Below are 283,512 nucleotides of genomic sequence, written 5' to 3' on the forward strand. Positions count from 1 at the left end.
CACAAATGCACAGTTGTCAGGGTTGCACACACATGGCTAAACATCTGCAGAGAAAATGTGAGTAACAGGGCTGGGGAGGAAACCCAGCTGGCCGCACTGGGCCGGGGTGGCGGAGGTGGGAGAGTAGGGCCCCAGGGTGCCAACCCAAGCTCTCTCCTTGTCACCTCACCCACCATTCACCCATCATTCCCATATCCAGAACCCTCAGCCAGCCGTCGAGGATGATGGGTGAATGGCAGCTGAGGCAGGCAGGCTGAAGCTCATTGGCTAGGGACGGAGGTGAATGCTCCTATTTGCCCGTGTGCACACATTCACAACCATGCTGAGCTTTGCATGCAAGAAACACACTGTGGCCCACTCAGGAGCTCTTTCATTTTCTTCCCACTGCAGAGGTCTGAAGCTGGGATAGGGGTCTCTGGTCATTCAGGCCCTCCCCCAGCCTGGGACTGTGTGGTTCCTGGGAGCTCAAGGACCACCTGGGTGGGGGCAACCTGAGAAGAGACTGCCTCTTCTGCTCCATTGTGGGATAGGAGGGTTACCAGGGCCAAGTGCTGGTCTCATGGGGCTGGAATCGGGGAGAGGCTTTGTTCTGGAGCCCAGACTGCCTTTATGACACCAGGTAGTCCATGGTCCTGGATGCAGATGGCTTCAGGCATATTGCACACACCACATGCACATGTAGACACACATACGCACGTGAACATGCAGACACGGCTATCTTGTGTGAGCTCTGGGGATGGAAAAGGAGGCCTTTCTGTGGACAGAGGACAAGGGTGGCAGAGGAAGCCTCAGACCTCCTGGGAAGGCCCCACCCCACAGCCTGGCTCCTATCAGGCTACTTGGGCTCTGGCCTGGGGAAGGCCCTCAGCCAGCAGCAGGAACAGCTGGATCGGGTGTCTAGAGATGACCCTGGCTCCCTGCTCCTGGCTAGAAGCCCTTCCCCCAGAGCCCTGTCCTCCCCTCCTGCTCCTCTTCCTCTCCCTGCCTTGCTTTTGGAATTTCAGGCCACATCCTATTCCTCTTTCTTTTTCTTATCTTTTTTTGTAGAGATGGGTCTTGATATGTTGCCCCGACTGGCCTCCAACCCCTGGCCTCAAGGGATCCTCCTGCCTCTGTCTCCCAAAGTACTGGGATGACTCTCTCTGACTCTGCTTCCTTCTCTCTCTGTTAGTCCCAGTTTCTGTCTCTCTAATGGGTCATCCCAGGAGAGGGACAAGTCTCAGGCCTCAGGGCTTAGGCCCCCGGCCACTGGGCTGGGCCTTCCTCTTTCTGCTGTCTGTCCCCTGCCCTGCTTCCTTACTCTGGCCAGAGCCGACTTGCCCTTTGCACTGGAGCTTCGGTACCTCTGGCTGTGGGGGAACTGATGGCCTCACCTCCCCCACCCCCTGCAGCCCCTGCTCCTCCCCATAGGAGTCCAGGAGTCTGGCCAGAGAGTTGGGCCCTGGGGAGGCCACACAGCCAGGACGCTTGTCCTGGCCCCAGGCAGAACCCTTGCCCTGGCCACAGAGCCACACCAGCCAGGTCAACTCTGTCCTCTGAAATCCTTGGAGACTGGGGCAAGCCCCCTCCCCGGGACAGCTTCAGACTCCCACTCACCTCCAGGTTGGGAAAACTGACCCCCAACCCAGGGCAGGAGGCAGGGGGAGGGAGGATGTGGAAGCTAGCCAGCCATGTAGGGGGAAGGACGACCCTGCACCCTGTCATTTCCCTCACAGGGTGAGGCCCCAGGGAATAGCCTGCCCTGGCAGGGGAATGAGAAGCAGGGGCCGTTTCCCAGCTGTGGAGTGTGCTGGGTGGGAGCAGACACGGGCGTCTGTGGGGGTGGGGGAGCCCTCCCTGCCTAGGCAGTCAATTGTCTGGGGCTAACACTTCCCACATTCTTATTCTCTTTTCTTTTCTTTTTCCTTCCTTCCTTCCTTCCTTCTTTCTTTTTTTTTCTTTTCTTTCTTTCTTTCTTTTCTCCCTCCCTCCCTTCTTCCCTTTCCTCCCTCTCTTCCTCCTCCCTTCCTCCCTCCCTTCCTTCTTTTTTCTTTCCTTCTTCTTTTTTTTTTTTTTTTTTTTGACAGAGTCTCACTGTTGCTCACGCTGGAGTGCAATGGCATGATCTGGACTCACTGCAACCTCCACCCCCCGGGTTCAAGTGATTCTTCTGCCTCAGTCTCCCAAATAGCTGGGATTACAGGCGTGCGCTGCCACATCTGGCTAATTTTTTTATATTTTTAGTAGAGATGGGGGCTCTCCATGTTGGCCAGGCTGGTTTCGAACTCCTGACCTAGGTGATCCACCCGCCTTGGCCTCCCAAAGTGCTGGGACTACAGGTTTGAGGCACCGTGCCAGGCACTTCCCACGCTCTCACTGCATTCACCGCTGTCATCCAGGCCAGAGTCTGCCAGTGCCTGCCTCGAGGAAGCCCTCCACAAGAGGGAGGAGCCTGAAGGAGCCGGCCTTCTTCCCCACCATGCACCTGACGTGGGCTTGCCCTCACCGCACTGATTAGGCTGGAAGTCATGGGGACAGGGTCAGCCTTCCCACTTCTGGAAGACCCCACCTGTCACCCAGACTGCCTGAGGCTCAGGGCTGCGTTGGAAATGTGGCCTTTCCATCACAGAGTCTGGGGCAAGGCCTGATTTCTGATCACCCTGGGTTGCTGTTTGAGCAAGTCCCCTGGGAAGAATTCCTCAGGCCTCACTGAACCCAGTGCTGCTATTGCGACAGCAGACAACCTGGGGCGATGTCCCTGGGAGCTGGAGAATGGGCAGGAGGCTCCAGCATTGTCAGCTGCCTGGGTGTGCGGTTCTGTGTGGCTGTGTCTACCTGCTGCCTTCCTCTCTGGGTACCTCCAATGATAGCTGGGAGGGGCCACCTCTAAGGGTTGTGAGCACTTGAATGAGGCAATGTGGGCAAGTGCCTGGCCTGCTGCTTGGCGCACACTGAACCCTCAATCAATGTAGCTGTCAGCCCTGCTCAGGCCAGCAGGGTCGTGAGGACTGGAGGATCCAGGTCACCTCTGCAGACCCCAGCAAGGCCTGCTGCTGGCCAAGGGGAAGGCTGGGATTAAATCTTCACCTTCCTGGCCCCCAGAATCCAAAAGGCACAAATGTGCACTTGCATACATCACACATACACTCACACACACATATATACACACATATACACACACACATATATACACACATATACACACATACACATATACACACATACACCTACACACACCTACACACATACACAATACACACACATATACACACATACACACATACGCACATATACACACATACACAATACACACACATATACACACATACACAATACGCACACATATACACACATACACAATACACACATATACACATACACATACACAATACACAGATACACACACTACACACACATATACATGCACACATATACACATACACATACACACATACACAATACACACATATATACATACACATACACAATACACACAGAGACACACATACACGTACACACATACACATACACACATATACATATAACATACACACATATACACATAAACAATAAATACATACACACATACACATGCACACAGACATACATATACACATACACACACATACACAATACACACCTAGACACACAACACACACACACCTGGCTTAGCTCCCCAGGACCCAACCACCTGCTGGAAAACCAAGAGCTGCCTCTTCAAAAGGATGATTAAGAACCAGCCTTGACTACTCAAACTGAAACTCCAAACCCTTCTCTGGAGTACTCAGCTCCTCTGGAGCCTGTGGGCGAAAAGCTCTTACCATAGTGGAAAAAATATTCTGCCGAAACGGAAGTCTTCCTCAGTTTAGCTGAGTCATTTTCTTGTGGTTAAGGAAGTCCAGGTTATCTCTGGCCCTTCCCCTGCTGCCCATGGTCTAGCCAGCCTGGGGGACCCCAGTCCACCCTCCCGTCCTGGCAGGGGACATGCCCATCCCAGTGAACTACAGGACCCTTAATTGTAAGTCACCCCACTCACCCCAGGCTGCTTCCCACAGCTGTTTCCTGTGCTCAAGTGGGAATCCCGAGCCCTGAGAACCAGGATCCAGGGTCAGCCATCACCAGGTCACCAGGGCAACTCCTACAGCCCTGGGGTCTGCCTGTGTTTCCTGTTGGGGATGGTGGCACCTTGAGGATAGAGGCCTTGTGGATTGACACTGTACCCGTGTGTCCCCATCTCAGGCAGCTCTTAGCACGTGGCAGGTTTCAGGAGCCCAGTCTCCCAGCATACATGGCTCACAGACCCCCCCAAGGAGCAGATAGCTTGTGATGAGTTCCCAGTAGATGGGCAGTAGAGGGGGCGGGCGCCAGGTCCTGCTTAGCTCTTGGACCCAGTGGGGCTCATGGCAACCAGGGATGCAGCCTCAATTTCATTTTGTATCCCAGGAGCCTGAGCCTGCAGGCTAAGGCACCTGGCCCAGGTGTGGCGGAGTCCTGCCCAGTCCGGGCTTCGGCTGGATGGAGGCTGGTGCTGGAGGCAGCCTGCTCCCTGGGAGATCCTTTGGAAGCTGCCAGGGGCCATTGTGGGGGAAGATGGAGAGATGACAGGGTGGGCCACCTGAGTGGTGTGGGGAGAGCCTTGAAGATGCCACGTGGCAGCAGTTGCAGGTGGGGTGGGGAGGCCAGCTCTGTGGGTGCTGCATTCTCCCCGTGCAGCCACACCGTGTGCCAGGAATCAGAGACCCCCTGGGCTGTGCCTTCCACCCTTGCCCTCCTCCGGCTGAATCCTGGGCTACCAGAGAGGCAGCAGGAGACAGGGCAGGCCGCTTTTCTGAGCTCAGACTTCCGATCAGCTGACGGGGGTCACGTGCTGTCTGGGCTCGCCTGGGGCCTGAGAAATGGGGATGCGGGCCGCCCTGGCCAGGGCTGTTAGGGAAATTCAAGGAATGAAAGTCAGAGGGAGTCAGGAGGCCACGACTCAGGGTGTGCGCAGGGGCACTGAAAGCCCTGCCGGATGTGGGGGATAAAGGACCGCCACATGTCACTTGTGGGGTCTCAGGGTGGCCGGGGGGTGGGGTGGGGCTCAGGGCTGCTCTTAGCTGGGGAGGGCAGTGGCTAGCAAGGTCTGGGGCTGAGTGAATGAGGCCAGGCTACACGGCTGCCCTTGTCTCAGGGTTTGGAGAGCCAACAGCCGGACTTTACCTGCGTCCCTGGAAGCGAACTGGCGAGACTGACGGGCACTGGAGGGGCCCTCGTGGGACCTGGAACTCAAAGGATCGGGTTCCCTGAAGCCTGGACTTGCCTGCAGGACCTCTCTCAGTGGCCAGCAGGCACCGCCAGCTGGGTCCTGCGGGCTGCACTGCCCGTCGACTCCAGAGTCCTTCCACACCCACTTGGACTGGGTCCTCCCGGGGCTCTGGTAGCCAAGGTTTGGGAAATTAGGTGAGGGGGCCCTGGGACGAGGGTAAGGAAAGGAACAATCTATGTCCAAAAGTCATCTAGAAATTTTCAGCATTTCTTTTTTATTTTTCAAAACAAAAGCTCTACATGTTGGGGTGGGGGGTGGTGGTGGACCTAGCTTTGTGGGAAGTGAGTCAGACGGCCATAAAATGTGTTTTTCTGAGCCGAGGGGATTATTTTACATCTTGTGGCATGGAGCTGCCGGGAGGGAGCCCTCCTCCTGGTCCCTGGTGGGGCTGCTTGCTGCTGGGCCAGGCTGAGTCTCAGCACTGATCTCCTTTCTTGAGATGGGGGCTCCTGCCCGTCCAGGACACCTCCCCAGGCCTGCCCCTCTCTGACCTCACATCCCATTCTTTTAGGCAAGAGTGAGGCTGGGAAGGTCGTGGCCTCATGGTGGGGCCTAGTACTGGCTGTGCCATCTCAGTGAATCTGGGTAAAGTAGGCCTTGGGAACCCCCCAACCCCTCGTCTAATGGACAGGCTAATGGCAGGGGACCACCTACCTCCTAGAGCAGCCACTAGTATGAAAGGAAAGACTTGAGAACATGCCTGGCAGGCCGTCAGGGCTCGGCCAGTGAGTACCCTCCCACCTTCAAAGAGCATCCTTGAGTGCAGGAGAATAAATAAAGGGCAAGAGGGGCAACTGGGCTCTGTGGGGACCCTTCCCAAAGCCAAAGGTGCAGGAGTCATTCCCTAACCTCCACTGTCACCAGCATCCTTTCCACCACTGCCTCACCGTGGTCCCAGGGAGAGGACACTGCCTCCACCCCAGGGACTGGAGACCGCAGAGGGGCTAGGGTCAGGGACTCCAGATGCCCATTGGGACAGGACCTGGTGGCTTCAGGGGCCTCAGGGTACAGATCCCCCCACCCAAGGCAGGGACTGGGTGGGAGCCATAGGGAGAGCTCTGCCTGGAGCCTCTCGTGCCCTCTGCCTCTCTGAGGCTGCTGTCCATGGCCATATGTGTCCCCTGAAGCCCTGCCTCCCTGGGCTGGAGTCACAGGCCCCATCAATAGCTTGGGGTCCAAGGGCCCACACTGCCTGTGAAGAGAAACCCTTGGTAGCCTGAGGCCGGCAGAAATCGGGAAGAAATCTGGGGCCCAAACCACTTCCAGAAGCCCACTACCCTTCTCTTGAAGCAGCAGTAAAGAGATGTCCCTGAGTCCTCCCCACTCACCATGTCTCCACTTCTTCCTGGGACCACGGCCAGGCATAGTGGACACCCACTGTTTCACCTGTCTCAGCATCCATTTCTTTCCTTCCAGCCAACACATGGATTTTCCTCAGAGAACCTCCTTCCCTCATGCTCATTACATGCAGTGTGGCTGGGGCTGAGCCCCCAAACTGTGTGTGTGTGTGTGTGTGTGTGTGTGTGTGTGCGCGCGTTGGAGGTGTGGGATAAGGACCTGACTCAGGATTGACCAATCAGCGTCTTCCATGCTCCTGGATACAGTGGCTGGTTCAGTAATGAGCCCATGGTCCAACAGCATCAGTTCTGGGATTTTCCATGGAATTAATCAGACATGGAAGCTCTAAGGCTGGGCGCAGTGGCTCAAGCCTATAAACTCAGCACTTTGGGATGCCAAGTCAGACAGATCACTTAAGGACAAGAGTTCGAAACCAGCCTGGCCAACATGGCAAAACCCTATATTTACTACAAATACAAAAATTAGTCAGGCGTGGAAGCACATGCTTGTAATCCCAGCTACTCGGGAGGCTGAGGCATGAGAATAGCTTGAACCCAGGAGGTCAAGGTTGCAGTGAGCTGAGATTGCATTGCTGCACTCCAGCCCAGGTGACAGAGCTTTCTCTCAAAAGAAAGAAAGAAATGGGAGCTCTAGTCTAAGTTTCTGAGTGTCCGTTTGGAAGCTTTGAGTCACTGGGAATCCCCAACAGATGGCTGAAGCCAGTGCAAAGGATGGCAAAACCAGGATATGGAATGAGAGAGGACTCCAGATGACACAGTCTGGGCTCCTGGATCCAGCCATGCCCGAGGATGAATCCTGATTGTTTTCCTCATTGCACCTGGCGCTTTTCCTGAATCTCCATCCAGAGGCAGCACTTTAGGAGAGATGTGCCAGTGTCATGTGCCCTCCTCTGTTCAGGCTACTTGAGCTGGGATCCTGTGTGTATTTGTAAGCCATTTACCGAGAGCTAGAACCCGTGTGGAACAAGGGACTGGTCAGGACAGCCAGCACACCGCTGAGCTCACCAACCACAGGAGCTGGATATGTGGGTAAGAATGGGAGTCAGGAAGCTCCACACAAAGGCATCTCCTGGCGGTGAGTTTGGGAGAAGACTTCATGGGAAGTAGCTCATGATTTTCCAATTATTAAACCTAGAAAAAGAACCAGCAGAACGTTATCTTCACCTTCATATTTCTGTCTGTCCAATGGGCACCTTGACACGTCCAGGGCACCGAGTTGTGCAGAACTGGTTAATATTGTCAGACATCTGCTTTCCTAACACTGGAACATAAGCTCCCGATGGCAGAACTCCTGCAAAACGTGCCTCTGACACTGCTGTGTCTCCAGCTAAGGAGAGCTCTCGGTGCTCAGTGAATACTTGGTGAATGAGAAAAAGGGGTGATTCTCTCAAAACACTCAAATGTCTTCCCATTGCAGCTAAAACATAAAATCTAGACTTCTTGCTCTGCCCTGTAAACAGAGTGACTGTGTCACTTGTTGAACAAGCAGGGGCATTTTTTTTTTTTTGCAGGCCAAAGGGAATGCTACCAATCAGGCTGAAACAATGGGAGTAACCCGGCATTGTTCCAGGCAAAGTGGGTTGCATATCTTCCCCAGCTCCAAGACCCCCAAAATACTGATCCCTGTCCCAGTCTTCAGCCTCACTTTCTGCTCCTCCCTGTCATGGGTCACACTGACCCTTCATCAGAGCTTTGCACTGTCTGTTTCTCTATCTGGAGAAGTCCTTTGAGTGACTTGGTCTTTTCTGGCACCTCGGTTTCCACTGCACACCACCTTCTCAAAGAGTTCTTTTCTGACCACCCATCCTCACCCAGGAAGCCTCTACCAAGAGGCTGTGTTTCCTGTTCCTCATTGCACTGGGCTCTATGTAGGCAGGCAGGGAGTGAGCGCTAAATTTCAGGACACAGCTCCCAAGCCTCTGTCATCCTCTGAGTAGGTGCTTGCGTGCCCAGCACGTGTCTTCAAAGGGAAAGTGAAGTGAAGCCAGTATCAGTGCAGAAGTGGGGTGGGAGGGGTGGGAGGGAGGGAAATACAAGGAAAAGACAAGAAGGAACGAAGCCTGTGGCAGGGAAGCCAAGGAACAGCTCTATGCACAGCCTCAAAACCAGTGAGTTCACTCCAGAAATCACATGCACTTTGACCTCAATCACTGGGGTGCCTCTTATTTATTTATTTATTTATTTTATTGCACTCTTGTTGCCCAGGCTGGAGTGCAATGCCGCAATCTTGGCTCACTGAAACCTCCATCTCCTGAGTTCAAGCGATTCTCCTGCCTCAGCCTCCCAAGCAGCTGGGATTACAGGTGCCTGCCACCACACCTAATTTCTGTGTTTTCAGTAGAGACGGGGTTTCGCCATGTTGGTCAGGCTGGTCTCGAACTCCTGGCCTCAAGTGATCCACCCTCCTTGGCCTCCAAAACTGCCAGGATTACAGGGGTGAGCCTCCATACCTGGCCTGGGACACCTCTTTTAAGACCTGTTTGGAAACAGCATTTGAATGTAGTTTGCAAAGCCTCCCCTTTGCCCGCCCGACGGCTGGAATTTTTGTAGACATATGCAGGGATTGTGCAGCCAGAGAGGTCACCACATACGTTTCTCATTTTCCTGATTTTCTCTGTCCTTGCTGCTCTGTAACATTGTCCCAGCTGTGTTTGTCACTTTGCTCTGGCTCTCCATGAACACCTGTGGGCGTTTGTTTATAGAATGTAGACACCACCCCTTTGGCTGCCACGAGGGACTAGCACCCCTCCAAGATGCCCAGACAGATTTGCTTCTCTGCCTTCTTCCTTTTTTTTTTTTTTTTCAGACAGACAGGGTCTTGCTCTGTTGCCCAGGCTCACTGCAACCTCGGCCTCCTGAGCTCAAACAATCCTCCAACCTCAGCCTCCCAAGTAGCTGGGACTACAGGCATGTATTATCATGCCCAGCTAAGTTTTGTATTTTTAGTGGAGACAGGGTCTCACCATGTTGCCCATGTTGGTCCTGAGCTCCTGGCCTCAAGTCGTCCGCCCACCTCATCCTCCCAAAGTGCTGGGATTACAGGGGTGAGCCATGGCACCCGGCCTTCTCTGCTTTCTTTAAAGCTAAAGAACTGGAGTAGCAGGGATCACGCAGGGTCCTGGATGAAACCAAACTCACCCCTGATGATTCCGATAAAGGGATATTAACCAAGGGGCTAGTTTATGGAGGCGTGAGCAGGGATAAGGGAATGAGGATGGGATGCTGAGGCCACCAGAAGCTGGCCATGGCAGCTGTCATCACCACCTGCCAGGCTGAAGGGGCGAGGGGAGGAATCGGTGCTACTGGAGCCCTGTGGAGGGTGGAGAACAGGCCACCTGTCTTGGGGGTGCAGATGAGGCACAGACGTAGGAGAGAGCGAAGAAGACACCGCAGCCTCTCTCTCCTTCCTCTGTCTGATTTCCTGCTGGTGCCGCCCATTGGCCAAACCCAACAGGAAGCCAGACGGCATGGGAGGCCCTAAGTGTGGCCTGCACAGAGCAGACTCCAGGGCCCGGGGCAGGATGTAGAGGGGATGGGGACAGAGAAACAGCACAGGCGGGTAAGGCAACCAGGAAAAAGTCTATGCTCAGTCTTGGGGCAAATCCTGCTTTTCCGTGGTCCCATCCACCTCTAGCCACAGAGCTTTCTCACTGAGCTGACAGAGTTCCCTTTAGCAGCCACAACCCATGCTCCAAACACCAGCAGAGTGATTCTAATAAGCAAACCTGGCCAGGTGCAGTGGCTAAGGCCAGTCATCCCAGCACTGTGGGAGGCTGAGGTGAGTAGATCGTTTGAGCCCAGGAGTTTGAGACCAGCCTAGGAAGCATAGCAAGACTCCATCTCTACAAAAAATTTAAAAGTTGGCTGGGCATGGTGGCACATGCCTGTAGTCTCAGCTACTTGGGAGGCTGAGGCAAGAGGATTGCCTGGGCATGGAGGTCAAGGCTGCAGTGAGCTATGATCATGCCACTGAACTCCAGCCTGGGCAACAGAGTAAGACCCTGTCTCTAAAACAACAACATCAACAAGAAACAAAAAGCAGCCCTGTCCTCCATGTTCTCTCTATGGTTCCTGCTGCTCTTGGGATATTGGCTAGAGTCTGAAGCTCTGCACGTGACAGCCTGTGTAGTCTGACCCAGCTGACCCTCTGACCTCACCTCTCATCCTCCACCTCCCTCAACCCCCACTCCCTGTTCTGTGCAATGTGGCCACACCAGATATTTTTCAGGACCTAAGAATGTCATGCTCCTTCTCACTTCTGAGTTTTGTATATGCTGTTCCCTCTGCTTGGATTCTTTTGCTCCAACTCCCAACTGCTTATAAATCCCACTTCAGATCTTCAGATCTCAGCTTAAAAACACACACACACACACACACACACACACACACACACACACACGTAAGAGTGACTTCCCTGAGTCTACAAGGCAGGTGAGGACTCTGGGCAGACACTCTCACCACCCCTGAATTAACTTACTTCACAATATGTGTCACAACTGTAATTAGCTAATCAATTGTGTCACTCTCTGTTTACCGTCTGTCTCCCCAGAGACTAGGAGCTCTACAAGATCCCACTCTGTCTGTTTCACTGCTGTGCCCACAGCATAGTGCCTGGCATATAGGAGGTACTCCACCAACATTTGAAGAATGAATGAAAGGAGGGCTTCCAGTTTCCAGTACTGGCACACTATATATTTGGGCTTATCCTCTTGCTAAAAACAACAGCTGGATTAAAAAAAATTAAAATGTATTAAAAGGAAGGGAGGGAACCACCAGGCCAAAATTGAGGAGAAAAGGAATCCAGACAGGTGAGCAAGAGAAGAAGACACTTTTTCCTTGGGGCACATTCTGCTCCCCAAAAATGCAAATCTTGTTTTGATAGCCTCATGGAATGAAAGAGACAGAAATCAATCTTTGGGGCTCACAAAAGGTGGAGCATATAATAGGACACCCATCCCATGTTGATGCAGAACTTCAAAGGGCTACACCCTCAGGATAAAGGTGAACCAGAAATAAACTGCCTTCGCATAAACTTCCCGTCTAAGTACTCATCTCCTGGGTGGGCTAGGGACCACTAAACCTTAGTAGTTTATTAAGGTGGTCTGAGAATGTCAGTGTTCCTCAGAGTTTGGCAGAAGAAAATGAAAATTATCTCCAATGGAAGGTACCTTTGTCCTAAATCCTAAATGTTTCTTATAAAAACATTTATCAAAACAATGACTAGCACACAGTCAAAGATAATCAGACACACACACAAATAAGATACTGTGAGTAAAAACTGGAAGAATCAACAAACGGACTTCAAATTATTGACTATAAAGTAACTGTGCCTATGATGTTTAAAGAAATAAGACATACTTAAACGTAACTTCAGAAATGGGAATCTATAAAAAGTGAAATATTAGATCTGCAAATGAATCAAGTAGGATCTCTAGAAATGAAAACTACAATAACCAAGATTAAAAACTTTAATGGACAGGTTTCATAGATCAAACACAGCTGAGAAGAGAATTAGTAAACTAGAAGGATGTCAGAAGAAATTATCACAAATGTAGCACATAGAGACAAAAAGAAAACACAAAAGAGAAGATATGAGATAAAGAAGAAGGCCTAACATATTTCATATTGTCCCTTAAGGTGAGGAGAGAGGGAATGGAGTGAAGCCATTGTTTTAAGGATGCATATGGGTAGACATTTTCTAGAACTGATACATGACTGAGTGAGAAGAAGCACTGAGTCATTGGGCCTTGGTGACAATCAATCCATCTCCATGTTTCAGACAACCTAGAATTCAAAACATACTAATAGGAGATTCTGGACCTAGTCTACTCTTGGCCAAAGGCCACGGTGTTGTATAATACCAAGTGAAATACAGCAAAGAACACATGAAAACAAGATTAGGAGTGAGAAATCAACTCCTGCCTCTCTCCTGCCTCTGTGCTTCACCCCTGCCTTCTTAGGAACTATTTGGGCAGCTCTGAGATGACCACAGCTGCATCCTCCTGTCCCTTCTTCCCTCCCATGGGCCGTGCTGACCAGCACTAGGAGGTAGCAAGACAACATTCCACAGGCAACTGGGGGTCCAATGGCATGAGTGGGTGGGTGAGGAATGCCTCTCTCCCATCCTGATTCAGTGCTGATGCTGATATCTTCCTCCTAGACACTGTTCCCCTTCTGTCCCCTGACCTCTGCCTCCCCATTCTGTGACTGGGCCCTTAGGGGTATTTGGTGGAGACTCATTCACTAGCTGACTGATATGAATTGGTCCAAAGGAGCACCTATGCTCCCTTGCTTCCCAGTACACCAGCATCACCTAGGACCTGGCTGGCAAGGACCTAGGAGCTAGGCTCCAGGGGCAGGCAGGGCATTACCCAACCCTGGGTCCTGCCACCCTCTACCTCCCAGCCCTGTGCTTTCTTGGATGAGCGAGTGATCTGACTGGCAGGTGGGTAGCTTGTTTGTGACTCATGCTCCCCACCTTGGTGGCCAGATGGCCTGGTCCCTGGCCTCCTCACGGTGACTCGTCCTGGAATCAGGTTCTCGCTGTTGCTGTGTTCTGGAGGGACACCACTCATCATCTTGCCTCTGGGAATCTCGGCACGCCTCTCAGACATGCTCAAACAGAGAGGCTGCCAAACCTGTGCCATGTCACACAGCAGGTGTGTGTTGAGGCCAGGGCACACACACGGTCCCACGCCCCTAGTGGGCGGGAAGGCGGGCCCAGCCCTTGTGTAACCAGCATCAGGGCCTGGGTGCTGTGAGCGCTCCATGGTGGAGCTCAAGGAGGCCCTGGTCTCACCCTTGTCCTCAGGCATGTGCCAGATTTCCCCACCCCCAGCAGCAGCTCCCTCCAGGGCCCTGTGCCGGGCAGGACACCAGATCCAGGACGAAAGCAGAGAGGGGTAGCCAACTGGCAGTTGATCTCCCAGCCAATGATGAGCGAAGCCTGGGGTATCATCCGGTCCCCTAGATCTGGCTCTGCAATGTCTCGAACATGCCATTCTGATTTTGAAATTCTCAAAGATGTTCCAAACAGCATGCAGTTGATTTAATTTTTTAAATTGAAATTAAAGGAAATTGAGTTGAGGAATGTTGAATGGAGGCAGTGGCGGGAGATGTGATGGAATTGAGCCAATCATGAGAGCTTTGTGAAAACAGGAACACTTCACTTCCCTGTGTGGATCTGGGGGTATGGAGGGTTAGACTACCCCACTGGATGGGGAATCTAGAAGCCGAGGTGCCACTCCTGCCTATGTCCCAGCCCTGGTCTTATCACTGCTCCCAGTGAGAGGGATCCCTGAGGGGCTTAGGCTCTGTGGCGCTGGGCACCTGGCTGGGGCACCTCCCAGGATGCCCAGCTCCTGGGTGAGCAGCTGGGACCCTGAGGAGTCTGGTGCCTCCCAAGGAGGCAAAGGAACCCAGATTGGGCTCTGTCCCTCTAGCGTGGCTTGCACAACCCCCAGGCAGCACTGCCCCATGTAGTGACATCACTGCCTCACTCAAGATGCTCATCTCACCTCTGACACATTTCAGGCTTGGAGCCATCATCCCCACCTCCCCTCGGCTCAGGGGCCTGGCCTGTGACTCACACCTCCACCTCTCCCAGCCAAGATTGCTCCTTGAACAAAGGAGCCCAGGCCTTGGTGAACTTGGGAATTGCACATGGGGAGATTCTGAGCCCCCGGGTCCGACCCCTCCAGCCCTGCGTCTACCTTGAGCTTGCATGCAGGTGGCACGTGGCTGCACCCGCAATGACAGCCCCACCCAGCCCCTCTCCCCAGTTGCTCTGGTAGCCACCCACACCCCAGCCTCTCCTCTGTCCTTTCTGCTGCCCAGCACCGAGCCCAGCTGATCCGCAGGGTGAAGAAGCCGATAATTTAAGACCTCCCAGCCCCTCTTCATAATTGTGGCCCTCCTTTGGGTTAGCAAGTGGAATCCAGCTGCTTTCTGTGCTTGAACAGGGAGGTGGAGAGGCCCAAGAGCTGCCTGCCTTTCTTGCCCGAGGAGTTTGCACATTAACTTGAATTACCCTCGTGGTAGCATTCCTGGCAGGGCAGGGAAAAGCAGGGTCGGTTTCTAGAACCTTTTCCTGTTGGTGGCCCCAGCACTGGGGAAGCTTGGACAAGGCCTTCTCCTACCTGCCTTCGTGCCCCTCCTCAGGACACCCCAGGACCGCAGGAGCTTCCCTGGCTGTCGGAAGCCCTGCCTGGGCAGCTCTTCTGCAGGGCTCAAGCTGACCTCCTGGGCCCTAGCTGGGTTGGGCAAATGGAAATCAGCTGTGATACCAAGCGCTGAGATGACCTCATTGGGAAGTGAGGGGGCAAGGGAGCAGGATGTGTCCCCCACCCCTGACACATGCAGCCCATGTCTCCTGCTCCCTTCTTGCCAGCAATGGGAAGGCAGGACCCCCCAACGCCCCACTGCCCCTTTACTTGCTGAGGTCACAGTCTTCCAAACAGAAGTTAACTGGGAGGCCCATGTGGCGGAGGACTGTCTCAGGACCTGGGGAGGCCCCCACCCCAGTGAGAATGGTTGTTCTCTCTTGGACACTCCATGAGTCATCACCTGGGATTCTGCACTTGTATGAAGAATATTTAAAAATAAATTGTAGGCCAGGCACAGTGGCTCGCACCTATAATCCCAGCATGTTGGGAGGCCGAGGTGGGCAGATCACAGGTCAGGAGATCAAGACCATCCTGGCTAACATGGTGAAACCCCATCTCTACTACAAATACAAAAAATTAGCCAGGCGTGGTGGTGCACGCCTGTAGTCCCAGCTACTCGGGAAGGTGAGGCAGGGGAATTGCTTGAACCCAGGAGGCGAAGGTTGCAGTGAGCCGAGATCGGGCCACTGCCCTCTAGCCTGGGCAATAGAGCAAGATTCTGTCTCAAAAAAAAGAAAAATTTGTAGATGGGAGTCTGGCTATATTGCCCAGTCTGGTCTCAAACTCCTGGCTTCAAGCCATCCTCCCACTTTGGCCTCCCAGAGCACTGGGATTTAGGCATGAGCCACCATGCCAGGCCCATAAAGAGCAAGTGGGGCACCTGCACCTGCTCATCTGAGTGTCGGACAGGGTTTGACCACTGTGCTCAGCCTTCAGGGTCCCTGGCAAGGAGGCTCTACCCCCAGAATGAGCTCATTAAGTGCTTTTTAAGCAAATGAAAGGCATTCTTTGGTGGGGGAAATCTAAGCAACATTAAAATGACTTCAGTTCTTTGGTTATTTGGATACAAGCATTCTGCCCTAAATCCTTAAGAAGGCTGTTTCCTTCTACTGGTGTTTTTCAGGGACCAAGGTGTGCCCTAGCCTCCCACTGTGCCTTCTGCCCCAGCACGTGGGAATTGTTAGCTGGAGCCAAGTGTCTCACAAGCTTTCCCTGTTTACCTTTCACAACTCCATGACATGCTACTTGTTTTGCATATATTTTACATAAAAGGAAACTGAAGCGTGGGGAAATTGAGAGACTCAGTGCGGGCCACCCAGTCAGCAGGAGGCAAGGCCAGGATTCAGTCTGATGCCAGGGCGGCACAGCCCTCTTCCCATGGGCCATCCTCATCATGGGATGGGAGAAACTGGAAATGCCTCCTTGTCACCTGTGAACAAATTGCTTTGCTCCAGAAACCAGCTCAGCACACACCTCGAGTGTGCACCGTGTCAGGGCATTCGGGCCTCATTTACGTGTCCAGTATGAGACTGAAGGCCCACTGTGAGCCAGGGTTCTGTAGGCTTCAGCTCCATGCCTAGTGGTCCTGGCTCCAGGCAAGTAGCAATTGCGATGCCGAATGAGGCATATATTTCAGCATGACAGACCTCAGTGCCTTCAGATTGTTCTGGGATACGTCCTGTGGCCTCCTGGGCTAAGGCCAATTAAACGGCTGCCAGGTGGGGCTTATTCCCTATAAATCAGTGGGAATGTGGCCACATGAATTTTAAATATCAGATTAAAATCAAATTAGTGGGAAAATTTGGAACAAATTGCCTCAAGTAGAGTGAGTGAGTCTATTTTTAAAACCCTGCTGCACCAGGCAAAAGCGTGAAGCAAACACACATTTCCTAACAGCGAGCAGACACCGTGCTGGGAGTGCTCTGTCATGCTTAGTCACGGTAATTGCTCTAGCAAAACTCAGGAATCAAATAAAACGTGTTTGTAAATTGTAAATCGCTCCAGGAGGCTACTTCAGGCAGGTCCTAACCTGATACTGAAGGTCACGGCGGCTCTCTTTGGAGCAGACACCCAGCCCTGATGCCTGCCACCCCCCTTGACCCATCCCCAGCCCCTTTCTTTGAGCAGGGGGTTGAGCCGGCTGAGACCACTGCCCAACATGTGCACGGGAAAGGCCGCCATAAATCAGCCACATTTCTGCATCTGCATGCGGGAGGGCACCGCATCCTTGTGGGGTGCCAGGGAGGGCTCTCTGATGGGCTGGAGGGAGGTGAGGGGCTCCCCCAAGGCCTCCATGGCCAAGGTGGGGATGAGATGGCCATGGTGGCTCAGGGAAGAGAGGCTGCGTTTCTGGTGAAAGGTTGGGCTGCCATTTGGCTGAAGAAAAAGATCTTCAGATCCCAGAGGGCTTGGGGCGGGAGGTGAGGGCTCCCTCAGGTCCTGTCCCTGTCCCTGAGTGACATGCCCTGGCTCTAGGCCACCACATTTGGTCCCCAGCGTCCCCACCCTCAGGCTGTAGTCCCTCAATGACAACCTTGCCGGTCTAGTCCTAGAGTGGAGATAAGACAGAGACATGAAAGCTTGAAATAGCTTTTAAAGCAGAAATGCAGCCGATCTTGCTCCCCTGTGCTCACCTGTGGCTCAGGCAGCTTGGGGGCAGGTGGGACTGCTCCTTCCCTCCTCTGTCCCCTCTTCTGGAAATCTCATCTCCTCCCCAGTCTCCTGCAGAGCCTGACTGTCTCTCTAGAGCCCAGCCAGAACTCCGATTCTAGTGATAAACTAATCACATGAAGGCTCGGAAGATTATCGAGGACTGGATGGGTTACCTTTCTTGGGATTCTTGTATGTTAAAAGTAACTTCATGGGCTGGGTGCAGTGGCTCACACCTTGTAATCCCAGTGCTTTGGGAGGCTGAGGAGAGAGGATCACTTGAGCCCAGGAGTTCCAGACTAGCCTGGGCAACAAAGTGAAACCCCTTCTCTACAGAAATATTTGAAAATTAGCCTGGTGTAGTGGCGTGTACCTATGGTTCCAGCTACTCGACCTCCTTGAATCTAGTGGGTGGAGGTTGTACTCCAGCATGGGTGACAGAGAGAGACCCTGACTCAAACAAAACAGGCCAGGTGTGGTGGTGGTTCACGCCTGTAATCCCAACACTCTGGGAAGCCAAGGCAGGTGGATCACCTGAGGCTGAGGTCAGGAGTTCAAGACCAGCCTGGTCAATATGGTGAAACCTCATCTCTACTAAAAATACAACAGTAGCTGGGTATGGTGGCAGGTGCCTGTAATCACAGCTACTTGGAAGGCTGAGAGGAGAATCATTGAATCCGGGAGGGGGAGGTTGCAGGGAGCTGAGAATGGGAAACTCCATCTCAAAAACAAAAACAAAATCAAAAACAAAACAAACAAAAACAAGGCCAGGTGTGGTGGCTCATACCTGTAATCCCCAGCACATTAGGTAGCCGAGGCAGGCAATCACTTAAGGTCAAGAGTTCGAGACCTGCCTGGCCAATATGATGAAATCCTGTCTCTACTAGAAATACAATAAAAATTTATCCAGGCATGGTAGTGCATGCTTGTAATCCCAGCTACTTGGGAGGCTGAGGCAGGAGAATCACTTGAACCTGGGAGGCGGAGATTGCTGTGAACCGAGATCGCACTACTGCACTCCAGCCTGGGCAACAGAGTGAGACTCTGTCAAACAAAACAAAACAACAAGTAACTGTAGAAGCTACAACATTTAAGGCCACCATAGGGGATCCTTTTCTATTGTGCTCTTGTGTTGCCTCCCACCGTGGTGCAGCCTGTTTGGTGGACCTCGGGCCAACCCCATGGACCCTTGGATGGAAAGGAGAGGGTGAGGATGTCTTGTAGAGAGTTGGAGAGATTCTTGCATTCAAACACATATATTCAAGACCTGCATAGCCAGACACTGAACGTCTGCTGCAGCCAAGTTCAGCAGGAGGCCAAGACCGGCAGGAAAGACCCCAGGAGCATTCAGTTGATTTGGCTTTAGGAGTTAGTGTGACCTTGGGAAACAGAGTTTCCAGGGAGGACGAAGGTGGAGGATGACGTCAAGGAGTGAGGATGAGTGTCAGAAAATGGCGCTCTGGCTATGTGACAATCACAAAGCATGTTTCTTAAACAAGCTTGTTTCCACCCCACCTTGATGGCTGCAGGAGAACTATGTCTTTAAGTTGGGGGTGAGCCTGCAGACTAGTCTGAAGACCGGGCTGCTATAGAAGAGTCTCACTTCTCAGCTGTGCCTAGAAAAACCTTCTAATTAGTAGAGAATTCTTTGCCTATAGTCCTGGTCCAGCCTCTTCTAGGCCCCTCGAGGCAGCCGAACAGTGTGAACCCTGGTCCCTGCTGCCCAGAATCACCTGAGGTGAGGAGTTCGAGACCAGCCTGGTCAACATGGTGAAACCACATCTCTACTAAAAATACAAAAAGTAGCTGGGCATGGTGGTTTGTGCTGATCTCGAGAGCTCAGCTGGTCTTGCCCGAAGTATTTACCACTTTGCATTATAGTTTTTTCTTTTTGAGACAGGGTCTTGCTCCGTTGTCCAGGCTGGAGTGCAGTGGTAGGATCATAGCTCTCTACAGCCTCCAACTCCTGGGCTCGACCGATCCTCCCACCTCAGCCTCCTGAGTAGCTGGGACTACAAGCATGGGCCAGCACACCGGATAATTTAAAAAATTTTTGTTTGTAGACACAGGATCTCACTGAGTTGCCCAGAGTGGCCTTGAACTCCTGGGCTCAAGCAATTCTCTCACCTCAGTCTCTCAAAGTGCTGGAATTACAGGTCTGAGCCACTGCACCCAGCTTTTGCATTCTAAGGGGAGTTTCTAGGGTTCAGGCCCACTGGGGTTCCCCAACACTGTCTTCTGCCATTGTCAAGCACAGGCAGCAGATGTGGGGCACAGCAAATGAAAAGAAAGGGCGTCTATGCCAGCCATACACCCGGAGAGGCCGGTTCCTAGTGGGTAGGGCCAGAAGGCTAGAAAAATAATAAATAAAAACAAACCAAAGGGAAGCAAAGCTCTTGGGTGCCAGAACGGGGCTGGCCAGGCCTGCAGCTGTCTGAGTAATGGGTTCCACATTTGTCTGGCTCGGTCTGCATCCACCAGGATGCAGGGTGCACTGTGGGCTTTGCAAGAGCTAGAGGGGACAGCCCAGCTGCAGCTGGACCTAGCACACCCCTACAGCGGCCCCATCCCCAGCTGACCACAACAGGGCTGAGATGTTGCTGTGAGCTTCCACTCGGCACCCGAGCTTCCCTCCCCCTACAGCCCACCCCTGCCTGAGGCTCCTGGGTTTCCCCCTGGCCAACACAGATTGTTCGTGTTATTAATGCCGCTTTCCCAGAGATTCCATCTGGCTTTTTAATCGCTTTGGGATGGGGCTAGGATGCTTTGATAGTGAATCGGTATCTTTCCTGGGCCTTGGCTTACGTCAAACACTCCATCCGCAGAGAGGGGTGTGGTGCAGGGAAGAGGTGGGGTTGTCCAGAGAGAAGAGATCGCAAGAGTCTTTCACAGAATCAAGAAAGCACTATCAAAGGTGCTAGTGGGTCAGTTTTACCTAAAGAAAGGAAAAAGAGGCTGGGCGCGGTGGCTCACTCCTGTAATCCCAGCACTTTGGGAGGCTGAGGAGGAAGGATTGCTTGAGGCTGGGAGCTCTGAACCAGCCTGGGAAACACAGCGAGACCCCTGTCTCTAGAAAAAATAATTTATTTTTTTCAGATGGAGTCTTGCTCTTGTTGCCCAGGCTGGAGTGCAGTGGCGCGATCTTGGCTCACTTCAACCTCCGCCTCTTGGGTTCAAGCAATTCTCCTGCCTCAGTCTCCTGAGTAGCTGGGACTGCAGGTGCTCGCCACCATGCCCAGCTAATTTTTGTATTTTTAGTAGAGACAGAGTTTCACCATATTGGCCAGGCTGGTCTTGAACTCCTGACCTTGTGATACACTCACCTCGGCCTCCCAAAGTGCTGGGATTACAGCGTGAGCCACAGTGCCCAGACTACAAAAAAAAAAAAAAAAAAAAAAAAAAAATTAATCCCAGCAGCTACTCAGAAGGCTGAGGCAGGACTGTGTGAGTTCAGGAGTTTGAGGTTTTGAGGAGTGGTGATTGCACCACTGCACTTCATCTGGGGTGACAGGGTGAGACCCTGTCTCTAAAAAAAGGAAAGAACAGAAAAGCCTTCCCCTCCCCGCTAGCATAGGAAAGAAACAGCTGGAATATCAACACCGTGTAGGCAAGGACTTAGCCCCTGTGCCTAGAGAAGGACTGTGGGTACCCTGGAGCGGCCCCTTGGCTAAACAAAGTCGGGGGTTTCCGCTCTTCCTTGACCTTCCCCATGAGTGGCCCCCTCCCCTCCTGTGAGATCAGCAGCTCCTAGAGGAGGCCTGGCAGGATACTGCCTGGGAAGGAGCGGGTGGGAGAGCTGGGAGGGGCAGACATTCCTCACCAGGCCCAGTGGCTCATCACAGGTGTCAGGGCCAAACCCCACATTCACAGATTCCCAGGAGATCCAGGAGATAAGAGTAATATCCGTGACAGCACTAAACCATCAGGACGCATCTGGCGGCAGAGGAGATGCCTCCCTCCTTTCCACCCTTGCTTTTTCCTTGAAGGCGGGCTAACCCTGAACAGAGCTGGGACACAGGGCTCAGGAGTGGCCCAGCAAGGGGGAAAAGGTCCCCTGGTCAAGGGGAGATCAGAATAAAGGAGAAGCATCCAGGGCAGGGGCCGCCTGCCTCAGGCGTTTCAGCAAAGCTGCCGCCTCCAGAAAGGAGGATCCACCTTCCCGGTGTATCTTGTTCACACTCTGAGCTCCTCCTCGTTGTATGTGGCACCTCCTAAACCACAGCTTGGGGGCCTCAAGGCTGTGGGCTCCCCTAGCACCAGAGCAGAGTCTGTTTGTTCCCAGCCCAGTGCCCCATCTTTGACGCAGGCCCTGGCATACAGCAGGCATCTGATAAATACTTGCAGTGTGTTCAGTGCTGGGCTCCTGGAGTGGTTCTTCATGAAGGCTGCAGTCAGGAGGGGAACTGTGAGGAACCCTGCAGGAAGCGGTGGGTGGCCAGGGGCGACTCTGTTCCCGGGAGTCCCCCATAGCTGGGCACGGGGTGCATGCTGGGCAGGTTCACCCCACGCTGCCCAAAGGTCCTTCCTCCGCGCTACTTTGGCCTACCCTGGGGCCTCACCCTCCCCTTTCCTGGGGCTGGATGTGATTGGATCCGTTTTGTCCCTGGAACTCAGGATCAGGAGGAGGACTCAAGGTAGGAGGGATCGCTTCCAGGAGCTGGTGGCTTTGAAACAGGAAGCCCCTTGCAGGCTGGCATAGCAGAAAGGAGAGGAAGGAGTGAGGGCAGGAGGGTCACCCCTCCCCCACCCATCCTAGGACCCGTTCTGGGGGGAAACGGGGAAGCCAGGAATCAGCCCCCTCAAACAAGAAAAACTGGAATTAGCACTGAACTCAGAGAGGGTTTGCTGGGACTTAGCAAGCTGTGGCCTGCCCCAGGCCTCTGGGCACGCGGCAGGGCTCTGCCTCCTCTGTTCCCAGGGTGGTGGGGCAGGCACCGCCTCCTCACTGGGCTCGTGGCCTCTCCTCTGCCAAGGGCGGCAGTGGGTGAGGAGGCGGCCAGACACAGGACAGAGCAGGGGGCCGGAAGAGGTGCCAGCTAACCACGAAGGCAGGTAAAGCTAAGCTTCCAGAGTATATAAAAGGGACGTGTAACTTCTCGAAAATGCTCTAGCCTGCACTGGCACATACAGTAAGCCGCTTAGTGAACACTGTCTTGGTGCAGTTAAAAAAAAAGCGCAATTTATCTTTTACCCTCCGAGAGGGTAAAACCCAAAAAGCACCATCAACCTCCTGGGCTGCTTCCTCCCGGGCCTTGTTAGTTCAGAGATGAGGGCTGCCCTCCCTTGCTTGGCTGTCACTGCTGTTAAGTGGATGCCAGGGTGCCTGACCTTAGAGGGTGCTCGTCAGAGTTGGGGGCATGCCAGCACTCAGTCCCCTGATGGGTCAGGGATGAATGCAGTGGGCAGTGTGGATGCTGGGGCAGTTCCTGAGCAGCCAGTGTGTGGGGCAGGGCTGGATTGCTGTTGCTGGTCTGCCTCAGTCTCCTTTACTGTGAGGGCTGGGGCAGGGCAGGTGTGGAGGGCTGGATGGAAGGGTCTCTCTCTTCAAGCTGCCCTGGGGGCTTCACAGGGTAGGGTGTAGCCACATGGTCCAGGGAAAGAGGGGAGGGTTAGAGGGTCCTACCACTGGAATCCTCTTCCTGCTGGCCAAGGGTCCTGTTGGAAGCTGGAGCTGCAGTGGGTATGAGTGAGGCACTGGAGCCGAAGGTGATTTGGAAGGAAGTCTGGACAAAGGGTGCCTTGAGCCTGGGGCTGCTGAGCTCAGGCAGAGGACTTTCTCTTCTCCTCCCAGGGGCAGATGAGAGGCCTCGCCAAGACCTCAGCCCTGTAAACCCCACCATGGCCCCCTCCCATGACTCCAAGAGACTGCCTTCAGGCTCTGGGCATTCTCCATTTAGAGACTTGTACTCTGCTATTTATTTGTCTTGCCTGGGGAAGTAAGTCCCTCCCCACTTAGGGTAAAGAGGGGCTGGGGATGGATGGAGAGCTCATGAAAGTCAGGATGGCAGCCAGGGAAAATGCTGTATTATTTACAAATGTGACCTGGCCCACAGACAACCTTGGAAGCAGCTTCTTTCTGGTTTTAAAAAGACACCGACATTGACTTTGATATGTTTATATTATAGATATAATACATAAAACATCTAGGGTGAGACTCTATGTTCTCCGCAAAAGAAGAGAACAAAGCCGTCCTTCCCCGCTCCCAGCCTCAGTGATGTGTTGGCGGGAGGCCACCTCCCTTCTCCACTAGGAGCCAGGGCCTCTGGGGGACAAGCCTTGCGGGCAGCCCAGGCTGGAGGGGCCAGGGAAAAGCTGAGGGCAAAGGAGAACACCCCTCACCTCATTGGTCCCTCAGGAGCCAAAGTAATCCCAAAACTAAAAGGAAAGAGTCTCAGACCCTTCCCCCAGCTGCCGACGGAGAGTCTCATTTTGGCAAGTATCCGAGCAAAACCAAAACAAAACAAAAACCAAATAAAATGGTGGTTTAGCAGAGACGCGCACATTCACATTGCACAAGGCACTGCTGGGGCACAGAGGCCAGATACAAGTGTTGATATCGGCTGATAAAGCAAAATATTTGGAAAGCTTGTCATAACTCCGGTCCCTCTGGGATGGACTGATCGTGCTTTGTGTTCCTATGGCAATGCTGAAGGCATACAGTACAAACAAGGCTGAGGGTCCCAGTGGCCCTTCACCCCCTACAACCGTCTCACGCAGGGGCCAGATCTCTAGGTCCCCTCTCTCCCATCAGGGGTATACATCCTCAGAGCTGACCCACGATCTAGCTGTCTGGCCTGACTGGGGGTGGTGGCTCCCACTGGTCACCTGGTGACCCCCATATCTCAGTGAGTTCCGCCCCAGGGGGAAGCCCAGCCTGTGGCAGGCTGGGGTGGGGTGTGTGCGGAGGGATGGGAGAGGTGCGGAACAAGAGACCCTCCACCTTCATGTAGAATCAGCGGAACAACCTTAGGTTCAAAGCCCCAAGTCCCTATGTTTCCACCCCTCTATAAGAAAGGCGCCGAGGAGCGGCTGGGGCTGGCTGGCTTGTAGGGATCTCAGCTCCCTGAGCCCTCCTCCTCCCGCCACGGGCCGCTCCCTTCCTTCTCTCATAGGGGCCTGCTGTAGCCTTGGGAAGGAGGCAGGAAACCTCCAAATAAAATGACAAGGCACGATTTGCTCCCCCTACTCGGTAGGCATCGGAGCAGAGAGTTTACATTTCCAAGGCACAAGGTTATCCTTAATACTAGAGTACCGGGCTCCCAGCTCAGCCCCAAGAATTCTCTCCTCCTCGGAGGGAGAAGCCACCGCCTGGCCCCCTCATCTTAGACGCACCAAGTCCGGCGCAGAGGAAGGGAGGGGACACGCGGAGCAGGCCAGGCTTTCAGGCGGCACCGGAATCACCTAGTCCTGGCTCGCACGTCCCGAGCAAGCCTCGAGATCCGGCGACCCAAAACCACTCCCGGGGTCCCCGCCAGAGGCTGGCCCAGGGCGGTCCCGCAGCCGCGCGCCTCACGCGCAGTTGCCCATGGCCTTGACTAAGGAGCTCTCTGGCAGCTGGCGGAAGATGCCCCGCAGCGTGTCCAGTTCGCGGCTCAGCTGTTCCACCCGCTTGCGCAGGCGGTCATTGTCACTGGTCAGCTCCAGCACTTTCTGCTGCGTCTCCACGTTGCGCTGCTTGGCCTTGTCGCGGCTCTTGCGCACCGCGATGTTGTTGCGCTCGCGCCGCACACGGTACTCGTTGCTGTTCTTGTCCACCGACTTCTTCGCCTTGCCTGCGCCGCCGCCGCCACCCGCTCGGAGGTCGGCGTGCGCGGCGCCCAGCCCCTTAAGCGCGCCGCCTGGGCCCGGCAGGCCGGCGGCGCCGAGCGCTGGCGCGGGGTGCGGACTGGGCACAGGCGTGGGCGGCGGCGTGGGGTGACCGGGCTGCAGGTGCATGGTGGTCTGGCCGCAGTGCGCGATCTGGAACTGCAGGTGCGGGGCGGCCAGATGCGTGGGCGGCGGGTGCGGGTGCGGGTGCGAGGGCGGCGGCGGCGGCGGCGGCTGGTAGGGGAAGAGGCCGGCCAGCGCCAGCTGCTTGGCTTCGTCCTCCTCGCGGGGCTCCTGCTTGATCACAAGCGGCCGCAGCGCCGGCGCCCCGACGCGCTCGTACAGGGGCTCCAGCCGGCCGTCCAGGTAGCCGGCGGCCGCGCACCCGTAGCCGGGTGGGGGCCCATGCGCTCCACCGGGCATGACGGCGCCGCTGGCGCCCGCGGGCGCGCCGGGGTAGTCAAAATCGCCGCCGCCGCCGCCGCCCGCGGGGCCAGCGGCCGCCTTGGCCTTCTCCTGCTGCCGGCTGTGCTGGAACAGGTCGGCCAGGAACTCGTCGTTAAAGGCGGCCGGGTCGATGTAGGCGCTGATGTCGATGGACGTCTCGTGCTCGCAGATGCCGCCCAGCGGCTCCGGGGCGGCAGGTGGGGCGGGAGGTTGCGCGAGGCCAGCGCCCCGGGGAAAGCCGAAGGCGGCGCTGCTGGGCGCGTGCGAGGGGCTCTGCAGGTGGCTGCTCATCAGGGGCCGCGGCTCCACCTCGTAGAAGTCGGCCGACTCCATGGGGGAGCTAGAGTTCTCCGGGCATGGCGAGCCTCGGCGGCCTCCAGCCAGCGCGGGGCGCCGCCGCCGCCGTGCACCCGGAGCCCCTGCTCGCCCGCGCCCGCGCAGCTCCGGGTCGCGAATGGCCCAGCCCGCGCAGGCCCCGCTTTTATACCCTGCAGTCCGAGTCGCCCCCTAGAGTCCGAGGCGGCCTCTGTCCCCTGGCGGCGGCGGCGGCGGCGCGGGGTCCGCTGGGTCCTAGCGCGCAGACGGAGGGTGGGGGCGAACCAGCGGGGCCCAGCGCGGCGCACCACAGGCAGGCTGAGGCGCAACGCCCACCGCCTCCGGCTCACCCAGCCGGGCCGCGGCGCTCGCTCCAAGCTCCGCCCCGGGCCCGGCTGTCGCCTCCGCGCCCACGTGGTAGGTGGCTGGGGCCCCCTCCTCCGGCCTTCCCTAGGCGCTCATATCCAGCCGTGGCCGGGAGCCCTGGAGCATCCCGAGGTTGCACGGGGTAGGGGTGGAGCGGGGCGGAGGGCAAGTCTTGGTCTCGAGCTACTGTGGTGCGGACTCGCTTTCAAAGCTTGAACCAGGCCAGGCCTGTCTGGGACCCGTGTCCCTGGGAGGCTGCGGCGCTGAGCGACCGGGCCGGCGGGGGCCAGTGGGGGGTCGTTTGGGACGCGCGGAGAGGCCCGGAGCGCGGTGACTCTGCGTCTCCTAGCTCTGATCTGCAGGCGACCCCTGTGATTCCGCGCAGAGGCACCTCTCCGAGGACGCCGGGATCCCATGAGCGGGCGCCGCAGGGCGCTAGGACCCCGCGGGGAGCAGAGGCGGCCCGGGAGTCTGGAGGATCTGGCCGGTCGATCCGCCCCGGCTGGAAAACTTTCTTCGTAATTATTTCTCCAGCCCGGAGCGCTCGGCTGCCTAGGCGCGCGGGGCCGGCGCTACTACTCGGCTTGGTGTTGCTGATTTTTTTCTTGCCGGATGGGCGGGCTCCCGGGACAAGCTGAGCTGGACGCCGGGGCGAGCACGGGGAGGGGCGCACCGAGGGAGGAGACTAACTTAACTCCCGGCCGGGATCCCTCGAGACGGGGACCGTAGCCCGCGAGGCCCGAAGCCACGGCTTCCTCCCCCAACTCCCTGTTCAGGTGGACGCCTACGGCTGGAGCGAGGGTGTCCAGGTCGCCAGGTCCGAGCACCCACAGGGAGAACTCTGCCCTGTGGTTCGCTGGACGCTGGGGTCCCCGGGATCTTGGGTGCCGTGGCCGCCGGGCCCTGGAGCCCCTTAGGTGCGGCACGCTGACCCTCTCACCGCGGCGGGGGAAGGAGCTTGCTACAGAGACCCCCAGCCATGTGCGTCCCTCGCTTTCTTTACCGCAGCCGGGGATTGCGGACTGTCAGCTGTCAGTCCCCGTTGCGGACTGTCAGCTGTCAGTCCCCAAAGACCCCGTTGGGGCCCTCAAGTGTCTCCTGCCCCTGCCCGCGCCGCCCGTCGGGACTGGCGCTGAGGCCAGACGCCGCCTGGGTCCCGGCTAGAGGCTCGCTTGCCTTCAGGTGAGGGAAGACCCCTTCGCCGACTGTGGCCTTCTTAGGCCTGGCAAGGCGCCACTACCCGCCCAGGAGCCTCCGAGGGGGTGCAGTTAAAAACACTGCTGGAGAGGCTCCGAGCTTCCATAGCGATTGCAGTAAAGAAGCAGTTTCATCTGGGCAATGCACACTGTGCTTTAATCAAGTTCCTATTCAACATATTCCCAGTGATTAATAGCCCAACTGCTTCGTTTTCGGTCCAGAGCTCATAAACAAGATATTTTTAGCTTGACGCTTTTGGACGGGAGGGAGTAAAAACTAGATAAGTTAAATAAATAACCCGATCTGAGCCGAAGAGCTGCTTGCTGAGCCAAATACAGGACCGGTTCATACACCATCCACCTGTGGAGGGAGACCTGGACAAAATCAAAAAAACACCCAGAGCGACTTGCATTTTTTATTCTGCGGTGCTAAAACTAATGGCTTTTCCTAGGTAGTAACAAAGAATCTCCACTGTACATGCACGATTCCTGGCCCGTGCAGTGCAGGGAGGAAGGCCATGTCTGGCCTCTTTTGCACAGCTTGCTGTTGCCTGCCCAGAGATCAAGAACTCTGCCGCTTAGGGCCGGAAGAAACCTCAGTATGGGGATAAGATTGTCCAATAAGGGGCTGATGAATGTGTGGGGGTGAAAATGGCAAGCAGTGGGGCTCCCCCCCTGGGAGTCTCCAACCCCAAGGGCCCTAGGTCCTCCTACAATTGAACCAGAATTCACCCACCCCGGCCTGCCCTGTGCAGGGTGCTGAGAGCCCAGGGATGCGTGAGAAGGTGGTCCCTGCCTCTGGGAACTGGGACAGTGGGAGAGACTAATAAAGTGTCACACAGAGGCTGCTGGGAGGAAGGAGGACACAGAAGGAGTAGGGGATGAGACCTCATTCATTCATCAAATGCACAGGAGGCACGAATGGGAATAAAGGGTGGATGTGCTGTGATGAATAGATGCCCTGCCCTGAATAAGGTGGCGCTGTGGAGGAGGCAGAGATCAGATCTGTCTGGGGAGGTCCTGTGGATGGAATTGTGTCCCTGCCCCAAATTCCTATGTTGAAGCCCTAACCCCCAATGTGACTATTTGGAGATAGGCCTTTTAGGAAGTAAAGTGAGATGAAGTCATAAGGGTGGGTTCCTAATTCGATAGGATTGGTGGCCTTATCAGAAAAAGAATGTCACAGGAGCACACCGAGAGGAAGTGGCCGTCTGCAAGCTGGGAAGAGGCCCCTCACCAGAACCTGACAGGGCTGGCAGCCTGGCCTTGGGCGTCCAGCCTCCAGAACTGTGAGAAATCAGTGTTTATGGTAGGTCTATTATGGTAGCCTTCATGGACTGAACCATGGGGTGAAACAGGGCTTCATGCAGGAGCAGACCTTTGAGCTGGGCCTTGAAGGTTGAGCAGGAATTTGCTGGAAGGATAGGGGAGGAAGCCTCTTCTAGGAGGAGGGAATGGTAAGTGCAAAGGTGGAGAGCCTGTGAGTGCATGACGTGTTCTGGTAACAAAGGACGAGAGTGGGGGGAGGGAGGAAGGGGCCTAGATAAGGCTGGATCCTCAGACCCGGCTGGGCTGATGGCCAATGCTGCTGCAGGTGAAGAAGGAACCCTTATCTCCCAGGCTTTTGACCTCCAGTTTTTAGCAGGGGAGCTTCGTTGTCAGATTTGGGTTCTTGAGAGACTACTCCAGCCAAGACGGAGAATGGGTGTTGACCAGATGGGAAAGAATGGAGGCTTGAGGCCCCAGTCTGGAGTGGGCAGGGTAGATTTGAACAAGATGTCAGGACGTTGGGGCTGAATACCAGGCTTCTGGCTGGGATGACTACCCCCTGACATGTAATGCCCAGGAAATTGGGAGCCCCTCTCCAAGCCCCCAGGCGGCCATGGGGGACCCATTCCAGGATGCTTACCTGCCTGCTTTGTGGTTTAGGAGGGGAGGACCTTGGAGAAGTTGCTAAGATCCACCTACCTTGTTCTGGTTTTTCCTTGAAAGCCTAAGTGTATACCTTGAGATGAGGAGGAAATGGGTTTGAGGGCAAGTGGTAGGTCTCTGGCTAGGCCCGACTAGGTGCTGAGAGGACAGTGGGTGTCTGGGGTCCTGAGATAGAAGTGTCCTGCCCAAGCCCTGAAGCAGGAATTAGCTGGGGATTTGAGGTGAGACCCGGGGTCAATGGAGTCACTTTCCACAGGAGATGCCCAAGGGGTAAGAGAGGAGCAGGCTGATGCCTGGCAGTCTCATAGACAGTCGGCTGGTGGCAGAAGTGGGAACAAAGGAGAAATCACCTTTGATTGAGAGAAGTGGCTCTGTGGCTCGTGTGCAACTGAGACAAAGCCAGTCATAAGAGCAGCTTGTAAATTCTTCTGTGACCACCTTTAAAGTCCTTCTTCCTGAGGCTGTGGATGGGGGTATGCACAGGCCAGGTGGGGAGGAGGTGAGCATGATTCCCCAGGAAACAAGTCCTGAGTTTTGGGTGCTCCAGGATGAAGCCTGGTTCCTGAATCAATCGCAGCTCTAATTATTTTGAGAAGACAAACAGAGCCCTAGAAACGTTTTACTTTACTTTGATTCAACCTTCCTAAGGCAAGGACCATGAGGGAATTAGTACGTAAGTCTGGAAATCAATCAAATTCTGAAGAGCAAAAATGGAACTAACCCTTCTGAACTAGTTTTCTGACTTTATCTGAAGCTGAAGTGTGTGTGTAAGATTGGTCGCTCCAAACAGGACCAATTCAGATAAGATAAAAGTCCAGAACTATGATTTCAGACACAGCTGAGCTCTGGCTAGGGGCAGGGGTATCTAATATGGTCTGTCTGAGAGCGTTTCCATGTTTCAATATGATACCCTCAAAGGCCTTCCTCAAATTAGACAAACAAGACAAAATAAAAACACTAGTTACTGTTTATTACCAGTGAGTTTTATACGAATTCGTTTTAGGCTTTGGATCTTGACATGTAAAGCTATGAACTCAATGCACAATCAACCCAAACTCTAGTGTTCCCTTTTTCTTCTTCCTCTTTTTTTTTTTTTTTTTTGAGCCAGGGTCTCACTCTGTCACAGGCTAGAGGGCAGTGGTTCAATCTCAGCTCAATGTAACCTCTGCCTCCCAGGCTCAAGTGATCCTCCTACCTCAGCCTCCTGGGTAGCCCAGACTACGTACCACCATGCCTGGCTAATTTTTTGTATAGACGGGGTTTCACCATGCTGCTCAGGCTGACAAAGCCAATGAACTCTCCAGAACTCCTGACCTCAAGTGATCTTCCCACCCCGGCCTCCCAAAGTGCTAGAATTTACAGGCATGAGCCACTGTGCCCGGCCTAATGTTCTTCACCAACAGATGCCCCAGCTCCTGGAGAAGCCATTCTTATTATCTGCGAGATGACTCATCCTGTCTCCCCAGGAGGCTCAGTGGTGTTGGGGGCTGCTGGGGTGATTAGGGAGCTTCTCATCCCAAGGCCAGTTCCTGGCATACAGGAGACACTTATTTAGTAAAGAAGAGCTTGATGTGTTCTTCGCTGCCCTCCTTGTCTCTCCATAAGCACACTTTTGAGGTGCCAGTTTCCCCAAAACTTTGAAATATTAAGCAACTAGTTTCTTTCTTTCTTTTTTTTGAGATGGAGTCTTGCTCTGTCACCCAGGCTGGAGTACAGTGGTGCAATCTTGGATCACTGCAACCTCTGTCTCCCAGGTTCAAGCAATTCTCCAGCCTCAGCCTCTGGAGTAGCTGGGATTACAGGCGTGCACCACCATGCTCTGCTAATGTTTGTATTTTTAGTAGAGACAGGGTTTCACTATGTTGGCCAGGGTGGTCTCAAACTCCTGACCTCAGGTGATCTGCCCACCTCGGCCTCCCGAAGTGCTAGGATTACAGGTGGGAGACACCATGCCCAGACTAGGCAACTCATTTTAACACATAGTTATGGAATATTCTGGCAGTGTATTAGGCTGAGGTTCTCTATGTGTTTTGGGGAAAAGCACCTAGAAGTCATGGTACTCTCTGCAGAAAGTTCCAAGGCATAATGAATTCTGTCTTCATAAACTGGAGGCCATTTAACTGTTAGGAAGAATAACTATATTGTATGTATACCATATAAAATCACAACCATACGTACTCCAGTCTATAACAAGTACGTTCTGTCAAATTCACAAAAATCAGCTGTTTCCAGTTTTCTCTCTCTCTCTCTGAGATGGAGACTCCCTCTGTCACCCAGGCTGGAGTGCAGTGGCATGATCTCATCTCGCTACAACCTCTGCCTCCTGGATTCAAGCGATTCTTCTGCCTCAGCCTCCCAAACAGCTGAGATTACAGGTGCCCACCACCGTCCCCAGATAATTTTTGTATATTTAGTAGAGAGTAGAGATGAGGTTTCACCATGTTGGCAGGCTGGTCTCCAACTCCTGACCTCAGGTAATCCACCCGCCTCAGCTTCCCAAAGTGCTGGGATTACAGGCATGAGCCACCCCGCCTGGTCTCCAGTTTTCTCTTAATATTCATCTACTATACTATGTGTGATTTCTTTAGTCGTTGTTCGTGTTTGTGATGGGGTTAGGCTTTGTGTCCCCACCTAAAGGTCATCTTGAATTGTAATCCCTGTAATTCCCGTAATCTCCATGTGTCAAGGGAGAAACCAGGTGGAGGTAATTGAATCATGGGGCAGATTTCCCCCAGGTTGTTCTCATGATAGTGAGTTCTCATGAGATCTGATGGTTTTATAAGGAGCTCTTCCCCCTTCTCTTGGCACTTCTCCTTCCTGCTGCCTTGTGAAGAAGGTGCCTTGCTTCCCTTTCATCTTCTGTTATGATTGTAAGTTTCCTGAGGCCTCACCTGCCATGATGAACTGTGAATCAATTAAATCTCTTTTCTGTTTAAATTACCCAGTCTCAGGCAGTTCTTTATAGCAGTATGAGAAAGGACTAATACAGTTTGTTTATATATTTTTTGCTTCCCACTGCTAGTAGGTAAGCAGTAGCGGGTATCAAGCATTCTAGAAAAAGGAAATGGAGTCAAAATATAAAAATCAGGGCTAGGCACAGTGGTTCATGCCTGTAATCGCAGCACTTTGGGAGGTCAAAGTGGGAGAATGTCTGGAGGCCAGGAATCTGAGACCAGCCTGAGCAACATAGTGAGGCCCCACCTGTACATAAAATGAAAAAATTAGCCAGGTGTGGTGATGCAAGCCTGTAGTCCCAGCTACTCAGGAGGCTGAAACAGGAGAATTCTTTGAATCTAGGAGTTTGAGGCTGAGGTGAGCTATGATGGCACCACTATACTCCATCCTGGGTGATACAGCAAGATCCTGTCTCTAAAAAAAATAATAAAAAAAATTAAAAATTAGAAAATTCTATCTTTTAATTTGTTTAGCAAACTGGGAAGAGCCCTTTATTCTGTTTTGGTGGAAAACTTCTTTGGTAAGTGAGGGGTCCCCAAACTCTGCATCTTGCATTTGGGGAGCACTGCAGAAGGCAAGCATTGGATGTGGCAGGTTGCCCATGCTTCTGTGGGATCCGAGACAAGAGTACAAATGGCAGCCCCCATAGCATCTGTTTAAATATGAAAAGTTACCAATCAAACTGAAAAACTGTTAGAGAAAATATGTTCTACCTTCTTGCCTTAACACATACATCTTTATAATGTCCTAGAAGACCAGATAGAATCTGGTTTGGGAACATGGTGGTATGGGACAGCCAGCCACACCAATTCTCTTCCCATCCCATCCTTTGTTCCATTCCCCACCAGAAGGGTCCTGGGTCAGGGGTGTGGATTCCCTGCCCAGGGCGAGAATGCTGTCTGTGCCCCTGAAAAATGCCACACCCTCTTCCTTCCCACATCCTGGGGCTTGGGGGCCTGGCAAAGAGGCCCACGAAGGCCCAGGCAGCTGGCCCTGGGCTGCAAGGGCAGGAAACTCCTTGACCCATTGGGGAGGGGCAGCCAGAGGGGGAATGGCGGGTGCCCTCTCCTGTGAGCGTCCAACATGGGAGCCCTCCTGCCTGAGTCTAAGGGTGGGACTAGGCCAGCACACACAGGGCAAGCAGGAGAGCAGGGACCCTGCTGGTTCTGTCCTTGACTGGGGGCCCCTGGGTCTGCTTCTGTAGGAGAACACGACAGTTGGCAATAATCCCATGCCCATGTCCCCAGTTCTTCCCTTTTCTCCACCTCACTGTGTACATCCTGCTTCTTCCCTTCCCTCCACCTCATGATGCACAGCCTGCTTCCAGCTCTGGGGCTTTCTCACCTGGACCACTGCGCCAGCCTCTGGCCTCCCTGTGGCTTTCCCTGCCGCCATGCCCGCCCTCGCCCACTCTTTCCACAAAGTAGCCTGAGTTATCCCTTAGACATGCACTCAGCCTGTAATTCCAGTGTTTTTGGAGGCCGAGGCAGGAGGATCACTGGAGGCCACAAATTGGAGACCAGCCTGGGCAACATAGCAAGATCTCCATCTCTATAAAACAAATTTAAAAAAAACAAAACCAAAGGAAAACATGTACTCAGATCATGCCACTCACCGACCTAAACCCTCCTGTCAGCACCCATTGTGTGTGGGAGAAAACCCACGTGAATCCAGAGGGCCACAGATGCTGCCTAAATTGGCACTCATTTCTGCTCACACCCCATCCGCTCCTTGATTCTCTGAGCAGAGTGCCCCCCAGCCGCAAGGTGCTGTGCTTGGCACTTCTGGCTCCCTGGAGTGTTTTTCCCAGGTTCATACAACTTCCTTCCTGCCATTTGAGAAGAGGTTCTCAGGTGCCTCACGGGGACGTACTGCACACTCATCACCCCTCCCACATTGTTCCGTAGACCACTGTGTGTTTTATTTTCCTCATAGCACTCTCTAAAAATGGTATTTTATGTGTTCCTTATCAGCTTCCACTACTAGAGTGCCAGCTCCACAGACGCAGGGACCTTGTCCGTTCTGTTCTGCCCATTCCTAGAGCTAGGGCTGGCCTCGGCCTATGGGAGAGCCTCAAATATTTGTTGAATGCACACAGATGGATTTGACTGCAGAAAATGGCTACCCAGCCACCCTCCTGGAACTGGGTCTATTCCTAAGCCTAGAGTTGCTCAAGGGTGGCCCTGAGGATGCTGGAGAAGACCCGGATGACCCCTTGGGTCAGGGATCCCCACAGCTGACTCAATCCGGAGCCTCCTGAAGCTGATTCAGGGAAGGCTGCCAGGGCCTGGAGTGCCTGCTCAGTGCCTTTGGGCTAACTCCAAAGAGGGCCCCTGCCAGGCAGCTGTGGCCCCCATGGGCTTGGCTAAGAAGCACCTTTGTAGGGAAGTAAATAGGCTCTTTTTTTGGGGGGAGTTGCAACCCAGCCAGGACACAAGGCTTTGTGAATAGAGGTCACCTGAAGTGCCCCCTCCACTGTGGCTCCAGAGCTCCCCTGCCTGTAGGGCACTGCCAGGAGGGGTGCCCGGGGGAGCATGGACATGGCTGGGCATCAGACCCACATAGGGAATGGGCCTGCCTCCCAGCTGGCTCATGGGGGCACAGGGGCTGCTCTATCCTGCAGACTTGGCAGAGCCCACTGCTCCTTGGAGCCCATTCTTGCACGCCCATCATTCTGACTCAATTTCTTCTCTTTGCCGAATTCCAAGGATTTCTGCCTCAAGATGCATCTTTTAAAAAAATTTTAGCTTGGTGCCTTGGCTCACACCTATAATCTCAGCACTTTGGGAGGCCAATGCGAGAGGATCTCTTAAGGCCAGAGTTCAAGACTAGCCTGGGCAACGTTGTGAGACCTCATCTCCATGAAAAATTTTAAAAACTAACTGGGTAGGGCCAGGCGCGGTGGCTCATGCCTGTAATCCCAGCACTTTGGGAGGCTGAGGCAGACAGATCACCTGAGTTCAGGAGTTGGAGACCAGCCTGGCCAACATGGTGAAATCCTGTATCTACTAAAAATACAAAAATTAGCCAGGCGTGGTGGCACCTGACTGTAATCCCAGCTACTCAGGAGGCTGAGGCAGTAGAATCCCTTGAACCCAGGAAGCAGAGGTTGCAGCGAGCCAAGATTGTGCCACTGCACTCCAGCCTGGGTAACAGAGTAAGACTTGGTGTCTCAAAAAAACAAAACAAAACAAAAACAAAAACAAATTTAACCGGGCATGGATGTGGACACCTATAGTCCCAGCTACTCAGAAGGCTAAGATAGGAGGATCGTCTGAGCCAAGGAGGTCAAGGTTACAGTAAGCTATGATTGTGCCATTGCACTCTAACAGGTGACAGAGCAAGACCTCGTCTCTAAAATTAAAAAAAAAGTCATAATAAGGCAAGAAGCCAAATCTTTTGAATAATCAAAATAAGAGTGTCTAGGGCTGGCTGCATGAAGGCCCCAATTCTAGCCCCTTTTCCTTGTGACTCTGCTCAGCTGCCTCAAGTCTAAGCCCCTCGACACTGTGTAAAGTAGCCTCCAAGGGCAGACACTGAAGCTATGGGAGCAAAGAGTGGGCCACTTAGAACATTTCCAAAAGCTGCATCTGCTCTAGCACATTAGTTGGAACTCAATTTTTCCCAAAGGGAGCTGGTATCAGGTCCTGCTGTGGCCTGTGGAAATACACTATCAACTTACAGGTTAAGAAACCGAATTGCAGAGTGTAAATTAGTTCAACCACTGAGGAAAGTAACATGGCAATTCCTCAAAGAACTAAAAGCAGAAGTACCCCTTCAAACCAGCAATCCCATTGCTGGGTATATATACAGAGGAATATAGAGCATTCTATCATAAAGACACATGCATGTGAAAGTTCACCGCAGCACTATTCACAATACCAAAGACACTGAATCAATGTAAATGCCCATCAATGACAGACTGGATAAAGAAAATGTGGTATGTATATACCATGGAATATTATGCAGCCATGAAAAAGAATGAGATAGTGTCTTTTGCAGGGGCTATTATCTTTAGCAAACTAACATAGGGACAGAAAACCATGTTCTCACTTATAAATGGGAGATAAGTGATAAGAACTCATTAATACAAAGAAGGGACCACAGACACTGGGGTTTACTTGAAGGTGGAGGGTGGGAGGAGGGAGAGGAGCAGAAAAGATAAGTTTTGGCTGCCAGCCTTAATACCTGGGTGATGAAATACCTAACCCCTGTGACAGGAGTTTACCTATGTAACAAATCTTCACATGTACCCCCAAACTGAAAATAAAAGATAAAAAAAAAAAAGAAACCAAATTACCATTCATGACATCCAAGATAAACCCTTAACTGAAACAAAGCAAGTTGCACAACAGCTTGCAGCTTCCATTTTCTGAGAAAAAAACCTCTTTAAATATCCATTTGTGGGTGTGTAGAAAGAAGTCAGGAGGACTTCACATGGAACTGTTAATGGCGGCTCTCACTTTGTGAGAAGGGAGACAATTTGTACTTTTTAACTTACATACTTTTATATTTTGGACTTTTTAAAACAGATGAGTCTATCTTTATTAATTTTATAGTTTTTAAGTAACAAAAACATGTTGTCACTGTAAACTGTTTTAAGTCACCTTAATTTACTCTACAAGTTATATAATGCCATAGTGGATGGTATAGTTTTATAACAACTTCCAAATGCTTTTCAGTGACCATATTTTCTAAATAAAAATATCTGGAGATTGGTGTGGTGGCTCATGCTTATAATTTTGGCACTTTGGGAGGCTGAGGCAGGTGGATCACAGGGTTAGCAGTTCACCAAGATGGTGAAACCCCATCTCTACTAAAAATAAAAAAAGTAGCTGGGTGCGGTGACAGGTGCCTATAATCCCAGCTACTTGGGAGACTGAGGCAAGAGAATCACTTGAACCCGGGAGTCAGAAGTTGCAGTGAGCCGAGATTGTGCCACTGCACTGCAGCTTGGGTGACAGAGCAAGACTCCATCTCAAAAAAAAAAAAAGAGAGAGAGAGAGAACTTCTAAGAATCAATATAAAAAGAATTGCAATCCAAAAGAAAACTGGAGTATAGAGACAGTTTATTTTAAAAAGTAAATACAGGGGGTGTGGTGGCTCATGCCTGTAATCCCAGGACTTTGGGAAGCCAAGTTGGGAGGATAGCTTGAGGCTTGGAGTTCAAGACCAGCCTGGGCAACATAGTGAGATATTGTCTCTACTGAAAATAAAAGCTTAGCCAAGCGTGATGTTGCATGCCTGTAATCCCAGCTACTTGGGGGTTGAGGCAAGAAGATCCCTTGAACTCAGGAGTTCAAGGTTGCAGTGAGCTGATTGTGCCGCTGTATTCCAGCCTGGGTGACAAAGTGAGACTCTGTCTATTAAAAAGAGGGAAATGCAAATAGATTTTAAACATGCTTAAAAATGCTAATACTCTGAAAATGATACACGAATTTAAACTACACCATTGGACAGGTGAAGATGAAAATATTTAATATGCTGGACTGATCAATGAATAGGGCAAATAGGTAGGATTCTATATTGATACAACCTCTTGGGAGGATAATTTAGCAATACTTACCTAATTTTAAAATGTCATTTTTATTTCAACTTGCAATTCCACTTCCAGAAATTGAATCCCATAAACTCTTATGTATACGCAAAGGGGTACATGTTGGATATTAACTGGGCTACAAGGAATATTGACTGTAACTTTTTTTTTTTTTTGAGACAGAGTCTCCCTCTGTCACCCAGGCTGTAGTGCAACAGCGTGATCTTAGCTCACTGCAACCTCCACCTCCTGGGTTCAAGCAATTCTCCTGCCTCAGCCTCCTGAGTAGCTGGGATTATAGACACCCACCATTAAGCCCAGCTAACTTTTGTATTTTTAGTAGAGACAGGGTTTCACCATATTGGCCAGGCTAGTCTCAAACTCCTGACCTCAGATGATCCACCCACCTTGGCCTCCCAAAGTGCTGGGATTACAGAAGTGAGCCACCTCGCCTGGCCGACATTGTTTATAATTATAAAATAGAACGATGGTTAAATGAACATGGGACAGCTGGTTCATAATCTTCTTTGTCTGTCGAAAAGGAGGAGAAAAAGGCTGTATGAACACTTACAGAAAGATGGGTGTGGTGGTTCACGCCTAGCACTTTGGGAGGCCAAGAGAGATCACTTGAGCCGGGGAATTTGAGGCCAGTTTGAGCAACAGAGTGAGACCCCAACTGGACAAAAAATTAATAAAATATTTATAGCCAGGCATGGTGGCATGTGCCTGTAGTACCAGCTACTCAGAGCTGAAGTGGGAGGGTTGCTTGAGCCTGGGAAGTAGGGGCTACAGTAAGCTGTGATTGTACCACTGCACTCCAGACGTCTAGGTGAGAGTGAGATCGTGTCTCAAACCAACCAACGAACCTCTGGTATATTCATTGATCATTCATACATATTACATGAATACATACATATGCCTATGTAGACATGGAAATATGCTCTAAAAATGGATTGTTTAGCGATTTGTGAGTTTTCCCATATGAAGAACATACACAGTATATACACTAAGTCACAGGTTTTTTTTTTTTTTAGATGGAGTCTCTGTAACCCTGACTGGAGTGCAGTGCAGTAGTGTGATCTTGGCTCACTGCAATGTCCACCTCCTAGGTTCAAGTGATTCTCCTGACTCAGCCTCCTGAGTGGCTAGGATTACAGGCAAACACCACCACACCTGGTTAAATTTTGTATTTTTAGTAGAGACAGGGTTTTGCCATGTTGGCCAGACTGGTCTCAAACTCCTGACCTCAGGTGATCCACCTGCCTCAGCCCCCGCAAAATGCTAGGATTACAGGCGTGAGCCACTGCACCCGGCTAACAGTACCTTATTTTTATTGGTGGCCCTAAAAAACCCTATGCAGTACTCAGTTACAGGAAAGTTTTTCATACAACATGAGCCCATTTCTCTCAAATATAAAATGAAGTTTCCTGTTGTGTTGATTTAGCACTTCAGGGACTGTAGGTGTGGCAGGATTGTCCCATCCCACCTCTCTAATTACTCTCGTCTTTACCATTTTCAGTCAAAACTCCAAAGGTCACTTGGAAGGCATATAGCCTACAAAACTGTCCAGACACTCCCTTTTGGCCAAATAACACCCCCATAGCCCAGATTTCAGTGCAGAGCCCTGGGGACCAGGGGCGCGCTCTTTCCTTTTTTTTTTTTTTTTTTTTTTTTTTTTCCCCAATCCTCATCTGCTTAGCCAAAAGGGAAAGGCCACACTGAACAAACTGAGTTTCAACCAGCATATCTTTAGAACCCAATTTGTATTATAATTGATTTAGCTTACATTCCAAATGTACTCTTTTTCCCCCCTTAATCTTAGTCAAGGTGCAATAACAGTTAAATGAAAACCAGCATGAGTCATGCTCCTATAAAACTGTCTGCTCTCAGAGTTTAGTGTTTTTCTTGAACCCAGAAGTTTAAGGCTGCAGGGAGCTATGATTGTGCCACTGCACTCCAACATGGGCGACAGAGGGAGATGCTATCTCAAAAATAAAACAACAAAACAAAACAAACAAAAAACTCAAGAAAGTGAAACAACTAACACGATGGTGGAACATATGTGCAAATCATACAGCTGATAAGGGACTTGTATCTAGAATACATGAAGAACTCTTAAAACTCAAGAATAAAATTACCCCAGTTAAAATATGGACAAAAAAATTGAATAAAAATTTCTTCAAAGAAGCTCTACAACTGCCCAGTAAGCACATGAAAGGATGCTCAACATCATTATTCTTCAGGGAAATGCAAATAAAAACACAATGGGATACTCGCTTCACACCTGCTAGGAAGCCTCTAATAAAAAAGACAGCTAGTAAGTGTTGGCATGGGGAGACTGATACCCTCATACACTGCTGGTGGGGATGTAAAATGGTGCAGCCACTTTGGAAAGCACTCTGGCAGTTTCTCCAAGAAAGCTGCCATTTGACCCAGCAATTCCATGCCTACGTATATAGGCAAGAGAAATGAAAATCTGTTGTAATAGTCTGTTTTCACGCTGCTGATAAAGACATGCCCGAGACTGGGTAATTTATAAAGAAAAAAAGAGGTTTAATGGACTCACAGTTTCAGTTGGCTGGGGAGGCCTCACAATCATGGCAGAAGGCAAAAGGCATGTCTTACATGGTGGCAGGGAAGAGAGGGCTCATGCAGGGAAATTCTCCTTTATAAAACCATCAGATCTCATGAGACTTATTCGCTATCATAAGAACAGCATGGGAAAGACCCACCCCCATGATTCCATTATCTCCCAAGTCCCTCCCACAATACTCGGGAATTATTTGGGTGGAGACATAGCCGAACCATATAAGTCCACACAAAATCTCATACATGACTACTTATGGTAGTATTATGTATAACAGTCAAAAGGTGAAACCAACCTAAATGCTCACCCACTGCTGAAAGAATAAACAAAACGTGGTATATCCATATGATGGAATATTACTTGGCTGTGAAAAGGAATAACATGCTGATATGCAGTACCACATAGATGAATCTTTTTTTTTTTTTTGAGATGGAGTTTCGCTCTTATTACCCAGGCTGGAGTGCAGTGGTGTGATCTCGGCTCACTGCAACCTCCGCATCCTGGGTTCAAGCAATTCTCCTACCTCAGCCTCCTGAGTAGCTGGGACTACAGGCTGTGTCACCATGCCCAGCTAATTTTTGTATTTTTAGTAGAGATGGGGTTTCACCACGTTGACCAGGATGGTCTCGATCTCTTGACCTAGTGATCCACTCGCCTCAGCCTCCCAAAGTACTGGGATTATAGGTGTGAGCCACGACGCCTGGCCCGAATCTTGAACATATTATGCAAAGTGGCAGAAGAAAATTACAAAAGATGACACAGTTTATGAGTCCATTTATATTAAGTGTCCTGAACACACAAATCTGTGGAGACAGAAAGGAGATTAATGGCTGCCTAGGGTTGGGAGGAGGGGTTAATTGGGGATGTCGCACGATAGCTAAAGGGGACAGAGCTGGTTTTGAGAGTGAAGAAAATGTTCTAAAACTGATTGTGCTGATAGTTGTACAACTCTGTGAATAAAAAAAGTAGTCATTAAATTGTACACTTAAAACGGGTGAATTTTATGGTATGGGAATTATATCTTAGTAAGTAAGTTACCAGTAAAATTACAAAACAAGAAAACGCGTTTATTTTATTTTATTGAGAGACGGGCTTTGCCCTGTCACCCAGGCTGGAGTGCAATGGCACATTCGTAGTTCACTGCAGCCTCAAACTCCTGAGATGCCTCAGATCCCTCCTCAGCTCAAGCGAGCCTCCCACCTCAGCTTCCTGAGAATCTGGGACTACAGGTATACACCACCATGCCCAGCTATTAAAAAAAAATTTTTTTTATAGGTGGAATCTTGCTGTGTTGCTCACGCTGGTTTCAAACTCCTGTCCTTGAGCAATTCTTCTGCCTCAGTCTCCCAAAATGCTGAGATTACAGGTAGGAGCCACTCGGCCCAGCCCTTTTAATTTTTAAGTTATACAGATGATATATGTGTATTTTATCTTTAAGAAAATCAAAGTATAGTGAGGTGTAGAGGAAAACATTTTAAATTACCCTCTTATCCCAAATTTTGAATCCTACCACAGTCCTAAGAGGAAGCCACTGTTACCAGTTTGATGCAAAGATTTCTTCACATTTTTCTGTGATATATAAGGATGAACATACATAACAAGATGTAGACACATCATTTCGCTTTGTAACTTTAAAAATAAAAGGGTTGGTGAAGTATGTATTGCTCTGCTGCTTGCTTTTTCACTTAACATTGTGTTTTGGAGAGCTCTCTGTGTTATTACACAGAGATATTCCTTTGCTTTAAAAATACTGCATGATATAATATTATATTGTAAAGACGTGTGTAGGCTGAATACTTAAGGGTGTGGGCTTTAAAATTTAACAGAGGCCAGGAGCAGTGGCTCACGCCTGTAATCCCAGCATTTTGAGAGGCCGAGGTGGAAGGATTGCTTGGAGCCAGGAGTTGGAGACCAGAGTGGGCAACATAGTAAGACCCTGTCTCTAAAAACTTAGCTGGGTGTGGTGGCACACACCTGTGTTCCCAGCTGCTTGGGACATTGAGGTGGGAGGATTGCTTGAGCCTGAGAGTTCAAGACGGCAGTGAGCTATGATCGCACCACTGCTCTCCTGGCTAGGTGATACATCAAGACACTGTCTCTTTAAAAAAAAAAAAAAAAAAAAAAGGAAGGCCAGGAGCAGTGGCTGACGCCTGTAATCCCAAGACTTTGGGAGGCCGAGGCAGGTGGATCATGAGTTTAGAAGATCGAGACCATCCTGGCTAACACAGTGAAAACCCATGTCTACTAAAAATAAAAAAAATTAGCTGGGTGTGGTGGTGCATGTCTGTAGTCCCAGCTACTTGGGAGGCTGAAGCAGGAGAATTGTTTTAACCTGGGAGGCGGAGGTTGCAGTGAGCTGAGATCATGCCACTGCACTCCAGCCTGGTGACAGAGCAAGACTCTGTCTCAAAATAAAAAAAAAAAAAAAAAGAAAAGAAAAATAAAATTTAACAGATACACATTATTTTCCAGAAAGGCTTCACAGTTTTATACATTCACCAATAATGAATACATACATCTTTCAATAATATTTCATAATATCAAATAATGGATATTATAAGTATTTTTAAATTTTAGTTGTTTGATAGCTCATTGCTGCTTTAACTTCTATTTTCCTGATTACTTACAAGGTTAATGAACATGATATTCCCTAATGTTTCTACTCTGAATTATTTTTCTTAGGCTGTCTGGTTGATTTTTTACATCTTTTTATTTCAAGGACTTTATTTTTAGTTTGTCTTACCCATATCTCTTCTAAACAGCAAGTAGCTGATTTTCTTGATTGAAGTTCTTATAAATTTACCTGATCTGGGAGCTGAAAAAAAAGGAACTTGCAAAATTTAACAGCTTGTTAATGACAAATTAGGAGAGAGTGCAGAAGAGACAGAGAAAAAGGGGAGAAATAACAGTGACCATTATCAGAATTTAAAGTTCACTCAAAGCTTATGACTTCCCTAATACTCCTCTCAATATTTTGCCGGCCACCCCGAGTGAATCCCAACAACAAACCACTAAGATTGTTTTAAAGTTGTCTGTATGCCGTGTATCATCTTTGTTTAGTGTATTATCATGTGCTGTAGAATTAAAGTTTATGTATATAGTGTATTTTAAGTTTTTGTTTGTTTGTTTTGAGACAGAGTCTTGCTCTGTCACTCTGTTGCTCAGGCTGGAGTGTAGTGGCACAATCTCAGCTCACTGCAATCTGTGCTTTCTGGGCTCAAGCAATTATTGTGCCTTAGCCTCCTTGGTGAATAGCTGGGATTACAGGTGTGCACCACCATGCCTGGATAATTTTTTGTATTTTTAGTAGAGATGGGGTTTCACCATGGTGGCTAGGCTGCTCTCGACCTCCTGATCTCAAGTGATCTGTCCCCGCCTTGACCTCCCAAAATGCTGGAATTGCAGGCATGAGCCACTGTGCACAGTCCATTTTAAGTTTTACCAAAAATAATTCCATCTGGTCATTATGATGGTTTTAAAACATGTCCACAAATTCCTCGCCACTTTTCTCACTAAAGGTGGAGTCTAATTCCCCTGCCCTCAAATGTGAGCTGGCCTTAGTGATGTGCTTCTAACAAGCAGAATGTGGTTCTGGTGCTGTGCTCTGTTCCAGCTTCCATCTGGCTCTTTTCCTGTTGGAATCCATGTCCTTGGAACCTAGCCACCATGTGAGGAAGCCCAAGCCACGTGGAGAGGAAAGGAGGCTCCCAGCCAACAGCCAGGATCAATTGCCAGACATAGGAATGAACCAACCCTAGGATGACTGCAATTCCCAGCTTACAAGTCTTCCAACCAAGTGCCCAAACATCCTAAAGCAAAAACAGGCCATCTTCATTGTACCATTTGAATTCCCCATCCATAAAATCCACGAGCAAAATAGATGGTTGATGCCATTAAATTTTGGGGTAATTTATTATGCAGCCATAGTAACTACCATATTTATTGATAAAGAGTTAGCCAGGCATGGTAACTCACTTATAACCACAATGCTTTTGGAGGCTGAGGTGAGAGAATCACTTGAGGCCAAATAGGTAAGACCAGCCTGGGCAACACAGTGAGATCCTCATCTCTTAAAAAAAATAGCTGAGTGTGGCGGCACGTGCCCGTGGTCCCAGCCCAGGAGGTCAAGACTGAAGTGAGCTATGATTGCCACTGCACTCCAGCCTGGGCAACAGAGAGAGACTCTCTCTCTCTCTAAAAAAAGAGAGAGAGTTTTAGAGGTGTTTCTCAACACCTTCCAAAAAAGACAATGTTACCCAGAAATGTAACTATGTTTTTCTAGTAAGTCACTTCTTCACTGTCCTTAATGAGATATATTTGAAACTGTTTGTACCATCTTATTTTGTTTCTTATTTTTATTGCTATATAGAAGTATTTTTCTTTTGTTGTCTTTTTTCATTAAAAAAATATTTTCCTTTCCTTGATGAACAGGATTTTCTTTCTTCCATTCTTTTTCCCTCTGGGAATTAGGATATATAGAATTTATACATCTTTTTTTCTTCTAGGATTACAATCACTTTTTTTTTTTTTTTTTTTTTTTTGAGATGGAGTTTTGCTCTTGTTGTTCAGGCTGGAGTGCAATGGTGTGATCTCAGCTCACTGCAACCTCTGCCTCCCAGGTTCAAGCAATTCTCCTGCCTCAGCCTCCTGAGTAGCACAGGCATGCGCCACCACGCCTGGCTAATTTTTATATTTTTAGTAGAGATGAGGTTTCACCATGTTGGCCAGGCTGGTCTTAAACTCCTGATCTCAGGTGATCCGCCTGCCTCAGTCTCCCAAAGGGCTGGGATTACAGGTGTGAGCTACCACACCCGGCCTGCAGTCACATTTTTAGAACATATTTTTTCTACCAATATTTAGTGGTACCCAGTATCTTTCTTGCCCTGAACAAGCCAAAGAACTTAGTAGCCTCTCCTCCTTCTCTTCCCATCCATCTCTCATGTTACATCATCTGAACTTGAGTTTTGGACTACCTTTTTAAAAAAAGCCAGCAATTATTTATCTTTAATTAGAAGTTCATGTCCCCACCCTAGTTTTTTTTTTTTTGCTTGTCATTGTTTTTAATATCACCTATCTTTCTCATGGATTCATTTTCTGACTTGGAATTTGTCTTATAAGAAAAATTTCAGGGACTTCTTTAAGGGTCTTTAGATCACTAAAAATGTCTTTATTTTGTGCTTGCCATTTGCATGCTGGTTTGACTTGGTGTAGAGCTCTGGGTTAAAATATTGTATTTATTTATTTTGAGACAGAGTCATCTTTGTCACCGAGGCTGGAGTGCAGTGGTGCAATCTCGACTTACTGCAACCTCTGCCTCCCAGGTTCAAGAGATTCTAATGCCTCAGCCTCCTGAGTAGCTGGGATTACAGGTATCCACCACCACACCAGGCTAAATTTTGTATTTTTAGTAGATACGGGGTTTCACCATGTTGGCGAGTCTGGTCTCGAACTCCTGACCTCAAGTGATCCTCCCGCCTTAGTATCCCAAAGTGTTGGGATTACCGGCGTATGCCACCATGCCTGGCTTAAAAGTCGTATTTCTTTCAGAACTATCTTTTTGTTTTGTTTGAGATGGAGTTTTGTTCTTGTTGCCCAGGCTGGAATGCAATGGCGTGATCTTGGTTCACCACAACCTGTGCCTCCTGGGTTCAAGTGATTCTCCTGCCTCAGCCTTCAGAGTAGCTGGGATCACAGGCAGGCACCACCATGCCTGGCTAATTTTTGTACTTTTAGTAGAGACAGGGTTTTACCATGTTGGTCAGGCTGGTCTTGAACTCCCAACCTCACATCCGCCCAACTTGGCCTCCCAAAGTGCTGAGATTACAGGCGTGAGCCACTGCGTCCGGCCTTCTTTTATAACTATCTGTAGTGTGTTCCATCATCTCGTAGCACCCAGTGTTGTGAATGACAGACACGATGTTAATATGATTCTCATTCTTCTGTGCCTGATTTCCTGTCTCTGTTTGGCAAGATTTTCTTTTCTCTTTGCTATTCTGAAATTTCATGAGATGAACTTTATCTTCATTCTTCTCCCATCAGCAATCTTCACCCATCTTCTCTTTTGTTCCTTCTATTGTGACAAGGGAGGTGATGCTCCTTCTGCCCCTGGACAAGCCCTGTTGTCATGCTCTCGAAGAATTGTCTTCCACCTTCTCAGGGATACCACCCCACCTGCACTGAGTTACACTCTAGGGTCCCCCACTTAAGAAAACAAAATGCCTATCTCTGACTACACACCTTTCCACCTATCTATTTATTTTCTTTTTTGAGACAGAGTCTAGCTCTGTCTCCCAGTCTGGAATGCAGTGGTACAATCACAGCTCACTGCAGCCTCGACTTCCAGGGCTCAAGCTATCCTCTTACCTCAGCCTCCTTAGTAGCTGGGACCACAGGCATGCACCACTGCACCCAGCTAAATTTTTTTTATTATTTGTAAGACAGGGCCTCGCTATGTTGCTCAGACTGGCCTTGAACTCCTGGCCTCAAGCGATCTTCTTGTCTTGGTTTCCCAAAGTGCTGGGATTATAGGTGTGAGCCACTGAGCCTGGCCTTTACTTCTTGACTCTTCACTCACAACTCAACTTTCTGACAGTTGTCTCCAAACAATGTCTCTGCTTACTCACCTTTCATTAAGTTCCCAATGCAGTCTCATCTGCTCCCCACACTTTACTGCAGTTGCTGTTGGAAAGGCCCCTCCCCGTTCTTAGACCCAGCAGCAGCCTCTCCCATGGTCCTCGGTAGCGTGCCGCAGCCTCCCATTGGTGAAATGCTTCCTCTCTTGGCATCCACCCGATGCTTCCAGACTCCTGCATCAGCTCCTCCTCTCTCAGGGCCAGTCTCACTTATCTCCTCAGTCTGCACTTTTCCTCCGGAGACTCTAATCCTCTCCCCCAGCTTTAAATATAATCACTTTGCTGTTTAGTCCCAAATTCGTGTCTTCAGCCCAGAGGCCAAGTCTGAGCATGATCATCTCACATCCGATCTCTCCATCTGTCTATTTCACAGGTATCTCAGATTTAACAAGTCTAAGACGAGATCTTGTTTTCCCCTGAACCTACCTCCTGCCCCCAACCTGCCCCTTCTTTCCAGCTACTTAAGCCAGAATTTGAGAAGCCAGTTTCTACCTCTCCTTCTTTCTTATGTCTCCGTGCCTAATCTCTTATAACCTATTTACTCCTCTTTGGCTCAGTATCTCAATATACCTATCGACTTCTTCTTTTTTTTTTTTGAGATAGGATCTCATTCTGTCGCTCAGTCTCACTCTCACCCAGGCTGGAGTGCAGTGGCATGATCTAGGCTCACCACAACCTCCACCTCCTGGGTTCAAGTGATTCTCCTGCCTCAGCCTCCTGAGTAGCTGGGATTATAGGCATGCACCACCATGCCCAATTAATTTTTATATTTTTAGTAGAGATGGGGTTTCATCATATTGGTCAGGCTGGTCTTGAACTCCTGACCTTGTGATCCACCCACCTCCGCCTCCCAAAGTGCTGGGATTACAGGCATGAGCCACCACACCTGGCTACCTATCATCTTCTTATCTCCACTGCCAATACCCTAGTCCAAATCACTGCAGTCTCCCACCTGGACCATAATGATGTCCTCTTAACTGGGCTCCATGCCTGCCTTCCTGTTCCCTTCCAATACATTCTCCATCCAGAGGCACTGCTGCAAAAACAATCCAGTGCATAACTTCCCTTTGCACTTATACCTACCCTTAGCCCTACCAGGTCCAGCATGATCCAGCCCCTGCTTCTCTCTCTCCAGACATACCTGTGTTCTTCTCCAGCCCACTCAGCTTCACACCTTCATTCATGCAGGGACTTCGGTCTTTCAGTTCCAGCCTCCACATCAGCAAAGACTCTTTTTCCCATTTTGAAGAGAATCAACCAGTTGAAGAGCGGTTAGATGATAGAGCAAGTTGCCCACAGAGGCAGCAAATTGGACTCATTCTCCTTTCCAATGATGAAGAGTATTTATTTTTCTGACTCAGGATCAAAGGGGGCTGAGAAGCCCATGCTGGGAAAAGTACTTGAAATACATATGGCAGAGGAAGGGTTAATATCCTGCATCCACAGACAGCCTCAAATTGAGACGAAAAGCACAAAAAATTCAGTGGGAAAATGAGGAAGGAATTTAATAGATTTTTCAGAGGCAGAGAAATTTAAATAGCCAATAAATACGTGAAAAGATCAGTTTCACTAGTAATCAGGGAAATGCCAATTAAACAAACTGGAGCAGTTTTTTAAAGGAAAAGCTCATCAGATTGGCAAAAATTAAAGAGTGGCTGGCTGTTAAGAATACATGTGGGTAGAAACACAATTGCAGCAATGCTTTGGGGAAATAATTTGGCAATATCATTCAGATAAAAAGAAAATACATGTGGCTGGGCACAGTGGCTCACGCCTGTAATCTCACCACTTTAGGAGGCTGAGGCTGGTGGATTGCTTGAACCCAGGAGTTTGAGACCAGCCTGGGCAACATGGCAAAACCCTGTCTCTACAAAAAAGACAAAAAATTAGCCAGACATGGTGGCACAGGCCTGTAGTCCCAGCTACTCAGGAGTCTAAGGTGGGAGGACTGCTTGAGCATGGGAGGCTGAGGTTGCAGTGAGCCGAGATTGCGCCACTGCACTCCAGCCCAGGTGACAAAGACCCTGTCTCAAAAAAAAAAAAAGCTTCCTTTGACCCAGAAATGGCAACTCTTCACAATCTATCTTCTGAAATTATTTTATAAAATTACCAGCCTACAAGTATATTTATACCAAGACGGCATTTTAGCACTGTTTTCAACAGAAGAAGTCAGAAGGGAGGGCGGGAAAATATTCCACCGAGACAGAAAATTACTCATGATGTCATGTTAAGTAAGATAGGAAGAAGAAAATTCTATCGCTGTTACCCCAAATCTGTAAACATTGACTATGTGTATGGACGTAGGCTAGAGGGCACCATGTATCTACAGAAATATTGATTTAAACAGCTGATAGAACTGTGGGGGACTTTTGCCTTCAATTGTAATATTGTTTTGCCAATTGTGCAAATAATTGTTAAAATTTTATTTATTTATTTATTTTGAGATGGAGTCTTGCTCTGTCACCCAGGCTGAAGTACAGTGGTGCCATTTTGGCTCACTGCAACCTCCACCTCCTGGGTGCAACAGATTCTCTTGGCTCAGTCTCCCAAGTAGCTGGGTTTACAGGCATGTGCCACCACCCCTGACTAATTTTTGTATTTTTAGTAGAGATGGGATTTGGCCATGTTGGCCAGGCTGGTCTCGAACTCCTGACCTCAAGTGATCAGCCTGCCTCAGCCTCCCAAGGTGTGGTATTATAATATAGGTGTGTATTTTGTCTTTTTTTTTTTTTTTGAGATGGAGTCTTTCTGCACCCAGGCTGGAGTATGGTGCAATAGTGCAATCTTGGCTCACTGCAACCTCTGCCTCCCAGGTTCAAGCGATTCTCCTACCTCAGTCTCCTGAGTAGCTAGGACTATAGGCACACGCCACCACGCCCAGCTAATTTTTGTATTTTTAGTAGAGACGGGGTTTTACTATGTTGGCCAGGCTGGTCTCAAACTCCTGACCTCGTGATTTGACCGCCTTAGCCTCCCAAAGTGCTGTTTTATCTTTTTTGAGAGAGTTTAGTTTCTCCTCCAGCCTGGTGTACAGTGCAGCAATCATAGCTCACTGCAGCCCTAAACCCGTGGGCTCAAGTGATCCTCCTGCCTCAGCCTCCTGAGTAGCTGGGACCATAAGTGTGTGCCACCACGTCTGGCTTATTTATTTATTTACTTATTTATTATAGAGATGGGGAGTTTGCTATGTTGGCCAGGCTGGTCTTGAGCTCTTAGCCTCATGCCATCCTTCCTCCTAGGCATCTCAAAGATGCTGATATTACACAGTGAGCCACTGTGCCTGGTCTTGAATGACAAATTAAAAACAAAAACAAGAAACAAAGAAGCCGTAACTGAGCATTCTTCTGTTACTTGATGGATCTGTAGAAAGATGGAACTTTGCTTTCAATAAGACAAACTATTTTCATCAGAGAGATTTCCAAAAATAGCACTTCCTCACTTTCTGGCGAAACTATTCCTCATTTTGTATTATGCTAATATTTTTTGGTTTAATATTGAACTCAACTGCTGTTTCCAAGTCTTTGCAATATAGCTAGCATATATTCCCTACTGAAGCATCCTTTTCCTTAAAAAAAAAATTGCTTGGTTGGTTTTTCTCATTATATAATTGTAAACAGTGGACACAGATGACCCAAACTACCCCTTGGAGCTTTAGTCTTTCGTGATGGACCAATTCCTCCATTCTTTTAATAGCTTTGGTTCCTCTTTGCACGCTGCCAGCCAGAAAACTCTACATGCTTGTGGTAGAAAGCTGCCCTAGCTAAGCACAGTTTTCTGGGTGTGGCTCTACTGTACTTCCCTCATCTGGGCAGCCGTGTCTCTCTCTGGCCTTTTCGGGTTCTCTGGCACTAGTTGGTCTGTGGCCATCTCCTGTGGGGGCCTCTTCAGTGTCTCTTTGTGGCTGTGCTGCTACCAACTATGGCCACAGTCTCTGACACTCATACTCTCTGCCATTTGTAGATTCCACTAAACAGGTCTATAATTTCCCAATCACACATGAGCGTTAACACATCCAAGCTTACTTACTATGATGGCTATTATCATTTTAAAAAAGAGAATGGGCTGGGAGTGGTGGCTCACGCCTGTAATTCCAGCACTTTGGGAGACTGAGGTGGGCAGATCATGAGGTCAGGAGTTCAAGACCAGCTTGACCAACATGGTGAAACCCTGTATCTACTAAAAATACAAAAATTAGCTGGGTGTGGTGATATGCACCTGTAATGCCAGTTATTCAGGAGGCTGAGGCAGGAGAATAACTTGAACCCAGGAGGTGGAGGTTGCAGTGAGCCAAGATTGTGCCACTGCATTCCAGCCTGGGTGACAGAGCAAGACTCCATCTCAAAAAAAAAAAAAAAAAAAAAAGAGAGAGAGAGAGAATGACAAGTGTTGGTGAGGATGTAGAGAAATTAGAACATTCACATATTGCTGGTAGAAATGTCAAAAGGTGGCTGGGCACAGTGGCTCACACCTATAATCCCAGCACTTTGGGAGGCTGAGGCGGGTGGATCACCTGAGGTCAGGATTCCAAGACCAGCCTGCCAACTTGGGGAAACCCCCCTCTACTAAAAATACAAAAATTAGCCAGGTGTGGTGGTGCACGCCTGTAGTCCCAGGTACTCAGGCGACTGAGGCAGGAGAATCTCTTGAACCCAGGAGGCAGAGGTTACAGTGAGCTGAGATTGTGCCATTGCATTCTAGCCTGGGTGACGGAGTGAAACTCCATCTCAGAAAAAAAGGTGAAAAGTTGCAGTCACTGAAGAAAACAATATGGTGGTTTCTCCAGACATTAACAATAGAACTCCTATATGATCCAGCAATTTCACTTCTGAATACAGACCGGAAAGAATTGAAAGCAGGGTCTCAACAAGAGATTTTCACATCCATGTTCACAGCAGCATTATTCAATAGCCAGAAAGCAGAAGCACCCCAAGAGCCTATCAATGCATAAATGAATAAACAAAAGATGGTATGTCCATGCAATGGAGTATTATACAGCCTTAAAAAGGAAGGAAATTCTGGTACATGCTACAGTATGTATGAATGAACCTTGAGGATGTTATGCTAAATGAAATAAGCTGGTCGCAAATATCAAATCATGTATATTCTAGGCAAATGCTATATGAGGTACCTAGAGTAGCAAACTTACAGAAACAGAAAGCAAAATGGTGGTTGCCAGGCGCAGAGGGGAGTGGATTGTTTAGTGGGTACAGTTTCAGCTTTGCAAGATGAAAAGAGTTCTGGAGATTGGTTGTACAACAATATGAATGCATTTACTACAACTGAAACATATACTTAAGATTGGTTATGGTGGTGAATTTTATCTTATCATATTTTACCAGGATTTAATTCTTTTCTTAAATAAAAAAAAAAAAAGTCTTGAGATGGGATCCAAACCCATCATCTGATGGCAGTCCTAACTCTTTTTTTTTTTTTTTTTTGGAACAGAGTCTCTGTTGCCAGGCTGGAGTGCAGTGGCACGATCTCAGTTCACAGCAGCCTTTGCCTCCCAGGTTCAAGCAATTCTGCCTCAGCCTCCTGAGTAGCTGGAAATACCCCATCCATTTTGACCCCAATTCCAGTTTATGAAATTGGTAAATCCTCAGACTCTCTATGCAAGACACTTTCTTTTGGCAAGTCAAGTTCTATTTTCCTATTAACTTACTTACAATATTAGAGTTTTGTCATTTTCATTTTTGACTGTTCTTCAGTAAAGACTGGTCATGACTATGGGATTGTCTCATGAGTTAAGTGATGCTCTGTTAGAAGACTACTCCATGTGAGATCCTGTAACACTACCGCTTCAATAAAGCTGTTTTCTTTTACCTTTGGCTAGCCTTTGAATTCTTTCCTGGGCAAAGCAAAGAACCTCCTGGGCTACACCCTTATCTTGAGCTCACCTGCTCTGCATCAGTACTGGCATGAGAACAGACAAACTGACCAGTGGAAAAGCACATAGAATCCAAAAAACAGACACATACAGTCAACTGATTTATGACCACTGCAATGAGGAGAGAAAGAATGAGCTCTGCAGCCAGGCACAGTGGTATGCCCCTGGGATCCCAGCTACTCAGGAGGATGACACGGAAGGATCCCCTGAGCCCAGGAGTTTGACACCAGAGTGGGCAACTTAGTGAGACCCTGTCTCTAAAAAAAAAAAGAGACATTATCTTTGAGAAATGATGGAGATGATGGTGGATCAGACTGCCCTCTCCTATGCGGATGGGCCTCATCCAATCCACTGAAGGCCTGAAGAGAACAAAAGGCTGCATAAGAAAAAAAAGTTTTCTCTCTGTGTGATTGTCTCCAAACTGGGATATAGTCTTCTCCTGCATCCAGACTCGGCAACATAGTGAGACTGCCATCCCACATAAAATGATAGCAATAATATTTTGTTTAGAATTTTTACATCTATGTTCATGGGAGAGATGGGCTAATAATTTTCTTTCCTTACAATATCCTTCTTAGTTTGGGGATAAAGGTCATTCTGTCCTCATACAAGTTGGGAGGTATTCCTTCTTTTAACAGTCCCTGAAAAAGCAAATATTTATCCTCCTGGAATACTGGGTAGAATCCACCAGTGAAGCCACCTGGACTTGAGTTTTCTTTGTGGGAAGGTGTTAAATCAGGAATTAAATGTATTCAATAGATAAGAGATTATTTAGATTTTTTTACTTTTGGTAGGTTGTGCTTTTTTCTAAGTTTCATCTGAATTTTCAAATTCATTGGCATAGGAGCATCATTGTTGATCATATCCTCTTCTTACCTTTTTAATGTTTGTAAGATCTGTGGGCGTAACAAAGTACCACAGATTAGGTGGCTTAAGCAATACAAAGTTACTTCTTCATAGTCCTGGAGGCTGGAAGTCCATCAAGGTGTCATCAGGGTTGGTCTCTTCTGTCGCTCTCTCTCCTTGGCTTGAAGATGGCTGTCTTCTCGCAATGTCTTTACGGACTCTTCCCTCTGTGTGTGTCTGTGTCCTGATTTCTTCTTATGTGGACATCAGTCATATTGGATCAGGGTCCACCCTGATAAACTCATTTAATCTTTTTTTTTTTCTTTTTTTGAGATGGAGTCTTGCTCTTGTTGCCCAGGCTGGAGTGCAGTGGTGCGATCTGAGCTCACTACAAACTCCAGCTCCTGGGTTCAAGCGATTCTCCAGCCTCAGCCTCCTGAGTAGATGGGATTTTAGGTGCTCACCACCATGCCCAGCTAATTCTTGTATTTTTAGTAGAGACGGAGTTCCACCATATTGGCCAGGCTAGTCTCAAACTCCTGACCTCAGGTGATCCGCTCACCTTAGCCTCCCAAAGTGCTGGGATTACAGGCATGAGCCACAGTACCCAGTTAATCTTAATTATCTTTTTAAAGGCCCTATTTCCATATACAGTCACATTCTAAGGTAGTAGAGGTTAGGACTTCAGCATATGAATTTGGTGGGGGCTGCCATTCAACCCAAAACATTGGGTGTCTGATACGCTTTGAGTGTAAGTTGATAGAACCACTTTGGGAAATGGTTGGGCAACACGAAAGATGAAGAGATACACATCCTGTAACCCAGGGATTCCATTCCTAGGTGTATATGCAACACAAATGCACATGTGCACATCAGAACATGCAGGACAATATTCATGGAAGTGTTCATAATAGCCCCAAAAATGAGCTATCTTTTGCTACTCCCAACATAGGTGAATCTCATGAACATAAAGTGGAATGACAGGAGCCAGATATGAAAGAGGACCATCTGCACATTCCACGGAAATGCATTTATATCAAATTTTATATCAAACAGACAAAACTACCTTATAGTGTCTGAGGGGGAGGGAGGGTAGAGACTGGGATAAGAGTCACAAGGGGATTTCTTTTCCCTGATCTGGGTGCTAGCCTGGTGAAATTTCAGAGCTGTACACTTATTAGTTCATTGAAAGAAAGGTAAAGCAAGGCCGGGTGCAGTGGCTCATACCTATAATCCCAGTAGTTTGGGAGGCTGAGGCGGGAAGATTGCTTGATCCAGGAGTTTGAGATGAGTCTGGGAAATCCAGTGAGAACTCCATCTCTACAAAAAAATAAAAAATTAGCCAGGCATGGTGGTGCACAACTGTAGTCTCAGCTACTCAGGAGGCTGAGGCAAGAGGATCACTTGAGCCCAGGAGTTTGAGGCTACAGTGAGCTATGATTATACCCTGTACTCCAGCCTGGGCTATAGAGCAAAACCCTATCAAAAAAAAAAAGAAAGAAAGAAAGAAGAAAAAGATAGCACCTCAAACAAGCCTGATACTCATTTGTTACTTATTAAACAACGAACACTTTTATCAGTACAATGCAAATATCCCTCTTGTCAGGTCCTTGCCAGGCAGGTGGCAAAGAGGCCAAATCAGCGTGATTCTCTCCCTGCTGCTGACAGCATTTCTAATTCAACTCCTCATCAACAGTTCTGAAAATTTCCCCCAAGAGACTACATTTTTCATGGTCAGAGGAACATTAAATTGACTATTTTTAGAAAAAGGAGCTTTGATAAGAGACTACTTTTCATTATGAAATTGAGAAGAGAGAATTCAGGAGAGAAAACAACTTTGGTAAACAAGACAGAAATAGACCCAAGAAACGTACCCAGATGTGGTCTTGATCCCTTAGGAACCCAAAACTAATTTACACCACGGATTCTTCTTAAGGATGTGACTTCCTTATTCCCAACTGATCTTTTTTTCTTTTTCTTTCTTTCTTTTTTTCAGACAGAATCTTGCTCTGTCACCAGGCTGGAGTACAGTGGCACAATCTTGGCTCACTGCAACCTCCGCCTCCTGAGTTCAAGTGATTCTCCCGAGTAGCTAAAACTACAGGCGTGTGCCACCATGCCCGGCTAATTTTTGCATTTTTAGTAGAGACGGGGTTCACCATGTCTTCCAGGGTGGTCTCAATCTCTTGACCTTATGATCTGCCTGCCTCAGCCTCCCAAAGTGCCAGGATTACAGGTGTGAGCCACCACGCCCGATCCCCCAACTGATTTTTTAGGAGAATTTGGGCATGAGGTATCCCAGAGCTGGCTGAGTCCTCAGTTGCCATTCCCAAGTCCCTCCCTTCTGCTCTCCCTTCCCAGATACCATGGAAACCCATAATCAAAAGCAACGCCAACAACTCCTCTTCCTTCTCCCACGGGGCAGAGCTCAGCGCTCAGAGATGCAGCTTTGGCTGAAAAATGAAAAAAAGAAAAGAAATTGAGCTCACTGGAGATTCACCCTTGGAACTCTTAAGAAGATTTGTCATCTGTGTACCTCATGTGATTTCTCAGAGAATTTTATATCAAAAACAGTGTGTGTGTGTGTGTGTGTGTGTGTGTGTGTGTGTGTGTGTGTGTTTAAATGACAATCTTGGCTTAATGAATATACCAGTAATCGAAGGTGGGGATTTCCTCATATGCCAGTGCCTCTTTTTCCCTTCCCTCTAAGGAGAGCAAACTCTTGGCAGATCTCATGTGAGTTTTTAGAAATAAGTGTGGCTGTTACTAAATCCATGGACAGGAGAACACACTCTATTCTCAGGTGGATCCCACTGGCTCTTGTTTGCACATGTTTTGGATTGAGAGGCCCCTTTTAAAAGATAATTCACTAAGCATGTTGTTTCGGTGAGTTTTACTTAAATTTCAGTTACAATAAAATTCTCCCCACAGGAACACATCTCTTGTCAAGAGAAAGGAACTTAACGTTTTCCTTTGTAGGAGTCTACCTGCCTCAATGAGCACAAATCCTACATATACTCCTTGAAGAGAAGGTGGAGAGGAGGGGAAGAGACATTTCTCAAGGGAGTGACTGTGATTATATCTACAATAGCATGTAGTAGGAGAAAAAGGGAATTTGGCAGTTTTAAGAGTAATACATCTCTAGAAAGCCGTTCTAGATAGTCCAATCTCATGGCCCATTTTGGGGGCTTTGATCCTATTGGTGGGACTCTAAGTCTTTAGATCCTATTGATGAGACTCTTAAGTGTGGTTCCATATGGCCTTCTCTCTGTGGCCTCAGCCATGCTATTTAAAATGTACTTTATCCCACGCCTGTTCCTTGTCAGCCTCCTCCACTTTCCACCCCCACGGTACTTACCACCTTTAAACACAGCGTGCGCTGATAGTGGGAGTGTAAATTAGTCAGAAATAATGGAAAACAGCATGGAGGTTCCTCAACAAATTAAAAATAGCACTACCATATGATCCAGCAATCCCACCAGAGGGTACAGATCCAAAGGAAATGAAATCGGTATGTCAAAGAGATTTCTGCACTCCTATTTTATAACAGCATTATTCACAATAGCCAAGATATGGACTCAACCTAAGTGTCCATCATTGAAAAAATGGGCAGTATATATACACAGTAGAATACTATTCAGCCTTGAAAAAGAATGCAGTCAGGGCCGGGAGCAGTGGCTCATGCCTGTAATCCCAGCATTTTGGGAGGCCAAGGCAGGTGGATCACGAGGTTAAGTGATCGAGACCATCCTGGCCAACATGGTGAAGCCCCGTCTCTACTAAAAATACAAAAATTAGCCAGGCATGGTGGCATGTGCCTATAGTCCCAGCTACTCAGGAGGCTGAGGCAGGAGAATTGCCTCAGTCTGGGAAGCGGAGGTTGCGGTGAGCTGAGATCACACCAGGGCACTTCAGCCTGGGCAACAGAGGTAGACTGTGTCTCAAAACAAAGGTTGATCTCATAGAAGTAGAGAGTAGAATAGTGTAAGTGGTGGGGAGGGCAGGGAATGGGGGGATAGGAAGAGATTGATACAAAGTTACAATTAAATAGGAGAAATAAGTTCTCCTATCTATTGATGATCTATGCACAGCAGGGTGATTATGTTTGTTTAGCAATATTGTGTTTTTCAAAATAGCTAGAAAAGAGAATTTTGAATGCTCTCACCACAAAGAAATGATAAATGTATGAGGTGACAGATATGCCAAATATCCTAATTTGATTATTACTCAATACATACATGTACTGAAATATCACACTGTTTCTCATACACATGTGCAATTATTACATGTTAATTAACGCCAAAAATAATACAAATAAAACGGTGTTCAGTTTACCTCTGTTTTCTATTATTTGTGGTCTGTTTCCCCAGCTAGAATGGGACCCCAGGAAGGCAAGGAGCTTCCTCTCTTTTATCCCCTGGTGCATACTAAATGCTTAGGACTGTGCCTTGCATACAGTGAGCACTCAATAAATACTTGTTAGCAGTTTTAAAAGTCAGTACCTTAATTAACCAAGCACCAAGACTTTTAATCTTTTTGCCTCAAATCAAACTAAAAACCTTGATTAAAAGGTCTTACCCTGTCTCTACAAAATAAAAATGAGCTGGGCATGGTGGCACCTGCCTGTAGTACCAGCTACTCAGGAGGCTGACGTGGGAGGATCTTCTGAGTCCAGGGGAGCGATGATTGCATAACTGCCCTCCAGCAACCTGGGCAACACAGCAAGACCCTATCTCAGAGAAAAAAAAAGACTTTGCTGTTATCCAAAAGAATGAAACATTTTCCAGACAGAGGGTCAAGTTATGCTATCTTTTTCCATAATACTGTTTAAAACAAATTATTAAGAAATATCAATTTTATAATATGAAGGTATACAAATTCTGGACATTAAAAATTATATCTGCAAGACTTACATAGTCTATGATATAAAGCAAATTTGGGGTTAATCAGTTTCTCTAAAGAACTTAAAGACACATTTGTCTTTAATCATGGCATGAAGTGTCTGATTGAGGAAGATCATATGAAAAAGTCCACATCTGATTATAATTATTGAACTGTGTATTGAATGCTTGATATGTGCTGGCATTTTTGCCTACATTATCTCCAGTTTTGCCAACAACCCTTCAAGGTAAATATTACTGTCCATGGGTGAAAAAGTTGGGACCCAGAAAGGAGAAATAACCGGCCAAGGTCACATGGATCTCAGATGGGAACATGGGTTTGCTCTACTCCCGGGCTTCTCCCCAGACACTGCACTGGGTTTTCCAGAGCACAGAGCAATGCAATTTCACATGTGTCACTGGTTTTATATTCGCAGTCAACACACATGTTTTGAGTAATTGTTATGTTCCTGGCACTATGCAGGCTTTCTTGGAGATCGCTGTAGGAAACTTGACATCTCGCTGGGAGGTACTTGGGAACCCTGGGCACATTTTGGGATGTGACAGCTGAGTGAGGGCCACTGTAGATGCTTGGGGACTTGGGAACAGGGAGGGGTCCTCATGGGCTGGGCTCTTGAAGCCTAGTCATGGTGTCCTTTGGCCTTTCCAGTCAGGCAGGGGCCATTGGTTGGGTCTGGCTGCCCTGCAGTTGCATCCCCTGGTAGGGGCACCTCAGTCCTCAGGAGCAGTGACCTGTCCCCTACTGTGTGGTTTTGGCAGAGGTGTAACTTCAGATCGAGGTCCCACTGTCCCCTGCTGCCTCGCCCCTGGCCTCTGTGGAAGCTAAAGAGGCCAATCTTCCCTCTTTGGGATGCCAGGGGCTGGGGCCTGTGACCCACACTTGGCCAATTGCAGGTCCAGGCACTGCCTTTAAGTAGACTTTAAGACCTTGGATCTTAAAGATGGCAGAGCATCTGCACACAAGAATGGCAGGACATCCACAGATAGTGATGGCCATGGTGGGAAGAGGTCAAAATGGAAGATATATAGCTGCATCTCCAATGGGCTGTTCCTGAGATGACACGGCGACCAAGTTCTCTGAGAACTTGGTGGATCGTCTTCCAGCTCCCACCAGGTCTGTGAGCCCATGATATCTTCCCAATCAACCCATTTTGAATACAATTCTAAGTCTGTTGTCCAGCTTGTAGTGGAAAAATAAGCTTTTTCCTTTACCCTTTACTCTAAATTCAACATGGATGGATAAAGGTCATGAAAAAACATTCTGGGGACAACCACAGAATCAGAAGGTAAAATCAGCTTTTAAGGAATTTTTCTTTAGCTACTCTGATGCTTTCTCCACAGGCTGATGACGGCTGTCTGATTCTTACTTAACAAAGCTGGAAAATTTCGTCAGCCTGGCCAATAGAGTGAGACCTGTCTCTACAAAAAGAAAAATCAATACAACTTAAAAACTTAGTGAGGCATGAGGCAAGAGGATGGCTGAAACCCAGAAGTTCAAGGTTATAGTGAGCTATCACTGTGCCACTGCACTCCAGCCTGGGTAACAGAGCAAGACCCTGTCTCAAAAATAATGATTCTAATAAAATGGCTGGGAAGTTTCAGTGTTTTCTTCAACCTTCAGAAGCTAGAGAATCATACATCAGGACTCACCAGGACAAGAGGACTCACCAGGCCCATCAATTTGCCACGGAGAGTTCAGGCTATCCAGGTTAGGCTGGGTCTCTGGCTGAGGAGCATCAGGAGCTGGGCATCAAGGCCCTGGGCTTCCTGTTGGGTTTGCTCAGTGGATTGTTGCAGAAAGAGGCTTTCCTGTATTTTGGCCCAGAGCACACGATCTTACCTGCAAAACCGCAGCACTGTGCCTGGTGCTAAAACCACGAGAGAATCAAGCCTTGGATGACCCAGTTACTGGGCAATGCTGCCCAGCTCCAGGACTGCTTGTTGCTCCCACAGTATGATGTGTTAAATCGCTGACTGTATTTTCAGAGTCCATCCGCTGCCCTAAACTCTCTGCACCCACAGTTCCAATGGGGAGCAGTAACTTGAATTAATCAAAGCCAATTATTCCAGTTCTTCTTTTTCAGCTTGGATTCTTTCATTTCAAGTCGTCATGGGAAAATAAGTCTTAAGAAATCCCTTTATGCATGGAGAACTAGGGCAATTACTGACATTTTAAGAATTATTGTAACAATTTTAAAGTTTTTTGATTAAAGTTCTGAAGGACATAAGTAATCCTTTTTTTGTTTTTTGGAAGGGCTTCAATTATTTTCAAGGACAGACGTTGGGCACATCGGCTGTTCAAATCTAATTAATCATCTGGCTGTGCCCACAAGAGTCACACCTTCCAAACACTGAGGTTATAGCTAATCATCTGAAATTCTCCCACACTGGAATAACTGTACCCACCCTCTGGGGCCATGACAGATACATGTGCAGGGTGCATTATAGGAACTCAAGGCACACCTCTGCTGGGAAATCAAGCTTTGTTTGTTAGTGACTCAACAACTTAGTTGTGTATTAAATATTCAATATCTGATGCAAAGCATTTAAAATCCTGAGGTGGTACCTTGGAGCAAAGAACACACAGGCTGGGTTAGCCAATCCCATTACTATTTTTATACCATAAATTAGATTAGAAATCCTGAGCTGGGAAAAGCCAGGATGGAAAGATCCCAGGGAATGATATGGCTCCAAAAAATCAGTAGTGAGCAAACTCCTTGAGGCTAGAGGGGGGTCTGTTTCAGTTTATGATCAACAGGATACTGAAGGCAGGTAACCTTCGACCCCTGGAGAGACATACTCATGCCAACCGGAGTTCACTGGAGCTGATTTACTGCACTACGCTATGCACTAAAAATGAGCACATAGTTTGACTCAAACATGCATTTAAGTAAAAAAAAAAAAAAAATCTTTATTTATTTATTTTTTTAGTTTACCATGCACTGGTAAATTTTGAAAAAAGGATAAGAGCTGAGCAGGAGGATCACTTGAGGGTAGGAGTTTGAGACCAGCCTGGGCAACATAGCAAGACCCTGTTTTAAAAAAATTTAAAATAACTTAGTTGGACATAATGGTGCATGCTTGTAGTCCTAGCACTTTGGGAGGTTGAGGTGGGGTGATCCCTTGAGACTTGGAGTTCAAGACCAGCCTGGGCAACATAGTAAGATCCTGCGTCTACAAAAAAAAAAATTTTTTTTAAACTTAGCCAGACGTGGTGACATGCAGCTGTAGTCTCAGCTACTTGGGAGGCTAAGATGGGAGGATCACCTGAGCCCAGGAGTTTGAGGCTGCCGTGAGCCATGGTCATGGCACCGTACTCCAGTCTGGGAAACAGAGCAAGACCTAGACTCTAAATAAATACATAAAAAAAGGATAAGAGAAAAAATACTTGACCTTGAAACCCCTCTTAGAAAAGCTGCAGAGGTCACCTGTAGTAAAGCAAAGGAGAGAATGGAGCAGCCACACCTCCATCATTGCTGAAAGCCAAATTCTATTGATTCCAGAGGAGGGCATATTATGCCAGGTTTTTAAAGCTGCCATACGCCTTATCAGAGTCACAGTTGAGTAGTGGTATGCAAAGCTGCAGTACAAACACAAAAATAAGTGTTTGAGCAGGATACGGCGTGCCTGTGCATCTTTTCTTTGGCAGAGGAGTTTGGAATTCACGGCTCCAAGGAAACAGCTGTTTGTCAATCCAAACCTTGGATGCCGATACTGTTGGACAGTTCAGTGATGATGTTCCTCTGTGACTCAAGTGGTTTCTAAAAGGCAAGAAGCCATCCCTGTGAGGCATACGGTGATCGGCGCTGCATCTTCCTGCCCCATTTCCCACAGGGATCAATTGTAGTCAAGAGGATGTGTTTTTTTCAGAGGAGGACATGCTATGCGAGGGAAGAGAGGCATGAGCAGCTGAAGGAAGGAGAATGAACGGAAGAGCTGGACACAAGGCCAGGTTGTGGGGGAGGGGCTCATGCCTGTAATGCCAGCACTTTGGGAGGCCCATGGGGGCAGATCGCTTGAGCCCAGGAGCCGGGGCAACATAGCGAGACCCTGTCTTTACAAAAAAACCACAAAAATTAGCTGGGTGTGGTGGCGCACACCTGTAGTCACAGCTACTCAGGAGGTTGAGAGGTAAGAAGATCACTTGAGTCCAGGTTGTCAAGGCTGCAATAAGCTGAGATCACGCCATTGCATTCCAGCCTGAGCAACAAAGCAAGACCCTGACTCGGGGGGGAAAAAAAAAAGAAAGAAAGAAGAAAGCAAAAGCAAATGCCGGACAGAGCAGGCCAAAAGACTGAGTCCCACTTGATCATTGTTGATGACTCTAGGAAAAGTGGTATTTGGACCCGAATGTCTGAGAGCAAGTATAATACTGCCAACAGGACCTATGGCTTGGCTACAAATGGCTTTCTATCCCATACTGCATATGGTGAAAAAAGATAAGATTGGAACTTCGCCTCGAGAATTAAACAAGCATTACAAAAAGTCAGTTTTGTTTTATATTTCAGAAAACTAGGTTATAGCTGCAGTTATGCACGGTTCTTAAAATGAATGAAAAATGAGTCAAGTGTTGATGGAGGAGTTCTGATTAAGGCATGTGATGATATTCTATGGATTTCCCGTTGGACTGTCACAGTGTAATCACAAAGAGAGCCACTTTATTAATCTTCCCAAGAGCATCTGAATCCTTTGCTATCAAACTCATTCTCTTTCGTCAGTGTCCTGTATCCATCGATTTCTCTTCTACAGTTGTTAACCTGTCTGAATCTTGTCTCATTCACCTGTCAATGGCTTTGCTCCTGATACAAGCAATCAATATGGCTTTCACAGGCTGTGTGTATTCTGGCTTCTTTTGCAATTTCACTTATGGTAGACCTGTTGTTTTGTTCATCCTTCTTATTGCATTTTGGACAATGAAAGTCCTACTTTTTTTTGAACATATTACATTTTCTTTATTGCCTAAGGTAAAATTATTTTGTGTGTGACTGTTCTATTGATATTTGAAAAGAATGCATATTCTTTGACCTATACAGCATTGATATATTTTCTCTATTAAATCACAGTTTTATGTTGTTATTCAGATTTTCCTTGTCTTTTTAAAAAATAGACTCATAAAAATATAATCTATATACCATACAATTCACTGGTTTAAGGTATACAGTTCAATGTTTTTTTGTATATTCACAGGGTTATGTAGTAATCACTATATTCTAATTTAGCCTAACTTACCAAAATCTGTGCAGATTTATAATGACTTAGTTCCAGTGAAATATAGAATCCCAAATAACTCCATTATACCCCATTATGCTATTATTAGGGATTTATAGTATAATAGTATTACACTATAATACCAACAATTCTTTGGTATCATTAATGCATTATGTAGCTGCAAGTCTTTTAAAAGAACTGTGAGAAAAAAGGAGAAAAATATATTTATGTATTTTGGTATGGTGGCTCATGCCTGTAATCACAGCACTTAGGGAGGCCAAGGAGAGTGAATGGCTTGAGCCCAGGAGTTGGAAATCAGCCTGGACAATATAGCAAACCCTGTCTCTACAAAAAATACCAAAATTAGCCAGGTGTGGTAGCATACATGTCTGTTGTCCCAACTACTTGGGAGGCTGAGGTAGGAGGATCACTTGAGCCCAGGAGGTCAAAGCTGCACTGAGCTATGATCATACCACTGCACTCCAGTCTGGTGACAGAGTAAGATTCTGTCTCAAACAAACAAACAAACAAACAGTATATCTATAGAGTTTTTTATATTACCTTTTCATTTTTTTTTTTTTTGAGATAGAGTTTTGCTCTTGATGCCCAGGCTGGACTGCAGTGGCATGATCACACTCACTGCAACCTCTGCCTCCTGGATTCCAGCAATTCTCCTGCCTCAGCCTCCCAAGCGGCTGGGATTACAGGTACCCACAACCATTCCTGGCTAATTTTTGTATTTTTAGTAGAGACGGGGTTTCAACATGTTGGGCAGGCTGGTCCTGAATGCCTGACCTTGTGATCCACCCACTTTAGCCTCCCAAAGTGCTGGGATTACAGGTATGAGCCACTACACCCCACCATTACCTTTTAATTTGCTCATTCTCGTTGTCTTTATTACTATAGTTTGAGCTACCATCTTGTGTCCTTTCCTTTTCCCAATATAGCTTTGCTCCCACCTTCCATGTAGCATCAGTGTCAAGTATACTGTATGTCTGTAGATTATAGTCCCAACAACACAATTATCTACATTGCTCTATAAAATTACTTTATAAATCAGTTAAACAATAAAGGCGAAGAAGGCCAGATACGGTGCCGTAAGCCAGCAATCCCTGTACTTTTCGAGGTAAGGCAAGAGGATCACTTGAGGTCAAGAATTCAAGACCAGTCTAGGCAACATGGCAAGACCCCATTTCTTAAAAAAAAAATTAGCCAGGTGTGGTGGTGCACACCTATGGTCCGAGCTATTTGGAAGGCTGAGGTGGGAGGATTGCTTGAGCCCAGGAGGTTGAGGCTGCAGTGAGCCATGTTTGCACCACTGCACTTCAGCTTAGGTGACAGGGTTAGACCCTGTCTCAAAAAAAGAAAGAGAAGAAATATACAATTATATACTGTCTTTTGAAATTTCTAATTTCCTTTACCAATGTTCTCTGTGTGTGTTGTGTGTTTATGCTGTGTGTGCGCGCATGTTTTCTGAAGTCACTTGCTTTCTTCATGAACACTTCCTGTCAAGCAGGTGTACTATCAACAAATTCTCTCAGATTTTGTTTATCTTGGAAATCTTTATTTTGCCTTCATTCCCTAAAAGATAATTTTGCTGGATATAAGATTCTTGCTGGATAAAATTTTATTTTCAGCACTTTGTATCAACCCACTGTGTCTGACCTCCATTGTTTCTGATGAAAACACTGCTGTTAATCTTATTGGGGACTCTATATATGTGACACTTTGTTCTGTTGCTTCTAAGATTTTTCTTATTCTTTGGCTTGCAGCATCTTCACTCTATCTTGATGTGGATCTCTTTGTTTAGCATACTTGGAATTTGTTGAACTTCTTGGCTCTGTAGATTAATGTTTTTAATCAAATATGGGAAGTGTCAACCTTTGTTTCTTTGAGTACATTAATACTTCCATCTTTCCTCTTTACCTGCTAATTATTTTGTGTGTATTTTGGTGCATATAATGGCATCTCACATTTTCCTGAGACTCTAATAATTTTTCTTTCTCCTCTTCATTTTTTATCTCTGTACTTACGATTGGATAATCTATATTGATCGAACCTCAATTTCACTGATTTGCTCCTGCCAGCTCAAGCCTGCTGTTGAATCTCTCTAGTGAACTTTAAATTTTTTAAATTTTGCTTTTCAATTCTAGAATTTTTATGTGTTTCTGTTTAAATAATTTTATCTTTTTATTGATGTTCTGTTTGTTGATATATTGTTATTGCCCCTTCTTTTAATTCTTTAAGCATGGTTTCTTTTAGTTCTTTAAGGGTGTTTATAATAGCTGCTTTGAAGGTTTTTCTATTATTTCACCATCTGGGCTCTCTCAATTTCATGTATTTTTAAGTATTTTTCTCCCTGGCCTGTCAAAGAATGAGAGGTATATTAAGGTATCCCACTAAAAATGTGTTTTCTTTGAGTTTCTAACTCAAAGTAAAAATATTTTTCTTTGAGTTTCTAACTTTCACTTTATAAATGTTGTTGATGTTACTAGGCATATAGTTTTCTATTATGGTATTATTAAATACTGAGCAGGTATAAATTAATATTCATAAAATATGAGTTAAATATTAATGACCTAACCAATATCTGAGTTTATACCCATCACATTTGAGAACACATATTATCATTAATTTTTTCCCTTTTTATTTTGAAGAATGAATTTGGAAGATTTATACTACAGATGTCAAACCTTGTTATTATGTTACCGTAGCATATTGTTATGTTATCATAAAAGAGTGTGGTATTAGCACTAGTGTAGACAGACCATTGTAACACAACAAAGAGTCCACACATATATGGCCACTTAATTGATAATTAAGGAGACAAATGCAGAGCAGTAGACTTGATGAATAGAAGCTCACATATTAATAGTAATCCTGTACATCTTGTAGATGTTACAAATGTTTTCTCCCACTTGACAGCTTATTCTTTAACTCTTTAACTTAAATCTCTACTTTTTTTTTTTTTTTTTTAATAGCCGTAGAGCTCGATAAAAAAGAAAAAAAAACTCTCTTTGGTCACACAGAGTTTATTTATTTATTTATTTATTTTTTGAGACAGAGTTTTGCTCTTGTCACCCAGGCTGGAGTGCAATGGTATGATCACCACAACCTCCTCCTCCCGGGTTCAAGCAATTCTCCTGCCTTAGCCTCCTGAGTAGCTGGGATTACAGGTATGCGCCACCATGCCCAGCTAATTTTGTATTTTTAGTAGAGATGGGGTTTCTCCATGTTGGCCAGGCTGGTCTTGAACTCCCGACTCAGGTGATCTGCCCATCTCAGCCTCCCAAAGTGTTGGGATTACTTATTTATTTATTATTTTTTGAGACCAGGTCTCACTCTGTCACTCAGGCTGGAATGCATTGGTGTGATTACCGCTCACTGCAGCCTCGACCTCCCCAGGGTCAGGTGAGTCTCCTACCCCAGCCTCCCAAGTAGCTGGTACCACAGGTATATGCCACTATGTCTGGCTAATTTTTCTATTTTTTGTATAGACAGGATTTTACTATTTTGGCTAGGCTGGTCTTGAACTCCTGGGCTCAAGCAATCTGGCTGTCTTGGCCTCCCAAAGTGCTGGGGTTACAGGCTAGAGACACTGCGCTCAGCCTATTTTTTAATTTTAAGTGATCAAATGTGTTGATTTCTCTTTTTTGGATCCTAGATCTCATGAGATAATTACTAGAACTTTCTCTAACCCAAGTTTATAAAAATATTTCCCTCTAATGATATAAAAAGGGTTTTTAAAATGCTTAGCTATTAATTTTCATCTAGAATTTCTTTTTCATGTGCAGTGCATGGTAGGCGTCTAACAAACAGCAAATTGTCAGCTTATCATTTATTGACTAAGCCTTTCTTTCCCCAGTAACTAAAAGGGCCACATTTTTCATCCTGTATATTCCCATATGTAACTATCTGTGCTTTGGGTTGCCTGTTCTGTTTCACTGTCAACTCTTGGGCCAATATCACATTCTTTTAAAAATTATAACTTAGTAGTGTATTTAGAGTTCTGCTAGAACAGTTTCTCTTCATTTTTTGTTTCCCCTAGCCTACAGCAAATTGAGAGGGTACTCACTAAGGCCTTACAAGTCTAGCTGCACTGGCCTAGGCCAGGCAAAGCTCTTAGGTCAGATTCCAAGAAATATCTTTGAGGGTAGGGTTCCTAGAAACAACCACACAAATACACTGGACAGAATTCTTTCTTTTTTTTTTTTTTTTTTTTTTTCAGATGGAGTCTTGTTCTGTCACCCAGGCTACAGTGCAGTGGTGCGATCTCTGCTCACTGCAAACTCTGCCTCCCGGGTTCAAGTGATTCTCCTGCCTCAGTCTCCTGAGTAGCTGGGATTACAGATGCCTGTAATCCCATACCAGGCTAAATATTGTATTTTTAGTCGAGACAGCGTTTCACCATGTGGGCCAGGCTGGTCTCGAACTCCTGACCTCAAGTGATCTGCCTGTCTTGGCCTCCCAAAGTCCTGGGATTACAGGTATGAGCCACCATCGCTGGCCCAGGGTCAGTTCATTCTTTCTGCTATTCTTCTTACCTCTCATTTCACATGTAACTCCCTCTGTAAAACCCCATCTCTCCATTGCCTCCTCCAGGATGAACTTTCCTTCTATTTTACAGAGCAAAACCCATGATATGGAAACCCCTTAACTTTCTAGGGCAAACCTACAAACTTACACTTAAATCCATCTGTTTCTTTCCCTACTATTAAAATAAGAGTAGAGTCCTGCCCTCTCTTCCTCCTAAGCTAAAATAGCTCCATTGAGTGAGATCTGGTTTCCTTCCATACCCTTAGGAAACAGCTAGGCTCTTCTTCCCTGTCTGCGTTGAAACATGCCTATCTCGCCCACTCTAACACACACATGTTCACACACACATCTTTGGGCTCCAGATTCTCCTGCAGCCATCTTGCTATCTCCTCTTGTTCAAAGCTCTACTTCTAGAAAAAGTTGTCTAGCTCGTTGTTTCTTCTCTTATTCATTTCTCAGCATACTGCAAGGGCCGCCAGTCACTTCCTTACTGTTAAATCCTTGCTACTATTCTTGTCTCCAGTCTTGCTCTCCTCCAAACTGTTTGTCACCATAGAAGCCAGAATAATCCTTTTAAGATGCAAATTTGGATATATGATTCCCCTCCTTAAAAGCTTTCATATTATTACTGATCTCAAGATCCACACTCCCTGACAAGGCCTCCACCTCCAGTCTCCTCAATCTTATGAGCCCTTTCCAACCCTAAACCCTGATCACACCCAGCCATTCTCTGCCCCTGACTTCCTCACTATGCCTTCACCTGGTTTTTCATTCTGCATGTGTGCCTTGCTAGCTCCTACTCACCTTCAGTACTCCAGCAAGAAGACACGAGTGACCACCCTACTACTCCTTCCCCTACTCCAAGACTACAGAAAGCGCCCCACTTTGTATCTTCCCAGCACCCAGTACTTATTCCCACTACGTAGAACATTCCTTACACTCTACTTCTCTGTCTCTCCAACTAGATGGAAAACGCTTTGACAAATGGGATCATTTCTTAATTATCATTTAACGCCAACATTTAGCAAAGTGCCTCTCGCACAGAAGATGGACTGTGGATGTCAGAAATAAATAAATAGCTCCTCTATTAGCCACAGAGCTCAGCATCACCCGTGACCTTCTTTTTTGACTAAAGCTATTCATTCATTTTATTGTGGTAAAAACACATATCATAAAATGTACCATCTTAGCCATTTTTAAGTATACAGCTCAGTAGTGTTAAGTATATTTACAGTGTTGTGAAGCAGAACTCTGGAACCTTTTCATCTTGCAGAACTGAAACTCTGTACCCACCAAACGATTCCCCATTTCTCTCCTACTCCCAGACCCTGGTAACTACCATTCTACTGCCTCTGTCTATGAATCTGGCTGTGTTAATACCTCCTATACTGAAATCATTTGGTATTTGTCCTTTTATGCCTGGCTTATTTTACTCAAGGTTCATCCAGGTTGTGGCATGTGATGGGATTTCCTTCCTTTTTAAGGCTGCATAGTATTCCATTGCATGTATATATGTATATATATATATATATATACACCGTATTTTGTTTATCTGTTCACCTGTGAACATCCATGAACATAATATTTTCACCAGTCTGTGACTTTTTATGATAATTTTCTGTGGTATTTATAATTTTGTTTTTTTTGCAAGTTTCTGATTCCACAACATTTAAATATAGTATTACAAGGAATAGATGCAAATATATGCTTTCTATAAATACAAAGGGCTTTTTAAAATATAAGCTTTTGTTATTATCATAAAGTTGTTCATGCTTTTTGTAATAAAAGCTCTTTTTATTAAAATGTCTTATATTTTAACAAATATTTCACTGTACCAGTCCCTATTAAAAACAAAAAAATCCTATGTAAGATTTGGTATCAATTTAATTTGTATAGAAGAATGAATCTAACCAAATTGATCTGAGGAGCGATGTTTTTAACTTAAAACATTTAACCTAAAAACTTTTATGCTTTTAACTTAAAAACATAAAAAGTCTTACTTCAGAATTACTTCAGAGCTTGCAACTAGAAATATATGTATATTTAATTCAAAGCTAAGGGTATACCTCTTTCTGAAAGAAGGAACACAAGTAATTGATCTTGGTTTTGTTCAAGTAACAGACAGCCCAGAGAACATTTTTCATCCACACCTGAGGTCAGGTGGGGTGGATAGAGTTTTATGCACTAATGGTCAAATAAATTACAGTGTAATCCATCCAACAAGACATTTAGTCACAATTTCCTCAAGGGATAAAAAGACAAAAGGTGACCAAAAAAAAAATCCAGTAATAGACTCCGCCATAATCCTTTTACTTTAAGGCAATTACCCGCCTTAGGCAAATCTCTTCTTTAAACAATCACTTCATTTCTTCTTGTTGATTTTGAGGATTTGGTCACTGTTGTCTGGAGTTCTTCACTTGGACATTTAGATAGAAGCTCTCTTTCTGCTATTGTAAACAATAATATAATTTACTTCCTTGTATAAAGATACATGTACTATATCTTTATACGTGTATCTTTATACAAGGAAGTAAATTATATTCTAATAGTCTTCTCAGAATACATGACTGAGTTGAAATGGCGAGGTCAAAAGGTATGCACACTGAGGGTTTTTGTTACAAATCGTCAAGTGGCCTTACAGGAAGATTGTACCAAATTATTTTCCCATTGACTATATATGGAAATGCCGGCTTCCTTATCTTCTCCCTCACACCGTGTGTTAACACTCTTTTTGATGATTTATAATCAGATAGACAAAATATCCTATCTCAGTGATTTAATCTGCATTTGTGTGATGAGAACACATTTTTCCATTTCAGACCATTGGTATTGCTTTGTGAAATGTTTTGCTTGTGTCTTTTGCCCTTTTAAAAATTGTGCTCATCTTCTGATTACTGGTTTTAAGAGTTCCTTGTACAGTAAGGCTACTTACACTTTGGTATAGGTTGCAAATATTTCTGTTTCCCATTGGTGGCTAATTTTATTTATATTTCTCTACCCAGAAGATTTAAATACTTATGCAATCAACTCTATCGACTGTTTCATTTATCTTTTCTGACTCTGAAGTCAAGATTAAGTAACCTCCTGTGGCAGGTTCCTGTCCCATGGAGGAGCAGCTTGCTTGCTAATCTCTGTGAGAATCTTGGGGCAGGGGTTGGGTGCTAATTAGATAATTGTTTCACACTGTCTTGCCTGCCTTGGAAGACTTATCTCCTGTTCTCTGGCCGTGCTAACCAGTGCTATGTATAACCCTGGCTAGCATAGGGGGGTGAGGGAGGGGAATCTGTCTCTTGAGCACAAAGCTACTTCCACTCCCCACTCCCAGCAAAAGCTAATCTGACCATGGAACAATAATCAAAAGTAGGAAAATAACATTGGCCAGGTGCAGTGGCTCATACCTGTGACCCCAGCACTTTGGAAGGCTAAGACAGGAGGACTGTTTGAGGCTGGGAGTTTGAGACCAGCCTGGGCAACACAGCAAAACCCCATCTCTACAAACATTTTAAAAATCAGCCAGGTATGGTGGCATGTGCCTGTAGCCCCAGCTATTGGGGAGGTTAAGGTGGGAGGATCACTTGAGCCCAGGAGAGCCATGATTGTGCCACTGCACTCCAGCCTGGGCAACAGAGCAGGACGCTGGCTTAAACAAACAAATAAACAAACAACAACAACAAAAAACCCAAACCCACCAAAAAAAAAAGTCAAACGAAAAAATTAAGAAAAGTAACATTGACATACTATTATTAACAGACCAACAGACCCAATCTGATTTTCTCTAGTTTTCCCACTGATGTCCTTTCTTTCTGTTCCAGAATCCATTCTGGCAGCCTACGATGCACTGTGGTCACGTCCTCTTCATCTCCTTCACTATGGAGCAGTTTCTCAGGCTTTCTTCGATTTTCATGATGGGTATTTTTGAACAGTACTGGCAGTTATTTTATAGACTGCTCCTCAGCTCGAGTTTCTACAATATTTCCTCATGGTCAGATTGAGACTGTATTTTGGCAAGAATGCCACGTGAGTGAGACTGTGCACTTCTTGGTACATTGCAGCAGGGGGTCCATGATGTCTCTGTGATTTATTGCTGATGATGTGAACTGTGATGACTTGGTTAAGATGGTGTCTTCCGGTACACCACCACTCCCGGCTAATTTTTAAACATGTTTTGTAGAAACAAGGTCTTGCTATGTTGACCAGGCTGGTCTCAAACTCCTGACCTCAAGTGATCCTCTTTGCCTCGGTCTCCCACCAAAGTGCTGGGATTACAGATCACATCTGGCAACTCTCCCACTGTTTCTACCCAGTTCCCATACACATCTTGTAGGTAATCATCTCATTCGCTTCTGGCTTATTCTTCATATACTTCTTTTGCAGATATGGTCCCCTGCCCAATTTTGATGGCAATCAACAGGTACAGCAGCCAAGGCTTGAGAAGGACATGGGAATGAAGCATACAGACTTCTTAGAGATGAAGGTGTGAACTACTAGGTGAACTACTTAGACCAGGAGAAGTATGCTCGCCAAGGGTGAGGGAATATACAATGGGTAGTAGGGGAGACAGCTGATGGAAACCAGCTATAGCAGGGGCTGCCACTCATCCCGTCATCCCACTAGCTATCCTCTTGCAGATTTCTCCAGGAAAGGAGACCATCCAGAATCCCAGAGAAGCTGTTCACAGATGGCGTTAACTTACTATGAATAAGTAAGAAGTAGATCTGAGTGACGCAAGAGGTGGATTGTAGTGGATGTCATTGTGTGCCTCCCAGATCACACATTCAGGTTGGAGGGACCCACTTCCCCAGCTGTGTTTTCTAGAGTCTCATAGGTACATAGCATGGCAGTATGTATATACAAGAGAGCCTTGCCAGGCACAGTGGCTCACATCTGTAATCCCAGCACTTTGCAGGGCTTAGGTGGGAGGATCACTTGAGCCTAGGAATTCAGGACCAGCCTGGGCAACATAGTGAGACCCTGTCTTTACAAAACAATTTAAAAATGAGCCAGGCATGGTGGTCCACAACTGTAGTCCCAGCTACTAGGGAGACTGAAACAGAGGCTTTCTTAACTTGTAAGCCCAGGAGGTCAAGGCTGTAGTAGGCCATGACATGATGGTGTCACTGCACTCCAGCCTGAGTGACAGAGCAAGACCCTGTCTCTAAAGTGTGCATGCGTGCACACACACACTCCTCTCCGTAAGAACAAAGTACAAGCACAAGACAGGACTGAGACGGGAGTGTGGGGATTGGGAAGGATTTGGGTACATGGAATTGGGAAGAAATGGCCCACCAGATGGTACATCGGAATGAGGTAGGCTTTTCTTGGGTCATCCTCCACTTCCCTCTCCCTAGAAGGAATAATCTTCCTCCTTCCCTCTCCCACTTCCCTCTTCCCTAGACACACTCTGATCTCACAAGCTGTTCTGGTTGCTTCAACTTTGAGTTTCATCCATTGTCTAGCCAAGATTAAGTTGGAATGTTTTGAAAGGAAATTTGCTCTTTTGTCTCTCAAGTTGGCCCAGGGCTTCCCACCTATGGGTACGGTTGGATCTTTTCCACTGTAATAGAACAAATGCTCTGCTAAAAACTGTTTCTGAGCCTTTCTGAAGGTGCCTGGCTTTAGTGAGCTCCTGGGCACCTCCAGTAATATACCCAGGCCATTTATATCTACTGCCCCCAAAGTCTCCTGAGGGCCTCAGTGGAGCCTCCGCTTCAGCTCCTTCTTCACAAAGTTGATACCCATATGCCAAAGGCACTGACTCCTGATTTTTACAAGAATCACTTCTAGAGGAATCTGTCTTCACTCCAGTTCCCACTTGGCTGAAGGCACAGGGGACTGTTCAGAGGTGGGGGGAAAATCACTCTCTTTGTAAATACCGCAGAACAGCACTTGTCTCTCCCCAAATCCCAGTTTCTTCTGCACCCCAGTTTCCCCACAGAAACCTCTGCAAAGGGAAAAACAACAACCCCACCTTCCTCTTCCAGTCAAAACCCCAACATTTATGCAAATAAACTTGTGACTCTACCTGCCAAACACAAGTCAATACGAGTCCCAATTGAGGCTGATACAAGAACTGATTATTACCATGGGAATCTAAAAGAAAAATAAGATGCAAAAGAAAGGAACAGTGATGGTGGCCTAAGGGTGGACACAGATTCCTGACACTAAGCACAGGGATTCTAGGCCACGAGCCCACCTGGCCTGGCTGTGTCTCCTCAGCCCTGTCTCATATGTTGGGCCCCAGCTCCCCACAACACCCCCTCCCCAGCCCCAGCCCCTTGGCTTGGTCCCCACAGGACTCCCAGAATTTGGGACAGGCCTGGCTCAGAGCAGGAATTCAGTCAACATCTATTGACTGAGACAGAGGAAAGAAAATGGGAGAATAAGTGCTGGGGACAACCATGTCCCTTTGTCTGTGAAGCTTCTCATTTGCTTCTCAGCTTAGTCTTGCAGCTTCCAGGGGTTGACCTGGTGTCAGGACCTTCAGATGAGGATGGAGCTTCCCCAACTAGGACCAAAGATGGTGTCCTGGGCCTGAAAGTGCGCCCCTCCACCTCCCCTTCCTTCTTTCTATCCCTCTCTCCTCCTGCAGGAGCTCCTGTAGTTCTATTCTCCCTTTCTCCTCCATTTCTCTGCATGTTTTGGGTTTTATGGCAGAAGCACAGTCACTACTAGCGGATTGAAGGAGGGAGTGGGGCCTGAGGCTCTTCTGCTGCGTTCTTCTTTACCCATTTGGCTAAAATCTGGCCTTAATCTGGGTTGTTCTGTTTCAAAATGGTACTGTTTCAGGTTAATGTTAAGACTGCAATGCATCCCAAATACTTTAAGAAAATTTCTCAGAACTATTTTATTTTTAACTAATTATTATAAGAGACAGGGTCTCACTCTGTTGCCCAGGCTGGGGTGCAATGGAGCTATTGCAGCTCACTGCAGCCTCAACCTTCCAGGCCCAGACTGTCCTCCCACCTCAACCTTCTGAGTAGCTGGGACCACAGGCACATGCCACCAAAATTAGCTTGGCTAATTTTATTTTTATTAAGAGATGGGGCCTCACTATGTTGGCCAGGCTGGCTTCAAACTCTTGAGCTCAAGCAATCTTTCTGCCTCGGTCTCCCAAAGTGCTGGGATTACAGGCACTGTGCATGACTCAAACAACTTAAGATTTATATCGCACACCAGGGCCTGTTGGGGGATGGGGGGGCTAGGGTAAGGATAGTGGGGGTTGGGGACTAGGGGAAGGATAGCTTTAGGAGAAATGACTAATATAGATGATGGGGTGATGGATGCAACAAACCACCATGACACGTATATACATACATAACAAACCTGCATGTTCTGTACATGTACTCTAGAACTTAAAGTATAATAATAAAAAAGATTTATAAAGACTTGCAAAGGCAGTACAGAGATTTCCAAGTTTCCCCTAAGGTGTTATCATGCCTTACATTCATGTATTTGTTATAGTTAATGAAAATATATTGATACATTATCACTGACTAAAGTTTCATTAATAAACATTGCCCATAAATCACATCTGGATTTCCTTAGTTTCTAATATCCTTTTTCTGTTCCAGGATCCCATCTAGGATACCACCTCACATTTAGTCATCATATCTTCTTAGGATCCTCTAGACCAGGTGTCCCTAATCCCTCAGCCACAGACCGGTTAGGAACTAGGCTGCCCAGCAGGAGGTGAGTGGCGGGTGAGCAAACATTACTGCCTAAGCTCTGTCTCCTGTCTTAGCAGCAGTGGCATTAGACTGTCACAGGAGCACAAACCCTACTGTGAACTGTGCATGTGAGGGATCTAGGCTGCATGCTCCTTATCAGAATCTAATGCCTGATGATCTGAGGTAGGACCGTGGCATCCCGAAACGATCTCTTCTCTCCTGCTGCCCCCTATCCATGGAAAAATTGTCTTCCATGAAATTGGTCCCTGGTGCCAAAAATGTTGGGGACTGCTGCTCTAAACTGAGACACTTCAACTGACTTTCCTTGTTTTGATGACCTTGACAGTTTTGAGGAGTCTTAGGCACATATTTTATAAAATGCTGCTCTATTGGAATTCAGTTTTTCTTAGACTGGGGTTCTGAGTTCTCAGGTGGAAGACCAAAGGTAAAGGGCCATTTTCAACTTATCTTATCAAGGATACTTGCTGTCAACATGGTTTATGACTGCTGCTGTGGACTTCGATCACCTGCTAGTCTTTGTCAGGTTTCTCCACTGTAAAGTTACTCTTTCTTCTCCTCCATATTCTACTCTTCAAAAGGAAGTCACTATGTGCAGCCCACGGTTAAGAAGCAGAGTTAAGCTCTCCAGCCTGAGGGCAGACTGTCAATTATTTGATGTTCTTCGTGGGAGATTTGCCTCTTTTCTGCCATTTATCCATTTATTCCATCATTTATTAACATCTGTAGGGACTCATAAATATTCATCTCATACTTAGGGTTATATATAATTAAATACTACATTATTTGTTTTGCCACTCAAATATTTCCAGCTTTGGGCATCGGGGGCACTTTCATTTGGCTCCTGTGACCCTTTGATAGAGTGTTATGGATGGAATGTTTATGTCTCCCCAATTCATATGTCGAAGCCCTGACCCACATGTGACAGTATTTGGAGATGGGGTCTCCGGGAGGTAATTAGGGTTTGGAAGAGGTCATGGGGTGGGGCACTCAGGATGGGATTAGCACCCTTATATGAAGACATGCTGGAGAACTTGGTGTTTCCCCACACCGACTCCAAACAAGGTCACAATGGAGAGATCATGTGAGCGCATGGGGAGGCTGGAGCCGCATCCAAGCCAAGAGAAGGCTTCAGAGTGAAATTTACCTAGCCAGCACCTTGATCTTGGACTTTCTAGCCTCCAGAAAGAAACAAAGTTGTACTGTTTACACCCTCAAGTCTATGGTATTTTGCTATGGCAACCTCAGCTGACTGAGACACACGGCCTCAACTGTTTCACGTTCTGAGGACTTCCTTTCTGACACTGCAAGATGCTCCAGGCTCACCTTGTATATTTCCTGCCCCAGCCCTAGAATCAGCCACTTCTGTAAGAGGCCTGGCTCCTGTTATTGAAGAATTATATTGGAAACCAATAACTGGCTCCTAGGTAGCAACTCATTCTTGGACACACTAGAAAACACTTATTTTGTGCCTCCTATGTGCCAGGCAGTATGCTAGCTCCTTTTCATGTTGATTTACTTAATCCTCATAACAACTCTATGATATATTTACTGGCAATCCTCCCTAGATGAGGACTGGAGGTTTAGCTGGGTTAAATGCTAGCCAACAGCACTCTGTTCTGTCTCCAAAGCCCATCACACTGCCTTGATGAAGACTGGTGTCACATACCTCACAAACACCATTTTTTTTTTTTTTTTTTTTTTTTAGGCAAAGTCTCACTCTGTTGCCCAGGCTGGAATGTAATGGCACAATCTCGGCTCACTGCAATCTCTGCCTCCCAGGTTCAAGGGATTCTCCTGCCTCAGTCTCCCAAGTAGCTGGGATTACAGGTGTGTGCCACCATGCCCAGCCAATTTTGGTAATTTTAGTAGATGGAGTTTTGCCATGTTGCCCAGGCTGGTCTTCAACTCCTGGCCTCAAGTGATTCCAGATGGCATCATGTCTCTCCTTATGTGCAGAGATGACAAGGCACCTGTGTGTGCACAGATGCATGTGGCTCTCCTCATGTGTGCAGGTGATATGTACCTATTTTCATGTGCTCACATACCTTTGTGTGCAGAGATGACATGTACTTATCCTTAAGACAGATGACGTGTCTCAACTCATGGGATAATGCAATCTGACAAACTGAAAAGTGCTTTAGAATGGACATTTGCAGTACTTGCCAACTGCTGAAGCTTAGACTGTCAGGTTTTTCTCTATCATCCATAGGTCTCGCTTATGAGATGTGGGGATATCCTAAGACAACCACTTAGCATTCAAACAGTGTTTCATGCTTCCAGAGAGAAAACTGCAGGTCTACATTTTGCCCTCAAGCACAGGGATCATATCACACAAAAAAGAACAGATCAGTCGGCCAGAATGAGTAAGGCTTCCATCAGAGCGACCACAGTGTGATCTGCCACTTGAAATGCATATTGGGGGATTTGTCTGTCCAGCACTTCTTTTTCCTCTGAGATCGGCCTCTGCCAACCTCTCCAGAGCAGCCATCTTCATCCATCACCACCCACTCTTAACCCTTGATCATTTCCAGATGAGTACATGACCCAGCTGTGCCAATCCGAGAGTCCTCACCTAGGACTGCTGGAACAGGAACTTAAAAAGAGTGGGCTTTTCTTTAGGGACTGAAGCTATAAACACTGAGACTGTCCTTAGCCATGTGAAGGTTTATGTGCCAGCAGAAAGCATAATGAAATCAACAGGAACACACACACACACACACACACACACACACACACACACACAGACATCTGTTCTTGGTTCTGACATGACCTGGGTATTTTGTGGAGTGCCCTAACGTCTTTCACCAAGGCCTTGTTAGTGCTTCGGCCAGTCGGAGATTGTTTTCACTTACTTCCAACCAAAGAGCCTTAACCAATGCAGAATGAATGATAATCATATTATCACTCACATACTGCAAGACACATCAACTGAGACTCAAACCTCTGACGGACATTTTCCCAGCTTTCAAATGTTACAGATACAGTCCGGTTCTCCTATCAAAGGTGGTTAATTTGGTACATTGGTTTTTCAGAAACTTTCCAAATATATATTAACTTCTTTCAGTTTGCATAGTAAACTTTTATTGATCTGGCTTTCAAATTTAAAAATTTCAAATCACTAAGCTGTTTCTCCACTCTACTTTGTGGAAACAAATGAAATAAGATGTGATAACTAAGGAACTGCTCTAAAAAACACCTTCTAGGATACAACATAGGGTCAACATCAAGACCTTCAGTATCATGTGTGTTTAGTGCCTGAATCAGCAAAGCAGTATAAGCACAGCTTGGCCTCATTTTACAGTGCATTTCAGTCTACTATGATTCTGTGGATGCAATTTGTTTGTAATTCATGTATGAGCATCATGGTAATAACAGCTAATACTTTTTTTTGAGACAGAGTCTCACTTGGTTGTCCAGGCCAATCTAGGCTCACTGCAATCTCTGCCTCCTGGGCTCAAGCGATCCTCCTACCTAGATCTCCTGAGTAGCTGGGACCATAGGCACATGCCACCCATCATACCCAGTACTTTGGGAGGCTGAGGTCAGAAGATCATAAGCCCAGGAGTCCAAGACTGACTGGGGCAACATAGGGAGACCCCATCTCTACAAAAAATTAAAAAATAAGCCAGGTGTGGTGATGCATGTCTGTAGTCCTTACTACTCGGGAGGCTGAGGTGGGAGGAGTGCTTGAGCCTAGGAGTTCAAGGCTGCAGTGAGCTACGTCATGCCACTGCACTCCAGCTTCACCTTCCCAAAGTACTGGGATTACAGGAGTGAGCCACTCTACCTGGCCACGTAGTTAATACTTTTGAGGTCATACTATGTACCAAGCAGGTACTGTTTTAGGGGCCTAATACACTCATTCCTTTAATCCTCACAGCGACCCTGCTGTTGTCCCCATTTACAGATAACAGAGAGGTCAAGTAATTTGCCCAAGGCTGCACATCTAGTAAGTGGTGAAGCTGTGAACATTAGAATTCATCTCTTAGGTAACTAATGCAGTGAATCATAGTACCTGTCAGGGAACTAGAATATTCAATGAACAGGACATCCTACTTCCCAAGTCCTTTTGGAGGGGATTTTATCTTTTTATTTTTTATTTGTTTTAATTAAACAGAGATGGGGGGGGGGGCTCTCACTATGTTGTCAAGCTGGTCTTGAACTCCTGGTCTTAAGTGATCCTCTCACCTTGGCCTCCCAAAGTGCTACAGAGGCTACTCATTCTTTGGATTTGTAGAATATATATTGATTACCAGTGAGGCAGAGAGATATGCAGGAAATTTTTCTTTTACTGTGATGGCTTGGGTCCCTCTGTGGCTTGTAAAAAAGCTGCATAGCAGACCTCCGAGGCTTCACCAGGCCCTCATTTCCTTACGGTGAGAGCAAATCTTTCTGAAGCTTCCATCTCTTAGGGTAAAAATCTGAATGCTTCCCCTGGCTAGCTTGTTGGTCTCCACTTTACCTTCAGCCAGTTTAGCCTTAAATTTCTCCCATCACAGGACTCCAGACAAGAATTCCCTGTGACTGCTGTACCCACGTCCTCTGAGGTGCCTAGCCAAACCCCATTCATCTTTCAGGCCTCCCCAGACCCATCAGACCAGTTTGGCAGAGTGCCTTGCAAACCAGAGGATAACTGAATATACCTATATAAGTTTTTTTTTCTACACATTTTTTAAGTGATTAGGAAATATTCAGAGTAAAATTACGATTTTGTGAGCAATAAATCACAATCTATTTTAATAGTACTACAATCTTGCTCAAAGCAATTTCAGGCAAGGCTTGGCTGCTTACACCCATAATCCCAGCAATCTGGGAGGCAGAGATAGAAGGATCACTTGAGCCCAGGAGTTTGAGACCAGACTGGGCAATATGGTGAGCCCTCATCTCTACAAAACATTTTTAAAAAATTAGCTATGTGTGGTGATGCATGCCTGTAATCCCACCTACTTTGGAGGCTGAGGCAGGAGGATGGCTTGAGCCCAGGAGGTCAAGGCTGCAGTAAGCCATGATCAAGCGGTGATGGTGCCATTGTACTCCAGCTGGGGCAACATTGCAAGACCCTGTCTCAAAAAAAGAAACTTCATCTCGGAATACTGAGAGCCAGTGTGAAGAAACACACTTGTTTTGATGACACTGTTATTTTCCCAAGTGTGCATCTGTGAGCATTATTCACTTTTGATTTTGAAGGCAGGGTCTCATTCTGTGGCTCAGGTTGGAGTGCAGTGGCTCAATCTTAGCTCATTGCAACCTTCCATCTCGGTAGCTAGGACCACAGGTGTAGCGCCACTACACCTGGCTAATCTTTTGTATTCTGGGTAGAGATGGGGTTTTGCCATGTTGCCCAGGCTGGTCTATAACTCCTGACCTCGAATGATCCACCTGCCTCCGTCTTCCAAAGTGCTGGGATTACAGGCCTGAGCCATCTCACTCAGCCCATTGTTCACTTTTAACTGTGACCCCTTTTAAAATTTCTTGCTTTATCATCTTACCGATTCCTCGAAACAATCTTACGGGTCAAGCTGGTTCCATGGGCGCTGAAGCAACATTTCCTCTTTCAAAGACTCAATTTTTTGAACGATATGCACTGCTAAAGAGGAAGCAATCAAACCTACCAGGCGAGCTCTGCCCTCCGCCTAGCAAGCTGCTGCTTCCTGGTGTTAAAACGCTTTCAGGTTCTCCTAGTGAGTTCTAAGTCACACCGGATTGATGCTCGTTTTTGGAGATCACCTCGCACACATCCACCTGGAAGGCACCCAGAGGGGATTGATTTAGGAAATTCATTCATGTCACCCTAACAAGGAAGCACAGATGTAGCTTTCACGCATGTGGCATCAATGCTAATCCTATGTGCGAAACATTTGGCTTCATTCGATTTTTAAAAAATGAATAACAGAGATGGGGTCTCGCTATGTTGTCCAGGCTGGTATCCAACTCCTGGGCTCACGCCATCCTCCCGCCTCGGCCTCCACTCGTTTTTCCACGACAAAGCCCGCCCGCTTGCGGGGCGTTCCGTGCGGAGAAACTGTGAAGGACGTCGCGGGGGAGGGGGGGCGGACTCCCAAGGGACGCCGCAAAACCAAGTGACCCGTGTTCCCAAAAGCACCTCAGGAAATGCTTCCAAAGGCAGGGCTGGCCTCCACAGGGTGACGGCTCTTCAGCCTCCGACTCAAACCTGAGTCGTCCACACCACTGGGCCGCCCAGGCGAGCCGCCGAGACACGGCGGACGCCGCAACTAGCCTCCGCCTGCTCCCGCCACACCCGCCGAGCCAGCAGCGCCGAGCCCACGCCCCTGCCGCGTGCCCGCCTCCTGTAGCCATGCGGCTCGCGATTGGTCGAGAGCGCTGCCCGTCGCGAGAGAAGGCAGTGTCTCCCGCAGGCCGGCGCTCCCATTGGTCGGAACGGCGGCGGCGGCGCGCGCGGCCCCGGCGAGGCGGGGAAGCCGGTGGCCGCGGCTGCGGAACGGGCGGAGGCTACCGGTTTCGTAACCGTCGCTCGTCCTCGCTGACTTGCGGGCTGTGAGGCCTGGGTCGGCTCGGGCCGCGCCGCGCGGGGCCGCTCGGAGTGGAGGCCGCCTAGGGGGCGGGCGGGTTGGAGGCGCAGGTAAGGAGGTCGCGGCTGGCGCCCTGCGAGCGGGGAGGAGGAGGCCGCGGCGGCGCCTGCAGCTTGCCTGGGCGCAGGCCCGGCTCGGGGAAACCCAGCCCCGGCCGCAGACGGCCGACTGGCCCGGGAAGGCCCCGCGAGGCTGGAGGCGCGGGCGGCGACGCCGCTCGGCGTCTGATGCAACCTGCCGGCAACACCCGGCGGGGACGCTGAGCTCATTCCTGGCCCCGGCCCAGCGCCGTGGCGCCGCCCGCCGACCCCCGCGCTGCCTGGGGCGCCCCTCGCAGCGGGCCGGGAGCGCGCGGTCTGCCGGGGAGTGCCCCCTGCGGAGCCCGGCCCCCTCTCGGTGAGACGGGCGGTGTGACTGGCCAGGCTCGCATTGGCCCCCGGGGATGAAGGGTGTTCCCAGAATAGCTGAAGGTGGACCGAATCGGGTTTTAGAGTCCTGCTCCTCCGGAACGGCTCAGCCTGCGGTGATTGAAAATCTGTTGAGAAGTTCAAAGACTGATCAGTAAAATAGGGAAGGCAATTGGTTTTTGAATGCGTGAGTTTGCAGAGAGAATTATTTTGCTTCTTTCTGGAGCTGTTTGAATGTCCTGCACTTTACTGTTGAACGTAGTTTAGAAGAACACGCAACACCCACCGGTCGAATAGAAGGAAAGAAATGAAGCACTTCGCGGGCATGGAGGGAGCGAAGCAGGGCACACAGCCAGCAGAGGTGCCCAGATTCGGAGGATGGAAATGCTTGTGTGTGAGGGAGGAGAGTGTTTTCCAGGGCAGCGTGTGCTTTGCTGCTCTTCCGCAGGTTTACGTGTTTGGTTTTCCTCTTGTTTGAGGTTTATACTGTACTCTGGCATCCTGAAATGTGTAAGATTTAGAAAGGTCCCAGTGTTGGTGGGTGGCACCCGAATTGGTAATCGTGTCAAAATGGACTGCTTAGATGAATAGGTTGTCTCTTCAGGCCGACTTCTCCCCGAGAAATGTGACTCCCAGAGAAAATTTTAAAAGAAGATTAAGGGCTTAATTTACGAAGACATTCTACGTCTGGAAGCTCTTGATGTTTAAGATGTGGTCATCTATTAGCCCTTAGGTAGTATTTGGGATAAGCTGGTCATAAGGTTGATTCTGCTTCCGGAAAAAGTTGCCGTAAACAAGGCTAAATAATTATAGGGTACCAGGGAGCTGAAGCGTATTTCAGCTTCTTGATTCCTGCTTCTGGTGGGCACACTTGGCTGGTTTAGTTATTTTGAATACCTACTTTAAAAAAAAGTAGGTGGAAACAAAACTTCATTGAGAATGTCCTTTAAATTCTCAAGAGCACATTCTGTCTGTCCGCAAGGCTCTCTGATCTTGGAGTGATGGTTTCATCCCTGGGAAATTAAACACTACGTGTGGAGCCCTTGGTAAGGACAAATAGGACCTCATGGAACTGAATTTGGTCTTAGGGTCTAAGATTGCCTCACTTGGTCACAGTAAAGGTAAATAGAGGTAGTCACGATTGCAGGTGTATTGTGTGTTCTTGGGAGGGCTGGTTCTATGGGTTGTTATATGTACACTGGCCCCCTGCGTTTGTGGCTTTCTATCTCTATCAGTAAAAAAGTAAAAAAAAAATGAGCATGAGCTCCTAATGGATGTTTATTTACAGTCTGTTTGTTTTGTGTGTTGTAAATCACTTCAAAAGGATTGGGTTAGAAAGGCGATGTTGATATTCTTTCTCATGCCCCAGTGACCCGCTTCTGTACTCCCAGAAGGGGGATGTCCCCTTCCTCATGGGCTCTAAACTAGATGCTTGTGAATATCTGCAGGGAGACACACGATGCAGCTGGAGCTGACAGATCTAGAACAAATCTTCCCAGAAGCCCAAAGAAAAGAGAAAGCACAGACCTTTTAGGATATATATAGTGGTTTAGTACTATCAAGATGGAAGGTGAGGGAGGAGAGAGGGTTAGGACCTTGGATTTGATCCTGTAGACTGGAGCCAGGGATGAATTTTCAGCAGGAGAGTGATCGGTCAGGTTTGAGTGATTGCTCTGGAGACAGTGGTGGGAGGAAGCAGGCTAGACCAGAGACCAGTGTCCCTGAGAGATGACAGTGGCCTAAGGTGATTTCGATGGCATTGGGATGGAGAGGAAGGGGAGATGGGAAATTGGTTTTATTTTTTGTTTGTCTTAGGTAGAATTGTCAAATCCCAAAGACTGGACAGACTTAGGACCAGGAAGAAACATCTATGACTATTTTGAAATGCTGACCTTCATTGAGGGAAATTGAGTGAACAATTTATTTTGGTGGGAGGAATATTGGGTTCTAGGTATATGGAAAAAAGGGACAAAGGGGTTAGGAAAATTCTTAATAGGTTTCTTTTCCCAGGTGAAACTTGAGAAAAATTTAATTTTGTTTTACTCATTCTAGCATTCTGTGTTTTCAATGTGACTGACATGAATGAACATTACTTGAATTAAGTTTGAATTAAAACAAAGCCTGTTACCCAGTTAGTGAACCATTCTCAATGTTCATGGAGAATCAACAGCAGAAGCCCTCAGACTTCAGTGTCATCAAAGTTACTTGGAGGTCCCCTTATGAAAAGATGGCTCAGCCCTGTTCTTGGAATTCCTGATTCTAAGTGTTGTGCAGCCTGAGAAGTTGTATTTCTAAGGAGTTCTAGATCATGGCGATGCTGGTCAAGGGACCACACTTTGAGAACCACTGCTCTTCAGCTTTCCTGCTGTTTCCTACTTGAGTGATTCACATGGAAGGAAGCCAGGCACCACCCTGCTTCCTGTAGGCTGAACTTTGGAATTGCGTTTGTCCGCAGAGGAGCCCCACTTGGATTTAGGACTGACTATCCAGCTTTGAAATAAACATTTTTTGCTTGTTGTAGGTGTTCAGTAAATGTGTGTGGAAGGAACAAAAGCATAAATGAGAGCCCTCTTTTCAGTGTAAAACCACTGAGCTCTTTTATTCCCTTTTACTTGGTTATTTTTCTCTTCACTCTAACAGCTATTTATATGGTTAAAGAACTTTTTAAACAAAACATTCTTGGAGCCATTTTGATTATCTCCAAGTTTCTCTTTCTTACATTTTCACCAGTTTGTAGATTCCGTGAATACTCTTTTCAGGCCAGAGGGCTTACCTTCAAAACCTCGCCTACCACACATGTTCAGCCTAGTATCTTGAGCAAGATGAGTCAGAGAGAGGTAAAAGAGCCCTTCCCTGTTCCTGTATCTTGGGATGTGGAGACAGGCATGAACATCGACCCTGTAGTGAGTAAGAGCTGATAGTGACTAAAGGTCGTGGTGTGTTGTCTGTAAGAAAGTGTCTTACCATTCCACATCCCTCATTTGCATATGGGGAAGAGACGCCCACGGAAGAAAAGAGATTCACCCAAACTGAAGTAGGGGGAGCCACAGCCAAGACAAGAACTGGCCTGGCCACTGGTCTTTACCGCTTTGGATCATTGCTGTCTCTGAGCATGGCCACCTTGACTGTAGAGAGCTTTAAAGGCTAAAAATGCAATGGGTATATCAAAAATACTAAAAATTAGAGAGCTAAAGTGAACATGATCATGATTGTTAAGACAGTCTTAGGAGAGGTGTTACATTAAACAAGTTCTTAAAAATTGAGTAAAGCACTTCTGCTCACTCGACACCAAATAGATAAGCAATAATAATGTTAGGTGGCACTAAGGGTAGCTCAGATCAATACCAAACAGCCACTCTTCCACTGGAAGAAAAATTAGGCAACCAGATAACGATCAAGGGAAATCGTGAACTGTGCATTACTGTAGACTTGGAGTGGATAGCCCTCACGCTTTGGAGGGACGCTTTCCGTCTGGCCTTAGTACTGGAGTGAGAACAAATGACCTACTAGCTCAGAGCCAGCTGCGTGGCTTTGAAAACAGTTGAAAGTAGTGTCACATGGATTTTTTAAAGCAAAGTTTTTTTTTTAAGAGACCAATAAACAGGGTACAAAATTGCCTGGCTGAAGGTTTGGGTGTAGCAACTGGTGTTTGCTAACTGAGCTTTCCCTCATTGTGGGATCACTGCATAAATCTGACTCCAGATTTTTTCCACTGACGTAATTTTAGCAGTTTTGTGAAAAGAGAACAGGATAGTTTTATGTACCTAACAGTGCTTTCTAAATTTCTAAGAGTGCCATGACTTAGTTTGTCTTGAAGTGGTCTCATAATGATAGGATAGTCACCCCTTTACACTTCTTGGGGCAACTGTGGGGACTTGATTGGATTCAGAGTAGTCCACATGTGACTGGGTTTTCGAAACTGTGACTTTATTTCTGCAGGCAGCCACACAGGGATGCTTCAGAGCTGGTGCGCCGTCTGAGTTCACATGAGCTCATTCGGTAGCTCGAAGTGGCCACTGGCACCATTGCTGCTCAACCCCTTTGTCCAGCCTGGGCCCCATCAGGATGCATCATTAGGGCTTCTGTTTCTTTCCTTGTGGTTTCAGATTGAATGTATTTAGAAGTTTTATTAATTGTGTCAAGAAGGACACACACATATTTTTTTCAAGCCTGGTGGGATGGGGAACAAATTGAATCTCAGAGCTCCTAAATTCAAGAAACTAACTCAGTAAAATTTGTTAAAGTGTGGAATTACCATTTGAGGTCATTAAAAAATAAAGCAAAAAACTACCTCTTCAAAATCTCCCATAAAGAGAGCTCTGGGAGAGAACTTGAGTCCTCGATGACTCTTTCTCTGCGTATTAGAACATGGAACTCACAGAAGCAGTAGAATGATATTCCTCACGAACACTGGAGACAGGGGCACCACCCCAGCCTTCTGTTTTGACTTGAGCCAACAATGGAAACTTTCCCCCCTTTCATTGCAGGTGTCTTTCTACCACAGTCAGCTGCAGCCTCTCCCTGGCAGATTGTCAGTGCTGTTAGCTCACATGCGCTACCTAATTAGTGGCAGTCTTTTGTTTTCCTCCCATTTTTGGTAACAGTCACAGAGGGGCAGTGCCCTCAGGTATCCAGGTGCGCTGAGTTCGCCTGATGTTGCTTTTGTACTGACTTACCTTTCTAAGTGAAAGGATTTAGACTTCTGAAACACTGGAACAGTTGGCAGTTGCTGTAGACTTCTCAGCAGTATCAATTAATGTTGCCCTGATGTTAGGTACATACAAGTTTAATCTCATTTGATCCTGTCATTTCAAACATTTTAATGCAATTTATTTTTTAACTAGGTACATGTGAAGATTTTTTGGCAGCTTAGCCTGGAAACCATTGATCACCTTGCCCTCATTTCTGCCTGTTCTGTGTTGGCAAGGGAGAGTGGCCAAATGAGCAAGATATCGCAGCAAAACAGCACTCCAGGGGTGAACGGAATCAGTGTTATCCATACCCAGGCACATGCCAGCGGCTTACAGCAAGTCCCTCAGCTGGTGCCTGCTGGCCCTGGGGGAGGAGGCAAAGCTGTGGCTCCCAGCAAGCAGAGCAAAAAGAGCTCGCCCATGGATCGAAACAGTGACGAGTATCGGCAGCGCCGAGAGAGGAACAACATGGCTGTGAAAAAGAGCCGGTTGAAAAGCAAGCAGAAAGCACAAGACACACTGCAGAGAGTGAATCAGCTCAAAGAAGAGAATGAACGGTTGGAAGCAAAAATCAAATTGCTGACCAAGGAATTAAGTGTACTCAAAGATTTGTTTCTAGAGCACGCACACAACCTTGCAGACAACGTACAGTCCATTAGCACTGAAAATACCACAGCAGATGCCGACAGTTCAGGACAGTAGACTGCACTCTTTCCAGACTTCACAACTTGCGGCTTGAACGTTAAAGGTGTGACTGCCGACACCATTCATGTCAATGGCTGAAAGTTGTCCTTTTCCATTATTCAGAGACCCATTGGAGGCTGTTTTCTAGGATCAGCACTGAAGAGTTGATTAGCTAAAACTGGTAGCCTGTAATTTGAATATCTGGTTTTAAATGATAGAGATTTTTGTGGGGATCAGAATCCCCCAAATGTTAAGGTGTATGGTCAAAACAAAATATCCGGGATCCTGATGTTTTTAATAAATCCTGACGTCCCGAGAAATGCTTCTTTTTTAAGTTGACAAAAGAAATGGGAAGCTGGCAGACCATGCACAAGGTTCTTGGTTTTAATGAATAGGCTGAATTAGATTAAGAAAAGTTGAATGCCACCTCTGATAATCTATTTGTGATTTTCTTCTAAATTATGTATTATAAATTCCTAGAGCTATAGAAAGCAATGAGTGTGTAAGTTGGTGTGATTTTATGTATGGCATAAACTTCGTTTTAACATAATTAGTACTGTTTTTCCCCAAAAGTACAAGTTTTTGAATACTGTTGTTCAGTTAAGTAGAGAAACCTCATCACATCTTACAGGCAGTATGCAGCCAATTGACTTAAAAATACAAATAGCATTTAGGAAGCAAATAGATTAAACACAAAAATAAAACTAAAGCATAGGAATGACATTTTTGGGATACCTTTGGGCTTAGGTTGGCATATTTTATTCTATAAAACCAACTCAGTGGTATAGAGAAACTTGTGTACCAAAATTTTAGTTTCTGCAGATGCTAATTAAGTAAGTGTTTTTTTGGATACAATTTTTGACAGCCAAGTTAGTAAGCAGAATGTCTTAACAGTTTGATGACGCAGGCTGCTGGTTAGGGGTTGGAATATTAATTCAGAAGGTAGTTTCTCTTGTGTTCAAATTAGCTGCCAAGGGGCCATTATTTTTAAAGTCAAAAATGTCTTTTGATGGCTCATTCTGGTATTTGATCTTAACCAAGTGATTATTAGAGAAATGTATCAACTCCATGCCATCTTCCAAAATAATTGTCTAAGAAAACTTGAAAGTGTAAGGTTTTAACCTTTAATTTATTTCACTTAAATACATCTTTTGATACTGTTTTTGTGAGATTTCTTTTTCTGGTTAGTAGGCTTTCTGGACTTTGTACCACTGCTTCTGTTTATTCATTTATATGCTTTTGTGTCCCATAAATTATTTTAGAAAATGCTGACAAAACTCAGGATATTGACATTTTTGTTGAGACTAAAAAATGGCAGTCACTGAAGTAGGGACTCTCTAGAGTCTGGCTTATGTCGGTGTTGGTAGTTTAGATTGTCAACATTTTTTTTTCCTCTCTCTCTCTCTTTTTTCTTAGCACAGTTCTAGCTCAAATTTGTGTATTTTTTGTGTGTGTTCCTGGGCTGGAGATGAGAGACTGAGTCATATCTGATCTAAAAGTTTGTGTTACCAGGTATCTTATTTGAACATGGTCATTTTTGGCCATGTTGCTGTTTCATACCAGGACTAGGGATGATGTAACCAGAATGAAATTCAAGTTGCACCCTCGGGTTGGTGGAAGAGTGCTAATCGTGCCATTCTTCTGGGCAGGAGAAGACATCATGGGGCCCAGCGACTCAGCAAAGCCGTTCTTAGGGTCACAAGGCCCTTCTGAATGTAAGACAGGAGCCCAGGAGATGCTGTCCCAGGAGGGCCATTAACTCCCTATAGAGCCAGGAGACAGGATGGGGGCTTCTAGGGTCCAATACCAGATTACCTTGGAATATGGATCTACCCATGAAGGATGAGAGATATTTTGAATAACTAGCCAGGACACACCCACAGGATCCTATTGGATCCTTAGCAGCTGAGTGGTGTTACATAATTAACTTAATTGGAGATGCATTAGGTCACTTGAATCTATAAGCACCTATGGTAGATGCTATAGACATTTAAATCTCTTATTTACTAAAAAATATCTTTGGGAATTCAATGCCCTCATGGAATTTGTGGTTACCAGTTATATGAATTGACCTTGCCAGTTATGTGAATTGACTTAAGTATCTTGAAAAAGAAACTTTAGGGAAATCATTGGAGGTGTGTACTCAATATTTCAAATCAGACCACAAGATTGGAACTTTTGGAAAAATAATTCGAGCTTTCCTTTTACCCATGCATATCCAAAGTTTAGCACAAGCAAGCAATTCGGCAGAAAACAAAAATGTTAACCGTTGTGTTGTCTGTCTTTCTGAAGTGGTTGGAAATGAAAGCTTTTAATTTGATAGATTTATCAGTATAAAATTGGGGAAACCAAGTGTGGGGAATTAATCCGTTTAGAGCTTTGGGACTTGTAAGGTGACTTTTGTAACTTTCGTTCTGTGTGTGACCTGTGAACCATTAGGATGTGATCTGCCCTTGTGGGCAGGTCCACCATTTTAGGAGTTAGGCTTTAGTGTACATTTCTAGCGCATCTGAGTCTCCTGGGATGGGTGCTTTTTGGCTGGGTTTGGCTGCAGGTCTTGAGATCAGAGCAGCTCTTGTTGCTGCTGGCCCATGAAATCAGTTGTTGGGATGCCAGTGCAGATACTAAGTAGTAAGTTTTTAATCAAACATGACCAGGTCTGAAATGCAGGTCATGTGTGTGAAATTCTCAAATTTACATCAAAAGGAGAAGCATAGGCAATTTAACATTTGATATGAAAGGAGAGGAAATTGTAGTGGCTTTTCACATTTTCTAATTGCCATTAGAGGGCTTGAGACCTTTTACCCGAACAACCCATTTCGCGCTCAGTGCTTTTTGATGCCTTAGCAATAGGAGAATTGTTTTGTTTGACAAAAGCTGGGAAGGAAAAAGTCCATTTTGCAGCTGTTAGATCTGCCTCTCAGGAAAAAGTACTAACTTGTTCTTTTTGTTCCTGGCTTTCTTCAGTTTGTGAGATTTCTCTATTTTTTTAAATATAATTTTATTTCTTTCAACAAACAAAATAAAAAACAACTTTGGAACAATGACTCGTCTTTCACTGTGGCTTTCTTCGTATTAGATACTGAAAAGTGATTCAGATGTTGAACAGCTGGGATGCCCAGGCAGATGCCTTGCTGTCTTTCCTGTTCCCACACTGGACAGCCGGGGGTGGGGGTGGGGAAAGCAGGGAGAAGGCAGAGGTATTTGTGTCTGAGCCTAGATTTCCCAGTTGCCCATAGTGCATAGGAAAATAGTTTTCTCTGAAGATGGGATACATCTTTAGTTATGTTTTTAGTCACTTGGTCTAAATTAAAAATTATACCAGAATAGGGAAAGGAATCAGTGAAGAAATGAGTTCCCACTTAAATCACCCAGTGTTTTGGAGCATTGTTTCCATTTAGAGAGGGAAGAAATTCTTATGTTTTAAGGTAGAAAGTAAAAAATGTAAAGTAAGCCCTTTCCCCTATCTGGAGTTTTGTAGTACACGTAGACATCATCTTCATTTACGTTATACCATAGAGTGTCTGTAGAGATGAATTTGCTGATTTTATAAACGTTGTCAGTCCAGGGAGCTGATGTGCATTGAATAGTGAAAGGGAATGCCATTTAAACGGTTTTCTTCTGTGATCCCTCAATTATTTTCATGTCTTGGGAAATAAATTTCTGCTTGCTGCTGCTATCTTAGTGAAAAGTGGAGGTCAGGAATTATTTCTATGGGAAGTATGGCCCGTTTCATTTTTTAAAATTAGTTGTAATTTAGAATCCAATAATGTGTCTTGGGGAATTTTTTTTTTCTTGAGACAGAGTCTCACTCTGTCGCCAGGCTAGGAGTACAGTGGCGGGATCCTACCTTCTGGGTTCAAGCGATTTTCCTGCCTCAACTTCCTGAGTAGCCAGGACTATAGGTGTGCGCCACCACACCCAGCTAATTTTTTGTATTTTTAGTAGAGATGGGGTTTCACCATGTTGACCAGGATGGTCTCGATCTCTGACCTCATGATCCACCTGCTGTGGCCTCACAAAGTGCTGAGATTACAGGCATGAGCCACTGCACCCGGCCTGTCTTGGATGATTTTAGGGAGCGATGACATGTTTGTGAGGGGCCAGGTCTTTTTCTAATGAAAGCACTGTTAGACCTGCTCATCTACTGCCTGTGCCTAGCCAGAGAGTTCATATGCATTTTATATTCACTCAGAGAACAGCAGTGCCTACTGCAATATCCCACTCCTCACAGAGCTCTAGACCTGAAAGCTGTACAGAGGCATCTAGAGAAATGGGGGTTATAGAATTGGACTTGGAAAAGGAATAGAGTTGTCAATGAAACAGTCACTCATTAGACTTTTTGCAGCCCAAACACCACCTCCCATCCCTCCCTTTAAAGCAGCTGTTAGAACCAGATGTGCTTCTGCACTTTCACTTCCACCGTCCGAGTGTATCTCCTGTACCTGTCTGCTTCACCCACCCGACCCCCCATGCAGAGCCATCCTCTTGCCTGGACTTGGTGACTGGTTCCTTGTTGGTGATGAGGACTGGGTGATGGACTTGGTGATGGCTCCTGGATGGCATCATCACTGCCTGCTCTCCAGAACCATCTGTTGCTCCCCATTGCACCCGGGGTGAGACCTAGTCTCCTTGTGGTATGGCGTTTCCCCTCGTCAACTTAATTTCCCTCCATCCTCCTGTGTCACTTTGCTTCGGCTCTAGGGCTTTTCTGAGCTCTTTTCTGCCCTTTCTGGGACAGTTCCTTCGGTCTGGAGTGCAGCATCTTTTCTGGCTTTTCACTAATAAGCTGCTTCCTCTGTCTCGGCCCCCTGGCTTTCTACACAAAGCCTATCCTGTTGCTTGCTCCACGGCACTTTGCAGTGTTTGAGACAATATATTTGTTCATGTGGGTTTGAGGTGAAGGCTCTGGAAGAAGGGCTCATGTTTGTATCCTGCACTAGCAGAGAAAACGCTCAATTATTGAATGAATACCTAGACAGAGTTTCAGGAAGGGCTTTAGCACAGTTTCTGGAGGGGTCTCTAATGCATTCCTGAAGCTACATGAATTTCTGCAGGGGTTAGAAGAGACGGATACAAACACGGGGTAGAGGAGGTAGCAACTGCTGGCCCTCTAGACCTGTGCTTCCAAAGAATGAAACAGGTAGAGACTCACGCCTGTAATCCTAGCACTTTGGGAGGCCAAGGTAGGAGGATTGCTTGAGGCCGTGAGTTCAAGGCCAACTTGGCCAACATAGCAAGACCCTATATTTATTTAAAACGTATATTTTTAAAAGAACACCCTTTGACCTACTGGCTCAGGAAAAACACGTGACCTCTGTGTTTCTAGTGACCTTCTTGGATAGAGTGTTTAGATGGAAATAGATTTCTCCTTTTTCCTTTTTTGTCTACTTGATAATCAGAGATGTTTATGGAACGGGCAGCTTTGGTATGGAATGTCTGAAAGGAGAAAGGTGCATGATGCACTCAGCTGTGTTTCTCAGTTAACAGAACTCCACTGTCCATTTCGAGCTTCAACCTGACTGAGTGGTTTTATCCTGAAAATGGTGGGAATTAAAGTCCTGTTCACCAGACTGTGTCTGTCACGGGTGAGCAGGAGTGGAGGAGTGCTTGGTGTAACTTTCCTTACACTCAGAAGACAGTATTTTTTTTTTTTTAAGGGACAGGTTCTTGCACTGTTGCCTGGGCTGGAGTGCAGTGGTGGGATCATAGCTCACTGCAGCCTTGAATTAGGCTCAAGCCATTCTCCCACCTTAGCCTCCAGGGTAGGTGGGACCATAGGCACGTGCCACCATGCCCAGTTTTTTTTTTTTTTTTTTTACTTTTTGTAGAGATGGGGGGGTCTCACTATGATAGCCCAGGCTGGTCTTGGACTCCCAGTCTCAGATAATCCTTCGGCCTTGGCCTCCCAGAGTGCTGAGATTATAGGCATGAGCCACTGTGCCTGGCAAAAAGACACAATTACTACTGCTCAGTGTCACAAATGGTTAGCTTAGGGAATGTATTCGTACCAGCAGAAAACCTTCAAGAATGGATGTTATAAATCTAAGAGGCAGTTCAGATAAATGGTGATTTGGAACTGAGATTGGCTTTTATTTTGACGTGACCACTTTATAAGCACTTTTGTGATACTACCATGGGAGGAAATCAACTTGTACAACTCTTTGGTGACTTTTTTTTTTAAGGCAGTCTCACTGTTGCCCAGGCTGGAGTGCAGTGGTGCAATCTCAGCTTACCACAACCTCCGCCACCCAGATTCAAGAGATTCTCCTGCCTCAGCCTCCCAAGTAGCTGGGATTATAAGTGTATGCCACTACACCCAGCTAATTTTTGTATTTTTAGTGTAGACGGGGTTTTGTCATGTTGGCCAGGCAGGTCTCAAACTCCTGACCTCAAGTCATCAAATTGCTGAGATTACAGGCGTGAGCCACCATGCCCGGCCTTTGGTGACTTCTTAAAACGTCTCTCTTGAGCCACAGTTTTCTACCCCCTCATGGTTTCATCTGTGGTATCTTCCTCACTTGTCCTTCACCTTGGCGTGGGAACTCCTGGATGGAAGCTCTGTGAGGAAGCAAATCTGGAAGGGTATACAGAATTCTAGAAACTAGCTCCAGGGGTGGGCTGTTCTGTGGGACCCTGGGAGAACTGGACAAGCAGAGGCAAGGACGGATACTTCACCAGGCACTGCTGGGTGCCGGCTGGCTTCCTGCCTGGGGTTTGGTACACTTAGGGAGGACAGTCTCTGCAAATTCGTGGTGGCACTGCCTTTGTTGGGAGTGTCTCCGACAGAGGCTGGCTTTGCTAGTGTGTCCCACATGAAAAAGAAATCGAGGACAAGAGATCCCTGCAAGTCTCAGCTTTTAAATATCTGTACTTCAAGCTCTATATAATTCTACCACCTTCAGAAATCTTGTTTGGAGGTGGTAACCATATCAAAAAGGCTTGTTATCAGTCTGCTCTTCAACGTGCGCAAAGGCATGGCGCGGGGTGACTCGGCCAGTCTGACCTGAGTGCCTAGGATCTTCCTGCAGGATTGCTTGCCCCCACCTCAGACCTCGGGCTGTGCTGATACTGACAAGCTAAAGCTGCTTTGCCTGGGAGTACTTCTCACACTTGTCTGTCAGGAGCTTCTGGTGGGCGCCTGCGAAATACACAATTCTTAGGCCATTGCCCTAGAGATTCTGAGTCAGATGGTCTGAGGGGGTCCCAGGAATCTCTTATCAAGTGTCCCACTGGTTCTGATGCCTGTTAGGCTTGGGAAACCTTGCAGCAAATGACAGGGTGACACCAAAGCTCCAAGTCCCAGGGGCTCAAAACAGGCTCCTTGGGGAGGACTCTGCCCTTGTCCCACCAGGCCAGTCTGAGGCAGAAGCAGCAGTTAGGGCCTGCATCATCAGCACCATTTTCCTGGAACTGACTTTTCATACTGATACCAGGTGAGCTATCTTTTCAGGGTGCATGGGTCCCAAATGCTATCTGCAAAGGAATACAGGGGAAGCCGTGCACAAAGGATCATTTTAGGAAACCTTTTATTGCAAATGCCATTCTGCATATTGATTTTTGAGAGAAAGCATCAGAAATGCTCCTTTCCTGGGAAAATATAAATGACAGCAAGACACATTTTAGTTGCTACTAAAGAACAGTATTACTTTCAATAAATTTAAGTCACTCATTTAATAAGCAAGATATAAAACAGATTAAAGGTGTGAGCCTGCAAAAGGCATATTAAGAAAGTGTTTCCTTCCCAGGAAACAGCGCTGTTTGGTCTGATCAAATGCTAAAGCTGGGATCTGATTCTGGGCGCCGTCTCTTGCCGCTGGAGTGCTGACCAGCAGGCTGCCTGTCTCGAAGAGAGGTTGCAAGGCCAGGCGCCCAGGTGCCCTGGGATTTCTGGCTGGCTTTACTTGGGGCCAGAGAAGGACGTAAAGGCCTTGTCACAACCTGCCATGCACGCTTCAATCTCTTCCACAGTGCGGGGCACACAGGTCAGCAGCTCGATGCCACTGTCAGTCACCACAACGTCATCCTCGATGCGGACCTGGGTCAAGCCAAACGACATGTGTTATCACAAAGCAGCCTCATGTGCCAGGCTAGAGGGCCAGGCCTGCTCCAGGCCCACCCCACTGTGGGGAGGGAGCAGCTGACATTCCCTGGGAGAGATGTGTAGCCTCCCGGGCTCCATGAAGCCATCCTCTCACATCACCTGCTCACCCTGTCCCTGCCAGGTGGATGGGAGCGCCTGGAGCAGACAGGTTTTATAGGATCTCTGTTCCTACTGAGGGGTGAGGCTCCATCCTGTGACAGACCACACAAAGGGGCAGGCTGACCCACCTCAAGGGAGGACGTCACTAGGGTCCTTGCCTTGGGAGTAAGGAGTCTGCAGCTGCAGTGGGGGTGAGATGTTCCAGGAGCTAGAATGGGGCCCATGGGTACTCACCCCACCAAAGCCGCGGAAGCGCTGCAGGACCTCGCGGTTAAAGAAGCAGGCACGGGCCGGGTCTGCCAGGGCCTCGTCCAGGAGGTGGTCAATGAAGTAGATGCCCGGCTCCACAGTGAGCACCATGCTTGGCTGCAGGTGCCGTGTAGTGCGCAGGCTCCGCAGGCCGGGCTCGTCAATGCGCTCCACGCCCTGTGCAGAATGGAGATGAGGGGCCTGATGAGCAGCTCCAGGGCTCACCATGCCCTCATCAGGAGACAGATGGGCTTGTGAGGGCTGGCGCCAGTCACGTGGGCTCTCTGACCACTGGGGTCCACAGCCTAGACTGGCCCCTGCTGTGCTGGGTCATGGGCACCCTGAAAGACCATCCACCCTGCACATACCCCTGGATCTTCAGTGTCCTGGCCACGCTACCCTTGGGCTCGCTTAAGGAGCCCTGTGGCCGCCCACGTGCACACACCCGGGGCGAGCTGCCCAGACAGGACTGTGGGGCTGGCCGAGGGTTGGGCTGCCCTCAGCCAGGCCCTGCTCCTGGCCAGAGGAGTGGCAGATGCCAAACTGCTGAAGCCAAAAAAGCTCTTAAGGCAGCTCTGAAGCCCCTCAGGGCCACAGCTTTCCTTCCAGGCAGCCCAAGTGGGAACTGGCCCCAGGAGTAGTAGTCCTGGCTCCCCTAGGCCGAGACCCAGGTTTTCCATGTGACTGTCCAGGGAGAGGGACAGGTGCCGTCACCAGGGTGGGGCCCCCAGCCTTAGTGCACCAGTACACATGTGCTGTGTGTGTGTGGCTTGGGGGTGTGACTCCCAGAGGAGCACTCGGGGCCTTACAGCGGGGCCTTGGGATACAGCCCCCAGCCCTGGAGGACGCCTCATAGTGGCAGAACCACTGCCTTCAGGGGCCCCTCTCTGCACCCCACACTGCCTGGGTGCACACCCAGCCTGGCCTTGTCCACTCAGGTATAGCTGAGGAGCCTCAGCTTGGCTGAGGGCAGCGGGTGCTCGCCCCAGGTCCCCAGGGCACCATCCAGCCAGTGGCCAGGGCCTCTGAGCCAGTGGGCATGAGTACACTTTCTGGTCAGGGTCTGAGTCTGCCCTGCCCAGCCACACTCCCTCCCCGAGGAAGCCCAGCGGCTGGAGTGGGAGCTGTCATTTTTGACTGTTTGGGGGCCAAGAACATCAGACTCCAATTAGTGGTTCACGTAAGGTAACCAGCAACAGGCTGGCTTGGCCTCCATGCTGGGCACAGCCAGAGAGGCTGTGACTGATTCCCTGGGGCGGGGACAGCCATGCTGACCTGGAGAGAGCAGGCTGGGCGGGAGGCCATGAGGAGACACCACAGCCTGGCTGGTGTGGCCCCAGCCCCACAACACTTGCTTCTGGGCTGCTGATGGGCAGGTGAGGCCAGAGGGCAGGGATGCCCCATGGCCAGGGGACCGTCAAGTGACAGTCCCTGTGGGCAGGTGAGAGGTACAAGTGAGTTGGGCTGGGGCTTGTCTCCTGCCTCGAAGCTGCTGGGGGTCCTGGGGTCCCTGCTCCAGGACCTGCCCGTCCCTGTCATCCCTGGGCACCCACACTGCACCACCACCCATCTCTCCTTCATGCTGCTCCTGAAGTGACCATTCCTGTTTCCCCACCCCACAGTGGTCGAGGCCAGGGGCCCGGGGGAGGCAAGGGCCTGCCAAGGTCAAGTTCCTTCTTCCCAGTCACCCCTCCATTCCCATGGGCCCATGCTCGGCCACTCTGTGGTGCACGGTCGGGGGACACCCTAGAGAAATGAACTTTCCTCCCCTCTGAAATCTTGAGGTTCACCACTAAAGTTGGGGGTGGGGGATTAGAAGGGATCCCGGGGGGCACAGGGGCAAGACCTGCTTCAGCCCAGCCGTGCAGTTAACCCTTCAGGGTGTTGGCTCCAGGGGCCTGCCCAGGGACCCGCTGAGAACAGGGCACAGGCGTGGGTATAAGAGAAGGGGAAGGGCTGGGCTTCATGGAGCACAGAGCCAAGTGGGGAGGGCATGAGCCCCTGGGGCCCAGGAAGCGCAGCCTTCAGTGTGGGAGGTGCCCATGCCCGCCTCTGCCTGGGCACAGGGCTTGACGAGGCCTCAACTTTTACTGGGCCCCAAGCAGAGGAGCCCCAAATGTGTCTGCAGGCCTGAGGTAAAACAAATGACTTTTATAGGAAAAACCATATTTTTTCCACAATGTTTATCTGTCAGAAGAATAGACCCTGTGAGTACAAAGAGCTGCTTACTGGAAAAGATGAAAACAGTTTGCTGCCAACTTTTGCTGCTGGAAAAAAAAAGCTTTGGCGACTAATGAATAAGAACCTCAGCTAACAATGTCTGGAAGGCCCAGCTCTTGGCTCCCGCACACAATGGGATGAATAGACATTAGGAAATTAAAACTGATTTTGTTTCTCCAAATTTAACTGTTTACACTTGAGGAAAAAATAATTGAATAATAATGCTTAAGCAATTCCCCGCACCGCCCCCCCTCCCCAAAATTGTTCTTAGTGCTTTCAAAACACCCTGCAGCCAAGAGGCTGAGCCTGGTCTTGGCTAACTGGCTGGGGGGGCCCCAGGGCGTGCACAGATTGCACAATCAGCCCCCTGCATTGGGCAGACGGCCAGGGGCAGGGACCGGCCCCGCCTGCCCAGCCAAGAGGCCACAGCCACCTGCCGGGTAGGACCTCCCCAAGCCTCATGCACCCTCTGGGTGGTCCTCTGAGGGCTGATAGTCGGGGAGTCTTGTCTGGAGATGGCCCCCCAGCATCCCTTATCTGCCAAGGGTCCCCAGAGTGCCTGGGGATGAGGAGGCTATAGCATCACAGGTGTGCAGCCCAGGGGCCTGGGAGGCAGAGGGCACACCAGCAGCAGAGCAGGGCTGCTCTGGGCTTGTGAGGGGCCAGGACAAATCGCCATCGGGTGGGGCTTCACCTCCCAGCACCCCATGTCTAAATGAAGCCAGAGGCAGCAGGATGCAAGGGGTGCCATGCAGCTCCATCACAAAGACCTGTCCTCGGCACCACTGTCCTGTAGGGCCCCATGCACCGTATCCTGACTGTGTGCCACCCTTCTGGGCAGGCGACACCTGGGTCCAATGTGTAGACAGCAGCACCTCTGTGTTCAGGCCTGTGGAGCACTCACAGGTGCACCCTGCCTTGGCCAGGGCCCCCGATTCCTCCCCTCATGCCCTCCGTGTACCACAGGGAGCTCGGGGCCCATCTCTGCCATCCCACTACACCTCTGCTGCCTCCCAGAGCCCCACCCCACCCTGGGGACCAGGCTCGGCAGCAGCTGATGGGCAGGCCACTCTACCTGCCGTGTCCACACTGACCTCTGGGTAGCCTCCCACGTCGTGCACATCAATGCCCAGGAAGTGGCCGAGCCCATGAGGCATAAACACGGCCCCCAGGTGGGCCTGGACCATGGCGTCCACACTGCCGCTCAGGATGCCCATCTGGGTCAGCTCCTCCAGGTGGATGCGGTCAGCCAGGCGGTGCATGTCGGGCCACCAGACACCTGTGGGCCAGAGGGAGCTGCCGTGAGCCAGAGCCCAGCAGCTAACACCAGAGGGCGAGGGGCTGGGAGACCCAAAGCCCTCACACTGACTGTGGTGAGCGGGACTGAGGTGGGGGGGGGGGGGCACCACACTTCGGGCCCAGGGGGACAAGGCCTAGGGTGGACCCTCATGCTGGGCTTTTCCAGCCAAAGCCCTGGCCCTTGGGACCCTTCTTCTTCATTCTGCCCTTAGGGGCAGGTTCCTGTCATCTGCAGCCAGGGCCCAGACCAGGGGCCCAGTCTGTGCTTCTGGGCCCAGGAGGAGAAATGCACACATCTCCCCAGTAGCAGACACAGGGAGACTCTGTGGGCCCTGGGCCTGAAGTTCAGGCCCAAACCCTGGCTGACAGCTCTGGTGGGGTTTTGCTGCTGTGGGCATCAGGGAAGCCTGAGGTTGGGGGAGCGGGTCCCTGCACATGCCAGAATGGGGATGAGTCACCCCTGGAGCTGCTGCAGGGAGCAAGGGAACAAAGGTGTCTAGGGCAAAGGTACGGCTGGCGTGGCCCCACGAGCTGGCTGGCAGGGGTCCGGGCCCTGCCTGCCAACAACAGTGGCACCATCTCCAGGGGAGCCCAGATGTCCAAGCCCCGGCTATGAATTCAACTCAACCCTGCTGCATGTTTGTGGGGCAAAGGCCACCATGGAGAGGACTTCCTAAGCACAGGGCTTCCGGGGCCACACAGGCTCTGTGGCATGGCCCCTGGGAAGGAGGCCCTTGGAGAGCTCCTCGCCTAGAGCCTCAGCAGCCTGTGGGTGCGCCCATCCCACCCCCAGGCTCTGCAGAATCCCAGCATTAGCCTCACCAAGGCTCCCACTGTTGGACAGCCCGAACACCAGACGAGGACTTGAGGCTGGTGAGGCTTCCTGCCCTGGCCCCATGGGGGCTGGGTCTGGACAGGCCACATGTTGGCAGAGGCCAGGGCCCCAGGACACCCTGGCCAGGGACATGACAGGGGGCGCTTATCAGTGTGTAGTTTGCTGGCCGGAGAGGGCACTTGGCACTGTCCCTGTGGCACCTCCTGGTGAGGTCCAGCCCTACCAAGTGGAGAGACCTTGGCTTCCAAGGGCCTCCCGGCCAGGTCCTGCCTTGGCGCAGAGCCATAGCCTGCCCTGCATGGCCCTGTCACTGCCAATTGCTGCTGTGGGAGGAGCCCGGGAGACCCTGAGCTGGCAAGGGCTATGCTGTGAGATGCAGGGCAGATGATGGGCTCAGGGGGTGAACAGGGATGAGTCCACACTGGGACACAGGCTGTCACCCCTGACATGCACGGGGCACAAGTCCCTCATGCTGGGACCCCTTTAATGCCAGAGTTGGCCACCCCAGTGCTGGCGTCTCAGGTGGGCTGGAGACACATGGCTTTGGGCAGGCCATAGGGCGGTAGCCTGCCATTCACAGCACAGCACCCCAGCCATGGCTGTGGCCTCAGGGTGGCAGAGGTGGAGATGCCCAGACCTGTCCCCGCTCCCACGACACACACAGAGCAGGGATCCTCAGAGCCCAGCTTCCTGTCAGCCCAGCCTTCTGCCCCAGCCTCTGAGGGGCTGAGGTGGGGATGGTCATCCTAAGGTCTGGGATCTGGCATGGAGGAGAGCCCCAGGAGGCCTGAGGCAACTCTGGCTGCCACTGCTTTGTATCTGGGGCAGCCCTGGGTACACACACACCCCTGGCTGGCCTAGTCTGCATCCCTGGGGGCAGAACCTGGGTGGGGACTTTTCTGTGGGGCACAGCATTCTGGAAAGGGAGACCTGGGTAACTAGAGCTGCCTCCGTGAGCCTCAGATGCCTCCTGTCAAACAGCCACAGTGCAGGCCCTGGAGGGCTGCTCTCAGAGCCTCTGGTGTCCTCGGGGGCTGGGGACAGCACCGCGGACAGGGGCACCGGCCACCATTCCTCCACTGTGCATGACCAGCCGGCCCCAGTTCCACACTGGACGTTCACTTGCTCCTGGGGTGCGAGCCAAGCCTACCCAGTCTCTGCTGCTGCTCTTCTCTGAGGCCCCAGCCTGGACAATTGTGGCCCACTTCGCCCTCCCTCCCTCCCTCCCTTCCACTGCATCCTCCAGAGGCCAGGCCAGTCTTCTGTTCCAGAGGCACACAGGCCTTTCTACCTCAGGCCCTTTGCTTTGGCCTGTGATGCCGCATCCAAGGAGTCTCTAGGTAAAAGCTGTCCCTTCCTTAGCCGGGTGTGGTGGCGGGCACCTGTAGTCCCAGCTACTCAAGAGGCTGAGGCAGGAGAATCCCTTGAACCCAGGAGGTGGAGGTTGCAGTGAGCTGAGATTGCACCATTGCACTCCAGCCTGGGTGACAGAGTGAGACTGCATTTCAAAAAAAAAAAAAACCTGTGCCCTCTCGGGGGAGACCCTGCCTCGCTGTTCCAGGCTTGGTAATTTCTCCTCGTACCGTCCGGCCTGCAGCCCTCCCCTGGACAGATCTGCTTGCCTGCTTTTCATGTCTCACTCCAAGGGTAGGGGTTTCCTGAGTGCCCCTCAGGTCCCCCAACAGCCTGCAAAGCTGGCATGTGGGGCTGGGAGGCCTCCTGTGCATGACTCGTGCCCCAAGCCCAGCTCAACTGCTTCTTCTTCGACGGACCCTTCTCTGGTCACCAAAGGGGAGCCCCGGGAAGTGCAGCCGGCCTTCCAACCAGGCTGACTTCAACAGCTGGCTGCGCTCCACAGAGGGCGGGAATCAGGTATAAATCATGTTCTGCGGGGGCCCTTCCCGGGGGCAGGCCCGGCGTCGCCCGGACATGCCGGCCAGGGGTCCCCTTGGCGCCGCTGGTCTTCCTCGCCTGCCTACCCTTGGGGAAGGCCTTGCACACAGCTCTCTTGGCCGGGAGAGCGAGTTTCTGCCTGTGTGTGGTTAGGGTTGTGACAGTGATTCAACCTCCAGCAACTTGGCCCCAGTGTTGCGGTTACGACACCCATGGCCTGGGCGGGGGCCCCTGGAGTGTGTGAGGGTCACTGTCCTTGCACTAGGCTGGCGGGGTGGGCATCAACTTGAGGGCTCCCTTGCCTGCCTCAGCCCACTCTCAGGCCCCTCCCACCCTGGCAGCCTGGAGGCACCGTCAAGCTCTCTAGTCCAGGCTGGAAGGCACCCCGGCTATACCCGGATGCCACACTGGGAATCACACAAAAGCTGGGCACCAGCTGCCCTGCATGCCCCAACCCCCAGAAAGCACCAAACCTCATTCTGGCTTTCCTGTGGCACCCCTATGCCTGCCCCACCCCTCCTAGAGCCTGCCCAGCCCCTCCTCTGCTGCACACCCCTCGGATGCCATCTCTTTAGAAGGAATGGGGCAAACAGGGTCATTCCTGGCCCCGGACAAAGCCCAGGTTCTCAGCCTGGCTTGCTCTTCAGCCTCTCCCTCACTCACTCCTGGGTGGGGTGGCCAGACCAAGGCCATGGGTCCTAAGAGCTGGCTCTCCCCACCAGCTGTTTCCTTAGCTGGGGCCACCCCCTATGAGCCCCTTTTGCCAGATGAGCTCCCATTCTCCCTGTGGGCCTCTGTGTTGAGGCTCCTCCTCCAGGAAGCCCTCTCTGACTGCCCCTTCCTGTGCTTTCAGAGTTCACAGCACACATGGCACAGCTGGGTCTGGTTATGACCTCTTGGCTTTGCAAAGGTGATGCCCTTACCCTGCTCTGCGCCTGGCACGCAGCAGGTGCTCAGTAAATGCCTGGATTCAGGGGAGCCCTGGCCACCCTCATGGCTGTCTTGCAGCCGGTGCTGTGTCCCCGTCCCTGCCTCCTCTGTGTACTCAGACCCTAGAACAGGCAGGGTGGCCTCTAGGTTAGCGTCCTGTCATGCGCCTCATGAAACGGCTGGGATCCCAGCGCTCAGGCCCCAGGTGTGGCCAGAGTAGCCCCTGGGTGGTCTTCTGGGCCCACTTGGTCTCCTCAGGCAGCACTCGCTCCTGCTGGGCCTGGGGCCCCGGCCAACTCCTTAGAGCCTCAAAGCATCCATCACAGCCCCAAGGCCTCCTGCCTGGAGTGTGACAACCCCAGGGGGTTCCCGGGCCTGATCGAGCTATGAAGGCAGCATCCTCAGAGCCACTTCCAGACAAAGAGCGCACTTCATCTGCGGAACATGGCCCTCGGGGGATGGATGGGGAAGGAGCCAGGCCCTGGGTGTGTAGCACAGCGGGCTCAGGGGTAGGCCCTGAGGGCTCAGCTTGCACTCGGGCAGGGGGCTGTGTCGGCCCAGGCTGCTCCTCCAGTCTCCTCCCCTGCACCCCGGCAGAGCGCCCCGAGGAGGAAGAAGAGGCCAAGGAACTGGCTCACCGTTGCAGCCGGCAGGAGGGTGGACATGGGGCCCACACTGAGGGCAGCACTCCCCGTCCTGGTGCCTGTCGCAGAGAGCACCTGTGGCTGGGGTGGCATGTACCTGCCACACCTGTCTACCTGAGCCCTGCACTCCACTCCAGCTTGGAGGATGAGGCCTGACTGCAAGTCCAGCCATTCGGCCCCTCTCCCTGGAGCTGGCTGGGAGGGGAGCAAAGCCGGCAGAGGCGCCCCCTGACCACGGGGCTATGGGAGACAGTCCCTCTCCTGCCCATCTAGTCATCCTGCGGCTCAGTGCCATTCTCTCATCCCGTCAGGCCTGTTTTGGGAAGTGGGGGCACTTCCTGCCACTTCTTTCCCCTCCTCTGACCTCACATTGGCAGCACCCTCCACCCCTAACAAGTGGCCAGGACCCTGAGGGCAGGGACGAACCAGGAGTTGGGGATGGACACGGAAGAGCTCACGGAGCATGGACCACCCTTGCTGTTCCAGGCTGATAGAAGTTGGGCCACCAGTGACTCCCAGGTGAGCACAGGAAAGGGCAGAGGGAGGTGGGGAGGCTGGGGGGAGGGCACGTGGGCGAGGAGGAGAGGGAGCTGGGTAGGGGCTTGGAGGGGAGGCTGCAGGAAGCTAGGGGGCTTGCAGGCAGAGGGCCTAGGGCCCTCAGTCCTGGGGTCCTGTGGAGCTCCAAGGACTGTGTCCGCAGGACCAGGACAGCTGTGCTGCTTCTAGGAACAGCCTTCCTGCTGTGGCTGTGTCAATGCAGACCCTGGCTCACTGCTGTCCTGCTGGGCTCACCCACCTGTCCCAGCAGTGGCTTCCCCTACTCCACTCACCACGCACTCGGGGGTCTGCATGGGGTGGGCAGGAGCCACGCTGAGCTTGGATCCCACCCGGCCTCCAGTGCATGGCACTCACTGAGGTCCTGCAGCTGCCAGGCCTTCCCTGCCACCCGCCTGTGGGCTCCCGGCCGCCGTGAGGAATGCTCCCCCTCCAGCTCTAGGATCAGGGTCCAAGGCCTGCATTCCTCAACTCCCCGGGGTCCTGATGGTTCTTTCCTGCCTCTCCTTTGGGCATAGCTATGGGGTTTCCTGCTTTATTTACTCTCCCTGGAAGGTCACAGGATGCAGTCGGGCAGTCTCAGTGGGGTGTTTGTCTTGGCCCAGGAACTGAACCCACAAACTCAGGGCATTTCCGCTGGGACAGGGCAGGGGGCTGACCTGGCCACGGCCTCCTCAATGCTACGGGAGGCAACCCGCCCCATCTGGAGGGCAGCTCTGTGTCATGGGCCTTCACTGTGTGTGATCCAGATGGAGTCCACCTCTGTCCTTGGGGGACACATCAGTGCCACACAGCTCAGTGTGGGTGGTAGATGGTGGGGGGGCTTGCTGGGAGTCTGCCCCATCCCCTCACACAGGGATCCTCTAGACCCCACACTGGTCTGGGCAGTGAAGCCCAGGAGTGGGCGGGAGTGGGGCTGGGGGATGACCTAGCTCCCATAGCTGGGCTTGGCATGGTGACCCAGACACCCCTGCGAGGCCTGAGGCCTGTGCCTGCCCCTGCCCCAAGAGTAGGCATGAACCAGGTAACCCCACAGGACAGGAGACCCTTTCTCAGTGGCATGTGGGGCTTGGGGACTTGCTCACAGTCCTGGCCACTTTCTGGACAGAATTGGGGCTGCTGAGTGGGGCCACTGAACTGGCCAGGATGCCAGCTGTGGAGATGCCACCCAAGTCCTGCCCAGGCCGCAGCAAGCTTTCCTGCAGGTGAGGACAGCCAGGGCTGGGCCACCCCGGTCTCACCCAGGATGAGGGGTAAGACATTGGCTTTCCCATCAAACACCACCCCCAGGCCTTGGCCCCTCCTGCTTCCCATGGCCTGGTGCTGCCTCTGGCTCCCTGATGGGCCTGGCACTGCTCGCTGACCATGCTGAGCTCCCCAACCTGATGCTTGGGTGTAAAGGGTTGCTGGACGTGGGGTGGGCCCCTCACAGACCACAGAGCTCTGCTTCACTGCTGGGAGCCTCAGCTCCTTCCAGCCCAGGGCTTTGACTTCCTGGGCATCCGGATTTCACAACTGCCCATGGTGTCTGACGCTACTACTTGATGTGATGGTGACAGTCTGCAATGACACAGCCCACCTTGGCACAGCTGCAGAACAGCAGGCCAACCCTGCACGTGGAGGGTGTCCAAGAGACCCTGGCCCATCTGAGAGGTTGCGCCTGGCAGAGGGCCCTCCACGGAGAGGGCTGTCCTCGTTTCTGGGTAGAGGGACTGTGCTCACAGATACCAGGTGAATACACCGCAGGCCACGCTCACCTGCCAAACCCTCCTGCTGGATCTGAAACACAGATCATTCATTCGAGTGACTAGTGGTATTCCAAACTGAGCAAGAAATTATGATCCCTAGAGTGAAGGAAGGAGGAAGAGTGGTGCCCCTTGGGTGACTGCTTCATAGACACTGGAAGTGACAGCTAATAGGGGATGCTTCCCATAGTCAGAAAGACTAAGAAGGAACGCAGTGAACACTCTGCCCTGTCCCTTCCTGTACATCCTTTGTGGATTTCACAAGCATAAGGGAATTCACGCTTACTCCCTCTTCCTTTTATCCACAAGGGCCTGCTGGCCATACCCTCCTGCACTCTTGTGTCCTCACCCACTCATCTGCCTGGAGACACCTGTGTATTCATACTCAGGTGTGGCAGCTACTTTTTTCTTTTTTTGAGACTGGGTCTCACTCCATCACCCAGGCTGGGGTGCCTTGGTGCGATCTTGGCTCACTGCAACCTCCGCCCCTCAGGTTCAAGCAATTCTGAGTTCAAGCCTCCTGAGTAGCTGGGATTACATGTGTGCGCCACCATACCTAGCTAATTTTTGTAATTTCAGTAGAGACAAGGTCTGTCCATGTTGCCCAGGCCGGTCTTGAACTCCTGACCTCAAGTGATCTGCCCGCCTTAGTCTCCCAAAGTGCTGGGATTATAAACATGAGCCACAGTGCCCAGCCTGCTGCTTTTTAAGCAAAGCAATTCCACACAAAATGCTGTTTTCCTTGGCAGTCACTAAACCAGGTAAGTCCGATCAGCACTGTCACCCCATCAAGAGCTTATTGACTTTTGGATTTTCTGTCTTGTCTTCTTTTCCACCTCTGGAAGAGGTCCCCCTGCTTGCACTCATGCGTTTATCAAATTCTGTTCCTGTTGGATGCGTGAGGATATAGGGCTGGGGCCTGGCACTGCCCCCAGTGTCCCTCCTCGGCCTCTGGTGGGGGCTCTTGAGGCTGGACTGGGCACCCTCTAGAAAGGCCTGCCCACAGTCTGCCTCCTCTTAAAGCAACGGTAGCTGAGGGCCTCTCTGAAGCAGCACTTGGGCCGGCGATTCAGGCTGCAACTCATACCAGCAATGGGCAGTGGGGCCATGGGGACTAGTTAGTCGATTGTCGAGATACTGAGTTTTGAGGCCATGAGAGAACACATCCTGAAGGCTCCCGATCTTTCTTTCCTCTTTTTTTCCTGCATGCTGAGAGCACACTGGGCAGCTGCCAGCTCTCTGTGGGTCCTTAACAGAGGGCATTCCATGTCTAACCAGATGCCACAGTCCAGAGCTGGCTGAGCCCACCCTGGGGTAGACTCTGCTTTGGAAGAGCAGGGGTCTATCCCTGGCCTGTTTGGGACTTAAGTAAGGTACCCTGCCAGCAGGCGGCAGAGCTGGGGCTGGGCTCGGGGTGCTCACGGGTCTGGGGCCTGCATCCTGGACTCTGAAGTTTCGCTATACTGCATTGTCCCCTCTTCCCGTGGTCAGCCCACGTGGCTCCTAGAGGACACCTGAGCTCCCCTACACGGGTTGCCTTGGGCCTGCCTGTCTCTCTGGAGGTGTGTATAGCTCTGGGTGAGAGGCAGTGGGCTAGGGTGGGACTACGACCTGGGCTGGGCCAACATGAAGTGCTCTCTGACCTCGACCCAGATGGAGGGACTCCAGGCTGCAGGGGGTGGCTGGAGCCTGTGTGCTGAGGGCGGGCCCTGGCTGGGCAATCCAGCTGTGAGCGCAGGCCACTGTCCGGTGCTGCTGCGGCCCTGGCCCCAGCCCAGACCTGATTTTCCACCTCTGGGAGTTTGTGGTGGCAAGAAATGACCGAATTGGCCGGAGACTGTTCGCTGCTTACAACGAAAGATGCAGAGCCTGGGTGCCTTGGGGGCTGGCTGTGCCAGGGCCAGTGTGGGCAGGGAAAGCCCCTCTGCACTGCAGGCTGGAGCCTGGCAGCTGCCATAAAGACCCCAGTCAGGCTCGCGGGAGCCATGTGTCTGCAGAGTGCCAGGCCTGGGGGTTGGCCAGCACATGGTGACCCACAGGACCCTGCCCAGGCTCTGGGGAATCCAAAGACTGCAGCAGCGGGGCTGTGCTGAAGCCCTGGAAGGCCTGATGCAAGAACACGTCCAGACCACATGCCCCAGTCCTCTCCTCTAGGCAAAGGTGACAAACAGGGACCTCCCATCCCTGCTGGGAAACAGTTTCCATTATTGCAGGGCAGAGAGCTGGGGTACAACCCTTTGGGTGCTGGACTCCACCCTGCCAGGACTATGGAGGGCCCAGGGTCACCTGGAAGGAGCCTGGCTGAGCGAGGTGGGGAGAGTGGGAGGTGCCCGGGGGGACGCCTGAAAGCTGGCCTTGGCAGGATGCTAGCTCCCCTCCAGGGGACCTCCTCTGCCAGCCCCGCCAGACCTCAACAGCATGCGGTCAGAGGTCAAGGGGCACAAGCTGGGCCTGTGCAGGCTGCCCGGGATTGGGAAGGGTGGGGGCAGGACAGGTTGGCCTATGCTGGCTGCTGGGAGAGAGAAACACCAGGCCCACCTTGGCCTCAACATGACCATCATGGTGGTGACTGACCCCTGCAGGGCACTGCCACATAGTGGGCGGCCTTGCAGACGCTTTACATGGCTTAACTTAGTCTCTGTGAGCTGCTGTCTTCCCATTTACAGATTTGGAAACAGCCACCCAGAGGAGGGCTTTCTGTCTAAAGTCACAGAGTGCTAAGTGGGGCTTGGACCTGCTCTGACCCCATGCCAGCGTCCAGAGTGGGCCGAGCCTTCCCTGGAGTAGACACTACTTAAGGATATAAGGATAAGGGCAGGGGACAGGCTGGCGTGCTGGCCAGTGGAGACGAACGAGGAGGTGGAGGCCACCAGATTGGTGGGGGGCCCTTGGCCTGAGCCCCCAATTCCTGGTTCTGTCCCTGTGTGGTCTGCCTTGTTTCCTAGGAGTGACCCTGGAGGCCTGAAACCACCAGAATCTCAGGGATTAAGCATCTGGAGTGTGGACAGATTCAAGTCACAAAATGCAGGCCCACTTCCTGCAGGCACCTGGCACACGGCAGCCTCCCCCGCCCCCACCCCTCCACGTCAGGTACACCTTCCCCCACCACCCTGCTGCTCACCTGGCTTCATAGTGCCCATGATGGCACGGGAGCTCCGCAGCACCGCCTCATAGATGGCCTTCTGGTCTGCAGTGAACTTGCCGTTGGCGGGAAAGGAGCAGGTGATGTCAGATGCAAAGCAGTAATATTCACCGCCCATGTCGAACAGGCTGCGGGGAGAGAAGGGCAGGGCAGGTGGGTACTGGGCACCACTGCCCCTCTTACCCTTACAGGTCCCCACCTGCCCTGGACTCCAGGGAAGCCCAGGTCCTGGATGCAGCATAGGCTGCTCCCCTTCACAATGAGACTGCTGTGGAGAACTCCCGCCTGCTGTCTCCCATGGGTGTGTGGGCAGGAAGGAAACCCAAAGCCATCCTGGGAGACCTGTGTCCCTAGGAAAAAAGGAGCTCAGGGCTCAGGCCAGGCAGGGAAGGCTTAGGGGAGTGGCAGTCCTATGAAGGACCCCTACCCCTGAGGCCTGGCCTCCATGAGCTCAGCCATGGAGACTTGCCTGGCTAAGAAGAGGCAGAGATGCCCCAGGACCCCGCCCTCTGCCTGGCCTCCAGCCAGCACACAGCCCAACAGGCCCTCCAAGGTCTCCCTGCACCCAGCACAGAGCACAGGCTGAGGCTGTTCTTGTGGGAAGCAGAGGAGGAGGGGGCCAGGTGGCGGCTCCAAGTAGGATGCACAGCCTAGAACCCGGGGCCTGATTCACACCACCTGCTTCTCCCAGGACCCAGAGCGTCTGGGTGGAAACTCAGTGGGTGGCGAGGGCCTCTGGCTCTGCTGCAGCACTGGGGCCCCCTAGCTGGATGGATGTGCTTGCACTACCCCTCTACCCACAGGGGTGGGACGGAGAGATTCTGCCAGGGCCCACGGGGAAGGCAAGGAGGAAGTACCAGACGGCCTCACGTCCAGCAAGGCATTCCCAGGGCCTGCTGGCCACACGCCCCCGCAAGCCAGGTGGGCCCTCTCACCCTGTCCACCTGTACCCTGGTACCCTCCAGTGGCAGGCAAAGACCAGCAGGATGCAGGCAGGGGCAAGAAGAATGGGGCAGAGGTGCCAGCTGTCTAGGACAGAAGGGGCCTGGGGGCCAGCAGAGGCAGAATGGTGTGGGACAGACGACGTGGGACAGGAGGCATGGGACCAACGGCAACAGATGACGGAGGCCTGCTGAGGCAGGAGGAGGGTGGCTGAGGCTGCCCTCGAGATGCCCCGTGAGAGAAGCCCTTGGCACAGAAGGGCCAGAAGGAGTAGGCCTGTCTTTGCTGTGCAAAGGGCCTCAGGGCCCTCTTTAGGCAATGGCAGAGAAGCCGCCCCTGACTCATCCTGCAGTGAGGAAGGGACAGGATAAGGGAAGGGATGCTGGACCCAAACCTGGCTCCCAGGACTACCTGGAAGCAGCCCAGGTGGACAAGGCCAGGCCTGGCTGAGGGGCAGGGGGTACACGTGGTTCCCCTTCCATTGTGTCCCACCTCGGGAGGCTGCAGGCAGCAGACAGAGCGGAACCCTCGGGCCCACTCAGTCCCTTCACAAGTCATGGCCAAGTCATGATGCTGGTTCAGCCCCAGGACCGAAGCCCACCACATCTGCAGGGCCCAGAACCAGAGCCAGGAGGGGCTGAGGAGGTGCAGCTGCCCCTCTTTGGCTCCACCCTGGGCTTCCCATGGGGTCCATCTGCAGCCGCGCGAGTCCTGGCAAGTCTGAGGCCAGGGGCACAGCCGCGGCTTCCATCACGAGTGCCTCTCACCCAAATCCCAGCTCTCATGGTAAACACAGCCACTCCACAAACATTCCAGAAGCTGCCTGTGGGGGGGTCCTGTCCCATGGGAGGGAGCCGGGGGTGGAAGACCCTGGCCCCACGTGGAGCAAGGAAGAGGGCCACGTGGCCAGACAGGCAGCAGCAGCTGACCCACAGAGGCAGATTTCTAAAGGAAAAACTTGAATGCACAGCCAGGACGGTTTGCTGAAATCCAAAGTCCCCAGCCGGGCACTTTTTAATCTCCTATGTTTTCTGATTGCAAAACACCATCAGCAGTGTCAACAGGGCAGAAAGGTCCAGATAACACCTCAGGTGACTCTCTGGGTGGGGGATGAGCCCCACCTGCACGACAGGGAGCTTCAGGTTGGGTCAGAGTCACAGGATCTCTGGAGGCAGTGGGCTGCTTGGGCCAAAAGCTGCCTGGAAGTTTACTTCTGCTCAAGGCACAGGCTTCCCCACCACTGGCCTGGAGGGTGGGGCATGTCGGAGCCCTAAACTGAAGGGAAACTGAGGCTCAGAACACAGGTCCAGGAAAGCCCTGAGTCAGGAGGGTAAACCACTTGGAGCCTGGAGACGGGTTCTCCTGTCCTGGCTGCAGCGCTCAGCCTCCAGGGCTTCAGTCTTCCCATCTATAAAATGGGACCCTCCCACCACTGTAGCACTGTGTCCTCTTGGGGCCAGCAGTGGGGAGTGGAGCCGTATGGACCACAGCCTAGTTTTGCCTGGGGACAGCTAAGCGTTTTCATTTAGGTTCCCCAGAGTCGACCAAGGAAAATGGTTTGTGGTTTGTTGGTTTTAGAACATGCAAGAATGTCATGGGCAGAGAGGACAGGGCCATGGGGGACACGGATTCCTTAGGAGGCACCAAATCAGAAGATGACCTGCAGCAGCAACCAGGACAGAAAGCCTTTCAGACTGTGCTGATACAAAAGAAAAAGCAGAAACTGAACTATTGTCAAAAAACAAAAAAACAAAAACAGACAAATCAGGAAGCCCACAAGAATACCCCGAACGCTGGAATCATCTAGAGGCGTCAAAACAAGACTGTTCTCCAGTGCAGATCACACTCGGATCCAGTTCCCCAAACTCTCGTCAGCAAAGCAGAAAGAGCATGGGATAGTGGGTGCCTGGATACTGTTGGCCAGTCTGACTTTGTCTTCCAGCTTCTAGAAGACTCCAACTGCATTTCTTGTTTGAAAATCATCCGCTTTCTGGAGAGGGAAGTATACACCCAGCCAGCCAGCTCCATCCCGCCCAGCGAGGCCCAGGCACGGAGCTGAAGTCTATTTTTGTGCTCCTCTCAGTTCCCTATCTTTTTCTGCCTTAAAAAAAAACAATCCCCCTAGCGTTTCTACACACATAAGTTATTTAGATGCAAGCCTTTCTGGAATCCAGGGACGAAGGACATGGCTTTGATAAATCATCTCCCTCCCACTTCTCTGTGTCCACTTTATCCATCCTCTGAAAGCAAACCGACAATGGAGAATTTGGTCATACGTTGGCTCAATCGAGAATAGGAACACAGGATCCCTCCTTCCTGGCTGTCTGGGGACCCTACCATCTTTGGCCGAGTGAGTCTCTGATAATACAAGACATCTGGGAGATGGGACGCATCTCCAAGCAACGTGCTGGCATCTCACTCCCCACATGTGTTCTGAGGGCTCTGTTCTGGCCAGGAAGAGAGGTTCTGTCTTCCGCTGGCTCCTTCTGGGTAGTTTTGGGCCCGGGCTACCCGCCACCATTGGCCCACCCAGACCCTCCCTGGGCCCCACTGCAGGGACCGGCCAGCCCACAGGCAGAAGGCCTCCAAGATGGGACGGCCACTGTCAGAAGGCTTGGGAACAGTTTTTCGGGGGAAATGCTGCAATGTTTATATGAGAGCCACTTTGGACTTGGTTTGCAGTTCCATTTGAGTCCCCTGAGTCGTGGCGCTGCTCTTAGCTGTTCAATCCAGCATTTTATGTGTGCGGGAAATTCAGGCCCAAGAGAGTATTTCAGACTCCTATGTGCAGCCGCCCTGGTCGGTGTCCCAGGCCAGGCTGGGGGATTTCTGAGCAGCAGGAAGCCCTTGCTTCTCCTCAGTGTGAGACAGAAAGGAAGGCGTACGGGTCACTGTTCCCTTCGTCTGCTGCAGTGGGCAGCCCCTGCAGACACGGTGGCGAGCTGTGGTCTCCAGGGCGCATTGGGCCGCTGCCTGCTCCCAGCCAGGCCTTCTGTGGAGTGCCAAGCAAGCTTCAAGTGTGGCCAGCAGGGCAGAGGCCACCACTCAGAGTCTTTGAGGCTCCTCGTGCCATGGCCTGACCCACCAAGGGGACTTCTCTCAAGTGCCTTCTTGGGCATCTCTGCTCCCTTCCTGTGTGATGGCTGCTCCTCCAGGGCCTGGGCAGACAGGAAAGCTGCCCGTGCAACCAGCGCATGACCACAGCTTCTGGTCCCCAGAGCCAGCAACTCCTGATGCATGCAGTGGGTGACAGGAGCAGCTGCCTGCCGTGGGCCTGGAGTGGCACTGCCGCTTTTATATATGACATGGACAGCTAGGGCCCAGGGTCCCGGAAGAGCACACGGGGTGCCTCGCTAGGAGGCGGGTGAGACGCAAGGACAGCTGTCAGGAAAGCACAGTGGGGCGAGGCCTGGGCATCAGGGCAGTGGCCTTGGCAGGCGGGAGGGAGAGTCACACGCACAGCACATGTTGCATTTTGCTTTTTTTGGTGACCAGTGTCTCATGATGTCTGGGAGCACCCAGGCCGTCTGGACAAGTGCTGTGGGTCATGACATCAGCTGAGGCGGGTGCAGCCACGAAGCACAAACAAGAGACGAATGGAAAACGTGTGGGCAGGTGTCTGCTCATAACCAGGCCTGTCCACGTGTATAAGGATGGGTGAGAATGGACAGCACACTGCTAACTGGGGCGGGATGAGACGGCCATGGCCTGCAGGTCTGGGCAGCAAGTTGGCCAGGGCCTGGGCCCTCCTGAGGGTATTCTCTGACCCCAAGAGCATATCTTTAAGATGGCAGGGTGCTCAGGCCAGGGCTGGCTGGTGACAACAAGCCTCCTAGGGAGGAAACAGCAAGGTGGCAGGGGAGGGATGGGCTGGGCCGGGCAGCGAAGAGCAGGCCCAGGGGCGACACTCTACCCTGGAGCTCACCAAGGCTTTGGGCCCCAGGTGGAGCGGAGCGAGGGGGTCCCCAGGAGCTTGCCACCTGTGGGGGCTGCAGCGTGCTAGTGGCACACAGACTTACGCTGAGCAGACAGCAGGAGCGGGTACCCAGGCTGCAGGGCCCCCACGTGAGGCCACAGTGGCTGCTGAGGTCCTGGGTGAGCAAGGACCCCGTTGCCTGCAGGGGCGAGGGCTGTCATCTAGGCAGGAAAGTAGGGGAAGAGGGCCCTGGTGGCTGCTGAGTGTGGGGGCTGGGACAGGTCTTTCCACCTAGCCAGGCTGGCTGCCACCCCCCCACCCAGGAACACAGACCAGGCCCAGACCCACCGTCCTGAGACAACGCTGCCCTCTGCTGGCCAGTGCTGGAAGGACCAGCTCGAGGTCCACTAGCCACATACTGACTGGGGCAACCAAGGCCTGGGCATCCTGGGTGCTCTAGAAGCTCTTCAAGGGGCCACAGTAGGTTAAGGCCCCCACCCCCACCACCTGATCGGGAAGTGAGGGAGGCAGGAGGGGTGTCGCAGCTGCTTTCCCAACCAGAGCCCTTCGCCACTGCCCCACACGGTGAGCCTGCCTGGGGCCTGGGGCAGCCTCAGGCCTGGAGTGCTGCAAGGCGTGGGCCCTCTCTGGGCGCCCTGCTTCCCAGAATCATGGATCATGCACCCCCTGCCTTGGCTTCGAAGCTCGCCGGCCTACAGTGTCTCCACCCACCTGGGGGGCTCTGGTACCCACAGCCCAGGTTGGTTGTGGAAAGACAGAGCATCACACAGGGGCTCAGAAGATGACCAGGAGGAGCAGCGAGAGGAGTCCTGGTCACCTCTGTGCTCACACAAACCTGCTTGCGGCTGGAATGAGGGAAGGTGTCTTCTGGGGCCTCCCACTTAGGAAGGGCCTCCAGTGACCTCAGGCTCCTCGCTCTGTGTGAACATGTTGAAAGCTTTAATTAGCAAGTGTGCTTCACTTTTGTAACCCTGTTCTTGAAGATCTGCCCGAATGCTTTAAAAAGGAAAACAGTAAGTAGTAAATGGCCCCTCTAGTACAGGGATTTGGAGATGGGGTTCATGGTGAACCCCAGGTCATAGCGGGAAAGGGCTCTGAGAACAACAGCTAAATCCCCAGAGGCTTGGTGGCTACAGGCCCACAACAGGACCACATGGCTCTGAACCAGGCCGAGGGGGCGCAGCCACAACAAAGCCCGGTCCCTCACCACTGTGCGCATGCGAGGGGGTGGGGCGGGATCCTGCCCAGAGAGGCGGGAACGCGCCTGAGGGGTGGCTGGCTGGGTGTGAGGAACAGCCCTCAGGATGCCCGCCCGTCTCAGTCCTTGGCTGACAAGCCTGACCCTGAAGGAACCAGCGTGTCTGGTTCACAGCCCTTCTCTGGCCATGACTGTGGCCGACAGTGAACTCAGCCCAGCTCCAGGGAAGCTCCTGGAGGGGTAAGGATGAAGGACTGGGAGGGGGCCTGGCAGACTCCAAACCCCGCCTGGCACACACATCCTGATTTGGGGCTGAAGATACAGAACAGGACAACCACGGATGGGAGCTGTCTGAGAAACAGGCCTGGCCCGAGCTCTGCTGGTGGCTCTCACCTCCAGCCTGTGCTGCAGAAACAGCTGCTGGAAGTAGGCATCAGGGGCTGGTCTGCCCAGCTTGGTGAGCACACCAGGGCTGCCGCTGCCACTCTCCCCCGAGGAGTGCCCACGCTGTGCCAGGCCCATGCCCTGCGCTGTGCACAGGTGGCCACCGCAAGAGAGAGAGGGAGGCAAGGGCTAGCACTGTGCTCACTGCCATGCAGCGTGGCCTCGGTCAGCTCCATGTGTGTGGATCCATGTGTGTGCGTGTTCGTATCTGGGAGTGTTCATATCTGGGACTGTGGAGAGAGGGATGGAAAAGTCTGGCCTCTCTTAGGTATCCCCCACCCTTCTCCAGTACAGTTGTATAATCTGGCTGCCCTGGACCAGCTCTGATTCCCTGCAAAATCCTATTCATAGAAGCTAAAATATCTCTGGGGTGTCCTCACCCCGTCAAAGGACTGCACCCAGAGCACACCACTGCAGCAGGCGCACTGCTCTGGGAGGCTCTCGGCTTCAGGAGGAATTCTACGCTGGGCTCGTGTTTTGGTTTCATACCTTAGGATGAAGTATCGTGGCTTTTATGTTGGGATAACAGAGTGATTTATTATTTACCGAACACAGTAGGCGCTGAGCAGATCAATTTTAATGCAACAATGGATTATAAATGCCGCCAGCAATCTGGCAGTAGCAGTAATCAACAAAACATGTTGTTCTAAATGCTGCATAATAAATTGACTATAATAAACTCATAATTATTCTACTGGCTACATTTCAAAGTTAGCACTAGAAAAATCAAATCACCAATTTGGATTTGGCATTAACATCCTCGAATCACTCCTGCCTGTTCGGCTGCAGCCAGGAGACGCAGGTGCCATGTGCCGTCCCAGAGGGCCAAGGCCACAGCATCCGGCTGTGTGGCCTGATGTGCTCAGAACCCTGGCCTGTCAGAGGCCGGCCCAGGAGTAGAGCTGGGATTAGCCTCACGGGGTGAGGACACTCTCCCCTCTCTAGGGCAGATAAAGAGGGTCATGGAGGAGCAGCCACTTCCTCTGGGGTGTGCTAAGCCCACAGAGGAGAAAAGCTCATGGCCACGTGGCTGGCACAGGGCTCTCCAGCCACCCAGAGGTGCCCCCTGGACAGTGAGGACCCACTGGTGTGGCTGGGTCCCTGCCTGCATCTTGGGACTGGGTTCTCCTGTCCTCTAGGCCCAGCCAGAATGGGCCACAGGGTTAAACAGCTTTAGAAAAGGTTTCAGGGCTGGGCACCATGGCTCACATCTATAACCCCAGCGCTTTGGGAGGCTGAGGCAAGAGGATCACTTGAGCCCAGGAGTTCCAGGACCAGCCTGGAAAACATGGTGAGACCCTGTCTTTTTAATATGAAAAATGAAAAAATTAGCTGGGTGTGGTGGCTTGTACCTGTACTCTCAGCTACTTGGGAGGCTGAGGTGGGAGGATCACTTGAGCCCAGGAGTTTGAGGCTGTAGTGAGCTGTGATTGTACCACTGCACTCCAGCCTGAGAGGCAGAGCAAGACTTGTCTCTTAAAAAGAAAAGTTTCAGGAGGAGGCCAGGTGGTCTCTGGAGCCACTGGTGGGTCCACAGTGTGGGGGCTGGGCTGTCACCCTCTCCTGCTCTGGTCTCTGACTGAGCCAAGTCTGAGTTTGCCAATTCCCTCCCTACGTCCCTCTGCCTGGGGCAGTGGCCCAGCTGCTCTGCTCCGCACACCAGGGGCTGTGGGGAGGATCGAGAGTCCTCCAATGGGAGAAGAGCCTACCAGAGGGCGGAGGCTGCAGGGCCCTGCCCGCATCTCCTCATCAAGGCTTCTATGAAGAGCTGTGAGCACAGCAAATGGTGCTCAGGAAAGCCCTCCATGCGGCCATGGGTCAGCACCACTGACTTTTTGAACGCAGGGCTACATAGGCCAGGGGCTCCTGCAGAAGGATGGCAGCTTTCAGAGCATGGGAGGCTCCTGGGGTCTTACTGGCTCCAGATCAAGGGGCCTGCCCTCTTGGCACCAAGACATAAAGATGTGAGCGTGGTGCCCCCGAACGGAGAGGACAGCCGGGGCAGCGTCTGGAGAGAGTTCAGGCCCCTTCAGAGAGCCCACAATCTCATGGTCCACAGGAAACCACATCAGGGGTCCCTCTCCTGTGCCCTCTCTGTCAGTGCTCCCTGAGGGGTGCCTAGTGCATCCCAAGGGGGTACAGGCTTTTTGCTCTGGAGAAGGCACCACATAGGCTGATGGCCTTGGCAGAGAAGTCTGGGCCAAGAGGCCCGGGGAGTTGCTGTGGTCAGCCCTTGCAGGGCAGGGACCCCAAGGCTTCTGGTCCACCTTGAGGTTGAGTCCAACCTTGGCCGGGCTATTCACACACAGACCCAGGGCCACTGGCCCAACTTACCACATGTCCCCATTCTGGATCGTTCGGTCGTTGGGGGCCCCGGCGTGTCCGTAGTGTAGCACAGCTGAGTTCTCACCGCTGCAAAGAGCCAGGGGAGGGTAGTCAAAGCCCGTCCTTATGCAGCAGGCTCTGGGGGAGGGGGTGGATGGCTAATTCCATGCCCCATGGGCAGCACCATCCGCTGTCCAGCAGAGGCCCGGGCGTGGCTGGACCATGTCCACAGCCAGAAGTGAGGCCAGGAGACGTGGTGGCCCTGTCACCCTGCCGTCACATGGCTGGCGGCCAGCCTCTCAGTCTGTGGCAGGTCCTCCCAGCTGAAAATGTGGTGAGGTGGCTGCCCTCTGGGCTGGGGATGTGGGTGCCATGTGGAGCTCAGGTAAAGCTTAGCAATGGGCTGGGCACTGGGTTCACAACTGTCATCCCAGCACTTTGGGAGGCTGAGGCAGGCAGATGGCTTGAGCCCAGGAGTTCGAGAACAGCCTGGGCAATATGGCAAAACCCCACCTCTAAAGAAAATGTAAGAAAAAATTAGCCAGGTGTGGTGGCTCACAAATGCAATCCCAGCCACTCAGGAGGCTGAGCTATGAGGACCACCTGAGCCCCGGAGGTGGAGGCTGCAGTAAGCTATGATCGGGCCACTGCACTCCAGCCTGGGCAAGAGGGAGACCCCATCTTTACATTTTAAAAAAAGAGCAAAAAAGGGGAACAGCAGTTCCTAGGCCTGGAGAAGGGCCCTATGGAAGCCCTCCTTTCCTGGTTGCCAAGGGGAGAGGGCCTCCATGGGAAAGGCCCTGGCTGTCCTGGAGCTGTCCTGGTGTCCTGGCCAGGCTGGAGAGACAGGAAACCAGAGGCTCCTCAGCTCCTCGGCCCGAGAGGGCTTCCCTAATGAGTGATGCCTTTAAGCAAAAACAGACTTTTAAGTCTGTCCAAAGGGGAAAAAACCCACCTGGGTGTAATATTTATGGCCCTGCTCAGGAGTCTTGGGAATCATAAAAGTAGAAATAATGATTTTCTCTCTGTCCACCAGAGAAGAACGTTTCCAAGAACTAAGATGTTCACATGTATTATTCATGTGCCAGGGATGTGCACGTCGGCAGAGCTGCCCAGCTCCCTCCTGGCCAGGCAGGGGCCAGACCCGAGGGGCAGAGCCTGGACAGAGAGCAGGGAGATGGCTGGAAGAGCCCAGGAGATAAGGGGGCCATGCCCACAGCCAGGATGCATGTGGGGCAGACACATCTACATGGACACGCCCCAGACAGCATGGCAGTGATCCCGTATCACGGTCATTTCTACCACGTGTGCGCCTCCAAGCACAACCAGCATGTGTCGATGGTGCACACTCAACCACACACACCCACACAGAGCCCTGCCCCTTGCCACCATGTGCCATGCGCAGCCACACCCACACACAGCAGCACTGGTCCCCAGGCAGCCACACCCACACACGGACACACAGCCACCGTTTCCTGCACTGACACAGCCCCTTCCACACTCCACTCCTGCTGCACACAGACGCTGCCCAGACTGAGCTCACAGCCTGGTCCCCACATGCTGTGTGAGTGCCGGTGTGGAGGAGTGGCCTTCCTTTGCTTAGCTGCTATGCTGACCAGCTGCGGACCAGAAAGGGGACGCCAAGCAGCCCCTCCGCAGTAGGCTGGCCATTGCCAGGTCCTGCAGGCAGAGGTCACCTCAGCTCCCGGAGCCTTGGGAGGGAAGAGCGACTTCCATGGTTGGGCTGCTGGGTGCTGGTGTGAGTGTGTGAGTGAGCCAGTGTGGCTGAGCTGGGGGATATTGGGGTCCCCCACTCTCCAACTGCCCTACCTCCTCCCTCTGGTCACCCCCAGGGGAGCCAGGGTGCCCTGCTTACCTGCCACAGATGCAGGTGTAGGAGCTGTGGCGCATGCCGCCCCGGGAGTAGCAGTAGTGCTCGAAGAGGCTGCAGGAGGAGAGATGCGTCAGGGTGGGGCACTAGAGCGGGCACACCCCACTCCACGAGCCCATGAACCCCAAGGGAAGACCCTCAGCCCAGGTCTTCCCCTTCTGCGGCCCCAAGATGGTCCAAACTCCCAGTCTGTGAGGCTTACATCCTGGAGCCTGGGCTCAGTCTCAGGCTGCAGAATCACAGAGGCCAGTGTGGAGGGATGGGGAAGCCACATGCCAGAGGAGCTCGCCAGCCTCCACAGCCACGGTGAGTGGCTTCCCAGGCACATCAGGGCAGACAGGACTCCTGGAGCCCAGGCCCCAGGGAAGCCAGGCTGAGGCAGAGGCCACACATTTCTGTAGAGCTGGAGGAAGTGACTTCCTGTGACCCTGTGCCCAGTGGCCACCACCCACCCTCCCAAGAGGGGCTGGATGCACAACCTGTGCTCACCCAGAGAGAGGGCACACGAGCTGTGGGCAGAAGGGGTGAGGGGCAGGCCTCCTGCAGGTGTGGCACAGCAGGGTGGTCTCTAGGGATGTGGGTGAGGCAAGGCTTGGGGAACACATCCTGCTTCTCCCTCCTTGGAACAAGCAGCATGCCGGCTGGGCTCCCTCGACAAGCTCCCACTCTGAGTAGGTGGGGCCAGAGCCAAGTTTGGAGAGAAAGAGAAGCCCTGGCCCCAGGCCCAGCCCAGAGCCGGCAGCAGGGAGGCCTCCAGGACGGCAGATGGCAGCATAGTTGCTGCATGGACTTTGAGCTTCAAGGGACTGAGCCATTTTGCCCTGGTCTTCCTCAGGAAAACCCGGTGGTGAGGGGTGTGGTGGTGGGGAGCTGCCCTCACCCTCTCCTGAGGCCTAGGCAATAGCCTTCCTGCCAGACCCCAGCTGGCCCACCTGCTACAAGGTGAGGCAGGCCTGGGTGCCACCCCATCACCAGGGCAACTGTCGTGGCCGCCCAAGGGCACGCCACGCGGCAGTCCTGCCCTGCACGTTCCAGGCCCGCCTTCGAGAAAGTCTGTACGGGGAGTTTCATCTTCCAGGCACTGTAAACACAAATTATGTGTAATTGTCATAACTGGGTATTAAGCAGTTGTTACACAGGAATGGCTGCGCTAGATTCAACCAGCTCTCAGACTTGCCTTCCAAACCTCACAGGATAATTGGGTATCATCGAGTGAAATATTTCCTGAAAACAAAGGATTTCAGGCACTGCCAGGGAGGCAAAGAAGCCACACGCTCCCCTCCTCAGCCACCCCTGTATTCGTGGTGTGAGCCCTCAGGAGGTTGCTTCCACCTCGCTCCTGGGAGTCGCAACGCTGAGTTCAGCTACAGCCCAGGCATGTTCCCACCGAGGCAGGCAAGGCCAGTGCTCCATGCAGCAAGCCCTGTGCGCCAGGCCAGACACGTGGCCTCAGAAGCTGCTGCACACCTCCGTGGCGCCCTCCCAGACAGCCTGAGAAGAGGCCTGAGCCGTGCTATAGAGCAGGGGTCTCCCTTGGCTTTGGGAGATGTAGCCCTGCCCCGACAGAAGTGAACCTCAGGAGCCACATGGTCATTCTCGAGGTGATGGGGACAGTGGGCCTCTGTGGGACAAGTGACCTGCAGATAACCATGGACTGCACTGGGACTGGCCAGCTTCAGAAAAGACAGGCAGAGGGACAGAGATGCCATCCACATGCACAGAGGAACTCACATATTCTACGAGAAACGAGAGGCAGGCCAGGTGCAGTGGCTCACGCCTGTCATCCTAGCACTTTGGGAGGCCAAGGTTGGAGGACTGCTTGAGGTCGGGAGTTCAAGACCAGCTTGGGCAACACAGCGAGATCTCATCTCAACCAAAAAGAAAAAAGAAAAAAAATCAACCAATCAATACAAGATATAAAAATAAAAGTAAGAAAGGGGAGGCAGTGAGGAAACCTGGTTCTCTCGCCTGCAGCAAGCTTCCCCCTGCATAACCCACTCAGTGGAGACAACTTTCTTTGAATGCTTTCGCTTTTTAAGAAAAAAATAGTACTTTCAAGAAGGCACAGCTCACAGAAGCATCCAACTAAAGAAAGGCTGACCCAGTTTTCACCTGCAGAGGACAGTCTGACACAGGTCACCTTTGCTGGCCACGCTGACGACTCCACGCACTATTCCACAGGAAGGACTTACACCACGTGCTGGATATTCACCAGCCTTAAAGAGGCTGAAGTGCTTCACACTGGACTTCAGTTCTGAATTGTGCTTTAACAACTTGAGGACACCCTGGTGCTTTGGTGGCAATAACAGGTGGGCAAAGTAAGCCCATATTCTCTGCAGACGTTGGGCTTGGGGTGTGGACCCACAAGGGCAGCCAAGTTCTGGGCAGATGTGGCGGCACAGGGGCCTGTGGATACATGTGAGCCCAGTGCAGTTCGGATCCTCAAGGGGTTAGTATTGAGGGGTGGATGCTCCAAACTGGGGCCCATGCTTGACACGGAGGTGGCATGCGGCCCCCGAACAACTGGGCCAGAGCTCGGCGAGTGGCGCTGGGATGGCCAGGAGCAAGTATGGGCTATGAGGACAGGCTGCAGGTCAGCAGGGCTGGCCGATGTCCCATGGACGGTCGACACACCATGGCAGCAGCAGCGGGTCACCTCATCACAACTCCTCCAAGTGCGAGGCAGGAGGGGTCCAGCCAACTCACCCCTGGAGCAGGCTAGCAACTAACCCACCCAAAATAACACCTGGAACAGGCTGTCCATCAGAGGGCAGCAGACAGCAAAACAGGCAGGAGTGTCACCGCCCCCCAGCTGCCATCTCTGCCGGCTCCTTCCATAAATTTGTGACTCGGGCAGCGTGGGTCCAGCTGGGTCTAACAGCCCCTGCTCACCTGGAAGGCGATGGGGTGAAGTACAGCCCAGCCAGGGTCAAGTCCAGCGCCCAGTGCGCACCTCCTCCCCAGCAGCAGGGAGGGCTTCCTGATTGCCTGAGAGGGGGCCAGGATCTGCCTAAGTCCCAGACAACGACGTTGCAGCTGCTGTGTGGGCATCATTGTTTTTCCCTATGTGGCCATTCCTCTAACACCCTTGCCTATAAATTTCTCCCAAGCAAGCCTCGGGAGAAGAGGCTTGTCTCCGGGCACAAGTGAGAGCCTTTAAGCAACCTGGGGGAATTTGCATGTGTGGTGAATAACGAGGTGAATGGAGTCACTGCAGTGTCGAGGGGAGGGTGTTGGGGGGCAGGCACATCTGTTAGTGCCTGGAGATGAAAAATGGGGTAGGAGCAGAAAGTTCCCAGGCCCAGATCTGCAGGAATGGGGTCCCCAGGGACTGTGACACTGGGCCTCCTGCTGGGACCCACAAATCCAGCCCGTGGAGTGCTCCCCGGCACACGGCCCAGCTCCTGCCCTCAGAAGTTTATCACTGAACATGAAGACAAGCCACAGTCCCATAAAAATGTCGCAGCTGCCCAGACAACAGTGGAAAGGGCTGCCCTGGCTGCAAGCGTTGGCCAAGCTATGTGCCTCGAGCACAGGTGGGGTGGCGCAGCAGAGGTACGTGAGGCAGTGCAAGGGGTGGCCCTGGCCACATCATTCCCTTTCCCAGGCTGGGCCTCAATGTATCTCAGGTACTCACGAGGCAGAGAGGAGAGGCTGGGCCGGGAACAGAAGCTTAGGAGTGAAAATACGCAGGGCTGGTGGAGCCTGCTCAGCTGAGTGGAGGGCTTAGGAAAGCGGGTAGTCGGGAGATAGGGTGACAAACCTAGGGTGGGGAGAGTGTGTTTTGCATTCCTGGGGTCCCTGTTCTGGGCCCCACACACCCAGCCTTCTGGGACTCAACACCAACCTCAAGGGCAAACCTTGGCTCTGCCACCGGCCAGCTGAATGGCCTCTCCGTGCCTCAGTTTCCTCATCCATAAGATGGGGATGATAGTGGTGCCTCCCTTGCAGGGCTGCTATGTCAGTCAAATGATTTAACACACTTGGAATATACAGAACAGTGCTTGGCACCCACGGAGCTCTGTGTACAGGACTGTATACAGTGATCTAGCCACGCGGGCACTATTCAGAGGCTTGCAGGGAGCCTGGATAATGGGGATCCCTCCTTGGGCGGCAGGAGAGGAGGTTGTCAGACTTTGAGAAACAGCCTCTTGACTATTCCTTTAAAACCAAATAGAATCTGCAAAGGTCCTCGGCCTGGACACCCACTCCAGGACACCCACTCCCGCATCCTCCAGGCAGCCAAGCTCTCTAAGGAAGTCCTTCCTGGGCCCACTCACTCTTAACATCTCTGCAAAGTTCACGAGTAAAACCGCGGAGGTGTGTCCTCTGCACCAGCTCCTGGGACATGTGCGCACAGACAGGCTTCTGGCTGGACAGAGGGCGCCTGTCTCATCATCCCTTCACGGCTGCCCCTCACCCTCACAGAGCTGAGCTAGGGTTCCTGCCTTCCCAAGATGCACCCCAACTCGGGCCTTTAAGAGGGAGAGAACCACAGAGGGTGAGAAGTGCCTCATGATGTTTGGGGCCAAACAGCTGTGCTGTGTATAGTCATCTTAGCACCAAATTGCTTGTAATTCACATTTATTTTGAGAACTGCTGCGATATTTTCTTATTTTAAGTAATTGCCGGAATATTTTCTGGGTATACGTGACCATAATTGTGCAGTTAACACAATACACCAGTTACTAAAGGAAAATCCTTTTCAGAGTAAAGACCATGAAGTCCTGCAGGGGGCGCCCTGAGACACCTCTGGCTGAGCAGGAGGGTGTCTTACGGTTCTCCAACTGGGAGCAGCCACTATGGAGGACTCGGAGCCAAAACCAGATGTTTCTACCAGTGGAGCCCCGGCACAGCTCCTTTTGCAGGAAACCGAAAGCACGTTCTTCTTGAATTCCCAGGGAAGGAGGAGAGCTGCTACATGTTCTTCTTCTGGGGTGGCCAGTGGGTCATCAGAAGGCACAGGTGATGGTGCCCAAGCCCCACCCTTGGAATCGCCACGGGGGTGGTTCCAGCGACCTATCCAAGGCTTTGCCCCAAGTCCCAGGTGGGTCCCAGCTCCTTCAGCACTGTTCCCTGTGGGTCTTCTAAAGAGCAGGTACTGGGACTTGGCAGTGAACTGAGGGGCTGCCCTGTGCCTCCCCTTCCCCAGGGCCCTGTGGGGACAAATACAGAGAAAGCTAGGAATGAGCACCCGAGAGGCCCCGAGTGTCTGAAATGACCAAGAGGCATTCACATGATGTGTCGCCTAGAAGGAACAAATCTGAAACCTCGGGTTAAAGCCAGAAATGAATGATTAATAAAACTGGTGCTAGCGGAGAGCTGGTCTTCATGGTGTAGCCAGCGCCAACATGGCAGCATCAGACACAGGCTGTCTGCAGTAGATGCGGTGCTTGGCTTCAACAGCTTGCTCTGCTGCCTGGAGCTCCAGCGGAGCTCCTCACTCCCTCCTCCTGCCACCCCCATCCCAGTCCTGGTCTGCAGACAGAGACAGTTTTACCTGGGGCAACACCTTCCCACCAGGACTTCCTGAAGGCCAGCCAGCAGGGTCACAGGGTATATGGGGCCAGATGTCTTGGGCTTACATGGACCATCTCCATATGGCAAAGCAGATGAAGTCAGAATCCTGGGGCCCCACTGCCGCCCAGACCACTCTCCCTAACTACTCAGCTCCAGGGGGCCCCACAAAGCATTGCATTGCAGGGAGGGGTGGGCAGACTGAAGCAATCCAGGCCCTGATGCCCGCTCAGTCTGAGGCTTGGGGCAGGTTGCGTAGCTGCTTCATTCAGACAAACTGAACAGCCAACCACAGCATTTCGCATGGCAACCACCCTTTGAGGGCCGAGGGATTGTCCCACTGCACAGAGAAGGATGCTGCAGCTCAGAACAATGACGGGTTGAGCCTGAATTCGTGTTCGGGCTTGGAGTCCATGCAGGGTCTCCAACTGCAAAGCTTATGGTCTTGACCTGGATGCCTCTGAAGCCTCAGGTCTGTCAGCAGGTAGAGGGTGGAACAGCGCTGACCTTGGGGCTTGCTGTGAAGGCTGAAGAAGACACAGGGAAAAGCTTCAACTCTATAACCACTGGCAGTGGGTGATGCCATGGCTGATGACTTATGAGGCCCCTACCTCACACCCATGCATGGGGGTCTGAACTGAGCCGAAATGGGTCTGGCAAGGTTAAATGGTGAAGGAGCCCCGGGCCAGTTAGTAGATAGCAGGAGCTGGGGTCTGGGAGAGGCTCGGGATGCTGGGGCCCCACCCAGAAGGGGGGATCTGCCAATCACAGGCAAGGGCAGCGACCAAGCCGGCAGCGGTCACAGCGGGAGGAAGAGTGGCTACAGACAGGAGCAGCTTACCCTCTCTCGAGAGCTGCCTTATCAAGGCACGAGTTAATTAGCATTTTAATTGGATAATTGGGAATTCTAAATTACCTATCTTGTATTAAGCATAACTGAGGACATAACATGACATTCAATTAACAAATCTTCCCCTTTATTTTCAACGTGCTTGATTAGGTTGAGTTTCTGAGTTCCTCGGATCAGTTACGGGATAAAACATTCTATCTCCTTCTCAGTCCCCAAAGCCCAGGCTCATCAGACTGTAATATACTTGTGTTTTATATGTGTATGGAGAAGTCTTAGAAAGTCTCCTCACAAAGAAAAAAAGTCGCTGATCGTCCTATCGCCCAGAGGTCTTCTCTAGCCAGTATTTTGCTGAATATCCTTCCAGGCATTAAAAAAAAAAAAGTATAAACACAGATTTTAAAAATAATTTGCTATGGCCAGGCATGGTGGCTCACATCTGTAATCCCAGTGCTTTGGGAGGCGGAGGTGGGTGGATCACCTAAGGTCAGGAGTTCAAGATCAGCCTGGCCAACATGGTAAAACCCCATCTCGACTAAAAATACAAAAATTAGCCGGGCTTGGTGGCGGGTGCCTGTAATCCCAGCTACTTGGGAGGCTGAGACAGGAGACTTGTTTGAACCTGGGAGGCGGAAGTTATAGTGAGCCGAGATTGTGCTACTGCACTCCAGCCCGGGTACAAAGCCAGACTCCATCTCAAAACTAATAATAATTAGCTGTAATTTTTTTTAACTCACCTTTTTACAGAAGTAGGACATACATAGAGAAAAAAACCCAAAGCCTACAGACACAGCACCCTGCACACACCCTCCTGGTCAGTCTCTCTTCTCCAGGGGTAGCCTGACTCCTATCACCATAGGTTAGTTTGCCTATTTTTGAGCTGTATGTGAATGGAATCAAACAATATGCTCTCTTTTGTGTTGGCTGCTTCCGCTGCTCATGTTTGTGGACCGTCTAGGTGGGCAGCAGTCGCTGGTTGGTTCTCACTGCTGGGTGGTGTTCCACTGTGGGGGTGTTTTTCTATTCTTCCGTGTGTTTTTCTATTCTTCCGTGGGGGAGCACTCGGATTGTTTCCAGATTGTGGCTATTATGGGTAGCGCAGCCATGAGTGTTCCTGTGCAGTCTTTTGGGGCCCATGTATGCGTCTCTGGCTGAGCAAACAGCTAGGAGTAGAAATGCTGTGTCGCAGGATTTTTTGGGGGTTTGGCTTTAGTAGACAAAGCCCAACAGGTTTTCTGAGTAGTCGTATCCACGTGGTCACTGTCCTGAAACTTCCCCCACTTCATACTGTGAATGGGGCCCAAACCGAGCCGAAACAAGTCTGCCAGGACAAACAGCCTCGCCCAGTCCGGTGCAGGGGCTGAGCTGTCCCACGGAAGGTTCTTGTTGGAGCAAAGAACATTCTCCTCACCAACAGATACATGTCTGTACCTTTTATTTTTGTTTTTCAGTTTTATTTTTAGAGATAGGGTCTCACTCTGTTGCTTAGGCTGGAGTGCAGTGGTGCAATCATAGCTCACTGTAGGCTCCAAGTCCTGGGCTCAAGTGATTCTCCCTCTTCAGTCTCCTGAGTAGCTGGGACTACAGGCGTGCACCGCCATGCCCGGCTAATTTTTTTATATGTTTTGTGGAGATGGGGAGTCTCACTGTGTTGCCCAGGTTGGTCTGGAACTCCTGGGCTCAAGCGATCCTCTCACCTCAGCCTTCCAAAGCTCTGGGATTACAGGTATGAGCCACTATGCCTGGCCTATTTTTACTTTTAACATGGTCACTATGTCCAGAATCTGACCACTTCTCCCCACCACCACTCCTTCTCTGGTGCAGGCCATGGTCCTGTCTCCCCTGGGGGATGGCAACAGTGGCTGGGGATGGTGAATGGTGATGGTGGTCTGGCTGGCCCCACTGCTTCAGCCCTTGTTCCCTAGAGTGTGCTCCACAAAGGGATCCTTCCACAACTTAAGTAGAATCACAGGACTCCTCTGCTCACAGTAACCCTGGCTTCCTACAGGCAGCCCACCTCCGCCTTACTCCCCCGTCTCATCTTGGCTTCTTGGTTGAACTCCTCACTGCTCCTGGAACTGCCAGGCAAGTGCCCACCAGGTCACTGGATCAGCTTCTTTCCTCTGCCCGGAGTGTCCACCCCAGAAAGCCATAGCTTGCTCTCTCTCCCCTTTTAGGTGTCTCCTTCAATGCCTCTTTCACAGGGAGGCATCCTGGGTCCCTGGATAAAATGTAGCTCCTTCCCCTGTAAACCTCACTACCATCTGACATATTTATCTAGCTATCCCTATCTAGCATCAATCAATCAATCAATCATCTGTCTACATCTACCTACTTATCACCCATCTACCCATTCATCCATCTATCATCACTTTATATGTATCTATCTATCTACCTACCTACCTACCTATCATCTACCTACCTATAATCCATCTACACATCTATCCATTCATCCATCTGTCCATCACTCTATCATTCCATTCATCCATCCATCATCTATCATCACTCTATCATCTAATACCTACCTACCTGTATTATCCATCTACCCATCTATCCACCCATCTATCCATCCATCCTCTGTCTACTTACCTATCATCCACCTACCCATCCATCCATTACTCTATATCTATCTACCTATCTACCTACCTATAATTCGAACATCCATCCATCACTTTATCACCTACCTACCTACCTATCATTCATCTACCCATCCATCCATCACTCTTCCATCTACCTATCCATCCATCCCTCTATCAATCATCTATTTCTGTCAACTACCTACTTATCCATCCCTCCCTCCCTTCCTCTCTCTCTGTATCTGTCCATTCATCTGTCCTTATACATCAATCTATATCCACCCATCCCTCTATATCTATATCCATCCATCTATCCATCACTCTGTCAATCATCTATTTCTATATCTACCTATGTACTTTTAATCTATCCATCCATCATTCTGTCTTCCCATCCATCACTCTATCAATCATCTATTTCTATACCTACCTACCTATCATCTATCCATCCATCCATCATCCCATCCATTCATCCATCCATCATCTATCAAGGTGATGATCATCTGTTTCTGGATCTATCTACCTACTTATCATCTATTGATCTACTCATCCATCCATCCATCCACCCACCCACCCATCATCCATCCATCCACCCATCCACCCATCCATCCACCCATCCACCCACCCACCCATCCATCCATCCATCCACCCACCCACCCATCCATCCATCCATCCACCCACCCACCCACCCATCCATCCATCCATCCACCCATCCACCCATCCACCCACCCATTCACCCATCCATCCATCCACCCACCCACCCACCCACCCACCCACCCATCCATCCATCCATCCACCCACCCACCTATCCGTACATCTCTAGCATCTCATTAGGCTTGAGCTTTATCTTTTTGTTCCCTGTAATATCCCTCAGACCAGAATAGTGCTTACATCAGAAGGCGTCAGTATACCTCTGTTGAGTGAGTGAATAAGTAAATGGCTGTATGAGAGCACCACGGCCTCTAATTTACTTAACCAGCTTCCTGCTGTTAAAGATTGAGGCTTCTTCCACCTCTCTGTATGATGGCTGTGCATGATGCCTCTTCACTGCCTTTGGGCTAAATTCCTAGGAGGGAGATTATTGAGCATATGCACATTTTCAATTCTCGGGGCATGTTCTGCAAAAAGGAGCCCCGAACACTCATAAGGATTTTGGGGTCCTGAGCAGTACACTGCAGGGCCCGTCTGCCCACAGGACTGGGAATCTGGTGGGTAAAATGCAAAAGTATTTCACTGTTTTACTGATGAACTGGCAAATTTTAACCTGCTTGTATGTCTATTTACTCATATTTCTTCCTTTTTGAATGGCTTGTTCCTTTTTTAAAAAATGCGAATGTTCATCATTTTCTTATTGATCCTTAAGGGATTTATACAGGAAGAACACAGGCAGTGGATCTATCATTTATGTAACAAGTTTCCCCTTTGCTCCTTCATTTTCTTTATGGCATTTCTGGACAGATAATTTACATTTTTATTGGCTAGATCTGTTACTTTTTTTTTCTTTATGGTTTCTTCCTTTAAGAAGTCATTCCCTATCCCTATGATTATATAAAGTCTATCATCTTTTGTGGACCTTCTGTTTGCACGTTTACTTAATCAATCAACCTAGAATTTATTATGATGTAGGTCATCAGGCAGAACGCCACTTGATTATTTTCTTTGCTTTCACTAACTGTCCTTGTGCACTGGCTTGGAGCACTGTCTTGCTGAAAGAGAAACCCTTTACACAACAAGGGTGGCTGGGGGCTGCGCCTGTTACCTGTTCCTATGCCGGGACTTCCCACTGCTCTCACTGGGGTTTTCAGAGTGAGTCTCCCCAACTCACTGGAGCTGGCCCCACTGTGACCCCCTCCAGTACCTTCTCTGCTGATTCCCAGGAAGAAGAACAGGGCACCAGGGACAGGACTGGACCGGTGCCTGGGAGGGTGACAACACAGAACAAGAAGAAATTCAAAGCTCGTAGTGCCCGCCTCAAGCAGGAAATTCTAAATCTGTGACTCTAGACCCGTGTTTGGCACCTTGAACAAGCGAGGGAGCTCCAGCTTTGGAAGGCCTAAGAAGATCTGTGTAAACACAAGCACCATTGGCCCACTGTTCTCTGACTTATTCTGGGATCAACACCCACTCACATCTGACCCAATCTTACTAGTCCATGCTGACCACAGAGATAACACCTTTCTTGGCCCTAGAACAAAAACTCCCCCTTTAAAAAGGACCAGAAGGCCAGTGTGGTGGTTTATGCCCATGCATGTGGTGTACTAGGAGGATGAGCCCAGGAGGATAGCTGGAGCCCAGGAGTTTAAGTGCAGCCTGAACAATATAGTGAGACCCTGTATTAGTCCATTTTCAAGCTGCTGATAAAGACATACCCGAGACTGGGTACTTTATAAAGAAAAGGTTTAATGGACTCACAGTTCCATGTGGCTTGGGAGGCCTCACAATCATGGTAGAAGGCAAGAAGGAGCAAGTCACATCTTACATGGTGGCAGGGAAGAGAGAAAACGAGAACCAATGGAAGGGGTATCCCCTTATAAAACCATCAGATCTTATGAGACTTGTTCACTACCACAAGAACAGTGTAGGGGAAACAACCCTCATGACTCAATATCCACACAGTCAAATCCTATCAGAACTCAGCTCTTAAAAAAAAAAAAAAAAAAAAACAGGTTATACTCAGATACATCCAGAGAGACTCAAACCACTGTCAGAGGCTGGGTGCAGTGGCTCATGCCTATAATCCCAGTACTGTGGGAGGCTGAGGCAGGTAAATCACTTGAGGTCAAGAGTTCAAGACCAACTTGGCCAACATGGTAAAACCATGTCTCTATTCAAAATACAAAAATTAGCCAGATGTGATGGTGTGTGTCTGTAATCCCAGCTACCTGGGAGGCTGAGGCAGGAGAATTGCCTGAACCTAAGAGGCAGAGGCTGCAGTGAGCTGAGATCGCGCCACTCCACTCCACCTGGGCAACAGAGCTAGACTCAGTCTCAAAACAAACAAACAAACAAACAGGCTTGCCAGAGTGGCAGATGATCCTAGTTCTACACAACCCAGAGGCCACTGTCTCTCTAAGGCGTGCTGGTACCCTGCCTCCATCCTCCCCAGGAAGGTGCAGGTGAAGCAAGCCAGGTGCACAGGAAGCTTTCTGGAGGGACGACCAGGGCTGAGGGGAGGGAAGGGGTTGCCTTTGAGCTCATATTTCCCAAAGTATGACACGAGTCCACAGGATGACATTACGCGGTACCCGCTAAGCATATTTCCCTCATGCACTAGGCATTTATTTTAAAGCGTTAACTTCTCTTAATGGCAAATTAGATTGGGTTTCATTCATGACAAGGATAAAAAGCATCGTAAAACATATATTTAAAGGAAAAAAGTGAGTCAATTGAAAGAAAATGATTAAGCAGATAATAGGAGAGGTGGGACAAGAACTTGACCGAAACTGCCAGGGTGTCCTGCTGAATGACTGGCTCTGGGAGATCCCGCCTACGGCTTCTTTGAGGAAAAGCCTGGCTTTGAGTTCTTGGGTGAGCCCTTTGGTTAAGAAATTCCCTAAGTCCCCAGATGGCAGGTGGTGAAATGCAGCCTCAAGTTCCTGGGCTCAAGCAATCCTCCTGCCTCAGGGCAAGTGTGGTTGCGGACACCTGTAGTCCTAGCAAGCCTCCTGAGTAGCTGGGACTACAGGTGTCCACAACCACACCTGGCTAATTTATTTATTTTATTTTGTATCTGTAGAGATAGGGTCTTGTGATGTTGCCCAGGCTGCTCTTGAACTCCTGGCCTCAAGTGACCCTCCCACCTCGGCCTCCCAAAGTGTTGGGATTACAGGTGTGAGCCACCGCGCCCGGCTCAGGTTCAATATTTAAGGAGCATACTTTGGTGGAGGATCTTGGCTTTCATGCCACTGCACTCTAGCCTGGGCGACCGTGGCAGACACCCAGATCCCACCCTGTAGAGTCAGGACAGAATCCCCAAGTCACCCCTTCTAGAAAAAAGAAAAAAGTGCTTTGCTTTTGATTCCCTCTAGGGCATTTTTCTGTTTTGCCTTGAAAGAGTCCAGCACTACTTTATTTCGAAATGTCAAATTCCTTTTTCAGCCTTATAATCTGAAAATACTTCGCAAATGTGTCATTTCAGATCTAACTTTCTCTGGAAAGTGCTGTTTCCTAACAATGCCTTTCTAAGCACTGTCGCACCTGGGCCCAGCTCTGGGCGGCCCCTGCAACTCACTCGGTTCATCCTGAGGGTCTAGTATCCAGCTCCCGCCCTATCGTCCTCCACTGAGGGCCCTGGAGAGGAGAACAGAAGCAGTCCATCCATGTGGACAGACAACCAGTCTCGGTGCTGTGAGCACAGGACACTGGGTACGGGGACCTGGTCAGCCGGGAGGCAGCGCCAAGACAGTGGACAGTGCGCAGCAGGTGACTTCGGCTACAGCTAGGCTGGAGGGACCACAGAGGAGCTGGGTTACTGCAGCCCCAGATCCCCAGCACCTGCAGGAAGTGAGGACCACAGACGCCTGTGAAAGACGTCTCCTCTCTTAGAAGGTTCTTTCAAGCATCCAGGAACCACGAAGCCCAGGACGCAGCCAAACCTGCTGTGGAGGGAGCCCCAGACACCATCTGGCAGGGCCAGCCTGGGCGGGCCCTAGGTGGGCAGGGCCCCTCCGCCGTGTGTGGCTGTGTTTTATGGCAGCGAACCGGCTGCTAAGCGTGAACTGCGGACAACCCCTCTTCTAATGAGCCTTTCCAACCTCACTCACGACTCCAAACGTTATTTTAGTCACACTTGGCTGAAGGAACAACAGGACCGCTATTTATCACTTTGAAACTCTTTATCTACTTAAGATGATGAATAGGGGTGGCAGTCACGCTGCCGCTACAGAGATCGGCCCTGAGAAGAGGAGCGCCTTGGCCAGAGATGCGCTCCAAGCGTGGAGCCAGGGATGGGAAGGCTGTCGCGGCACAGGGCGTTTCTAGCACATTCTAGACCTGTGCCCCCTCAGGGACCTCTTGGTGCGATGCCACCATCCAGGTCCTCAGCACCCTCTCGTGCCACAGAGCACAGAGGTAGGAGGTGGGGGAAGTGGGTCTGCCCCAGGCGCCCCCCAATAGGTCCCCACCTGCAGCAGGATGTCCACTTTGGCAACACAGAGGATGGGAGGGGTGACTTAAGAACTAACTCACTTAGCCAGGCATGGTGGTCCATGCCTGTAATCCCAGCTACTCGGGAGGCTGAGGCAGGAGAACCACTTGAACCCAGAGGCGGAGGTTGCAGTGAGCTGAGATCTCGCCATTGCACTCAGGCCACAAGAGCGAAACTCCATCTCAAAAAAAAAAAAAAAAAAAGAACTAACTCACGCGTCCTAAACCTTTGCTGCTGACATCCCAGAGACACACGGCAGGTTCCAAAAACTGCTCCTCCAGCCAGAGGACGCCAGGAATAACTCCTGCAAATTTAATTTTTGGGTAGCTTAAACCTATTTATCAATAGCTAATTAATAAGGTCTAAGTCCTTGGATGACAGGATGATTAAACTGGTTTTCAAATAATCCATTTTTAATTAAAACGCTACCCTCTTCTGGCTTCTGGATATATTCAAAGGGAAGCCTTAACAGATGTCTTGTTTTTAAATATACATTATACAAAGCCAATAATTAGAAGAATTTGTGCTTTTAATTATATTTTAATTATTCTTTGCCTATCGATGCAAAGTTAAATATCCTTTTTTTATGGCACCAACACTACTCCCCAAAGCCAGTAGAGCGCTAGCAGGAATTCTGTGCGTGAGGCCCACTCCAGGAGATCCGTGCAGCAGTGACAGTGCCTGTAGACAACCCATACCACCATCCTGGCAGGCGTGGCAAAATCTGACCATGGCAAAGTGCTGTCTTGGGGCAGCACTCTCCTGGCCCCCACCTTGTAAGAGACACGCTCGAAGGCAGAAGTGGTCGTTATGTGATGAGGGTCTGGGCCCCTCTCCTGTATAGCGAGCCAGGAAGTTCCTTGACTTTACTCGCCAGCCTGTACACATGCTGAAGCATCTCACCGGCGCCACCCACTGAAATTTAGAAAATTCGTACAGTGCCGACAAGGGCTGGGAGGATGCAGAAGAGGGAGCCACGCCTGGGGACGCCAGGCTTCCCGGAGTGCTTTGCAGCCTCCCTGCAGGGAACCTGGGAATCACACACCTGTCCAGCATACCCCAAGCTCCCTCTTCCGGGGTCCACAACACCACCCATCCCAAGCCCACCCACTTCTAGCACCTTCCATGAGACACCTTCCTCAATGATGCTCGTCCACCTGCCAGCCTTTAACAGGTCCCTTCCTGGCCCACCTGCCCACCAGGAGGTCATGGCTAGGGGGGGTCTCAGTGAACTCCTGGCACCTGGTGCCCCTCCGGAGCTGGAAAGATGTCCATGCTTCACCTCCTGCTCTCTGCCAGTTACCACCAGAAACCACCCGCATGCCAGACTGACACCCGTCTCCAGTAATCTCCCTGGGTTCCCCCACGGGGCCTCTCCCTCCTCTTACCACCAAAAGCCCTCTGTAGGCACACTCTTACACTGTGGAGCTTTCGGCCTGGCACCTGCCCATTCCCTCCCAGTCTTGAGGGGCACTCCTAGAGGCAGGTCCACGTCACCCATACCCAAGGCTGGTCACAGTGATGAGCACACAGTAGGTCCTCAGTAGACATGTGAAGACAGGGTAATGAATGGCAGGAACAGCAGGACTGAACATGCCCAACAATCAAAAGAGAACATTCACACATCCATGCATACGTGCATATACTCACACACATGCAGGCAGCCTGAACCCCGTCTGTCCAGGAACAGGCCTGACTGAAGATCTAGCCCTGTGTCCACTCTGTTTCCTCTTTCTGGGTACGTAGCTTAGCCTCCCTGCAGCTACGTTGGGATCACAAGACTCTCACCCCAAGAAAAATACGAAGTGACAAGTGCTGCCTCCAGGCCATGGCTTTTAAGAGTGGGTGTGAATTCTCCATGTTCTCTCTCTTCCTTCTCAGAGGCAGCAGAGTTGGCAGTGGAAGCAGCCCTGTGTCCCTGCTGGAGGAGAGCCACTGGGCCAGCCACAGATGGCAGCATGAGCAAGAAATGAGCCTTCACTGTGCTAAGCCACTGAGATCTGGCTTTCTGTTGTTACTGCAGCAAAGGCTACCCTATACTGACTAATACACCCAGGAATTTAGAATATGGCAAATGTGGAATTTTACAATGAGGGGCAAGGACTTTATTCCAAAGCCAACAGGTCGCCTAGTCATTATGCAGGGGCAGAAAAGCCAGAATCCTTGTTTATATATTATTCTTAAAAGTAGTTTAGATCAAGTAATGTGTTAAATATAAAAAATGAACTGTGTGGATACATGGATATCTAGTAGACTATATATGGTGGTGTGTGAAATATTTCATAATTATGCAAAACCTTTTTTAAAAGAAAGTCATAAGACTATAAAAATAGAAAAATCATGCCGATAGCTGGATTATATATTGAGGCAGTAGAAAAAGCAACTTCGCAAACACATAAACTATACAGAAAAGGACCGACATGACAACTGATATTTATAATTTCTGTATATCCAATTGGGAAAAATACTTCCAACACACAGAACAATAATACAAAGAGCCCCATTACAAAGCAATAAGTCACCCGCAAATGTCCCCACTGCAACTGGGCAAAAGACTGACAAGCCATAAAGATAAATGCCAAAGAAATACCTATGAGAGAAATTTGGGCTCACCAGTAATCAAATAAGCAAAAAATAAAGATGGGGTGTTACTTTTCCCTTATCAGAATGATAAAAGTGAATAATAATAGAAATAACATAATTAACCTTGAGGCCCTGGTGGGCACACCAGCACTCATGATTTGGGAGGATGGGTGTCCTGCACCCTGACTGAGAAGATGTCTTCTGGAGAGAGGCCAACTGGCCTCTAAGACCCATCTGTCCACTGTGGCGTCTCTATAATGCAGAGAGGATGCTACACTCCTCCCCACCTCCCTCACGGGATTAAATGAGAACACCCCTGGGAAGCGCCTGGTATCTGCTCACCAGACACGAACCCAGCCCCAGCCATGAAGGGAGAACAACTTTTCTAGAAGGGACTGTGCTTTGGGCATCAACATTTTTCCAGCAATTCCATTTGCAAGAGGTGACCCCAAGGAGATGGTCAGTTCAACACCCCAGAGACAGCAAGGTAGGCCCGACGGTCGCGGTGTCTGTCACGCTGGGAACCACCTGGCTACTGGGCACAGTCTGGGTAAGTGGATTATGATGCAGCCCCAGTGTGTCCCAGTTCACTGCCAGGAAGAGACTTCCGCTGCATAAACTCTGCCCAGTGTGAGCCCAGATCAAAGCCCATCTGTCTGTGCCTCAGAGAGACTCGGACGCCTGTGTGCTAGAGCAGTAAGTTTTGTGCGCTTCTGCATCAGAGGGTTTTTTTTTTTTCCTATCTTGTTTATAATGTTCTGTACTGACTGGATTTCCTACTGGCATATGTGTCTTTTTATCAGAGTAAAGCTATTTTCATTTTGAAAATACTTTTGGGAAGAAATGAAAGCTACCTGTCAAAGACCTGCCCCCCTCGCCGCAGTCTCGCCCCACTGGCCCCACGGGGCTTCTTGTCCTGATGTGTTCTGCCCAGCAGACAGTGCACACTCCCCAAGCACAGCCGCTGTCCAGGATGACGTTGGGAAGCTGCCACCAGGGGTCGCAAGTGCACACCATCTGGCACCCACAGGGAGCGCCTTGAAAAACCTTCAGCCTGGCTGGAGAAATCAGTGTGTCTCTGTTTGTATGCCATTGTTGTGGACAAAGTGAAAAATAAGCAACCCAACCAGGTGCTGTGGCTGCACACTTTGGGAGGCTGAGGCAGGAGGATCACTTGAGCCCAAGAGGTCGAGGCAGTGAGCTATGATTGTACCACAGCACTCCAGCCTGGGCAATGGAGTAAGATCCTGTGAAGGAAGGCAGGAAGGAGGAAGGGAGAGAGGGAGGGATGGAAGGGAGGGCAATTCAAGCCCAATTCCTTTCTGACTATCAGGGAAGTCTACCATGGGTTGAGATCACCCAAAGTCTGAATGTCCAGGTTCCCCCTCTTCATCATCCCAAAACTTATTTGGGAAATTTCCCTAAGAGAAGGGGACAGAAAACAAAGCAGAGATTTCCCCTCCAAATTCTGTCCAAGACAAAGCATCTGAAATTCCGCTCTTGATGTTTCCTTCGTCATCTCCCGCTTTCTACCTCTGCTTTTTGCCACAAGGGGAAGATTCTTCCTGGGAAGGACATCCTCAAAGACTCTCCCCTCCTAATTAACACCCACCTAGTAGCATCTCGGCTTGAAGATGGTGGCAAACGCTAGCGGAGGATCACTCTTTTCCTGCTTCCTGGCCTCATCTTCAAAATGGGAAGATTAGGCAGGGCGCAGTGTCTCATGCCTGTAATCCCAAAACTTTGGGAGGACAAGGCGGGTGGATCACCTGAGATCAGGAGTTCAAGACCAGCCTGGCCAACATGGCGAAACCCCATCTCTACTAAAAATACACAAATTAGCCAGGTGTGGTGGCAAATGTCTGTAATCCCAGCTACTTGGGAGGCTGAGGTAGGAGAATTGCTTGAACCTGGGAGGCGGAGGCTGCAGTGAGCTGAGACGGCCACTGCCCTCTAGCCCCGGCAATAGAGCAAGACTCAGTCTTAAAAAAAAGGTGGGGGCGGGGGGAGATTAAACTCAGAGTGGCCATTACCAGTCTAAGAGTCAGAGGCTGAGGCTAAGAAGTCTTCCCAGGTAAGGGCCACTCTGGGAAGAAAGTACAGCCCCATCCCTTCCTCCACCCAGAGCTCCTGAGCTGCTCCACTGTGCCGGCAGGTTCAGAGCAAGCTCTGTGGACAAGGCTCTCTGGAATGCAGCCTGGAGAATCCAAGCTCCTAGAATGCCTGCTGACTCCTGCTTCAGGAGCCCACTTGGCCTTCTTTTCTGGAATCAGATTCTTTGGCAAAACCTCTGTCTTTTGCACGGGGAGCTAGAGAAGTCAGAGACTGGTTGGAAAACAACCTTGCTTGTCTCCTCTGGATAAACACTCCACACACGCTGCATGTCATCCTAGGGACCACCCACCCAAGCAAAAGGCGCCCACCCCACCCTGGAGGAACACCGACCGTTCAGGCTTCTGCTGCAGACAGGACAGAGCAGAGCCCACAGCTCTGAAGGGCCGATTGAAAAAGCAAATGTCCCTCTGGTGCTGTCTCTGAAAAAAACCCTGACAGCTCTCTCCCCCCCCAGGGGCAGGAGGAAGCCTCCCTGCCCGGGAGGACTGTGCTGTTCCTTGGAAACGAGCCTGCTGCTGCAAACAGATCCAGCAGGTGTGGGCAAATCACCTAGAATGCATAAAACATTACGTTCGCCAAATCCCCCTGGACAGAAATCTCAGATTCAGCAAACAGCTCAGATCTGAACGAATTTCCACTCACAGCTTAGAAATCCCCCAATTAAAAGCACAAGCGCATGGGAAAGGTGGAAGCTTGGGGCTTCCGGGCTCCAAGTACCCACAGCCTGGAGATGGTGGCAGTGACATGGTCCAGGTCACATGCACACGCCTTCCAGAGGCACCTCAGCCTCCTCCAGCTGTACCAGCCTGCGGGTGTGGCTGGCCTGCAGTGACAGGCTTCCTCACTGCCACACTGCCTGCAGCTGGGTCCCCTTGAGTGAAAACGCTTTAAGGGAATTGTTTTTGTCCCTCCAGTCCTGAACCAGCCAGGGGGTCCCCAGGGACCCAGGAGCTACACACCCATTTGCATGTTGTCCCTAATCAATTTCCACCCATGTCAATCAGGGCCTTACTGGTCTCGGCCACAGAACATGCCGGGTGATGCCTCAAAGCGCCAACCTCCTCAAAAACTTGACTACGGAAGAGGTTTCTTTATAAAATGTCTGATGGCTGGCTCTCCCCTCTTTTGGTGGGAGCAGCTGTTTTCTCCTTAAACTACAGAGCCAGAGCTCTCTTCTCCCTGCGCGCTCACTCCACAAACACACAGGGTACACTGAAGCCCTTGAGACACTCTTGGAATAATGATGCCCACTCTGTACCTCCAGGGGACTTCACTAATTTATAAGGCAATTTTAATAATAACCATATATTAATTTTACATCCCCTTTTTACCTATTTCAGTAGCTACTAACTGTTAGGAATTAGGTAATATATCACAATGGGCTCCTGGGGTCTTTTTATTAACTAATGCCCCATATTTAAAAACCTTCTTGTCAAATGAGAAACATTAAGAAGCGCTGTCCCTTTTATAATTGCTTCTAATAGACTCAATATTCAGGTCCTGGCCTGAACAGACAGCCCAGGCGATACTTCCCTAAATTGCATTTAACTTTTCATTTTCTTTCTGTCAATCGGCCAACAGAATAATTCTGCAGGTGTGCAAATGGTCATTTTACCATGTCGGCCTGTAGCTCTGGAGGTGTCTGCAAGTTAGGAGGACCACTCACTCGGGTCAAGAGACACACAGCCTCTCTGGCCGCAGGAGCAATACTTGGCCATTCTGGTGTGTGCACAAGCCTGTTTATCAAAATATATGCCCGTCTTTAACGTCCACACTGACGACATCTCACAAATGTGCCCCCTAAGTGAAGACCCAGGACATTTCTATTCTCCTAGCAGGCTCCCTCACTACCCCTTCCCCTCCCCTCTCCTCCTTGGTCACCAAAGTTTTGCTTGTTGGGAACTTTATGTCAATGGGACTGTAAATGTTTCTGAGCCTGGCTTCTTTCGCTGGATGTCACTTTCAGGGCCGTCTGTGTCCCCAACTGTGGCAACAACCTGCTCATTTTCACTGCCCAATTCAAGCTCAATTCATTTCAAGACTAACAGACCTGAGAATTTCTTTTTTTTTTTTTTTTTTTTTTTAGGGAGGGAAGGAGGAAGGGAGGAAGGCAGGAAGGGAGGGAAGGAGGAAGGGAGGGAGGAAGGAAGGAAGGAAGGGAGGAAGGGGGGAGGGAGGGAGGGAGAGAGGGAGGGAGGGAGGGAGGGAGGGAGGGAGGGAGGGAGGGAAGGGAGGGAGAGAGGGAAGGGAAGGAAGGAATTCAAGCAATGAGAGAGACATTGCCGACCTGGATCTAGAGGTTTACAAGTTGATTTCTTTTTTTGAGAGAAGGAAAGAAAAAAAAAATGAGTAAAGGAGAGAAAGAAAGAGGAAGAGAGAAAGGGAGGGTGAACGGAAATATTGCTTTATTCTGAAAAAAAATGGGCATTATTAAATTCATTAATACACTGACCAAGCACCTCGGCTTAGTCACTGGGATGCTCAGGTACGTCTGAGGTTGGGGGCGGCGCCCTCCAGGCTCTCAGCAGGTCCTCAGCCTTCCCAGGGCTGCAAACCCTGGGGAAAGGTGGGGGTGTGGGGCAGGCGCACTGGCCTCCAGGAAGCGCTGAGCAGGGAAGGGTACGGCCAGCTGCTGGAGGAGAGTACAGGTCTGAGGTTAGCTCGGCCCAGGGCTAAACAGAGACACCCACAGTTTACCTACCCACCCTATACAGGCTTGGCTTCTCCTCAGATCTAGACCCCTCCCCCACCTCATGTGTCTCTAGAGCACCTGGGGCAGGCAGAGGGGAACTATGGGGCACCAGGCATGGAATGCCTGGTTTTGTGTGGGCACTGCCAGCCATGTAACAGCGATGGTTCTAGCATCTCTGTTTTCTGCTTTTTTATGGCCCCTGGCAGATAAGAAACTTTGAAGCCCATCTCTTTGTGAACCTAGGCAGGAGGCATCGGGGCACCTCAGTAGGCCTGGGAGCCACCAGGCATTCCCCCACTGCACCGTCCCTGAGGGCAGGCAAGAACGGGGTTCCCCTAATGTCGGGCCTCCCCAAGGGATGACAGCGCATCTGGCCTCCTTTGGCCGAGGGGTGAACTTCACAGAAACGAGAGCTTATTGTGAATGAGGGAATGACAATAAAGTGCAACTCCATTCAGCCAGGGATGAAAGCTGCCACCCAGGGTGTCCAGAGCAGCTGGGAAAGGTCATGCCCCTGGGGTGGTCCCTGGGCCTTGGGAGCAGGGCCAGAGCCCAGCCAGGTGGAGCAGCAGAAGCCTGGCACATCACGGGTGAGGTCTGGCCCTCCTCGGTCCCTGACCCTCCCTGTTCTGGGAGTGAAGGCATAAGAGACAACTTGGGTGTTACAGACTGGGCGGGGGGAAGTACAGACCCTTGAGGGCAGCCTGGAGGGAAGGCAGCTGGGTAGACAGTAGCCTCCATGCCCAGGGACTCAGGAAAGATCAAAGTGTGCACTGGAATGCGATGCCGAAGGAAGATGGGATGGAGGAGGCGGCAGAGAACCTTGGGCGCCGGGGAGGCCAAGTGAGGCGGCCAAGGCAGCGGCTCCCTCATCCATCCAGCATCTCCAGACAGAGGAGAGCAAAGGCTTGGCCCCCTGCGGCTGCCGGAAAACCACCAGGCTGGAATCCTTTGTTTTCATTTCCAAACCCAAAGGCCCCTCAGCTAGGCCAGTGTCTGATCCCAACTCAAGGCCACAGGGAGCCTCAGCTGGGACACAACCCGGGGGCTTGGAAAATGGAGGCTCCAGAGCCAGTTTTAGCAGTTGATGAATAATAAATGTAATTAACATGATGGAAAACAGAAGCTGGAGGCCCAGCTGAGGCCCCGGGGAGTGACTCATCAGCTGCCTCCCTGTCACTTCCGGCTGCCCGGGCCCCTCTGCCGGGACAGGTGCCAGGAGGTGAGGTTCTCCCAGTCCAGAGTGAAGGACAACTGGACCAGATCCAGCTGGGGACAACGGCCCCTCCAGAAACAACCCCCGTCATTCGGTCCCAGTAGGGCCTGCCCTGGTACTGGGGTCCCTGGGCCCTGCAGCAGACCTCTCTGGCCTCAGTGCCAGGCCTGTCAAGTGAGAGTGGCAGCCACGCTTTGGCTGTTGTCATATGGGCACTGTGTGAGAATCTGCTATTGCTCGTATGGTCCTCAGTTCTCAATCATGACAGGATTGAGGGTCAGAACCTCCCAGGGCCACGGGCAGAGGCCCTGCAGCCCAACCCACTCTCTCACGGTGTCCCTGGCTTGGTCACTGGGATGCTTAGGTGAGTCTGAGGCCAGGGGGTGCCCTCCAGGATCTCAGCAGGTCCTCAGCCTTCCCAGGGCTGCAAACACCTCCCCAGGGGGGAGGTGGGGACGTGCGGGAGGCGCACTGGCCTCCAGGAAGCAGTGAGTGGAGAAGGGTGTGGCGGGCTGGTGAAGGAGAATATGGGTCTGAGTTTAAAGCGGCCCAGGGCTCCCTCTGACATCTCTGCACCCACCTTAGTTTCAGGGCACTGCTTTTGGCCTAGAGGAGCAGAGGAGAAAGAAGGAGAGGAGTGGGAGAAAGAGAGTGGGGAGGAGGGAGGAGGAAGGGAGAGAGAAAGGAGGTCAGAGGAAGAGGAGGAGGAAAAGGAGAAAGGAGAGGGGGAGGGAGAGGAGGAATGGGAAGAAAAGGAGGAGTGAGAAGAGAAAGAAGTGGGGGAGGAAGAGAAGGAATGAGGGTGCTCACTGGGCAGCCTTCCCAGCAGGCCCCAAGCCCTGCCTAGGAGGTAGGCAGCAGCCGTCCTCAGCATTTCCCGATGGCCCAGTACAAGGGTGCACCTGCCTCACCACGATGGACCCGGTCTGAGGGCTCCAGTCACACCTGGGCTGCAAGGCTGCACAGGCTATGAGCCAAGTGCCTGCCTGGCAGGCCCCACCTGAGACCCACTCTACTCTCCCTGCAGGGGCTGAGGGAGAAGATAGGTTAGGTACTGCCAGGAAGGTCCTCTCACCACAAATTCCATGTTTATGGGAAAAATCAATGTTATTACCTCCTCCATCTTCCCACCCTTGCTGCTGGTCTAAAGCAATAACCTCATGGGTGCTGCGCCAAGACTGAGCTCTTGGGGTCACTGGCCTGCCCATCCCTGCCTCCTGGGAGAGCCAGGAAGGGAATCAGTTGAGCGAGCCAGCATGCCCAGCTCTCCAGGTGTGTGAGAGGCTGCTGGGGCCGGTTCATCGGGTCTGAGCACCAGCCACGTGGTGCCATACTCACAGCACCAGCAAGGCAGGCCCCTAGTCCACAGGGGGCGGATGATCTTACTTAACTACGAGAGTGTTAAAGTCAAACAAGGCAGAAGCCACAAGGCTTGATGGAAGACTTCCTGGAGGAAGAGGAAAGAACAAGTGGAAAATCCAGAGAAGCTGGCACAGAAGGGGAGCAGCAACCAGGCAGAGCGGTAGTGCTCCAGGGGCCACGGAAGAATCAAAGCGAGTGGGGCTCTCTGAGAACACGGCTCAGGAACCTGAAGAAGAGACACGCTCCCCACAACCACTGGGCTCTAGCCCTCAGAAAGGCTGTGTTGCCTGGCCCTGCACACTACTCTGAATGTTAATGTCTCAAAACGGTCAACTTTCTCCTTTCAAGATTCTTTTAAATGATAGCTTGTCTAACTACCTCCATCAATTGGCTGGCAATTCCATGAACAAATGGTTCTCTGCTTGTCTCTGGGTTCAGCCACTTTTATTTGTCCCCAAGTATTTGGCAGGAGCCAGCTGCATCAATAAAGAAACATCAATTTTTAGCAGCCACATGAGATGCCGGGGTTCAGATGGATTTTGCGTCGGCAGGCAGGGTGCCTAGAGGAGCTGTTATTAACAACCAGGGGAGACACGGGGGCAGGCCCGGGAGACAGCGCTCCAGATTTAGACTGGATTAAGAAGATACTGTAGGCACCAGGCCTCGAAGCATCATAAATAATGTTAAAATTTTAGACTGTGGTTGAACTCTCTGCTGTCACAATCGTTTAGATCACGGTGCGTTTGATGTTTTATAGCAAGATGACAAACATCTTTCTCAACTGCTAAGTGCAGAGAGCCCATTGAAATAAATCCAACCCAACTGCCCACCACAGGTAAGTAGGTGGCGTCATCAGGAGGGGACCAGGGGAGCGGTGGTGTCAGAAACAACTCAGGCAGTGATTTCCGAAGGCGCGCCCCGACGATGCAGTGACAGCCATTTTTCTCAACCCTCGCCAGTTCCTGGCACGTAATCTCATTGTTGGAAGAGGCGGGGTCCAGACTCTGAGTAACACATGGAGTCTGACACCCCGGCTCTCCCCGCAACAACAACAAAGTCGCAGGAGAGCAAGAGAAAGGGACAGAAAAAACAATGCAGGAAGGACAGTGTGGTGAGATGTCTAACCACGAAGCAGGAGCCGGGCGCATGAGAGCAACAGGTCATTCTCCTGGCCCCCTGAAGTAGCCCTCCAATCACACCAGCTGGCCCCCTGCCCAGAAGCAGGCTGCAGGGATGTTCAGGAACCCAGTGGGGATCTCAGAGGGCAGACCCAGGGTTTCTAGCACGGACCCTCAGCTGGGCACAGAGTGAAGAAGAGCTGCCTGTTTGCTGGGCCCGGAATGACTTCCATCAGTTCTCTCAGGGCACACAACATACTGTACCTGCTCTACAGGGAAAACAATGCCCGTCTTACAGTCCTGCTCCGAAGGGGCCCCAGAGCCACACAGCTGCTGTCTCTCCCCTGAGCCAGGCCAGGGCGACTCTTGTGGCTGCCAGAAACTGGCAACTGCTGGACATCAAGAGAAGAGGCAGGTCCAAGGGTCTTTCTCCCCTGCCCTTGGCCCTATGAGGTTTGGCGCCCGGGCACTGTATGCCCCCAGCCTTGCCAATGGCAAGTGTTTCCACTGCCCAGGTGCCCAGATCCAGGACTGGAGTGGCTCTGAGGTGATGGGGGTGGGGTGTGCAGGGTTCTGCTAGAAGCCAACAGCCCAGCCCTGCCATGGGCAGCTGTCCTAGAGTAAAACATTCTCCCGGGGCTGGTTCTCCTCCTCGGAGCAGAAGTGTGACACCTCAGTACCAACCCATGGCAACCCTGGAACAGAGGAGTGCTTCCTCTCCATTCTTTTTGTGTGTGTGTGACAGAGTCTCACTCTGTCTCCCAGGCTGGAGTGCAGTGGCATCATCTCAGCTCACGACAATCTCCGCCTCCTGAGATCAAGCGATTCTCTTGCCTCAGCTTCCTGAGTAGCTGGGATTACAGGCGCGTGCCACCATGCCCAGCTAATTTTTGTATTTTTTAGTAGAGACGGGGTTTTGCCATGTTGGCCAGGCTGGTCTCAAACTTCTGAGCTCAAGTGATCCACCTGCCTCGGCCTCCCAAAGTGCTGGGACACAAGGGACAGGTGGAGTGCCTCCTAGCCAAACAGGGGCCTGTGATCAAGGATGGGCCGGCAGCACAGTCCTCCTTGCTGGCAGTACAGAAGTGGCTGCCCAAGGACAGGACACGGGGTTGAGGTTGGAGGGGCTGTTTGAGATGTCACAGCCTGTTCACCCCAGGGGCTTCCCCTGAGGAGGGAAAAGTGTGACATGGCCAGGGCTCCCAGAGCCTGGGCATATCTTACATGCATCACAGCCCAGAGGTGCCCCACCAGCACCTGAGTCCTGTGCTTCCTGGCCTCCTGCCTCCCTCTGGGTGGGCACCTGAGCCGAGGGCTCTTGGCTGTTGGTGGCCATGACTTCTGGCAGGACCCTGAGGAATGGCACCAGAGCCTGCAGATCCTCTCCCAGAGGGGACCAGACCTCAGGCACAGGCGGGTCTGCTTAAAGACTTCTTCCCTGTGCACACAGGCCTGGGAATGTGCAGGCTTAGGCCAAGGAGGGCTGGCCTCTGGTGTGGGCGGGCTGTAAGGCCCATCGAACCTCCCCAGCTGCTCTAGCAGAGCTGCCAGGCAATGCCTCTGGGGTCCAGGCCATTTGTTTTAGCTCCTCAGGGGCTCTCAGCAAGGGAGACAGCCCAGGTGGGAAGGACCTGGCTGAGGGATGACCACCACAGGGGGTTCCTCAAGTGTCTGTGGGTCACACATCCCAGCACTGTCCTAGAGAGGCTGTCCCCAGCTTGTGTAGGGCGGCTGGCACCTCCGACTGTCAGCCTGTCCTGTGATTAAATGAGATCACAACCTCCAGGGTGCTACCACGCTTGAGGCTGATAAATGCCTTTTATAAACTCCCTGGAGCAAAGGCCAAACTTTCCAAGGCAGGGTTCCAAAAAAGTTTCTCTTTTTTTTTTTTTTGTAGAGATGGGATCTTATTGTGTTACCCAGACTGGGCTTAAACTCCTGTCCTCAAGCAATCCCTCTCTGTTCTGGACGCCCAAAGTGCTAGGATTACAGGTGTGAGCCACTGTGCCTGTCATAGAGGTTCTTAAATGATTTGACACTGACTTTTCCTCAAGCGTCTCTAAGCCTTCTAATGGGACCTGCCGCAGGATGAGTGACCCTGGAAATAAACCTCTGAACCTCTCCCCTGATGCTCTTCTGTTCGCTCCTCTGCTGCCTCAACTTACCCACGCATAAGGGGTCTGGACTCTTCTCCTTGTCTTCCCCACCTCACTCAATAGCAGCTCCATCCTTCTGGTTGTCCAAATCCAGACCCCTGGAGCCATCCTGGACTCTTCCCACACCACCCAGCCCTGACGGGCCACTGGGTCCTGCTGACCTTGCCTTCGCAACCTACCCAGGGCCTGCCTGCTCCTTCCCCAACCACTCTGACCCCTGGGCTGCAGAAGCCTCCTCCTGGGCTTGCTGCTCCTGACCCGGCCCCTCCATCTCTGCTTTGGACAGCAGCCAAACGGCTAGACCATGGCCCTCTTCTGCGCAACCCTCGCCTCTCTGGCCTCACCTCCCACCTCCAGTCCTCTCCTCTGCCCCTCGGGTCTCCTGGCTGTTTCTGTTCTCTGCCACCCCAAAGCTCAGTCACCTACTACTTTGGGTCTCACTTGACTGTCAGCTCTGTGCAAGGCTTTTCACATCGTCCTACTCAACACTGCCAGTCACTCCCAGGACTCCCTCTGCTGTCATCCCCACTCTTCTTTTTCTACAGTGCTGGTCACTATTGAATGCACCATGTATCTGACTTCTTTACTTGGGTTGATTTCTGTTCTAGAGTTTTGTAGATGGGTTTCCTTCTGTTGTGCCCCCCCAGCTCCTAGAAGAGTGCCCGGCATCTGTCATTACTCAGCACATGCATGTAATCCAGTGAGGGGCACTAGCAGGCTGGAAATGAGGAACACTTGCCAGCCAGAGGCCAGGGCAGGTCCACGGGCAGCCTGCCTTCACAGGATGGGTGGTGCATAGTGGACGCTTGGCTGGGAGCAGGGAGAGGACTGGGAGATCCATGCTGTACTCCAGGCAAATCCTCTGAATGGTCAAATTGGAGTTATCTGAAATGGACAACGCTACATGTAATGTTTAGATGGTTTGGTCCCACCTACGACATCTGGAGATGATGCTGGTCACGCCTGGTCCTGAAGGGATGATGAGCCTGGTTTTGTTGTTTCCACCAAGCTCAGAGAGCTCAGCCCTGGCTCCAAGGTCTCCTGAGAACATGCCCTGGCATTTAACATCTTTCCGGTGAGGCTGGCCTGTGTCTGGCCCTGGGACCATGTGGGAATGGTTGCCACATGAACCTCATTGCAACACCAACACGTGTCCCTTATCGGCCAGCCCAGTAGTGCAGACCTGATACCCTGATAACCACTGGGCCATCGGGCTCACCAGGGCTGGTAACCACATCCCCAGGAAACGTGGCTGCCTGGAAGAGTGTACAGGGAGGCCGCCACCTTGCTCGGACCTGCACGTCTTTGCACCCAGCCAGGCTGAATCCTCTGAGTGCTGAGTGAGGAGCCCACCTGGTCCTCCTTCCCCACCACCAGTGGAGGAGGCATCCCTGTTCCTTTTCTTCATTCAGGAGCATTTACTAGCACCTGCTGTATACCTGGCTCTGCCACAGAGATTACTGTGCTGGGGCTGCAGTGATAGCCCCTGGCTTCCTAGCCGAGGCCAATCTTGACCCAGAGGTGGATGGGGGAGCTGAGCCCCTTCCCAGGCAGTCTCTTTCCACTTCAGCAGGCAGAAACTATTCCCTTAGGAGAGCTGGCCTGACTCTGGTAATATGTTATTTGTCATCATAATTCATAATGCAATAGGTATTTGTCCTTTTTATGGGTATTTTTAAACTTCTTGGCAAGACAACTGTGCCTTTCCAGTGCCCTGCACTGAGACAGTAACTACAAGGTCAGAAGATGCAGGTGCCCTTCCGTCAAGCAGAGGTCACCATGGAAAAGTGGAGTGCAGGCTCTGGGGCCAAAGACCAGGGTTCAAGGTCAGTTTCCCCCACTAGTTTGTGGTGTGATCTTGGACGGGTTATTCAGCCTCTTCGTTCCTCACCTATAAAAGGGGCTTATTATAATAAAGGTCCCTGGGCCAGGTGTGTGGCTCATGCCTGTAATCCCAGCACTTTGGGAAGCCCAGGTGGGTGGATCACCTGAGATCGAGAGCTCGAGGCCAGCCTGACCAACATGGTGAAACCCTGTCTCTACTAAAAACACGAAAAATTAGCTGGGTGTTGGGGGGTGGGGCACCTGTAATCCCAGCTACTTGGGAGGCTGAGACAGGAGAATTGCTTGAACACAGAAGGAGGTGGAGGTTGCAGTGAGCCAAGATTGCACCATTGCACTCCAGCCTGGGTGACAGAGTAAGACTCTGTTTTAAATAGATAGATAGATACACAGATAGATAAAATAATGGTCCCTGTACTCAGAGGGTTGCCCTGAGGATTAAATAGATCTTACCTGTCATTGAATTATAGACAAGCACAGGGCTGGCACATGGTCAGGCCTTGGGAAACGTCCACGAGGGCTGTCCACTGCCTCCCCCACAGAACTGTGCTCCATGGAGGCTGGGCCTTTCCTTCACCACTGTCTCCCCAGGGCCCAGAACAGCGTCTGGCATACAGTAGGTGCTTCATAAATGTTTGCTGACAAAACCAATTTCCTAACATTTTGATTACCCCCCAGAGAAACTCACAACCCACCTGCTGTCACTCTTCCCTGCTTTCTCCCCCATGTTCCTGGAAACTCATGGCCCCGTCTCTGTCGACTTGCCTGTTCTTGACACTCTGCACAAACAGAATCACACGGCATTTGGCTGCCTGACTTCTGACACTTCACGTCATGTTTTCAAGCTCTATGGATTCTGTCCTACGTACCTGTGCCTCATTTTACAAACCGCTGAATACTATTCCCTTGTGTGGCTGGGCCGCAGGCCACATTCTATTCATCCAGGTAGCAGGTGGTGGACATTTGACTTTTTTCCACTTTGGGGAGAATGTGATATTGTAATGTGCCTTTCTCGATACATGACTGAACAAATTAATTTTAAAAATTTAAATAGAAAACTGAAAATTATTACCGATTTAAATTTATTCATAAGATTATATGCTTATTTATGATTCTATTTCCTACATAATTGCTGTTTAGACGCATGAACATAATTACCATGTACACAATACCATTCGCCAAGATAAACTGCACACTTCTTTAAGGATTTAAATGTAAAAAGAAAACAATACAAAAACAAGTGAAAGATTGGAATTTTTTTGAAAACACAAATAAAGAAAGGCCTTTTAAACTCTAATTCCAAAAAAAAACCAAAAAGTTTGCTGAACAAATGAATGGGCTGAAAGAGGAGTGATCTGAGAGTCAGGCAGGGGCAGGGTGAAGGGGTGTGCGTAACGGGTGTACACATCACACACACATGTGCACAAGCACACACACACAGTGTGTCCTCAGGCAGGTAGGGTGAGAAGAGTATGTAATGGGTGTACATATCACATACATGCATGTGTACACACACACACACACAGTGTGTCCTCAGGTGGGTAGGGTGAGAAGAGTGTAATGGGTATACACATCACATGCACACACACAGACACACACAGACACACACACACACACACACACGCTGCATGTCCTCTGGCAGGCAGGGAGAGGGGAGCATGCAGTAACCGCACACACCACACACACACATGCGCACTCTCAAGGCTGGGACGTGGAACCCTAACAGGCTGGGACGGAAAGTGCAGCGCCAGCGCCCTGGGGATCATCTCTCCTCGTTCAAAATCACGGACTTCATAAGATGCACAGCCTGTGGACAGAGCCTCTGAGGTTTAAGCAGGAAACAGCGACTGTGAGACCGGGATGGAGAAGGGAGCAACTGACACAGTGCCGAGCTGTGTCCCAGTGAGGGGCCAGGCAGCAGACGCATGCCAGGTGGGACCTGACTCAGTGCAGATACTGGCTAAACAGCACTGGGTGCTGGAGACTCAGGGCCTCCCCCCTGCTGCCTTTCACCCTCTGCATCCAATCCATAGGTGAGTGCTCTCGGCTCCACCTCCAAACTCACCCTCCAGCCCCTTCCCTCCCACAGCCAAGCCCACCAGTTAATAAAAATATTTGAAATAGAAAACTGAAGTTTTTCTATTTAAAAACTTCATTTTTTTAACAGAAAAGGAGGACAGTGAAGAGGGCAGCCTCTTCACTGTCCTCCCTATGACCACCTCTCTCACCCCCCGAAGCTAAGCCCCAGCTGGGCCACGCACTCCCCAGCTCCCAGAAACCACTTGGTGTCTCATGGAGACCTGGCTGTGCGGCCCACTCCTCTCTTACCCTTCATGCCCCATCCACTAGGCCCTCTCTCCATATGGCAAATGCCAGGGATTCTCACCCTTCTCAGCCTCTGCTCAAGGGTCACCCCGTTTTCCTGGACAACATTTTATCATTGCCTGTAAATCCTCCCACTTGTCTATCTCCCACTCTGGGATATTGGCTGTGCATCCAGCCTGAGGCCAGCCCAGCCCTTCAGAAAGTTGGAGGTCACCACAGTGAAGTGCAGCGCAGGTTTGGGGGCCAACACCAAGGTTCAAATCCTGCCTCCCCGTCTAGCTCACAGTGTGATCCTGGATGGGTGGCTCAGCCTCCTCAATGGTTCCATACGCAGAAGGTTGCTTCAAGGATTAAAGGAATCTTGCCCCTCATTTAATCATACACATGCAGAGGGCCCAGACCAGAGGCTCAGGAAACGTCCAGTGGGCTGCGGCGCCTCCTGCTGACTCAGCGTGTATGAACCATCATGTGAGGAACCAGGCCTGGCTTCTCCAGAGACTAAACACACTGCTTCAATCAGCTCAATGGTGTCTCTCTCCCCAAATCCATACATCAAAGCCCCAATTTACAGCACTTCAGAATGTGACTGTTTGGAGACAGGGCTTCGGGGCTTTAAAGAGGTGAGGAGACTGAACGGAGGCCCTTAGGGCAGGCCGAACCCACGCTGACTGCTGCCCTTATTTGAGGATATCTGAGCACACGAGAGACCCCAGGGATGCGTGCGCACAGAGGAAAGGCAGTGTGAGGACAGGGTGAGAAGGCGGCAAGCCCAGGAGAGAGGGCTCAGAGATTATCAGCCTTGCCGATGCCTCAATCTCAGACTTCAGCCGCCACAAGGGTGAGACAGGCTGCTGCTTAGGCCAGCAGGGCTGTGGTCTTCTGTAGGGCAGCCCTAGCACACTCACACAGGCACCTTCAGGCCAAAGGGGTGGAAGAGAGGACCCCAGATCCATCAGGGAGTGTGCGAACCACGAGGCCCTGCACTGCCCATGACCTGAGCTCTGAACTCAAGTCCCACTAGGCTCAAAGCCAGGACCTCAGGGGACACCGGACAGGTGTGAGGAGTCCTTTACCCCAAGCCGGCTCTGGACACGGCCTGCTGCCCACCAGGAGGGGCCTGGATTATTCCCCGTGGCAGAAGAGAGAAGCCCATGAACTCCAGCCTGCCTGCCCCTGTCCCCACCCACCAAGGAAGGGCCGCCGGTCCAAACCACCCAGACCCTGTTCGGGATTCATTTCTTTCCCCTTCAAAGCATTATAGATTGATTGCCAAGTCTTGCTGTAAATCAAAAGACAGTCACTACTCATTACCTACTTAGAATTCCCCGAGTTCTTCCTGGGAAGCCATTTCTCATCTGTTTGATCTCAGGAGCCACCAGCACTGTCTCCAGGCACGCCACCCATCACAGCAGCCGCCAGACACTTTTTTCTTCCAGGCTCTTTCCTCACTACCTAGATGAATTTCCACCTTTCTCCAGCTTTAAGAAGAGCTGCCAAGATAAATGATTCAAAGACTCCAGCTCATGCTGAAAATATATGGACTGCATAAAGCCTATTCCGAACCAGCCAGTGCTAAGCCCCAGGCCCACCCAGGCATGCGGATACTCTCTGGAGTCTTTTCACACGTGGGATCATGACACTTGTCTAGCTTTGACCAGTGCCAGGTACCTGTGCCATCCCCAAGCCTCTGCAACCTCTCAGCACAGGGGGGGCGGGAGCCCCACGGGTACATGTGGCCTAGCAGGAGTGAGGGGAGGGGTCCCCTGTTTGTACCACGCATCCAGAAGGAACTTCCCTCCCCAGCCCTGAAGCTGGGACCCCTTTTGCAAAAGTGGCATGCTCTTAGCCACAGCTGCTCCCGCCCAGAGGGGAGGGCGCAGCGGGCATCAGGACCCGGCACCCAGAGTGGTGAGGCTTTTCTGCCACCTCTGCTGATAGGGTCCCAGGACCACGACTTTCTGATGTGCCTCCCACTGTCAAACCCATGCGCCTGTCTCCACAGCCATCAGCAGGCCCCACCAAGGGCATCTGGCCCCTGTTCTCTTGCTGGGATGGGCAGTAAGAAAGTAAACAGTACCAGCAAAGCCCAGCCAGGCACCTAACCAGCTACCCAGGCATTGGCTGTGCGGGAGAATAGACAGCCAGGGCCCTCCAGCAATGAGCTGCGGTTGCCCAGGCTGGAGAGGTAGCTACCGTGCACTTCAACCTAGCCGAGATGCCCAGGAGAGCCACGTGTACAGGCCACAGCACTGCATCTGAAGGCTGTGACATGGGAAGAGCTCCACCCCCGCGTGCAGATGTAGAGTTCAGCAATCACCATTAACCAACAAGGGGACCCCAAGTGCTGTCACAGGCGCTCCCACAAGGCTTGTGGCATACTCATGGAGGGTGGTCCCGGGAAACACTGCTGCACCAATGCAGGATGGCTGGGGGTGAGGAGGGACACAGATTCATGGACCCTGGGGCTCTGCCTTCACAAAACACGCTTTTCTCACAAGAGGGTGGAATTCACATGAAGGCAGCTGGCTGGGTCTGTGGGCAGCGGCGACAATGACCCCAGACGTACTTCCCTGTGTCCCTCTGCCAAGTTCTTGCAGGTGCAGGAGCCCAGGATGCATGACGGTGGCAACACTATCTGTGCAGGCGGGGCAGGAGCGCACCAGCCCAGGCCCAGCCTGAGGCCTGACACTGACATGGGATGGGGCCTGCACCCACCAGCAGCCTGGCTCCTGGGTATCCGGGCCCATTCAAACCCTGTAGCACAGCAGTGAGTGGAAATCCATAGCCAGTAGGAGCTTCGAGAGGACAGCGGCTGAGTGGGCGGGGCCAGGCCAGCTTCCCTCCTGCCCAGCCACCCCCAAGATACTTCCTCACCCTGGGCAGCTGAAAAACGAGGCAGCTGTGGCCAGGCCCACGGCTCGCCACTGGACAACTGCCAGAGAAAGCATGAAGACCCACGCTGCCCAGCCTCCATGCCACGGACAGAGGGTCCAAACCCTCAGCCTGAACCACACAGGCAGAGGATGGCCTGGCTTGGGAGGTTCCTCAGGATGCAAACTCAGCTTCACAACTCTGGGACATGAAGCCAGCTGTTGGAGTTTCTAACAGGGGTGGGGAGGAGCCCCCGCTTTTGTTTTATCAGAAATTACCTCCAGGCTTCAAGAGCAGACATGCCTGCCGGCAGGTAAGCCCTTCCTGAATGAAACTCTTCATGACATACACAGAATTCAGAGCTAGGAGGAAAAAAACTGGCCCAGAATAATTACTCCCGCAGGGAGCATCCTTCACACCAGCAGGTGATAGGGCTGGATGAGGATTTTCTAAAAACCTGCATCAAACCTCGCAGCATAATGACTACTGTCTGGCTGCTCTGGGAGCCAAACCTACATAAGTGCTCCTTCGGGGCCGCACCTCACCAGACGCACCCAGGACCTGGAGCCACGCCTTCTCATGCGCAGAACCAGACACAGCCTCCTCTGAGGTGGGCGTCTAGTCTGCCTGCCAGCTCCACGCCCTCCCATCTACCACAGCTCCTTCGGGCATGGAAGAACCGGAAAGGCTCCTGTGGAGTCAGGGACCAGCCCCAGAGGCCTGGAGGCACCCGAGGGAGTGAAGCTGGCCAGGTTGCACGCAAAACAGACAAACAAAAAAAGTCCTTTCCCCACAGCTCCCCTATTTTTCTTGAAATCTCTGACCCTTTCCATTATCTTTTTTCTTTTCTTTTGATAGAGATGCTGGTATGAGAAGCTGTTCTCATCTCTGAAAGAACTGACAGCATGAAGGCCATGAAAAAGTCGGCTTCAGTGCCCGGGGAGGTAACAGGGAGGGGTGGGGCCTGTGGCATGCACCCCAAATGAAGGCTACTTAGCAACCACCACGCTGCTGCTCTGTGGAAATTCTAGTCCATATTACCAGTTACTCTGATTTTGCAGGAAAAGGCAAAAAAAAAAAAAAAAACCTCCTGATTTTTCAAATTTGGTTTACTTAGATGAACCAAAACGAACTTTTAAAATACCCATTGCCCGAGCCAAACAGAAACTGCCCATGTACTGGACGTACCCAGAGGCCACCAGTATATCAACTCTGGCCTTTGTCTTGCTAGAAAATTCTTCCTGGGGAATGAGAGGCAGAAAACCAGGGTTTCCCCATACTCCCCAACCAAGACCCTGACGGGACAGAGGCCCCCCAGAGGCTGCAGTCCACTCTCACAGGGGCCTCAGGGGAAGGCAGGCAGCTAATGGGAGTGTGGCCAAAGCCAGCGCCAGGGAAGCAGCCCACCGTAGCAAAGATGCCTTCCACTTCCACCATGGCGACTCGGTACTGCCTGGACCAGCTGGTGCAACTTCACAGCCCCCTCCTCGGAGCTTCTGGAGTCGCTCTTCTCGCACAGTGAAGCTACGATCAACCTAAATGTTCCTCCCACTTACTTCTGGGCCTGTGCCATTGCAGCGGGGCCCTGCATGGTGGGGTCAATCAGACATCTTTTGGCCAGCTGTGCAGAAGGAGCCAGAGAGGTCTCTTGGGTGCAAAATGAGAGGAAACCTACAAGGAGCCACCAGCTCCTGTTTTCTCAGGATCTATGAGGACAGCTCACTGGAAGAGCCTGCACCAAACCGGGGAGGGACCAAGTCACAAAATGCACACATGGAAACAGCGGTAGAACAAGTGCGCGGAGTCACAGCAGGAGAATGGGAGGCGGGCCGAGATCACGCCACTGCACTCTCCAGTCTAGGCGACAAAGCTAGACTCTCTCAGAAAAAAAAAGAAAGAACAATAACAACAACAAGTAGAAGGTGGGGGGAAGGGAGGCTATAAAGTAAAACTGAGGCAGGAGGCAGAGCTTGACTCTGGAGGCAGGGCTCGGACACCAGACCAAATGAAGGAGCAGCTAAAACAGGTCCGGAGCGGAAGCACCTTTCCATAGGTAACGTTACCACTGGCAACGCCCGGGAGTTACCGCCCCTTTCCATAGCAATGACTCGATGAACCCAAAGTGACTGCCCCTTCCCTAGAAATGTCTGCATAAACTGCCCCTAACTCTGCGTGCAATTAAAAGTGGGCATAAATCTGGCTACAGAACTGCCCTGAGCTGCGCTCTCGGCACACTGCGGGTAGCCCCGCTCTGGAGGGGTAGTCACAAAGCTGTCCCACTGCCTGAACTCTAACACCGCCGCTTTAATAAAGCTGTCTCTTTCTACCCTTAAATTCCTTCCTGGGTGAAGCCAAGAACCCTCACGGGATAAGCGCCACTTTAGGGCCTGCCTGCCTTGCAACAAAACAATGCTAAGTTTCTAATTTTTTAAGTGAGGAATCAATATTGTCTAACTTTTTAACATAGGTATAAAACAGAAATAAAGGTGTTTTTCTCTTGATTTAAAGGTGATTCTACATTTAACATAGCATACATATAAAAGAGAACAAAGGAAATTTCACCAACCTTCCAAAGATAGAAAAAAATGTTTAAAGCCACAGGGGGAAAAAAAAAGCACAAAATAAGGCTGTAGAAAAGAGAACAGATGCTGATTACACTGTGAATTCAAACGGCTCTCCTAACACAGGGAAGGCTCTCTATTTGAACAATGAGTAAGCTGCACCTTATAAACAACCTATTTTAAAAAGTTAAAAATACAGGGATAAGCAAAGATATGCCAGAGAAATGTAACAAAAAGAAAACAACAGCAATACCAACATCAGATAAAGTCAGATTCAAGACATAAATAGGTTAAAAGGGGTTTCTTGAAAGCTGTACAAAGGCAAAATACATAATAAAGACATAACAATCATCCACCTTTATGCCTCAAACAATTTATCATCAAAATGAATAAAACAAAATATATTATGAATCACAAAGAATTACAAAGCCATCTCTCTAAATCTTAGAGCAAATACACAAAAATAGGGGAGGGGGCAGAGGAGTGGGATTGGATATGCATCTGATTCAGGGACACCAAAGTATGTATTCTAAAGATAGAAACTAAACACTTTCCAGTATTCCACAGAATACTGACCAAAATATTTTAAAATAGGCCACAAAGAAAAACTTCGAAATTAAAAACCAAAAATATTCATACCAGCTGCATTCTCTAATTCCAATGGTGACAGAACCAGTACCTAAAAACCGTACGGTCACCAAGAAAAATCCAAGCACATCTACCGAGAAATGAAAAGAAATACACTAGTTTAGTTCTTGGGGTCAAAAACAAATCACTCTAGACATGTCAGGATACAAAAATAAACTAGCCAAAATCCGTTTACTACCAAAGAGGAAAAAATAAAAAATAAACTAAGATTCAACTAAACAAGTTAAAAGATAGATGTGTCAAAACAAGGTTCAGGAAGAGAGGAGAAAGGAATTAATAATAAAACTGGAAATCAATGAGTTTGATCAACAGTAGAATTGAAAAATAAATTTAATAACCGATTTTATGAAAAGAGCAATAAAGAAGATAAAATTCTAGCAATTCTAATCCACAGAGAAAAAAACACAAGTTACATTAGGAATGAGAAAGAAAATATAGCTACAGATATAGAGGAGATATTTTAAAAACATAAGATTTTAAAAACATAAGAGAATAAATTAAATTGGTTGCTTGGTTCCAATTTAAAATCCTGGATGAAAACAAAGACTTTATAGGAAAACATACTGTGTTGACTCAAAGAGTGATGAATTCGGACTCAAACAATCCCATAAGAAAATCTGAAAAGTTAGCAAAGCAATGTTCCCCAGAGAAACAAGTGTCTGACGGAGTCAAAGGACAAGAAACCTTCAAGAAACAGCCAAGCCCGCTGCTTTCTAAGTAGTTCCAGAAATCAGAAAAATGTGTGGGGCTTCCCAAAACATGATCTCAAAAGCCCTGGTCTTAAAATATGGCTAAGAGAGTTAAAGGAAAAGGAAAAAAAATAAGAAAGAGCTTATAACTCAATTTCCTATTTTGAGCCTATATAAAATGCCAGTAAAAGAATAACAAAAAAGGCCAGGCATGGCAGCTCACACCTATAATCCCTGCACTTTTGGGAGGCCAAGGCAGGAGGATCGCTGGAGTCTGGGAGTTGGAGAGGCAATATAATGAGATCCGAAATCCACAGAAAAATAAAAAATTAGCCAGGCATGGCAGTGAGTGCTTCTAGTCCCAGCTACTCAGGAGGCTGAGGTAGGAGGATCACTTGAGACTGGGAGGTCAAGGCTGAAGTGAATTGTGATTGCACCACTGTCTTCCAGCCTGGGCAACAGAGCAAGACCCTATCTAAAAAAAAAAAAAAAAAAAGAATAACAACAAAACAGGCATCATAAGAATGCTTAGTGGATGTCCATCTGTTCAGTGTGCTGTGCATACAGGCATGCCTCTTCTTACCATGCCTTGCTTTGTTCTTTTTTTTCAGCAGCTGAAGATTTATGGGACCCTGCACTGAGCAAGTCTACTGGTACCATTTTTCCAACAGCATGTATTCGCTTTGTGTGCATCAGCATTTTTTTTTTTTAGCAATAAACTCTTTTTAAATTATGGCATGTACATTGATTTCTTGAGACATAATGTTATTGCACCCTTAAGAGACTACGGTATACTGCAAACATAACTTTTATATGCACTGGGAAACTCAACATTTCCAGTACTTGCTTTACTGCAACAGTCTGGACCCAAACCCACAATATCTTTGAGGAATATCTGTACATCCATTTGTCTGATCCTCCTAATCATCCTATGAAGTGCTATTAATTTTTTTCCAGATGAAGAAACTGAGGTAATGTTATCAATTTGCCCAAGCTAGTAAGCAGCAGAGCTGGGACCCAAACCAAGAATGCCAGTCTCTGGGGACCATGCTCCACAAACTCTACTATACTGCCTCCTATGTCAGCTTCTTTTCTTTTCCCTGAGACAGAGCTTCACTCTTGTTGCCCAGGCTGGAGTGCAATGATGCGATCTCAGCTCACTGCAACCTCCGCCTCCCAGGTTCAAGTGATTCTCCTGCCTCCCAAGTAGCTGGGATTACAGGCATGCACTACCATGCCTGGCTAGTTTTGTATTTTTAGTAGAGACGGGGTGTCTCCATGCTGGTCACGCTAGTCTCAAACTCCCGATCTCAGGTGATCCATCTGCTTCAGCCTCCCAAAGTGCTGGGATTCAGGGCATGAGCCACAGTGCCCAGCCTCCTATGTCAGCTTCTTAAAGTCCTGATGTACCACCATAAAGGAGGGTGTATGCTGGGATGCCTCACTGGCTCTGCACCAGGACGTCTGGTCATAAAATTCATCTAAGGTGCACCCAGCACCCAATCTTGGTTTCAAATACCATTCTCCAATAAAAGGAACCGGGCTCCTTGGTGAAATGGCTGATTCTGGGCTGCAGCAGGGAACAGACAAGATGAGCCCAGTGCAATTTGCAGTGCCAGAGAGTAGGGGAGTGCTCAAAAAGCAAAAGGACAGGGTGCATCAGAAAGACACAGGAGTCAAGTGAAGAGCCCTCGATGCCCAAAGCTGGAAGGACCTGAGCATCACGGAATACTGGATTATAATTTAAAGTATACAATAAATATCCATGGGTCTATACAAATATAAGTTTAAAATAAAGACACCAGGTGCAGTGGCTCACACCTGTAATCCCAGCACTTTGGGAGGCTGAGGCGGGAGGATCACCTGAGGTCAGGAGTTGGAGACCAGCCTGGCCAACATGGTGAAACCGTGTCTCTACTAAAAATACAAAAATTAGCTGGACATGGTGGTGGGCACCTGTAACCCCAGTTACTTGAGAGGCTGAGGCAGGAGAATCATTTGAGCCCAGGAGGCAGAGGTTGTAGTGAGCCGAGATGGTGCCACTGCAATCCAACCTGGGCAATGGAGCGAGATTGTCTCAAAAAAAAAAAAAAAAGACAATTTCAAGTTTTAACAAAAGGTTGAACAAATAAAAAAGGGAGAAGAGACAAATCTGTACAGATGGATCACAAATAGCATATTTATAACTTGCATGCCTTAAGTGTGGGTGGTACACAGTGACTGCTTTCCAAGAGTGCAGAAGAGCGGGTAGGAGAGTGACTTGACGGTGGAGAAACCTGACAGGCAGTACCTTGGCCAGGTCATCAAGGTCAACATCATCAGTGATAAGTCATGCTGATGTGATGGGATGACAATTGCACTTCTGCGCTCTCCCTCCTAGTAACCTATAACTCCTGTCTCACAGTGAGAAAAACTACAACTGAAAGGCATTCTTCAAAGTACCTAGCCATACTCCTTGAAATTGTCAAGGTCATCAAAACCAAGGCAATTCTGAGAAACTGTCACAGCCCAGAGGAACCTAAGGAGATGTGACAATGGAACGTGATGCGATTTCCCAGATGGATTCTGGAACAGGAGGAGGGCATTAGGTAAAAGCTCAGACCACAGAAATAAACCATGGACTTAATAATTATGTATCCATAGTGTACATCAGTGGCTAACGAATGGTCCAAAGTAATGTTAATAATTTTACTGATAAATAATAGGGAAACCTGGCCCAGGTGTGAGGACTCCCGCCTGTAATCCCAGCACTTTGGGAGGCCAAGGTGGGTGGATCATGAGGTCGAGGGATTGAAACCATCTGGGCCAACATGGTGAAACCTCGTCTCTACTAAAAATACAAAAATTAGCTAAGTATGGTACACATGCCTGAAATCCCAGCTACTCAGCAGGCTGAAGCAGGAGAATTGCTTGAACCCAGGAGGTAGAGGTTGCAGTGAGCTGACATTGCGCCACTGCACTCCAGCCTGGAGACAGAGGGAGAATTCGTCTCAAAATAATAATAATAATAAGGGAAATTGGTCCAGATACATGGAACTCTCTAATGTTTCTATAACCTTTCTGTGATCCGAAACTATTCTAAAATAAAGTTTATTGATTGCTTAAACACACACGTGCAAAAGGCCAAGGGAGATGCCAAAAACACAGCTGATAAAATTCAACATCCTTTCCTGATAAAATCTAGTAGGCCAGGAAGACAATGCTGCATCCTTAAACTTGTGATAAATGATATCTATCTGAAATCAATAGTCAGCATCAGGTTCTGGGGGATTTTTTTTTTCTTTTTTTTTAAGAGATGGAGTCTCACTCTGTTGCCCAGGTGGGAGTGCAGTGGTGTGATCATAGCTCACTGCTGCCTTGACTGCCTGGGCTCAATCGATCCTCCTGCCTCAGCCTTCCAAGCAGCTGGGATTACAGGGGTGCATCACCACGCCCGGCTAATTTAAACTTTTTTTTTCTTTTTTTAGAGACAGAGGTCTCCTATGTTGCCCAGGCTGGTCTTGAACTCCTGGCATCAAGCAATCCTCCTGCCTTGGCCTCCCAAAGTGCAGAGACTACAGGCATGAGCATGTAGTTACCATGGATGGTAATATCAGGTTTATGGTGAAGCATTAGAGGAAAATCCATAAAGGTGTCCACAGGCACCACTGTTCCTGATGATTCCTACTGTGATTATCCCCGAGCAATTCACCCAGCATTGAAAAGCTGGGTGAAAACCACTATTTCTGTTGGTTTTGCCCCAAATCTCTAATTAGTCCTTCATTGAGCAGGCTACATACCTGCAGAAAGCTCTTATCTCTGGTTCTCTGTCCAGCCTTCTGGTTGGACACCATGCTGGTTTTCTCCAAGTTCCCATTCCTTAGTTACTCTAAGAAGCAAAATGAGCCATCCCTGCCTTAAGCCACAGGGTCCCACAGCCTCTCACCCCCACACCGGACACCCCAGCTTCATTCTTGGATGCCTGGCTCTGCTGAATCTCAGGTGGACAGACTCTCTACACTCGCCTGCTCCCTGGATCCCTCCCTCATGTCAGGTGGTGTAGACAGAGCCTGCTGAATCTCAGGTGGACAGACTCTCTACACTCGCCTGCTCCCTGGCTCCCTCCCTCATGTCAGGTGGTATAGACAGAGCAGATGGCCAGGCACACAGGACGTGCCCTGCCAGCATCAGATAGCTCAGATAAGGTAGAACCGGCTCTGGGCTCAGGAATTCTCCACCCAAGACAGCCCTGGCTCTCCGGAAGGGCTCAGCTCAAATGCCCCGAGGCATGGCTGGCCAGGGTGCAGGACTCAGGGACTACCCTCCTAGGGTGTAGACATTCAGATGGGATTTCCTGGCTGCTCTCATGATAGGCTGGGGCCCATCTCCAACAGCCCAAGGCTAGCAGTAAACCCATTCCAAGCCACCTGAGGCAAAGAGAGTGTTTCTCCAGCCCAGAACTGGGTCTGAAGGGGCCCTCCTCTCTGAATGGGCTGTGCCAGTGCCCTCACCCGTCAACACAGCCACCAGGGAAAGGATGCGTCTGCTCGGTGGGTGCAGGGCCCTGCCCATGGACACACAGCAGCAGGTCCAGCAGGTCCCTGCCTGGACCCAGACTTGTTCCAAACAGCCCTCAAAGAAAACTGCAGCACTCTCTGTGGGGGTGGCCACATGGATGGCAACCTCATTAATGCCCACATTTGCCCAGGCTGAGAGCAGATTAGGTCAGACTGTACCTGGAATATGGAGACTGCATCTCCAGGACCTTCTGGAGGAAGACGGGGACCTCCTGGTGATATTCCTCTCCAATGAAACCTGGATCCTCTGCATGCCCCGTGAGGGGCCCCAACCCTGATCAGAGACACACAGGATGCCTCACCATCCGCCCAGAGTGCCCAGCAGCACAGCCCCATGTAGCCTCAGATGGGAGGAGGACCATATAGGCACAGGCATCCAAGAGACATTTCTTCAGGGGTCACTGTGCACAAGAGGGACTCAGATGAAAAGCAGAGGGTGCCAGGCTGGGCATATTATGCCTATAATCCCAGCACTGTGGGAGATCAAAGCAGGAGGAATGAATGAGCTCTGGAGTTCTAGATCAGCCTGGGCAACAAGGCAAAACTCCGTCTCTACAAAATAGCTGGGCATGGTAGTACGTACCTGTCATGCCAGCTATTTGGGGGGCTGAGGTGGTAACATCACTTGAGCCTGGGAGGCAGAGACTGCAGAGATTGCAGTGAGCAGAGATGGCCCCGGAGGGGTGGCCTGTTTTCGGGCCTGTGCCCTCTGCAGCTCTGAGCACCGTGGGCTGGCAGGGATGCCCACAGACTCTCCCACTTAAGTTTCTAGTATTAAAACAAGGGAAAAAAATCTGTCCTGTTTAACAAGAATGCAACAAGAGTTTTACAACCTGCTCCTAGGGTGGATTCACAGAGAGCTCCATCCCCACTCCAGCATGCTCGGCTTGGGTGGCTGTGTGTGGGGCAGGTATGTATATGGTATGTCTATGGGTATGGTACATACTGTGCATGCGATGCATGTGCTGGGTGGTGTGTGTATGGTGTGTAGTATAGGTGTGGATATGGTGGGTACGTGTTGTGTGTGATGTATGATGTGGTGTGTGTGTACAGCTGTGGTGCATGTGTGTGGTGTGTGTGTGTGTATGGCTGTGGTGGGTGTGTGGTGTATAGGTGTATGTGGCATGCGATGTGTGGGATGTGCGGTATGTGTGGTATGTATGGCATGTCATATGTATGTAGTGTGTGGTGTACGTGTGGTCTGTGTATGGTATATGCTGTGTGTGGAATGTGGAGGGGATGTGTGAAGATGTGTATGTGTGGTGTATATGGTGCATGGGTGTGTGTGTGGTGTGTGTAGTGTGGGATGTGTGTGGTGTGTCTGGTTCATATGGTGTGGGCAGTGTGTATGTGTGGGGTGTGTGTTGTATCTGTTGTGCTGTGTGTGGCATGTGTGGTGTGTATGTGGTGTGTATGGTGGGGTGTGTGTGGCATGTGTGTTGCATGTGGCATGTGTGGTATGTGCTATGCAGCATGTGTGTTGTGTGTGGTGTATGTAGTATGTGTAGTATGTGTGGGGGTGTGGTGTGAGGGATGTGTATGTAGCATGCGAGAGTGTGTGGCATATATGTGGTGTGTGTGGTGTGTATGGTGTGGTGTGTGTGATATGTGTGTGGTGTGGCTGGCGTGTATGAGGTGTGTGATGTGTGTGTGTTGGGGGCATGTGTGTGGCGTGCATGTGGTATATGTGGCATGTATGGGGTGTGTGTTGTGTGTGGTGTGGGGGATTTTTATGATATGTGTGTGGTGTATGTGGTGCGTACAAGATATGTGGTGTGGTGTGTGTGGTGTGTGGTGTGTCTAGTGTGTGTGTGTGCTGTGCATGTGGTGTGTGGTATGGGGGGCATGTGTGTGGTATATGTGGCATGTATAGGATGTGTGGTGTGGGTGTGTGATGTGTATGGTGTGGTGTGGGTATCATGTATGTGGTGTGTGGTGGGGGCATGTGTGTGGTGTATGTGACATGCATGGGATGTGTGGTGTGGGAGTGTGGTATGTATGGTGTGGTATGTGTGTTGTGTATGTGGCGTGTGTGTGGGGTGTGTGTGTGGTGTATGTGGCGTGTGTGTGGGGTGTGTGTGTGGTGTATGTGGCATTCACAGGATGTGTGGTGTGTGTTATGTGTGTGTTGTGTGTTATGCATGTGGTGTGTGGTGTGGGGGGCATGTGTGTGGTGTGTGTGGCATGTATAGGATGTGTGGTGTGGGTGTGTGGTATGTATGGTGTGGTATGTGTGTTGTGTATGTGGCGTGTGTGTGGGGTGTGTGTGTGGTGTATGTGGCATTCACAGGATGTGTGGTGTGTGTTATGTGTGTGTTGTGTGTTGTGCATGTGGTGTGTGGTGTGGGGGGCATGTGTGTGGTGTGTGTGGCATGTATAGGATGTGTGGTGTGGGTGTGTGGTGTGTATGGTGTGGTATGTGTTGTGTATGTGGCGTGTGTGTGGGGTGTGTGTGTGGTGTACGTGGCATTCACAGGATGTGTGGTGTGTATGTGTGTGGTGTGTATATATGTGGTATGTATGTGGTGTGTATGGTATGGCATGTGTGGCATGTATGTGGTATATGGTGTGTGCATGGCATCTGGGGCATGTTTATGGTGGGGGGAGACCCTCAGGCCGTGTCCCCTCTCCCCAGCCCACCTGCACTTGAGTGGCACTGGGCATACAGAATCACAACTCACCCATCTGGCTGAAGAGCAAGAAAAGCACCAAGACCTTGAACGAGAAGGAGCACAGCTGGGCAAGTCCTTCACCCACAAGGGACTGATGGGGACAGGAGGCTGCAATTAAGGACTGTTGCCTGTGGCAGGAGAGTCCAGAAAAGCCCGGGCCTGCAGAGGGTCTCCAGCGGGTCCCAGCTGAGGAGGGGACACTGCCACATGGTCCTGGTTACACCACACAGATCCTCTCCCTTTCCCATGATTCTCACAACCCCCGGGAAACGCAAGAGCCCCAAATGCCCCACTCACAGCTTGGAGAGAAAGAGCATAACTTCAATTAAGGCCCCAGGCTGTCAATCACATTGAGTTATTAATCTCCTTGTGGCAAATGTGAGCTGGGGCCCGCTTACATAACCAATGGAGCATGCTCTAAATTAGCGTTTGCAGGTAATGGATCCGGCTGCCAGCCCCACGCCAGCTGGCTACAAGCTGGTTACGCCACTAACATGAAATAATAGGAGGTGGAAAAATGGACGGCCTGATTGGGCAGGCTGCTAGCGCCCGATTTACCCAATGTGGACGACTTATTGGTTTAACACAATTTACTACACCTCAATTGTGGAAAATGATTTTCACTTCCTCTGAACCCTCGCTCCGAGGCGCCGCACAGGGGACAAGTCTTCATAAATGCCATCCGCTCACCTTTTTGTTTTTTAACATGCCCTCAAGATTTTATAACAAATCATAGATAATAAAACAAACAAACAAAAAGATGAGGCTTAGAACTGGGGCTCGGGGCCAGCATCTCGAGTCCTGGGCTGAGTAGTGTGTCCAGCTCGAGAAAATCAGCCCCACTCTTACCCCTAGTCCTGAACTGGGGAGCTCCCTGCCTTTCTGCCCCATGTCCCTGTGCAGGGCTGAGGTCTTAGGGACGCCCAACTTGTTCGCAGGGTGCTATCAACACATATAAAAGAGCAGCTGACTTCCTCGGAACCCAGTGAGTCAGCCATTGGCACAGCGGTAAATAGCCGCCCCTCAGCCTTCCCTGGCAGCAGTGGAGCCTGTGTTCAAAGGGCCACACCCCCAGGCAACCAAAAACACTGGGTTTAGAAGAGATTTTTGTTCCTCGACCAGTTAAGAATTCTCAAGTTCCCAGTGACGCAGAAGATGCCAGAAAAATAGCTTAAAACCTTTTCTTCTCTTTTCCATCCATCTACTGAACCCACCTACATGTTTCCCGACACCCACGGTAGGTCAGACATCATGCAGATAAATGAGACGTGGTCCCCAAGATGGCGCCTCCAGGCTCTCCAGGACAAGGACCACAACACTGTGTCACCGCGTGATCCTGCCCTGAAGAGGGAGCTCAAGGCGGAAGAAGTGTCAGCCCACCTCCCTGGCTGCAGATGGCCCCAGGGGCTTCAGCCTGGGCACCAGCAATTAGGGACACCCTCCTCAAATCTGGCCAGGGATACTCCATGATGTGACACTTTTCCCAGACACCCATGTTCCCACCACCTTCAGAGGGGGTGACCCTTCCCTCCCCACTCGGTTCCCTCAGTAACAGACTCCATCTCTCATTCTTGCTATCTCAGTCCCCATCCCCACCCCTGCTCTAAGCTCTCAGGAGCCCACAGATTGGATGGCTTCCCTGGCAGGCACTGTTTCCCCTGTATGTCCTGTGGTCAGCCTCAGGTGAGCGCACACGGCAGGTGCACAGCATGAGCACAGCGGGCACACACGCTGAACCAATGCCATCAGCACTCTGCGGGTGGCTGCTCCCAGCTGAGAGCTTCCTGGTGCACTCAACTGTGGCCTCTGGCTTCGAGCTCATCTCTCCATGAGCCACCCTTGTCCACACAGGAGGCAGCAGCAAGGCCAACCTGAGGTCTTGGGATGGGGGTGGAGAGAGGGTTGGGCAGTTTATAGATAGGTGAGATCTCCCCAGAGCTCGCCTTCACAACACCCTGCTTCCAACAGCAGCCAAGTGTACTGTGTAGACTCTGTGTGGATCCTGACCTGAACAAACCAATGCTAAAATGAGTTCAGGATCGATGTAGACTAGATATTCATGACATGACACTTCAATTGTGATAGTGGATGTGATATTGGCATGGTGGTTATGTAAAAGTGAAAAAAAGTTCTCATCAACTGAAATACCTACTGAAGGATTTACAAATACCATGACATGATGTCTAGGATTTGGCTTTAAAATGCTCTACAAACAAAACTAAACACAAAAATCTGATGGGGACTTTGAAGTTCATTATGCTTTTCTATTATTTTGAATATAGAAATTTCCTGTTAAAAAAAAAGAGACCTCCATTACCTGGAAGGCAGGAGGGCTAAGGAGCAGCGGGTATTCCAGGGCCCCCGGCCCCTGACCCAAAGCCCACGCAGCTTACGCAGCCCTGTCCCCAGGCTGGGCAGGGTCAGGCTCTGGGACACCATCAGGAGGAAGGCTCTGGGCCCCTCCTAGGAACCACCTGGACGTCAGGGCTCCACACGGGGCTCAGCTATTCCTGCCCCAATTTCTCAGTTATTTTTATTTGAAGCATCAGCTATGGGTCACTATGATTCAACTCAAGCCGGGGCGGGTTTCTGGGGCAGTACCAATCTGAGGGACCCATTGTCCAGCCCACCTTGCCAGGGGAGCCCCCCAGCACACTTCCCATCCCGGATCCTCGGAGGGTGCAGGGGTCCTGGGAATGCCGGGTCACAGATGCCGCACTGCAGCAGGAGACCGCGCAGAAGCCAGTGCTGGGATAGCTCTGCGAGCCCTTCCCAACCTCCCCAGCTGACAGAGCTGGGCTTTTGATGAATGTGTGTTATATGCCCCCTCCTAAGGTGCCAAGCATCCAGGCAAGGCCATTTCAACCTCCTCCTGGGTGGGGTAAGGAAACGAGCACACAGCTGACTGCTCAGAACTCCTTCCAGGGTGAGACTTTAGAAAGACACCCATCCCCCAAGCACAGCCACAGTGAACAGAAGTGTCCAAGCAGCCCACAGCGCACTCCACCCGACCTCAGCCCTGCACCCCACTGATGAAGCAGGGAGGTCAGGAGGGCTGGGAGGGTGATATGAAGCCAGCTCCCCCAGGGCCAGGGCCTTGCCAGAGAACAGGCCCTGCGGACATCTAGGAGGGGACTTGGGCTCTGCAAGGGGGGAAGGGACACCAGAAACCAACTTTCACAAGGACAGGCAGGAAAGGCAGGCCTGGGGTGGGGACAGGGGAATGGCAGCCTCTTCGGAGTCACCTCCCCAGAGCTTCCAGGTGGCACCAACACTGGTGGGAGGTCCCAGACTGGGGGCCTCCTGCCCCAGGGGACACAGATGGGAAGGGAGCCACTGAGCACTGAGCCAGTTTGGGTCTGACCCAAAGGTTTCCTCGTACCATGGATGGCAGCATGGGTTCTGGAGCGGGGCTAAGCTGACCAGGCCACACCTGCCACAGCTGGGCAGCCACAGGAAGCTCCCCACGTGGCACCAGCTCGCTGCAGGCCTAACAGGAGCAGAAGGCCGATGGAGCTCTCCAGAGCTCTTTACGGGCCGTTTAACCATCCCTCGACCCAGTCGCCGGAGCACAGCAGACATAATGGCAATGTTTACACATAAAAATGGCAAGCTGTTTTAATAGGCTTTCAGAGTCACAAGAGTGGCAATCTGGTAAAGTTTCCTGTAAATGGCAGAAGCAAAGTCCGAGAATAGAATGGTAGAGCACTAAACCACCCTGAAAAGTCACTGAATACCGTTACATCAAACACTGCCAAGAGCCAGGGAGGGGCCGCAGTCAGAAGAAAAATAATCCTTGCCCGTGATCCTGAAGCCCTGTTCGTAATCCCCACTCGAGGTGTGTGTGCCGCTGTGGCGTCTCATCTGTTACTCACTCAGGGAACATAAATTACTGGTTTTTACCTTTGAATCTTTGCCCGGAGAAACACGGTGGCTTACCTTTCCAACTCATATTCTTTCATTCCCACTTTTATAGCTTTCATTACCTGGAGGACAGATATTAAGCAAAGACATTTGTATCAAGCAGATCAGTAACACAGTGTGATAAATAACACACAGCACTCTTCAAAAGCACCTCTTCTTTAAAAAAAAGAAAAAAGGAATGATATGTGCACGCAGTGCTACAGTCATGTGACAAATTAGAACTTTGTAAAAGCTCCACAATCCACACGGTTTTATTTAAACTGCAATGAAGCACTTCCATTGGGAAGCCGATAAATGCCAAGGCTCGAGTTAGAGCTCAGAGGCCACCAGCAGCCCGAGGACAGTAAGGATTTAACCATGAGGCGCTTGGTGAATACTTAATGCTATGAAAGCGATGATGATCACTAAAAGGACTCCTTTGTTTAACTTTCATAAGACATGGAGAACATTAACTCGTACAAGAGAGTACGCTGCCCATCAATTACCCTTGTCTGTTTCCTAACACAAAACTGCAACGTTCCCGAGCAGATGCTGGGCCGTCCTCATCTTTCAAGACATGTGTTTCCTTATTTGGTCTCATTCCTCCAGTAAAGTGGGAAGGCTTGGAAGAAGTTTTCAGAAAATGGATGATGGTAATAAGTGTGCCCGAACCATAGCTAAGGACAAGAGATTCTTTAAAATGAGCCAAGAACTGCTGGGATATCAGGAAGGAACACCCTACCCTCCCAGAGTTGGGACTTTTTATTGAAGAATTTCCTGAAGATTAGTGTCCATGACAGCCATAATGGGCAGGTGCCCTAAGCTGAGGAACTGGGGCAGAGCCTCTCCTATCCCTGCCCTGTGTCCACCAGGGAACAAAAAAGAGAACCATCCCTGTGTAAAACTTCCTACCTCTTGTGTGGCCTTTGGGGATTAGAGCCCACCCAAAAACCCTTCATCCTCACTGGGTTCTCTCTCCCCACACAGCAACACCACGTTTCCCACTCAGCTGGAGCCGGTGCTTACCTCACAGTGGGCCTCACTGGAGATTTTATTGGTGTAGCGCAGAACCTCCAGCTCCATGTCTGTCTTAAACACTCGGCTTCAGAGACAGAAGAACAAAGCAGCAAGTCAGTGACTTTCAACTTTCAAGAGGCACTGGCTGGAGCCCTCCTGGGAGACCTCAGGGCCCGCCACACCCTGCACAGCCGGGAAGGGGTGCTGTGTGAGGCCTGCCGGCGACCACTCGGGGCCAGAGTGGGGCCACTAAGGCCCAGGAGTGACAAGATGCACAGAAGAGTCTAGAAGAAAACCTCTATTGGGGAGCAGAGCTGCTGCTCACTTGTCCTAACACCAGCCAGCAGGCAGGCTGTTTCCAGGGATAAGATCTGGAAGCTGCTGTGGGCGGGGAAGAAGCCTAATTGCTGCAGCCTGCCACAGGCTGCCCCCTCCAGCCTCAGTTTCCCCATGCACGGAAAGGGGATGAAATCTACATGGCAGGGCTGTTGGGCCATAATCCTAAGCCTGCCGCCTTCCGAGGCTCTACCCTGTTGGCTGAAGAGGCCTCGTTTCCTCCCCATCCCCACCCACCTGCCCACAGGTGGGAGACAGGGTCAGATGAGCGGACTGAAGCCATTCCAGCTCCGTGTGTGCAGGTACAAATGTGGGAACAGCTGGTCTGCAGACATAGGCAGGAGACAAGGAGCAGATGAGAAGGAGGCAGCCACAGATGAGAGAGTGGTGGTCTATGTGGGCAGGGGAGTCACAACCGGGGGACCCTGCTGTCCCTTCCCAGCTGGGCTGTACCTCCCGCAACTGGACTCCTGGGGCTCCCAGGTCCTCCCAACAAACTGGAGTTAATTTGCCCAAATGTGGTTAGGTTTCTGGTGGTCGCAATCATCTGCAAGTAAGACCCACAGAGAGGAGCCGAATAAGTATTCATTTTCTACCTCCACCCATTTAAAATAACCCTGGATCTGCAGGCACTGAAAGGGCAGCCATGCTCAGGCATTCAGAGTACGGGCCCAGGAGACAGGCTCTGGGCTCCAGTCCAGCTCCACCCCTTCTCAGTGGTGTGGCTGAGATCCCTATTCTGTGCCTCGATTTCCCCATCTGAAAAATGGAGATATGAACATTGTTTTCATTGTAGGTTTGCAGTGAGAATGGAGTTGGTATTTTTAAAGCACTAAGGACAGTGCTCAGCACACAGTAAGTGCTGGGTAAACTTGTTCCAGAAACCAAGTGAAATGAAAAGCCTGCAGACACCACCTCATCCACACCTCCCACCCCGAAGCCAGGCAGAGTGCTCTGATGCCCTTAGGTAGGACATCTTAATTCTCATCAAAACATTACCTCCCAGTATTCACGACAGGCCCACGAAGCTAAAGCAATCTCAGCAGACAATATAGCCTCTCTTCATTTTAAATTGCCATTTACTGGGGACCCACTCTATGCTAGGTCCTGTAAGTTGCAGTGGATGCTGGGTGCACTGCCCAACTCATCCCCTGGGGCCACATCCCTTGACTGATCTCCTTGATTCAATGGAGGGAACCAAGATTCAGCTCCCTTGCTTCAACTGGGGACATCTCTGAGAGCCACTCCAGTGCCAAAGGTCCGCATGGGATCAGCCAAGATGCCCTTGTGACAGTATCACAGCCCAAGCCTGCTCCCTCACTCTACCACAGGCGCTGATCCCAAGAGCACTCCTCAATAAGCTTCCTGCCTACTCAGCTAAGAGACTCAGCTTCTCACAGAACCAACCTGGAACAGGTACTACATTCCCATTTCACAGATGGTCACATAGCTGAAACAGTGTCAAAGCGCGCGTGACCCACTGTGTTACACTCACCCCCTTTTTGTTGCACTCCGTGCAAAAATAATAGAACTCCACAGCCAGACAAACTACTAATCGAGTACAGAAATAAACTAGTCCTTTTCAGACTTTGGAAAACTCAGAAACGGGGGAAGTACTTAAGGATGTACTCCAGCAGAGAGAGAAGGGTAGAAGGGTGGGGAGGGAGGGACAGGGAGAAAGCACAAGCCAATAAAGAGAAAGCGGTGATATAATGGGATATTTTTAAAAACTAGAGTCAATCCAAAAGTATAATCAGATGCTGGACAGCAAGCCTAGAAAGTAATCAGTAAAAATGAGAACTCGACGTATGCGGATGAGAAAAACATCCACAAAAAGAATGGCATGGATTCCTTTCTGCAGATAAAATCAACAGGAAGCTTAAAGCTCTTAGTGATATGGTGAAGAAGATATATGCTTCTTCTCTCGATAAGAAAAAAAGAAAGGCAAATTAAAACTCCAGGAAAAACAAAACAAATATACGTATTATGAAGGCTGCATTTATTAACACAGTACCAAAGTAACACCAGGCAGATTACTTTGCAGGTCAAGGGGGAAAATGTAACCCAGTGATCAGTCTTAGCATCATTGATTGTGGATGAGCTAAATATTTTTTTGTGTGTGTTTTTTTTTTTTTTTAGATGGAGTTTCACTCTTGTTACCCAGGCTGGAGTGCAATGGCGTGATCTCGGCTCACTGCAACCTCCGCCTCCTGGGTTCAAGCAATTCTCCTGCCTCAGCCTCCTGAGTAGCTGGGACTACAGGCGTGCACCACCATGCCCAGCTAATTTTTGTATTTTTAGTGGAGACGGGGTTTCACCTTGTTAACCAGGATGGTCTCGATCTCTTGACCTCGTGATCCACCCGCCTCGGCCTCCGAAAGTGCTGGGATTACAGGCTTGAGCCACCGCGCCTGGCCTTCCTGCAAATGCTTTAAACTTCCATGGCTTTAAATCTAACTTCCAGTTTGCAAGAAATATGGGGATAGAGGAACAAACTAACTGTGACCACAAGGGAACGACCATACAAATCCAGAATTGGGATGCTGTGGTACAGCCCAGGCTTTCAGTATCTGGGGGAAAACCATCATAATACCCAGGTAAGAGATGGGAACTATATTGGCTACATCTGGGATGTTTTAAGGAGAACTGGAGGAATTCTTGTTTATGTGAACTTTCTTTTTTTTTGAGGGGAGGAAGGGAGGAAGGCAAGAAGGGAGGGAAAGAGGAAGGGAGGGAGGAAGGAAGGGATGAAGGGAGGAAAGAAGGGAGGAAGGGGGAAGGGGAAAGGGAGGGAGGGAGGGAGGGAAGGGAAGGAAGGAAATCTAGCAATGAGAGACATTGCCGACCTGGATCTAGAGGTTTACAAGTTGATTTTTTTTTTTTTTTTTTTTTTGGAGATATGGAAAGAAAAAAAAATGAGTAAAGGAGAGGAAGAAAGAGGAAGAGAAAGAGGGAGGGTAAATGGAAATATTGCTTTATTCTGAAAAAAAATGGGTATTAATAATGGCCAATCAATGTTTCATTTAAACCTATGAGTAGGTGTGATGTGGTATTGACAAGAATGTATATTTTGTGTATTTGAGTGGAGAGCTCTATAAATATTTATTAAGTTTACTTGTTCTGGATCTGAGTTCGAGTCCTTGATATACTTATTAATTTTCTGTCTCATTGAATCTAAGTCTCTATGTATCTGGGTGTTAGGATCGTTAGCTCTTGTTGCATTGATCCTTTTACCACTATCTCTTTGTTGCTTTAAAATCTATTTTATCCGATATGAGAATTGCAACTCCTGCTTTTTATTTATTTATTTATTTATTTATTTTTGCTCTCCATTTGGTTGGTAAATCTTTCTCTATCCCTTTGTTTTGAGTCTTTGTGTTTCCTTGCATGTGAAACAGGTCTGGATGTAACATGCTGTTGGGTTTTGGCTGTGTCTTTTGATTGGGGGATTTAGTCGTTTTAAATTTAGGATTACTGCCATTTGATGTTAACTGGCTGTGTTGTCCATTCGTTGATGTAAATTCTTCTTTATGTTGGTGCTTTTACTTTTTGGTATATTTTTAGAAAGGCTGATACTGGTTGTTTCTTTCTGTATGTAATGCTTCTTTAAGAAGCTCTTGTAAAGCAGGCCTGGTGGTAATAAAATCTCTGAGTACTTGCTTGTTCATAAAAGATTTTATTTTTCCTTCAGTTGTGAAGCTTAGTTTGGCTGGATATGAAATTCTGGGCTGAAGGTTCTGTTCTTTGAGGATGTTGAATATTGGCCCCCACTCTCTTCTGGCTTGTAGTTCTGCTGAGAGATCTGCTGTAAGTCTGATTGGCTTGCCTTTGTGGGTAACCTGACCTTTCTCTCTGGCTGCCCTTAGTATTTTCTCCTTCATTTCAACCCTGGTGAATCTAACGATTATGTGCCTTGGGGTTGCTCTTCTTGAGGAATATCTTTGTGGTGTTCTCTGTATTACCTGGGGTTGAATATTGACCTGCTTTGCTATTTTAGGAAAATTTTCCTGAATTATATCCTGAAGGGTATTTTCCAGCTTGGATTCATTCTCTCCATCGCATTCAGGTACACCTATCGAACGTAAATTTGGTCTTTTCACATAGTCCCACATTTCTTGGAGACTTTGCTCATTTCTTTTTATCCTTTTTTCTCTAATCTTGTCTTCTTGTTTCATTTCGTTAAGTTGGACTTTGACCTCTGATATCCTTTCTTCTGCTTGAACAATTCGAGTGTTTAAACCTGTGCATACTTCTTGAAGTTCCTATATTGTATTCTTCAGTTCCATTAATTCACTTATATTCCTCTCTAAGTTGTCTATTCTCAATAGGATTTCATCAAACCTTTTTTCAAAGTTCCTAGTTTCTTTACGTTGGGCTACAACATGTTCTTTTAACTCGCTGAAGTTTCTTATTATCCATTCCTTGAAGAGTGATTCTCTCATTGGGATGCGCTCGTTCTCCGTCAAGCCTTGTTCCATTGTTGATGTGGAACTGTGATCATCTTTAGAGGGAGAGGCGTTCTGATTTTGAGTATTCTCAGCCTTTTTACACTGGTTTCTTCCCATCATTGTAAATTTATCCTCCTGTCAAATTTGGAATTACCAACTTTCAGATTAGGTCTCTTGAGTGGACGTCCAAGTTGTTAGTTCCCAGGGCCAGAGCAGCGGCGTTAAGACTGATGGTGCTTTTCTGCCCAGGATTCTCCTGTCTGGCTTCCTTCTTGTGTCTGTAATAGGCGACTCTGCCTTCCTGGGGCTCCAAACCACGGTCAGAAGGGGAACCAGTCTCGTTTACTCTGCGCCGAGAGCTGCCGCGAGGTGCCGTCCCAGGCAATGCGCCGGCCTCAGGAGTCGTGCTGGGGACCCGTGTGGGTCCTCCAAACCTCGGTCAGAAGGGGAGCCAGCCCTGTTTACTCTGCTCTGAGAGCTGTCGCGCTGAGGTGCTGGCAAAACCACTGCGCTGTCCACAAGAGTCACGCTGGCGACCCATGTGACTCCTCCACTGGGGGTCTTCTGCTCCGTGAGCAACCAGAATTTGTCTGAAAGTGTGGCGTCCTCTAGTTCTCTGTGCTTTGACTGAGAGCTACAATCCCAAGATGCTAGCGATCGGCCATCTTGGACTGTTCCCCCATGTGAACTTTCTGACTTTCAACAATACACGTACGCTGCTTTTGTTCTAATGAAAAAAAATTTAATTAAAAAAATAAAGAAAACCATTCTTTAAACAGAGAATAAACTAAAATACAAAGTGATTTTGTACAACTGTTCGTTAATAAGAAAAGCCATCTATATGCTCTTAATGCTAGGAGCCTCCTCTTGAGGGAGGCCCTGGGCTTGTGACATCTGACCCAAGAGAAGGCACTCCTGCCCTGACATATTCCTTAGCTCTGCAGAGACCACGATCATAGTGATCATGGAAACAGTTTTATGGGTTTTCTTTGGTTTGTTTCTTTTTTTACCTTTTAGAGTTAATGTCTCCCCCAAAACAGGTAAGATTTACTGCTCACATGAATGCAATGGGAATGTAACATACCCTAACAAGGAAACAGCCACAGAAGTCAGGAGGTGAAGACAGGGGGTGGAGAAAAGATGTGCAGAGAGAGCAGGGCCCCACCTGTGCAGCCTCAGCTCACCCAGGGCAAAGGCGAGATGGGGTGGAAAGTTTACGGAGCAAGAACTAAAGGAGGCTCAAGTGTGTATGACAAGAAGGCAAACGGAACCTGTGGAAGAACCAGCAATAATCATATGATTAAAAGATGGGTGGGGGCAACAGATATAGTCCAAAAAATTGACTTTGGGGAGGGCTGGGGTAGAGAGAGATGAGCTGGCAGGAGTCGCTGGTTTCATGATAACCTAGCTTTCCTGTAGTGATTTTGTACTAGTGGCTTTTTAAACCAAGGGCACACATTGCTTTGATAACACTGTAAAAACCTTAATCAGCTGCTGTCCATAATGGTAAATGTCCATTCATTCATTTCACATCACTAATAAGTACGTGTTGGCTGGATGTACGAGGCACAAGTGATGGAGTGGAGTGAAAGGGCCACGTCCTCCCCTGATGGAGCACAGAGACTTTGGAGGGAGGAATACAGTGCGAGTAAACACACAATAATGGAGCGGAAGGAGGGCTACTAAGGGCAGGAGCTGGGGTGCTATGGGAGGGAATGATGGGAGAGGCCTGAGCCCTTTTGGTTTGGGGCTGGCCACCCAGTCAGAGAGGTCTGTAATGCTGAGACCTGGAGAACAGAGGTGGGCAGCCCAGCTGAGTCCCTCTGCACCAAGGTCCCTTCTGCAAAGGCAGAGAGTTCCCGGTGCACCCCCTGGCCAGCTCCTTTCCCTTTACTAAAAATGACCTACCTGCAGCAAAGCTCCCAAAGGCCCACCTGTGGCTCTCAGAAAGGGATCAACTCAAACACTCTCAAGATCAGCAAAGCTGGAGGGTCTGAGGATGCACACCAGCACCCACCCCTCTATCAAAGGGGCTTCTCCTGCATCTCCTCTTCCTCCTCCTCAGCCTGGCCAGGAGCCCATCTGAGCTGGCCTCCATCAAGGCAGCCTAGACAGAGGGCCAGAGGTAGGCAAGGATGGCAGGAAGGCGAGGGGCCCAGCGGCTCCCCCATCCCCATCAGAGGCAGCAAGGCCTCGGATGTCATGGGAGCAGCCCACGCTAGCCTGCCGCTGACTCACACGGTCTCCATGACACCACACAGCTGGGACAGCCAGCCATTTGTCACTGGGAAATGAAGCAGGCATCCTGCAGCACAGCGACACTTTCCCAATGCCACAGAACCTTCTGGGGAACGTGGAGAAAACAAACCCGCAAGCCCAGGGAGACCCTCTCGAATGAACGCCCTAACTCTCTGGCGGTGGCAGCCCTGAAGCCTGACGGCGTGCTGTTAATCACCGTGAAGGTGCCTCTGATGCCGCTGCATGGCGGGTGCAGTCCCATCTGGGACCAGAAAGGTTGCTCCTATCCCCAGAGGGTGAGAGTTCAGAGCCATGGGTGGGAATGGGGCCAGCAGCTCAGGCTCCCTAGGTCTGAACCCATTCACGGTCCCTTGGATGTCATTCCCACTGTTGCTGTCGATGGCACCAGCCCAGGGAACCTGCCATCAGCGAGCAGGTCTCTCTTCTCAAATGCAGTGACGATCACTAGGTGACAATACAGGTGAGGTCCAGGAGCCCCCACCCTTCAACCCCTTACTTTTTCCTGGAGCCACCTTCTGCCTCCGTTTGGCTTAGATCCCTGTCCTTCCCTGTGGCCACTATTCTTTCCAGTGCTGTAGACTCCTCGGCCCTGTGTCCACCATCCCCACGGGCTCAGCCTGTGACTGCTCCAGGAATACCGAGCGCTGCTGGGGAGATCACGCAGCTGGCAAGGGCCAAGCAAGTCCCAGTCAACAGTCTCACCCACCTCAGTGAGGCCCCAGCTCTACTGTGAGCTGCAGGGGAACCCACGGGAGGGCTACTCTCAACTTCCCACAACTTCTTAAGATTTCTACTCCCCACTTCTGCCCACCGTGGGAGCCGCTGCAGATGAATGAATTCCACTCCTACTTCTTGGAGCGCACAGCAGCCAGCAGATGGGCCCACTCTCACCTCTCCTCCTCCAAACTCCCAGGACTCCCCAGCCGTCCTTTCTCCCTCCCTTTCAAGAGAAGGTGCATCCTCTTTCCAAGTTCACACACCCACCTGGGGATCCCAGCTCCACTCTCCACCATGCACCCACCCTTCCTGCAAGAAGCTCGATGGCCACCGAGAAACAGCTTCCTCTACAAGTAAAGAATCCTCCCCTCACTTGCCCCTTCTTCGCCTACAGCCAAGCCTCCCCTACGCTGCCTGCCGGGGCCCTAACAGTCCTTGCCTTGGGGAGGAGGGAGAGCAGCTTTTGCATTCTATTTTGAACTTCCTCCCCATCTCTTCCCCTCCCCTCTCCCCTTTCTGCTTCTCTCTTCAGCCCCCATCACACTGCCAGCCCTCCCCTTCCCTCCTCCCAGAAGGTATGGTTCCCTCCGCCTCTCCCTGCTTTCCTTCTGTTCTCATTTGTAGGTCCTGGGCACCCTGGAGCTCAGCATGTGAGAACCCCCACCATACCCTCATAATGCGGCTGCCATCTTCCTGCTGCTTCAGCAGAGACCCGGGCACCATCCTAGATGCCCTCTCCTATCACATCCATCCATCGCTTCCCACATCCAACCCATGGCCAAGAGCTGCCATTGCCCTCCACAACCTCCCTCGGTGCCCTCCACAACCTCCCTTGGCACCCCCCATTTCTCTCTATCTGGCCCCAGCCTCTCCAGCCTGGATAACCCCTGCAGCCTCCAGGCCTCCAGTCCACCTGCTGGATAGGGGGGTCTTTAGGAAATGCCAACCTCATCAATCTTCCCTTCATGTCCAGTGGTCTCTAGGTGTCCTCAGGATGAAGGCAAACCTCTAGTAGAGCACAACTCACTGGTGCAGGCCAACTCCACCATTCACCCCACGTGCTCTCCCAGCCCCTTCCTCCTGGAACTGACTCCTGCCCTCAAACACGCTTTTCTGGGGGTCAGGGACGACCCCCTTCTACTCCCCCACCCTGGGCTAAGTGCCTTCTCTGTGTTCCCTAGGTAGCCTAAATGAATCTTCAGAGACCTCTAACATTTACAATTCTTTTAATTTAAGTCTCTTCTGAAAGGCCATATACGGCCCTGGAGGACAGGGTCCCAGCACCAGCGCAGACAAGCAGTAACTATGTGTCATCAAAGCTACCTGGCCTTCCACCGAAGCCAGACAACAGCTCATTTCCAAAAAGGAGAGCCGATGGCCTCATTTCAAAGAGAACAGGAGGCCTCTCCACCCAACCCTCCCCACCCCATGGAAGCTTAGCAGGGCAGCATGAAATGTTGCCAAACCAGGCACAGCAAGGCCCAACCTCCCCAGGCCTCAGCACTCCCCCAACTTCCCCCTGCCACTGCCTCATCCCAGTCCCACAGGCAGGAAGAGCAGCCCAGGGTTGGCGCCAGGAGTCCACACCCCAGGCTCTCCACTCCGCCTCCCCCTGCAGCTGGGGTATCTTCCTACAGCGATGAATGGGAAGAGGTCGTTATCTGCCAAAGGAGAAAGAACCACATCCTCCCAGCAGAAGCGATAAGCATCTCCGCCATCAAGGCCCAGAGGCCTGGTTGCTTTTCTCATCTTACTTTGGGGAAAGTGGCAAACTGGGCTTCTAGCTGGTTTACTCAGGATATTTTTTTGACTTACATAAAAAAAAAAATCAAACTGAACCAGGGCAAATTATTCTACAAAGGCACTTCTCTGATGAAACCAGCCTGGCTGGGCTTTGGCCTGGCCCAGTTGAATCTATGCTTAAATAGACGTCTGCTGTGTGCTGGCTTAACCAATTATCTATAGGGCACTCTGGGCCTGAAGTCTGGCCCAGGCGCCAGGCATAGAGGGCTGCGTCCCAGCCTGGCCTGGTTATCTCAGAGCACAAATACCAGAAACTGTTTTTAAGATGAGTGTAGAAAAGAACAGGATTTTCCAGCATTCCGTGTGGTTTCTCCCTGTCTTCAGGAGGAATGCATCACCCTGAATATGATGAGCCAGTTTCCACTGTTCCTGAGCATGCGTGGGCAAGGTCAAAAGGGTGCCTCAGCCTCCGTGGGCCCACTGGGACCTGGAGTGAGAGAGGCATGGTCGCACTCAGTCCCAGCCTTGTCTGCCCCGGGGGTGTGTGGGGTGGTTGTTATTAGTATGATCTACAAGGCTGACAGCCCCATGAGAGGACAAAGGCCACCTCCTCCGGGAAACAACAGAGAACCATGACTCAGGACAGGGTGACAAAGATGCCACCTAAGAAGTTTGGGCAGGCCAGGCATGGTGGCTCACACCTGTAATCTTGACACTCTGGGAGGCCAAGGCTGGAGGATCATTTGAGGCCAGGAGTTCGAGGCCAGGCTGGGCAACACAGCGATAACCCGTCTCTACAAAACATTTAAAACTCAGCCAGGTATGGTGGTACGCACTTGTAGTCTCGGCTACTCAGGAGGCTGAGGCGGGGGGGATTTGAATGAGCCTGGAAGTTCGAGGCTGCGGTGAGCCATGATTACACCACTGCACTCCAGCCTGGGCAAGAAAGCAAGAGCTTGTCTTTAAGAAGAGCAGTTTGGGCAGAAGTCAGCTCAGGCTCTTTGGCAAGGAAAACGTGTGCCAGGAGACATGGGCACTGCACAGCCTCACAGACAGTCCCCAGCTCGTGGCCATGCTATGGGCATCACCACGCCTGGAGGCTGTTCAGACAGACAGGGAGGCTGGGAGGCAAAGGCTCCTACCCTATGCAGGCCTGCTCTCCTGCTACAGACCTAAAATAACAAAAACTAGATGAGGCGAAGATATATTTGAGCAACCTTATTTTTTTCCTTAAATATTCACAAGTCACAGAACTGCCTCTGAGCATTAAATCCTGAATTAAGATATCAATTAACTGAGGTCTAATACTCCACTGATTAAAATAGTAGTGAGACAAGGATGAAGGATTTCTAAAATCAGCCTCTATGCATCAAAGTGCCACCGTGTTGAACAAAACTCATTTAAAGAGCCAGGAAATCCATCTCTCCTGGAGATGGATGTGCAGAGAATGGTTCAATTGGAGCCAGGTGGGCGGAAATTCAACACCACTGGACCCCCCACAACTATCCCTCCCAAACTCCATGACCCAGTGATGCAAAGGATAAAATCCCACAAGGGGAAAGACAGAAAGAAAAGAGCGGGTTGAAATTACATATCCTCCAGGGGATCAATCAATAAGTCCTCTCAAAGAAACCAGAGCCATGAAGAAAATGATGGTTTAGCTCAGCTGTGCACTGAGTGTGCCTGAAACCTAGCCAGGGGACGGGCAGACATGGGGCAGAGGTCTACCTCCACCCTGGACCAGGGCCTGGCCACGCCTCTCCTTCTGTCTGATGCTCCCACATCCATCTCCTGCCTCCTGGCGTGTGGTGACTCAAGTTCTCACTCTCCCCTAGGAGTCCCACTTCCCATGTGGCTTCCTTGCTGGCGTAGGGTTAAATGCCTATTCATGAGGACACAAAGATGAGCAACACTACCTACTGGAATCCTTTTCACAGACACACCGAGAATTTAGGTCATCATCTACGTATCTTTTCTAATTTGGGACACATTACCCAGGACGTAGAATCCTGGGGCACGTCTACCTGTGAACCAACCACAGCTTCCCATCTCCTGTGCACACAGAGAGGCCGGGAAGCAGAAATAGACACGTTACCCACCACCTGATTAATGCATGCAGGACACTTTCGTTCTGTGTAATTAACAGCTCTAAAACCGGTGGATGACTCAAGTTAACACAGTCTCGCTTAAAACCCAAGAAGGCACACGGCAATAGCTGACACGCCTGCTCTCCCCTGACGCTTCCAGAGGTACTTAACCGAAACCCAAGGCACTGAGCTATCAGGTGGTATGAAAACATCTCCTTTTATTTCCCACCTTGCCTTCAGATCAATTTAATCATCTGCAAAACAGTAAAGCAGAACCACAGCCTAAATGATGGAAGTAAGATGCCTGCTCTTTTTAAGTTTCAACTTTTGACCTTCACATTCAAACTGTACGACCCAGCACAAGAAAAGAAATGATCAGTTATGATCTCATGTTTGTGGGGAAGAGTATGATTATAAAGGAATTTACAGGAAATCAAAAAGGCGCTCCTGGAGAGAATGGAAAACAATAAAACAGTCACAGGCAGGAAATGAATGACAGCTGACCAAAAATGAGAAAGCGAGTCTGCCGGTGCTAGGAGAGGCTGCATGCTGCCTTCCAATCAGACGGGCTCTGGAGGAACCCCACGTCCCCAGCCAAGCTGCTAGCGGGAGCTGGGGTGCACCTGGGTGGCAAGCCAAGCAAGCATCTGCCCCCTGGTCCTCCACCCTACTATACCCTGGCCCCAGCGCCAGACCATTCCAAAGGTGCTGGACCCTGCATTCAGTGGGACCAGCAGTGAGCTGGGAGGATGACTGACACTCGAGCGGATCCACTCCAAGTGTGCCCCCTCAGAGCTGCAAGGAGCAGCGCAAGAGCCTGGAACCAACAGTCTGGGCTCAACTGGCATTTTCTTGGGCAAGTCACTAACTTCCTTGAGCCTCAGTTTCCTCATCTGTAGCATGGGGATAGCTAGAACACTTACCTAGTACACCACAAATAAAATATCTTTACATACAGTGACATGCATCGAGTGCTTAACACAACACCTTGTGCACACGGAGTCTCAACAGGTGACAGTCAGTGTTATTAAGAGGTGCTTAGGGCCGGGCGCGGTGGCTCATGCCTGTAATCCCAGCACTTTGGGAGGCCAAGGCAGGTGGATCACGAGGTCAAGAGATCTAGACCATCCTGGTCAACATGGTGAAACCCTGTCTGTACTACAAATACAAAAAATTAGCTGGGCACGGTGGCACGTGCCTGTAATCCCAGCTACTAAGGAGGCTGAGGCAGGAGAATTGCCTGAACCCAGGAGGCGGAGGTTGCGGTGAGCCGAGATCGGGCCATTGCACTCCAGACTGGGTAACAAGAGCAAAACTGCGTCTCAAAAAAAAAAAAGGGGGGGGGGGCGGGGCTTAATATTAAGCCAGCTATAGCCTGGCTAACATGGTGAAACTCCATTTCTACTGAAAATACAAGAAGTAGCCAGGCGTGGCGGTGTGCACCTGTAGTCTTAGCCACTCGGGAGGCTGAGACACAAGAATCACTTGGAACTGGGAGGCGGAGGTTGCAGTGAGCCAAGATCATGTCACTGCACTCCAGCCTGGGTGACAGAGCAAGACTCCATCTAAAAAAAAAAAAAAAAGTGCCAGGCTGGGTGCGGTGGCTCACGCCCATAATCCCAACACTTTGGGAGGCTGAGGTAGGAGGATCTCTTAAGGCCAGGAGTTCGAGACCAGCCTGAGCAACACAGGAGACCCTGTCTCTACAAAAAACAGAAAAATTAGCTGGGTGTGGTGGCATGTACCTGGTATCACAGCTACTTGGGAGGCTGAGGTGGGAGGATCGCCTGAGCCCAGGAAGTCAGTGCCGCAGCAAGCTATGATCACGCCACTGCACTCCAACCTAGGACGGAAAGTGAAATCCTGTCTCTTAAAGAAAAAAAGAAGACATGCCAGTACTTGACTTAGACTCTCATTCAATCTTTGAGCCTACTTTGCAAGTGAGGAAACTGAAGTTGGGTGAATCTTCACGTCCGTACCATGAGTGAGGTTTCACTACGTCTCCATTTTACAGATTAAAATGCTGAGGCTCAGAAAAGTCAAGTGACTTCCTGACGGGGAGGAGCTGGGGCTACAATTCACATGTGCGCGAGTCGATGGTTTCCCGTTACCCCCATGACCCTCCACAGGGCCCAGAGAGAGAGGGTGGTGAAAGCATTCAAGGCCATCCAAAAGATGCATCCCTGAGTCATGCATCTAACACCATGGAAAGCCCACCCACTGTTGTAAATAAGGGACCTGCCACCGCCCCACGAGGAAGCCTTCCTCCAGTTACCCAGGGAGTGTGATGATCATGGCTACAGTGGACCCACCGAGCATGACTGGGACCTGGGCCATTAAAACATACCCCTGAGCAGCAGGGACGATGTGACATTTCTAAAACAGTTCTACTGCCATCAACTGTCAAGTAAATCCTTTCTGCTGCTTGCTTTAATAAAGTTGGAGGTATCCTTATGAACACAGGCTCGACCTCAAAGCCTCGAAAATGTCACTAGAATTACAGTGTGCTTCTTCCAAAGTGACAAATTAATGACTTATCCCTTAGGAGATGCAGGAACGCAGGACCCAGCTGTGGTCTCCAAGCCACCCAATCTGTAATCGACCTCAAGAGAATGTCCCATGTGGGGCAGTGTAAGTGGACATGGTCCACTTTAAGTACCCAGGATTTATTCTTCTGCCAATGGGGGCTACAGACAGGACAGACCCTCTGGTTTCTCTTCAGATCCTATAAATCTTTCGCTCTTATGAACAGGTCAGGCATTTGTTACTTCATTTTATTGAGACAAGGTCTGGCTCTGTCAGTCAGGCTGGAGTATGGTAGCACAATCATGGCGCACTATAGCCTCGACCTCCTGGGCTCAAGTGATCCTCCTGCCTCGGCCTCCCAAGAAGCTAGGACTATAGGAGTGCAACACCACGCTTGGCTAATTTTTAAGTTTTGTTTTTGTAGAGATGGGATCTCTCTGTTACTCAGGCTGGTCTCAAACTCCTGGCCTCAAGTGATTCTCTCATGTTGGTTTCTCCAAGTGCTGGGATTACAGGCATGAGCCACCAGCTCAGCCTTGTCACTTTATGAAAACAAGAGGTGGCTATAAACGTGAAGAACACCAGCCTCGTCCTCACAGAGTGTGGCTGTGAGGGGCGTGGGACCCACTGGCCTCTAACCCTCCTGAGGGTCAGTATTGGCACCAGTCAGCAGCCCTTGGTTCTCCACCTGGAGCTCAGCCGTCTCCCCCACTGGCCCTGCCTCAGACTCAATACACTCCAAGTCCCAGATCTGCCCCTCCCAGTTGTCCCCATCTCCGTGACACATCGCCCAGCATCACCTTCAACTCTATCCTTCACTCAAGCATCACAACCGGTCCTTCCCAGGAGCTTTCCCTTTTGGCTGTGGCCTCACCGCTCAGATCAGTCCTGCCACCACCCTCCACTGCCAGCTGGACCCCTGCAACAGCCTCCTCACTTATACACTGTGCCCACACTTGTCCTACAACTGAGTCTCCAGTCTAAGGCCAAAATGATTTTTTTCTTTTTGAGACAGAGTCTTGCTCTGTTGCCAGGCGCCAGGCTGGAATGCAGTGGCGTGATCTCGGCTCACTGCAACCTCTGCCTCCCAGGTTCAAGCAATTCTGCTTCAGCCTCCCAAGTAGCTGGGGCTACAGATGGGCGCCACCATGCTCAGCTAATTTTTTTTTTAGTTTTTAGTAGAGACAGGGTTTCACCATTTGGCCAGGATGGTCTCAATCTCCTGACCTCGTGATCCGCCTGCCTCGGCCTCCCAAAGTGCTGGGATTACAGGCATGAGCCACTGCATCCAACCCAAAATGATTTTTTAAATGCAACCCAGTCCTACCAATCTCCTGCTTAAATCCTTCAAAGGTTTCCTGTGTTTCCCATCCCTCTGAAGAAAATGTCAAAATGGACACCAAGGCCCAACTAGCCACTGCCTATCTCTCCAGCTATTCTTGGGCTCTGCTCCCTGGCTCCGCACTGGGCCCACAAAGCCACCACCCTTTCTCTTGTTTCTGTGAATAAGTGGTCCTTTGGCCTGGGCCACTGTCTCCTGCTCCTTCCTTTTCCCCAGCCAATGGCCACTAATCTTTCAGGATACCACCTTGGTCCCAAGCTCTAAGATGAGGTAAGTCAGAGCTCCCAGCTAGATGGGAAAATGTGATTGCACAGACTCAGGGTCGGATGTGAGAAGGCTACACATCTCCTAGGCAAGTGACGATGTAGCAAAGGCCTGGCCTTGCCCCTCTTCTACATTCTCAGTAAGTGCAACCATCCATCAAAGAAAAAATGCCTTGCTGTTGTCAAAGAGCAATTCAATGGCTTAGGAAGAAAACTGGTGGCATGTCAGAATTGGAAGGCCACCTCCAGGGCCCACAGAGGTGACACCCAGTGTAAGTCAGCTTACTTCGTAGGCAGCTAGGAGAAGCCAGTTGTGCTGCAGGTAAGGGCTGCCAGTATCACCAAGGGAAGACAGAAGGTGACAGAAAAATGCGTAGAACAGAATGCCACCTTTGTCAAGATACATGCGTGACATGAGGAAAACGTGGTTACCTTTCTGGCAATGGGATTACGTGTTATGTTTATTTCTGCCCTTTTCACTATCTACCCTGTGCTAGAGCTATCTAAGTTTGGTTTACTTATGGTGGGAGTTTTTATAAGATTGCAAATAAGGGAAATGATCAGTTTAATTGATGTTTAAGTGACTCATGTCCTTTCAAAAAGAAGTGCAGCCAGCCAACCAACAACAAAGAACAAGCGAAACAGAAAAGACTATGGGAGAAGGTTCTGGGAATTTGCTTTCTGAGGGGCTCTCTGAGATGGTGTGGGTGGGGACAACGGGCATTCCATCCCCATGAGCTGAGCACAATGGGCAAGGAGACCAAGGCTGTACTCACCACTCAACGATCTCTGGGTGAAGAATGGTGTTGTTGACTTTGAACCTATAGGGGGAAGAGAAATCAAGGCCATTAATCCAATGGTCTATCATGTCCCAGTGAGAATTACCTCATTCGAGACATGCACACATGACAAAGAGAGGGTCCCACACTTTAATTTCATCCCACACTTTCATTTCAACAGGCCACAAAACGCCTGTTGCTCCTTTCCTGCAGCAGACCTGGCAGCCTGGGCCTTGTCCTCCAAATGCGGTCAGTTGGAGAGCAAGCTTTATGGCTACAAAACACTATCCCCGATCCCCAGTAGGCAGACAGCATAGCCTCTTGTGTCAGGTATACCAAAATACACACAATAGGAGTACCAGAAGGAAAGAATGCAGAGAAAGCAGAAACCTCACCAATTTGATGAAAAACATTAATCTACATATTCATAATGCTCCATGAACTCCAAATAGGATATTCAAAGATATCCACACCTAGACACATCATAATGAAACTATCAAAAAAGTATCTTGAAAGCAGCAAAAGTATTAATAATTCATCACTTACAAGGGATCCTCAATTAGATTAATATCTAATTTCTCATAAAAAACTATGGTGAACAGAAGGCAGTGGGATGACATTCAAAGTGCTGAAAGAAATAAAAAGTCCACAAAAAAATTCTACATTCAGCAACACTATTATTAAAAAATGAGCGTGAACTAAAACACTCCAGATAAGCAAACGCAATGAGAATTTATCACTAGCAGACCTACCCTGAAAGAAATACTAAAGGGAACTGTTTCAACTACAATGAAAAGATACTGCAGAGTAACTTGAATCCACATGAAGAGAAAGCAAATACTGGCAATGGTAACCATATAGATAAATATAAAGACAGTATAAAGTATTTTTTGTTTGTAACTCCTTTTCTCTGACTTAAAAGACAACTGAATAAAGCCGTAATTGTAAATCTGTACTGATAAGTACAAAATGAATAAAGACGCAATCCATATGCAATAACAGCACAAAGGCAAAAGAGGGAAAGGAGACACAGAGGCCAACAATTTAAATGAAGTTGACACTAATGCAAACTAGATTTTTACAAGTTTAAGCAGTCAACTGTAATCACCACAATAATCATTAAGAAAATAGCTAAAACATACAGAAAAGGAAATGAGAAAGAAATCAAAACGTTACAAAAAAAAAAAAAGAATGTAGTGGAGAAAGTGAGGAGCAAAAATGTTAGAAGACATAGAAAACTGATTTTAAAATGGTAAAGGTTTTCCTTATCAATAATTACTTTAGATGTAAGTGGATTAAATTCTCCAATTACAAGGCAAGGATTGGCAGAATTTTTTTTTTAAGACAGAGTCTCACTCTGTTGCCCAGGCTGGAGTACAGTGGTGCAATCTCGGCTTGTTGCAGCCTCCGCCTCCCAGTTCAAGCAATTCTCCTGCCTCCATTTCCCAAGTAGCTGGGACTATAGGCATGTACCACCATGCTCGACTAATTTTTTGTATTTTTTTTTTTTTTTTTTTTGAGATGGAGTTTCTCTCTGTCAGCTAGGCTGGAGTGCAGTGGCCTGATCTCAGTTCACCGCAAATTCCACTTCCCATGTTCAAGCAATTCTCCTGTCTCAGCCTCCTGAGTAGCTGGGACTACAGGCGCATGCTACCATACCCAGCTAATTTTTGTAATTTTAGTAGAAACAGGGTTTCACCATATTGGTCAGGCTGGTCTCAAACTCCTGTCCTCAGGTGATCACCCACCTGGGCCTCCCAAAGCGCTGGGATTACAGGCATGAGCCACGACACCCGGCTTTTTTCTTTTTTTTTTTAAGTTCAGGGGTACATGTACAGGTTTCTTTGTTGTACAAATTATTCTGCCACCTAGGTATTAAGCTTATACCGCCTAGGTATTCTGCCACCTAGGTACTAAGTTATTCTTCCTGATCCTCTTCCTCCTTCCACCCTCCACCTTCCAGTAGGCCCCAGTCTGTGTTGTTCCCCTCTATATGTCCATGCGTTCTCATCATTCAGCTCCCAATTTTAAGTGAGAACATGTGGCATTTGGTTTTCTGTTCCTGTGTTAGCCTGCTTAGGATAACAGCCTCCTGCTCCATCCATGTTCTTGCAAAAGACATGATCTCATTCTTTTTTATGGCTGCATAGTATTCCATGGTGTCTATGCACCACATTTTCTTTATCCAGTCTACCACTGATGGGCATTTAAGTTGATTCCATGTGTTTGCAATTGTGAATAGTGCTGCAGCGAACATACACGTGCATGTGTTGTTATAATAGAACAATTTATATTCCTTTGGGTGTATACTCAGTAATGGAATTGCTGGGTCGAATGGTATTTCTGTTTTTAGGTCTTTCCGGAATTGCCATACCGTCTTCCACAATGGCTGAACTAATTTACACTCCCACCACCAGTGTATAAGTGTTCCTTTTTCTCTGCAACCTTGCCAGCATCTGTTATTTTTTGACTTTTTAATAAAAGCCGGGCAGAATGAATTTTTAAAATATGATTCAACTATATGCTCTAAAGAGACACACTTTAGATTCAAAGAAAAAATAGGTTGAAATAAAAGGATGAGAAACGATATGCTTTACAAACCGAAACCAAAATGGAACTAGAATGGCTATACTAACATCAGACAAAATAAGCTCTAAGATACAAAGTTTTACTTCTTTGTCTTTAGACAAAGAAGGACTTTTTAATGATAATTAGGTCAATCCACAAAGAAGATAAAACAATTACAAACATATGCACTTAACAGAGCCCTAAGATACATGTATCAAAAACTAACAAAATTGGAGAGAGAATCAGACATCAATATTCTACCTTCCACAATGAAGAAAACAACCAGACAGAAGATTAAAAAGGAAACAGAAGACGTGAACAAAAAGGAACAAAAACTGGATGGCTCACGCCTGTAATCCCAGCACTTTGGGAGGCCCAAGCGGGCCTCCTGAGGTCAGGAGTTCGAGATCAGCTGGGCAACATGGCAAAACCCCGTTTCTTCTAAAAATACAAAAATTAGCCAGGCAGTGGCACGTGCCACTACTTGGGAGGCTGAGGCAGGAGAATCGCTTGAACCCAGGAGACTGAGCTTGCAGTGAGCTCATGCCATTCCACTCCAGCCCGAGCAACAAAAGTGAAACTCTGTCTTAAAAAAAGAAAAGAAATAGAAAATCTAAACAGACTTTAACAAGAGAACAAATTTGTAATAAAAAAACTTCTCATAAAGTAAACCCCAGGACCAAATGTCTTTACTAAGGAATTCAATCAAATGCTTAAAGAATTAACACCAATCCTTCATAAACTCTTACCAAAAACCCAAGAGGGCCAGGTGCAGTGGCTCACACCTGTAAACCGAGAACTCTGGGAGGCAGAGGCAGGAGGATGGCTTGAGGTCAGGAGTTCAAGACCAGCCTGGCCAACATGGCAAAACCCCATCTCTACTAAAAATAAAAAAGTTAGCCAAGCATGGTGGCACGTGCCTGTAATTCCAGCTACTCAGGAGGCTGAGGCAGGAGAATCACTTGGACTCAGGAGGTGGAGGTTGCAGTGAGCTGAGATCACACCACCAAAATCCAGCCTGCGACTGAGCAAGACTGTCTCAAAACAAATCAACAACAGTAACAAAAACAGAAGAGGAGGCATTACTTTTCAACCATTTTACAAGGTCGATGCTAAACTAGACAAAGACACCTTAGAAAAACAAAACTACACACCAAAATTACTTGCGAATAGAGACACGAGAATGTTTCAACAAAATACTAGCAAACAGAATCCAGCAACATATAAAAAGGATATATATATACGTCATGACCAAGTGGGAGATTTTTCCCAGGAATGCAAGATTCTTTCAACATACAAAAATAAATCAATGTAACACATCAATCATATTAATAGAACATGTAACAAACCATATGCTTGCATCAATACATGCAGAAAAAGAATCTGATAAGATCAAACACCTTTTCATAATAAACACTCAATGAACTAGGGAGGGAAAGGAACTTCCTCAACTTGATAAAGAGCATCTACAAAAAAGAAAACAGAAAAAAAAAGCCCTCAACTAACATCATAGCATACTGAACGGTAAAAAACGAAAAGCTTTCCCCTAAGATGAAAAACAAGGCAAGCACGTCTGCTGTCTCCACGTCTATTCAACCTTGTACTGGAGGTTCTAGCCAGGGCAAACAGGCAAGAAGAGACATGAAAGGCATCCACATGACCCTGCAATTCCACGTCTAGCTATATATCCAAGGGAATGTGAAAGTGTATGGTTACACAAGAAGTCTGACATCAATGCTCATGGCAGCATTAATCAGAACAGCCCAAAGATGGAAGCAACCCAGGTGTCTACCAACCGATGAACGGACAAATCAAAAGTGGTATGTATCCATAGAAAATACTTTTCAGCCATAAAATAAAGTAGTAGTGACAGAATAAGCAAGCAGAGAAATCAGGAAAGATGGAGAAGACATAAACATTACATTAACCAACTTGACATCACTGGCATATACAGAACACTGTGGCCCATAACTGCAAAATACATGCTGTAAGTGTACACAAAACATTTATCCTAATGGTCATGTGCTGGAAGTTCAACATATTTTAAAGGGCTGAGATACAGAGAATGTTCATTAATCGCAGTAGAATTAAATGAGAAATCCATAACAAAAAGGAAACGATAAAATCTCAAACTGTAGAAATTAAGCGGCAGACCTAAATACTCATAGCTCAAAGATAAAAATACAATGAAATTAGAAAACAGCAATACGAAATATCATAACCTGTGAGAAATGCAGCCAAAGCAATGTTTACAGGAAAACTCATAGCTCTACACATATACAGCAGAAAAGAACACTGAAAATCAGTGATCTAAACTTCCATCCTAAGAATGCCCCTTGCAGAAAGCAATGAAATGAAAAGGAGACACATAAGAAAATTCTGCAAAGCCAAAAGCTGTCCTTTGATAAGATGAACATCAATGAAAAGCTGACCCCAGGAGACAAAAGGATCAGGTTGGGGCACATCACTGACACAAGAGAACCATGTGTGATCCAGAGCTCAAGCTGGAGAGGAACAAGGTAGCCTAGCACAAGCTACAGGCCTCAGCAGAGAAGCCTCGGCAAGACTTCAACTCTCTGGATTCCAAGACCTTGCTTCTTAGCCAGGTGCGGTGGCTCGCACCTGTAATCCCAGCAGTTTGGGAGGCCAAAGCAGAAAGATCACTTGAGCCCAGGAGTTTAAGACCAGCCTGGGCAACATAGCGAGACCTTGTCTCCACAAAAAATTTAAAAATTATCTGGGTGTGTTGGCACACACCTGTAGTCTCAGCTACTCAGGAGGCTGAGGTAGGAAGATGGCTTGAACCCAGGAGGTCGAGGCTGTAGTAATTCATGATTGTACCACTGTACTCCAACAGCCTGGGGAAGAGTGAGACCCTGTCTCTTTAAAAAAAAAAAAAAAAAAAAGAAATAAAGAAAATGAGACCTGTCCCAATGGTACACACAAGCACATGCAGGGTCATGACTACCTGTCCTCCTGCAAGCCAGGGACTCTCCAGGACTTCGTGAATGGTATTGAAAATACCTTCGTAATGACATGGTTGTCAGGCCAGCAGCCCTATTCCCAGCTGAGCCAGGTGAACAGGGTCAGGAATAGGAGAGAAGACAGAAGGAGGTACCAGCAGGCTGAGAGGATTCCAGATCTCTGAAGCATTCAGGATCCTCAACTATACAAACAGGACCATATGATTCAAAGTCGACCTAAATGTCGTGGAATCAAAGCCCTACTTATGAAATATCAAAGAGACTACAGGCAGCCAATGTGGTTCAGAGTGAAGAACAGGGTAGCAGGTGACATAATTCAAGACTGCAAAATAGACTGTGGCTCCCACTGCACCAAATGTGACTTTGACCTCAGGATGAGCAGTGGCTGATCTACTCAGCAGCCAAACACACCGACATTTCATTTTACTCAACATACATATGCATACACACATGCACATGCACGCAAGCAGCAAAGTGACCCAGGACAGAGTGACTCAGCACGCAGGCACAGATGCACATACACAGATACACAGAGACAGGCAGATGCTTGGAAAAGTGGCACCCATGGACACACACAGCCATGTGCACAACAGAGGCATGCTCAGACACACACAGATAGACCCTAGTGTATGTGCACAGACACACACAGACAGGCAGACACACCCAGGAACAAACACACACACACACACACACACACACACACACAGACACATGCTTAGAGGAATGCAGATACACAGATATAGACACACATACTCAGGCAAATACTTAGACACACAAAAAGATCCACACCTGGATATACACACATATAGGTACACACAGACACATACAGATCAATGTATATACACAGATACACATGTGCATGCACACACACACACACTCAGACACAAAAATATACTCAGAGAAACATGACCAGACACACATGGAAGAATCCAAAAGACAAAGCTAATAGGTTGAACCACGGGTAATGAAATTCATATAGTTCTTGCTTTTGCCTCCACACTGGTTACCATTTTCTCCAATGAGCATGTATTAATTGTGTAAAAGTATCGATGAAATCCCTCCGGGTCTGTGAGGGTAGTAGTGCCCTAGAAGCAGAGTGTAATTTCCAGATGAGCTCTATATGCAGCTGGGAGATGAAAGGGCCAAAGTCCCCATCCAGGCCACTGACTTCTTCCCAGGAGTTTCTCACCCAAAGATGAGGCAGCCCCTCCACTGTGCTCCCTGCAAGGCAGCTGGGTCAGGTTCTCACCTCTTGAGGGTCCCTGCCCTCATTGAGATCTCCACAGGTCCCAATTAGAAAGCCAGTCCTGGCAGGGCGCCATGACTCACGCCTGTAATTCCAGCACTTTGGCAGGCCAAGGTGAGTGGATCACCTGAGGTCAGGAGTTTTGAGACCAGCCCGGCCAACATGGTGAAACTCCATCTCTACTAAAAACACAAAATTAGCCAGGCATGGTGGCGCATGCCTGTAATTCTAGCTACTCAGAAGGCTGAGGCAGAAGAAATGTTGGAACCCAGGAGGCAGAGGTCGCAGTGAGCCGAGATGGCAGCACTGCACTCCAGCCTGGGTGACAGAGCAAGACTTTGTTTCAAAAAAAAAAAGAAAAGAAAAGAAAAAGAAAGCCAATCCTAAACATCAACTTGATATTCAAGTTAACAGTAACCAGAAAACCATGGTCCTCAAATCACAGATTGGCATTTTGCTATAATCGTCAAGTTTTAATAATGTCCCTGTACTTCCTGGGTTTTAAAATTCACATCTTCGGATATTAATATTCCTGCATTAACAACCCCCAAATTCAGCATTTCGACTTAAACTGCTTGCTTAAGTGGGATTAATTTGTAACCAATTGTCTTCAAATACGCAAGGCCATGTAAGTAAATGCCGAAAGATAAGAAATACACTTATCCTGAATAACAGGCTGATGTAAAATAAAATACCGACCGTATTTCTTTCCCAGACAATGGCAAGAAATGGAGTCCCTGTCACTCGCTGCCCCTGCCCAGGGCTCCTGCGCACAGCTTCTGCCTGTCTAGGAGGTGACTGTCTTGTGCCAAGAGGGCACCCCTGTTAAGGCATGGAAACCTGATGGACAGGCAGCCCTCAGCTCAGGCCACCTGGCCCCTGCAACAATCCCCCAACAGACCATCTCTTCTTCACAGTCAGTCTCCCTCTCTCAGAAAAACCTACCCTGGAGTCCACCTCCTTAGATGCTCTCAAGAGATCTACCATGTCTGACTTTGCTCCCAGTCTTCAGGAACCAGGAGTTCTGGGGAGCCATGGTATCTGCCGTCCACAGGAGGAAGTCTCAAGTCTCTTCCTGCAGGGTTCCCCTCCCTACCTCAGCTTCCCTCCGTTCCCTGTTCCCCAAACCAGCCCCCCTTCATAGCCCCGCCAGGACCTGGCAATAAACATCCAACCCCATGCCCACACCCACCCCTCCTGCCAGAGCCTGCAGCAAGGCGTGCTCTGCCCCAACCTTCCTCGGGACTGCTCCAATCAAGCTACACACAGAGCTGCAGCCTGGGCCAGATCCGAAAGTCAGAAGGCCCTACAGACTGTCCCGGCCTGCGTCTTTCACACTACTGTCATCAGGCTGAGCCACACCCCTCGGTAAGCCCAGGGGCCCCAGGCTACCAGACCCAGGGGCCTCTGGTCATTCTGGCCATGAGCATGCCCACCACCCTCGGCCCATCTCTGCCCCCATCCCCTCTGCTTCCTGTCCTCTGCTATCCCCACATCTCGAGACCCCCACACTCCTGCTGCAAGCAGCAGAACCCTGACCCTGATCTGAGGAGGCAGACGGAGGTCTGAGACTAAGGCTGAGCCCAAGTGGGACAGATCACAGGCCAGACACCCCAAGGAACCCCAGCTGGTGGGGTCCCAGGCCAACTGTCCAGCTGGACCAGGGTTCCGAGGGTCTAGGCTAGGTGGACAGGTGGGGGTCACTGTCTACCACAAGCTCCTCTTTCTTGCAGGCCAGGGGATAAGGAGAGCTGGAGGGACCCATCAGGTCAAACCAAGAGACTAAACCTGAACTTCTGTTAGCAGGAGACCAATCGAAGCCCAAGGTACAAGGTGCGTCAGAGACATTTGAAAGGGTCAAAAAGGACAACCCAGGAGCATGCAGCTTCATCAGAGTGGTGAGAGGCAACTGGGGCAGAAGCAGCTGCATACTGGAGAGGAGGACAACAGCAAGATTCATCTTGCTTGGGAAACAGGCTATTAATATCCTGGCTAGCAGCTGGAGGTGCACCCGGCAGGCCGGGGAATGTGGCTGCTGAGTGGCAGCGGCCCTTGGGGACATGGTCTCTGACCAGCCTGGCACAGAAGTGCTGGTGGCGTGGGTGAGTGGAAGGCAGGGAGATGAGCTGTATCCAGACCTTAGGAATGCAGATGAGACTGTCCACAGGGAAGGAGCTGGAGGCAGCTGGAGGTAGAGGCTGGGGCCCCATGTCAGGGCCCATGGCATACAGGGTAGTGGGCACCAGCCGGAGGCTCCTGCCCCAGTGAAGCAACCCTGGTGACATGGTGAGGTAAGGCCCCAATGGAAGAGACACAGGTGGAGGACCCCCAACAGGGGATAAGGAGGGGATGGAGTAGAACGAGCAGGCCAGAGACAGCCACTAGGGTTCTCACCTGCAGTGCATTGCATCAGCCAAGTCAGATGCAACCCGTCGGCAAGCAGCCTGACGGGTGGGTGTGGAAACTGACATGCCAGCACCCAGCGTGGGGTGTGGTGTCTCAGCCCAGCCCCCAGCTGAGGGGCCAGGTGAGCACCCTCCTCCCAGTCAGCCCCTGCCTGGCCTAGATCAGAGGTTGGAGAGGTACCAGCCTGGTGTCTGGGGAGACGGCGCAAAAGTAAGACTATCCCTAGCTCTCCAAAAAGTGTCCTAATGCTGACAGGGTGGGGTGGGGGTTTGCAGAGCATGGGCTCCTCTGGGGTCTTGGCAGGGGACACAGGGACTGGTGAGCAACAGGGGACAGAGACTGGGATGAGAGGTCACACCTGGTAATCCTCTGGGTAAAAAGGCCTTTGATTTCTGACACTCACTGATAGTGATGAGGGCCCTGGGGCAGCCTGGGGCCCCGCCTGCCTCCCTCAGGGAATTGCAAGGAGGAGCTGGCAGAGCTCTACTTCAGGGACCACATCTTGAGCTCCCCGCTAGGAACCCTGCCTGCCATACAGCTACCAGATGTGGTCCTCCGTGCTCAGCATTCTCTACAGCAGAGACCTCTGGGGGGCAAGCAAAGCTCTCACTGCTGAGAAGCCCCACAGCAAGCTGACATCTGGGAAACTGGGAATCGGTGATCCTGGAGTCCACCCGGCCCACTATGCAGATAGGGAGAGTAAGGCACAGAGGAGCGATGGGATTTGCTGGGGTTTGCTTGTGGGCAACTGTCACTGAGCACCAGCTGTGCCAGGCCCCAGGTGAGTGTGATCTCCTCCAGTGCCCACCACATACCAGGCAGCACCAGGTTACACGTGGATGAGCTGAGGGTCCCCCTGCTGCACAGACCCAAGCAGAGGCCATGGAGAGGTTCCATGGCATGGTCAAGGAAAGTGTGCAGGACACTGGAGCCCTGGCACCAGGTAGGCTGGGGGATTCTAACAGCCCCGGGCCTGGGGCAGGCAGCAGCTGGCTGTGCCTGTACCTGCTAAGAGGGCCTTGGGGGACTGGAGAGAGAGAGCAGCTCCATGGCCAGCATTTCAACAAGCTGGGCTAATTGCTGCCAGGCGTGGGAGGCGGGGCCGCTTTGGGGAAACTCCCGAGAGGACACAAAGATCCATGCAGTGAAAAAGAAGCAAACCTACTCCCCGCCCGCTCAGGAGGGGGAGGTGATACATATTTATGAGCTCATAATCCCTCCTAATCACCCCTACATCACACATAGAGATTCCAGCAGCTTGGGCTCATACATAATTATAAGGCGCTTCCTGAGTCACTGCCTTGGCCCACCAAAGGACAACAGAGGACACGGAGGCTGCAGGGGATGCATAGTAGCGGAGGGGCTGGGGATCCAGGTCCTGGAGTTGGGGCTGGGAGCTGCCCACTGTCCACACTCAGCAGTCTCGAGCATGGGGACCCTGTCTGCTATAGCACCAGTCAGCAATGCAGGCCACAGACCCCAGGGCCAGCCACCAGCCAGCCCAGGGACACAGGCACAGCCAGTGGGCAGGGCTCTCCCACCCTCTCCAGGATCTCCCAGAGGCCATGGGTAAGGGATGACAAACAGGAGAGGGGCTTCTTTCCCTGTGCCCAAGGTCTGTCCTTCTGCCTGGAGAGAAAAGGGGAACTGCTTCCCAAGTAGGGTTTAGGGGCTCAGCCAGGAGCTCGGTTAAGAGAAGAGATTAAGGGGATCCTACATGGGACTGGGACAGCAGGGGACATGAGGGAGCTGCTGAGAGCCGGGTTGAAAGGGGATAATGACTAGGACTAAGAGAGGGGGCTTGGGCCAGGCACACATCCGGTGGCTCACATCTGTAATCCCAGTACTTTTGGAAGCTGAGGTGGGCAGATCACCTGAGGTCACGTGGCCAACATGGCAAAAACCCATCTCTATTAAAAGTACAAAAATTAGCCAGGTATGATGGCGCGTGCCTGTAATTTCAGCTACTCAGGAGGCCAAGGCAGGAGAATCGCTTAAACCCAGAAGTCGGAGACTGTAGTAAGCCGAGATCCCGCCACTGCATTTCAGCCTGGCAACAGAGTAAGACTCTGTCTCAGAAAAAAAAAAAGAGGGGTGCTTGACGCACGGACCGCAGGGGCTCACAACCAGTCTCTAGAGGGTAAGCAGCCACACCTGTGCCTGCCCCTGCCCCTGCCCCTGCTAGGTGGCCAGGGCTGCCTGAGCACTTAAACAGAGACGAGGTACCTTTCCTTCAAGAAAATGTTTTCTTTCAAGGTGATTTTTTTTTCTTTCCTTCAAGGGGATTTTTGGCAAATTATGCTTCTAAACATTTCCTCAAAATGCCCAAAGTCCTTAAAAAGAAGTTTGCATATTTCATGTCTTATTTGTAGACTGGGAAAGCCCTGCTGGTGGAGGTGGGAGTGGGGGAGGGCGAGGAATGAGTCCCTGGGGCCGACGACTCACTTGCTGATGCCCTCAAAAGAGGCCTCTCTGCAGATGCTGCCACTGTCCGTGTTGACGCCACGCTGGGGAGGGAGAACACAGATGTGTCACATGGGCCGTACGGCACCCCCAGAGCCTGCACCCCTGTGGCCTCCAGTCAGGCTCAGGACAGGTAAGAACAGGTAACCCCTGCACCCCAGCCAGCCCATCCCCTCCTGCCTTCCCTCAACAATTGAGCCACCCAGCCAGGTAGCTCCAGGCCCAGGTCCAGCACAAGGGTGGCCCTCCTTTGCTGCCACTTGCCAAGTGGAGGAAGTGGCATGTACTTGTAGTCCCAGCTACTCAGGAAGGCCCCGCAAACACCGCAGCGTCCCAGCTGCACAGCCAGGCCTTCTCCATGGAGGTCAGAGCTCTCTGCTGAAACAAGCCAGGCTGTCCAGGGACAGGTGAGGGCCTGGGGCCACCCCCACCACAAATCTGCTCTCCCCACCTGTTCCATCTTCCTTCTCCTGCACACACTCCCCACTGGCTGTATAACATTCAAAAGAGTCCTGTCCAATCCAGCCCTTCTGGGGAGACGTGCAGGACCCAACTCTGGCAGGACTGCTGTGAAGCAGGGTGAGATCCCTCTCTTAAGTCCTAGGAGACTCCAAATGGAACTCGGACAGGAGTAGAGATACAAGGGATCTAGAGAAAAACGGGTCCTCCCCAGAGAGGCCAGGCATTTTAATTTATTGATTTTTTTTTTTTTTTTTTTTGAGACGGTGTCTTGCTCTGCCGCCCAGGCTGGACTGTGATGGTACCATCTTGGCTTACTGCAGCCTCCACCTCTCAAGTACAAGTGATTCTCCTGCCTCAGCCTCTTGAGTAGCTGGGATTACAGGTGCGCACCACCATGCCCGGCAAATTTTTGTATTTTTAGTAGAGACAGGGTTTTGCCATGTTGGCCAGGCTAGTCTCGAACTCCCGACCCCAAGTGTATCTGCCTACCTTGGCCTCCCAAAGTGCTGGGATTACAGGTGTGAGCCACTGTGCCCAGCCCAAATACTAGACCTTATTCATTCTACCTAGCTATATTTTGGAACCCACTAAACTGACTTTATACATCCACAAATTCCATGAGCTTAGCCTGACGCAAATACATCTTCTAGCCAGGTTTAACCCTAAAAGTGGGTGTGGTGTCTCGTCCACATCCTTATGACAGGACACAACAGGTCCCAGGGAGACTCAAGGATGGGGTCCCATCAGCAGCTGGCTATTCAGACTGGGCATGTGTTGCTACTTATCACCAATGACCATTCCTCTTGGTTTCTTTTTTAATTTTTTGAGACAGGGTCTTGCTTTGTGGTCCAGGCTGGAGAGCAGTGGCACAATTATACCTCACTGCACCCTCGAACTCCTGGGCTCAAGCACTCCTCCTACCTCAGCCTCCTGAGTAGCTGGGACTACAAGTACATGCCACAAGGACTGGCTAACTTTTTAATCTGTTGCAGAGACAGGGTCTCACCATGTTGCCCAGGCTGGCCTGGAACTCCTGCCCCCAAGCGATCCTCCCAGCATGGCCTCTCAAGGCACTTGGATAACAGGTATGAGTCACTGCACCTGACCCCTCGAAGTTTCTTAATCCTCCCCTATGGTCCTGACCTCTGTAGGAGAGGTGGCTCCCTAAAAACCTTCTCCAGACCCAAGCACTGTTCCACCCCTGGACACCAGCCACTTACCAAAGTGAGGAGGACAGAGGGCTTCCTTGACGTCAGGACATTGGCAATCTAGAAGGTCGGAAAAAAAACCCACTTTAGACCAACCACAAAGCCTGATGACGATGACATGCCACCATTCCTTCATAATGACAGTGCACATTTGTCAAGCAGATCCTTAAGACAGGTGACACGGGTGCTGCCCTCCCCCTGCAGGTGAAGAAACCCAATTTCCCCCAGTTGAAGGACTTCTAAAAGCCACACAGCCATCAAGGGGCAGAGAAGATAAACCTACACTGGGCTGGCTTCCCACCCTGCCCTGCTTCCATGAGGCACACGTATCCCTGGCTCCAAGCAGCCAGCCCCACCCACCCTCCAAGGCCAGCACCTCTGCCCATCTGCAAAGTCCTTGCTCAAAGACCCGGCCCCAGGAACCCTTCAGGCTCCAGCCCTGCCAGGCTCTGGTTCCTAGGGCAGAGGCCTCCCTAGACCCAGGGGAGTTGGCATCCCCAATCCCACCCTCTGGCCCCCACCCCACAGCCCACTCTCTGTTCCTCCACCATGACACACTCAGGCCTTCTGCCACTGCAGGCCAGTTACTTCCCCACCCAAGCCCTTGAATCTGAGTGTAAGGCACACCTCTGCTCCGGCTCTTACCTCTCCTTGAATGCCTTCTTCCCAACACAGCGCCTCATCAATTCACATTCAGGATGGAAGCCCTAGCCCCCTGGGCAGGTTCATTCACTCCCTCCTCTACTGCCCCACCGACAGTCACCACTCCCCCAGCAAAGTGTCAAGTGCCAACCACCCTGCCAGGAGCTATTTCTTCGTCTCCTAACCCCTCCTCCTCAGTCTGCCCTGGATCTTGGCTACTGCAGATCCTCTTGTATCTGAGCACCCCCAGGGCAGAGAACGGTCTCATCTCCATAGCCCCCCCCCCCCCCACATCCCTATCCTAACTCTTTACACCAGCAATGGAGCGGGAGAGTAAGGAGAATGTTCTTGTTTTAACAACTTGATTGAGTGATCACTTAATGCTGCCTGTATTTAACATGGACATTTTGATAAGTTTTGACATATGTATACATACACCTTTTTTAATATGGAGATGCCTCCCAAGAAAACCTGGAACGCACTGAAAGCTATAAAAAGATAAAATGCACGTACAATCCTATCACCAGAGACGTTTCAGTTTTGCACATAAAAACAGAGATATGTAATGACATTTGGATCATATGAAATTATATGCTTCACTTATTTCCTGTCATTATATATTCTTCAAACATGCAATTTTTAGCAGTCACTACCGCTGGGGACGGTAAACGTCCCATAAGTCGCTGATGACGGCCTGTGCCAGTCAACTTACACACAGCATCTCATTTAACCACACGGGGAGACAGCGCGGCAAACGTGCAGGTTTCGCAAATGAGAATGGCTTACGAGTTAGAGAACCTGCCTGAGTCCAGTTAAAAAATGATAGTGCAGCCCAGATTTGAGCCTTTGGCTGTAGGATACTCTCTTAGTGGAGGCCACTCATTCCTCTACGGGACACTTAAATTCCATCTAATGATTCACTATTATAAATAATGCTGTGATGAACATCCTTCCATATAAGGCTTTATTTCCTGAAAATTAGTTTTTAAAACTGCTGGGTCAAAAGCCACAGACCTTGCCAAGGTTTGCCATGCTCCTCGCCCAGTGATCCTCCAGACATGCACCAACCATCTCCCAGGATCCTTGAGAATGGCTGTGTCCTTTGGCCTCAGTGTTCCAAAAAACAAAAGGTTCGGCCGGGCGCAGTGGCTCATGCCTGTATTCCCAGCACTTAGGGAGGCCGAGGCGGGACAATCACTTGAGGTCAGGAGTTGGAGACCAGCCTAGCCAACATGGTAAAACTCCATTTCTACTAAAAATGCAAAAAAATTAGCCAGGCATGGTGACCGTAATCCCAGCACTTTGGGGGGCTGAGGCAGGAGAATCGCTTGAACCCGGGAAGCCGAGGTTTCAGTGAGTCAAGATCGCCTCACTGCACTCTAGCCCGGGAGACAAGAATGAAACTCCATATTAAAAAAAAAAAAAAGGCTCATCTGTGTTCCTCCACAACCCCGGCCCCTCCTGAAGGACGGGAGGCTTATTAAGAGGAACAGGGCTGCATGTGCTGGCTCTGGGTGTGTAGTTAGTTGATGTGAAGGGTCTGCATTCATCGGCACAGGAGGAGTCCGTCAATTACAGCAGCAGAATCAGAGAGCCAGGAGGCACTTGGGGACTGTATCTGCTACTGTCCTTGGGAGGGAGGGGCAGGATAACAAATGGGTGGGCTGATGGTTCTTCTTGGGGCGATGACTCTCGGGAGGTGCTGGTAAGGAATAATGGAAAGGAGGGCAGCCGGCTCCAGGCAGCCTGGTGCTCAGACAAGGCAGGCCTCCCAGTCCTGGCAGGGCATCTTTTATTGATCACAACTGCTTGAGTGGGCCCTGGTTACGTCTGCGGCTGCAAAACCTCTCCCGGCCTGGCAGCTCCACCCACCCTTCCCCACGGAGACCCATTAGTGCTACGCTCTCATCAGCACACCCTGATTCCATGCCTCAAATATTAAGGGAACATGACACGCTGTGGGTTGCTGGCTCCCAATGCAGCCCCAGCACACATGACAGCACGGCTGTCAACCCAGGGCCTCGTTTCCACGGAGTGGTGGCCACTGGGGACCTCTCACACCCCGCGCCATTAAATGGCCCTGCCTTGCTTCGTGCCACTGCCAGCATCGATTTCTCAGACAGCCCCCGGCCTCTGTGGCAGATGGAATTGGATGGCCACAGGCAGAATTCATTGGAGCCCTGTGGGTGTACATCCTCCCCCAGGGACAGTCAGAGGCTTCTGCACTTTCCTACCCACCTCCTGTGCTTTCCTACCCAGGGCCTAGACCAGGCCCGAGGGCCGCTCTTCTTTTGCAGGGTGACAAGCTGGATATGCCTTTACCAGCACTGGGAAAGCCTGCAAGGTGCCAGAGAGCTGGCTCTGCCCTGAAAGCACTGAAGGTTTTGAAAATAGGCCTTCTTTCACAGCATTCTCCAACAGTAGTGCACACTAGTGGCCTATGTTAGGGACAAGCTGCCTCAGAAAACCCCTCCGTGCAAGTTGACCCCCCCCAATTCTGACTGTTCTGCAGCTGCATTCCTGAACTCCTATCTAGGTGCTACAATTGAGCAAAGCCTGAATACAGCCCTCTGGACAGCTCGGGGGAGAACAGGGAAAACAAATGTTTGTTATCCATACTTGTAAATTCCTGTTTTACACATACCTGTAAAATCCCGTTTCAAACTCCTGCCACAAAAGTCACAGGACGATGTAGTGTAAGTCTGTCACAAGTTAACAAACGATCTCTGTGCCTGTTACAAGCTGATAGATGACCTCAGTCCTGAAACTCCCTTATGCCCCTCTCACCCCATATAAACCCCTCGTTTTATAAGCTCGGGGCTGCCTCCTCTGATTGTTATGGAGCAGCCCAGCAGGTTAATAAAACTTGCTTGTTCGACTTTGGGTCTACTCTCCTTTCTCTTGGCTAACCTGACAGCCTGCATTGCTTTTAAATTATTGAATTTGTTTCTCAAATGTAAACATCAGGAAACATCGCCAACAGTCTGTGTGTGCAGCTATTCTTCAACAATCAGGTTCCAGGGGCCCTGGGCCGGCGGTCCCACAGAGTGACAGCCCCTGCTGACCTCATCACTCCTGACACCTGTCCCTGTGCTCCCGCAGTTGTCCTCTTATCTGTCCTGCCTGCAGCAGACTCAGTGACCCTGAGACCTTCTGCCTGGCGCCATAAAGGGAAGCAAGTGTAGGGAACACGCGCTCCACCTGCCAGCTCCCAGCCACTGACCCCGCCAGCCTTTGCAAAGGGACTTCATGGCAGAGCCTCGGGGCCCCATTCAGGGTTCTGCTGAGTGCCCCCTTCCCAGGGGAACTGCCTTCTCAGTAGTTAAACTCAGGATCATCTGTGGGGAGGAGGGAACCTTGGAGCCAGCTGTGCCCCATCAGACACCTGCATGTCACACATGCTGTCATATGACCAGCCATGGCATGGAGGGCTTCCTGCCTTTTTTCAGAGGAGACAAGCATTGGCTGTGATGTCACTGACAGCTGAGGCCACCCCAACTGAGAGGGGGGCTGAGCACTGTAGAAATGGCCTGGGGACCCCTTCTCCGCATAAAAAGCCTCCTGTCACCTCCCACGATGCTCCAGGCCCCAGGTACCTTCAGCAACCTGGGACACCTCCCAGTTCAGGGGACTCAGTCCAGCAGGTCATGCTTTTTGGCAGGCTCCCTTCTGAGCCACAGAAAATCAAAGGCACAGGGAGCCCGAGTTGCCTGCGCAGGAGTGTCCTACAGCAGCCCTCCTTTCTGAGGGGCAAGGGAGGCCTGCAGGGCAGGCCCCTGGGTCCAGAGGTCCTGGGGTCGCATCCCAGCACGACTCCCTTCCAGCTGTGTGACAATGGACCAGGCCTTTCTCTCTCAGCCTCAGTCTCATCTATCAACGGGTTGGGGTCTGCGGCTCAGCACAGGCCATAGCAGGAGGGACGAGGGGCTCCAGGAGAGCTGCCGGTGTTACTGGAGCCCACGGGGACCACCCCGGCATGAAGCACTTGCCCTGCTGTCAACATGAGCCTTGTTTCCAGTAAAAACACCAGCAGTATTAGAGCATCAACACCGATCTGCACTGGCAGTGGCGGTGATGGGGTGACTGTTCGCTCATGTGGTCACCGCCTGCACTGCACTGTGCCCCGGGCTATTGAGGTGAACCCTGCATCTCAGCCACCTCTGATGCCCCATATGTCCCTGGGACTGGGCAGGGAGAGGAGCAAGAGGCATGTCTTGGGGAAAAGAACTGGGCATTAAGACAAATATAAGACAGTCAAGGGCAGGATGCACATCAGAACACAGTCAGCATCCACTGTGTCCACAACGTGTCCTGACGGCTCGGGGAAGGGGCACCAGTGAGGAACAGGGTCCGCAGTGAACTCAGGGGGCTGGTCCAAGGCCTCAAAAGATGGGTAGGGGAAAAACTGTCAGAGACATGGAAAACGTATTCCAGGGCAGCAGAACTGGAGGCAGGGCTGGGCCTGACTGTGGACACACAGTGCTGGCCTGCCTGGAGTCAAAGAGAGCTGGCCACCTCAGCTGGCTGGGCCAGGCTGGGCCCCAGATGCTAAACAGAGACAAACTGGCCCCTCACAGCAGTGTGCCCAGCCATGATCCCTGCGAACCTGCCTCCTACCCAGTGCCATCATCCTCGGCCAGGCTGTGTCCTGCCCATGGGAAGGGGGAAGCTGCCTGGCCGCCAGGACTGGCTCCCCTAGCCACTCCCACACCGCAGCCCCGGCTCATAGCATGGCCCACACGTGACCTCTATCTAGGGAAATGTAACTACAGGAGGGCCCCATCCAAAGCTGATGCTGCCAGGTCCAGGCTGGACCCCCAGTGGCAGGCACGGACTTCAGGTGTTTCACATTCTACATGGCGCTGACCTGCACAGGACGTGGGATTATGACAGTGCCCAGGGCCGGAGCACAGAGGCCTCCTGTGTGCCAGGCCATGGTTCAGTGTCAGGGCCTTTGGTCACTTAGACCACGGGGGCTCCCAGCTGTGCTCTCGCCTCTGTCCCAGCCCTGCCCCATTGGCAGGAAAGAGAGCTGGAGTCAAGGAGTCAGGGCAGCCCCTTTCACCTACCTGGACTTGGGACAGATTCAAAGCCCCAAGAGGACAGTCCCTCGCCAACCCAGGCCACAGGACACCCGCTGGACAACCCCACTGAGAAGTGGATTTGAAGTCAAGGGACCTCCAACATCACTCTACAAGCCTTTCATAACCTCTGGTTTTTCTGACAGGAGCATCTGCAGCCAGCCAGGGCTGGAGACACATGAAGGCCTCAGCCCAGCCTCGCAGTGACTTAGACAGTGTGCCACCGCTGAAAGCAGACCTGTCTCTCAGAGACGACTCCTGTATCTCAGCAGCCATGACCCAGATCACCAGACACTTCCACCCACAGAGTCAGGGGCCTTCCCAGGCAAAGCAATGGCTTTGCAAAGAAGCCTGAGGTGTGGGTTGCTGCCTACTCCTTCCAAATGGGAGCCACACCCTGAGTGGGGGGCTGGTGGCCAGGCGGTAGTGTCCCCGACACCCAGCTAAGCTGTGGCAGTGGAAAGAGAGAACTCCAGCAGTGGAAGGGGTGCTGGAAGCCCTGGGACACTCAGAGGAGGAGCCAGCTACCCACCTCATCTGTGTACTGGACGTCGTCCACGGCATACTTCTCCTTGAAGTGTTCCTTGGAATGGATCCTCAAAGAAAAGCACAAGGAATGCCAGGGTCAGGGCTTGGTAATAGCTCATTGTGGCCACCTATCTGCCTGCCAAGCCCAAGCCATGGAGCCCCAGGCCCATCCCCATCACAGCCAGTTCCCAGCAACCAGCATCGAGCAGGTCTGCCCAACACACACTTGGAGGGCAAAGGGCAGTGGGCCATGGAGTGACCGCTGAAGCACACCTGCTTTCCTCATCAACCCCTGCTCCTCCATGACCCTAGCCACCTACAGCCAGCCACTGCAGACAAAACCCCTATCATCCCCCTTCACTGCCAGAGACAGTTCACCAGGGTAGCCAGCCAGTGCAGCCCACCCTCTATGGCATAAAATAACCTGCCTGCCAGGTCTTCATAGAGCATCTGTAAAGAAAAGTTTATTTTATTTTATAGACAGCATTATGCTCTGCTGTCCAGGCTGGAGTGCAGTGGCACAATCAAGAGTTCACTGCAGCCTCAAAGTCCTGGGCTCAAGTGATTTTCCCACCTCAGCCTCTCAAGGAGCTGGGACTACAGGCATGCACCACCAAGCCAGCTAATTTTTTTAAACGTTTCAGAGAGATGCGGTCTCACTATGTTTCCCAGGCTGATCTGGAACTCCTAGCCTCAAGCAATCTTCCTGCCTCGGCCTCCCAAAGGGCTGGGATTATAGGTATTAGGCACTGCGCCCGGCCAAAAATTAACATTTTTAAAAAGTCAATATCACTATTACTCAATGTGATGAGAAAAACTCAAGCTTACTCATTATTCCTGAAAGATCTAACAGTGAGAAGACACAGAAACGACAAAGTTGGGCAGTCCTCATCCACCTCCTGACAGGCTCTTTGGTCACAGCTGTGCTAGGCAGACCTCCAGCCTGGGTCCTGCAAGCCGCCACCCCCAGGTTCTTGGTCAGTAGATGTGTCAGTGTCTCTGCTGGTGACAGAGCTTACGTGAGGAGAAAGGAACACGAACTGCACAAGGGAGACGCTGAGCGCCAAATCCACTGACGCACACGCACACCGTCCCACACCATCCCACTCCTGGGCCCCACCTCATCACAGGGGCTCTATCCCCAGCTGTGCTCCAGGCCCCACCTCACCACTGTCTGTGGTCTCACTGCATTACAGTCAACAGGTGCTAAGTTCCAAAGAAGCCTCAGACAAAAAACAGCAGATGGTTTCTAGATGATGCTTCCAGGGCTGTCAAGGGATGATGGTGAGGCAGAATAGGGTCTGGAGGCAGGGAACCTAAGGCTCTTTCACCAGACTTCCAGGAACTAAATTGAAAGGAAAACCTTAACTTTCCATGCCTAAATAACAAAGGACCGGAGGCTACTCCCTAACCCCTTTTCCAGGCAGATGGGTAATTGAAAGTACTTCGGATTGCAAGGGAGTCTTGATTTGCATATAAGTGCAACTTTGTAACTTCACTCTAGCCTCTGATTGGTGGCTTTCTGCAACAAATCACATGTTTGCACAGGAGCGTGACTTCTGCAACTTTACTTCAGTCTCTGATTGGTTGCTTTCTACAACCAATCGACTGACTGAGGGCCACCACTTCATTTATAAGAGGTGAGTACCGAGTGGACAATGGGAAACCTCCACGGGGTATTTGGACCTCAGAAGATTCTGTCCCTAGGCCCTTCAGCCAATGCTTGGATGGCTCCCACACTGTGAAGTGCACTTTCATTTTCAATAAATCTCTACTTTCATTCTTTCCTTGCTTTGTGTGTTTTGTTCCAATTCTTTGTTCAAAACACCAAGAACCTGGACAACTAGCAGTCAAGACCCTCTACCAACAACACTGGGGGGTATGGAGGACACTGTGCCCAGGGTGCCCCACAGAACATAATGGAGGGAGAGAACCTTGGATTCAGAGGTGACAACCTTCAAGAGTGAGCTCCTGAACTGGTGTCCTATGTGCCACTCTCGGCCTCTGTCACACCAAGGACCAGCATCACTCCCAGGAAACAGAATCCACTGCACTGAGTTCTCCACTACTTCCCTCTCCTCCCAAACCAGGAAGTACTGGCCACAGGGCCCAGGGACAGACGGGAGGGCTGCAGGGAACAACATCAGGGACAGCAAGGACCCAGCAGATGCTGGTCTCACTGCAATCAATCAGCTGCGCAGTGCAGCCCACAATGCCCTTTGCTTTCTCTCCCTTTTGGCTTCTCTGAAATAATCACAGGGTATCAAGTGCCTGCTGTTAATTAAATTTGCATGATTCAGTCACATTCACTTGTGCTTTTGAGACAGGACTCAAAAGTTAAATGGCCAAGGTCTGACACCTCCATTAGCACGGCCTCAAGCAGTTAAGGCGCAAGAATTGATGACAAGCACCTCGCCTGGACTCCAGAGGCCCCAGACTCAGGGCTTACTGTGCAGCCGGCTCAAAGGGAAGCCTGCAAACCCTTTGCTACTGAACAACTGAACTCTCGGCACCAAGTTGACCCCACAGGCCAGCACAAAAGCACATGCCAGAAATACAAAAGGCAGGGCCATCAGTGAAACCCGTGGCTGAGATAGTCACATCAACTCAGACTGCCTGGCTCCATAACAGACACCCTGCGTCCTCCATGCATTCCCAGCTCTGCCTCTAGCCCCTTCCCTTCAGCTGTGACAGGTGTGGAAAGCAACTTCCCAGCAGACTGGGGAAGTACAAATGAACTGCTTTTGAGGCCAGCGTCCTACAGAGGGGCATCTCAGCCATCAGTGTGGCACCTGACCTTGTCACCTCCACTCCCAATGGGAGTGCCACACTGATGGCTGAGACCTCCCAACTCACCCCAACTGTGCAGAGGGAAGCCACCAGGAAATTCGTTCCCACCCCTCCTGCCAAAATGCACCTCCTGAGCAGAAGGCCTAATTCTCAGCAGAAGAGCCATTCAACAATAAAACCTGAAAAGCTGCATGCAGCTCTTCCGGCACTGCTCGTTTCATTCTCTTTTAAAGGGCAGAGATAATTAAGTTTGGATAGTACTTATTTTTCGTGTTTGGGGGCTAATTATAGTAAAATCCATTTAAACCTCACCCTAAGGGATATTCGTGCCAGACTCCCACGTCAAACCAGCCACCGAAGGCTTGGCAGCCATGATTTGGTGGGGTTGATGAGAAAAGAAGTGGTGTGGCCACACAAGCCCTGCGAAGCTGGCTGGAGAGGCCCCTGGGGGGCTCTGGACTCCCAAGGGCCAGGTTGGCCAAGGCAAGAGGCAGCCACTCGGAGGAGCCAGCACCCTGCCCCACAGGGAGTCTGGGTCCAGCAGTGGCACTTCATGTCAGGCCCCATCACATGGGAAGTCTGGATAAAAACAACTGGACTGGTGGCCGGGTGTGGTAGCTCACGCCTGTAATCCCAGCACTTTGGGAGGCCAAGGCAGGCAGATCACCTGAGGTCAGGAGTTCAAGACCAGCCCAGCTAACATGGCAAAACCCCATCTCTACTAAAAATACAAAAAATTAGCTGGGCATGGTGGCTGTAATCCCAGCTCTTGGGAGGCTGAGGCAGGAAAATCGCTTGAACCCAGGAGGCAGAGGTTGCAGTGAGCCGAGATCGCGCCATTGCACTATAGTCTGGGTCATAAGAGCAAAACTCCATCTCAAAAAAGAAAAAGAAATAACTGGACTGGAGAGGATGGGTCAGCAGAGAAGCTGCTATCACCCCACACACTCTCCCCTCAAGTGCCAAGGATAGCTTTGGCAGGAGAGAGAAGTCCTCCTACCCAAAGAGGTGCTCATCCTCCACGGGGTCAGCATCCAAGGACCCCAGCTCGGCCCTGGCATGAATGAGAGGCCTTTCTCAGTGCCCAGAGTCAGCGCCCATGCCTGGTTACTCTGCGGTGACCACCAGCACCCATGGGGGCCTCGGGTGGGAAGGAGACATAAATTAATGCCACACAGTGCAGACATGGGGAGCCCTCTAGAAAATGAAATTTCAGTGAGTAGGTCTTGTCGGCTGGCTGACCACCTGCACACAGTTAATGAATAAGTAATAGGGTCAAATTATAGCCGTCACCATCCATTTCCCGCAGCCAGGCCTGCCTTCAGCTACAAACAATGCCACCTTGAGACTCACTCTGCTCACAGTGGAAGGCAGCGGCACCTGCTCCTCTGTGGCGGAGCCGGCAACCATCTGAGGATGTCATCAGCTGGACAGAGACAAAAGCAGACCTCGCCACAGTGACGCAGGCATCTACGCCCAAAGACCACCCCCCGAGCAAGGCTTCCTCACAGGGGCCACAGAGGGGACAGCGATGCCCAGGAGGCCGGAGAGCAGGCCCACTGGCCAGGCCTGCCCAGGGTCAGCACCCCAAACCGTCCAGGCAGCAGCCAAGGGAGCTCCTCAACCTCTTCTCAGAGGCCTGCGTCCCGCAAAGAGAGCCCCCCACACCCTGCTGATCACAGGGAGCATGGGAGGGAGCCACCAGAGAGGCTGGGGAAGCCTTGGTCCTTGGGGCAGTGCCAGGAAAAACACACAACACACTCTCATCACAAACACACAACACACCACACACATCCACATACAACACAGCACACTCACACCCACCACACCCCATCACAAACACCTTACACACTACTCACATACCTACACACACCCTCATCAGAAACACTCTACACACACCCACACACAACACAGCACACTCACACCCACCACACCCCATCACCCTACACAACACTCACAAACCCAAGCACTCACACCCATACACTCTTCAGAAACACCCTATACACTACACACAAACACATGCCATCACAAACACCCTACACAACACTCCCACACACAACACACACACCCACACCCCCTCACATGCACCCTATACCACACACCCACACAACACAGTACACGCACTTCCATCACAACCTACACACCACACACTCCCATCACAAACACCCTACACACCACACACAAACACACCCCATCACACCTACACACCACACACACTCCCACTCACAACACAGTACACACATACTCCCATCACAACCCACACACCACACACACAACACACCCCATCACAAAAACATACACACCACATATTCCCATCAAAAACACCCTATACACCACATACACACCTACTCACAACACAGCACACACGCCCACACATTCCCCCTCACATGTACCTACATGCCATACATCCACACACAACACAGCACACACACACCGACATCACAACCACCTACACATATCACACGACACAGCACACACCCATATGCACCCTTCCTCAGAAACACCTTACACACCACACCCCCATCACAAACACCCTACACACCACGAACACAGCACATGCCGCCCCACAAACAACATACTCTAAATGCATCACACACACACCTCACACACACACGTCCTCTCCACACCACATCCATACATACCCACCCCTTCACATGCACCACATCACACACAGGTACTATATGCACATGCAGCCCCCCACACATACACCATACACGTGCAAACCCTCCCACCATACCCGAAGCCATCTCTCACACGGGAGGTGGGTATGGCTCTGAGGAGGGTGAGCACCTCTCCCTGTACACCCAGGGCTGGGCACAGAACAGGCTGCAAAGGTCCCAGGAGGGTCCCCCCACCTGGTCCAAAGTGGCTCCCAACCCTGGGCTCCGAAGCTGCCTGGGGCGCTGACTCACAGAGGCCCCGGACACCCCATAGCCAAAGCCACCCTCCACTGCGCCCGACTTCAACGAAAAATGGTGGAAAACACTCTCACATCAAAAAGATACCACACTGTTGTGAGCAGAGACTGAATAAAAATGCATTTGAAGCTACTACCCTCCCCTCCCAGGACCAGCCTGGGGTGAGGAGTGGGCCGTCCCCAGGCTGCCCACGGTCCCAGGCGTCTGCAACCCTGACAATAGCAAGAGCCGTTCTGCAGGAAGTGGCAGATCCTGCAGACGGGGGTGTCGTTTCCCTGGGCGACTTTGGATTGCAGTATCTGCCAGCTGGATTTTCAAAAGCCATCAGATAGGGACTCAAAAGGAAGCTGAAGAGCTGAAGGTCAAATGTGCAGTCTGGTGGGTTTTGCTTGCAAAGGCCAGGTACTCCCGTCAGCCTCGCTCCAGGTGCCCTATTGATTCCAGGAGCCGCTGGAAGTAGCCGCAGGCAATCAGATCTGGCCACTCCCCAGCTCTAGTCCCACACAATCAACCCCGCCCCTACTGCCCTGTTACAACTGAGCCTTCTCTCCCGGGGGCTCAGGCTGGGGAGACTCAGACAGGGTTACCCCAGGGCAGAGGAACAAAGAGGCCTGCTGGGGGTGGCTGTGGCAGGGAGCCAGGACTGCAGGCACAAGGGTCTACCTCTCAGCTATGGGGCCAGAAGACCCCTTGGGACCAAGGCTCCCTGATCTGACCTGCCCAGCATGCACACAGCTTTTTCCAACAGGGGAGACCCCTGCTGGAAACCCCTAAACAGAACACCCAGTGGGGCCCTGCTTAGGCCCTGATCAAACCTTCCCTGAAGCTGTTCCTCCTTCTCAGTCCGCATCTCACAGAGGAGGCATCCTCCCCAGCTGCTTCTCTGAGCAGTGGGACATGTCAGCAGGCTCTGGGCCAGCATCGAGGGCCATGAGGAGGCTGAGAGGGCATCCAGCTCAAAACTGCAGAGCCAAGAGTCACCTGGCACAGGGGCCCTAGCTAGTTCTGAGATGTGCCACTTGCAAGAAGGGCTGAGGCCACAACTCTGCTCTGGGTGGTGAGAGGATGCTGGGAGAATGCTCCTGTGGAAAGCAGACCTAAACTCTTCGTCACTGCTGTCCCAGTTACAAGGGCTGGGGAACAAACAATTCCAAAATTTAATGGAGTGCAAAACCACCAATCACGTTCATGGACTCTGAAGGCTGAGAATTCAGAATGAGCCCAGAGAGGACAGAGAAGCTCTGCTCCATGACACCTAGGACCTCAGCAGGTGGAAAGCTGGGGCTCAGAACCACCTGGAGCTCATGCACGCTGGCGGCTGCTGCTGCTGGCAGCTGGAGTCCCCCTGTGGTGGGGAGTTGTGCTTCCTCATGGTGTGGTGGCTGGGTTCCCAGGGTGAGCACCCCACAGGAGAGAACCAGGTGGAAGCCACAGTGCACTTTACAGTCTAGCCTCAGATGTCACACAGCAACACTGCCATATCCGTCATGAAGCCCGACCTGGGTCAGACATGAGGGAAAATAGATGTCACCTGCAGACAGCAAGTGGCCGGAAACACTGCTGTGGCCGTTTTTGTACAAGACAACCTGCCTCCTGGAACCATCCCCACCTCATGTCACTGTCACAGATGTAACCGTCCCTGGAGCAGCCAGCACTGTAATTCCAGTCCAGGGGGGCCTCCCGAGCAGCATCACAGGGAAGGAACTAGAGCCCCAAACATGACCAGACCCACTCACAAGCCCCACGGCCTCTCAGAAGCCACACTGAGCCAGCAGGTGAGCTCAGCTTCTGACTGCAGCTCCAGCAAGACCTGGCAGCAGGACCCGCATGGGTCACATCACCACGCTGAGCCATTTCCTGTTTTATAACAGGGCAGTCATAAGGATTCCACTGGGAATGGGATGAGGGTTGACAATAAAGATTGTGACAGGATGAGAAGGCACCGTCAGGCGGGAGCCCCGAGGGGCAGCCTGTCAGGAGCCCCAAAGGCGGCCAGCCTAGGTGTGTCTACTCCATGCTCTTCTTCCCAGGGGCGGAGCCAGGAGACCACCCCCAGGAGAAACAGGCCTCTTCTTCTGTTGCCAATTGTGCTCCAGGGTGAGTCCTGCCCAGCAAAGACCCCAGTCTTGCCTGGCTGGAATCCTGCCAAGTGGCCCAAGAGCAGAATGATCACCAACTTGTAAGCCTGAACCCCTCGCCCTGAGACAGCAGAAGCAGCACACACCAACAAAGACAGAAATGAAGTCTGTACCGAAGGGAGGGGCGGGCAGGGCGGCGCTGGAAGCAGGGGAAGCCCCGCTGTGGCCCCAGTCTGGCCCTTGGCACAGAGCCCAGTCCCTGTGGCAGCCAAGGGCCTTGTCATTCAAACTAGCCACAGCCTCTCCAGCCCACCTGGTAATGAGTGTTCTGGGGCACCAGGCAGCAGGATCCTCTGATTACCTAAAATCTCCCTGGTTAAGCATCTACCCCAGCACATCTGAGCAGGCGGAACAGCTCTGGGGACCTGGAACAGCAAACACCTTGGAGGGTGGAAGGTGCCCAGTAGCCTGAGCCTCTGCTCTGTCTCACAGGTGAGCCAAGAAGGCAGGGCCTGCGCAGTGTCCAGAGGCAGGCAGCAAATAACATGCCCAGCATATCAGTGACCAGCCTCACAGAGGGGATCCCGAGACCCAAACCCAACCTGCCACCCTCAGGTATGCACAGGGCCAAGCCATGCCTGTCAATGCCATGCAGGAGTGACGGCCACCCGGGGCCAAAGCCTCCGGCATCTTTTTCAGGGTGTGGGGAGCTAGAATTTCAGGATTAACAAACTGCACTTCCAAACAAGCAAGGCCCCCCGGCTGACAGGCTCCGATTATTGAAGTAACACCAGGGATTCTGGTCTCGAGTCCAATTAGAAAAAATGACACGGACACATGTGGAGTGGTTTTTAAGGAGCGGAGAGTTTAATAGGCAAGAAGAAAGGGAGAAGACAGAAGGAAGAAGCTCCCCAAGCCGAAAGAGGCAGTCCCCAAGTGCAGTGGACACCAGCCAGGTATAGATGCAGAGGCTGGAGGAGATGATGTCTGATTTGCATAGGGCTCAGGGGATTGGTTTGACCAGGCACATCATTCAGGTAGCCCTCCGAAAAAGCTGGCCCTCCTGCCTCAGCCTTTTAACATGTAAATGTAGGGCGCCAAGGATGTTCTACACTCTCGTGGATATGTGGGGGTAGCTGTGTTGCCAGGAACTTGTGGGGCAAGGGCAAGAAGGCCTTGGGAATCGCCAAGTTGGGTGGACCCAGGCTCTAAAGGCCAGCATTTGCATATCAAAGGTTGCCAGCCTGGTCTGAGAGGTGAGGCTTTACAAGAAAACCTCCCAAGGACCCCTTTACCTCTCTATCTGCCTAAAATAATTTCTTAGTACCTTCTACCACACAGTCATAGCTTCAGCTCTGACATCCCTTCCCAGGGCTCTGGCTCGAGGCAGGCTGTGACAACCCTGACCTCATCCCCTTCCTCCTGCGGCTCTTCCCTCCTCGCCATCCCCAGGCCCCGCCTAGCCCTGCCCTCCTACCCTACCTCCCCTCCACCTCCCCTCCCTTCCCCCAGCCCGTGGTTGGTAGCTGCAGTGCCCCAGCCAGGTTGCTCCTTACTTTCCCATCCAGGTGGCATGGCTGGCAGGAAGCCTGGGCACAAACAGGGTTGATTTCCCAGTGTCAACGTCGATGACGCCATAGCAGCCTGGCTCAGTGACACCGAATGCCCAGTGAAAGAAGGACTCCTATGGCAGGAATAAGAATTCTCGTTAGCCAGTGGAATGTGAGGTGCAAGCAGGGACCAGGTGGCTGCATCCTAGCCCTCCAGAGAGCAAGTTCGGGCCAATCATGTAACTGACCCTAGCCCCTCACATCCCTTCCCCTCAGCACCCGGCTCCTCAGCTCATCCTCCCACGGTTTGGCAGAGGGCAGCCTGGGAGCTTCTCTACCCTGATGGGAGCCCTCTACCCTGCTGGGGTTTCAGGCAGATGCCCGAGCCTGCCTGTGTCCCCACCCCCTAGACCACAACAGAGCGCCCTGGGATCCCGGAACCCAGCAGCACCGAGTGGTCTAGCTCAGCTCTGCCTCTCTGCCACACACAAGCAGGCAAGATGCCCCCCGGATTCTGACGCCCAGGCCGGATATCTGCACGGAAATGGATTCCTCCATTTAGGACTTCTTGCTTCCCTCTCCCACCCCCGGGCGGCTGATGACTTCAGTGTTTAGCAATGAATGCTGGCTGCGCTAACAGGACGTCATAAAGGTATGAAGTGGAGGAGGATCTCTCCAAAATTAGCCTTGCATACCATCAGAAAGGGAGCCAACAGCTGAATTTAGGAAATCGGTTTTTAAGCCACAGAATATTTAAACCTGGAGAAGCATCAAGACTAGCCGGAGAAAACTTATTTAGACCTCCACGTCTCTCGCAGCCATGGGATTGCAGGCGTCCAGCTGCAACAACGGAGCAGAGAGACAGGACTCTGGGCAGGAGGTGCTTTTAGTAAAGAAAAACACAGCCTGCAGTGGCTCAGCAATGGGTCTCAGTCCATCTGTGGCTTGCTGGGGCAACAGGGTCCAGTTAGGGAAGCCACGCCTTGCCACATCCTCTACATGCTCAGCTTCCCTTCACATTCCCATCTCTTCTCTGACCAGGACTCTGCATGGACACGTCCCCTAGGCTCTGCCTGCCCCAGAGAGGTTCTGAAGTCAGGCTCCAGCTCTGAGCATGGCAGCGGGGAGAAAACAGCACTAGATTGAGAGTTGGAAGACGAGGTTCCAATCCCAGCTCTGCCTCTTGGTAAGTCATCTCCCCTCTAAGCCTCAGTTTCCTCATCTGCAAAATGGGTTTAGTGCTAAGATCTGTGAAAGTGGGCCCAGCTCAGAGCCTCACAGTCTTCCTGGGTGGGTGTCCTCGTGTTCCTGTGCCTGGGGACTGAGTGCTGCCAGTGACTCTCAGTCATGGCCACCATGGCCAGGCTGGCTTCCTGCAGCTGGGCTACCCGCCATCCCCACAGGATTCTACACCTTCAAGGAGCCCCCAGAAAAATTACCAGGTGAGGAAACGGAGGCTCAAGGAGGGCCACAAGGGGCAGCACTGGCCAAGCTGGGGCCTCCAACTCGTGCTCAGGGGAGCAGCTCCGTCCCACCCCCACCACCCACTCCCACCTGCAGCCAAGGGTGGCAGGCTCACCTGGCGGAAGAGGACCCCAGTGTCGGTGCAGTAGCGCTGAGTCTCCTCCCCACCCTGCAGGACCACGAGAGAGCCGGCCTGCACAGCAGGGTTCTTCCGCAGCCGCTCACACAGGCGCTGCCGGTTCAAGGCAAAGAGTGCCAGCGGCACCTTCAGGGTTTCGTTCCCCAGCCAAAACGAGGGTCTGCAGAGGCAAGAGCACACACCGCCAGACGGGCCTCTGTTAGTACCTCCACGCATGCCCACACCCGGGGTCGGAGATGACCAGAGGCCCAAGCCTGCCATGAAAGCCCCATCAGCATGGGGCAAGCTGCCCAAGCTCTACCTGCTTAGGACACAGAAACAGCCCCTCACTGAGCTGCCTGAGGACCGCAGGACCTTGTCTCCCCTCCACTACCCATGCTGTCCTGAGTCCACCTCCCTGCTCCTCTGTCCCGCTACCAACTGCCCAGCAGGCCACAGGGACTCCATACTTCCCGATCTGCAGCAGGTCCCCCATCCTTACCAGCCACTTGGTGCCCATGACCCTGGGGGCCACTCTCTCTGTGGAAACCCTGCCCAACAGCAGCCGGTTCAGGCTCCCCACCAGCCGGGCCCCTGGTCCCTGGCTCAACCTCCCTGCTGGAAACCAGCTTGGCCCAACACTGGGGCCTCTTCCCTAACTGGCTCCTTCCTTCAGCTCTGCTGAGCTCACCTAGTCCCTTAGCTCAAAGGACCATCTGCATCTGCAGACTGATAATGTCCGGCTCCAGACTCACAGACCCATGGGCCACCCTCAGCAGGCATAAGATGGCCCTGAACCAAAGCTGCTCCTCCCCACCTCCCCTACACAAACCACCTGCACCTGGACAGTCACCCAGGCCATTCCGGCCTCCTGTCTTATCCCACCTGCTGGCCACCAGCAAGGCCTGCATTCTACCGTCAAAGCACATCCCCATCTCCAGGGCCACCTCCCCATGTCCCACCTGGACAACTGCAGGCAACTCTCAGCATCACTCTTGGCCCCAGCTTCCCCACAGCCTGGTCTGCACCTTCTGCCAGAAGGGCCCTTTCGAAATGCCAATCCCAGAACACACTCCCTGCCCAACCCCGAGCCAGCTGGCTTTGCTGAGTGCAGACTGCTCCCCAGCCACGAGGGATCCGGGCCCCCACTTCGCACTTGGTTTCCTCCACTGCAGCATGGGCATCCTCGCTCTTCCCTAAACACCCAGAACACTCCCGTCTTTGCTGCTACAGTGCCCTGTGGGGAATGCTCTTCCCAAGGGCATCCCATGCCCTTTTACCCAGCCTCTGCAAAAATGCCCCTTTCCTACCCACCCCATCCCCCAGCTCTCTTCAAGTCTCTCTAGTGCCCCCATAACTTTTCACTTATTTGTTTGCTGGGCCTTCAGGTAATGTGTAAGCTCCCTGAGGGCAGGGACAGAGCAGGTGTCAGTATCTGCTCTGTTGAATGAATGAATAAATGGTTGGTGGTCCTGGCAAGCAGGCTGGAGGCCAGGAGTGGAGACATAATGGGGACTAGGTGGAGGAGGAGTCAGGCAGAGGAGGGAGCCCCTGCAGGCTCTCCAGCCAGGGAGCAGTGGGTGGGCATGGAGGTCGAGGAGGCAGGGATGTCCCAGAGCCAGTCCCAGAGCACAGCTCTGCCCGGGGACTGCAGTGAAACTGCGATGAAACCAGCCCTCACAGCACACCAAGGTGAAATGGCCTGGGGCACCTCTCACACTCACCTCACATGGGACCCTCAGAGGCCCTGACCCTCCGGCCAGGGTCACATGAGCAGGTGATACCTCCTGCATATCTTGGCTCCAATATGACCTCAGGATGCTCTTCCCTGGCCTCCCTCTTTGAACCTGCAACTCTTCTCCCTGCCCAACCCTACTAGTCCCTGACCTAAGGTTTCCCTACTTGCCCTCCAGATACAGCCCACTGCTCTGTGCCCAGAGGCCGACCTACGCAACCTCCTCAGCATGCAACCTGCCTCCTGCCTCCAGGTGGGCTGAGCCAACCGCAGGCACAACAGGCTGGGGGCAGGAGGAGAGGGAGGACATTGGATCCACTCCTCTGGCTCCCGCCCTGGGGACCCTGAAACTAAATGGCTGGGGGTGCCCCTCCATCCAGGGCCACTGCTCTGATGAGGCTGCCCTGCCCCACAGCATGGCCCTTGCTGGGTTTCTGACCAGGTTTCCCCATCTTCTTTCCAGGGTTTCCTTAACACACGCACAGCTCTGCATATGGTCTCTGCTCTCAACTCTCCTTAGTGGCCCCCTGGAAGGAACTCCTGGTGTGGGGCCAGGTCCCCGGCCAAGACAACACTTAGCACTCAGCAGGTGCTGCCTGGTGCTTCCTGGTGTTCTCTGGCATGACCCTCTGGGTGGAAACATGAGAAGATGGAGCTCCAAGTTGCCTTGGTCACTGCCGTGCCCCGCCTGGTGCCCTGCCTGACGCACAGCAAACGCTCAACACATATCTGCTGAATGACACATGGTGTCACAAACACAGCTGTGAGATAAAAAGATGCCACATCAGCGTGCAGGAAGCAGCCCTCGAGCTCCAGCCTGCCCAGGGAGGGTGGAGGGTCAGCCGCACATGCTGACATGACTAGAGCCCCCTCCCGATCCCCGACGTGCCCTTCCTACCCTCCAGGAGGGTGAGCAGGTAGCTGGGTGGACACCAGCGGCCAGGGCTTCCTCTAGGTCAGGGCTTTTCTGCCACGCTCAGCCATATGGATGAAAGGGTAGAGGGAAGTCACTGACAGTTTGTAAACATGACCACATGCCAGCTGGCTGTGCTGTCGGGAACTGAAAGTGCAGTCGCCAGCACCTCGTGCTCATGTGTCCCCCATGGACTCCCACACCCTTTCCCCACATTCAGGAAAGCCTATGGTGGTGGAAGCTCCAGGTGCCTCGTTCATTGCTATGCTCCTGCCTGGCACCCGGCCAGCTGTGGCACGGGGCAAAACCCGTCTCTGCAGAGTCCTCAACAGCACAGGGGCAATGACACCAAGGCCCCACTATGGATGGCCTCAGCCACCATCATCGAACAGCATGACTGGTCAAAAATGCCCATCCTCAGCCACCGGCCTGCAGACCCCAGCCCTGTCCACCTCTCCCACACTCCCCTCTCCCTGCCTGGCCTCCCTCCTTAATCACACCAGGTGCTGGCTCCCCATGGCCTGACACCATGCTCCCACCTGTAATGCTTGCAGAAGAGCTGGCCCTCCCCCTGTCTAGAACCTTCTGAGAGATTGAAATTTCTCAGGACACCCGGACTGGGATCCCAAGAGCTGAGCAGAAAACTTGATAAGCCACTCAAGCACTCAGCTGCCACTGAAAGGAAAACCTACAACCATGCTTACTTCTCCATGGGACTCCGCCAGAACAGAACCCACCCACCCTGTGCGGGGCTCTGGGAATGAGAAGGGCTGGCCTGAGCCACGAGACTGGACGACACCCTATAGTCATTAATTACAGGACACCACAGTATCAAGTTTTATAGACAAGCCCTTTGATTTTTCATGGCATAAACCAGACCCCCAGAGAGACTGTCAGGCCCAGAGCCAACACACATCAATTCTTCCTGCAAATTCAGCAAATTCAGCACCAGTAAAACATTTCCAACAGGTTTCTGCCGCAGCTTTTGGTAAACAGGCACTCCCTGTGAGCTAACCTGGCCAGCCCAAACAGAGAGAAAGCACACCCACTGCTTAGACACCAGCCTGCTCACCAGCCTTTAAAAGGTTCACAGGCTGGGTTCAAGGATCTTTACACCCATCTGAGACTTTGTCCGCTCTGTTCTCTACCTGAACGGAGTCTCGTCGCTGAAGCACTAGCACAAAAGTCATCCAGGGAGTGAAGGCTTCCCATACTTTCCCTGAGCTCAGAGTCAGTGTCCCTCCTTGCAAATGCCAAGACCATAGGCAAGCAGATGGATGACAGAGTCCCATGGGTCCATCTGCTGCAGTGGCCTGTGAGTACCTAAGGGTAGGCCCAGTGCTATTCCTGGAATATAGCAGGTGCCCACAAAACGTTTGAATTGTATGTTCTAAGGTCCCCCAACCTTGGGGGTCAACTGAGAACCCACTTTCTGTTGCCATTTTCCCCACATCCTAAAAAGAGAGATGCAGTCAGTCCATTAGTTCCCCCATTCTGACCTCAGTTTTCAACCTGGCATCTGGAATACTGCTCCCTCCTACACCAGCTCCCCCTACCCCATGTCACCAGACCTGCACCTTCTCCCATTGAGAATGTGCTCAATGGAGCCTATTCTTTAAAAAACAGATCCAGCAGCTTGTAACAAAACCCTTCCAACCCCTCAGGGCAAAGTCTGAAGAGGCCACCTGGAACACCACACCTTCCAGCCCAGGCTTGCACCCCTGTCACCGGAACACTGAACTCTCAACCTTTGTCCCTTATCCAGTGCTCAGATGCTCCCTATCTGGGACATTCCGCCCAACGTTCCGGTGAACCCATCTAGCCACCCTTCCTCGCACTAGGACCACTCAGCCTTCTTTCATTCAGCTCAATATGGAGGACCTACTGTGTGCAAGGCACTGGGCTAGGGAGAACCAGAAAACTGCCCTGCCCTTGCACTCTAAATGGGGAAAAGATACAAACAATGCTCTATATAGTTTATCGGGTGATGATGAAGGTACAAAAAGTGGGATAGATGGTTAGAGAAGGATTCTCTGAGGAGTGACATTTGGCCCCTGAAAGAAGTGGGGACGTCCCCTGCTGCGAAAAGGGAATTCCAAGCCTGAATCAAACACTGCCTCCTCCGGGAAGCACCCGGGTGCCTGCAGTCCTCGCAACGCCGCCCTCCCACCTGGGGTTCTTGGCAGCGAACTTGCGTGTCGATCCGAGCCCCCATCGCGACAGCACAGTGTGGCCGCCAGACGCGCGCAGGTGGGCCTGAGACAGCCGGGAGGGTGGAGACGAGCTGCGGCCCCTGCGCCGACCCTGACTCGGAGCGTGCAGCTCGCCGCCCCGCGCTCGGACGCTGGGCCCACTAGAAGAGGCGCCTGCCGGCGCCACTCAGCGAGCCCGGCTGGGGCTCTTACCCGCAGTCCGGCCAGGACACCCCTGCCCCTCTCCACGCCAGCGGGAAAGAGCGAGGGAGGGGCAGCACTCACCCGGCGGCCGCCGCCATGTTCGCCTTGCACCGGCGTCACGTGAACTGCGGCGTCAGCTGAGCCCTGCGGGTCTCACTGCGGGGGGCGGGGAAGGGGCGGGAAGGGGCGGGGAAGGGACGGGGCAGGGAGTCCTTGACCCGCCTCCTCCAGCGCCAAACTCCACGAGACGGGAGAGGGCAGGACCTGGGGAGGGGCGGGGCCATGATGGGGCGGGGCTCCGGAGGGGGCGGGCCCGGGAGCGCGACCGGGATACATGGGCGTGCTGCAGGCGAGGTAGGGGCAGCGGGCAGCATCCACCGCCTTTGCGTGGTGGGAGGGAGGTCCCGAAGCAGAGGACATACACCTTGGTTCTGGTTTAGCCCCCGATCTGGCGTCCCAGCCCTCCAGGGAGAAAACTCGTAGTAATAAAGAAACAACGTGGGGCCGGGCGCGGTGGCTCACGCCTGTAATCCCAGCACTTTGAGAGGCTGAGGCGGCCTGATCACGAGGTCAGGAGTTCGAGACCAGCCTGACCAACATGATGAAACCCCGTCTCTACTAAAAATGCAAAAACTAGCCGGGCGTGATAGTGCGAGCCGGTCATCCCAGCTACTCGGGAGGCTGAAGCAGGAGAATTGCTTGAAACCAGGAGGTGGAGGTTTCAGTGAGCCAAGATTGGGTCACTGCGCTCCAGCCTAGGCAACAAGAGCGAGACTCTGTCTCAAAAAAAAAAAGAAAATGAAAAAGAACATGGGAAGAGAGGGCGGAGACCGACCCAGCCTAGGGTGGGGGCATAGGTGGGGATTTTTGCTTAAGAAGGGAAAGGACTTGAGCAAAGGCCAGGGGGCAACTGGAGGAATCCAAAGGTTCAGTGTCCAGAAGAGTGTGCAAGAGAGAGGTGCAGCCTAAGGGAAGCAAGGGCCAGACCCTGCAGGGCCTCCACTATGGGGCCTGTGAGTTGGGTCTGGTAGAATCTTTTGTAGGTTCCCTGGGCTGCAGAATGGAGAAGCTGGAGGAAGGGAAGCCAGGGAGGAGAAGTGGGCACAGCAGAGAAAGGTTTAGGAAGGTAAGTCTGCCAGAAGGCTTGCTCCTCTGCCCCACTGGGCACTGGTACTGGGTGCAGAGTCCAGCAGAGAAGGGGGAAGGGACCCTGCAAGCAGACACTGCCCTCCCTACTGCCAACAAGGTTAAGGCATTACAGGCATGGCCCAAATGCATTGCAAATGGGAGGTAATAGAAACCTCGCCACAGCCCTATGAGGTCGAGACTATCTTTAAGTTCATTTTACAGATGAGGAAACTGAGGCCAGAGGGTGCTCACACAGGGGCTAGCTCATGCAGCCATACCCTGAGGAGTGACCTTGCTGTCCCTGTGAAGGAAGGGGGCCCAGTCCCAGATGTGTGTGGACAGGTGGATGGGTGGCCCAGCATAGGCCCATGGGGCTCCTGACCCCAGCCTGCAGCTGTCCCACAGCTGAAGTGGCTTCTGATCAAAGGTTGTGGGTTAGAGGATGCTTCTTGTTTCTTTGGACAAGGATGTGGGTCACCATAGCCAGGTTGGTAGGAGCCAGGGGCTATGACTGGAGAAGCAGCTGCTGTTTGTCCCCACAAAGCATGGAGGAGAATAGCCCCCTTATACAGGAACAAGGGAGCCAGCCATAAGCAGGGTGGTGAAGGGCACCTGAAGCCCAGTATCATCCCTGGTGTCCTCATCTGCCAGAAGGGAGCTAATGGGGCCACCTCACAGGGCTGCTAGAGGGTTTCATACTCAAATCTGCAGGCACAGCCAGACAGGCCAAAGCTGCCAGGAGGAGGGTGGCCCCTCCACACAGCCCCTCCCACCTCCCAAACCCAGATAAGGAAAACAAGAGTTGATGGAAGATGGGGGCTTCATCCCTTCTACCCCTTCTCACCACACATGGGCACTTTGCACAGGTTCCTGACCTCCAGACAAGGTCCAAGAGGAGCTCTCTCCACCCTCTTGCCAGTTTCCAGGGAGGAGAATAGAGACAAGCGTTCACACCCCACTGCCTGACCCAGGACCCCACCCCCCACACCCAGAACTTGGAACAGCCCCCCATTAAGCAGTAGTTCTGCCTTCAGCTTAAGAAACTCAACTCCCAGCCGGCCACAGTGGTTCACGCTGTAATCCCAGCACTTTGGGAGGCCAAGGCGGGTGGATCACAAGATCAGGAGTTTAAGACAAGCCTGGCCAAAATGGTGAAACCCATCTCTATTTAAAAAACAGAATTAGCCAGATATGGTGGCACATGCCTATAATCCCAGCTACTTGGGAGTCTGAGGCAGGAAAATCGCTTGAACCTGGGAGGCAGAAGTTGTGGTGAGCCAAGATCGAGCCTGGGCGATAAGAATGAAAGTCCATCTCAAAATAAAAAAGTAAGAAAGAAAAGAAACTCTACTCTTTAATAAGGGGCACTTAAAATATATATAACAAAGTGTGAGCAGAATGCATCACACCTGCCCCCACCATTTCTTTTGACATAAAATACGACAAAATTAAGCCAGCTGCCAGCTCTGAGTCCTTACTAATATGAAAAAGAAGTAATTATCCCAAACACTCTCAAAATAATAGGAGGAAAGCACCTACCAACTGAGTGGCGCTTCCTTGTTTGTGGACAGTAATATGGAGGCACTGCCCATGACCCCTGCCCACTCAGATCCCCCCCTTCCCCTCCCCTTCAGGGGCTCAGGCAAGGCTGCTGCCCCTCGCCCTTCGCCCCTCCCTATCAGAGGCTCCAGCAAGGCTGCTCCTCACTCCTCACCCCTCCCCATTAAAGGCTCTGGCAGGGCTACCCGCTACCCCTCACCCCTCACCCCTCACCCCTCCTCATCAGAGGCTCTGGCAGGGTTGTCTCTCACTCCTCACCCCTCCCCATCAGAGGCTTTGGCAGGGTCCAGAAGCCACCCAGATTGTGGGAGAAGACTGCGTAGTTACTCATGCAGAGCAGACCCAGGGCGTTGCTGGGAGCCAGGAGGCAATTGGGGGAAGATTGATTTTAGAGAGTCGAAGTGGGAGTGTGTAAATCAGCCGAGGCAGCGCGCCAGGCAGCACTCTCACGCAGCATTGCCTTCGAGGTCACGGGGCCTTGACTGAAACAGTCTCCCCTTGTCAAGTCCTACAGGTGGCTGGGATATGTCTGAACTCAGTCAGCCTGATAGCCTGGTAGCCGGCCCAGTGTTATTCTCCAGAGGGGGGCCCCGGGCCCCGCCCCGCCCCGCCCCACCCCCGCCCCTGCCAGGACCTGCAAAAGAAGCTTCACCCTGGGAAAACGCCTGTCTCCCGGGGATATTGTGTCCAGCCATGTCTCCCTCTGCCACCCATTCCCCACAATCTAGTCCCCATTCTTGCAGCTCCATGGATGCTGCTGATGGCTGGCTGTCTGGAGACAGCGGGCCCAGATGTGGTGACCTGCTAGGCTCTGAGTCACGAGCCACCTTGGGCCATGAAGGGGAGGTCCCTGGGAAGAGCCCTGTCCATCTTCTGCTGTGCATGGAGGGCACAGGTCTACCAGAAGCTCTGTGGGACCGCGCTGGAGGTAGCGTGGATGTTGGTTCTGCCCCGCACTGCCTAGTTGTTGCCCATGGTGCCAGTCTGGGACTGGCCATGCTGTGAGAGCCAGGGGCCCAGACCCTACCCTTGCCTAGAGGATCTTTAGTCTGGGAACAGAAAGGAAGAGGAGCCCTCTGCACTGTCCCTGGGGGGCCCACCATCTGTGAGGGATGTAGAACCAAGCTTCGAGCTCCTGCTTCCTCTTGGCTACTAGGGAGATGCTGGGGGATTCTAAGTTGGAAGCTGCCAATCCAAGTCCCTCTCTCCAGCAGGAGCTTGGGAGGATTAGCAGAAAGAACTGAAAAGAGCCAATCAGAGCCAATACACCAGTCGGGAGCAACAACTCATGCCTGTAATCCCAGCTCTTTGGGAGGCTGAGGTGGGCAGATCACCTGAGGTTGGGAGTTCAAGACCAGTCTGACTAACATGGAGAAACCCCGTCTCTACTAAAAAGTACAAAATTAGCCGGGCATGGTGGTGCATGCCAGTAATCCCAGCTACTCAGGAGGCTGAGGCAGGAGAATGGCTTGAACCCAGGGGCAGGAGGTTGTGGTGAGCCGAAATCGCTCCATTGCGCTCCAGCCTGGGCAACGAGAGCGAAACTCCATGTCAAGAAAGAAAAAAGAAAAAGCCAATAAACTAACTGGACGGGGCCACTGGCCTCAGATGGTAAAAGCCCTTACAAGGTGGCATTTGGGTGTTTTGCGATTGTCTAATTTTGCTGAGAATAGAAGATTGGATGCAGAAACCCAGCACCAACTAAACAGGAGAGGAAGAATAGAGGGGGCTGTGGGTGTGAGATGGGGGCAGGGTGGCATATGACAATACAATGTCTTCCCAAGTGGGAAGGCAAGGAGCGTGATGGGCGTGGAATGCCCAGGAGGCTGTCTTTCCACACTGGTTCTGGCAGATCCCAGCCTTGGGCCTTTGCAGGGCCTACAGCCACAGCCACGGCTCTCCCACTCCAGAGGCCTGTGTGGCCTGCTTATTCCTCCAGGGCTACACCCCAGCTGTCACCACCATCCATCAGCCCCTGCTCCTCCCAGGAGCCTCACACCATGTTCTACTCCTCCTGTCCTTTCTCCCCCAGCCCAGCCCACCTGGGCATCTACCTTGCTGCAGAAAAGAGGCAGGCAGAGCTGAGGGGTCTTCCCAAGGAAGCCCCCGTCACCGCCTCAGATGAAGTGGTCCCTGCTGAGTGCTTTGTCGGGGTCTATGAGGCAATTCAAGATGAGAAATGGAACAGTGGCTCCAGAAAGGCAAATCATTCGAACAGTACCTGAAAACATCGAAGGAAACAAGCTCTTTTTGTGTGTGTGGAAATGGGGAATATATTGTTTCTCACTGTTTGGAAGACTGTTTTCCCATCTTGAAATCACAAGCTGTTTTCTTCCAGAGAGACTTATAAATACATCCAATTATCGACATTCAATATAGGAAATAAAGTTCTGAAATGGCTTTCTTCTGCACACGCAGAGTGAGCTGGCCAGGTTGGGCAGGTGATAATTACTTTTATTTCTTATGAGTAGGTATCACTGCGGAGTGGCTGGAAGCTTCACCTTTTATTGCCTTCACCTTTTATTACATTTCCCATGTTGTGCAGGGTAACTTTATTATCCCATTTCAAGATCTTGATGAAAAAATAATGGATGAAATTTCTAATTTCAAAATGTATGGGCTGGGCGCAGTAGCTCACAGATAACCAAATCCAATTCCCAGGGAGCCCATGGCCATGGCTGACTTGCCGGCATGATGCCTCGTTATGCCTGACTCTGTGGTCTGTCCTGTGAGTGCAGCTGGGAGCTGAGCTTTGCGGGAAACAAACTTAATCCTTCTGTTCTTAAGGAAGCCACTGGGGTCAACCTCAGGCTCAAAGTACCCGCGAGAAAGCCCCATACCAGACTGGGATGGCTCTTCCCAAGGAGACTGGCAGGCTCTGGAAGCTGCCACACCCTTTTAATAGCACACCTCTCTAAGATCTGCCGCTCTGTTTTGTCTCCCTCACCCGCCCTATGCGGTGGCCCAGAGAATCAGCTCTCATTCTGGGGCCAGGCACGGTGGCTCATGCCTGTAATCCCAGCACTTTGGAAAGCCGAGGAGGGCGGATCACCTGAGGTTGGGAGTTCAAGACCAGCCTGACCAACAAGGAGAAACCCTGTCTCTACTGAAAATACAAAATTAGCTGGGTGTGGTGGCACATGCCTGTAATCCCAGCTACTCAGGAGGCTGAGGCAGGAGAATTGCTTGAACCTGGAAGGCAGAGGTTGTGGTGAGCGGAGATCATGCCATTGCATTCCAGCCTGGGCAGCAAGAGCAAAACTGTCTCAAAAAAAAAAAAAAAAAAAGTATGAGTACAAAGTCCCAGAGTATCGAGGTTTGGTTCTACACCTTGTGACCTGGAGAGCAACCCCACAGGGGGATGGACTGTCCCTCTGCCCAACTCCAAGTGACTGAATGCCTCTGACTGGACAGTGAGTCTCTGCTGGCATTCACAACTCTTCGTTTCTTTTTTTTTAAATAGAGATGGGGTCTCATTTTGTCACCTAGGCTAGAGTGCAATAATGTGATTACAGCTCACTGCAGCCTCAACTTCCTGGGCCCAAGTGAGCCTCCTGCCTCAGCCTCTTGAGCAGCTGGGACTACAGGCATGCCCAGCTAATTTTCTAAATTTTGAATTTTTTGTAGAGATGAGGTCTCCCTGTGTTGTCCAGGCTTGTCTCAAACTTCTGACCTCAAGGAGTCCTCCTGTCTCGGCTTCCCAGAGCTCAGGATTGCAAGGCATGAGCCACTGAACCTGGCCTCAACTGTCCCTTTTAGGGATTCTGCTCAGGGAGTCATTTTAATTTAACTTAATTTTTTGTTTATTATATTTTTTTGAGACAGTCTTGCTCTGTTGTCCAGTCTTGCTCTGGAGTGCTATGGCGTGGTCTCAGCTCACTGCAACCTCTGCCTCCTAGGTTCAAGTGATTCTCCAGCCTCAGCCTCCCAAGTAGCTTGGATTACAGGGACATGCCACCATACCCAGCTAATTTTTGTATTTTTAGTAGAGACAGGGTTTCGCTCAGGCTGGTCTTGAACTTCTGACCTTGTGATCTGTCTGCCTCAGCCTCCCAAAGCACTGGGATTACAGGTGTGAACCACCCTGCCCAGCCCAGGGTGTCATTTTAAGAAGGATGCTTGTAGCATTTCATAAAAGCACCTTCCTGTCCTGTCCATGCCACTGTCAAGATGAGATCACCTGTGTCTCCTCCCTCTCTGTCCGCTGGAACTGCTCCTGACCCCACCCCTGTCTCCACTTTTTCCTCAATGTCTTGTCTCTCCTCCAGCCTCTCCCTTCCCGTGACTCTTCTGCTGCTTACCTGCACGACTGCTTGGCTGCAGTCTCTTCCCATTCTGAGCCTCTACACGTCAGGATCTTTCTGTAGCAAGCAGCCCCTGAGTCTCACCTCAGGTAGAAGAAGGATGTAGTAGATGGCTGTCAGGCTGCACAGTTGCAGGAGAGGCAGACTCAGAAAACAGGCAGTGCCAAGGAGGCTGGCAGCCGAGTGCACCACCAGGCTACCCCCAGGACATGGCAGCAGGCACAGCTGCTCAGACCCTTGCCACCACCTCTACCCCTGGGCATAACTGGGACTGATATGGCATCCTGGCTTCACCCCCTGCATGGCCAAAGCTCTTGGTGGGCAGTACAGCCAATTGTAGCGCCCAAATCTCATGCCCACACCCTGGCTATCAGGTCCTTTTGGCCTCTGCAGGGCATGGGGATATGTGTGTATGGGGTTGGGGGGGGGTTGGGTAAATGACATCTCACCAAGTTCCATTTTCTGAATAGGAGGGTTTAAGATGCTGGTAGATATACACAACCCACCCCCACAAGTAAAACCTCGAAAAGTTTAGCTTGGAGAAAAGCCTGAATATTTCAATCAGAACATCTAGAATGCAGATATTTTCATTTTAACCTAAGTGTGAGTTTCTTGTTTGATGGTTTGGTATAATTTAAATTTCTGATGTACATGCTGGGGGATGGAATACACAATTTTCTTTCTTTTTTTGAGTGGTGGGGGGACTAGGTCTCCTTCTGTCACTCAGGCTGGAGTGCAGTGATATCATCACAGCTCAGCCTCAAATTGCTGGGCTCAAGTGGTCCTTTGGCCTCCACCTTCCGAGTAGCTGGGACCACAGGTGTGTGCCACCATCCCAGCTTACTTCCAGTTTCTTGCCTCTGAAGGTCTTACTTAGCTCTACCCCCATGGCATTCAAATGAATATCCCTGAGCACAAAGTGCTTGAATAGAAACTGTGCGGTAGAGAAAGAAGTGCACAGACAGAGCTCTCCCAGGGCTGGGGCCAAAAGGACACTTGGGGCCCGTGAGGACCAGGGGCTGCCATGGCTGATGTGAGTTCAGACCCTGTGTGTCCCCGCCCCACTTCCCCACTCCGCCCCCTCCACCCCCACCCCGACCTGCCTGCCTCACTCCCATCCCACTGCCCAAACTCCATCTCTCCCAGCTACTGGCCACATCTTCCAACCTCCACCTCCTGGCCCCACAGCTCCTATGCTCAACCCCAGCTTGACCCCTGACCCTCCTCCACCATGCCAACCACTACCTCTGACTCTCATCTCCCTGCCGCTCCCCTTGTCCTGCCCCTTGTTCCCCACCCCAGGGCCTGCTAACTCCTCCCACCTCATTTGCTCAGCTCTGGAGAGAAATGGGAACTGATATCTTGTCGGGGTGGCTGCTGGTGAGAAAGAAAATGGTATCTGAGGCTTTTATTCAAGGAAGGTAATATCCTCCTCCCCCTCCCCCTCCCAGGACTTGCAAGGCATCGCCCAGCCCCCTCCTCCTTCCCAGTGTTCAGCCTCCTGTGTGGTTTCCATGGATTCGAAGATTTCCTTCCAGCACCTGAGCCCTGAAGTAAAGGACAGGGGAGGGAGGGGAAGGGCCCAGCCATCTAGGGGAGGGTAGTGGGGAAGCTGCTCCAGGATGGACCCCACAGGTCCGCCGGCCCTACCCCCTGCTCCTAGAGACTCCGAAGCTGGGCACCCAGGGGACTTGCTGGAGACTCACTGGGAGTCCAGCAAATCCCACTCTCCTTCGATGGTCCAAGGGATGGCATCCCATTGGGTCATGTTGGTGAGAAGAGCTGTCCCAAATCCCAACCCTGTCCCTGACCTCGACCCCTGTAATACCCAAATCCCAAGACCTGGCCCCAGAACACAAGCTCTGGGTTCTGACATTCAGTGGACTGTGAGGACGATGGTTCAGGGAAGGGAGCGAGGACAGCCCTGGGTCAGCCTCCAACCTGCTGAGAACTCACTCAGGTCCCCTGTTTCTGGGGCTCTGGTGCTAGCTGTAGATCGGGGACCTAGGAGAGAAGGCAAGAATGGTTTATGGTGGGGAGTCAGTGAGCATTGGCCATGTGGGGGTCTCCATCTTGCCCAGCATGGCCCTTTCCAGAACAGGTGCAGGGTGTTCATGACTTCCTCTGGCTCTGCCAGAGTCCCCAGGACATGTGTGGAGCGGGGAGAAGCTGCAGGCACTGTCATGGTGGCTGCCCAGAACCTCGACACCCTTTCTCTTGCAGGTATCTGGGGTGCAGGCTCAAGCACGGCCTGTCCCATGCCCCTGCCCAGGGCTTAGCTCAGCTGGAAAAGATTCATCGTGGCTGCAGCAGAGCAAGAATCAGAGCTGGGGGCCAGGGTAGCTGTGCTGGCTGCAAAGGCAGAGCAAGTTGCCCATGAGGGAGCTTGGCCCAGGCGGGGTTCCTTCCCCAGCCCAGGGTCCCGCAGGTTCTGAGAGCTGTCCAGCATCCTCCTGATGGGGTTTTTTTCTACATATATTTGTCTGAGTTCATTTTTATTGATTGCAGTTGAGAGCTCACCCTGGCCTGACGTTTGCCAGTGGTAGGTGGTCTACGCTGGGCAGTTAGGTTCTTGGAGACCAAGTGAGTGATTCCAGAGGAATCACTGCCACGTGAGGGCCCAGTGGTCCTCTGCCCTGGTTTCCAGTAGAACCTGCTGGAGTTTCTTTATTTATTTGTTTGTTTTTGGAGATGAGGGGTTTTTGTTTGTTTGCTTGTTTGTTTTAGAAAGAATCTTACTCCGTTGCCCAGGCTGGAGTGCAATGGTGTGCTCTTGGCTCACTGCAACCTCTGCCTCCCTGGTTCAAGCAATTCTTCTGCCTCCATCTCCCAAATAGCTGGGATTACAAGTGCGCACCACCACGCCCAGCTAATTTTTGTATTTTTAAGTAGATACCGGGTTTTACCATGTTGGTCAGGCTGATCTTGAACCGCTGACCTTGTGATTCGCCTGCCTCAGCCTCCCAAAGTGCTGGGATTACAGGCATGAGCCACCACGCCTGGCTTTAGAGATGAAGTCTTGCTTTGCTGTCGAGGCTGGAGTGCAGTGGCACAATCATGGCTCACTGCAGCCTTGAACTCCTGGGCTCAAGCCATCCTCCTGCCTCAGCTTCTCCAGTAGCTAGGACTACAGGCATGTGCCACCATGCCCGGCCAATTATTTTTTGCAGAGACAGGGGTCTCATTACGTTGTCCAGGCTGGTCTCAAACTCTCAGGTTCAAGCTATCCTCCTGCCTCAGCCTCCCAAAGTGCTGGGATTATAGATACAAGCCACTGCTCCTGACCTCTTGGAGAATATTTAAAAGCTACTAGTGGGCAAGGCACAGGGGTTCACACTTGTAATCCCAGTAATTTGGGAGGCCATGGGAGGAGGATGGCTTGAGGGCAGAAGTTTGAGCCTATGCTTGGGCAACATAGTGAGAGCCCAGTCTCTAAAAATGTTTTAAATAAAACAGTAAAATAAAACTTATTCATCATGATCAAGTAGGATTCATCCCGGGGATGCAAGGCTGGTTCAACATACGCAAGTCTATAAACGTAATTCACCACATAAACAGAACCAAAAACAAAAACCACATGATTATCTCAATTGACGCAGAGAAGGCATTTGACAAAATTCAACAGCCCTTTATGCTAAAAACCCTCAATAAACTCGGTATTGATGGAACGTATCTCAAAGTAATAAAAGCTATTTACGACAAACCAACAGCCAATATCATACTGAATGGGCAAAAACTGGAAGCATTCCCTTTGAAATCTGGCACTAGACAAGGATGCCCTCTTTCACCACTCCTATTCAATATAGTACTTGAAGTTCTAGCCAGAGCAATCAGGCAAGAAAAAGAAATAAAGGGTATTCAAATAGGAAAGGTGGAAGCCAAATTGTCTCTATTTGCAGACGACATGATAGTATACCTAGAAGACCCCATCGCCTCGGCCCCAAAACTCCTGAAACTGATAAGCAGCTTCAGCAAAGTCTCAGGATATAAAATCAACGTGCAAAAATCACAAGCATTCGTCTACACCAATAACAGACTTAAAGAAAGCCAAATCAAGAACGAACTGCCATTCACAATTGCTACAAAAAGAATAAAATACCTTGGAATACAACTCACAAGGAACGTAAGGGACCTCTTCAAGGAAAACTACAAACCACTGCTCGACAAAATCAGAGAGGACACAAACAGATGGAGAAACATTCCATGTTCATGGTTAGGAAGAATTAATATTGTGAAAATGGCTATACTGCCCAAAGTAATTTACAGAATCAACGCTATCCCCATCAAGCTACCATTGACTTTCTTCACAGAACTGGAAAAAACCATCATGAACTTCATATGGAACCAAAAGAGAGCCCGCATAGCCAAGTCAATTCTAAGCAAAAAGAACACAGCGGGGGGCATCACACTACCGGATTTCAAACTATACTACAAGGCTACAGTAATCAAAACAGCATGGTACTGGTACCAAAACAGAGATATAGACCAATGGAACAAAACAGAGACACCGGAGGCAACACAACATATCTACAACTATACAATCTTTGATAAACCTGACAAAAACCAGCAATGGGGAAGGGATTCCCTGTTTAACAAATGGTGTTGGGAAAACTGGCTAGCCATGTGCAGAAAGCAGAAACTGGACCCCTTCCTGACGCCTTACACTAAAATTAACTCCAGATGGATTAAAGACTTAAACATAAGACCTGGCACGATAAAAACCCTAGAAGGAAATCTAGGCAAAACTATCCAGGACATAGGAGTAGGCAAGGACTTCATGAACAAAACACCAAAAGCATTGGCAACAAAACCCAAAATAGACAAATGGGACCTAATGAAACTCCACAGCTTCTGCACAGCAAAAGAAACAGTCACTAGAGTGAATCGGCAACCAACAGAATGGGAAAAAATGTTTGCAGTTTACCCATCTGACAAAGGGCTGATATCCAGAATTTACAAAGAACTCAAACAGATTTACAGGAAAAAAACAAACAAGCCCATTCAAAAGTGGGCAAAGGATATGAACAGACACTTTACGAAAGAAGACATATATGAGGCCAACAATCATATGAAAAAATGCTCATCGTCACTGGTCATCAGAGAGATGCAAATCAAAACCACACTGAGATACCATCTCACGCCAGTTAGAATGGCGATCATTAAAAAATCTGGAGACAACAGATGCTGGAGAGGATGTGGAGAAAAAGGAACACTTTTACACTGTTGGTGGGAGTGTAAATTAGTTCAACCATTGTGGAAGACAGTGTGGCGATTCCTCAAGGCCTTAGAAATAGAAATTCCATTGGACCCAGCAATCCCATTACTGGGTATATATCCAAAAGACTATAAATCGTTCTACTATAAGGACACATGTACACGAATGTTCATTGCAGCACTGTTTACAATAGCAAAGACCTGGAATCAACCCAAATGCCCATTGATAATAGACTGGATTGGAAAAATGTGGCACATATATACCATGGAATATTATGCAGCAATCAGAAATGATGAGTTTGTGTCGTTTGTAGGGACATGGATGAATCTGGAGAACATCATCCTCAGCAAACTGACACAAGAACAGAAAATGAAACACCACATATTCTCACTCATAGGTAGGTGATGAAAAATGAGAACACATGGACACAGAAAGGGGAGTACTAAACACTGGGGTCTATTGGGGGGAAAAGGGGAGGGCCAGTGGGAGGGGGAGGTAGGGAGGGATAGCCTGGGGAGAAATGCCAAATGTGGGTGAAGGGGAGAAGCAAAGCAACGCACACTGCCATGTGCGTACCTACGCAACTGTCTTGCATGCTCTGCTCATGTACCCCAAAACCTAAAATCCAATAAAAAATTTAAAAAAATAAAAAAAAGAAAGAGTGAGAAATTAGAAGGAAAAGAAAAAAAAAAAACAGTAAAATAAAGGCTGTTAGTGCCTGAGCTTCAGTCCAGACCAAGTAAATCAGAATTTCCAGAAATGGGAATTTTTGGAAACTCCCTGGGAGTTTTCATGGGGAATATTGGGATTTTTGACAGCTCTGTGGTTGATTCTGCTGGAAGCCAGGACCAGGAAAGCTTCAAGACAGAGTCTTCCCAGCAGGGACAGTAGGTGCTGGAGGTAGGGGAGGGAAGGCAGGGGGAGTCCCTGGGCATGGCCTCCTCTCTTCCCACCCTCTGCGTGACAGCTCCCCCTTGGTCCCCACCCTCTCCCCTGCGCCTGCCTCCTAAAGGCTGCCCACAGGTCCCTGCCCCCTCGTCCTCTTTGTCCCTTCATCGCTCAGCCCAGATCCTGTCTCAGTCTTCACAGTCAGCCGGGATGCTTCATGAAACCTGGAAAGGAAACCATTCATCTGCAACCTTAAAACGGTTTTCTTCTTCAACCCAGAAACTCCACTCCTGGGTGTACACTCAGCAGAAATGTGAACCGACGTCTGCTGGCAAACACAGGTGAGAGGTGGCTCATAGCTGCACTATTCAACATACCCCCAAACTGGAAACTCCCCGAATGCCCATCCACAGTAGACTAGATGAATAAAGCGGTGTTTTCATCCAGTGGAATTCACATCACAAAGAGGATGGATATCAGAAGCACGATGCTGAGTGAGATCAGCCAGACACAAAAGAATCCGTGTCGTATGGCCGCATTTATTTAAAGTTTAGAACACAGGAGCCAGGCGTGGTGGCTCACACCTGTAATCCCAGCACTTCGGGAGGCTGAGGTGGGCAGATCATGAGGTCAGGAGTTCGAGACCAGCCTGGCCAACGTGGTGAAAACCCATCTCTACTAAAAATACAAAACATTAGTCAGGCATGGTGGCAGGTGCCTGTAATCCCAGTTACTCAGGAGGTTGAGGCAGGAGAATCACTTGAACCCAGGAGGCAGAGGTTGCAGTGAGCCGAGATCGTGCCAGTGCAACCCAGCCTGTGCAACAGAGCAAGACAAGAAGGAGAAGGAGAAGGAGAAGGAGAAGACCTGAAGAACTAATCTAAACTATGGGAGGTCAGAATCATGGCTCCCTGGTGAGCAATGATCCTAAAGGGACAGAGAAGAGACTTCTGTGGTCAAGGATGGTGGTTTAACTTGTCTGGATGGTTACAGGGGTGTATTTGGTTTGTAAAAATGCAAGGAGTTGTGTGCTTACAGCTATGCACTTTTCCATGTGTGTTATTCTTAAGAAAAACCGTCACAATTAATCCAGCTGCCCTCAAGGAGGACAGGAGAGATGAGAGAAACATTTTCATTCACTCTTTCCAAGGCAGGAAAGAAGAAAATGTAACCTGTAGGTTTCCATTTTTAAAGGCAGTTGGACATTTATATCCTGCCAGGGAGTTTCCCCAGCTGCTCCCATAAAGTTGCCTTTTACTCTCACACCTGGACAGCACCAGACTCCAAGGCAGAAGAAAACCCTGTCTGGGGGCTGGGAGAAGGGGGCAGGAGGAGAAGCAGCCCAGTCCAGCCCACCTCTTTGTCCCTCAGAATCCACTGAGCACCTTTCAGCCTTGTACCGCTTGGCCCCTTGGGATTTTCGGGCTCTGGGACCACTCGGGGACAGAATCTCACTCTGGCATCCAGACTACGGCTGAAATGCAGTGGCATGATTATAGCTCACTGCAGCCTCGAACTCCTGGACTCAAGCCATCCTCCTGCCTCAGCCTCCCGAGTACCTGGGACTACAGGTGTGCACCACCATGGCCAGCCAATTTCGTTTGTTTGTAGAGATGGAGGCCTTGCTGTGTTCCCTGGGATGGTCTTAAACTTCTGGCCTCAAACAACCCTCCCACCTTGGCCTCCCTAAGTGCGGGGATTACAGTCATGAGCCACTGCACCCAGTTTATAGGTCATTTCAGATGGTAAAAGGAGCCAAGAAGAAAACAGACCAGGATTACCATGCGACTCTAGAGAGCGTGGAGATGACACTGAAGCTGAGGGTTGAAAGGACCTGTTTCCTCTTTCTGCCCACACTGGCCTTGGCATCAAGTAATCCTTCCACCTCAGCCTCCTAAATTGCTGGGATTAGAGGCATGAGCCTCACTCCCTATTTTGAAACTCTCTCTCACTTGCCTCCCAGGTATGCTCCCTCTCCTGACTTTGCCCCTCTGGCCAGTTCTTCTCCAGCTGCTGAGACTTGGCCCATCCCTTGGGAAGACCCTGCCTTGTCCAACTGCCAATCAGGTACAGGAAACTCCAGCAGCTTTAGTGCCAGCTCAGAGTCTTCCTCGGCTCCATTTCTGTATCACCCATGGCCCCCACAGTTATTTCCTGCTGGTAAAGACATACCCAAGGCTGGGCAATTTACAAAAGAAAGGGGTTTATTGGACTCACAGTTCCACGGGACTGGGAAGGCTTCACAATCAAGGCAGAAGACGAAAGGCACTTACATGGCGGGAGACAAGAGAAGGGAGCTTGTGCAGAGAAAATGTTTTTTGTTTGTTTGTTTGTTTTTGAGACAGTCTCACTCTTGTCCAGGCTGGAGTGCAATAGCAAGATCTTGGCTCACTGCAACCTCTGCCTCCCAGATTCAAGCAATTCTCCTGTCTCAGCCTCCTGAGTAGCTGGGATTACAGGTGCCTACCACCACACCTGGTTAATTTTTATATTTTTAGTAGACACAGGGTTTAATCATATTGATCAGACTGGTCTCTAACTCCTCACCTTGGGTGATCCACCTGCCTTGGCCTCCCAAAGTGCTGAGATTACAGTCGTGAGCCACCACACCCAGCCTGGAAACTCCTCTTTTTAAAACCATCAGATCTCATGAGATCAGATCTCACGAGGTCTTTCCTGTGCCATCAGAACAGCGCAGGAAAGACCTGCCCCATAATTCAATCACCTCCCACAACACATGGGAATTGTGAGAGTTATAATTCAAGATGAGATTTGGGTGGGGACACAGCCAAACCATATCACCAGGCAAGACAAAGTCTTAAACAGGCACAGCTTACCCACTGCCCCACTCACCGCCTTGGTATTCCCCATCTCAGCATCCACAAGGCCAGGTGACCACATCAGAGAGCAGGTGTTGCCCACCTTCACAGGTACATCCCAGCCATCACCAAATGCTGCCTGTCCTTCTCCTAATTATTTCTGAAATCCTTTCCCTCGCCCAGTCCTAGTGTCCCTGCCCTGGCTAGGCCCCCTTTTCTCCCACCTGCTATCACTAGAACCTTTGAAAAGACTCTCCCAGCTTCTGCTCAGTGATCCCTTAAATAAAAGCGATCTGGCTGAGTGTGGTGGCTTATGCCTATAATCGTAGCTCTTTGGGACGCCAAGGTGGGCAAATCACCTGAGGTCAGGAGTTCGAGACCAGCCTGGCTAACATGGCAAAACCCCATCGCTACTGAAAATACAAAAATTAGTCATGCATGGTGGCATGTGCCTTTGGTCCCAGGTACTTGGGAGGCTGAGGCAGGAGAATCGCTTGAACCCAGGAGGTTTGGCCATGCGCATTCTGTCACTGGAGGATCAGGAAGGACATGGGGACCAGCCAGGGTCAGGAGTCTGCAGCTGTGCTTAGGCAGTGGCTCAGGCAGGAAGGCGAGGAGAGGACCAATATTTACTCAGTTGCATCTCCTGTCAGTCTCACAATGTACCAACAAAATAGGTACCATTATATCCCCAGTCTATAGATGAAGACACAGAGGCTCAGAGAGGCTGAGTAACTCACCAAAAGTCACATAGTTCTTGAATAGGGCAGGATTCCAACTTGATCAATTAGGCTTCAGAGTTGCTCTCTAGCACCTCATTTTCACCCCTGAAGCCAGGCCAGGGCTCTCAGTGTGCCCAGAAAAGAATAGTAAACACATCACACGGGCTCGTCAACCACATAAGGAACTCTGTCAATCTGTCCTCAAAAAATATTTTTACTGTAATCCCAGCACTTTGGGAGGCCAAGGAGGGCAGATCACGAGGTCAAGAGATCAAGACCATCCTGGCCAACATGGTAAAACCCCATCTCTGCTAAAAAAATAATGCAAAAATTAGCTGGATGTTATGGTGTGCACCTGTAGTCCCAGCTACTCAGGAGGCTGAGGCAGGAGAATTGCTTGAACCCTGGAGGCGGAGGTTGCAGTGAGCCGAGATAGTGCCTGGCAACAGAGCGAGACTATGTCTCAAAAATATATATAATGGTTGCATTAGGGTTGTGACATTATCAAAACTCTTTTTGTCTGTTTTTCAAATGTTTGCTAATGTGCTTATATTATCTTTATCATTAAAAAGGTAAACATTGAAAAAAATCATCTACTGAGTGGCTTCTGTCAAGAGTGCAGCTAGGGTAGTTGTCATTTGGAAGAGGCTGTTCTGGGGACAAATCAACCATTTGAAGATTCTCTGCAGGGCGCGGTGGCTCACACCTATAATCCCAGCACCTTGGGAGGACGAGGCAGGCAGATCACGAGGTCAGAAGATCGAGACCAGCCTGGCCAGGATGGCAAAAACCCCATCTCTACTAAAAATACAAAAATTAGCCAGGTATGGTGGCTGTAATCCCAGCTACTTGGGAGGCTGAGGCAGGAGAATTGTTTCAACCTGGAAGACGGAGGTTGCAGTGAGCCAAGATCATGCCACTGCACTCCAGCCTGGGAGACAGAACAAGACTCTGTCTTTAAATAAATTAATAAAAAATAAATAAAAATTCTCCAAGCCCCATTTCTCTTGTTTCTACCCAGATCACCAAAAAGTGTATTTTTCTGCTTTCACACAGAGCTGTTTTTACCAAACCACATCTTAACACTCTGTCCTCAGTTTCCGCTGGGGATCAGTAGATAACATGTGCACGTGTAGATTGTCTCTTTATTTCACATAAAACTGTTCTCTCAAGCACCACCTGTTGTGTCCTTCACATTTCTTGCAAAGATCCAATTGACAAACTCCTGTTAGATTCATAGCTGGGAGAAATGCTATCTTGATCAACCAGTGAGCTCCTGAAGAGCTCAACAATGTCTATTTTCACCCCTGCTGTTTTCACAGCACCCAGTAAAGTACTAGGCATTTACTCTATGCTCAAATATTGGTTTCTGAGTGAAAAACAAGGCATCAATTGACTCATACAACTGAGAAGTCCAAAGGAATGTCTTACTTGCTTCAGGTACGGCTGGATCCAGGGGTCCAAATGGTATCTTCAGGACTCTACCCCCCACCTTTTGGTCCTGTTTTCTTGTGTTTTTTGGCTTCATTCTCAGGCAGTCAGCCTGCCTGTAGCAGCCAGAACAGCCACTCACATTTCCCAAAGTTCCTTCCACACACCAACTTGAGAGCCTGGAGAAACGAGGGCAAGCACTCAGTTCCCCAGAAGTTCCAGGGAAGACAATCAGCAAGCAGGAGTCTGTGTGCCCATCACTGAACCAATCAGGGTGTCTGGGAGGAATTATGTCATCTCATTAGCCAGGTCTGGGTCAAGTCCCACCCTTGAAGCCAGGGGGCGGAGTCAGCTGCATCCCATTCAAAGACACAGCAAGGATGGGCTCTAGTATCAGAAAGGGTGGTAGAGAAAGGCAGGCTGGGCAGGAACCTAGAGCACTGCAGTTCCTGCAGCGTCCCAATCTGGACTCCTGATTTTGCCACCATCTTGATAAATGGTGCAACCACCAACTCTCCCGTTCCTACAGCCAGAAAGTTATAGATTATTCTTTGTTCTTTCCTTTCACTCCCTTGCAGGCTGGTGAAAACTTGAGGCATGTGGCTCCTAGGTCCAGCCACTCTGCAGTCCAGCCCCAGCCTGGGAGCTGCTGACCCCTTAGCCCATATCCAGCTCTGAGAACCCTGGAGCAGAAACGGCATTACACCCATTTTATGGGTAAATGTGCCAAGGCTAAGCTGAACAAATGATGTCTTTCCTAAGTTCACACAGGATGCTGGTGGCAGAATCTGGGCAGAGTCTAGGTCTCCAGCTGCTTGATTCAGGAATACACCCACTCGTGTACTGCTCCATATCCTATAGCCAGGTGCAGCAACAAATTACAGCACCAACAAGCCAAGCACCCCCTATCCAACCACCCCTCTCCAGCGCAGCCAGGCCCCAGGGTTCATGGCTTGGGGGCACTGGGCTCCCTCAGCAGATGGGTGTGGCGGGGGCAAGGCTCCTGTGTGTAGAGGGAACCGACATCATTGAGGATATGTTTCCTTGGCTTCTGGATGCCTGAGCAGCTACCAGATGTGTCTGAGCACACACTAGTCTCTCTACAGAGCAAGACTCTGCATGGCCAAGGCTTGGAGGACCTGGAGCCAAGGCTGGTTGCTGCTGGGGAGCAATATACATACCCTTGCTCATGGAATTCCTAGCACTGGGACACTGTAGTCTCTGATACAGAAGAAAAGAAGTGCTGTGGCTCAGGGATTCCAACTCAGCTCGCACAGCCTGTGACCTCCACAAGACGTCTGGACCAGTGTGTGGTGCAGCTCCAGGCAGCACCCCCTAGAGTTGTCCATCCCAGCCGGCATCCTCATTTATGGTATCTCGTTTCTTCCTCGCACCAGTTCCCAGAGGAAGGCGTCTGGTCATCTGTGTCAGTCGGGGCCCCCAGGAAGCAGATGCTGAAATGGGGTTGGAGATGCAACAGGTTTATTAGGGGGAAAGTCTATGGAAGATAATGGGAGAGGAAGTGATTGAGCAGGGAGAGCCCCAAACACTAATGAGAGCCCACAAACTTTCATCCAACTTAATGGGGAGCTCTGCAGCAGAAAGTGCCCACAAGAGGAGTCCAGATTAGGTACAAATGGCCAGGTCCTGGACCTCCTGCCATGCACAGTTACTGGCTGAGGGATGCCTGGGAAGAGCCTGGCTTCATTCAGCTAGAAAGCTCCTTGCACCTCAACAGCAATTCTGGAAGGGAGGCTTGGGCATCTTCATGGCGGCCTCATGATCCATTTTACAGATGCATATGCCAGTGCCCAGAAATGTCAATGACCCTCCTAAAGGCACACAGCTGGCACATGGCAGGGTCAGGCTGGTCTGATCCAAGGCCATGCTCCTGTCAGCCCCAGAGCAACTCTTGGCTGGTAAGATGCCCTTTTCTACTGCTGGACAGGACTCTGGGACATGTTCCCCTCATCCTCCAGGGACAGTGACAAGGTGGCCTGACAGAGTGCCCAGGTCCCTGCTGAGCCTCTGTCAAAGCTCCTGTCCCTGGGAAACACGAGCAGGGATGGCCCATATTGTGTTTCAGTCTTTCCAAATCTCAGGAAACTCTTGGGTAGAGAAGCCAGTTCGATGGGGCAGCTTCAATTCTGGCAGAGACTCATCAAAAACCTGCAGTGTTTCCCGCTCTTTCCAGGTGCCCCATCTGTCTGGGATCACCCAGGGCCATTTGTCTATCATCACAGAGGTGCTCCCCAGCATTCCCACAGCGCTTAAGCCTCTGCCCAAAAACCCATGGAGTTTTTTATTTGCTATTCACTACTGCCCTCCTGTAGACATGAGGATACTTCGGGGTTGAATGCAGATCCTCAAAGGTCCTGGGGCCCCACCCTGCCACTCAGTGCACAGAGAGTGGGCACCCAACCCCGAGCCTCCTAGCACTTGTCCTCAAGCCCAGCAGCGGGAGGGAGTGTGTGGCGAGTGGAGGGGGACAGCAGTCACTGAATGGAGGAGGGGGAATAGGCGGCAGAGAGCCGATCCAGACATGTGGGAAGGGAGTGGGAAGCAGGAGCTCCAAGCACCCAGCTTATGCTCCGTTGTCCCAGGGGACTTCACTCACAATGCACAAGTTCAAAGGTAAAACATTATTAAGGACGTGAAGGCAGCGATTGCATAGCAGTAACCCCTAGTGCTGTAAACTCCCTTCTGAGCAACTGCACTGGTCCACTGCCATAATAGCTAGCTCTGTCTGGAAGGGTTTTTAAATGTCCAATACACCTGTCATCCCACCACTTTGGGAGGCTGAGGCGGGTGGATCACTTGAGGCCAGGAGTTTGAGACCAGCCTGGGCAAATGGTAAAACCCTGTCTCTACTTAAAATATAATTAGCCGGGCGTGGTGGTGGGTCCCTGTAAACCCAGCTACTCAGGAGGCTGAGGCAGGAGAATTGCTTGAACCCGGGAAGCAGAGGTGACAAAGCAACTCTGTGTCAAAAAAAAAAAAATTACCCTTTCTGTCCATGTGCTTATGTACCTGTGGATATCTGGCCCTCCATTGTCCCTCCCTAGCCCTCTGCCCCGCAAGGACAGGGCCTTTTCTATTTTGTTCACTGAGGTCCTCCCAGATCAGTGCTGGACACATGGTTGGAGCCCAGTAACCATGTGGTGAAGGACAGTCAGGGGTCAGGTTTGGTGTTGGGGTTGTGAGTCACAGTCCAAAGGATGACTTACAAGTGGCCAGGCCAAGACCCAGTTGGACAGATTCCCATAGGGCTGGCCACAGTGGAAAGTTGCTGGCAAGTGCCCATCTCATTCCATAACCTTCTCTCAGCACGGCGGCAGCACACACAAGTGTCCCAGAGGGACAATGACGGCTGCTTCAGCTTGAACCACAAGGGAGGAGGTAGGGTGTTGGATACACTCAATTATCACCTGAAACCCTATCATCACTCATAATCTGCCTGAGATAAATCACAGGCAGGTAATTACGATGTCAGGCCAGGTAGCAGAGAGAAGTTCTAGAATAGCAATCAAAGAACTTCCTGGTTAATTCAAATCCATCCTAACTCGCTCCAGGGGACAAAAGTGCTTTGGCTGTAGAATTGACCAGGCGGAGAGAAATGCGATTGCTTGATGCAAAATGGGAACTCCTGGACTTAATGTTTCTCTCCGTCAAGTTTCAGAATAGCACACCTGTCAGAAGCCCTAAATCAATGATCCACCATCTGGGGTAAATCATACTGCGGGGACGTCCTATTTTCTTGGTGTTAAAACCAACCTCTCCAGCCTGCTTGCCAGACCGTGTCCTCTTCTGCTCAGCCCAGGCCTCTGAACCCACTTAGTCCTGCCTGCTTGACTTCCCACACCTGTGCTGCTTCCCTCATTCAAATGCCACCAAGACCCAGCTCAAGCCACCTGGCCCCCGAGCCTTCTATGCCCAGGCCCATCCCTGGATCCAGCTGAAGAGATTCCTGTCCCCACCTCAAAAGGCCAATGCTGGGTTTATCCATCCCTGAACTGGTCACAGCCCCAGGCCTGTGGCTCTCCTAGAGCTGGGTTTCCCTGTTCTTATCCTATTGGCTTCTGGAGCCAGCTCTTCTGCTGGGCAACAGAAACTGCTTTGGATTCACTACAACCAGAAGAATGGAGGTGGGTTTGCTGGAAAGATGCTCTTTGTGGGGAGGTCTCTTGGGGCGCCACGGAGCAGAACACCCAATCCACCTGAGCTGAGTAGAATTCATCCGGGGCAGGCTGGCCTCAGGTGGGACTGCATTCAGGCACAATCTCTGGGATCTGGCTGACTCTGTGGATGACTTTCCCAGGCTTTTCATGGTGGCAGGGTGGTTGCTTATACCTCGTCCAAGTGCGGGTCCACTTAGATATGGCAGATGATGACTTCAGGTTGCTCAGACAAAAGCCCTGGGCTAGGGCCAGGCATGGTGGCTCATGCCTGTAATCCCAGCACTTTGGGAGGCTGAGGTGGGTGAATCACCTGAGATCAGGAGTTCGAGACCAGCTTGGCCAACATGGCAAAACCCTGTCTCTGCTTAAAAAAATACAAAATTTAGCTGGGTGTGGCAGCAGACACCTGTAGTCCCAGCTACTTGGGAAGCTGAGGCAGGAGAATCCCTTGAACCCAGGAGGTGGAGGTTACAGTGAGCTGAGACCACGCCATTACACTCCAGCCTGGGTGACACAGTGAGACTCCATCTCAAAAAAAAAAAAAAAAAAACCCTGGGGTTAGACTTCATGAGGCTTGACTATGTGGCCAGAGGCACATGCCCACCCCAGGGCCAATCCTGGCAGCCACAGGAGATCAGTGTTCTGATGGGCAGGGGCCCTGGGTCACAGGCTGCTGCCCAGGCATAGGTGTGCAGTTCCACCTGCAGCTGATAGACTGAGAATGTGAGAGTAGTGATTCCCACAGGTCAATCAGGGCACCAACAAGAAGGAATGGGTGGTAGGCAGCTCCAGACCAACAAACACCATGAAGCTGGCTCTCTGGACCAGAGGGAATGCTGAACAAAATCAGACTGGCCTGGAGGCTGGAGTTTCAGGGATTTTCCTCTCCCTGGGAATGCCCATGAATAAGGCACTCAGCTTCACCACCTCTGGTTTCTGGAAGAGAAAATCCACTCGGCCAGTCTGAACCACAGACACTGCGGCCAGGGCCTGGCCGAGTCCTGGGGGCATTTCCAGAGAAGGGAGAATGGGCTTGGAGAGCCAGGAGACCTCCTCCCGGCAGCTGCTAAAATGTGGGTGTTGATACTGTTGGAACTCGTGCCTCCTTAACTTTTTGTTTATCACAAATTAGAAATTGCACAGTTTTCCTTTCAATGTCATTAGCATGCAGTGCAATTTCAGGATGATGGTTTATCTGAGCAGAAAATTGCCCTTGGCATCTATCATACCCTCCCTGGTCTGGAGCCCTGGGTGTAGCTGAAGCCACAGCAGGCATGGGGGCAGGTAGAGCGTGGGAGTTGGGGGGTTGCCCATTTTCTCCCTTCTCTGGAATCAGGAGGAAAAAAAAATGCCATTAATTTTGTTGCAATGAAAACCCCATCTCTACTAAACAGACAAAAATTAGCCAGGTGTGGTGGCAGGTGCCTGTAATCCCAGCTACTTGGGAGGCCAAGGCAGGAGAATCGCTTGAACCCAGGAAGCAGAGGTGGTGGTGAACTGAGATAGTGCCACTGCACTCCAGCCTGGGCAACAGAGACTCTATCTCAAAAAACAAACAAACAGACAAAACAGATACATTTGGAGATAACTTGAATCTTTACAATAAGGAGTCTTTTCATCTGGGAAAGACCCATTTCTCTCTAATCCTCCAGGATGTTCTCAGCTCCAGCTCCCCTCCCTCACCATCCCAGGAATGGCAGTGACCTTTTGTACATACATGACTTAGTCCCTCATCCTCCAGATACATTTAAGTGCTTTGTCTCCAGTCTCCCTGCCAAGCCCCTATCTGACACTAACCTCATATCCTCTCCTCCCCAGCCTCAAATCCTGTCCTGGCTGCACCTGGGAACTTGGAGGTTCCTCCACACCTCCAGGCTGTGGTTCACTGGGCACGCTCCTCCTGTCTCATCACCAGGGATTCCTATTATAACCAGGTGTTCCAGGTTCTTGCCTGCCCCCACGCCCCACCCCAGGAATGGGGGAAGAACCAGGTGTTCCAGGTTCTTGGCCCCGCCCCGCCCCAGGAATGGGGGAAGAACCAGGTGTTCCAGGTTCTTGGCTCCTTCCCCCCCCCCGCCCCAGGAATGGGGGAAAAGGCCCTAGAGGTGCAGTAGGCTCATTCAAATAAATATCAGACTCAAAGAGTTTTGCAGAAAAGCAATTTATTAGGCAGAGAGAGAGAGAGAAAGAGAAGTAGGGAGAGAGAGGGAATTCCCATGCTGTCGTGGGAGGGGATCCAGAGATAGAATCCACACAGGTAAGAAGCAGGGGGACTTTTAATCTGGGAGGTACTCCTGCCCCATTCAAGTCCTCGTCCAGTGAGAGGAGTTCTTTCAAACTTCCTCTGGAGTAATTGATTTTTGATTTTGATGCTGGATTGGTTGCCCGGCCCACATTCTCTGTCCCTTATATTGTTTCCCTCACCATAGAACAAAGCAGGAGGGGCCACATTCATCTTTCAGCTTGGTACTCCCCATGACCTCCCCCAGTCGCTCACTCACATGCACAAGCTCATCCTGCTTCACCAATGAGTCTTCTCCCCCACACTTGCCAAGTCTTCCTAGGACCCCCAGGTGTCATCCTGGGTGTGGCTGGTGGTGGGTGCTCAGTAAATGCATGCTGGATGGAAGGGGAGACAGCATCGCTGGGAGGAGGGGACTGCGTTTCCACCAGCCCTTGGTAGGATCTTTTTTTTTTTTTGAGACAGAGTCTTGCTGTCTCCCAGGCTGGAGTGCAGTGGTGCGATACTGGCTCACTGCGACCTCCACCTCCCACGTTCAAGTTATTCTCTTGCCTCAGCCTCCTGGGATTACAGGCACGCGCCACCAAGCCTAGCTAAGTTTTGTATTTTTAGTAGAGATGGAATTTTACCACGTTGGCCAGGCTGGTCTCAAACTCCTGACCTCAGGTGATCCACCCACCTCAGCCTCCCTAAATGCTGGGATTACAGGTGTGAGCCACCATGCCCAGCCTTATCAGGATCTTAATTCAAGAATTGGGTTCATCCCTGTGGTCAGCTCTGCAGCACCCAGGGAGTTGGAGGCCCTGAAAAGGGGGCACTTGGAGAATTTGAGAACATGACCAGGAAAATCTCCCCTGGAGGCCCCAGCACAGGGAACCATTTAGAGCACAAAAAGTTGGTTGCCTCCCCTGCCCCAGCACATGCCTGAATCAGAGCCTAACCCTGGAAGACCCCTGAAAGGGAAGACAGACCTGGGAGATGTAAGGCATCTGGATCTAGAATGTTCTTTCTTGTTTTTCGTTTGGAAACAGAATCTCATTCTGTTGCCCAGGATGTAGACCAATGGTGAGATCCTGGCTCACTGCAACCTCCGCCCACTGGGTTCAGGTGATTCTCCTGCCTCAGCCTCCCAAGTAGCGGGAATTACAGGCACCTGCCAGCACGCCTGGCTAATTTTTGTATTTTTACTAGAGATGGGGTTTCACCATGTTGGCCAGGCTGTTCTCATACTCCTGGTCTCGTGTGATCTGCCGGCTTTGGCCTCCCAAAGTACTGGGATTACAGGTGTGAGCCACTGCACCCGGCCCTGGATCGAGCATGTTCTAAAGACAGGAGCTTCTGGGAATGCTGAAGCAGGAGTCTTGCAGGTGTGCAGAGGGCTCTTGGGCTCCTCATGAGCAGCTGGAGGTGACCCCTCTCACCACGTGTCTTAAATAAGGGTACTCAGCCAAGACAGTAAGACTGGAAATAAAGACAACAAAAGGCAGTGCAAAGATGAGAAAGCAGGAGACGATATTATCATTCTTGGCAGAGAATATGTTTATATTTACCCAGAAAGTCCAAGAGAATTCATTGCAAAACAGAACCACTAAGAAAGCCTAGAAAAGTGGCCTGATCAAGACCCATGGCTTCCCACATGCCAGGGAAGAGCTGACTGGAAAATGAAGTGGAAAAGGCCTCATTCACAGCATTGATAAAGGGGTAATTGACACCAGCTTAACATGAAACAGGCCAGACCCATACAAAGAAAATGAGAAAACCACAAAAAGGGTAAAAATATGTGCCTCATTAGAGAGAAAGTGTTCTTTCCCAGATGGGAAGACCCGCTAGTGTGCAGATTCAAATTCTCTCCATATTTACCCATGTTTTTATTGCAATTCCGATGGGAAAACAATTCCAAAAACATTTTCATTGGTGTTTGACAGAAAAATGCTTATGTTCCTCAAAAAGGTACAGGCTGGGTGCAGTGGCTCACATCTGTAATCCCAACACCATGGGAGGCTGAGGTAGGTAGATCACTTGAGGCCAGGAGTTCAAGACCTGCCTGGCTAACATGGAAAAACCCCATCTCTACTAAAATTACAAAAATTAGCCAGGCACGGTGGCATGTGCCTATAGCTCCAGCTACTCGGAGGCTAAGGCAGGAGAATCACTTGAACCCGGAAGGCAGAGGTTGCAGTGAGCAGAGATCACACCACTGCACTCCAGCCTGGGCAGTAGAGCAAGATACAGTCTCCAAAAAAAAGAGGAGGTGTGACAGGGCTGAGGGGCATTGCCATGCTTGTGAATTACCTACCCCTGTGTGCATGCCAGAAGGGACAGGGAGAGGGCTTCCTCCCCAGCTGCCTAGAATAACGTTGCAGTCAGCTGTCTCAGCAAAGCCACACAGTCATTGTGGGCTCGGGAAGTGTGGGGGCACCTATGTCGTGCTGGCTCTGAGAAGCTCAGGCATTGGTGCTGTTTTCCCCTGGTGGGGGTCCCGGGACAAATGATGTTGCCAGCTGTGCATTCCAAAACCACCATGATGGAAGAGATGAGTGTCTCCTGCAGGTCATGATATTCCAGGCTGGGCAGCAGCAGAGAACAAGGCATGGCCATGGGCCCTGGGGAAGGGGACCTGTCTTAGTCTGTGTGGGCTTAAACTGGGTGGCTTATAAACAACAGAAATTTATTTTTCAGTTCTGGAGGCTGGGAAGTTCAAGATCAAGGCACAGGCAGATGCGGTGTCTAATGAAAGCATGTTTTCTGGTAGAAGATGTGCCTTATATGGTGGAAGAAGCCAGTGAGCTCTCTGGAGCCTCTTTTATATGGGCACTCATCCCATTCACCTCCCAAAGGCCTCATTTCTAACACCATCACATTGGTGATTGGATTTCAACATATGAATTTGGAGGGGATGATGTGGATATTCAGACCACAGCAGCACCTAATTGGCTGAGCCCAGCTCGCAAACCAGACTTGCGAAATGGTTTTCTGCTGATGTCTCCTTGGCCCTGACTGGGCAGAGGGGCCTCAACAGGGCTCTCGAAGATCTCAGCATTGTGAAGAGCTTGGGAGAGATGGGTAAGGCAGAGCAGGAGGACCAGGAGGACCTGACTGTTGGCCACAGAGGGACCTCTGTCCCCACCCTCTCCTGCAGCTTCCTGGGGCCGGGAGGCAGAGCCTTGAGTCTCCTCTGGTCTGAGCTCCTTTGTTGTGTGACCTGTACCATGCTTCCACTTGGGGCCTCATTTTCTCCATTAGTAACTGGGGTGTTGGCTGGATTTCAGGGCTCAACAGGACTCCCTTTCTTGGTAGGTGGAAACTGCCATCTTATAAGGGGAACCTGGGTGCCACTGGCTGGGAGCACTGGGTGGGCCAGGCCAGAGCCAAAGGCCCAGGAGAGATGGAGAGAGGCTCCATCCTGAGTGGGGCTCTTCCAGGCCCTGGAATCTCAGGCCACTCGTGCCACTACAGGAGAGACAGAGGCTGCATGGAGAGGGCGTGGACCCATGAGGGGGTCAGGGTTCCCCGCCACACATCACGCCTTCTCCTGAACCTGGAGACCTCTCCTGCCCCAACAGGCCTGGAACCAGCTGTTGGTGTCAAGGACTTGTACCGATGACCCAGAGAGCATCCCCTCTCCTTCCTCCCAGCCTGCTGCTTCCATGCTAGATGCTAGATTCGGGGCCATTTTGCCGCAGGATTCATGGGAGGGCTGAGAGGGAGCTGCCAGCTTTTCCACCTCGGAGCCGAGGTTACTCTCAGATTCATGGGAAGCCATAAACCTGCGCCCTATTTCTGCTCTAATTGAGGCGATTTGTATTGTGACTAAAATAATCAGAGACAATTTTATTGGTATATTTTTTTAAATAATTACAGCCCATATATTTAAGTTATATAACTGCAGTGGCACTCTGATTGGGTTCCCCAGAGCCCCATCTTGAAGAGCCTGTACAGCAGCCGCTCTGTCCCCCCATGCCCAGCACCTTCCATCTCCCTAAAATCTCGAGCAGAGGTTATGTTGACAGATGCAGGTCCCCAGGTTCTGAGGCTCAGTCAGAGACTTTCCAGCGGGCATGTCTTAAAACTTTGTGGGCAACCATGCCAGCCCAGCAACCCCAGAGCACTGTAGGGAGGTGGGGAAGGGATGGAGGGGGGCTCTGGAGTCTGACTCAGCTCTGGCCTTTGTGGTGGGCATCTGTGCCCTGCCATCCAGCATGCAATCACTGACCTTCTGTTCACCCCATTCTTCTCTGGGAACCTCCAGCCTTTGTCTTGCACCTGAACAGCAGACTGTCCCACAAGCTCTGGGGTGGGCCAATCAGAGCATTGCATTTTCCAGCCATGGTGATTGGTTAAGGGTTAAGCACATGACCCAGTCAGAGTCAATGACATTGCACGTGCCCCAGCTGCACTCCTGAGTGGATGGGGATCCGGAGCTGCAGGCTGCCATCTTGCTCTGCTTGGGCACTGGAAAATGGGACCAGTGTAGAGAAGACCTTGGCCTAGAGATGTGGACGGGACGGGGTCCTGGTGGCATCATTTGAGCTCCTGAACCTGGAGCTGGGGCTGCTCCTCGAGTTTTGGATATATGAGCCATTTTGGCTTAAACCTGCTGTAGCTGGGCTTTTGTCAGTGTGACCAAGTGTCCTGTTTCCGTAAGTCCCGCAAGCCTCTGTTTCCTCACCTCTAAAGGGAGAAAGTAATCACCCCCGTGGTCTGTTATGCATTGTCATTATCTGCAGAGATATCTTGGTGTGTAGCACCAAGCACAGGACTTGGACAGAGTTAACCACTCAATAAATAGCAGCCATGACTGTCGTCAGGGGCACTGTGGAGCACTGGATGCCGTCGCTGGTATAAGGTGTGGGCAGAGGAGACAGGGAGAGGCTACCAGGCAATGTCCCAGCCCAGAAGGAGGCACTGCCCTCACATGCTCTTGGATGGCAGAAGCACGGCTCCTGCTGGCTCAGCAGTGGCTCCTTGCCTTCTTCCATCAGTGACTCTTGCCTTCTTCCACTCCTGCTCAGCCAGGATCCCGTACTGTGCCCAAACCAGTTCTGCATTGATCCTCCCTAAATAGCACAAGCTGGAAGGAGGGAGCTAGGGAAGTGAGGAGGGGCAGACAACGCACCCACTGGGAGGGACTGGGGAGAGGGGCAGCAGCCACAGCTCCAGCACAGTTGGATCCGACTGTGGGTGGGAGAACCTGGATCGCAGGGTGCTCTGGTGCCCAACTTGGCTCTTTCCTCTCCGCGATTCCCCCAGCTCTCTGCTGAGCGGTTGGATGCCTCAGTATTCCCAGGCAAATCCCCCTCGGGCCCTGCCTTTGGAGCTGAGCAGTGTCTGGCCTGCACATCCACCAGCCCGGCACCACCACCAGAGACTGAAGGCCAAAAGCGGATCCAAACTCCCTCCCATCTGAGCAGGTCTCTCCTTCCGCAGCCTTCACCCGGAAGTCACAGCTGTTAAAGCTGCTAGCAGGTGGTGGGGACCCTGTGGTTCTGCACCCGAGAAAGCCTTCTCTTTACTGGCTTCAAACCATCTTAGACCTAGACAGCAGTACGGGGCTCGGGGATAGCCCCCAGGTCTACCCTGTGGGAATGACACCTTCCACTATCAGAGGCTTGTCCCGTGAGCCCACTACTAGGGAAAGGGCTGAAGGGAGCACTGGGGCTGAAACGTTTAGCTGGCTCTTGGGTCTCCAGGCTCTCGTGACTGCACAGTTTAGTGGAGACATGCACACTCGCTCTGTTGCACATACTCACATGTACACATATGCACATGCACACTCTCACATGGGCATGTCACACATACACACATGTTGGTGCATACTCACACCAACACACACGCACAATTGCACACATGCACACTCAGGGGCATGCTCACACACGCACACTCACACGTGCACAATTGCTCACATGAGCGTGGTCATACTCATGCATACTCACATTTTGCACACTTACACACACGCACACACACACTCCTATACATGTCCACACTCTCTCCTGCATGCTCCCCCCGTCCCAAAGTGCTTGCCTTTTCTGCTTATAGCAGAGCGGAGGTGCGTCAGTCAATGCCCTGTGGTGTTTCTCGGGATCCACGCATCCCACACACTGTATGTTGTCAGCCAGGAGACTGCCTGCTCCTGAGTGACTGTGTTCTCTCTAGCTCTGAAGGTCCTTATAAACATTGGTGCCACCCATCTCACAGGACATTCTCTGTGAACCTCAGCAGAGCTCCCCTGGTTTCAAACATTCTTTTCTCTCATTAGAGCTTATGTTCCATAGATGACTTTGAAAATCCTGCCACCTTCACAGGCCCAGACATGACAGTGCAGAGGACATCGGGACCAGCAGGACATAAAACCCTCACAGTCACAGGGAGAAAGTCAGATCTGGGCACTTGACACAGCCAAGCCCTGCCATCCCTTCTTTGGGTCCTAGAGGGAACAGCCTGGCGGTGGGCACACCCCTTCCTCTCCCAGCAATGACCTGGCAGACCCCCTCCCCCCAGTGATGGCCTTAGGGATTCCCAGCCATCACCCCTCCCTCCAGGAACCCCTCATCCCATCCTTCCACAGGACCACCACCCAGAAAGGCCCCCTTGACCATCTGCACAACTAGGATGGGCAATGCCCCACCCAAAGCACTGCATGCCTCCCCCACATTGTCACAGTGTGTAAAGGACCTGGGTCAACCAGATCTCAGACACTACAGTCAGTACCTGCCAGTCCACTCCCAGAAGACCTCTGCTCCCCACCCCGGTGTCACTGAGCCACTTCCTCCATCGCAGCCCCACAGAGGGAGGCCCTTTTGTGTCTTGCCCATTGCCCGGCTGGCTAGATCTGCTCAGCTCTTCCCTGACTCAGGAAAGACGAGAGAGTTATATTTGTCGGTTTTCATGCTGCTATGAAGAACTGCCTGAGACTGGGTAATTTATGAAGGAATGAGGTTTAATGACTCGCAGTTTAGCATGGCTAGGGAGGCCACAGGAAACTTATAGTCATGGCAGAAGGCAAAGGGGAATCGGGGCACCTTCTTTTTTTTTTTTTTTTTTTGAGACGGAGTTTTACTCCTGTTACCCAGGCTGGAGTGCAATGGTGTGATCTCGGCTCACCGCAACCTCCGCCTCCTGGGTTCAGGCAATTCTCCTGCCTCAGCCTCCCAAGTAGCTGGGACTACAGGCATGGGACTACTGCACCACCATGCCCAGCTAATTTTTAATTGTATTTTTAGTAGAGACGGGGTTTCACCATGTTGACCAGGATGGTCTCGATCTCTTGACCTCATGATCCACCTGCCTCGGCCTCCCAAAGTGCTGGGATTATAGGAGTGAGCCGCCGTGCCCGGTCAGGGCACCTTCTTCACAAGGAAGCAGGAAGAAGTGCTGAGCACAGGGGGAAGAGCACCTGATAAAACCACCAGATCTCGTGAGAACTCACTCACTATCACAAGAACAGCATGGAGGAAACCGCCTCCATGATTCAATTACCTCCACCTAGTCTCTCCCATGACTCATCGGGATTATGAGGATTACAATTCAAGATGAGACAGTCAGGACCCACCTGACCCCCACACACAAATCCTAACCATGTCAAGAGGCCTATGGTCCCAGATAAGCCAAGAAGCCTTTGTGGAGGAGGCCACCCCCTCCCTTGGCCTCCAGACCCAGTGGGAGGCCTAGGTCAGGATGGAGGGTTCCTCTAAGGGGGCTGGCATGGATGTCACATATGCCATGGCACAGCCTGAGGGTAGGCAGCCTTGAGCAGTTGGAAGGGAGCTGGGTCTGCAGGAACACAGAGTCCTGAGGTCTTGCCCTTGAACCCCTGATCTGGGCTCTTCAGGGGATCTGGGAGAAAGCCCCCTGTCCCCTGCTGGTGCTGGTGGCATGGTACAGACAACTTGGAAACCCTAACAGAAGCAGGGAGGGAGCCGGATGCGGTGGCTCATGTCTGTAATCCCAGCACTTTGGGAGGCCAAGTCGGGTGAATCACAAAATCAAGAGATTGAGACCATCCTGGCCAACATGGTGAAACCCCATCTCTACTAAAAGTACAAAAATTAGCTAGTCCTGGTGGCATGTGCCTGTAGTCCCAGCTATTCGGGAGGCTGAAGCAGGAGAATTGCTTGAACCCAGGAGGCGGAGGTTACAGTGAGCCAAGATTGGGCCATTGCACCCCAGCCTGGGCGACAGAAGAAGACTTGGTCTCCAAACAAAGAAGAAAAAGAAAAAAAGGAAACAGGGAGGGAGGGAAGGTTGCTGAGAGGTTGCTGTGCAGACCAGGAGTCAGGGAGGTACAAGGGGAGTCAGGTGGGGGTTGCAGGAGGGACAGACAGACAACAGCAGACTGGGTCATACCAGGATCCCCTTGTGGGCCCCCCAGGAAATGAATAGGTCTAGCCCAAAAGGGGGTCCAGGAACACTGCTCCCAGCACCTCTGTGCTGCCAGCCCTAAAGGCACCCACCTGATCCCCACACATGCCGCATCTCCACTCTTTGCAGGAGGAAACTAAGGCCCAGGGGCCTGGAGATGTGTCTACCCCAGGTCATGCTGTGGGCGATGCAGGTCCAGAACCCAGACCTGTGGACTGCACCAGGCTCTCTTGCTCCAAACCACAGCTCCTCCTCAGCCCTCCAGCATTCTCATCTGCAAAATGGGGCATCGGGACAAAAGGTCTTCAATGCCCCTTCTGGGTGGGATATCAGAGTTTGGGGACCTCTCTCTCCAGGTCTTCATGAGTCCAGCAGGATCTCTGGCAGGTTCAGGGTCCCCTCCTTCCCTCTGCTCCCACTGCTCAGCACCCAACCCTTTTTATAATTAGCTCTGTGAATTACAGAACTAATACCTGCTTGCTTGTTAACATGTTTCAAACATCACAGAGGGTTCAAGGTGGAAGCTGAACATACTCCCCAGCCTCCCCCACAATCCCAAGCCCACGTGGTCCCACGTGGTCTTTGGGAAATGTATAACTATTCTAGCAAACTCCCCTCTTCCCCTCCTGGCTCTCCCCTGCCCTACCATCCCTCTGTCATTTCTCCATGGACTGTCCCCTCTTCCCATAGAAGCCAGGAGGGAAATCTGGAATCGGTGAGCTAGGTGCAGTCCTGAGCTCAGGCCCAGAGATCCCACACCCATGCCAACTCCTGCCCCTACCAGCCCCCTCCCTATGCCAGCCATTGCCCCCCTTCATCTATGCCAGCCCCCTACCACCAAGCCCATCGTTAGGGGCTCATTATTCCATCCTGTCTGCGTAGGATGGGGCAGAGTGACAGCTGTTCCATGTTTAATTACGGATGGGCTGAGGCTATGCCAACCCATGAATAAAATTACAGTTGTTCTGCAATGCAAATATTGCGGGCCTCAGTCTGAGGGTGCATGCAGGGCTGATTTTCATAGGCTGGCTTTTTGAATGAAAAAAGTTTTATTACATTTTAAAGAACATTTGTAATGATGAAATTCGCACACCTCAAGATTTATACAGCACTGCAAACACGTGGCAGGGGAAAGGGAGTTATTTATACCTTCAAATAGGCTCCTGCCCTCTGACTGCATGATTTTAGGGCACAGAGCATTTTTAGCAGATAATTGCTTTAATGGTAAGTGCAGAAACTTAAAACCAAATATTGGGAGTGTCTAAACAAGGAGAAGCCTCAGTGAAGATCGGGGCGAGTTGACCTCATGGGTAGGGAGGGAGAAAAGGGAGCTTGCTCTCGCCAGGGCTCATAGGATAAGAACACATGGCAGACAATCAGCACAGTCAGAGGTTTGCCATCTGCAGATGCCCACTGGGCACAGGTTCAGCTTATGGTGAATGAACTTGGAGACGTGACATCCTCCTGTCAGAGCGGCCATTGCAGGGCTATTTCTCCTCCCACGGTCGCTGTGAGATTTCCTTCTGTGTGGTGTATCCGCGCTTTATGTGACTGGAAATCTCATCTGAGCACAGCTGGGTGGGTGATAATGCAAACTTGCCATTCCATCATCTAAATCCATATAGATATGAATACAGAACATCTGACTTGATTTCCCCTTGTACTAAAAATACAGAGCTTCCCAGGGAAGGCAGGCATTTCTTTTGCTAAGTCTTCCCTGCAGATCTTTCCCTGTGTGGATGCAGCTGAGCTCAAGAACAGTATAGTTGAGAGAGGCTTCTCCAGCTGGCCCTGGTCCCCATCTCTAAACAGAACAGAACCTCCTTCAACTTAGCAACTTAGCACCGTCGACACATTGATTCGTTCATTCATTTTGCCAACATGTGTGTATTGAAGGCTTACTACGAGTCGGGCTCCTGGCACATTTGGATGAGGAGGATGTAGTCTGCGGCCTCCAAAAGCAATGGAATAGTCAAGACCCGTTCCCAGAGACAACTGAGCATCACTAAACAGCAGTGTGACAAGGACAGGAATGGAGGTATACATGTCCAAGGACAGGGACAGCAGAGGAGTGGGCCCAGCTGTGTCTGGGGGTGAGAGTTCAGAGAAGGAGCCATCCAAGCCAGCCTTGAAGGATGCGGAGGAGTTTGGAATGGGCACGCGCTTAGCAGGGCGGCAGGGTGATCATCAAAGGCACCCTCCAGCTTGAGGTCTGTGGGAGGGAGAGGAAATTTGAGTGTCTGGAGCATGGGTAGCATCTATGTTGGGTGGCATCTATGGTGGAGTGTCAGGTGGAGGAAACCGACCTCCTTCCTGGGGCATCTCTGCTGCTCAGAGCTGGGGTTCAGGGGCTCTGGAGCCTGTGTGGAGCTCCAATAGATGGCGGGGGCAGGGAGGGTGTCTGGGATAGGGACTGGGCCCGCCGGCAGGCATGTGAAACAGTTAGAAGGAGAAATCAGTGACTCCTGCTTCTCTTCTCTTGGAAGTCAGCCAAGCCTGGGTGTCTCCTGTTCATTCAGCAAGAGACGGCTTCTCAGAACAAGCGAGCAAAAGGAGACAGGGCAGGATTCCAAACCAGCTGCAAGGCTCTCTCTCAGTACCCTCCCCCACGTCAGCATGCCCGTGCGTGCATGCTGGCTTCTGTGCATAGGTTTCCATGTGTGTGTCTCTGTATATGTTTGTGTGTGTACTTGGTGTGTGCTTCATGTGTATGGATGCTTGTGCATGCATGCTGGCTTCTGTGCATGGGTTTACATGTATGTATGTCTCTGTGTATGTTTGTGTGTGTACTTAGTGTGTTTTCATGTGTGTGCATGCCTGTACATGTGTGTTTGTGCTGAGTCTACATGTGTCTGTGCATGTTTGTTATGTGCAGATATGTGTGGTGTGCTCACGTCTGTGAGCGTGTGTATACATGTCCGTGTGTGTATGTCAAGCACAAGGGTGTGTGCTTGTGTGAATGTGCACTCATGTATGCACTTAAGCATTTGTGTATGTTTGTGTTTATGGATGTTTGTGTGGATGTGAGTGTGCATGCTTATCAGAGGGTCTGTGCCTAGACTGAACACTGGGGTTTTTTTGTTTTTTGTTTTGTTTTTGAGATAGTCAGACTATTGTCACACCGGCTGGAGTTCAAAAGTGCAATCACAGCTCATTGCAGTCTCTAACTCCTGGGCTTAAGCGATCCTCCCACTTCAGCCTCCTGAGTAATTGAGACTACAGGCGTGAACCACCATACCTGGCTAATTTTTAAACTTTTTATAGAGAAGGGGGTCTCACTAGGTTGCCCAGGCTGGCCTCAAGGAATCCTCCCACCTCGGCCTCCCAAAGTGCTGGAATTACAGGAGTGAGTCACTGCACCCGGCCCAGACACCAGGATTTTTAAACTTACAGTCTGACACTCTGGAACCCATGCAGTCCGACACCACCACTGCAGATTCTAAAGTGAACCCCGTACAGCCACGTACGCAGCCCATGCCCTTGGGTGGCTTGGGTCCCTGAGGTCTCCTGGGTGAGGGGAAGAAAATGGAAGCCTGAATAACAGTGGCTGCCTTGTGGAGCAGCCCAGGCCAGGGTGGGAGGTAAGAGAATGTCTGAGGACAGCCAGGCTGGTCCTGCTCCTGTGCTCACCCAGAGCCAGAAAAGAGAAGCACCAGCCAGGACCGGGGCAGCCTCAGGGGCTCTGAAGACGGGAAGGGTGTCCAGATGCCTGTGGTACCTGGGAGAGCACATGGGTGTGTGTGTGTACATATATGTGAGTGTGCAGGAGTGCATATCTGTGTCCGTGTGAATAAAAGCATCTGGGGCTGTATTTGTGTGCAGATAGGTATGTTGGTGCCTGTATATGTGTGCATGTGACCTGTGTTTTCTGACCCAGAAACAACCATCTCTTGACCAAAGGTACCCAGAGACATCCTATTTCTGTCCTTCCCCACATTGGCCCTCTGACCTGCCAGCATCAGAGCCATCAGGAAACAAGCCATCCTACTGGCTGGAGAGAGTGGCCAGCGGGCATCTGGTATACCCCAGGGCACTCTGTGGAACAGGAGTTCATTGTCGGCACCAGAGGCCTGCTTTATTTTTGCTTTTCTTCTCTTTTTTTTGAAACAATGTCTTGCTATGTTGCCCAAGCTGGGGTGCCGTAGCACGATCATGGCCCACTGCAGTCTCGACCTCCCAGGGTGAAGCAATCTTCCCACCTTAGCCTCCCTGGTAGCTGGGACTATAGGTGTACGTGCCACCATGCCCAAAATATTTTTTGTATTTTTTTTTAGAGATGGGATTTTGTCACTGCGGTGGCTCACACCTGTAATTCCAGCACTTTGGGAGGCGAAGGCAGATGAATCACCTGAGGTGAGAAGTTCGAGACCAGCCTGGCCAACATGGTGAACCCTGTCTCTACTAAAGAAAAAAAAAAGTAGCCTGGTGTGGTGGCACGTGCCTAATTCCAGCGACTCAGGAGGCTGAGGCATGAGAATCACTTGAACCTGGGAGGTGGAGGTTGCAGTAAGCCGAGATCACACCACTGCACTCTAGCCTGGGAGACAGAGTGAGACTCTGTCTCAAAAAAAAAGAGACAGATGGGGTTTTGCCAAACCCAAACCAGTTTGCCCAAGCCAGTCTTGAACTCCTGAGCTCAAGCAATCCAACTGCCTCATTCTCCCAAAGTGCAGAGATTACAAGTGTGAGCTGCCAAGTCCAGGCCTGTCCCCTTCTTAGTGGCTTACTTGGGGTTTCAGTGATGACAGGGTCATTATTGGGTTTTAGGAAACTTCCTTAAGCAGCTGAAAGAATCCGTTGAGCTCTGCTTCATTTTCTGTCTTTTAGGCTGAAGGAGCTGGAAGGGCCTGGGGTCTCCTTGGGGGAAAGCAGGGGGATTTGGTGATTAAGTGAATGGAATCTGCCCATTGCAGTAAAAATAGTGGAGCTGTGCTTGGTGGAGGCGCAGAAGCCTGACCAAATGGACCCAGAGGTGTTCAGGAGGGAGGAAGCTGAGATCTGATGATTTATTAATGTGTACACAGGAGCCTTCAGAACAAAGACCCAAAGATACACGGAATGTTGCCCGTTTTTCTGCTTAGGTTCAACAACATATGGACAGTGCTGGAAATAGAGGTTGGAAATAGATGCTTGGTGCCACAAAGAAAAATTAGCACTGAGACAAAGTATCTTTCAGTAACACAATTTCTACTTCCTGGACTGTAGGAAGGGTACTCTTACTAGCCATCTTGCCATGAGAGTACAAAGAACAAAGGAATACACATAGATTTATTTCTTATGCATTTTGGGTCGTCCTTACTGCTGTGTCTGAGCTCCATTGGCTGGAGTCAGACCTCACAATCTAAACTAAAACCTGATTCGCTAACAACTTAAAACTTTTCTGAACAGGTAAAAGCAATGGAGAGCGGGACATGCCTGTGAGCACGTCCAGCGCAGATACCTTGGTTAAAATACAAGGACATAAAATGTACTATGTGCCTGAAAGCACAGCATGTCTAACAGCTACATAAGATAGGGCTTAACAACGTTATTAGCACACTTATTCTCTAAAAAGAAAGGAATCTTTAAAAAGGAACTTTTCTACTGCCCATGGACAGCCATGTCAAAATAGGATGGGACAGCAAGGGCTGATAGACTGAATAGGAAGACCCAGCCAGGCCTATTGTCTAGATTCTTCTTGTTCTCTCTAAGTAATGTTCCTTTCTTCTGGGTAGGGGGCGAGGCCCTTTCTGGAATGGGGATCTCATGACCTACAGTCAAACAAGGTAGTTCAGAAAATTTATTTTTATTTTATTTTACTTTAAATTCCAGGATACATGTGCAGAACGTCCAGGTTTGTTACACAGGTATACATGGTAGTTTGCTGCACCTCTCAACCCATCATCTAGGTTTTAAGACTTGCATGCATTAGTTATTTGTCCTAGTGCTCTCCCTCCCCTTGCCCCTCAACCCCACACAGGCCCCAGTGTGTGATGTTTTCCTCCCTGTGTCCATGTGTTCTCATTGTTCAACTCCCACATATGAGTGAGAACACGTGGTGTTTGGTTTTCTGTTCCTGTGTCAGTTTGCTGAGAATGATGGCTTCCAGCTTCATCCATGTCCCTGCAAAGGACATGAACTCATTCTTTTTTATGGCTGCATAGTATTCCATGGTGGATATGTGCCACATTTTCTTTATCCAGTCTACCATTGATGGACATTTGGGTTGGTTACAAGTCTTTGCTATTGTGAATAAGGCTGCAGTAAACATAAATGCACATGTGTCTTTATAGTAGAACGATTTATAATCCTTTGGGTATATACCCAGTAATGGGATTGCTGGGTCAAATGGAATTTCTGGTTCTAGATCCTTGAGTAATTGCCACACTGTCTTCCACAATGGTTGAACTACTGAAACTCCCACCAACAGTGTAAAAGCGTTCCTATTTCTCCACAGCCTGGCCAGCATCTGTTGTTTCCGGACTTTCGTTGGGATGGTATCTCATTGCGGTTTTGATTTGCTTTTCTCTAATGATTGGGTAACAAACATACAGAAAAAAAGCTCATCGTCACTGATCATTAGAGAATTTCTTTATGGCCAGTTTTTACACAGGCAGAGGGAAAGTTAGAGTTATATTTTTAGGTTTTATGGCTGTCTTTGGGGGAAAGTGCTTGGGATCTATGACCTGCCTTGGGGAAGAAGGATTCTAGTTTTTATGGTTGGCCTCAGGGGAGAATGGGACTGAGAGACAGGAGGGCAGGAGAAGGTCAGAGAAATACTTGTGTTTTAGAGGCTATTTCTGAGGCCCTCATTTTGGGCCGCAGCAACAGCTGGACCGGAGGGAGAGTGGCGGGGGCTCATGGGGCAGGACTCCAGAACTGGCTCGTCCACCCGCAGAGCCCTTCTTCCCACAGACACCCCCTACCTAGGTGGGAGTTGTGAGTCAGTTCCACAGGCCAGGAAACTGAAACTCACAGAGGCCAGGGCACGGAGGTTTCCAAGACAGAGCTCTCACCTACACCAAGGTCGCCTAAGCCCACGGGGGCCACCTCTCCCATGCAGCCCTCGTCTCCTGCCACTCAGCAGGGGACTCTGAGAGTCCAGAGATGGGGACCATCCCTGGGGCAGACACTGGGCATCCCCGATGCTAGAAAATGAGCATGTTTTCTTTCGTCACATTCCAGGCCACAGTGCCCCATTTGCCAATTGTGTTCTAAGAAAACAGCAACAACAAAAAGGCACCAAAGAGGAGGCGGCTGGAGTTCTGGGCTGTGAGGCTGCCTTTCAGGATTCTGACGCTGTGCTTGGAAGAAGAGCCTGCCTTTCAGGCTGAAGGCAAATTCTGACTCCTACTGCATGTGATATAAAATGGTCACAAAATTAGATATAAATGCATCTCTCTAAAGTCACTCCTTTCTGTGTGTATATATATGTATATTTGTATTTATTTATTATTCCTTAAAAAATTGTATTTACTGTTGTCTTTATTATTGTATTATATTTATTATTCCTGAAAGTTTGTACTTATAATTTATTTATTGTATTTATTATTTATTATTGTATTATATTTGTTATTATTTATTGTATTTATTATTCCTAAAAGAGTTTTTAGGAAACTCTGAATTTATTATTCCTAAGATAATATCTGTTGTATTTATTATTCCTAAATATTTACATGTTTATATTTATATATTTGTAATATTTATATTATATATTTACATATTTGTAATATTTCTATTATATATTTACATATTTGTAATATTTATATTATATATTTACATATTTGTAATATTTCTATTATATATTTACATATTTGTAATATTTATATTATATATTTACATATTTGTAATATTTATATTATATATTTACATATTTGTAATATTTATATATTATATATACATTATATATTATATATTTATATATTATATATACATTATATATTATATATACATTATATATTATATATTTATATATTATATTTAGGCACAATACATTGCCCTTATTATTCCTAAAAAAGTTTGGGGCAAGATTAATTTGATAGGATAAACCCAAATACCACAATGCTGTTTTTTTTTTGCACCCCAGAACTGGTATGCTGATCCATCAATATTCCTTAGTCAAAGTTCTTAGGACCTTGACCTGGAGGTAAGAGGATAAGCCCAACCTTAAGTCTCTTGTATTTTAGAGCTTGTGGGGTATATGGCTGTGAATACACAATGTGATTGAACCATAGCATAGCAATGTAACCAAGGAGGTCGAGTTGTAGCAGGGATAAGAGTCATAACTTTTGGTACAGTAAGTAATACATAAGCCTTGCTTATCGATCTCCACCGTGGGCCAGACACCCCGAGGCCCTCACTGGTTCTGGTTGTCTTAATTAATTTAAGCCGCAGAACTTGAGGTTGGCACTGTGATCTTCTCCATCTTTATAGGAAGAAGCTGAGCTTTCTCTCCAAATTTGCATACAAAATATTTTTGTCCTTTATTAAAATTTCACTAGGAAAAATTACTCGCTATATCCTTAGCCATAGATGTGTATGTAAAATGCATTTGTGGGGTCAGTGGTAACTGACATAGCCTGTAACTTACCAGGCATGAGATGTATAAATGAAGATGGCCATTGTCTAAAGTGAGAAGAATGGCGTTAAAAAGAAAAAGGAAACAAAAAATCAGAGAAGTCCTAATGAAACTCAGTGAAAGTGTCAGCTACGTTTCACAAACTTCAAGGAGTTTCTGTCAGGTGGTAGGCTGCTGAGACCAGAGTGAAGTTGTGGCTTGAAGCAGACATATAGCCCTGTCTCCAGGGGAGGCAGCATAGTGTGGGAAAGAAAGTCAAGGAGATTGTGCCCATTGCACTCTAGCCTGAGTGACTGGGCGAGAGTCCGTCTCAAAAAAAAAAAAAAGAGTCAAGGAAATGCTGGTGGAAAGTCATGCCCTCCTCTCCAGGGTGGGCATGCAGGGGTGGCAGCCATGGGGGAAGTGGGCCCAGTGCCTGCCTTGTCTTAAGGGCCTGCAGACACCCCCAGCTCCAGATATGCAGGCACAGCCTTGGCTGCGCCTAGAAGCCCTGGGGAGCTGGAAGGTTTCTCTGATGTGAGCATTTCCTGGGATGGAGGAACTCCTTTTTGACCCCCCCATACTTGCTGAGGCAGGCTAGACATATGAGTAGGTTGCGCGTGAGCACCTTTTGTGCCCAGGAACCAGCAGTTATGAGGATGCTTTGTTGACTGGCGAAACTCCAGTGTTTCCAGCAGGCAGAATTCTGTGGCCCAGGCTCTTCTCCAATGGCCCCTTCACCACTGTAGTGAGCTCCATCTGCCCTGAGGGGCTCCCTTCCTGCATAAGAGAGCTGTATCTCACTCACACAGTGGAATGGGGGAATGCCCTCAACTTGACAGGCAGAAGAAGCCTGGGCACGAGAGTGAACTCAGCTATCCAGCCCCCTGAAGAAAAGACAGATGGAACGGAAAACCATATTGTCATGATATCGAGGGAAGAAAAAAAAACAGAATTCTAAAAATATTTACTCCAGGAAACAGATGTAAGGTTTTTTTCCAAAATGAAAACATTGAATCTGCAAACCAAGTGAGGAAGAAAGGATGAGGACAAACTGTGGTCAAAAGGGAGCTGGCAGTCAGGTAAAGCATCCGAGGACACGAGCATCACAGCAGTATCGCAGAAAGGTCAGCGACAGGGAGGATCAGCAGGAACCCTGCAGACAGACAGTGGACTCGGTGACATGGAGTATGGGTTGGAGAGGATTTTTCAGAGTGCAAAAAAAAGGACCGGAGAAGTTAGAAGCGATCATCAGCAGAGCAGCAGCTTTGAAGAAAAGAGATTGGAAATCCTATCAGGATGACAGGCGTTAATGAAGAAAGGACAGGACTAACAGGAAATAAAAAATATTCAAAACTGAAAGAGGAAAACTTGGCTGAACCAAAGACAGATCTACATCTGTAGGTTGAAAGGGTTTGCTAGAGACCAGGCAAAACTAATAAACATCAAAAGATAGTGGTGACACACTCTAATCTCTTGGATTCATGCCTACAAAGACTTAAACTCCAGGCTGCCTTGTTCTCCCGCTGCACCCCTTACTGCCTGCCCTCCTTGGAATAGGGTCTCACCCTGCCTTCTCAGCATCTATTTCTTTCTTTCTTCCTTTTTTTCTTTTTTCTTTTTTTTTTAAGATGGAGTCTTGCTCTGTTGCTTAGGCTAGAGTGTAGTGGTGTGGTCTCGGCTCACTGCAACCTGCACCTCCTGGGTTCAAGCTATGCTCCTGCCTCAGCCTCCTGAGTAGCTGGGAGCCACTGCGCCCAGCCTCTCAGCATCTATTTCTCCACCTTCTTGATTACAGCTCCCTGCGCCTCAGTCCCTCATGAGAGAAACCCAGGTGAGATGCCCTTGTGCTCCCAGTGTTACAGGAAGTGAGTCCCCATCCAGACCCCTTGGATCTTGCCCAAGAAAGAATTCAGGACAAGTCTATAAAGTGAAAGCAAGTTTATTAAGAAAGTAAAAGAGGCTGGGCGCAGTGACTCACGCCTGTAATCCCAGCACTTTGGCAGGTTGAGGCAGGCAGGTCACAAGGTCAGGAGTTCAAGACGAGCCCGGCCAATATGGTGAAACCTGGTTTCTACTAAAATGCAAAAATTAGCCAGGCATGGTGGCGTGCGCCTGTAGTCCCAGCTACTCAGGAGGCTAAGGCAAGAGAATCACTTGAACCAGGGAGGTGGAGGTTGCAGTGAGCGGAAATCACACCACTGCACTCCAGAGAGAAGACTCCGTCTCAAACACACAAACAAAAAGAAAGAAAGTAAAGGAATAAAGAATGGCTACACCTTAGACAGAGCAGCCCTGAGGGCGGCTGCTTGCCTGTTGTTATGGTTATTTATCGATGATATACTAAACAATGGGTGGATTATTCATCCCTTCCCTTTTTAGACATCCTTCCCACTAAGGTAACTTCCTGATGTTGCCATGGCATTTGTAAACTGTCATGGCACTGGTGAGAGTGCGGCAGTGAGGAGGACCAGAGGTCACTCTCATCGCCATCTTGGATTTGGTGGGTTTTAGCCGGCTTCTTTACTGCAACCTGTTTTATCAGCAAGGTCTCTATGACCTGTATTTTGTGCCGACCTTCCACCTCATCCTGTGACTTAGAATGCCTTAACTGTTTGGCAATGCAGCCCCGTTAGGTTTCAGCGTAATTTTACCCAACTCCTATTCAAGATGGTGTTGCTCTGGTTCACACGCCTCTGACACTAGTAGTCTCGCCCCAGAGCTGCTGAGCTGCTTTCGGTACTGGGCTACTCTGCGGGGACCAGAAGCTGGCTGGCAATGCTCACCAGATGTGCCTTGGCTGCTCACACCTTCCCCCAAGAGAATCCCTGTGTGCAGATGAGGTTTGGATAGGCAGACCTCCTTCGGCAAATTTAGGGCAATGATGGGTCAAGCTCTGAATAGCCGAGGCCACATAACTGTTGGACCACATTGAAGACCCAGTGGATGATCTATGCTTCTGAGCCAGCAGGTCCACTGGGGCTCACCCAGACTAAGCTAGATGCCCCCTGGCAAGGTTGCCAACTCCCTGACCTCTACCTCTAGCAACCCACGGAGGGGAATAGCCCACCAGCCCATCCCTTTGCAGCAACTGTAGTGGGAAGGATGAGAATCGTAATTAAAACCTCAGGCGTCTTTTCCCAAGGGTCATTCCAGCTGAAGAGCCTAAATATCATAAGGGTATGAATGTGCTGCATTTATTATTTTCACCATGGAGCCGTCCAAGAAAACTGACCTTTTCAGCTTCAATAAAAACGGATTTTCCTGTAGGTCCTTTGACAACAGCTGTGATTATGAGCTGGGCTGAAACTTAATATGAAACACTGAAGACCAGAAAAAAGAGATGGCTTCCCAAGGCCTGGGAGAGTTACTGACACCCGTTTGCAATTAGACACTGGGATGTGTGTGGCAGCCTGAGCCCTGCTCTGAGATGCTCACTCACTCCTCCAGGAACCCACTCAGCATGAAAGCCACCTATGATTTATACTTTTGGTGTAAGGCATGTAGTAGCGGACTGCCCTGGAATTCAGTATCCCCCTCCTGTTACGTGATCAGGAGCCCCAGACATCGCACTCCAGCTTGTCTTCCCCTAAACACAGCCCAGGGCTGACCCTCTTGCCATAACTTGGCCATACTACTTGGCAAAAAGCTTGCCAATGTCCTGCCCTACCATTTCTACTGACCACGGTAGCCAAGACCCGGAGGAACGGATGACAGTCCATGGCAGCAGCGCCGCCTTGCACTGAAACCGGGTATCGAACAGCAACAAAACCTGGAGTTCCTGCTGAACACCTGTGCTTGACCCCAGGCATTTTCTCCTCCCCATCCCAACCCTGCGGAAACTGCCTTTGCTGAAATTATGACTGAGAAAACTGTTACAGTAAAAGAGATCCAACCTAACCAACTCCATCTTGCTCCTAACCTCCAAGCTGCCCTTGTTCATTCCTGGGCCTGGGTCAAACTAACTTTGGCAGGAACTTGGCGTGTAGTTTAACTTTGAAACAAAGATGATAATAGCTCTTTCCCAAAACAAACCCCCTTCTTGCCTGGTGACTAGACTGCCTTTGCAGGACTAACAAATTAGCTGTGAGATTAGAAATTATGGTTTAGAAGTCACTGTTACAAAACCTGAGATTGGTGCTTTTGCAGACCCTGTGTCCTAGTGCACCAGTGATGCCACCCAAATTGATAAACTGGCTCATCTGGTCTTGTGGTCCCCCACCCAGGAGCTAACTCAGTGCAAGAGGTCAGCTTTACCTCCCTATGATTTCATCTTCAACTCAACCAATCAGCACTCAACACTTTCCGACTCTCTACCCATCAAGTTATCCCTGAAAACCCTGGTCCCGCCGGGCACGGTGGCTCATGCCTATAGTCCCAGCACTTTGGGAGGCTAAGGCAGTCAAATCACCTGAAGTCAGAAGTTCAAGACCAGTTTGGCCAACATGGTGAAATCCTGTCTCTACTAAAAATACAAAAAGTAGCCGGGCGTGGTGGTACATGCCTGCAGTCCTCACTACTTGGGAGGCTAAGGCAGGAGAATCACTTGAACCCAGGAGACAAAAGTTGCAGTGAGCCAAGATTGTGCAACTGCTCTCCAGCCTGGGTGACAGAGTGAGACCTTGTCTCAAAAAAAAAAAAAAAAAAGAAAAGAAAAAGAAAAAAACAAACAAACAAAAACAAACCTGGTCCCCCAGTTTCTGGGGAGATTGATTTGAGTAACAACTCTGTCTCCTATATGGCGTGGGTGGCCTCATGTCGATTAAACTCTCTTTACTGCAATGCCGTGGTCTTTATTTGTGCAGTGGGCAGGAAGAATCCATCAGGTGGTTACACAGCCACCATGAAAGTGAAGCAATGTAAAAAGGTGTAAACAGTAATGACAAAGACAGATGAGGAGATAGTAGCAATGAGAGATTTCAATGAATTTCAGAAGGCAGAACTTGGAGCAAGGCAATCTTACTGAGCAGAGCAGAGAAAGTGACACCTGAGATACTTTAGAGGAGACTGATGAGCATGAGCCCGTCAGAGGCATTTGAACCAGAGTGACTCCATCTTGAATAGGAGCTGATAAAATGAAGCTGAGACCTACTGGGCTGCATTCCCAGACGGTTAAGGCAGTTTAAGTCACAGGATGAGATAGAAGGTTAGCACAAGATACAGGTCATAAAGACCTTGCTGATAAAACAGGTGGCAGTGGCCAGGAGCAGTGGCTCATGCCTATAATCCCAGCACTTTGGGAGGCCCAGGCGAGCAGATCACCTGAGGTCAGGAGTTCAAGACCAGCCTGACCAACATGGAGAAGCCCCATCTCTACTAAAAGTACAAAATTAGCTAAACGTGGTGGTGCATGCCTGTAATCCCAGCTACTTGGGACACTGAGGCAGGAGAATCGCTTGAACTAGGGAGGCAGAGGTTGTGGTGCACCAAGGTTGTGCCATTGCACTCCAGCCTGGGCAACAAGAGTGAAACCCCATCTCAAAAAAAAACAAAACCAAAAAACATGTTGCAGTAAAGAAACCCACCAAAACCAAGATGGCGATGAGAGTGACATTCAGTCATCCTCACTGCTCCACTCCGACCAGTGCCATGACAGTTTACAAATGCCATGACAATGTCAGGAAGTTACCCTATATGGTCTAGAAAGGGGAGGCATTAATAACCCACCCCTTGTTGAGCATATCATCAAGAAATAACCATAAAAATGGACAACTAGCAGCCCTTGGGGCTGCTCTGTCTATGGAGTAGCCATTATTATTTATTTATTTTTATCTTTACTTTTTTTAGACGGAGTTTTGTTCTTGTTACCCAGGCTGGAGTGCAATGGCACGATCTCAGCTCACCACAACCTCTGCCTCCTCAGTTCAAGCGATTCTCCTGCCTCAGCTTCCCGAGTAGCTGGGATTACAGGCATGCATCACCGTACCTGGCTAATTTTGAGTAAGCAGAAGAAGGGATTGGCAAACATGAAAATAAGGATATTGAAAGTATCCAGTCTGAGGAACAGAAATAAAAATGAATGAAGGAAAATAACCAGAGCCTGAAGGGTTTGTGGGATATCATCAAATTCTATCCATTATAGGAATTACAGAAGAAGAAAGAAAGAGAAAGGGGCAGAAAAACATATTTAAAGAAATTGTGGCTAAAAGCTTCCCAAGTCTGATGAAAGATACGATATAGATATTCAAGAAGCTCTGGCTGGGCATGGTAGCTCATGCATGTAATCTCAGTACTTTGGGAGGCCAAGGTGGAGGGATCACCTAAGGTCAGGAGTTCAAGACCAGTTTGACCAACATGGAGAAACCCCATCTCTACTAAAAATACAAAATTAACCAAGTGTGGTGGCTCATGCCTGGAACCCCAGCTACTCAGGAGGTCGAGGCAGGAGAATTGCTTGTACCCAGGAAGTGGAGGTTGCAGTGAGCCAAGATTGCACCATTGCACTCCAGCCTGGGCAACAAGAGCGAAACGCTGTGTGAAAAAAAAAAAAAAAAAAACCTCAACAAACCCCAAACGGGATAAACTCAAAGATCCATACTGAGACATATTATACTGAAATTGCCAAAACCCAAAACAAAGAGAGAATTTTGAAAGCAACAAGGGAGAAGTAACTCATCATGTACAAGGTATCATCAAAAAATTAACACCTAATTTCTCATTAGAAACCATGAGGGCCAGAAGGCAATGGAATCACATATTAAAGTCCTGAAAGAAAAAAAAAACTCGATAGAAAATTCTACATCTGGCAAAACTATTTTTTAAGAATGAGGGAGAAATTAAGACATTTTTAGATAAACAAAAGCTGAGGGAGATCATTATAAATAGACCTGCCCTGGAAATGCTAACAGACTGAAAAAAAATACACTAGACAGTAACTTGAAGGTGTTAGAAGAAATAACACTGATAAAGGCAACTAGACAGATAAATATAAAAGCCAATATTGTTTTTGCTTTGTTTGTAACTTCCTTTGGTTTGGATTTGCTTGGATTCATACTTTCGGTTTGGTTTGTAACTTTTCCATTTTTCCTACCTGATTTAAGAAACTAATGAGCCGGGTGCGGTGGCTCAAGCCTGTAATCCCAGCACTTTGGGAGGCCGAGGTGGGTGGATCATGAGGTCAAGAGATTGAGACCATCCTGGTCAACATGGTGAAACCCCGTCTTTACTAAAAATACAAAAAATTAGCTGGGCATGGTGGCGCGTGCCTGTAATCCCAGCTACTTGGGAGGCTGAGGCAGGAGAATTGCCTGAACCCAGGAGGCAGAGGTTGCAGTGAGCCGAGATCGTGCCATTGCACTCCAGCCTGGGTAATAAGAGCAAAACTCTGTCTCAAAAAAAAAAAAAAAACAAAACAAAACAAAACTAATGCATCCAACAATGATTGTAAGTCTATGTAAACGGGCACATAAGGTATAAAATGTGAACTGTGACAATTATAGTGTAAATAGGAGGGGGAAGGTGTATGGGAATGGAGTACTTATGTTCTATTGAAACTAAGTTGCTATTATCCAAATTGGATTATTATAAGTTTAAGACATTATTTGTAATTCCAAGGTAACCACCAAGAGAATAACTTAAAAATAGATAGAAAAGGAAAGAAAAATAAAATCAAACGATACACTACAAAAAAAATTAACTGAATTTTTTAAAAGGCAGCAATTGGGGAATTAAACAACAAAAATCTTACAAGATATACAGAAAACAAACAGCTAAATGGCAGAAGTAAATCCTTCTTTGTCCAGAATATATAAAAACTCCTTTAAATTGGCAACACAACAATGAAAATCCCCGAACAACTCAATCTCAAAAATGGGCAGAAACCTTGAATAGAGGTCTCTCCAAAAAAGATATACAAATGGCCAATACAAGATGAAAAGATGCTCAACAGCATTAGTCATTGGAGAAATGCAAATCAAAACCACAGTGAGGTATCATCTCACACCCATTAGAATAGCTGTAATTTACCAAAAACGTTTTTTAAAACCACCCGAAAATGACTAGTGTTGATGAGGACGTAGAGAAATTGAAAACCTTGTTCGTGGCTATTGGGAATGTAAAATGGTGAAGCCCCAGTGGAAAACAATCTGGTGGCTCTTCAAAAAGTTGAACATAGAATTATGTGATCCAGCAATTCTGCTCCTTTGTATATACCCCAAATGCTGAAAAACAGGGATGAAAACAGATACCTGTACATCAATGATCAGAGTGTCACTGGTGAACGGTGTTCAGGTTCTTGGCATTTTGAACAAAGAATTGGACAAAATGCAGAAAAAAGAAAGAACAAAGCAATGAAAGCAGAGATTTATTGAAACAAAAGCACACTCCACAGTGGGAGCGGGCTTGAACATGCAGCTCAAGAGTCCCCTTACAGAATTGTCTGGGGTTTAAATACCCTCTAGAGACTTTTTTCATTGGTTACTTGATTTATACCCTATGTAAATGAAGTAGTGGCCTGCAACCAGTCTAATTGGTCGCAGAAAGTAACCAATCAGAGGCTAAAGTGAAGTCACAAAGTTACCTATGAAGACTTGGCCCGTGACCAGTCTGATTGCTTGTAAGAGGGGATCAGTCAGAGGTACTTACATTTTTCATCTGCAATGCAGAAAAGGGATGGGGGGGTGCAAAGGGAGTAGCCGCTGATCCTTTTGTTACCTGGAAGTGAGGTTTTCCTCTTGATTCAGTTCTAGGAAATCAGCATGGAACAGCCTAAGGATCCCTGCCTCCAGACCCTATTCTCCTGCCTCAATAGCTGCATTTTTCATAACAGCCAAAAAGGAAGGTGTAAACAACCCAAGTGTCCATTAACGGATGAATATATAAAAGGTGATATATATATATACAATGGAGTGTTATTCATCCGCAAGATGTACTGAAATGCTGGTTCATGTTATAACATGGAAAACCCTTGAAAACGCTATGCTGAATAAAAGAAGCCAGACACAAGAAGGAAAACACTGTATAATTCCACTTGTATGAAGTATCTAGAATGGCCAAATACATACAGACAGAAAGTAGAATGGAGGTTCCCAGGGGCTGGAGCAGGAAGGTATGGGGTATTATTTCTTAATAGGTACAGAGTTTCTGTTTGGGATGATGAAAAATTTCTGGATGTAGATAGTGGTAATGATTACAAAACATTGTGAATGTACATGATGCCACTGAATTATACACTTAAAAGGGTCAAAATTGGTAAATTTTATGTTACATGTATTTTACTAGAAATTTTCAAACCCAGAGGAATTGGTGAAAAAGCTGTAAACCCTGCAGTCTCTCTCCTGGCTCTATAGGTGGGAGATGAGAGGCTGGAGTTTCATTTTATTGGGAAATTGAACCAAGAAGTTGAACTTCAGGGCATCAGGCATAATAGAGGTCTGGGGAACAGTGAGGATTGCTAGGCCTCCTTCACTTGCCAGATATGAGCATGTGGTGACCACAGAGCTCCTTCCTGGGGACTGGCGTTTCCCATGCTGTGTGTGTGTGTGTGTGTGTGTGTGTGGCATTTCCTATGCTGTGTGTGTGTGTGTGTGTGGCGTTTCCTATGCTGTGTGTGTGTGTGTGTGACGTTTCCCATGCTATATGTGTGTGTGGCGTTTCCCATGCTGTGTGTGTGTGTGGCGTTTCCCATGCTGTGTGTGTGTGAGAGAGGTTTCCCATGCTGTGTGTGTGTGTGTGTGTGTGTGTGTGGCGTTTCCCATGCTGTGTGTGTGTGTGGCATTTCCCATGCTGTGTGTGTGTATGTGAGACGTTTCCCATGCTGTGTGTGTGTGTGTGTGTGTGGCGTTTCCTATGCTGTGTGTGTGTGTGTGTGTGTGGCATTTCCCATGCTGTGTGTGTGGGGGGGGCGTTTCCCATGCTGTGTGTGTGTGGGGGGGCGTTTCCCATGCTGTGTGTGTGTGTGGTGTTTCCCATGCTCTGTGTGTGTGTGTCTGTGTGTGTGTGTGTGTGGCGTTTCCCATGCCGTGTGTGTGTGTGACGTTTCCTATGCTGTGTGTGTGTGCGTGTGTGTGTGTGTGGCGTTTCCTATGCTGTGTGTGTGTGTGTGGCATTTCCCATGCTGTGTGTGTGTGTGTGTGTGGCGTTTCCTATGCTGTGTGTGTGTGTGACGTTTCCCATGCTTTGTGTGTGTGTGTGTGTGTGTCGCGTTTCCATGCTGTGTGTGTGTGTGTGGCGTTTCCCATGCTGTGTGTGTGTGTGTGTGTGTGTGTGTGGCATTTCCCATGCTGCGTGTGTGTGTGTGTGGCATTTCCTATGCTGTGTGTGTGTGTGATGTTTCCCATGCTCTGTGTGTGTGTGTGTGTGTGTGGCGTTTCCCATGCTGTGTGTGTGTGTGTCGCGTTTCCATGCTGTGTGTGTGTGTGTGTGGTGTTTCCCATGCTGTGTGTGTGTGTGATGTTTCCCATGCTCTGTGTGTGTGTGTGTGTGTGGCGTTTCCTATGCTGTGTGTGTGTGTGATGTTTCCCATGCTCTGTGTGTGTGTGTGTGTGTGGCGTTTCCCATGCTGTGTGTGTGTGTCGCGTTTCCATGCTGTGTGTGTGTGTGTGGTGTTTCCCATGCTGTGTGTGTGTGTGTGTGTGTCATTTCCTATGCTGTGTGTGTGTGTGTCATTTCCTATGCTGTGTGTGTGTGTGTGACGTTTCCCATGCTATGTGTGTATGTGTGTGTGTGTGTGTGTGGTGTTTCCCATGGTCTGTGTGTGTGTGTGTGTGTGTGGCGTTTCCCATGCTGTGTGTGTGGTGTTTCCCATGCTCTGTGTGTGTGTGTGTGGCATTTCCCATGCTCTGTGTGTGTGTGCATGCGCACACGTGTGTGCACATGCAATGTGGCCGGGCCGCCATGCATCTTAGCAGAATAGTAAGACGAGTGAATAATGCATTGATCCCTGAGACCCCAAAGAAGTTGCATGGTAGTCTCCTAGTAACAAGCCTGTGATCAAACGTTTTCAGGTGTCAGGAGTTGTGCCTCACTCACCCAGAATAGCTGAGAGAGGACTTTGGGTTTCTTTACAACCCTGAGGAGGGTCCCTTTCCCAGGAGGGCCAAGGACCCCAGTTTGAAGAAGCTTGCCTGGCTGGCAGCACTATCCTAAACCCTCAGAGAGCAGGTTCTGCCTCCTTCCCCATCTTCCCTACAGCATTTACCACCGCCTGGGGACAGAGGGTATCCTGAGCCTACTCCCTCTTTATCGGGTGACACTGTTTACACAGATATTCCAGGGAGACGCTACCTGATGGTGACCCTCTGACCCTCAAGCTGGCTGGTGTGAGGACGAAGCTGTGGGTCTCACTTCTTTTCTGGGGAGAGCTGGCCAGGCTCCCCACGATGGGCAGGCTGCAGGGAAAGGGGCTCAGTGCACCTGGCCAGCCCTTTGCCTTTGAGCCGCATATTGAAGACACATATTTAAGCAGCATAAATGGCTTGTATTTAAGTAATTCTTTCACTTTGCCCTGGGAGTGGGGCCGCAAAGAGAAGGTTGTGTAGAGTGCAACGGAAATGTCCAGACCTACAGCAATGGCAATGAAGGGCACGTTCTGGATCGGACTATGTTAAGAACTGCCTGCTCAGTCCATAAAGAGGCTTGGCCCTTCTGCCCCAGCTCTGGTCGGGGGCGTTTCAGGGAAACGGGCTTTCCAGAGATGCTTCGGCATGGTTGTGCCGTATCCTGGCAACCAGATCCCCGGGGGCTACTCCCTATAACTGCTGGCCGGACTCCATGGCCTCAGCACCCCAGCCCCAGTATGGACATATGACTCTTCCTTTCATACCCCAGAGGACAATATCCAGGATAACGGAAGGAGACAAAAGCCAGAGCATCCCAGATACCTAGAACTCCTTCTCTGAGCCTGGTGGGAATGGGCTGCAGCTCCTGGCACCTCTGATGGCTTCATTATTTTGAATCCCATCCTCAGGAAGCACCCTCTCAAGGATCTGCCTTCTTCGAAACCTGCCTGACCCTCCTGCCCAGGCACATGCAACCTTCTCCACCTGCCCCAGTTGCTGATGAGGCTCTGGAAGTCACTAGAAATATTCTTTACTTCCAGCAAGACTTCCCCACCATGCCCCAACTCACTAAGACCCCTTCTAGAAAACCCACAGGCCCTGAGAAGGGGAGCCAGGAGTGACTGAGGATGGAAGGCCGAGCCTCACTACATCCAAATCTCAGACAGTCCTGCCGCAAGTCAGCTCGCAGCTGTTGTCGGGAACCCAGCCCAGCCAGGTGCAATGGCTCCTGCCTGTAACCCCAGCACTTTGGGAGGCTGAGGTGGGAGGATTGCTTGAAGTCAGGAATTCAAGACTATCCTGACCAACATAGTGAAACCCCCATCTCTACAAAAAAAATATAATAACAATAATAATTAGCTATGTGTAATAGTGTGCCCCTGTATTCCTAGCTACTTGACAGGCTGAGGTGGGAGGACTGCTTAAGCCCAGGAAGTCGAGCCTACAGTGGCGCTGCTGTACCCCAGCCTCAGTGACAGAGTGAGACACTGTCTCTAAAAAAAGTAATCCTAGGTAGGGTGCGGCGGCTCACACCTGTAATCCCAGCACTTTGGGAGGCTGAGGCAGGCGGATCACTTGAGGTCAGGAGCTCGAGACCAGCCTGGTCAACATGGAGAGGGCCTGTCTCTCCTAAAAGCACAAAAATTAGCCAGGCATGGTGGTGAGTGCCTGTAATCCCAGCTGCTCAGGAGGTTGAGGCAGGAGAATCACTTGAACCCAGGAGGTGGAGGCTGCAGTGAGCCAAGATCATGCCATTGCACTCCAGCCTGGGCAACAGAGTGAGACTCTGTCTCAAAAATAGAAAAAAGTAATAATAATAAATTTTAAAATACAAAAGCAGCCAGGGGCATGTGGCTGGTGTCCAGTCTTCCATGACAGGGCTCTGGGCATACCTGGGCTAGTTCACCGATTGCTCTCCTGAGCTGCATGCAATGGACTATTCTCACCCCCTTCCCAGAAAACCCCCTCCCCTGACTCCCAAGTCCGTGCCCCGCTCCACCTCCTCATGCTTGGGACCTGAGCTTGAACTCCAAATGCAGCAGCTATGACTGCTTAAGCAGGTCCGAGGAGCAGGGCCGCTGGGGGACATACACTGTCCTGAGGATATGCTCTGCATCCATTGAAACTGTTAGTGCCTGCCAGTCAGGAATCTCTCACCTTCTGTTAGCCAGTCCGGCTCTCCGTGGCCTCCGGCTCTCTGTGGCCTCTGAGTCACTGCAGCCCAGGATCAATACCACTGTAAACAGAGCTTTGCTATGAGTTGTTAGTTGTCCTTCCTGGTCAGGGGCGTAATCCATAATGTTGATTCCTGGCGCCTGGCTTCCCAGGGGCGGGTAAGAGTGCTGGGGAGAGGGGCATGTGGTCAGGGGGAGAGCACAGTGCCCTGGGGGGCAGTTCTGGGAGAACAGTGGGGGCCTCTCCAACAAGGAGCTGGGACGCACACAAGCCCCTCTCCCCCCACACAGGGGCCTGGACCCTCCCCAGATCTCCTGTGCAGCTGAGTAGCCCACACATCCCTGTCTGTCCAGCTTGTGGAGGACAATGTGTTAAGAACCATCTGCTCAGCCCAAAAAGAGGCTTGGCCCTTCTGCCCCAGCTCTGGTCAGGGGTGTTTCAGGGAAACAGGCTTTCCAGGGATGCTTCGGCATGGCTGTGCCGTATCCTGGCAACCAGACCCAAAGCCACATCCTCTTGAGAGGACTGGGCAGGGTGGGGAAGTGGCCGCTGCATGGGGCTGTCCCCACTGTCCACTCCGCCCCCAGCTGGCTCTACAACATACTCTGAACTGTGCAGGAGTCCACGACCCTTCCTGAGTGCCACACCCTGTCCCAAGATGGCCTGCATTCAGTGGCACTGTTTTCCACCACGGCCTCCCTGGGTTCCTGGGACACTCCTTGGCCATAGTCTCAGTTTTCTCATCTGCAAAGTGGGGTGGGCTGGGAGCCACCACTCCCCACCTGCAATCTCAGTGCTTTGAGAAGTGGAGGTGGCTGGATGGCTTTAGGCTAGGAGTTCAAGACCAGCCTGGGCAACATAGACAGACCCTGTTTCAAAAACAAAACAAAACAAAACAAAAAACAGAACAAAAAATGTAAATGGGTGTGGGTGATACTGTATTGCACAGACCCAGGGCTCTCCAGCTGCCCACATGCACCTTCTCCCTTCTGGATAATTGATTTCAAAGCAACAACAGTTCAGGTGACTGGATTGGAGTCTGCACCATGCAGCTCTCCAGACACAAGCCTCCTACCTTTGAGGCACCTCCTTATCTCCAAGCTCAGCCAGGTCCAGTTATTCCTGGGCTCCTTGCTTTGTTCCCCTGATCCAGGAGCTGGAAAAATACTCATGGTATATCCACAGCCACCCACAGCCTGCTCGGTCCAGAGAGGGACAGATGATCCACTGACGTCCACCTCTTTCAGGCCTGCTGACCACCTCTCCTCCTACAGCAAAACTGTGGGGAGACAGGCCCCATCCAGGCTGGAGTCCGGGGCCTCACCTTCAACCTATAATGTTCCCCTTGCCAGGTTTCTGAACACATCTGCAATGATCTGAATGTGTCTCCCAAAAAGCAAAATGTTGGAAACTTGATCCTCAATGCAAATGTTGATAGGTGGGGCCCAATGAGAGGTGGTGAGGCCATGATGGCAGAGTCAAAGGGTTAATGGTGTTATTGAGGGATTGGGTTTGTTACACAGGGGGAGTCTAGCCTTCTCTTTCTCTCTCTTTCTCTCTCTCTCCCTCTTTCTGCCCTTTAGCCATATTATAAAGACTCAAGAAGGCTCTTATGAGATGCTGACCCTTGAACTTGAACTTGATCTTGAACTTCCCAGCCTCCAGAACCATGAACCAATAAATTCCTGTTTATCATCAATCACCCAGTCTTCAGTGTTCTGTTATAGCAACACAAAATGGACTAAGACAGTCTTCTCTGCTGTCTCTCCCATATGCAGTTCTGCCAGATCCCCCAAAGCCCACCCATCTCCTCACCCCAGGGCTCCAGAGGAAGTTATTGTCCTCTTTGGAGGTGGACCCATCCTGATGGCCTTGGATCTGTGGCTCCCTGGGCCTCCCATCAGCCCCTCTTTTTGGAGAGTCCCTACAGCCAGAAACCCCAAGAAGGGACTTCTCAATTCCCCCATACTGGACTCTGTGGTGCTCCACCCAGATCCCCTCTCCAGGGCTGATGCCACTGTACTGGTCAGGGTTCTCCAAGGAGACAGAACCAATACAATGGATGGATGGACAGATAGATGATAGATAGATAGATAGATAGATAGATAGATAGATAGACAGATAGATAGATAGGTGTATGAGACAGAGATAGCAGAGGTCAGGTAGTGGCTCATACCTGTAATCCCAGCACTTTAGGAGGCCAAAGTGGGAGGATCACTTGAACCCAGGTTCAAGACCAGCCTGGGCAACATAGTGAGACTCCTGTCTCTACAAAAGATCTGTATGTATGTATGTATATATGTATGTATTTGTTTATCTATTATCTACATGGGATTTTTTTAGGGGAATTGTCTTATGTGATTATGGAGGCTGAGGTTTCCCATCCTCAGCCACCTGCAAGCTGGAGAGCTGGGTATGCTGGGAGTATGACTCAGTCCAAGTCCGAAAGCCTCGGAATCAGGAAAGCTGGTGGTACAACTCTCAGTCCAAGCCTGAAGGCCTGAGAACCTGGGCAGGGCCACTGGTGCAAGTTCTAGCATCCAAAGCCTGGAGAACCTGGAGTTCTGATGTCCAAGGGCAGGACAAGAGGGGTGTCTCTGCTCCAGGAAAGAGAGTGAATTCACCTTTCCTCTGCCCTTTCATGCTATCTAGGCCCCCAGTCAATTGGGGTGCCCACACACATTAAGGGTGGATCTTCCAGATTCATGCCGGTCTCCTCTGGAAACAACCTCTCAGATGCGCCCAGAAATAATGCTCTCCCAGCCATCTGGGTATCCCTTAATCCAGATAAATTGATACCTAAAATTAACCATCATGGCTGTTATCCTCAGGGGAGCTGGGAATATCCCTGCATTCTTCCCTGGAAATTGCCCTGGCACCCGGGAAGCACCTCTCCTGAGGTTATGCCTCCTCTGGGGTGATCCTGTGTCCAGAGACTGGCTGATGTGGGGATACAAAGGCCCACCCCTCACCACAGTTTGGGGGAAGTCTGAAGGGTTGTCCAGCTCCAGGGCTTCCTTGGGCCTGGCTGAGGCCTCAGCTGTAACTGCACTGGAGGTCAGCTTCCCTCTCTGCCCACCCTCACGCTCCCCACTTCCCTACAGGGGGTCTCTCCTAAGAGCCATTGGCATAAACCTCCTGTCTCAAATTCTCCACCTCAGCTGCTTCCAGAGAACTCAGCCTAAGATGCCTTTGGGCTCTGGGACCAGGTGGCTATGGACAGGAGTGGCTTGGGCTTGCATCCTCTTGGAATTTTCACTGCAAACTCAGAGTCCTGACTTTCACAGGTCTGGGCATCTCATGGGTCTGCCCCACAGGCCTTCTGTAGCTCAGCTCTCGGGTGGGAGACTCCCTCTGTAAGAAACACTGTGGCTCCTCTCTGATGCCCTGTTCCATACTGGGCACCTCTGCCCCATATTCCACCATCTGTACCTGCCACTCCTCAGATGATCAACCAGGGTTAAGGAGCTGCTCTGCCCACAAGTGCAGAGACTCCTAAGTGCCTGGAAGTTGATGAGAACCTGGGCGGTGCTTAGTCAATGATTGACAGGTGCAGGAGTAGGAAAGCCCAGCTCCATTGCGTCTAGGTGAGTTCTGCTGGACTTTGCCTGAGATCCCAATCTTGACTTCTTCCTCTTCCCTGCCCTAATCCCCCTACCTTTCTGGCTTCAGGGACCCGTTTCATGGAAGACAATTTTTCCATGGATGGTGGGGAAGGGGATGAATCTGTTCCACTTCAGATCAATCAGGCATTAGTTAGATTCTTATAAGAAGCATTAGTTAGATTCTTATAAGAACCCAGAGCCCTCACATGTACAGTTGACAATAGAGTTCACACTCTATGAGAATCTAGTGCCGCCAATGATTTGACAGAAGGCAGAGCTCAGGCAGTAAAGTTCACTCACCCGCCAGTCACCTCCTGCTGTGAGGCTTGGTTCCTAACAGGCCATGGACCGGGGTTGAGAAGCATTGCTTTATAACTCATGCTGATCTCAGGATCCTCTAGGGAACCGCACCCAAGATGCTTCTCTCAAAAAGAGAAAAAAATGGAGTACAGACAGCACCAACATACATACACACCCTCAAGCCTGGGGGGCTTCCATCTTATAGTTTGCACGTTTATTTCAGGCCGGGAAGGACTTTCTCCCACCCAAGGATCCACTATGTGAGAATCACTCATCCACATTTTCTTCCATTATTTTTGAGAGCTTCATTTGTTATGATGAAAGCTTTAATCCACTACTTGGAATTTATTTTGGTGCATGATGTTGAGAAGGAAACCAGTTTAATATTTTTCATGAAACAGTTAACTAATCATCACAGCACCATTTATTTATTTATGTAGTTTTTAAATTAAAAATGAATTAGAACATGAAATGATCTCCAAGATACTATTAAGTAAAAAGAAAAATGAAGTACAGGACAGTGTGTATAATGAGCTCTTATTTATTTATTTTTTTAAACTACATAAAAGGAGGTTGGGCACAGTGACTCATGCCTGTAATCCCAGCACTTTACCAAGGTGGAATATTGCTTGAACCAAGGAGTTCAAGACCAACCTGGGCAGCCTAGTGAGACTTTCATCTCTAAAAAAATGAAAATAAAAAATATTACAGTTGTACATGCCTGTAGTACCAGCTACTAGGGAGGCTGAGGCAGGAGGATTGCTTAAGCCTAGAAAGTCAAGGCTGCAGTGAGCCATGATCATGCCACTGTACTCCAGTTTGGATGACAGAGTGAGACTCTGTCTCAAAACAAAACAAAATTAAACATGCATATAAGGCCTTCTATAGGCATGGACAGTTTCCGTAAGGTTTTGTAGAAACTGTTGATAACGGTTGCTTCCTGATAGAGAACCAGGGATCTGAAGTGGAAAGGGCACCTACTCCTCACTGAGTATCCTTTGATCTATTTGAATTTTTTTGTCATAGTCATTAGCTTTTTAGTAAAATTCAAGTGAATTTTAAAAGTATAAGACTCTGCGGGTTGCAAGTAAGAAAATACAACCAAAGCTAACTTGAACATAAAGGGACATGTGTTTTAAAGGATGCAGTGATCACCTTGGGGCCCTAAACCAGGAGGGCAGCCAGTGTGGAGATGCCTGGAACGAAGGACACTAATAGGCTACCCTCTCCTGCCTGTCCAGTGGTTCCCATCCTACATCAGAGGACTTTGCTCCCAGTAGAAAGTGCCTGAAACCCACCTGTCCATGCCCACTCTCACCAAGCAGGGATTAGGTTTGTCTTCTTAGAGCATACTTCCTTTTTAGAGAAAGCAGGCCACTCCACTCCATCTGTGCTGCCTGCCTTCCGTGATATGCCACCTGTAGGCTGAATGATAATGAAATCTTCCCCAACACCCCCACACACATTTTCAACATTTCTAATATATAAATGTGAAAGAAAAATAAATCTTGGGCCC

At 50.4% G+C, this 283,512-nt stretch overlaps 4 protein-coding genes and 2 long non-coding RNA genes across 8 annotated transcripts in view; 1 reads left to right on the forward strand and 5 right to left on the reverse strand.

The window, feature by feature from the left end:
* Positions 1–5,337, reverse strand: part of LOC103789891 (uncharacterized) — a 10,195-nt gene extending 4,858 nt beyond the window's left edge. Inside the window, exons 1-2 of the long non-coding RNA XR_616104.5 lie at positions 5,179–5,337; positions 4,016–4,145 (exon numbers count right to left, since the gene is read on the reverse strand). This is a non-coding gene — a long non-coding RNA (uncharacterized LOC103789891). The remainder of the gene's footprint in view (positions 1–4,015; positions 4,146–5,178) is intronic.
* An 18,218-nt stretch (positions 5,338–23,555) lies between these two features.
* On the reverse strand, positions 23,556–26,165 carry CEBPA (CCAAT enhancer binding protein alpha). The gene has a single exon (XM_035284712.3). The coding sequence runs from the start codon at positions 26,040–26,042 to the stop codon at positions 24,966–24,968; it is 1,077 nt and encodes a 358-aa protein (XP_035140603.1). The 5' UTR covers positions 26,043–26,165; the 3' UTR covers positions 23,556–24,965.
* Positions 26,166–37,220: 11,055 nt separating this feature from the next.
* Positions 37,221–61,838, reverse strand: LOC144580954 (uncharacterized). Its single transcript, XR_013531354.1, has 3 exons — positions 56,327–61,838; positions 43,340–55,281; positions 37,221–41,546 (listed from the first exon to the last, which is right to left on the reverse strand). It is a non-coding gene; the product is annotated as an uncharacterized LOC144580954 (long non-coding RNA).
* Positions 61,839–81,904: 20,066 nt separating this feature from the next.
* On the reverse strand, positions 81,905–85,150 carry LOC144580766 (uncharacterized). Its single transcript, XM_078359603.1, has 3 exons — positions 85,145–85,150; positions 82,398–83,309; positions 81,905–82,036 (listed from the first exon to the last, which is right to left on the reverse strand). The coding sequence occupies exons 1-2, from the start codon at positions 85,148–85,150 to the stop codon at positions 82,461–82,463; spliced, it is 855 nt and encodes a 284-aa protein (XP_078215729.1). The 3' UTR covers positions 81,905–82,036; positions 82,398–82,460.
* Positions 82,728–91,672, forward strand: CEBPG (CCAAT enhancer binding protein gamma). 2 transcript variants are annotated; one of them, XM_002761991.6, is made up of 2 exons: positions 82,728–82,895; positions 88,097–91,672. In XM_002761991.6, the coding sequence occupies exon 2, from the start codon at positions 88,193–88,195 to the stop codon at positions 88,643–88,645; it is 453 nt and encodes a 150-aa protein (XP_002762037.1). In that variant the 5' UTR covers positions 82,728–82,895; positions 88,097–88,192; the 3' UTR covers positions 88,646–91,672. The 2 variants fall into 2 exon arrangements, with proteins under 2 accessions (XP_002762037.1, XP_035142029.1); XM_035286138.3 differs by lacking the exon at positions 82,728–82,895 and adding an exon at positions 83,113–83,241.
* A 4,467-nt stretch (positions 91,673–96,139) lies between these two features.
* On the reverse strand, positions 96,140–223,667 carry PEPD (peptidase D). Of its 2 annotated transcripts, XM_008987700.5 has the most exons (15): positions 223,620–223,667; positions 218,492–218,675; positions 216,919–217,046; positions 207,581–207,644; positions 201,338–201,385; positions 199,638–199,699; positions 187,986–188,030; positions 171,498–171,573; positions 170,508–170,554; positions 121,065–121,133; positions 119,198–119,275; positions 110,322–110,470; positions 100,394–100,578; positions 97,065–97,256; positions 96,140–96,665 (listed from the first exon to the last, which is right to left on the reverse strand). In XM_008987700.5, the coding sequence occupies exons 1-15, from the start codon at positions 223,634–223,636 to the stop codon at positions 96,528–96,530; spliced, it is 1,482 nt and encodes a 493-aa protein (XP_008985948.2). In that variant the 5' UTR covers positions 223,637–223,667; the 3' UTR covers positions 96,140–96,527. The 2 variants fall into 2 exon arrangements, with proteins under 2 accessions (XP_008985948.2, XP_017823084.1); XM_017967595.4 differs by lacking the exons at positions 170,508–170,554; positions 171,498–171,573.
* Between the last annotated feature and the right edge of the window lie 59,845 nt (positions 223,668–283,512).

This window comes from Callithrix jacchus, chromosome 22 (genome assembly GCF_049354715.1).
Source record: "Callithrix jacchus isolate 240 chromosome 22, calJac240_pri, whole genome shotgun sequence".
Taxonomy (NCBI): Eukaryota; Metazoa; Chordata; class Mammalia; order Primates; family Cebidae; genus Callithrix; species Callithrix jacchus.

What these genes read in the sequence shown, in the direction of transcription:
- CEBPG (XM_002761991.6), top strand. Translation starts at nt 88,193, where the DNA reads ATGAGCAAGATATCGCAGCAAAACAGCACTCCAGGGGTGAACGGAATC.
- PEPD (XM_008987700.5), bottom strand. An exon ending in CATGCCACCTGGATGGGAAA is followed by an intron (nt 207,645 to 216,918) that starts GTAAGGAGCAAC and finishes CTTTTCTTTGAG; the next exon opens with GATCCATTCCAAGGAACACT. An exon ending in CATGGGCACTATGAAGCCAG is followed by an intron (nt 100,579 to 110,321) that starts GTGAGCAGCAGG and finishes TCTGGCCCACAG; the next exon opens with GTGTCTGGTGGCCCGACATG.
- CEBPA (XM_035284712.3), bottom strand. Translation starts at nt 26,042, where the DNA reads ATGGAGTCGGCCGACTTCTACGAGGTGGAGCCGCGGCCCCTGATGAGC.